The sequence below is a fragment of the Vicia villosa genome, unplaced genomic scaffold (assembly GCF_029867415.1).
Source record: "Vicia villosa cultivar HV-30 ecotype Madison, WI unplaced genomic scaffold, Vvil1.0 ctg.001966F_1_1, whole genome shotgun sequence".
In the NCBI taxonomy this organism is placed as follows: domain Eukaryota; kingdom Viridiplantae; phylum Streptophyta; class Magnoliopsida; order Fabales; family Fabaceae; genus Vicia; species Vicia villosa.
Window position 1 is genome coordinate 115006 of NW_026705794.1, and position 288358 is coordinate 403363.

The 288358-nt window shown below is 33.3% G+C and overlaps 27 protein-coding genes, 1 long non-coding RNA gene, 4 other non-coding genes and 1 pseudogene across 50 annotated transcripts; 16 read left to right on the top strand and 17 right to left on the bottom strand.

Moving 5' to 3' along the window:
* Positions 1–1305: 1305 nt before the first annotated feature.
* LOC131637315 (bark storage protein A-like) lies at positions 1306–2380 on the top strand (annotated as a pseudogene).
* A 333-nt stretch (positions 2381–2713) lies between these two features.
* LOC131637302 (DNA-directed RNA polymerases II and IV subunit 5A-like) lies at positions 2714–5385 on the bottom strand. The gene is made up of 3 exons (XM_058907886.1): positions 4900–5385; positions 3126–3239; positions 2714–2942 (listed from the first exon to the last, which is right to left on the bottom strand). The coding sequence occupies exons 1-3, from the start codon at positions 5278–5280 to the stop codon at positions 2817–2819; spliced, it is 621 nt and encodes a 206-aa protein (XP_058763869.1). The 5' UTR covers positions 5281–5385; the 3' UTR covers positions 2714–2816.
* Positions 5386–14011: 8626 nt separating this feature from the next.
* On the bottom strand, positions 14012–14572 carry LOC131637316 (uncharacterized). The gene has a single exon (XM_058907907.1). It carries the CDS (start codon positions 14570–14572, stop codon positions 14012–14014), a length of 561 nt encoding a protein of 186 aa, XP_058763890.1.
* Positions 14573–21094: 6522 nt separating this feature from the next.
* On the top strand, positions 21095–22854 carry LOC131637335 (peroxiredoxin-2-like). Its single transcript, XM_058907934.1, has 3 exons — positions 21095–21356; positions 21758–21837; positions 22463–22854. Exons 1-3 carry the CDS (start codon positions 21202–21204, stop codon positions 22714–22716), a joined length of 489 nt encoding a protein of 162 aa, XP_058763917.1. The 5' UTR covers positions 21095–21201; the 3' UTR covers positions 22717–22854.
* Positions 22855–23847: 993 nt separating this feature from the next.
* On the top strand, positions 23848–26143 carry LOC131637330 (peroxiredoxin-2B-like). The gene is made up of 3 exons (XM_058907927.1): positions 23848–24048; positions 24565–24644; positions 24999–26143. Exons 1-3 carry the CDS (start codon positions 23894–23896, stop codon positions 25043–25045), a joined length of 282 nt encoding a protein of 93 aa, XP_058763910.1. The 5' UTR covers positions 23848–23893; the 3' UTR covers positions 25046–26143.
* A 216-nt stretch (positions 26144–26359) lies between these two features.
* Positions 26360–28792, top strand: LOC131637328 (rac-like GTP-binding protein ARAC7). The gene is made up of 8 exons (XM_058907925.1): positions 26360–26612; positions 26749–26836; positions 26980–27089; positions 27356–27419; positions 27517–27581; positions 27721–27786; positions 27897–28003; positions 28503–28792. The coding sequence occupies exons 1-8, from the start codon at positions 26514–26516 to the stop codon at positions 28531–28533; spliced, it is 630 nt and encodes a 209-aa protein (XP_058763908.1). The 5' UTR covers positions 26360–26513; the 3' UTR covers positions 28534–28792.
* Positions 28793–56216: 27424 nt separating this feature from the next.
* LOC131637329 (peroxiredoxin-2B-like) lies at positions 56217–57397 on the top strand. The gene is made up of 3 exons (XM_058907926.1): positions 56217–56391; positions 56510–56589; positions 57107–57397. Exons 1-3 carry the CDS (start codon positions 56237–56239, stop codon positions 57358–57360), a joined length of 489 nt encoding a protein of 162 aa, XP_058763909.1. The 5' UTR covers positions 56217–56236; the 3' UTR covers positions 57361–57397.
* Positions 57398–59952: 2555 nt separating this feature from the next.
* LOC131637299 (cyclin-dependent kinase F-1-like) lies at positions 59953–62042 on the top strand. The gene is made up of 2 exons (XM_058907880.1): positions 59953–60566; positions 61059–62042. The coding sequence occupies exons 1-2, from the start codon at positions 60090–60092 to the stop codon at positions 61803–61805; spliced, it is 1224 nt and encodes a 407-aa protein (XP_058763863.1). The 5' UTR covers positions 59953–60089; the 3' UTR covers positions 61806–62042.
* Positions 62043–63145: 1103 nt separating this feature from the next.
* LOC131637331 (probable plastidic glucose transporter 2) lies at positions 63146–70141 on the bottom strand. Of its 3 annotated transcripts, none has more exons than XM_058907929.1 (14): positions 69875–70140; positions 68417–68549; positions 67905–68016; positions 67724–67791; positions 67494–67626; positions 66639–66738; positions 66445–66557; positions 66269–66362; positions 65400–65553; positions 65145–65288; positions 64986–65059; positions 64449–64537; positions 63854–63968; positions 63146–63673 (listed from the first exon to the last, which is right to left on the bottom strand). In XM_058907929.1, the coding sequence occupies exons 2-14, from the start codon at positions 68508–68510 to the stop codon at positions 63491–63493; spliced, it is 1473 nt and encodes a 490-aa protein (XP_058763912.1). In that variant the 5' UTR covers positions 68511–68549; positions 69875–70140; the 3' UTR covers positions 63146–63490. The 3 variants fall into 3 exon arrangements, with proteins under 3 accessions (XP_058763912.1, XP_058763911.1, XP_058763913.1); XM_058907928.1 differs by having other exon boundaries at positions 68417–68566; XM_058907930.1 differs by having other exon boundaries at positions 63531–63673; positions 63871–63968; positions 68417–68568; positions 69875–70141.
* A 1867-nt stretch (positions 70142–72008) lies between these two features.
* On the bottom strand, positions 72009–73308 carry LOC131637318 (putative pentatricopeptide repeat-containing protein At1g74580). Its single transcript, XM_058907908.1, has 3 exons — positions 72908–73308; positions 72187–72241; positions 72009–72071 (listed from the first exon to the last, which is right to left on the bottom strand). The coding sequence occupies exons 1-3, from the start codon at positions 73306–73308 to the stop codon at positions 72009–72011; spliced, it is 519 nt and encodes a 172-aa protein (XP_058763891.1).
* A 5070-nt stretch (positions 73309–78378) lies between these two features.
* On the top strand, positions 78379–82735 carry LOC131637327 (uncharacterized). The gene is made up of 3 exons (XM_058907924.1): positions 78379–78689; positions 81422–81734; positions 81878–82735. The coding sequence occupies exons 1-3, from the start codon at positions 78494–78496 to the stop codon at positions 82563–82565; spliced, it is 1197 nt and encodes a 398-aa protein (XP_058763907.1). The 5' UTR covers positions 78379–78493; the 3' UTR covers positions 82566–82735.
* Positions 82736–85565: 2830 nt separating this feature from the next.
* On the bottom strand, positions 85566–87979 carry LOC131637338 (uncharacterized). Its single transcript, XM_058907939.1, has 3 exons — positions 87154–87979; positions 86165–86350; positions 85566–86000 (listed from the first exon to the last, which is right to left on the bottom strand). The coding sequence occupies exons 1-3, from the start codon at positions 87595–87597 to the stop codon at positions 85722–85724; spliced, it is 909 nt and encodes a 302-aa protein (XP_058763922.1). The 5' UTR covers positions 87598–87979; the 3' UTR covers positions 85566–85721.
* A 2954-nt stretch (positions 87980–90933) lies between these two features.
* On the bottom strand, positions 90934–91027 carry LOC131637342 (small nucleolar RNA Z101). The gene has a single exon (XR_009294308.1). It is a non-coding gene; the product is annotated as a small nucleolar RNA Z101 (small nucleolar RNA).
* A 45-nt stretch (positions 91028–91072) lies between these two features.
* Positions 91073–91160, bottom strand: LOC131637340 (small nucleolar RNA Z221/R21b). The gene has a single exon (XR_009294306.1). It is a non-coding gene; the product is annotated as a small nucleolar RNA Z221/R21b (small nucleolar RNA).
* Positions 91161–91252: 92 nt separating this feature from the next.
* LOC131637339 (small nucleolar RNA SNORD14) lies at positions 91253–91376 on the bottom strand. The gene has a single exon (XR_009294305.1). It is a non-coding gene; the product is annotated as a small nucleolar RNA SNORD14 (small nucleolar RNA).
* A 67-nt stretch (positions 91377–91443) lies between these two features.
* LOC131637341 (small nucleolar RNA Z43) lies at positions 91444–91528 on the bottom strand. The gene has a single exon (XR_009294307.1). It is a non-coding gene; the product is annotated as a small nucleolar RNA Z43 (small nucleolar RNA).
* Positions 91529–93613: 2085 nt separating this feature from the next.
* Positions 93614–97877, bottom strand: LOC131637304 (uncharacterized). Its single transcript, XM_058907888.1, has 5 exons — positions 97384–97877; positions 96998–97065; positions 95203–96889; positions 94928–95069; positions 93614–94705 (listed from the first exon to the last, which is right to left on the bottom strand). The coding sequence occupies exons 3-5, from the start codon at positions 96862–96864 to the stop codon at positions 94050–94052; spliced, it is 2460 nt and encodes an 819-aa protein (XP_058763871.1). The 5' UTR covers positions 96865–96889; positions 96998–97065; positions 97384–97877; the 3' UTR covers positions 93614–94049.
* An 11569-nt stretch (positions 97878–109446) lies between these two features.
* Positions 109447–112940, top strand: LOC131637322 (rho guanine nucleotide exchange factor 8-like). Its single transcript, XM_058907919.1, has 7 exons — positions 109447–110028; positions 110213–110329; positions 110427–110581; positions 110991–111065; positions 111229–111504; positions 111613–111930; positions 112302–112940. The coding sequence occupies exons 1-7, from the start codon at positions 109749–109751 to the stop codon at positions 112740–112742; spliced, it is 1662 nt and encodes a 553-aa protein (XP_058763902.1). The 5' UTR covers positions 109447–109748; the 3' UTR covers positions 112743–112940.
* Positions 112941–113020: 80 nt separating this feature from the next.
* Positions 113021–114399, bottom strand: LOC131637324 (probable protein ABIL5). Its single transcript, XM_058907920.1, has 6 exons — positions 114172–114399; positions 113901–114048; positions 113659–113758; positions 113493–113570; positions 113342–113406; positions 113021–113266 (listed from the first exon to the last, which is right to left on the bottom strand). Exons 1-6 carry the CDS (start codon positions 114237–114239, stop codon positions 113177–113179), a joined length of 549 nt encoding a protein of 182 aa, XP_058763903.1. The 5' UTR covers positions 114240–114399; the 3' UTR covers positions 113021–113176.
* Positions 114400–114503: 104 nt separating this feature from the next.
* LOC131637321 (uncharacterized) lies at positions 114504–125668 on the bottom strand. Of its 8 annotated transcripts, XM_058907912.1 has the most exons (19): positions 125619–125652; positions 125412–125526; positions 125220–125279; positions 124897–125116; positions 123746–123935; positions 122188–122659; positions 121690–121845; positions 121515–121586; positions 120967–120981; positions 120754–120897; positions 120475–120677; positions 120252–120341; positions 119713–120154; positions 118579–119492; positions 117284–118486; positions 116485–116703; positions 115535–116395; positions 114849–115428; positions 114504–114741 (listed from the first exon to the last, which is right to left on the bottom strand). In XM_058907912.1, the coding sequence occupies exons 5-18, from the start codon at positions 123765–123767 to the stop codon at positions 114851–114853; spliced, it is 5391 nt and encodes a 1796-aa protein (XP_058763895.1). In that variant the 5' UTR covers positions 123768–123935; positions 124897–125116; positions 125220–125279; positions 125412–125526; positions 125619–125652; the 3' UTR covers positions 114504–114741; positions 114849–114850. The 8 variants fall into 8 exon arrangements, with proteins under 8 accessions (XP_058763895.1, XP_058763894.1, XP_058763897.1 ...); XM_058907911.1 differs by having other exon boundaries at positions 125412–125668; XM_058907913.1 differs by having other exon boundaries at positions 114505–114741; positions 121515–121583; positions 125412–125668.
* Positions 122991–124195, top strand: LOC131637325 (uncharacterized). Its single transcript, XR_009294303.1, has 3 exons — positions 122991–123058; positions 123324–123403; positions 123830–124195. It is a non-coding gene; the product is annotated as an uncharacterized LOC131637325 (long non-coding RNA).
* Positions 124901–127380, bottom strand: LOC131637319 (protein ABIL1-like). The gene is made up of 8 exons (XM_058907909.1): positions 127297–127380; positions 127120–127202; positions 126395–126542; positions 126153–126252; positions 125987–126064; positions 125836–125900; positions 125220–125279; positions 124901–125116 (listed from the first exon to the last, which is right to left on the bottom strand). Exons 1-8 carry the CDS (start codon positions 127378–127380, stop codon positions 124901–124903), a joined length of 834 nt encoding a protein of 277 aa, XP_058763892.1.
* Positions 127381–145719: 18339 nt separating this feature from the next.
* On the top strand, positions 145720–151753 carry LOC131637337 (peroxisomal fatty acid beta-oxidation multifunctional protein AIM1-like). Its single transcript, XM_058907938.1, has 18 exons — positions 145720–146029; positions 146147–146218; positions 146365–146427; positions 146971–147027; positions 147136–147203; positions 147347–147428; positions 147545–147600; positions 147713–148009; positions 148157–148243; positions 148787–148961; positions 149209–149330; positions 149688–149851; positions 149930–150184; positions 150309–150430; positions 150547–150668; positions 150993–151141; positions 151244–151382; positions 151563–151753. Exons 1-18 carry the CDS (start codon positions 145936–145938, stop codon positions 151605–151607), a joined length of 2169 nt encoding a protein of 722 aa, XP_058763921.1. The 5' UTR covers positions 145720–145935; the 3' UTR covers positions 151608–151753.
* Positions 151754–154337: 2584 nt separating this feature from the next.
* Positions 154338–156843, top strand: LOC131637336 (uncharacterized). 3 transcript variants are annotated; one of them, XR_009294304.1, is made up of 5 exons: positions 154338–154478; positions 154549–154759; positions 156094–156241; positions 156346–156425; positions 156617–156790. XR_009294304.1 is itself a non-coding variant. In XM_058907936.1 (5 exons), the coding sequence occupies exon 2, from the start codon at positions 154560–154562 to the stop codon at positions 155799–155801; it is 1242 nt and encodes a 413-aa protein (XP_058763919.1). In that variant the 5' UTR covers positions 154338–154478; positions 154549–154559; the 3' UTR covers positions 155802–155988; positions 156094–156241; positions 156346–156425; positions 156617–156843. The 3 variants fall into 3 exon arrangements, 2 of the variants coding, with proteins under 2 accessions (XP_058763919.1, XP_058763920.1); XM_058907936.1 differs by having other exon boundaries at positions 154549–155988; positions 156617–156843; XM_058907937.1 differs by having other exon boundaries at positions 154549–155750; positions 156617–156843.
* Positions 156844–160996: 4153 nt separating this feature from the next.
* On the top strand, positions 160997–163536 carry LOC131637309 (uncharacterized). 3 transcript variants are annotated; one of them, XM_058907895.1, is made up of 5 exons: positions 160997–161153; positions 161221–162689; positions 162817–162954; positions 163059–163179; positions 163357–163536. In XM_058907895.1, exon 2 carries the CDS (start codon positions 161232–161234, stop codon positions 162459–162461), a length of 1230 nt encoding a protein of 409 aa, XP_058763878.1. In that variant the 5' UTR covers positions 160997–161153; positions 161221–161231; the 3' UTR covers positions 162462–162689; positions 162817–162954; positions 163059–163179; positions 163357–163536. The 3 variants fall into 3 exon arrangements, with proteins under 3 accessions (XP_058763878.1, XP_058763877.1, XP_058763879.1); XM_058907894.1 differs by having other exon boundaries at positions 163059–163536; XM_058907896.1 differs by having other exon boundaries at positions 161017–162689; positions 163059–163536.
* A 1356-nt stretch (positions 163537–164892) lies between these two features.
* On the bottom strand, positions 164893–170709 carry LOC131637310 (protein tesmin/TSO1-like CXC 5). 2 transcript variants are annotated; one of them, XM_058907897.1, is made up of 8 exons: positions 170072–170709; positions 168555–168662; positions 167861–168038; positions 166724–167074; positions 166356–166462; positions 166183–166277; positions 165506–165925; positions 164893–165422 (listed from the first exon to the last, which is right to left on the bottom strand). In XM_058907897.1, the coding sequence occupies exons 1-8, from the start codon at positions 170332–170334 to the stop codon at positions 165193–165195; spliced, it is 1752 nt and encodes a 583-aa protein (XP_058763880.1). In that variant the 5' UTR covers positions 170335–170709; the 3' UTR covers positions 164893–165192. The 2 variants fall into 2 exon arrangements, with proteins under 2 accessions (XP_058763880.1, XP_058763881.1); XM_058907898.1 differs by having other exon boundaries at positions 168555–168654; positions 170072–170198.
* Positions 170710–172641: 1932 nt separating this feature from the next.
* Positions 172642–178296, bottom strand: LOC131637300 (uncharacterized). Of its 3 annotated transcripts, none has more exons than XM_058907883.1 (11): positions 177998–178296; positions 176817–177014; positions 176637–176721; positions 176318–176393; positions 175919–176095; positions 175550–175652; positions 175321–175427; positions 175125–175214; positions 174963–175043; positions 173839–174630; positions 172642–173523 (listed from the first exon to the last, which is right to left on the bottom strand). In XM_058907883.1, the coding sequence occupies exons 1-11, from the start codon at positions 178266–178268 to the stop codon at positions 173431–173433; spliced, it is 2073 nt and encodes a 690-aa protein (XP_058763866.1). In that variant the 5' UTR covers positions 178269–178296; the 3' UTR covers positions 172642–173430. The 3 variants fall into 3 exon arrangements, with proteins under 3 accessions (XP_058763866.1, XP_058763865.1, XP_058763867.1); XM_058907882.1 differs by having other exon boundaries at positions 172643–173523; positions 175321–175430; XM_058907884.1 differs by lacking the exons at positions 176318–176393; positions 176637–176721; positions 176817–177014; positions 177998–178296 and having other exon boundaries at positions 172643–173523; positions 175321–175430; positions 175919–176306.
* A 3473-nt stretch (positions 178297–181769) lies between these two features.
* On the top strand, positions 181770–187826 carry LOC131637334 (subtilisin-like protease SBT6.1). 2 transcript variants are annotated; one of them, XM_058907932.1, is made up of 10 exons: positions 181770–182490; positions 182703–182831; positions 182913–183065; positions 183324–183440; positions 183718–183902; positions 183996–184259; positions 184478–185549; positions 185787–186281; positions 186372–186432; positions 187047–187823. In XM_058907932.1, the coding sequence occupies exons 1-10, from the start codon at positions 181981–181983 to the stop codon at positions 187136–187138; spliced, it is 3078 nt and encodes a 1025-aa protein (XP_058763915.1). In that variant the 5' UTR covers positions 181770–181980; the 3' UTR covers positions 187139–187823. The 2 variants fall into 2 exon arrangements, with proteins under 2 accessions (XP_058763915.1, XP_058763916.1); XM_058907933.1 differs by lacking the exons at positions 181770–182490; positions 182703–182831 and having other exon boundaries at positions 183051–183065; positions 183314–183440; positions 187047–187826.
* Positions 187827–191040: 3214 nt separating this feature from the next.
* On the bottom strand, positions 191041–194881 carry LOC131637301 (proline-rich receptor-like protein kinase PERK1). The gene is made up of 8 exons (XM_058907885.1): positions 194116–194881; positions 192993–193532; positions 192817–192903; positions 192660–192730; positions 192463–192539; positions 192075–192222; positions 191814–191975; positions 191041–191728 (listed from the first exon to the last, which is right to left on the bottom strand). The coding sequence occupies exons 1-8, from the start codon at positions 194696–194698 to the stop codon at positions 191414–191416; spliced, it is 1983 nt and encodes a 660-aa protein (XP_058763868.1). The 5' UTR covers positions 194699–194881; the 3' UTR covers positions 191041–191413.
* A 28606-nt stretch (positions 194882–223487) lies between these two features.
* Positions 223488–227374, bottom strand: LOC131637303 (probable chlorophyll(ide) b reductase NYC1, chloroplastic). The gene is made up of 10 exons (XM_058907887.1): positions 226914–227374; positions 226495–226573; positions 226100–226235; positions 225790–225864; positions 225506–225701; positions 225309–225377; positions 225018–225157; positions 224784–224906; positions 224406–224598; positions 223488–224020 (listed from the first exon to the last, which is right to left on the bottom strand). The coding sequence occupies exons 1-10, from the start codon at positions 227250–227252 to the stop codon at positions 223835–223837; spliced, it is 1536 nt and encodes a 511-aa protein (XP_058763870.1). The 5' UTR covers positions 227253–227374; the 3' UTR covers positions 223488–223834.
* Positions 227375–233871: 6497 nt separating this feature from the next.
* On the top strand, positions 233872–242712 carry LOC131637326 (protein CfxQ homolog). 2 transcript variants are annotated; one of them, XM_058907921.1, is made up of 7 exons: positions 234079–234200; positions 239619–239757; positions 240699–240809; positions 240928–241026; positions 241373–241483; positions 241573–242016; positions 242086–242712. In XM_058907921.1, exons 1-7 carry the CDS (start codon positions 234115–234117, stop codon positions 242620–242622), a joined length of 1527 nt encoding a protein of 508 aa, XP_058763904.1. In that variant the 5' UTR covers positions 234079–234114; the 3' UTR covers positions 242623–242712. The 2 variants fall into 2 exon arrangements, with proteins under 2 accessions (XP_058763905.1, XP_058763904.1); XM_058907922.1 differs by lacking the exon at positions 239619–239757 and having other exon boundaries at positions 233872–234200.
* Positions 242713–246174: 3462 nt separating this feature from the next.
* On the top strand, positions 246175–250012 carry LOC131637307 (uncharacterized). The gene is made up of 5 exons (XM_058907891.1): positions 246175–246616; positions 246717–246754; positions 248596–248860; positions 248947–249230; positions 249322–250012. Exons 1-5 carry the CDS (start codon positions 246269–246271, stop codon positions 249761–249763), a joined length of 1377 nt encoding a protein of 458 aa, XP_058763874.1. The 5' UTR covers positions 246175–246268; the 3' UTR covers positions 249764–250012.
* A 33027-nt stretch (positions 250013–283039) lies between these two features.
* On the top strand, positions 283040–286250 carry LOC131637333 (polyol transporter 5-like). The gene is made up of 3 exons (XM_058907931.1): positions 283040–283408; positions 283924–284442; positions 285159–286250. The coding sequence occupies exons 1-3, from the start codon at positions 283222–283224 to the stop codon at positions 285962–285964; spliced, it is 1512 nt and encodes a 503-aa protein (XP_058763914.1). The 5' UTR covers positions 283040–283221; the 3' UTR covers positions 285965–286250.
* The last annotated feature ends 2108 nt before the right edge of the window (positions 286251–288358 follow it).

Below are 288358 nucleotides of genomic sequence, written 5' to 3' on the forward strand. Positions count from 1 at the left end.
GTTTGGGTCTCCCTGCTCTCTATTGTTTTTGTTGTGAATAATAGTGGAGGTGTTAACAAAGCTCGGTTGATTATCTAGTTTTATATAATTTGTGGTACTATTTTACACAGATTCAAAATGACAAAATATTATATATGGATGACTTAAAGTAAAGTATGTTAATAGATTATTACAAAACAATAGGCTAAATATGGGACATCCTCGGCAAATATTAACATATCAAATTATTGTCTTCTGAACTTTGTTTTTTGATGTTCTGGAGTTACTTACGTCCTCTAAGATAAAGATTCTTCACAACCATATTACCGTTATTTGTGCCTCTAATCGCACCTTGATTAGCAAGAACATTACTTCCAATTTGCTTAGTTAATTGAACATAGCTTCCTTCTTCATCCTCAGTGTCTGTCTCTGTCTCAGAGTTGGCCTTAAACAGATGTCTGTTGATTCGAACGAATTGCTTCCTACAATTTTCAGCATGACTATAAGGGCATGTATTCCACTTCCAACTCTTCGTTCTACAGACTTGTCGAAACATCGAAAGAAGTGCTCCAGGAGAGACATTATGACGAGGGCTCCGAACCAAAAACAATTCATTATTAAGCACGGAAACATTCACGGTCATCGAAAGCCCAGCTTCATACGATTTTAAACCCCAAAAGAAATGACTACTAATACCATAGTAATGTGCCACGGTAACTACATAAGGTTTTTCATCTCCACTCTTTCTCTTCTCCTCTACCACAACAAGACTACCCTCGTCTTCACTCCCGTTACACGCGACACTGGTTTTCGTTAACTCTCCCCGATGATCCCTACTCTCGTTAACAAAACTGAATATGCCAGTTTTACCGAAGTCATCGGTATTAACTGGTTTAAGGAGATTGTTTTCGGCTCTTTCAATAGAAAATTTAACTGGCCCGGGTGGGTTGATTTCGAATCGCGCGAGCTTGGTGGCACCGTCTTTGTTATGCGTTGTTTCCAAAACAAGTTGAGCACAGGATGTATTACCTGCAAAATATTCCAACACAAATTTCTCCAACTTGTCGTCTCCGGAGTAACTGTCTATCCTCTTAAGAATCTGTGTAACACTATTTCCAACTATTAAGTACTTGTTAAGGGGAATGCTATATTCATTTCCCATGACTAGGACTATGTATCTGCTAAATCTACTACTCTCTGGTTTGCACTATTATGTTTGAAAGGAAAATATATAGATGATTTGTAAGTGTTATTTTTATGGCAAGAATATTTAATTATGATAAGATTGGATCTAATTCTGTGCTTTTATATTTTTTTAAAAGATAGATGGCATCCAATTCTGTTCCTAAATAAGTTATCACATCTTATATTCTCTTCTTGTTTAATGTCCCTTTATTGTTAAACGAAAATCTCTTTTTATAGAACTTAAAACTAAACTTTTTTCACAGCAGATAAACCATAGGCACATATTTTCGATTTCATCTACAACATAGAACTCGGGACTATGACGGGACTATGAGTGTGCTCCTCTCATAGTCCCGAGTTCGAATGTTGTTGTAAAATAATATTAGGGCGACTTTGATTAATAAATGTTTCTACTTCAAGTTTAAAATAGATGTATTAATAACTGTTTTTGCAGCATGCTAAATAAAATAAGTCGATCTAACTTTTTAATGTAATTGAGCAGAGGTTTGGTGAAGACAGTGGAGATTTTAGCTGAGAATTTGGTTATGTAAAGTTTTCCGATTACAATAACTATACAAAACATTCCAAATCAGTGGAAAATCTTTTGAAATAGGTCTGGTATTAACCAGAGCAAATTTTTCCTGTGGATGGAACTCCTGAAGTAAAGCAGCGTGCTTTTTGGGTTCCAGTGAACAAAACTTACTTTGAAATTGCAAGAAAGCTCAAGGTGAGTACAACCATTCCACCATCTGATTATAAATATTTATGATGTGCAGTGTGACCGTATTTCAGTCTAAACCATTTGATCGATATTTGACAGTTTAGACGTGACCGTCTAAGTATAATGACGTGGCCGTCTGGGTCTTTATACGAATGAAAATATAGTTATTTGAGGTTAATTTTTCACTTATTTTCTGCAGAATGTTGAATTGAATAGTTGTGTTAAAAAAACTTGCTTGCCAAGGAAGGCTTTTGTGTGAGAGTAAAGAAAGGAGTAAGTGCCAATGTGTTTGTTGACAACAAAGCTTATAGAAATCATTTGAACTCCAAATTTGAAGCTACTCCAACTGACATGGAAAGTGCTGCTGTTGCCTTAGTTTGCTTTCAACATAAAATACCTTTCATTGCCATTAGAGCATTGTCTGATTTAGCTGGAGGAGGTTCCGCATTGACTAATGCATTTGATGTTCTTGTCAAATTCATCTCTTTATTGTAATTTAGTAGCTTTAATGGGTTTCTTGAAGTGTAAGCAAGGGACATTTTTAGAGGGAAAAAGAAACAATGTGTTTCGAATTCTCTCTGATGTTGTGTATTCAAAAATAAAAGCACAATGAAATCTAATTTTTTTGCTAAAGAAAATCTACTTTCAACAACTTCTCAAAACCTTTGTGGAGTCTATGACAACCAGAAGCCAATACAAAGTACAAACTACAAATATAAAAAAATGCAATAAAATCATGCACACCAAGACAATAGAAAAAAGTGAGTCAATTTACGCTGTAATATCAAGGTTTTCAGTAAAAATAACTAACATTACGAACCATCAGAATGACAAAAATAAAGGTTATATAAGCACTGTGCATGCTTTGCAGAAACTTTAGTAAGTATACCATATTGCAAAAATAGTGGAGCATAAGAACTCAAGAAAATCCTTATACAACATATCGGTATGTAACATATCTGCCCGCAGTTTCACTTGGCCGGATAATCCTGACAACTTGTCCACGCCTTAGTCCATAATATTTCGCAATAGGATCCGTCATCAGGATTCTAGGTAGCTGAAAAGCAAACGGTAAATATTAGACATATTGAACCATGACAGAAATTTGTAGTTGAATACTATAATTGCAGAAAACCAGACAAATATAAGCATACAAGACCAATACATTATAAGTTCCCGTCTATACAAATATCAGATATATACAAAAATTATTAAAAACAAAAAAGTACAAAACACTAACCTGTGTTTCTTTGACAGTGTATTTATTGAGCAAAGCTTTCTTCTCAGCATCGGTAAGCACCTGATGTGGCGGTACGAGATAGTGCATCGTGATGTTAACGAGAAGTTCATCTTCCTGCACCACAGACAATTACCTCAACAAACGTGAGACTCCTATATTCTCCTGATGCCAATATCAACACGTAAATTCAAAAGACTAAATTGCTCAATACTTACAATATCAATTCGTAAATTTAAAAGACTAAATTGTTTGACACTTATAACTCCAATGACCAAACGGGTGATCTACATCACGGTGATTTAATCCATTAATCCTTAACTTAACTGATTAACCAAATCTGATTACTGCAGAATCTATTAACTACCTCTCTAGGGTTTAGGGTTAGTTTAACTGATTATTTAATTAATCTAATCAAATTATCTAGATAACTTAACATATTAGCTAAGACTCTGTTTGGCAAAGTCATATTTTGAGCTTATAGGTTATGGCTTGTAAGCTCATATGTTTAAAAAAAGTCTTGTTTTGGAACAAACATTTCTACATGAGCTTATAGCTTAGTTCTACTGACTCTGTAAGCTAATCCAAGTAGCTTATAGCTTATCATTTTTTCTCTCAATTTTACTCTTGTTATCATAATTGGAAAAAATTAAATATTAATCAAACATATATTAAGTCATTTTTCATTGATAAGTTAGTTCAACCGCTAACTTTACCATACACTATATATTCAATTAGTTAGCTTATTCGCTATAGGTCATCAACTAGCTTATAAACTATTAGCTATAAGCTAGCTTATTCCCTAGCGGAACAAAACCAAAGTCTGATAACAGATCAAGTATATGCTTGATACTGACACTCTCTAATTAACTATCTCATCTCTTAATCAGCTAGCTGATTAACCTAATCAATTATCTAATTAACTTCATCAATTATCACCCTTTTTGAGAACCTCTCTGATAGGTAATCTCATCTCCTTACGATTATCTAATCAACCTAATCAATTATCTATCTAATCAACTTAACATATTAACTAAGTCTAATTACTGAAAAAGTACATAACGGATACTCTCTAATTGATTATCGCATCCCTAATTGATTCCCTCATTAACCTAATCAATCATCTAATTAACATAATCAATCATCACCATATTCAAGTACCTTCTTCCAACATCTATATATCAATGAGTTAGCTTATTCGCTATAAAGCCATCAACAAACTTATAAGCTATAAGCTAGATTATTCATATCCGCTATTTTTGTCAAACAGAGCCTAAGTTCAATTATTGATTAAGTATATGCTTGAAACTTATACTCTCTAATAAATTATCTATCTCCTTATCGACTAGCTGATTAACCTAATCAATTATCTAATTAACTTGATCAATTATCACATTTTTCAAAGAGTTTAATTGTTATGCACTGTCAGTGTAAATTCTTTTACACTATCAATGCATCACAACCACTCAATTATATTACTTTTAAAAAAATTAAAATAAAAGTCAAATACTTCCAATAGATTAACAAACCCCTCTGATGGATAATCTCATCCCCTTATGATTATCTGATTAACCTAATCATTATCAAATCAACTTAACATATTAACTAAGCCTGATTACCGAAAAAGTACATGCTTGATACGCATACTCACCAATCGATTATGTCACTAAACCCTAAATCCTAAATCCATCGCCCTTTTCAAATACCTTGTTATAAAAACTATATATCAAGCAACATAACAATTTAGGGTTTATAAAATAAACACAGAAACAATTACCAGAAAGACTTCAAGGCGACATTTCGACCCCATTTCAGTAACAGCAGCTCTTCCATAATGCGAAAGCGGAGTCTGACAAACCAAAATACCTCTAGAAACATTCTCTTGAAACATCCTTTGAATGATACATCTAACAGTCTTAACACCGATTTTGGCATCATTAACAAAGAACACATAGATTTTCTCAGAAGGATTGTTTTTGTGGCTTTTGCTAATAAACAGATCTTCTCTCTTCATGTGATCGCCGAAATTCGATTTGAATTCTTGTCTCGTCATGTCGAGTTCTGTCTCTGGAACAACGTAGTTTCTGTCTCGTAACATTTGTAAAACGGTTTTGTAGATTCTGTGTAGATGCGTTATCTCTTCGTCGGAAAACACCATTGTTGTTCGTCGGAGGATTCAACGCTCGCCTGAGCTCTACGTTTTGTGCTTCAATTTCTTAACTCTTTGTTGCTAAACCCTATTGGGTTACACAGTGTTTGTTTATGTAGGTTTAGAAAAGAGAGAAATAGTGGAAAAAGAGACGGCGAAGAAATTGGATATTTTTATAGTTTGGATAGAGGGAAAATGGAGAGAGGGAAACACATAATGGTAATTTTAATAATTTAGAAATTAAATAGATGAGAAGTGATTATTTAAATATTAGGTTAAATTCTAATTTTGGATGGTTGAAGAAATTAGTCCTCTATTTTGTTTTTAAACTGTTTTGTTTTTTTTTTCTTTTTTCGTAAAAAAATTTTATATGTATTTGTTTAATACATGATAATTACATGAGTTGTATTCGGTTTTATTTTAATGTTATCATATTTACTTGCTTATTTTGTTTTGCATATCTACTCGTGAAGGTATCCCCGACCAGCGGGTCTCTTGTTCTACCCTTTTTTCGGTTAAAACACTTGTAAGGGTGGATTGCTTTTTGAAAGATACCTTCCTCGCGACGGTGAACGAAATTAAAAAAAAAAGTTGGTTGAAGAGTTTTGTATATTCAATCGTATTGCCTTATAGACAGACTCTCAACCTAGTAACCAATATGAAAGCATTAAGCTTCGATAGTTGATGCAGATACAAAACCTAAATCTATCTCTAGATTTTAGCATCTAGTAGATGAAAAGTTTGGATTTAGTAATGACAAATACCTTCTGAGTATCAAGTAAAAGCCATGAAAATATGTTTTAGGTAGATAATCCAAAACAAGCATTAATCACAAATAAATCATAAATATTAAAGCATACGAAGAATTACATAGAACTTCATGATCACAATCGATACATGAGCATTTGGAATACTTCATCTACCCCCCCCCCCCCCCCCAACAAAAGATAAATTAGCTACACTTACTCATTGTCGCTTTACAATGACAATCGAGAAGAAAGACATTGAAAAGCATTTGTTGTCGGTTTCTCAGACAGCACTTTTGCCCTCAATCTTCCTATTCTTTCTCTCATGTCGTGATTTATTTATATATTTTACATATATGGAGATCCTTCCTCTATGCAATAAAAAGCAATCATATGTAGATATCATTGATGTATTTTCAACTACACATAAATTTTATACATGAGAAAGGGAAATAAGGAGGTTGGAATCATACATAAAGTGAATGTTTTCATTACACGATTAGATACTACCATAGGAAAGAGATGGAGGACTAACAAATTAGTATTGGGTTGTGATAGTGGTGGCAAGTACAAGGAAGCAAATAGTGCAACATAAACTGTTACTAAATAATGTGGTTGTGATTTTAAAATTAAGTCAACGTTGATTAAAGATGGGTAAATATACAAGATCAATATAAAATGTGAACTTCAAAATCATAGTTTGCTTGATAAATTTGAAGGCCATACGTTTGTTGGACTTTTAAGTGCAGATGAACACAAACATGTTGTTGATTTGACAAAGCATCTTGTTTCACCCAAACACATACTTCTGTCGTTACAAGAGCAAAATCCAGAAAAATGTCACTCGAATCATGCAAATATATAAACATAAGAGTATGCAACAAAAAGAGGTCAGACGTTCTAAAACGGAGATACAACATTTGTTTAAGCTAATTAAGGGTACATATTGTGTGTATTTGAGTAGAAGAAGAGATTACTCAAATGTTGTGAGATATAATTCTTGGGTCCTCCCAAATTCAGCCAAGTTGTTGAACATTTTTCCTATTGTGTTTGATTATAGACATCATATACAATACAACAAATACAGACAACTTTTGTTTCAACTTGTTTTTATGATGTCAACTAAGTTGACATTTTTTGCTGCATTTGCTTATATGGAAGTTGAATAGACGGAAAATATTTGTTTGATTTTGGATAAGTTGAAATAATAATTTATAAGGAATGTTTATGTCCACATGTGATTTTGACTGATAAAGATCTTTCATTAATGAAAGCAATTAAAGTTGTGTTTCTAAGGACGACTAATTTTCTTTGTCAATTTCACATAAACAAAATTGTTGGTTCAAAAGGCAACCAACATGTTGTTAGTTATATGCAAGAGGCAATAAATGTACTATGGATTAATCTCGTATGGTCCATGATGAGGTGAAGTATCAACAACGATTGCATCAACTGGAGCAAACATGTGTAGATTATAGCTTATTCATTGATCACGTGAAAGAAATTTAGTTGAATCCTCGTAGAAATAGATTTGTTGTACCATGGATCAATCTAGTGTTACATTTAGGCAACACAAGGAATAGTAGGTATCATTAACAATATTTAAATTTTATATTTCTTTGTAATTGTGTTTGTGGGATGCTATTTTTCCATTTAAGGGTTGAGTCAGCTCATTGAATATTAAAGAAAATGTTGGAGAACAGTATAGGTGACTTACGAAAATGTTTGAAGAGTATGAATAACAACGTGAAATGACAATTGGGCAACATTAGAGCTTCTTTTCATAAGAGTTTTTATGAAGTTAAGCGCACACACACGCCAGTTCATTTTATGAGAAATTGCATGGAACGATATCAAGAGCTATTTTGAGATATGTTGTTGAAACCGGAATTCAAAATGTTGGTTGTACTCTTAGAACATCATACATTATTCCTTATGCTTGTGAATTAAGAAGATATACATTGGGTATTAATTCAATACCAATAGATTAAGTTCATATCCATAGAAGGAAATTAAGTATATAAAGTTAACAAGAGGTAGAAATAGATGTTGGATCAAAGGCAGACATGAGTAATGCAATTAAAGCATTCTAGAGAAGATTTAAGTCACTTGATGATGTATGGGAAAATAATAAAAAAGTAGGGCGTGTGAAATTGCTTACCCCACTATGAGTTCAATGTGCTCACCACTTCAAAAAGAAAAATCAAATGATGAGTGAAGAAAAGGATAAATCAATGGAACATGATGTGTATCGTGACTCTTCATATCATGACCATGTTGACCAAAATCTTATTCTTAAAGATCATCAAAGAGGGCATGTAAGCAAATATATCAATTATTATAGAAACCAGCATCTTAGAAACAATCATCACATGAGCAATCATTATATAAGCAATCATCTTAGAAGCAATCCATGTTCACATTTCTTGAACATATTATGACATAGTTAGTGTTGATTCATATGGAAAATGTTGTTTTAGAGTCATTGCAACATTACATGGATATAGTGAGGATGGTCAGTCCATAGTATGTATGAACTTGAATAATTAGATAAGCGCAAGACAAAGTTTATATTATAAGTTATTATGAGATCACATACAAGAAGTGGGAGAATCTTTGAAGATATCTTGTTTGGAACCTCTGAAGGATAGAAAAACACTTAGAAAGGGGTGGTTTGAATAAGTGTGACTTTAAAAACTCTTAAGATAAAAACAATTTGCACAATGATTTTTATCCTGGTTCGTTATTAACGAAACTACTCCAGTTCACCCCCTTAGAGTGATTTACCTCAACTGAGGATTTAATCCACTAATCAATCTTGATTACAATGGTTTTCCACTTAGATACCCTCTAAGTCTTCTAGAGAATATTGATCACAACTTGATCACTCTAGGAATACACCATTTAGATAACCTCTAAGTCTTCTAGAGTATTCTGATCTCATTGATCACTCTAGGAACCTTTTACAATCAATGTAAAATAAATGTTTACAAGAGTATTGAAATGCTTCTTAGAAAGCTATAATCACAATTGTGATATTTCTCTTAAGTTCTAAGCTTAACACTCACTAAATATTACAAGAGTTTGTGAGGTTGAAGATGAAGTTTGCGAGTATATGATTCAGCTGCGTTTCAGTATGTTTGCCAGAATTGTTGTTTTGCTTCTGATCAGAACTTCCATATTTATAGGCGTTTGAGAAGATGACCGTTGGGAGCATTTAATGTGTTACGTGTGTCGTACAGCTTGGCATTTAATGTTTCACACTTTTGTCAACTACCTTGAGCCTTGCTTTTCCTGCTTTTACTGACTTTGCCTTTTATAGCTTCTAACGTTCCTTTTGTCAGTCAGCGTAGCCTGTCATCTTGTACTTGATTCTGATTCTTATATTTGTAGATATAACGTTTGAATAATCAGAGTCAAACAGCTTGGTGCAGAGCATCTTCTTGTCTTCTGAATTTGAAGTGCTTTAGCGTGATACCATAAGAACTTCAGTGCTTCTGCTTCTGATCAAGTTCTTCTGATGCTTCATAGACCATGTTCTGATTCTGCTTGACCATCTTCTAATGTCTAGCGAGAGCATGTTCTGATGTTGCAATCTTGAACCTTCCAAGTCAGTACTTCTAGCGCTGAATTGTGCATACTCTATATATATTTCCTTAAATGGAAAATGCATAGGATTAGAGTACCATATTGTCTTATACAAAATTCATATATAATGTTATCATCAAAACTAAGAATATTGATCAGAACAAATCTTGTTCTAACAACCTCAACCCCAAGAGAAATGGATGATCATATCAAATATGAGTTATGTGATATAAAATTGATACAATGTCATTCTTGCCACTTTAGGGTTTCCTAGGTTGACTTTCTTTCCTATGACGAATTCAGATTCACATATGGTATTCATTTGTTGCATTGATTTTGTAAACCAAAATCATTGTGTTCATGTAGTTATAAATTACTTACTTTTGTTTAAAATTATGTACTTTCATTTAAAATACTTATATAGTGTGAGTAACAAAGTTGCACCCCAACTGCATCTATTGTAAGTTGATAAGTTCCTAAAGATTGGTAGATGATGCTCCTCTACAAAAGAGTAAAACTCTTGTTTACAAAAATAGTACACCCTTGGAGTCACTTGATGCTAGAACTGACCCCCGAACCGGACTATACCAGATTCACATATGGTATTCATTTGTTGCATTGATTTTGTAAACCAAAATCATTGTGTTCATGTAGTTATAAATTACTTACTTTTGTTTAAAATTATGTACTTTCATTTAAAATACTTATATAGTGTGAGTAACAAAGTTGCACCCCAACTGCATCTATTGTAAGTTGAAAAGTTCCTAAAGATTGGTAGATAATGTTCCTCTACAAAAGAGTAAAACTCTTGTTTACAAAAATAGTACACCCTTGGAGTAAATTGATGCTAGAACTGACCCCCAAACCGGACTATACCAGATTCACATATGGTATTCATTTGTTGCATTGATTTTGTAAACCAAAATCATTGTGTTCATGTAGTTATAAATTACTTACTTTTGTTTAAAATTATGTACTTTCAATTAAAATACTTATATAGTGTGAGTAACAAAGTTGCACCCCATCTGCATCTATTGTAAGTTGATAAGTTCCTAAAGATTGGTAGATAATGTTCCTTTACAAAAGAGTAAAACTCTTGTTTACAAAAATAGTACACCCACTACTAGAAAATTCGCTTTTAGTGACCGATTCAGTGACCAAAAAATTTTGGTCACTGTAGTGACCGAATTAGCCACCGAAATATGATATTCATGAGCCAATTTTAATAAGTCACTAAATCGGTCACTAAAATACATCAGCCACCGATTTAGAGACCAAAATTTAGTGACCGAAATTTCAGTCACTGTAGTGACCGAATTAGCCACCAAAATTTGATATTCATGAGCAAATTTTAAGAGGTCACTAAATCGGTCACAAAAAATATTTTTTTATGCAATTTAATTTATATATATAAATTAGAGACCGAAATTTCGGTCACTAATATTTTTTGTTTTGTTTTTTTATTTTTAATCCTCTTTATTATATTATTATTTCCTTTTCATTTTTTAAAGATTTTAATTCTCTTTCAATTTTCAATTTTTAATAAAATTTTCATATTTTTTATTGTTTTAACATATAATATATTTGTTAAAACTATATGTATATATGTTTAAATATAAAATATAACAATAGATGTGAAGTGGTGTAGTGGTAAGTTCTTCTTAAAATATGCGGAGGTCACAAGTTCGATTCCTAGGTATCACAACTTTTGATTTTATTTCATGAAAAAGAATACTAAATTCGGTCTCTAATTCGGTCACTAAAAGCGAATTTTCTAGTAGTGACCCTTGGAGTCACTTGATGCTAGAAATGACCCCCGAACCGGACTATACCAGATTCACATATGGTATTCATTTGTTGCATTGATTTTGTAAACCAAAATCATTGTGTTCATGTAGTTATAAATTACTTACTTTTGTTTAAAATTATGTACTTTCATTTAAAATACTTCTATAGTGTGAGTAACAAAGGTGCACCCCAACTGCATCTATTATAAGTTGATAAGTTCCAAAAGATTGGTAGATAATGATTACAAAAGAGTAAAACTCTTGTTTACAAAAATAGTACACCCTTGGACTCACTTAATGCTAGAACTGACCCCCGAACCGGACTATACCGGTGGTGAAAAGGCAAAAAAATTAGTGCACTCTATCAAGAACAGCAAATAAGCTCTAGCAACATAGTCGGATTGACTAACAACTCGATGCCTTTCAAATATGGTTTACAATTGTTAGTGAGCACAAAAGTAACTTTTATAATTATCGCATCCACAATGACTCATAGTTTCAAAGCCCGTTCAACAGTTTTTATGGTTTCAAGTAGATAAATATTTTATATATGTTTTAATGCGTGAAAATAAATGACAGAAAGTAAAATAGAGATTTCGGTTTAACCGTAAGAAAGCTTGCTTGGGGGTAGATTTTGTCATTACGTATTTATCATGTATAACCATAAATCAATAATATGCTCCTCTACTCAATTATTAATATTACCACGTATTTCTCTCAATTGCATCTCATTTTGGTCCCAACGCCATCAGATCAATGCATTACCTAATAGCCAATAAATCGGTCTATTAACCAACACAAATCATTACGTTCCAACAGTTATAAAACAAAAATACTCCACACCGATCCCACTATATTACATGTAGTTATTGAACCTAACCCTATGTTTAGCGTTAATATGCAATAGATGATTATCTTGGATTGGTAACGACATCCAGTTTTCGAATGTCAAGTTATACCATAAAAATAAGTTTTAGGTGACAAATTTAAAATTGACATTAAGATTAAAGAGTCATCAATATTAAAGCTTGAGTAGACTCAGATAGAGTGTCGTGACATTTTTAATACATGAATATAACAAATACATCTAACCCATAACATGAATATAATAAAGTTTTAGCAACGCTTGTTCATCGTAGTTGTAATGGTAATCCTGCAAAGTTAGGCATGGAAGTTTATATGCCCTGTCCCCTAAGTTGTGTTTCCTCATTCAAACTCCCTCTCTTATTCACTTGTTGTAGACCAATGTGAATTTACTCCAATTCTATACTACCTTACTCCATCGAAACTTCTTTTGCAATGAATTAGAAACCATTATTTATAGGCTAGGATTTGGGCCCCTCCATAGGTGCACCACCTTTGTGCCTAGAGAGCCTACTTTTTTTTTTAATTAAGCAGTTCTAGTTTCCTAACAATTGGCCCTAAATGTAACGCACTAGACTGCTTTTATAATTACTGTCTGACCCCACAAACCAACACAAATTTTTTTAGCATGTTTTATCCTTATTCACACACTTTTAGAGAAATTTCTCAGAAGGCCACTCATCCAAATACTGCTCCAAATCAAGCACGCTTAACTATGGAGTTCTTATCTCCTAGGCTACTGAAAAGAAGATGCATCTTAATTTCTGTAGCCTAACAGATAAAAACTCCACATTTAAGTGTGGTTGACTGAGAGTAGTATTTGGATGGATGACCTTCTAAAAAGTTTCCTGAAAAGCGCATGAGTGAGGATAAAGCATGCTGAAAAGTCTCGTGTTGGTTTGTAGGATTATACGATAATCCTGAAAGTAGTCTGAGGCGTTACACTAACCGTCTTGCATCACTAAGTGTATCACCTTTGTGCTTAACGCATAAAATCTTGTTTCACCATGAAGTACTTGAACCTGGATGTACCACTTGACCTTCTGATCTCACCTAGCACACCTATTTCCAGGCCTAAAACTATGATCCGCCCCGCCAAAAAAGGCAGAGCGAGACAGACTCGTAAACGTTGCACATTTTTAGTCTAAAATCACAAATTCCACAAACTATACAAAAAAATGGTACAGAGCAGAGCGCTTATATTAGAGGGTGTACTCCTAAAACCCTGGTCCAATTCCACAAAAAAATATGGGCAAAAGACATACCCGATAAGTCTCGAGACAAATTTACCATCCCTAATTCTAATTATGTAATATCTTAACAAATGAGTCAACATTTTTATGGTCGAATCTCGTTTGGTAACGTGTTATGAATCTATAATATAAGAAGAGTAATTGTTTTGGAAAACTCAAAACTACCCTTTTTTAAAAATTTTGCCACATCCTCAAAATGAGGGTAATTTTGGTCCAAAATTTACTTTTTCGGACCAAACTAGCAAATGAAACTGGTTTGGTGATTTTGTTATGAAAAGTTATGCATTTTTAATGCTACATAAACCGGTTTTGATGTTTTGTAATTGAAAACCAATAAGTTAAACCCAACTTTATGTATTACTTTTAACTTCTAACATGTCACATCTTGCTTTGAATCAATAAAATACTTTGATTAATTCAAAAACAGACTATACAAGGCGATCGCTTGGATCCAGCCCAACACAATCAAGAAACCCAAGCTAAAAAGAAACCCAAGCTAAACCTATTGCACCATCAACTGTGCTACATAATCTCTCATCTTACTATTATGCCAGCCCCGGTACACAATCATTTCTATAACTCTTTCCTCTATGTTTCTATCTTTTGTGTTTGTATCAAAACTCTTCTCATTCCTATACCTCCATACCTCATATATACATTCAGTGATAGCTAATTTTAACATAGCAGCTCTCTTACTTTTCCCTCTACAATTCAGTACAATCCACTCCAACTCCCTATCCCAGTTCAGAGGCTCATGTTGGATATTGATCCAGTTCAGAACCTTTTTCCACGCATTCTTCATCAGAGAACAATCAAACAACAAATGTTGTTGAGTTTCCACTGCATCACAGAAGCTGCACTTATTGTGATCAATTAAGCCCCATTTCATCAACCTGCTCCTTGTTGGCAGCCTTGTATGGCATGCTATCCACAGTTGGAAAATAGCCCTGGGCCTAGCTAGATTCCCAAACATCAGCTCCTTCCAAGACATCTGATTCTTATTAGGGTGCAAAGCCTTGTAGACTTCCTTCATTCTAAAACTATCACTACTCCATACCACCATGTCACATCTTGCTTTGTTTCAAAAAAAATTCACAAAAGAGATCGCATTTGTCTTCACTTTCCTCCAATTATTTTCATCCTTTCTCTCTCTGTGCCTTTTCAGGTCTCTCTCTTTCTCTGCACATCTCTCTCTTCTTCCCACTCTCTCAAGCTTGTCTCTAATTTCTTCAATCACATTACAAGGTGATGGTTGTCCCTATGAATCTCTGTGTGCCTATTTCTAATCTTCTTTCTTCTTTCAAACTTGTTTTTGAAATAGATTTAGATAATATTTCAAGCTTTTTTGACATGATTTTGAAAATATGAAGTTGTATTTTTCAAACAAAATATGAAATAATGAATAATGGTTTGTTGGTTCATGGTTTTCTTGATTTCATTTTGCACATGTATTGTTATGGGTTTGGAAGTTATTGTTCATCTCTTTCATACAAGTGAAGGTATGCATATGTTCTTAGTAAAAAAATGAAGTTTTGTTGCAAATGCAATGGTGAGTTTAGCCAATATAATGTTGGGTTAATAGTAATTCAACCCCCTGTAATATTAGCGAATTTTGCTTTTGCCCCCTCCCTACCTTTAGGCAACGGTTTTTTCAAAAAAAACCGTTGCCAAAACCTGTCTTTGGCAACGGTAGGGGGGTAAACCAAAACACGCTCATATTACAGGGGGGTAAACTACTATTAACCCTATAATGTTTACTGATTTTCGAACAGGAATTTGTCTGGTTTTGAAGAAAATTGCTCATCTTCTTCATCCAACTGAAGGCATCTTTTACAAAATGTTGTCTTTTGCCTTTACAAAGTCCTCATTTCCTTTTGTTGCGTTATTCATTTTTCACATTCAATTTCCTTTCTCTGTTTTTAACTCTTGAATAATGTAACACCCCGAATTTAATTAAATTGGTTAATTAAATTATTGAAGGATTTAAATAATTGATTTAGTCGAATTTGGATTGTCGGTGTTATTTAAGGGTGTATTTGGAATTATATAAATTGAAGACGGATATTCGGAAAATAATATTAAGAATAATATTATTTATAAGTCGGAATTATTATATTGAAGGAATTATTATTACAAGTGATATTTTGGTTCTTGAGTTATATCTCTTATTGGGCCTAAATTGATTTTGGAGGATATTAAATAAATAAGAGTTGTTAACCACTAAGCCCAAATTGGATTTTAAATTAGGGTTTTAGAGATGAGAAAGAGTAGTTGTCATTTTTGGAGAAAACAAGAATAGAAGAGAAAGAGGCAAGCTTTGGAGAAGATGAACAAAGCTTGAAGATTTCCATCTATGGTGCCAAATTGGAGACCCAACAAGTTGCCTCAAATTGATAAGGTAAGGGTGGGGTTCTCTTCCTATAATGGGGCTTATGAAACCTTGTATATTGGGGAGTAGGAATTTAAGTTATTGCAATGGTTAGTGTTAATTTCTTGATCCTGCTAGAGATATATGAATTTATGTTTCTGTGTTGGTATACTGTTGTGCTATTAAACAATTAGAATGGGAAACTGTTTCCGTGTAAAAATATTAGGAAACGAATATGGATTAATAAATAAGGTTGATGTGTATCTGATATTGAATGATATTGAAGTAGAAGGTTAGAAATGGATGAATAGAGACGTGGGTATAGCACCCTAAGAATGACGGCAACGTATGGACTATTGACGGCGGCATATGTGCACAGCGAACTCTTCCTTTTTGTTTCGTTCTTTTTGTTTTTCCTGTGCCAAAATGAGATAATATTTATGATAGATAATATAATGGGAACCCTTAGCCTTATTATTTTGTTTCATATTATTTCTTTGGTTTTATTAACTTCTAACAGTAGGTAATGTTAGTGTGAAACAGTAGGAATTATAGAACCCATATATTTCAAATAGTCCCGTTTGTTCGAAATAGCCGAATTAAATGGTATAATTAGTTGTCTGGAATTTGATAAAAATTTACGTGGTAGCTAAGTTTAATTAGTAGATTAACATGGTAGTGTTATTTTGTTGAAATTGTGATATTTTACGAATCGACTGAAATTGTGTTTGGTTTAAATATTCTTTATAAATAAATTATAATAATTTAATAGAATTGTCAATAGAGTTGTTAGAGTTGTCAATAGAGTTGTTAAAGTCGATAATAAGTTGTCAGAGTTGTTTTGAATTATTTAGAGTAGTATTTTTATTTGTTTTGAGTAATTCTGACATGTTTAGAGTTGTCAGTGTATAACGTCGGTGTTTGTTTTTTTATTGGAACTTTAACAATTCATATCTTTTGAACCGTAACTCCGTTTGAGTCTCCGTTCGAGGCGTTAGAAAGCTAGCATGATATTCTTTTCAATAAAAATGGTCTTGAACAATAGAATGCTAGAAATTGGAAATGGAGTAGAAATAGAAGTGAATTAAATTAATATAGTGTGATTATTAATTGGTTGATTAAATTAATAGTTGAATTAATTTCAATGTGTTTAATTGATTAGAATACAATTTGGAATTAGATCAACTATTTGGTTTGTCGGTAAATTACGATATTTTGAGAATTTATCCGTAATTGTGTTTTGACTCGAATATGTATGTTGAGAAATATATATTATTATGTCAATGATGTTGTTTTGATATTGATTCTCTGTGGGTAGTTGGATAGCATTAATTTTAATGATTAATTGCTTGATTTTAAATGTGTATGTTTATATATAATTGGCAAATGAGAATTAACATGAGATAGTATGGTTACTAGTGTTAATTGGATTTTGTAAATCGTAATTGATTAATTGACCTTTTATATGTGAATGATATGTATGTGTTGTGAATGTTGTGTACAATTGGTGGATAATTCATCGAGTTGAATTATTGTGATATGCTAAATATTAAGATGGTAGAGATGATCTTAATTGCATATGTTTGATTAACATTGTACATACATTCATATCATGGATGCCTTGAAACAAAGGTGGTTTGCTTTGAAACATAAGCGAGGCTTAGATTCTAAAGTGAATCGGAAGCGGTAAACTATATGTTTACATTTGGTGGCTTTGATCTTGTCCGGATCTGAAGCGTGGCTAGATTCTATATGAATCGGAAGCGGTGGAACTTTGGGTCCACATTGGGTACCACATGCATAGAGTCACATGTCTTGCATTGAGTCACATTGAGGTTAAGTGATGTTTGAATATATGCATTTATGTGATTGTCATGTGTACATGAGATGTGATAATTGAAATTGGTGATGTTTTGATATATAATTGGTTAAACGTGTGACTATGTGATAATGATGGATTGTGTATATATTTGGGATAATAGTATTGAATCTTCTGAGTATTATACTATTGAATTTTGTGCTTACTTGAATATGTGAAATTTATTAGATGATACTATTTACATGATTATGACTTGTTGTGTGATGAAAAGTATGTGAGATTAATGAACTGTAGAAGTATGATGTGTATAGTAGCTATTGATACTTGTGATGTGATGATTTTATATGTCTGAATCCTAGCATGCAATTTATCATATGCCCACTTATATGATTTGATATCTCACCCTTTTCTCTTGTTTCGCCGTTGCCTTTATATTGGTAACGTGCAGGTATTCAAGTATGAAGATTTAGTTGTCGTTACTCGAATCAGTTGTCGCTCTGATACGTAGCACTCTGGGGGGAAACGATTTATGTCATTCATGATGTTGTTGTTTAATTGTGTTATCTTGGTTGAACAAAATGATAAGTTAACTGAGGATATTTTATTGAGTACATTCTTAAGCGATTCCGCTGTGTTTTAATAAAATAAGTTATTCCGTTTCAAAGGTGCTATGTATCCGCTTTATGCGACGAGTTGATTTGTTTTGTTTTTATTATGTGACGCCTCATTTGTTTATTGAGAAATTTTTGAAAACTCTGATTTATATATATTTGTCGGGTAGAAATGGGGTGTTACAAATAACGCAACAAAAGGAAAGTTTTATCACTATATCAAACATCTACTTCTTCCCTTGCCAAAAGGTGTTAGCGAAAGACAAGTTTTTTTTGACACATTGCTCTTTTCCAAAGCTAATATAATGGACCTGAAGTCAAGCTTTAATGGAACCTGGTTTTTGTTTAAATTTTTTGTCATCAAGTTTGTGTTGGTTTAATAGTTTCTGAACTTTATTCATTGTTGATATTTAATCTGTAAATGCTTTTATTTTTCCTCAGACATCTGATTTTTTTAAATCCATTATCTTTAATCTGTTTTTTTTTTTGTTATATTTTGCAGCTTTTGTATGGTTGAAGTGGGAGAAAATTTTGTCAGTCTATCTTTAAAGTATTTCTTTAACTGTGTATATGATTTCTTTATAAACGCTTTCGTTTTTCATCTTTCTAAATCTATTTCTTTAATTAGCAAATGTTAATATCTGTCAAGGTAGAAAAGCTTTTCGTATCAGCCATTCCCGATTTGATGGAGACATGAACTAATTAAGGGCTTTGGATTCGTGATGATGTTTATAGTAGAGGTTTGCGCAAGTGAATTCATGATGATGGTTGAAGTTTTGTGAATCACTGTTCTTGAATGACTTGTCTGGGAATTCATTGGTTTGATTTTGTTACTAGCTTCTGGTTCAATGCCTACTGTAATCTCACCTCAGTGCTACTCTTGCAAGGATGCTTCTGGAATGGAGGTTCTTCTAGATGTTGGGCTAAGGATATCTCAAATTATTAAGGCTTGTTTGTTATTTGAGGTTTTAAATGTTAAATGTCGCTTAAGTTAATCAGTCTATATTTTATCTAAGGAATGCTTTATTAGCTACTTCAAATAAACTCTGTTGAATATAGAAAATTCAAAACTATAGCTTTCTGGTTTTACATACTGGTTTTAAACTCCAGCTTTCTTTCTACTGGTCTTACATTACTAACACTTAACTATCTTAGAACTATAGTAATTTATATTATCATTTCAATATATGCTTTTTAAAAATGAATATAATTAGAAATATTTTGGTTACCATCACTTGAAAAGTCTATATTATTTTAATTTTATCATACTTAGTTTATTATCATACTTCATATTTAAAACTAAATCAAGTTTTTAAAGATAAACTAATGAAACATGGTGCATATCTTAATTAACTATTTAAAATAATTCTTATAACTTTAGAGGTTGCATTCACATTTTTAGGATAATTGGCTTTAAAAATAACAGAACATTAATCATGAAGATATTATAGAGATGGTTATTACTCTAACATCAAATATTAAAGCTTGCATGATTTTGTTAGTTCACAAATGTATCTATAATTAGCATTTGTATATTAGCCATCATGATACGATTTCCTTCACAAAATTTAATAAGAAATTAGTGTTAGCATAGTAAAAACATATTTATGTATATAATAATAATTAAAGTGATTTTGTCAAAATTAATGGATTTGATGTAGATAGCTATCATGTGAATAGTAAAGGTTGCACACTACTCTAAAAAATCCGTTTCCCCAAATTTTGCTTTCTGCATATCTTTTCCCTGCAAAATCTTACCTATCTATCTACCTATAACTTCACATCACGAGGAAAATACAACAACATGTTAGCAGTTGTAACCAAAGCACTTTTTGCGAGGTTATTGAACATTCACAAACTAATGCATACATTTATGGCACACTTTCTTTTGTTGTTCTAAACTCTTACAATGATTCCAATATTTATGGCACACATTTCAAATATAATATAATACAATTTATATATAATAGTGTTTTTCATTATTAGAATCTATAGTGTATCATTTAGGTTACCAACATCAAGTCATGGAAAATAACAATATATAAAAAATTAACTATATATAAATTATATAGATGACATGATATGGCTACGTGAAATGAATTATATTTAGACGGTACGTTAAGAGAGTTTATATTTTCTTCTTCTTTACTTTTATAAATTATTTTATTTTTATCAACTTTATACTTATTTTTTAAATATTAAATAAAGTAATTTTTTTAAAGAATCCAACAATAAAAAATCACAAAAATATTATTTTCTAAATTTCTATAATATATTTTAATTTTATTTACCATGAAATAAGTTATTAATAAAAAATAAATAATTTCTTTAACTTCACAAAATCAAAATAATATTAAAGAAATTTAGAAAATAATATTTTATTAATAACTTATTTCATGCTAAATAAAATCTATTACAGAAAAAAAATATGATATTTTAACTTACAGAAAAAAATCTATTACAGAATTGAAAGTTATGATACACATATTTTTTATTAAATATTATTATACCGGAAAAAATATATTATTGATCTATATATTTTTATATACGCAAATTTATTATTGATTCACATATTTTTGTAAGCAATGCCTAAACAAAAATAATATTTATATATTAAAAAAATCTATTATTAATATAAATATTTTTATATACGAAAAATGATATTTATGACTCAAATATTTATGATTCAAAAATAGTATACGAAAAAAAATCAATTATTAACCTAAATACGCGTATCAGACCTTATTTAAAAAATTTTCTTTAGGAAAAGTTTATATTGTAGCCACACTCTCACCACCACCACCAGCCTATATAACTAGGGTTTTACATTCGGAATCAACACATCTTTTTGACTCATTTCAATTCTCAATTTTTCAGTGACAAAATCATCTTCAATGGCTCCAATCACTGTAGGAGATGCGATTCCCGATGGCACCTTAGCCTATCTCGATCAAGAAAACAAACCCCAATCCGTTTCAATTCATTCCCTCTCCGCCGGCAAAAAAGTCATCATCTTTGGTGTTCCCGGTGCCTTCACACCCACTTGCAGGTTTACCCCTTTTCATCATTTTTCTTTCAAATCTTAACCCTAGAATATCATAGTAACTGAATCAGCTTCATGGGCACCTTCGATTCACCTTTTTTATCCATAAAGTTTTCATTTTTATCCAATTGATTCTGTGTTTTTTGTAGAAATGAAATGTTGTTACTTTGATCTATGATAATTTTGATTTGGGGTACTCAAAATTGTCTTTTTGTTTTGTTGAATTTTATTTTGTTGGATCTAATTTAATTTCTCTTTTTGAGTAAATTTTGGAGATTTTAAGGATTGTGTAACATCATGGTTGTGAATGTTTCACTTTTTTCAAGGTTGTCTTTAGGAAGGAGAAGAGGTTCTGTTAAGAGTATTTCAATATGAGATCTAATTTTTTTCCTCTTTTTTTGGAACAGTTTGAAGCATGTGCCTGGATTCATTGAGAGAGCAGAAGAACTGAAAGGAAAGGGTGTTGATGAAATCATCTGCATCAGTGGTAAAGTTTCTACTCATCTTTGATTATTGTTTTATTGCTTGTTAACAAAAATTATATGGCATGTAGTTCTTAATTCTTAGTTTTTTCAACTTTCATGTTCAATTTTAGATTCATGAATGTTTCAAAATTGGGTTTTCTTTCATGGATTCTAGGTGGCATGTTACTTGATTTGTATTGTTTTTACTTGATTATTGATTGTTGATTTGTCTTTAGTATATCTTGAAAACTAAAAGCTTTCTTACAATGGTTTGAATTTTGTAATTGTGACAAATTTTGGGCCGTATGCGGTATCCCGTTCTTTCCGTTTGCTAAATGATGCTGTCATGGATTGAACTTGGTTACAAGCTTGGTGTCATGTGGCAAATACTATGGGCATTTCTTGGATCTAGATTGGATGATCCATTTAGTTTCTGTAGAAAAATGAAATCTACTTTGATAACTTAATAGTATGATTTCAATCCAACTATCGCTGCATTGTGCTGAAAGCATGAACATGGGGAATAACGACTGCGAACAATCTGAAATCGTCAACAACCATGTTCTATAGGTGTGATGCTGATGATCAAATTGTTGAAGATAAATTCTCTATTAAGTGACTAACTTGTGATTGTCTTTGATTTTGTAGTGAATGATCCATTTGTGTTGAATTCATGGGCCAAAACATTCCCAGAGAACAAGCATGTCAAGTTCCTTGCTGACGGCTCAGCCAAATACACTCATGCACTTGGGTTGGAGCTTGACCTCAGTGAGAAAGGCCTCGGCATTCGCTCGAGGAGGTTTGCTCTTTTGGTGGACGACTTGAAGGTGAAGGTTGCAAATGTTGAAGGTGGAGGTGAATTCACCATTTCTAGTGCTGAAGAGATCATCAAGGCTCTTTGAAAAGCCCTTAATGAATGTTTTTTAGTATTTTGGAATCCAGAACATAATAATTGATGCATTTTGTGTGTAATGTTGTGTACTCTAGAAAAGGACATGATATGTTTGCATATGATGGAGAAATAAAATTGCTTGTTTCAAGTATGTGTTGGTATAGGCTAGTGTTGTTTGTGATAGGGACTTTGGTATTATGAGGTGTCTATATGTCACAATAAGTAAAATGAAATCTTGTGTTGTGTATTTCATCACAATAGTTGGCCTAATAATGATTTTGATCTAAACAATAGAGAGGAGTTTCCAATGCTTTGATATAAATCACAATATTTGGCATACTCTACACAGTTGGCAACTTGGCATGAATAGTTGGACCATTTTAACACCATCTTCGATATAACTCGGTTTAACATCGTCCTCAATTTCATCCGATTTAACATCATACACAGTAAAATTAAGAAAAGTATCATAAGTACAAAAAAACAATTTTAATATTCAAACTCGACATTGACAATATCCGAATATGCATTTTCAGGACATATCTCCAAACTCAAAACTCAACGTTCATTTCTAAAAAAAAGAAATTAATTAATGAAAGTAGCGTAGAAGAAAAAACATATTCTTTACCCAAAATTACAACTTTTGCTTCTTTTATGTGATAAAACACGAAAATGTTGTATTGGAGTGCAAAAGTTAATTGAGAATGAATGAAGATTTTTAAGGGTTTTGATCGAATAATTGTCTTTGATAGTGAAGAAGAAAAATGTAAAAGAGTGTTGCTTTATTTATTTTCCTATTTGACACTTTTGGAGATGCATCTCCGAAATTATCACTAATTAAATTAAGAGTGATTCACTTGCCACATCTTTTATTCGTGTTTAAGAGTGATTCACTTTCAAACACCGTACAATGGTGATTATTCGTGTTTGAAAACACCGTACAATGGTGATTATCGAGATACATCTCCAAAATATTATTATTTTTTATATAAATGAGAAATGATTCACTTGCCATACCCCATGGTTGGATAAAGAAATGCCCAAAATTAAATTAGGTGACACAAATGCCGCCCAACACGTAGACATGAATAATTTAAAATAAAATCCAATTGCACTAAATTAATACAGACAAAAAATTACAAAACTTATAATTTAAGCCTTATAACAGTCATTTCAATTCTTCTTCAATGGCTCCAATCACTGTAGGAGCTGTAATTCCAGATGGCACCTTAGCCTATCTGGACGAAGAAAACAAACCCCAATCTGTTTCAATTCATTCCCTCTCCGCCGCCAAAAAAGTCATCATCTTTGGTGTTCCCGGTGCCTTCACCCGCACTTGCAGGTTTTTTTCCATAAAGTTTTCAATTTTATTCCACTGATTTCTGTTTTTTTGTAAAGATATTAATACTGTGATCTATGATAATTTTAAAATCTGAAAGTTGCGTAGCAGCGATGCAGACAAACAAAAGTATAAGACTATATATATTTTTTACTTCCCCTTTTATAAATAAATTAAAAACTTAAATATTGACTCACTAAAATTTTATGGACAGAAGGAAAAAACTATATTTTTTGTGGGTACCAATATCAATTGTGTAACAATGCACGTACTAAACATGAATAAATAAATAAATAAATAAATAAATAAATAAATAAATAAAGGGAACATACCATACGCATACTGTACGCGTACCGGTATCTGCTGCGTATTCGGTATTGGTGCTTTGCCTAAACGGTGTATGTACATGTGCTTCAGAGTTCAGACGATAATATGCTACTACATCATGGTTGTGAATGTTTCACTTTTAAGAATATTTCAATTTGAGATCTGGTTTTTTTCCCTTCTTTTTTGGAATAGTTTGAAGCATGTACCTGGCTTCATTGAGAGAGCAGAAGAATTGAAAGGAAAGGGTGTTGATGAAATCATCTGCATCAGTGGTAAAGTTTCTATGCCATCTTTGATAATTGTTTTATTGCAACTAAGAATTGAAATTTTGAAAGACTTTCCGTGTTTTATTTTAATTCTTAGTTCTTACAACTTTGCATGTTCAATTCAAGATTCATGAATACTTCAAATCATTGTAAGAAAGCTTTTAGTTTTCTAGTTATGTTAAAAACACAATACAAATCAAGTAACAATCCACAGACTCCATGTATAAAAAGAAGGCCCAATTTTGAAGTATTCATGAATCTTGAATTGAACTTACAAATAAATTGATTTACTTTTTCATGTCTTGCTAAATGATATCATGGATTTAGCTGTGTTCACACATCTGCTATTGTTTATTCCAGATCAAATAGTTTATATCTTAAGATTTGTATTTCGCCAGTTGCCGTAGACTCTTTCAATTGCTTTCTGTTTCGCCAACCAAGCCTTTCTGTACGAAGGTCTGTATTTGAACACAGAAACGCAATGAGAAATAATTGTCTTCACCTTCAGGGATGGGTCAGTTTCGACCAGAGGAATGATGGTATGGCATATCATGTCATGACTGAGTTTTCGATGATCTTGCGCCATGTTAGTGGTGACGCAGGTGTGGGCTTGAGATATCGAACGTATCACCCACGCGTTAAACTTCTTTCTGAATGATGCCTTCAGCATGTATCCACATTCCGGGTTTTTGCATGCAATAGTGACTCTCTCTGGATTTGATCGATCGGCTTTAAAATCAACACAATTTGCTAAGTGCCAATTTGCTAATATTATTTTTTTTCAATATTATATAATCTTAAAATTTATTTTATAATATAAATATAACATTGTTTTACTAACCAACTTCACAACTATATTAACCACAAAAATATAAGTTATTGATTAATTATTTTACTTATAATTCATTAACTACTTCCACTACTTCATTGACCAATAAAATATATATTATTAACCATGTTCAGAAACTAAATTATAAATAAGTTAATTAACATTTATATTCCAAAAATAATTTTAACAAGATAGATAAAAAAAACAATATAAAAAATTTATTGAAAAATTGTTGTTAAAAAAAAAACTAAAAAAAAAAACTAACAAAAATTATTAAAACATTGTAGTTATTAAAAAAAAAAATACTGAAAAAAATTAGGAGGACAATATGTTAAAGAAAAAAAAATTACAAAAAAAAAAAGAAAAAATAAAATAAAGGGGGGGTGTTGTCGCCAGGGGGGGTGGCGACAACACCTAAAATTAACACATGGGCGCCAGGCCCACTGGCGACTGCATTGCAGGCCCAGTGTTGTCGCCACCCCCCCCCTGGCGACAACGTGTGTTTTTAAAAAAAAAAATGACATTTGTGTAATTTTTTTGAAATCTTGGTTATTTCTGAATTTTTTTTTAAAAAAATGGTTATTCAAAAAAAAAATTCTTTTATTTAATCAAAATTCATATATCTAGTTTATAGATATATCAATTATTTATTAAAATAAAAATTAATTTTATTTAAAAAAATGATCAAAGAAATATAATCTTTTATTAGTGTAACAAAACATTTCTTAAATATTAATTCCTAATATATCAATAATTTTATTATTTATACTTACACTAGTACTTTCTAATTTTAAAAAAATTAAGTAACTTTTCAATCAATGTTTTTTTTATCTCTAGTTTCTTTAAACCACAAAAGGTCTCTCTCTAACTATTTATTTCACTCACACACCAAAATCCAGAAACCCCTTTCTTCACACTCTTCAAACCTCAAAAAAACATAATCAAACATTTGAGGTTGTTTCTTTCTACATTAACAACTCAAAATTTCTTGTCTTTTTTCCTTCTCTCACTCTCAATCTCACCACAACACTTTCCATTTTTACCCCATGAGTGCATCAAAGTTCATTAAATGTGTCACTGTTGGTGATGGTGCTGTTGGAAAAACTTGCATGCTCATTTGCTACACCAGCAACAAATTCCCAACTGTAAAGTTTCTTCTTTTACCTTCCATTCAATTCATGAACTTCCAAAAACAATTTCACAATTTTTTATATAATTTTTTTTTATAATTTCTAACATTTTCTATAAATTTTTAAATAATTTTTTGTTTTTGGGTTGCAGGATTATGTACCAACAGTTTTTGATAATTTTAGTGCTAATGTAGCTGTGGATGGAAGCATTGTGAATTTGGGGCTATGGGACACTGCAGGTATATTTATATATAGATAGTTTTTTTTTTTTTTGCAAGTAAAAAGAAAATTTATTGATTAATTAAAAAAATTAATTTTTTGTTGTTAATTATGATTATTATTACTCTTAATATTTGGTATTTTTGTTTTTCAAAATTTGAAGGGCAAGAAGACTATAGTAGGTTGAGGCCATTGAGCTATAGAGGAGCAGATATATTTGTGTTAGCATTTTCATTGATTAGTAGAGCTAGCTATGAAAATGTTCTTAAGAAGGTTTATACCTATTTCTCTACTTTCTCATATGATTTTTTTTTCATTTAATTTAATTTTTGTTTCTATTTTTGGATTCATGTTTTCAAAAAGTGAGACTTTTTTCTTTAGACTTTGTTGCCATGTTGGAGATAAATGGAGGAAAGAAAAATGTTATCTTTTGATCTTAATCTTTCGGTTTCTCGGGAATGAGACCTCGGTAATTCGGAGTTTGACCGAGAGATTCTGAACTCTAAACCCTAAACTTTAACTGACGTTTTCTGTTTCAGTGGATGCCAGAACTGCGAAGATTTGCTCCAAATGTTCCTATTGTTCTTGTTGGTACAAAATTGGGTAAGTATATATAAACATACAAAATTTTGTTTGGTTTTTGAAATGAATAGGAGATGAAGAAACTAATGATATAAAGTTATTGAATTGTTTCGTTTAGATCTTCGCGAAGATCGTGGATATTTAATTGATCACATGGGATCCAATGTTATATCATATGCTGAGGTTCGGATGATTCTTTGTATTCGTTTTTTCTCTATTGTTTTATCGAATAGGCGAATACATGTTTTATGAAACTCGCTGTTGGATTGAAAATTTGTGTTATATCTTAAGCGCGTTTGTTAAATGATGTTAATGTTTATAGGGAGAAGAACTGAGAAAACAAATTGGCGCTGCGGCGTACATTGAATGCAGCTCGAAGACTCAACAGGTAATCGATTTAAATTCGACTTTGAAATTGAATGATGTTATGCCTTTTGGTTTTTCTTTGCGGAATCATATGATAGATAGAATCTAATTTATGTGTTTTTTGTGATTTAGAATGTGAAAGCAGTTTTTGATACCTCGATTAAGGTTGTTCTTCAACCTCCGAGGAGGAAAGAAATGCCGAGGAGGAAAAGGAAAAGAAGATCTGGTTGCTCATTTGTGTAAGTTTTGAATCTTACTTTCAAATCATCGTCTTTGCAAGCTCAGTAAAAACTGAACCGAAGTGTTAATGCTTTAGCTCGAATCAAACCGGACTAATAGTGGTTTGGTGTACTGTTTATGTGCTTACGAACAGAATCATAACTCCCTTTACAAAACCTCAACTGTAAATTGCTATTATAAACTGATATTAGGACGGTTAGAAAAATAAAAAACCATGCCACATCGGAAAAAAAATCAAACTGTGACATGAATCTATGCAAATGCAAGCTTATATAATTTGCTTCGAGATGTTATCGGTTTAGAGTCCTGCATCAGACAATATACGGTGCATCAGACAATATACGGTCTGAGCATCTGCATATAAGTGGAGGCAATCCTTATCTTAAAAATCGGTTTTATAAGACTGAATTAGGTCCGACCAAAATTCCTAGCATTATCAAAGACATGTTACATCTGAATGCATGTTGTTAACATGAATTTTCCTTTTTCATGTGACAGAGGTATTGTTTGTGGAGGTTGTGCTGCTTAATACAACACATCAATTATGTTTGGTGTGGATGTTATTTTGCTAAAGCTTCAAGGTCAAATGTGGAATTCTGACATCTCATTAGTGATTATATGTCTAAAAATGTATCCTATTAAGCTTTTGTTAGTATATCTATCTAGCTATTGTCTGTTAAGAAAGACCCTATTGGATTCTGAAGGGAATTTTTCATTCTCTTAGCTGTTACCAGCCATGTTTTGTACTATTATTAATATTATTACCAATTCATATTTTTTCCTTCAAATGCTTCATTGCTATGTTAGCTGAAGATTTGTCAGCATTTCAGAATACCAGAATGTTCGGTATTCTGAAATGCTGATCAGAAAATTGGAATGGTCGGTATTCTGAGATGCTAATTGATGTTTATTTAGGTTGATGGTTTGTTTGATAACTATTTCTAGGAAAAACAACAAATACAAGAGGTTATTTGATTTAAATTAAAATTTGTACAAGAATGGATAAGGAGGTAATTTATCATTTCTGGCTGGTAGTTGGTTCTGCAATTGCTGTGCTATGTTGGTTGTTATGAGTAATGACAATGTTGTATTGTCACTGTATGAATACAAATGTTTGTTGAAAATGAAACATGGAGAATGTTTCAAGGACTGACATGAATGTACATAAATTTTAAGACATGTGAGCTTTCAGACTATCATGTGGAATTCATGACTCCCATTCTTTATATAAATTTAATTTTGACATGTTTAATTGTTTTCAACAAAATTTGATTTTGATTGGTTGAAGAAAATTTAGTCTATGTTTGATTTCACATTTGAGCCATTTAGAATTGATTTTGACGCGTTTGGTTGATCTCGAGCAGAATTGACTATGCTTTTCAGAATTTATTCTACTTGACGCTAGGATTTGTAGCTTTTGATCAAACGTGAATTTTACACTAGAATTTGTTGTTCACTTCACTTTTGCAAATTTCTTCAAACATAAATCACTCTATCTTTAACTCATTTTTTATCCAGAATCAATTCTACCTAATTAATTCATTCAATCAATTTTTTTCACCGCAAACCAAACGCATGTTTAATTTGAAAAAAATGATTTTGACAAAACTAGATTTATATTTTTAAAAATCATTTTAATTTTAAGAAGAATCAATTTTGAACAAATCATTATGATATTCGCAAATGATATCCTCTATTTAAATCTTTTCTCGCAACTATATGCATTATCACATAAGCTTACTTTCAATCATTTTTCAATCTCATCTTATCTATTTTTTATGATAGATCCAATTGATCTTGCACTTAATTTACTTATGTGTTTGTTCCTTTTATGAAGAACAAAAAAAAATTACGAATCAAGAGAGAACATTCAAAGGAGTTTATGTTGAATGATTTTCTCAAAAATATTTTATAATCATTAAAGCATCAACATAGATAAAATTGTGAGTTTCTAGTCAATATAACAGGGGTATAAAAAGAAATGTAAGAACTAATTTTTTTTTTTTTAATGTTAACGAGTGTCTCAAGAATCCTGATTAAAAATTAAAAAGTATATATTTTTATTAAAAATGTTTGTATTCAATACATTAAAAATAAAAATAATTGATTTTTTTAAGAAACAAAAATATATGTTTTATTAGAATTATTTATATTTAATATATTAAAAATTAAAATAATCAATTTATTTAGAGAATATTTTCTTTATTTAAAAATTTTAAAGACAGTCTCTAGAACACTCGTCAGCATTATTATTATTTTTTTACAAAACTATTAATTTTGAAGTCAAAACATGTCGTAGTCTAGTTGTTAAGATTTAAACTCAAAATTCTCAAGAAAGTCATGTTGGCGAAACTCAAAATAATTTTAATTAAATTTTATTTATTTTTCGGTCTAATTGTAAATTGCTAGAGTTCTTCTTCTAGGTCTTAAAATTTTGCTTTAACTTCAACTATTATCTCTTTTGTATTTGTATGACTTCTCCTGATAATATATTTTATAAAAATTAATTATAATTGTTAATCATTTATCTTCTATTTCTATATAATTTTTATTATACAGATGATCAATTAAATGCTATTATGTTAACAAATAAAAGTTATATTTAGCAATTGAAAAAAATTTAATGGTAATTGAAAAAAGTTTAATGATAATTATTTTAATTTATAGAATTTATCATACATGTACTATATATTTATTTTGTAAAATGCATTCTACCAAACACTGCCAATAGTCATATTTGGTGGTTTGAAAGGTAGATGTGGGCTTTTGGCAATCATTAATTAATAAAAGCCCATGTGAGATATCTTGGCTTCATTGCAGTTCTTGTGTAGCCCCTTGATGAACTTTGTCTCAGGCATGTGCCAATAAGTACTTAAGAACCCTACAAAATCTGATATGATGTTGGTGTGTCATTAATAATTTGGAAAATGAGGACATCATATTTTGTATAAAAAAAGACATCAAAAACAAAAATATTGTACTCATAAGCTTCTTTTTTTTTTTTTTAAGATAAAAACTCTTTCGAGGACTGGAACTGAGTCGAACTCGTCTTATCTCAGTTCGACTCGTTAAGAATTAGTCGAGTTCGACTTTGACTTCGAATTCTGTTAATATTTATTATTTTTTTATAGAAAAATATTAGCAACGTAAATTGTTTTTTTTTTGTTATTGATGCAAGATGTATTTTTATTTTTATTTTTAAAAAAGAAAGATGTAAAATATATGTGTTTTTTTATAATAAAAAAATAGAAAAAAACGAAATACTAGTGTTATAGTTGTGATCGAAAAGTATAGAAACTTTCTTAAGATTTGATCCCCGTAGATCTCCGGGGGATCTGTGGGGATGAGAATAAGAGAAAATATTCCCCCTTGGCGGGGATTGTGGACGGGGTGAGGAATAAAATTTGGCGGCGGGGCAGAGAGCGTAGAAATACCCTTCGAACATTCCATGTCCTGTTGACTTCCCTATACGTACACATGATCCTCTTATAAAATAACTTGGAGTTTTACACTGGCTATCCTCCAAACTAAATACAAGATTTTGTACAAGGCTGGCTATCCTCCAAACTAAATACAAGATTTTGTACAAGGCTAATCTCAAACTAGATGAGAGCTTTTACAACCGGCGCAAGTCACAGATCAATTGGAGATTTTAACGGACAATCTCTTGAAACAAACTAGAGCTTTACAAAAGAAAAAGGTCACGAACCAATTGGAGATTTTAACAAACAATCTCTTGAACAAACGAGAGATTTTACAATAGGTGAAGCTCACAGGCCAAACATAATATTTTGGTGGAAATCTTCAAAACAAAAAAAAACAAGAGCTTTTTACCTGGGTTTATCTCCGAACCAAACTACAAAAGATTTCACAAGAGATATTAGAAAATTGCTCCCACATCAAAATCGAATAATACCTCATAGGGGTGCTCGCGGTGCGGTTTGGGCGGTTTTGACGAAAAAAATCATCCGAACCGCAAGAGAAAAAATAGTGCGGTTTGGTTTGGTTTGGTTGACTTTTAAAAAAAATCCGAACAAAACCAAACCAAACTAATACGGTTTGGTTTGGTTCGGTTGGTTCGGTTTTTTACAAATTTTTTATTGAGCCATACAAACACATATATATGACAACATAATTTTATATTTAGACATTCATACACTAACAAATAACAACAAAACTCGCCATATTTTGACAACAATTTTCCATGTAATATGTAAAAATTAAATTAGACAAAAGTGGAATATTAAACATAAAATAATAGCATAAAACAATATAAAATTATTAGAATGAAACAAAAAAATAGAAGAGACGAAAGATTAGTGAAGGTGAAAAAGAAAAAGAAAAAGTGTTGAGAGATTAGAGAAGAAGATGTGCGATAAAAATGAAACTGAAATACGGAAAAAAAAAAAAAGAATATAGGAGAGTAAAGATTATAGAAGAAGAGGGAAGATGTATGTGGCAAAGAATGCGAAATAATGTTATTAGAGGTTTGAGAAGATCGGGACTGAAATTATATGTGTAAGGATGAGAAAATTGTTCGTATTCATAAGGCTAATGTATAATAGATTTAATTTTGGGTTGAATGTGAGTTAAGTAAAATTTAGGTTGTAACATAATGCGGTTTGATTCGGTTTGGTTCGATTTACAAAATACAAACCGCAAAGCGAACTGAACCGTGCAGTTTTGTTAAAAAATGACCCAAACTAATCCGAACCAAATGCAGTTTTTTGCGGTTTCAGTTTGGTTTGGTTTGATTTGCGATTTTCTATTGGGTTGGTTTGGTTTTGAGCACCCCTAATACCTCACAATCGAATATCTCACAAGTAAATGTCACTCTCAAAAATCTAAGGTAAAAAGTCTAAGGTAAAAAGACGAAGAAGAGTGAGAAAGAGTCTTTAAAATATATACATTTTTTAAATGAAATGAGAAAGTACATTAATAATAAAAAATTTCATTATAATATTTTTTTAATTTTATCCATTATTTCAATTTAATTATTGTTAATTAATTAACAGATTCACTAATAAGAATAAAATTTTGGGAAATATTTTTTGTAATAGATATTCTAAAATTATAATTAAAATACGATTTATATGGTCGATCACTAATAGTGATGCTAGTCTTAAATTAAATTTCCTTTAACTTTCTCCTCTTCCCCCTCCTCCCTTTCCTATAGGCAACATTGATATGAGAGGGAAATGGAGTGACCCAATATTAAAGTGTGAAATCTGGTTGGCAATATGTGAACATACGAGCTCATGCATGTAAAACTCCATAATAGCCATTGATGAATGCATAAAAGTGCAGAACTGTATGCTTTAGAAAAGAAGAAGAAGAAGTGTAATAGTGAAACTCGTGTTAACAATCTCAAGTTTCAATACTGATTACAACAAGTGTTATATAGCTAGCTAGAGTAAAGGTAGGGTAACTAACTAACCAACACTATAACTAACTAACTAACTCTTAAACTAACTAACTAACTATTTGAAAGTTAGTTGAGCATGGAGAGTTACACGTGGCTTTCTTCTTCTGTATTAACAGCCCCCCTCAAGCTGGAATAGATATTAATCATTCCAAGCTTGGATTGCAAGTGATTAAAAGGCCCGGGATGCAAGGATTTAGTGAAAATATCCGCAACTTGATCTTGAGTCGCGATAGGCATCAAATGAATAGTACCATCGAGAACCTTTTGACGAACAACATGGCAATCAATCTCAATATGTTTTGTGCGCTCGTGGAACACTGGATTTGCAGCAATATGAATGGCTGACTTATTGTCACAGTAGAGGATGATGGGAAGTGTGGACGAAAGCTGAAAGTCGTGGAGAAGTGAAAGAAGCCAAATTGCTTCACAGGTAGCATGTGCGAGTGCACGATATTCAGCCTCAGAGGAGGATCTGGAAATAACAGCCTGTTTCTTGCTCTTCCAGCTAATAAGAGAATCACCAAGGAAGAAACAAATGCCAGATGTGGAACGACGAGTATCGGGACAAGCTCCCCAATCTGAATCAGAAAATCCTGTAAGGCGCAAATTGGAAGAGGATGAGAACAACAAGCCTTGACCAGGGTTATGTTTGAGGTACTTCAACACGTGAAGGCCAGCAAGCATGTGTTTATCTGTGGGATTGGCAAGAAATTGAGATAGTTTGCTGACAGCATAAGCAATTTCTGGACGAGTATGGGTGAGATACAGCAAGCGACCAAGTAATCTTCTATAAGTAGAAGGCTCAGATAATGGAGTGCCAAGTCCTTGATGTAATTGAAGATGAGGTTGCATGGGTGTTGCACAGGGTTTTGCACCAAGGAGGCCAGCATCAGTAATTAAATCGAGGGCATATTTTCTCTGGCAGATAGAAATGCCTTGTGTGCTGCGAGCAACCTCAAAACCTAGGAAATATTTGAGTCCCCAAGTCTTTAATGCTGAACTTAGCATCTAGTAAAGCTTTGGTACGTGTGATTTCCTCAATATCAGTACCACCCAGGACAAGATCATCCACATAGACCAAAATAACAGTGAAACCGCTGGCTGAGTGTTTGGTGTAGAGAGAGTAATCTGCCTTGGATTGCAAGTAACCGGATGCTGTAAGAGTTTTAGATAATTTTGTGTTCCATTGGCGACTGGCCTGTTTAAGACCATAGAGGGAACGTTGGAGCTTGCAAACAAGATCAGATTGTGGTAACTTCAGGCCAGGAGGAGCCTTCATGTATACTTCCTCATGAAGATCACCATGAAGAAAGGCTGTGTTAACATCGAGTTGGAATAATGGCCAGTTATTAGCTGCTGCAATAGCTAGAAGAACCCGAATGGTGGTCATCTTGACTACAGGACTGAATGTGTCAGTGTAGTCAAGACCTTCAGTTTGAGTAAAGCCCTTAGCAACCAATCGGGCTTTGTATCGTTCCACAGAACCATTTGCATGCAGTTTAACCTTAAACACCCATCTGCAGCCAATAGCTTTCTTCAATGGAGGTAAATGTACAAGCTCCCATGTATTGGTTTTAGTCAGAGCAGCTAACTCAGCTTCAATAGCTCGTTTCCAATTTACATCAACAATGGCAGTCTCATAGGATTGAGGTTCATGAATAGAAGACAAGTTCAAAGCAAAATGTTTGTGAAAAGGTGACAAAAAATCATAATTGAGAGAATTGGAAATAGGGTACTTACAAGAATTAGAAGATGAGGAGCCAGCTGAATTGAACTTGGTGAATGTATCTGAAATTAGATTGCAGTGGTAGTCCTTAAGGTAAGAAGGAGGTTGGATATGTCTTGTGGATTTCCTAATAGGATTCATTTCAGGCATGATTATGGTAGGATTAGGAGAACTAGAATTAGGACATGGAGACTGATTGTCATTGGCAGGTGTTGTGGGAATAGGTGTTTGAATTTGAGAGGAGGAATTAGATGGTTGTTGGGAAGAATAGGATTGTTCATCCATAAATTGATGATCAAACAGGTCATCGAGGGATGTGCCAAGGTTGGGAGAATTGGTAGGAGTGGAAATGGGGTCAGGTTGATATGGAAACAGTTTCTCAAAAAATATAACATCCCTAGAAATGAATAACTCTTTACATTGAAGATCAAATAGGAGATGCCCTTTAACTCCAGTTTTATATCCTAGATAGATACACTTCCTAGATCGAGAGTCCAATTTTCTTCTATTGGCTGGCAGAGTTGTGGCATAACAAAGTGAGCCAAAAACTCTAAGGTAAGACATATCAGGTAGGGTTTGGTGAAGAATTTGGAAAGGTGACTTATGCTCTAAGAAAAGAGTTGGCAGCCTATTGATAATATGAACAGCATAACTAACAGCATGTGCCCAAAAGGTATGTGGTAGATGGGCTTGAAATAACATAGCTCTAGCTGTCCCAAGTATGTGTTGGTGCTTCCTTTCAACAATTCCATTTTGTTGAGGAGTACCAACACAGGAAGTTTGGTGTGTAATGCCATGTTGTTGATAAAAGGTGTGGAGCTTAAACTCATGGCCATTATCAGATCTAATGCACTTAACACGATAATTGAACTGTGTTTTAACCATGGTTACAAAAGATTGAATGATAGAAGCAGTTTCAGATTTTAATTTCATAAGAAAAAGCCAGGTGAATCTGCTTTTATCATCTACTATTGTGAGAAAGTATCTAAATCCCATCATGGAAGGAGTAGCTAATGGCCCCCATATGTCCATGTGGATGAGGTCAAAAACAGACTGGGAAACATGATGACTAATGGAAAAGGGCAGTCTCTTTTGTTTGGCATAAAAACATACATCACAAGGGAAATCAGATTTTCCAGAATTTATAAAAGGAAAACTTTTATTGAGTTCAACAAGCTTGGCATGTGAAGTATGACCAAGTCTAAGGTGCCATATACTACAATTAAGAGGATCATTTGCAGGTCTAAGAGTAGCAGAATTAACAATATGTCTAGATGGAGTAGGGAACAAGGAAACTAAGGGAGTCTTGAGAAGATACAAGCCACCATTCAATTCAGCTGTGCCAATCATCTTCTTGGAGGATGAGTCCTGTATAACACAAGCAATATCAGTAAAGTGTAGTTGACAATTAAGACTCTTGGTCAATTTAGGGACAGAAATCAAATTGAATGAAAAGTCAGGCATGTACAAAACTTCTGTAAGGTAAAATGACTCAGTGAATTTGACTGTGCCTGCAAAATTGGTTGTCACAAGGCTGCCATTGGGCAATTTAATGGTGACAGGTTTAATTTGTTTTAGGCAATGGAAATAGCTTTGAGTGAAACAAACATGGTCAGTGGCACCTGTGTCAAGTATAAAAGTTTCAGGATGGAATGAATTAGGGACAGTGCAAATGATACCTGAACTAGAAGAATTCCGAGAGGTGAAATGGTTAACACTATGAGACTGCAACTGAGAAGTATCTTGGAGTAGAGCTAGCAAAGCTTTGTGTTGTTCTGGAGTAAAAACCAATCCAGGAGAAACTTGAACATTGGCCTCAGCATCCTCTTTGATTAACACTTCTGATTTGTCTTGAGAGGTGGTATAATTGTTCACTGTGCCATCAGGTTTCCAATTAGGAGGATATCCATGTTTCTTGAAACATGTATCAATTGTGTGGTTTGTCATTCCACAGTGTGTGCATACACGATTGCCTCTACCTCTGCCAGTACCAGATCTTCCACCTCTGAAAGTACCTCTGCCACGATTTGGAATGTTGCCTCGTGATTGAGAATCACGGTTAATGGTAGGGGTAGCAAGCACTTTAGATTCATCAAGGGGAAGGTGAACTTGTCTTTCTTGCTGAGTAAGCAAAGAGTAAACTTTGCAAATATTTGGTAAAGGATCCATGAGCATAATCTGTGACCTAATTGCAGCATATTGATCATTCAAGCCCTTTAAGAAACGAATGACCTGGTCACTATCTTTGTATGTGCGGATTTTGACGAGGGCACAGCATGATGGATCACAATCACAAGTAGGAATAGGTCGAAAGTTATCTAATTCTTGCCATAAAATTTTCAGTTTCGTGTAATAAGAGGAAATTGAAGAATCACCTTGTTTCAGATTGCAAATTTCCTCTTGTAAATCTGCTATGCGAAATATATCACCTTGATAAAATCGTTCCTTCAGCTCGATCCACATATCTGCAGCATTATCCATCCAAAGAATGCTCTGAGCGATGTCTTGGTCGACTGAATTTTTGATCCAAGACATGATCATGGTGTTGCATCTATCCCATGCAATCGAGTTGAAATCAAGATCTGCTGGGCGTGGTAAAGCACCATTGATAAAGTGGAGTTTGTTCTTGGATCGAAGCGCCATAGTCATCGAACGAGACCAAGAATGATAGTTGTTGCCTGAGAGAAGTGGAGTAACGAGGATCAACGCAGGATTTTCGTTAGGGTGCATGAAGTAGGGGTTAAGAGTATCAGTTTGGTACCCTTTTTGTTGGTTACGAACCACAGATTCGCCATGAACACTGTAACACCCCAAATTCTACCCAAAAATATCATGCGAGAAATAAGAGTATTTTAAAAACTATCAACAATGCATTTGGGATATCACATTTACTTCCTATAAACAACTCATAAACAGATACATAGCACTTTAATCTCAGAGAAGCACAAAACAACTTATAACAGCTCTTAGACAAACCAACTTCATAGTAATATGCAGCGGAATCATAACATTCGAATTTATAAACAAATCATCTTATTTAATCGGAAATAACTTCAAACATCATAGTACTTCTCATTATCCAATTTGGAACTCAACAACTAAAACATGAACAACATAGAAACAACAATATATACAACCCCCGAGTGCTACGTATCAGAGCGACACACCAACCAGACACGATGAATCTATAAACTTCCACAGCTATACTTGAGTACCTGCCCATTTCCCATGGTAGGGGAAACATCAGCAGAAGGGGTGAGATATCAAACATTATAAAGGAAAGTATGATAATACATATAGCAAAGATAAAATCATACACAATTCACCACTTCTCAATATAAGCAATTTGCATCACAACAATAATGTTAACTATCAACTATAACAATGTATTCAAGTTTACAAGTATGTCATTCAAGCACATAATAACATATACTTCATAATCACAACGTAAATTAATACAACTATCAACAATGGCAAAACATGGTTCATATATTCCACATATATACATATATCATTAATACATATATATATATTTGCATTCTCATCATATACGTTTCATTTACATATATCACCAAAATCATGTATCAAACATCACCAAATTTAATTATCACATCTCATGCACACATAACAATCACCTAATCACATAATTACATATATTCAAACATCACATAACTCCAATGTAACTCAATGCAAGACATGTGACTCTATGCATGTGGTACCCAATATGGACCCAAAGTTCCACCGCTTCCGATTCATATAGAATCTAGCCACGCTTCAGATCCGGACAACACCAAAGCCACCAAATGTAAACATATAGTTTACCGCTTTCCGATTCACTCTAGAATCCAAGCCACGCTTGTGTTTCAAAGCAATTCCACCTATGTTTCAAGGCACACTATGATATGAATGTATGTACAATCTCACAAATATATGCAATTAAGATCATCTCTACCATCTTAACTTTCCACATATCACAATAATTCAACTCTATGAATTATCCACCAATTGTACACAACATTTACAACACACACACATCATTCACATATGAGAGGCCAATTAATCAATTACGATTCACACAATCCAATTAACACTAGTAATCATACTATCTCATGTTAATTCTCATTTTTGTCAATTATACATGAACACACATTTTCAACATCAAGCAATTAGTCATTAGAATTAATGCTAACCAACTAACCATAAAGAATCAATATCAAAACAACATCATTGGCATGACAATATATATTTCTCAACATACATATTCAAGCCAAAACACAATTACAAACAATTTCTCAAAATACCGTAATTTACCGATAAACCGAATAATTGGTCCAAGTTCAAGTATATTCCAATCACATAGACTTATTGGAATCAATTCAACTAATAATTTAACTATCCAATTAATAATTAAACTATATTAATTTCAATTCAACTATTATATTTCTATTCCATTATTTTCCAATTCTATTACAAAACCCATTATTTAACTATCAATGGTTTACTCACAACAAATATAACAATCTAATACACATAGATTATCAATTGCACACAACTTATCACATTTATATCATCACATTTCAACAATCATCAAATACCCAAAATTGCAACATAGAAGAACATGGATATCAAAGTATAGAATTAAACCCACTATAACATACTATCATACAACCCTTTAGCATGAAAGAACCCCACCCTTACCTTGGCAAATATGAACTCTTTCACCATAGCTCTAAGTTTCTCTCCAAAATAAATCCTTCAAACATAATTTGGAGACACACCTAAAAACCAGTTCGGAAATTAGCTTATCAGACAAACTTAAAACCCTCAAAATCAAAATCGCTCCGGTCAGAACTTACCTCTATGAGTCAGGAACGTTGTGTCAAAAACACGCGACGATCCAACGGTTGGATTGAGAGATACATCCGTTTTGCTAAGGTGACTCAATGCTGAAACTTGCTGCGAAAATGAGGTTTCTTCTAGCTTTTCTCTTCCACCATTGTTTTCTTCCCTTTTGCCTCTTTTCTCTTCTTCCTATCTTTTCCCCCAAATGAAAATAGTAACCTCTAAAACCCTAACCTTCTCTTACTATCTCACTTATGTCAATTGGGCTTAACCCATCAATCCATCCATTATGTTTCTATCACTTAGGCCCATTTAGTTATATCTCTCTAATAACTCAATTAAGTCAAACAACACAAACACTCACATAATTAAATACTTAAATAATTATTATATCACATAATAACTAAATAAATAAGTTATTATTAAAAACACCAAACAATATAATTACTAATATAATTAATAAAAATATTAATAAAAATCGGGATGTTACAACTCTCCCTCACTTAGAATATTTTCGTCCTCGAAAATACCATCGACACAACCATCTCATCTCCAAAACTACACTTACTCTCCCCAGAATCACACGAACCCAAAGGCATTCCACACCTTCGACCATACAAAGCTTCAAAATACAAGCTCTCAAAAGATCCTCAAGTTACTGAATCGTCTTCTCCGTTTGACCATCAGCTTGCGGATGATAAACAAAACTCAAACACAACTTAATAATCAAAGTACTCTACAAAACTTTCCAAAATCTAGAAGTAAACTTCGGATCTCTATCAGAAACAACACTCGATGGAATACCATGCCAACTCACAATCTTTTCAAAATACAACTTTGCAAGTCTCTCCATCGGATAATCCCTGCTTATCGGAATAGAGTGAGCAAAATTCGTCAATCCATCTACAATGACCCAAATTGCCTCACAATTAATCGATTTCCTAGAAAAAACCCAAAACAAATCCATAGAAATGCTATCCCACTTCCACTCAGGAATGGACAACGGTTGCATCAAACCAGACGGTTTCTGATGTTCAATCTTTGACTTCTGACAAGTCAAACACGAATACACAAATTCCGCAATATCCTTCTTCATACCTCGCCACAAAAATAACTTTCTCAAGTCTTGATACATCTTAGTAGCACCAGGATAATTACTCAACCACTTTGATGCCCTTCATCCCAAAAATTCTCTTTTTCAAATCCGAAACATCTGGAATACAAATTCAATCACGACATCTCATGACACCGTTCTCGTCAATCCGAAAATTATCACCTTATCCTCAATCAATCAATTTCATCTTGTCAACCAATTTCAAATCCGATTTCTGACCTTCTCTAATCTCATCAAGAATACCACAAGTAAGCTTCAACATACCAAACTCAAATCTCGAAATTATTCCAACAATTCCAATTCTTGAATCATCAACATATACATATGCAATTATTTCCTACTCAATGCATTGGCTACAACGTTCGCTTTTCCCGGATGATAATTCAAAGCAAAATCCTAGTCCTTCAAGAACTCCAACCACCTTCTCTGTCTCATATTCAACTCTTTCTGATCAAGCAAATACTTCAAACTCTTGTAGTCACTATACACATCGAATCTCGATCCAAATAAGTATTGCCTTCAAAGTTTTAAAACAAAAACAACGGCGGCCAACTCAAAATCTTGCGTCAGATAATTTCTCTCATGAACCTTAAGTTGCTTTGGAGCATAAGCTACAACTTGTCCTTTTTGTTTCAACACAAAGCCTTGCAAAACCTTCCTTCTTCTTAACCAACAAAAACATATGCACCTCTAGACGACACACTCGAACGAATCAACCTCTCCTCAAACAAATCTTCAAGTTGACTCTTCAAGTCTTTCAACATCATAAGCAGACATCCTATATGGAGTCCTCGATACAAGACTAGTTCCAGGAACTAAATCGATCGAAAACTCAACTTTTCTTTCTGACGGTAAATCACTTACATCTTCAGGAAACACTTATGCAAATGCGCCAACTATCGATAATCCCCCAATCGTTATTTCCTCATGAACATCCAAAGTTGCAAACAACCTAAACAACATCGCACCATCTTGCACAGACTTATTCACTTCCAATATTATCAAGCTGGTAAGACAAGTCTATCTCATTCCAATACGATTCCGTCTACTATCAACAAGAGATTAAGGGTGATCAGTTCCTCAATTTGTCAATAGATAGCCGACAACCATAATGGTAGCGTAAACCATCGTTACTTAACTGCAATAGAATCCTTTACGTCACCAAAAATACCATACTTCATTAACTCCCAAAATCATCTGAACATGCTAACACACACCTTGTGATAACATTTGAACATAATTCCTTTAGACCACTATCAACACTTTTTATTCTTGGAATCATACTCGTCCCTTCGCATTTCTAACTCCGACTTGAACGTTCCAACAACTTCGACAACTTTTCCAATCTCTTGCCAAGGATCCCTTGACAAGGTCTATCGTAATTCGTCGCTTAATAATTATTCTTACGTCAACATCCTACGCAACGGTTACTTAAACTGATAACTTCACAGTCCACCAATAATGCTGAATATGACAACTTCCTAAATTCCATCTTATAACAATTGTCCTTATTCCAAGACGTTCCGACTTATTAAACAACCAAAATCTTAAATCCATGTTACCTTCGAATTCGGAAACCAACAAACTTCTACATTGCTTGCTCTGTCTCCTTAAGAAATATATTGCACCAATAACTTACAACTGAAACATATCCAAGAAGCACAGCTTCTTCCCTACTTCGCTCAAACTAACCCTGCAACAAAACGAACAAGTACCAACAGTGTTTCACACACATGTCGCGTACTAAGGAATAAAACACTAACATCATTCAACTGTCACACAACTCAACTGACTCGACAACTTGGCCGGACGGACCGACCTGCTCTGATACCACTAATGTAACACCCCAAATTCTACCCAAAAATATCATGCGAGAAATAAGAGTATTTTAAAAACTATCAACAATGCATTTGGGATATCACATTTACTTCCTATAAACAACTCATAAACAGATACATAGCACTTTAATCTCAGAGAAGCACAAAACAACTTATAACAGCTCTTAGACAAACCAACTTCATAGTAATATGCAGCGGAATCATAACATTCGAATTTATAAACAAATCATCTTATTTAATCGGAAACAACTTCAAACATCATAGTACTTCTCATTATCCAATTTGGAACTCAACAACTAAAACATGAACAACATAGAAACAACAATATATACAACCCCCGAGTGCTACGTATCAGAGCGACACACCAACCAGACACGATGAATCTATAAACTTCCACAGCTATACTTGAGTACCTGCCCATTTCCCATGGTAGGGGAAACATCAGCAGAAGGGGTGAGATATCAAACATTATAAAGGAAAGTATGATAATACATATAGCAAAGATAAAATCATACACAATTCACCACTTCTCAATATAAGCAATTTGCATCACAACAATAATGTTAACTATCAACTATAACAATGTATTCAAGTTTACAAGTATGTCATTCAAGCACATAATAACATATACTTCATAATCACAACGTAAATTAATACAACTATCAACAATGGCAAAACATGGTTCATATATTCCACATATATACATATATCATTAATACATATATATATATTTGCATTCTCATCATATACGTTTCATTTACATATATCACCAAAATCATGTATCAAACATCACCAAATTTAATTATCACATCTCATGCACACATAACAATCACCTAATCACATAATTACATATATTCAAACATCACATAACTCCAATGTAACTCAATGCAAGACATGTGACTCTATGCATGTGGTACCCAATATGGACCCAAAGTTCCACCGCTTCCGATTCATATAGAATCTAGCCACGCTTCAGATCCGGACAAGACCAAAGCCACCAAATGTAAACATATAGTTTACCGCTTTCCGATTCACTCTAGAATCCAAGCCACGCTTGTGTTTCAAAGCAATTCCACCTATGTTTCAAGGCACACTATGATATGAATGTATGTACAATCTCACAAATATATGCAATTAAGATCATCTCTACCATCTTAACTTTCCACATATCACAATAATTCAACTCTATGAATTATCCACCAATTGTACACAACATTTACAACACACACACACATCATTCACATATGAGAGGCCAATTAATCAATTACGATTCACACAATCCAATTAACAATAGTAATCATACTATCTCATGTTAATTCTCATTTTTGTCAATTATACATGAACACACATTTTCAACATCAAGCAATTAGTCATTAGAATTAATGCTAACCAACTAACCATAAAGAATCAATATCAAAACAACATCATTGGCATGACAATATATATTTCTCAACATACATATTCAAGCCAAAACACAATTACAAACAATTTCTCAAAATACCGTAATTTACCGATAAACCGAATAATTGGTCCAAGTTCAAGTATATTCCAATCACATAGACTTATTGGAATCAATTCAACTAATAATTTAACTATCCAATTAATAATTAAACTATATTAATTTCAATTCAACTATTATATTTCTATTCCATTATTTTCCAATTCTATTACAAAACCCATTATTTAACTATCAATGGTTTACTCACAACAAATATAACAATCTAATACACATAGATTATCAATTGCACACAACTTATCACATTTATATCATCACATTTCAACAATCATCAAATACCCAAAATTGCAACATAGAAGAACATGGATATCAAAGTATAGAATTAAACCCACTATAACATACTATCATACAACCCTTTAGCATGAAAGAACCCCACCCTTACCTTGGCAAATATGAACTCTTTCACCATAGCTCTAAGTTTCTCTCCAAAATAAATCCTTCAAACATAATTTGGAGACACACCTAAAAACCAGTTCGGAAATTAGCTTATCAGACGAACTTAAAACCCTCAAAATCAAAATCGCTCCGGTCAGAACTTACCTCTATGAGTCAGGAACGTTGTGTCAAAAACACGCGACGATCCAACGGTTGGATTGAGAGATACATCCGTTTTGCTAAGGTGACTCAATGCTGAAACTTGCTGCGAAAATGAGGTTTCTTCTAGCTTTTCTCTTCCACCATTGTTTTCTTCCCTTTTGCCTCTTTTCTCTTCTTCCTATCTTTTCCCCCAAATGAAAATAGTAACCTCTAAAACCCTAACCTTCTCTTACTATCTCACTTATGTCAATTGGGCTTAACCCATCAATCCATCCATTATGTTTCTATCACTTAGGCCCATTTAGTTATATCTTTCTAATAACTCAATTAAGTCAAACAACACAAACACTCACATAATTAAATACTTAAATAATTATTATATCACATAATAACTAAATAAATAAGTTATTATTAAAAACACCAAACAATATAATTACTAATATAATTAATAAAAATATTAATAAAAATCGGGATGTTACAACTCTCCCTCACTTAGAATATTTTCGTCCTCGAAAATACCATCGACACAACCATCTCATCTCCAAAACTACACTTACTCTCCCCAGAATCACACGAACCCAAAGGCATTCCACACCTTCGACCATACAAAGCTTCAAAATACAAGCTCTCAAAAGATCCTCAAGTTACTGAATCGTCTTCTCCGTTTGACCATCAGCTTGCGGATGATAAACAAAACTCAAACACAACTTAATAATCAAAGTACTCTACAAAACTTTCCAAAATCTAGAAGTAAACTTCGGATCTCTATCAGAAACAACACTCGATGGAATACCATGCCAACTCACAATCTTTTCAAAATACAACTTTGCAAGTCTCTCCATCGGATAATCCCTGCTTATCGGAATAGAGTGAGCAAAATTCGTCAATCCATCTACAATGACCCAAATTGCCTCACAATTAATCGATTTCCTAGAAAAAACCCAAAACAAATCCATAGAAATGCTATCCCACTTCCACTCAGGAATGGACAACGGTTGCATCAAACCAGACGGTTTCTGATGTTCAATCTTTGACTTCTGACAAGTCAAACACGAATACACAAATTCCGCAATATCCTTCTTCATACCTCGCCACAAAAATAACTTTCTCAAGTCTTGATACATCTTAGTAGCACCAGGATAATTACTCAACCACTTTGATGCCCTTCATCCCAAAAATTCTCTTTTTCAAATCCGAAACATCTGGAATACAAATTCAATCACGACATCTCATGACACCGTTCTCGTCAATCCGAAAATTATCACCTTATCCTCAATCAATCAATTTCATCTTGTCAACCAATTTCAAATCCGATTTCTGACCTTCTCTAATCTCATCAAGAATACCACAAGTAAGCTTCAACATACCAAACTCAAATCTCGAAATTATTCCAACAATTCCAATTCTTGAATCATCAACATATACATATGCAATTATTTCCTACTCAATGCATTGGCTACAACGTTCGCTTTTCCCGGATGATAATTCAAAGCAAAATCCTAGTCCTTCAAGAACTCCAACCACCTTCTCTGTCTCATATTCAACTCTTTCTGATCAAGCAAATACTTCAAACTCTTGTAGTCACTATACACATCGAATCTCGATCCAAATAAGTATTGCCTTCAAAGTTTTAAAACAAAAACAACGGCGGCCAACTCAAAATCTTGCGTCAGATAATTTCTCTCATGAACCTTAAGTTGCTTTGGAGCATAAGCTACAACTTGTCCTTTTTGTTTCAACACAAAGCCTTGCAAAACCTTCCTTCTTCTTAACCAACAAAAACATATGCACCTCTAGACGACACACTCGAACGAATCAACCTCTCCTCAAACAAATCTTCAAGTTGACTCTTCAAGTCTTTCAACATCATAAGCAGACATCCTATATGGAGTCCTCGATACAAGACTAGTTCCAGGAACTAAATCGATCGAAAACTCAACTTTTCTTTCTGACGGTAAATCACTTACATCTTCAGGAAACACTTATGCAAATGCGCCAACTATCGATAATCCCCCAATCGTTATTTCCTCATGAACATCCAAAGTTGCAAACAACCTAAACAACATCGCACCATCTTGCACAGACTTATTCACTTCCAATATTATCAAGCTGGTAAGACAAGTCTATCTCATTCCAATACGATTCCGTCTACTATCAACAAGAGATTAAGGGTGATCAGTTCCTCAATTTGTCAATAGATAGCTGTGGACCGTCCTTTCGGGCCATACCCCTCCGTGGTGTGGGATACGTGAACTGACTCCTTTTTTGTCGATCGGACGCTTTCGCGTCACTTTTGAAAAAGTTTACAGAGTCGCCACCGACCTTTTATTTTATCCAATGAAGGAAAGGTTTATAAAAGAAACAGAAAAAAGACCTTTGAGAGATTCTGGGTAAGGGGGTAGGTTATACAAAGGGAAGGTGTTAGCACCCTTTGTATCCATGGTTATCCATGGGCTCTTTAGTTTGCTTAGCTCATTTGCTTTACTTTTCAATTGATTCGGAATGCTTTACCTGTGTTTTTGAAATACCTTTGCAAATAGAATTTGTAATGATCCTTGTGCGGATATATACAAATGCTTGTTTATCTTTCGAAAGATGTTTTGAAAAGATCGTTAATTTTGTAATGATCCGTGTTTGGATGTATACAAAATATTGTCTTTTGGAAAATTCGTTTTAAAAAAACAACAGTGTATGAGAATTTTGTTTGTTTTGATTTTGAGCAAGCAAACTAGGAGGTCTACCCTGAGTTAGGAGGTCTTTATCCTTGTTCCCTTTAAAAATCTATCCATTCGTCGGATATAAACAAAAGGTTCGATTTTGTACTCGAAACAGTAGAAATGTAACTTTGATTTTGAAAAGAGTGACAAGGGATTACCCTAAGAGGTGCAAATGTGATTGTGATTGGATTCAGATATTTATCTTTGAAGTTAGTGATCTAACGATTCAGTTTTATCTTTGACATACACGCAGTTTATATGTGTGCTGGAAATTAAAATGCAGAAATGTAAAGTGCGGAAAGTAAATCTACGCTATTACATCGATTTTGCGGGAAATGTAAACTAGCCTATTTACATGAATTTGACATCCTATACATTTATCTAGGAATTTTAAATTGCAAGAAATAAAAGGCATATTTTTGTATTTTTGTGATTTATTTTAAATATAATTAATGCATTATTAATTAATTTAAAATAAAGAAAAGATGGAAATATGATTAAACCTAGCAAATAAGTTTAAAAATATGTACAAAATGTTTGTTAATTGATTTTAGAACAAAACTAATTTTTTTTGGAATTTTTGAAATTTGTTTTTGGATTTTTTAAGTTAATTAAAACATAATTATATAAATAATTACACAAATAATTAATGCTTAAAGAGAAAATTATCCTAAATATGTACAAAATTAGTTTATGATATATAAACAATATTTGATATAAAGAACAATTTTTTTTATGATTTTTTGACTAATTAAAATAATTAATAAGCAAATATATAAATACATACTAATTAATTATGGAAAATATTGAAATTTTGAAGAAAAATAAAATATTTTTGTTTCAGAAAATAATTAATTATTTTAGAAGTTTAAAATATTTTTTGTTGAATTTTTGGGATTTTTTAACTATTTTTAATTAATTTTGTAAAGAAAATTAAAATAAAAAATAGAAAATAAAAGAGATACTTATCGTGTGTGAAAATAAGTGAAGGTGCATGGTGTGGATCACTTGTCTGGTGCGTTGGATTGAGGGTTAGTGGAGATCAAAGGCTCAGATTGCATGGAACATGGTAGGCATAGATGGAAGTGATCACGTGGGATCACCAAGACTTTTGATAAGTCAGCTGGGCCCCACTATGCACGCGTGGATGTGAAGAATGGTTGACTGGCGAATGAGAGGCGCCAGAAGTGCCACGCGTGATGGTCAAACTCTCCAACATACTATTCATCTTCTTCAACCTTTTACCTATGGATTTAGCTGCGGATTTAGCTGCAACATTACCTGCGGATTTTCTTTGCTTTTTCCATACTTTTAGAAACCTGCAAAGACGTTAGTTCCAAACAATAAAAGCAACCCAGATCCACTAATTAGGATGCTCTGAGTTCATTGGTGGTGTTAGTTTTGATTGAAACCCACTCTATCTATGAAAACGAAAGCTTTACATCTTTAGAGTTTAAAAATGGCATACGATGCTCTAGGGTGTATGGCTCACATGTGATACGTTGGATCACCTCTATATCATGTTATTAACCCATTGAAATGATTAGTTTGTATTATAGTTAAGCATACATATGAAAACGAAAGCTACATGGCTATGAACATGAAGATGATCGTGAGCACGTTTAAGGTTGTTTCAATCACATGTTATGAGTCAATCCTTACCTATGATGTTATACAAGAGTAATAGGATGATTATTTTGTATTGATAGTAGCTGGAATATGGAATTCGAAAATTACAAAGTATATGGAAATTTTGAGAATTTTTGTGAGATTTCTTGCTATACTCTTGCTCTCTTCGTGTCCCCCCTTTATTGTGGATGTAGAAGAGCTCCTTTTATAGCCCAAAGGCTGCTTGGAAGTGAAGCAAGAAGCTTTGTTGTCTTTGTTGAAAGTTTGGTTTTTTAATATTTAAAAAACCTTGAATTTTGACTAAGCCTTGACTCCATTCAATGCTCTTGCCTTGGGCATCAATTTTCTGCAGAAAAATGAAGACTTTGGAGGTGTGTCATACTTGGAGATCAAGCCATCAATTATCCATGCAATTTCCTTTAATTTTAATCTTAAAATAAGATAAAATTATGTCAAAAATGGATAATATAGATGTGGGCTTTGTCTTGGTCGTGGGAGGCCCATAGTAACATGGCAAAGATGTTTGGACCATAAAAACTTGGACTCATTTTGGAAAAAAAACATTTTTGAGCAATGTTGATTTCATGCATTTTCCCAAAATTTAGCCAACTTCAACAAGGTGTAAATCCTTCAATTTTTGTCATATGAAGGAGATCTTGCACTTTTTAGAAACCTCAAAGAGTCCTCTAACCAATGTCTTTGGTCTCATGTCAAAATGATTTTTGAAGCTCCTTGTGTGTCCTTTTGAAAAAAGTGTCTTTTTGTTGACTTTGAAAATGACCTGTAATGTCTTTGGTCATATTTTTCAAATGGTGAATCCAATGACCATGGGATCAATGGCATTTGAAAGATAATTGAATTTCCTTCAAAACAAGCTTTGGTTTGAATTTTTTGGATGAAGGATGAGAGAGTTATGATCAGTCAAAGTTGAGTTGACTTTTCAGGCAAAAACCCTAATTTTGAATCTTAGGGTTTTGTTGATTTTTGATCTTTCCTTGATGAATTATGATCATCCAATGATCAAATGTTGAATCCTTTGACAAAATATGGACTTTGACAAAAAATTTCATTTTTGACTGTCAGTTGACTTTTCTGGTCAAACGGGTCGTCTGTTGACTGTTTGAGCTGCTGACGGTGCGTCTGAGTGAATTGAAGTTTGAAAATTTGTATGATGGTACTTTGAGATGTATGGATGTATATGAAATCCATTTGAGCTCTCAAAAACTTGTTGCTCCTGTTAAAACAAGAAAAACCCTGATTAGGGACTGTCTGTATAGGAGGCAGTTAAGCGTACCTGATTTTTGTGCAGTGCTGAGTTTCTGCTAATCATGTGATATTCAGAAGACTTCTAACACAAAAATCTTGGAAATTTGAATTGTGAATGATTGATTTGATTGATTGTACAAATCACTGTGAATTGTACTGTCTGCAGTTTGTCTGTCAACCGACTGTTCGTGTACTGAAGCAGCAGTTAAAGTGAAAAAAATCAACTGTCAAAGTTAATTTTCTTTTTTTGTTGTTATTTTTGTTTTTGTTATATGTGAAGCATGAAAAATTTATTTACATGACTTGTTAGAAAACAGAAACATAATAACAGATATTTACAGTATGCGGGTAAAATTACCGATAATAACCTGAAAATTGTTAAATGCACAGAAATAGAAATATTTGACTGGCAGAAACACACAAAATATTATCTTAGTAATTAAGCAATATTATGACAAATAGTACAACATTTAATACTGACAGTATAAATATTACATACTATTGAACAGTACGACGAATAGACGGTACGTTTAAGAAAATAAGAAACACGGCAAACTTTAAAAATGACGGTTGATGAACCATGCTATGATCAATAACATGTAGATGATTGGGAGCATAACCATTGCAGGTCCACACTCCTCAGGACTATGCAGGCAGAAGAAAGTCATGATCACCGTAGCAATGGTGATGACTGTAAGAAACAGTGTCTCTATCCACTTTGCCATTCTTGTCAGGGAAGAAGAGAAGATAGATATGAGGTAGGAATTTGAAAGATGAATTGGAATTTGATGTGAGATTTTATGAAAGAAAATGAGAGGTATTTATAGAATGGAAAGAAGGAAAGAGACGTTGGGGAATAGCGTGATTCCGTACAAAAGGAAAATTTGAGTGGTAGTGAGATTTGAAAGAAAGTGTAAGGTATTGTTGGGAAAAGAGAGATGGATAGAATAAAGTTGAGATTTGAATTTGAAAGGATAGATTTGAAAAGATTTTGAAAATAATGGAATATAGCACAAAAGTTAGTGGGAAAACAAAAACAATTGTTACCAGTACAGTGTGAGTTTCCTGCTTTTGCGCCTGCAAAAAGATTTAACCCTGCATGAACTGTGTTAGTACTATTTATCTGTAAAATAAATAAATAGTATTTGTGAGGTAAAGAACAGTATTTGGCGTTTGCGTAAGAATAAATTCCACTGTAAGCCAAGTTACTGTGTAAGAAAAATTCTGAAAACCAAGTTCTTCATATGTCAGGATATTTTGAAAAAATCCATGTTTATATGAGACTCTTAGTTTTCATATTGAAACTTTCCTGAAAAAAGAAGTGGGCAAATTTTGGGGTATAACAATAGCCGACAACCATAATGGTAGCGTAAACCATCGTTACTTAACTGCAATAGAATCCTTTACGTCACCAAAAATACCATACTTCATTAACTCCCAAAATCATCTGAACATGCTAACACACACCTTGTGATAACATTTGAACATAATTCCTTTAGACCACTATCAACACTTTTTATTCTTGGAATCATACTCGTCCCTTCGCATTTCTAACTCCGACTTGAACGTTCCAACAACTTCGACAACTTTTCCAATCTCTTGCCAAGGATCCCTTGACAAGGTCTATCGTAATTCGTCGCTTAATAATTATTCTTACGTCAACATCCTACGCAACGGTTACTTAAACTGATAACTTCACAGTCCACCAATAATGCTGAATATGACAACTTCCTAAATTCCATCTTATAACAATTGTCCTTATTCCAAGACGTTCCGACTTATTAAACAACCAAAATCTTAAATCCATGTTACCTTCGAATTCGGAAACCAACAAACTTCTACATTGCTTGCTCTGTCTCCTTAAGAAATATATTGCACCAATAACTTACAACTGAAACATATCCAAGAAGCACAGCTTCTTCCCTACTTCGCTCAAACTAACCCTGCAACAAAACGAACAAGTACCAACAGTGTTTCACACACATGTCGCGTACTAAGGAATAAAACACTAACATCATTCAACTGTCACACAACTCAACTGACTCGACAACTTGGCCGGACGGACCGACCTGCTCTGATACCACTAATGTAACACCCCAAATTCTACCCAAAAATATCATGCGAGAAATAAGAGTATTTTAAAAACTATCAACAATGCATTTGGGATATCACATTTACTTCCTATAAACAACTCATAAACAGATACATAGCACTTTAATCTCAGAGAAGCACAAAACAACTTATAACAGCTCTTAGACAAACCAACTTCATAGTAATATGCAGCGGAATCATAACATTCGAATTTATAAACAAATCATCTTATTTAATCGGAAACAACTTCAAACATCATAGTACTTCTCATTATCCAATTTGGAACTCAACAACTAAAACATGAACAACATAGAAACAACAATATATACAACCCCCGAGTGCTACGTATCAGAGCGACACACCAACCAGACACGATGAATCTATAAACTTCCACAGCTATACTTGAGTACCTGCCCATTTCCCATGGTAGGGGAAACATCAGCAGAAGGGGTGAGATATCAAACATTATAAAGGAAAGTATGATAATACATATAGCAAAGATAAAATCATACACAATTCACCACTTCTCAATATAAGCAATTTGCATCACAACAATAATGTTAACTATCAACTATAACAATGTATTCAAGTTTACAAGTATGTCATTCAAGCACATAATAACATATACTTCATAATCACAACGTAAATTAATACAACTATCAACAATGGCAAAACATGGTTCATATATTCCACATATATACATATATCATTAATACATATATATATATATTTGCATTCTCATCATATACGTTTCATTTACATATATCACCAAAATCATGTATCAAACATCACCAAATTTAATTATCACATCTCATGCACACATAACAATCACCTAATCACATAATTACATATATTCAAACATCACATAACTCCAATGTAACTCAATGCAAGACATGTGACTCTATGCATGTGGTACCCAATATGGACCCAAAGTTCCACCGCTTCCGATTCATATAGAATCTAGCCACGCTTCAGATCCGGACAAGACCAAAGCCACCAAATGTAAACATATAGTTTACCGCTTTCCGATTCACTCTAGAATCCAAGCCACGCTTGTGTTTCAAAGCAATTCCACCTATGTTTCAAGGCACACTATGATATGAATGTATGTACAATCTCACAAATATATGCAATTAAGATCATCTCTACCATCTTAACTTTCCACATATCACAATAATTCAACTCTATGAATTATCCACCAATTGTACACAACATTTACAACACACACACACATCATTCACATATGAGAGGCCAATTAATCAATTACGATTCACACAATCCAATTAACAATAGTAATCATACTATCTCATGTTAATTCTCATTTTTGTCAATTATACATGAACACACATTTTCAACATCAAGCAATTAGTCATTAGAATTAATGCTAACCAACTAACCATAAAGAATCAATATCAAAACAACATCATTGGCATGACAATATATATTTCTCAACATACATATTCAAGCCAAAACACAATTACAAACAATTTCTCAAAATACCGTAATTTACCGATAAACCGAATAATTGGTCCAAGTTCAAGTATATTCCAATCACATAGACTTATTGGAATCAATTCAACTAATAATTTAACTATCCAATTAATAATTAAACTATATTAATTTCAATTCAACTATTATATTTCTATTCCATTATTTTCCAATTCTATTACAAAACCCATTATTTAACTATCAATGGTTTACTCACAACAAATATAACAATCTAATACACATAGATTATCAATTGCACACAACTTATCACATTTATATCATCACATTTCAACAATCATCAAATACCCAAAATTGCAACATAGAAGAACATGGATATCAAAGTATAGAATTAAACCCACTATAACATACTATCATACAACCCTTTAGCATGAAAGAACTCCACCCTTACCTTGGCAAATATGAACTCTTTCACCATAGCTCTAAGTTTCTCTCCAAAATAAATCCTTCAAACATAATTTGGAGACACACCTAAAAACCAGTTCGGAAATTAGCTTATCAGACGAACTTAAAACCCTCAAAATCAAAATCGCTCCGGTCAGAACTTACCTCTATGAGTCAGGAACGTTGTGTCAAAAACACGCGACGATCCAACGGTTGGATTGAGAGATACATCCGTTTTGCTAAGGTGACTCAATGCTGAAACTTGCTGCGAAAATGGGGTTTCTTCTAGCTTTTCTCTTCCACCATTGTTTTCTTCCCTTTTGCCTCTTTTCTCTTCTTCCTATCTTTTCCCCCAAATGAAAATAGTAACCTCTAAAACCCTAACCTTCTCTTACTATCTCACTTATGTCAATTGGGCTTAACCCATCAATCCATCCATTATGTTTCTATCACTTAGGCCCATTTAGTTATATCTCTCTAATAACTCAATTAAGTCAAACAACACAAACACTCACATAATTAAATACTTAAATAATTATTATATCACATAATAACTAAATAAATAAGTTATTATTAAAAACACCAAACAATATAATTACTAATATAATTAATAAAAATATTAATAAAAATCGGGATGTTACAAACACTACCCTCAGAGGTTGAAGACATGATGAGAAAAGCTGAAGCAAAAGGTGAAAGAAAGAAAGAGAGAAAGGAAGGAGATTGAAAACCGAGTGAAAACGCAGCGGAAAGATTGGATCACAAGACGATGATACCATGTGAACATACGAGCTCATGCATGTAAAACTCCATAATAGCCATTGATGAATGCATAAAAGTGCAGAACTGTATGCTTTAGAAAAGAAGAAGAAGAAGTGTAATAGTGAAACTCGTGTTAACAATCTCAAGTTTCAATACTGATTACAACAAGTGTTATATAGCTAGCTAGAGTAAAGGTAGGGTAACTAACTAACCAACACTATAACTAACTAACTAACTCTTAAACTAACTAACTAACTATTTGAAAGTTAGTTGAGCATGGAGAGTTACACGTGGCTTTCTTCTTCTGTATTAACACAATATGTAGTTGCAATCACATGAATGAGGTCCTATAGGCAACATTTGTTTCAAATGCCACCATATTTTTTAGATTTATTAAACAATCAATTTATATATATATATATATATATATATATATATATATATATATATATATATATATATATATATATATATACTCCCTCCGTCCCAAAATATAAGAGAAAAAAATGCATTTTTCTTGTCCCAAAATATAAGAGAAAAAATCATCTTTCATTTCTTTCAAGATAAAATTAAATGCAAATTGCATTTAACTTACATTCTCTCTCATCATTTCCATAACTTACAACCAATTAGAATTTTTTTATAATTTTCCAAAGCACTTTATTTCAAGAAAATTATAAGTCAAATAAATGTGTTTTTACTTTTCTTAATAAGCGTGATTTTGTCTTTTTCTCTTATAATTTGGGACGGAGGGAGTATATATATATATATATATATATATATATATATATATATATATATATATATATATATATATATATATATATATATAACCATCCTTGCCTTCATTTTCTTCTCACTCATAATTCTTCATTAATAATGGCTCCAATTGCAGTGGGAGATACTATCCCAGATGGCATTCTTTCCTACTTGGACAATGACAACAATGTACAAACCATCTGCATTCATTCTCTTGCTGCTAACAAGAAGGTCATCCTCTTTGCTGTTCCTGGTGCCTTCACTCCAACTTGCAGGTGCATATGTTTATTGTTCCTTGAAATGCAAGTCATTTGAAACACTAGAAAATTTAAATATTATTAGAAGATTTATTTTTATTATTTAACTTCTTTTCCATTTGTCTATGTTGAACAGTTTGAAACATGTTCCTGATTTTATTGATGGAGCAGAAGAGTTCAAAAGAAAGGGTGTGGATGAATTGATATGTATAAGTGGTATGAACCAAATATTATATTTCTTTTTATTCTTTGTCCTTCATATAATTTGTTTTATCATACCATTGGACTAACTTCTAATTTATGAAATTTTTAATTGAAATAATTGTCTTTCTTACCAAAAAGTTACTATAAATATACATATATTCATGACACGGATATGAACATGTCAATCCTATTAATATAAAAAACATATGGATCGACACAGTTATATAATCAATTAATAAAAAATTACAAATATTTTAATATGACTTCAAGACATCTTTAACCCTTTTATAAAATATATTGAGAAAAAAAATAGTTATCTGAGTTGTCTGATACGTGTCATATGATCGTTATATGGATGTTAATGTTGGTTTAAGGAATATGTCGTAGTAGTGTTATATAAATATCGGACAATGTGGCCTTCTAATTCTAGAGGTGTTTGTGTTTTATAATTTATTAAAAAAGAGTTTTAATTTGAATGGTAGATAAATAATTTGAGATTGAACTAATAACATTTTTAATTTTTTTATAGTGAATGATCCTTATGTGATGAATGCATGGGCCAAAACATACCAAGATAACAAGCATGTGAAGTTTCTTGCTGATGGTTCAGCCAAGTACTCAAATGCTCTTGGGGTTGAGCTTGATTTAAGTGAGGGAGGACTTGGTGCTCGTTCTAAAAGGTTTGCTCTATTGATAGAAAATCTCAAAGTGAAAGTTGCAAATATTGAAAGTGGAGCAGAATTCACCATTTCTGGTGCTGAGAAGATCCTAAAAGCACTATGATGAATGTGTTTGATATGGCTATAAAATGTTATTTATTACTACTACCTATTAATGTTGCTTTAATTTTAATGTGTGTTGTGTATTGTTTGCTTTATGGTTGAAACTTACATGGATGCTTGTTATTCATCTTTAAAATAAAGTGTGTTATTTTAGATTTTAGACTCTTTAATTGTGAATTTGTGTTATAGGAATTTTAGTGTCGAATGTGGTACTTTATAAGTTATGAGATATTAAAAATAATTTTAACCCATTTGAATAGAAAAGAAAATTATCAATCAAAATAAGTTAAATTTGAAGTATAACAATAAAATTTGATAAGAACGCAATGCCTTTTATAATGCTATTGTGTATATTGTGTGGGATTTTGAATTAACCAAGAACAGTCATGGGAAAACCTTCGGTTCAGATTCAATTTCTACAAATTTCTACATGATTTCTAAGTCCATCAAGATGATATGTCGCGCTAGCCAACTGAAACCAAGGTTAGATTTGACTAACAAGAGAAGTTGGATCTTAATCTCATAGTCAATAAAATCTAGAGGAATTTTAGAATTCAACTTAGCCTCATGAAGATGTCTGTGTATAGGAAGTCAATTCTTAAGTGGATGGACTGTGGATATATTGGTGCAACTTTTCAAAGGTTACAAGACCTTCGACTTTATTATCTTTTTAAGGAAGTTAGGAGATTTATTTCATTGTGTAATGAGGGAATCAAAATGAGTTCCATAAAATTACATTTGTTCCCCTTTGCCGTTGACAGGACCATCGTTTCTTTGATATTCTTCACTCCCACCAAACTCTATATAAACTTATGCAACTATGTATTGGTATGTTAAGTGTGAGTATGAGTTTTACATCGGATGAAAAAGTGAATGTTGAACACTTTATAAGTGAGAAGACTCATAGACTTAATATTTTAAGGTTTTGGGTTAATATGTGGTGTCTCTCTCACTTGTGTAGTTGCTCCTAAAATTCGATGTAATGATCCTCGTACCCTCTCATGACCTAACAATGGTATTAGAGTTTGGTTCGACTATGACTCCTTGTATCGAAAAAGAATGGATAGACTCACACTTAATGGGAAGATTGTTGGTATATCAAGTGTGAGTATGAATCCACATCGGATGAAAAAGTGAATGTTGAACATTTTATAAGTAAGAAGACCCATAAACCCAGTACCTTAAAGTTTTTGGTTAATATGTGGTGTCTCTCTCACTTGTGAAGTTTCTTTTAAAGTCTAATGTGATGATCCCCGAGCCCTCTCATGACCCAACACCATAGAGATGTGTTTCCATGATATATATACTTGAAGTTATATTGAAAAGAAAATTTTATTTGTGTTTTACCCTAAATTATGGTAAAGGTAAGAGCATCAATTCGTTTGAAGATAAAATGTAACATGCCTTTGACGTTACAAAAGTGGATTAAATATTTAATTATTTGCTTAAAGATAAACATATTGGACTATTATTTGGTCATATAATCCCTACACTCGGGGAAATCAAAGACAGTAGGTATTTCAAGTGGAAAAACTCTGACAACCTTTCGACGATTAATACTTAATTGTGTTGTTTTTTAAATGGTTATTCAAAGGGACATGAAAGAAGACAAGTTCAAGTTGGCTGATAAAGGGATAATGGAGATGTGCATTGATATTGGTCATATCTCTTCATTGTGATATCTTGCTCGTGGCATACTAGGTTAAAAATGGTTTAGAGGGACAAAGCAAAGGGAAAACAAATATGATTGTTTAAAATTTTAGTCACATGAATCCCTACAACAAGATAAAAATATGAATGAGGCATCTATGTTCGATAAGTTGACCACTATGTTGGTCTCAATACTCGGTAATTATAAAACAAATAAGCCACAAACCTCCTAAGGTAAGACAACTCAATTAATGCCTTCTGATATGGTATATTCTTATGCAATTTTTGAACCACCTAGGATTCTCACCCTAGCGTTGGGGACAAGATCAAGCAGTTGTTTAAAATCGTAGGCAATTAACTAGAAGGCCCGATAATTATGGCCTAGAGAGTAGAATGATCCACCAAATCACGAACAGAACATGGATGTTATTCTAGCCTAGAGTGAAGGTGATATCGATCCAAGATCCATCAGATGGATCTCCGCATTCTACGCTGAAAGGTTGGCAAGTTGTTGTAACTGTCTTAGTATATAAAAAGTGAAGCGTATCATTTCTCAAGTTCTTTTGAATTTAAGTTTTATTCACTCATCTTATTTTATGTTTATTTTGACATTGAAATGTTAATCATTTCTCAAGTTCTTTTGAATTCAAGTTTTATTCACTCATCTTATTTTATATTTATTTTGACATTGAAATGTTAATCTTATATGTGAGCACCTATTCTAGCGTACCTAATTCAATGAATCCAAAAAAAAATATTTTAGTTCAATTAATTTATATAGGATTTTGAACCATGCTTACTTCACTTCTTTTAGAGAAAATTTGAGAAAAGGAAAAAACTCATGTATTACCTTTTGACCAAATATTTATTGCGTTACCAAATTTATAATAGAAAAATTAAATATTAAACAAATAAATAGAAGAAGGTGTCAGTGACACTAAGAAAGACAGCAATAACATAATGAGTTGAAAACCCAAAGAAAAATCAACATTCATTCACACACCATTTTCATTTTTCAAAAACTCAAATTTCTTCTCTTATTTTTATTTTTTTTAAATATTTAGAAATTAGTATTTGAAAATGGATCCTCCAGCAAAGAGTTGGAGCATCCATACCCGACCCGAAATAACATCCCAATACGAAATCCTCGAACACATCGGATCCGGATCCTACGCCGACGTCTACCGTGGCCGGCGAATCTCCGACGGGAGAATCATAGCCCTTAAAGAAGTTCACGATCACCAATCAGCGTCGAGAGAAATCGACGCTTTGCGGATTCTTCGGGGCTCCGAAAACGTTGTCTTCATGCATGAGTTCTTCTGGCGAGAAGATGAAGATGCTGTGATCGTTCTCGAGTTTCTGAAGACCGATCTCGCTACTGTGATTAAGGAGGCTGGTAGTGAGGGTCTTGCTGTTGGAGAGGTTAAAGGGTGGATGGTGCAGATTCTTAGTGGGGTTCATGCTTGTCATCGGAATATGATCGTGCATAGAGACTTGAAGCCGGAGAATTTTTTGGTTTCGGATGATGGGGTTCTCAAATTGGCAGATTTTGGACAGGTTTTGTGGATAAAGTTTTGATTTTTTTGAATTTTGCTTCATTTTTGTTTTTGGATTTTTATGAGTGTGTTTGTTTGCTTGATTGTTACTTTGAATCACTGTATTGATATTTTTTTGTTTGCAATTTGATTGTGTAATGTGATATGGATTGATCATGGATTATTGCAAGTTTGTAGAATTAGCTTAAAGTTGCAATTTTATGGAGGATGTGTGTGAACACTTTGGTCCTGAGAGTGCGCTCTTCTAAGTCTCGGCTTCGAATTCTGTTAGGTGCTAACAATTCTTCTGTTAGGTCCTGCGAGTCCATACATAGTTGTTTTGCTCTGGCTTTAAATAGGACCCCAGCAAATAGACAGTGGAATTGGTCCCCGTGAATTAGTTGGCGGATATCAAGTTTTCAAAAAAATCGTGAATGAATTTTTGAATTAGTTTAATGTTGCAATTTTAATGAATCATTGGATTGGCTATGTTTTAATTTGAATACTTTTTCAGGCAAGGATACTTTTGGAGTCTGGATTTGATGCATCAAATAGTGAAAGTTCATCCCAATATGCTCTTGATGCTATTCCCTTATCAGAAAATTCAAACCGGACTGGATTTGAAAATCAAGAGGAGGAGGAAAGAATCAGTCATGAGGAATATTTTAGAGTATTAGATGAGCTGAAAATTAAGAGTCATACATATGATACTGATGATAAGGACACAAACACGCACGACGGTAACAACTCGTGCCTTGCAACATGCACGATTAGCAATGACGACGATGACGATGATGTATGGAAGAATTCTTTGCCATATGAAGCAGATGAAGAAGGAGGGTATGAAGAGCTTGGTTTTCTCACATCATGTGTTGGAACAAGATGGTTTAAAGCTCCGGAACTGCTTTATGGATCGACTAATTATGGTTTGGAGGTTGATCTCTGGTCATTAGGATGTGTTTTTGCTGAGTTGTTTACCTTGAAGCCTTTGTTTCCTGGAACAGGTGATATAGATCAGATTAGTAGAATCATTAGTGTTTTGGGTAATCTCAATGAGGAAGCTTGGAATGGTTGTTCTAAACTTCCTGATTATGGAAGAATTTCTTTTACTAAGGTGGAAAATCCTATTGGTATTGAAGCATGCATGCCGAATCGTCTGCATGATGAAGTTTCCTTGGTGAAAAAATTGATTTGTTATGATCCAGCTAGGAGAGCCACTGCGGCGGAGTTACTTCATGACAAGTACTTCTCTCAGTTGTGATTTCTTTCATCAGAAATGGAAAAGACTAAGATGATTTAATTTTGGCTTCAGAGAAGTTTTATTTGTTTATTGTTTTGTTCTTATAAATTCAAAAGGTTGTGTTTTTTCAGTCTATAGATTAAAACCAAATTATGTCAATTTTATAGGGATGTAACATTTTGTTATTAATATCTGTACCATAAATATGAATTTAATGGGGCATCATTCATGGAATCAAATTTGCTAGTATTTGTGTTATTCAAATGGTTTTTTTGTTATGAGAATTGTTCAAGTGGTGATTTATTTGATTGACTTATGAAATCTGTGGTTGGATTTTTTGTTTATTTTATGAAGTAGTAGTATAATATTTGGTGAGCTATGATGTTATAATAGACGTAGAACTTTGAAGTGTTGTCTATTGCAAATGCAACTCAGGCCAGTTTGTTTCGGTTTTAAAAAAATAGATTTTTTTTTGTATTTTTTAAAATAGATTTTTCAAAACCGTTTTTTAAAATATTATAAATTTTTTTATATTCGTTTTTTTTTTAAAATGAAACACTCATTTTGACATCGTATGACATAAACATATATTATTAAGACCAAAACTTAGTCAAAATCTCAATTTTTTAAAAAAGTTGTATTTTAAAAATGAATTTTATGAAAATCTATTTGAAATAGCTTCAAAATTAAGTGATTTTTTGAAATTTTGATATCCAATTTTTTTTACCATAAATAAATGAAATACTTAAAATCACATTTTAAAAATAACTATTCAAACCAAATTTTCATTTGATCTTTGTAAAATATTTTTATACAAAATTTTGTAACACTATAAAAATCATTTTTAACAAAAGTCAAAAACAATTGGGCCCATAATTGGAATGACAGTAGATTCTCACGACCAATGCAATGTGCCCCAAACATGCTTATAGATAAAAATTTAGATGAGATGAACCCTAAAGATTGATCAGAGTTGGGGACAAAGTTAATGCTCAACATATTCTTATAAAGATCTTCATATATTACCAGTCAATAAGATTCTCACCCCAACAGGATACAAACTCAATTTTTTGTAGAATATGAGCTGAATTCTTATTTCAACCGACCTTCATTGGCTGACGTTTTTCTATTTATGTTCCGAACAGTTGGAATGGAAAGAGACCAAGCAATTGCACTACTAACTGATATATAAATAGTTAGTTAGAATAACCAAAAATTCAAGCAGGTCTTTCTCATTTGTAATCTTGAGGGACCACCAGTTCACTAAATAATGTGGTTAATAGAAAATAGTATATCGGATACTCACCCAAATTCATACAAAAACTTGTTATATTGAGATTTTGAAAACAAAATGCAAGCAATTATAGTACTACACAAAATCTATATTACATATTAGATACAGATACAGCACGTTGACAAATATTATGGGAAGTAGATTTCCCCAATTATTTTTCTCGTTGTACAGATTTCTCTATCCATGGACGTGCACATGGAATCACTGAACCCAAACATGAGATGCTGGTATCAAAATACTAAGCCTATTTGTATTAATGTTACACTAAAACAATACATGGTTACACCCTTGAATTTCTCCTTGCACTATTAAGGTAAACAAGATGGATGAAACACAATATGCTCATAGCCGAAACTATGTGATAGCCCCCAAATTATGCAAAATTACTGCAGTGAATGGATATTTGTAAGATTTAGTCTTGGGGAAGAAGTGCTATCTCAATTTCTTGAAGTGATTTCCCTTTGGTTTCTACCACATTTCCTTTTACAAAAATTACTGCCATGATGCAGAAGGTAGCAAACATTGAGTAAAGCAGTTGTGGACCAAGTGTCTCCAGTAAACGCAAAAACAGTAACCCAACAAAGAAATTAACGACCTGTACAAGATTGCAATGAATTTTAGAAGTCTTCATTTTCTTAATTCAGCCATAATAAAGTTCAGGAACAATATAACAATTTATCAAACTCGGGTAAACTAAATGGTGTGCAGACGATGTAACTTTAATTAATTTGTAATAGAACATGACATAAATTATAAACAAGCAGAAGAAAAATACCCAATTTACAGACATACAGAATGCCATGGCTTTGGCTCTGATTCGGCTGGGAAATATTTCTGTTAGGAGTAGACCTGGAACTGGGCCAGCTCCAAGAGCAAATGTAAAGACAAACCTGCATGAAAGAAGAAGAAATGTCAGTGTTCATTTTCTGGCAGTGTCGGCCCAAAATAACTGCATACAACCCTAGCCAAAAGGTGACTGGTTCAAGTTTTTTTTAACAGTGTGCCTGTTCCAAGTGACATCAATGATTATTATTGTTTTCTTATCAAAGACATTCTCAATAATTCTCTTTCCAAAAGATCATCCACTAGTGACCTTATATCGTTAATAAAAGCAACTTCTCTCCAGCTAAGAAAATGTCATGTCACTATTTCTAGAAGGATAAAGCTAACATGTGCCCCAAGGGCACATGTTAAGAAATCTAAATATAGAGAATTTGTATTGAAAAATGTAATAAACACATTAATTATCAACTTTTAATGAAAACAATGCACAATTTTTAAGAATTTTTTTAGAAATATGAATTTAGTTATACTAATAATTTTCACCACAGATGTATCTATCAAGAATCAAGATCAGTATTCATACTTACATTAACATGCCACCAACAGATAGGTAGAGAGCTCCAGTGTTTGGTAAAAATGAACTTGCTCCTGTGACTTGAAAGATCATTGATATCGCCTATTCGGTTTTGCAACAAAGATAAGATAAGATAAGATAAGATAATCTTTTTTCACAGGATAATCTTTTTTATATATAATAACAAGATAAGATAATTAAAACATCATAATGCAACAAAGGAAATTTTCCACAGTTTTGCAATGTTGTGTGCTTGCATTGGTTCACAGACCAAACGATATTTCTCCTCTTCGTTACTTTTGATTGTAATTATAATTATAATTTACTTTTTTCCTTCATTATTATTTAGATATAATTTCGGACGATAGTTTAATTGTTACTCTTTTGTTCCTAATCTTGAGGAATTCCCATTAGGTGTCAGAGTTTAGTCAGGGCTTAAAATAGGATAACATGTCCCTGAGTCCCATATTGTGATGTATGTGAAAACCACCCTTAATATGATGATATGGTACAAGAAAAAAAATATAACATAACACTATGCATAATTTACCATGCCAAAGAAACTCCAAAAGAGTAGAACCTTCCTTCCAAGTTTATCCATCAAAATCGTTGAAATGATAGATCCTGAGATAAACAGGAAAAAAAACAGGAAAAAAATTAGCATTTGAGAATACAACTTAATTCTATTAGAATGAAAATGAAACTGTACCTGTCAAATTAGCAATTCCTATGGACACATTTGCAATATCCGATGGCACTCCAGCACTTTTAAAAACAGTTGAAGAGAAATAAAACACAGCATTTATACCAGATAGCTGTTGTAAAGCAAATAGGGTTGATCCAATAAAAACAACTGCAAAACGAACTCGTGAATAAAAATGACTTTTGGATACCTAAAGAAACCAGTGTCAAGCTAACAACAATGACACAACTATCCTAGAGATAGGCATAAAAAATTATATACCTTTAGAATGATGACCATGAAGCAATTCAGAGAACTTCACCGTATCAGTATCGTCTGCTCTATCTACCTTGGATAACTGGGATATTGCAAATTTTGCTTCGGGTACACCCAGAAGCCTTTCAAATTCAGCTTCTGCTTCAGCAGTTCTTCCTTGCTATATGACAAAAGAGAGAAATGATCGAGTCAAAGGGATGATAGATCAAGCGATGCAGGGTGAACATTTGTCTTACTAATTAATAAAAACCAAGAACTATTGCAAATCATGCCAGAGATGGATAGAAAGAGACTTGGAGAATACGTTAACAGTTATAACTATTCCTTGAGTCTCCTATTAATAAGGAAATGAGGATATGCATAGAAGCCTTCAAGAACTATAAACACAATCTGAATATTCCTCATTAGTCATTACTTTTGATGACTGATCATAGGACTAAATATGGTGAGATTAAAAGAAGTGGGTGGGACTGAGGAGAGGGGAAATAATAAAATAAGCAAATAAAGAGTGTAGGATAACTATTTGCATTTGATTTCACTTCATTTTGATTTATAACCTCATCACTACTAGAAAGAGAAAAGCTACAAAAAATCAGCATGGGTTAGTTAAATATGCAACATAAAAACCCATACTTGTCCTTTAGGCTTTTTTATCTTCTAGATTATTTGATCATTACACTAGATTACTAGATAACGAAGCTTGCACTTAATTGTAAATGTAAAAAAAGAAACATAGAGCACTTCAACAAAGTAACAGCTTGATTAACATAAAGATTTCAACTTTCAAGTGATTCAAACAAATATAGGATCAAGAAGTTATAAATATAATTATAAAAAGAGATGATGTCTAATATGAAATAGTATTAGGTGTCAACCTTGTATAACCAATGTGGACTTTCTGCACAGAAGACCATAGCCAGAGCAAGTATAGCTGCAGGTATGGTAGATACCCAAAAACAAACCCGCCACCTGAATTAACAAATTCAGGACATGTTTTAGAAAAGATGAAATATAAATATCAGATAATATGAATTTAAGATTTATATCATACCATCCAGAAATTTCTTTGACGGGGATTCCAATAAATAACGAGCCCAATATACCAATGCATGTTGCAATCTGGATGAGGGCCCCGTAGGTACCACGGACAAAAGCAGGAGAAACCTGTCATTCAATATAGCAATCACGTGAATAACCACTATATTTTTATCCTTACCAATAAAACAGAAGCAACCATTTACATACCTCTGTTATATACAGAGCAGCAACAGCAGGGCCCAAGCCCAAGCCAGTCCCAACAATTAGCCTTCCTACAAGCATGCCAAACAAGTTGTTTGTTGCTGCACTGAATGTTCAGAATATCGAATAAGAAAATTAGCCCTGAGAACTTATACTTGAAATCAGAGGTAAAAACTGCCACTGACCAAGCTGAAATACATACAGGGGATCAGATGTTTCGGTAAAGCGACTTGAAAAGCATACTAACTCTATTATACTATACATATACTAACTTTTGTAAGGATATCTATGATTTTGAAACTCATAAAACAGGTGATTTTCTCTGTTGTTAATCTATTATATATTTAGAATATATGAAAGATGAAAACATTTGTTCTTTTCGAAAGCTAGCAAGGTAACAGACAAATATCATAATAGGAGAAGAGTCCCTAGGGAAACCATAAGATTGCAAATTGGCAATGAGGTACAAGAGGGATGGGAGAAAGAAGTAAAAAGATTTTATCCATTATAGAACACATGAATAACATATTTTGTGCTTCCACAGTAGCCAAGAGATCAACAGTAAAACTTGAAAATTGACGATTAAAAAATGAGTACAAGCACATATTAACCTTACCGGTTCTGTTGATCACAAGGATAATAGATATATATACACATATTAGCTATACTATTGTAGAATGAAATTGAGAAGGACATACTTGTTTTATCAATAAAAAGAACCTCAAAGACTAATACTTCCTTGCAAAGGTACAGAAATCAACCCCAAATGCAAGGGGGGCAAGAAAAATTGGAATGAAAATTCTCATTTATCACAAAAATAGAATGAATCAATAAACATATATTGAATATAAAAAATATAACCTCATTGAAGCACCAATTATCATTGGCAAAGCACACAACTGGAAAGCCCTGCGTCGCCCCACCCCATCAGCAATCCAGCCACTCAATAAACATCCAAACAGGGCACCACCAAGACATATGCTCACCACCAGGCCTTCATTTGAAATCAACCCCAAAAACATCTAATTATAAAAAAATCATTTATAACATGACATCAAATTAAGCATAGGTTTTGGAATCTTCTTTTTCACCTTCTGCCAAGGTATTTCCATGGAATCCAAGATCCAAAGAAATGCTCTCAAGTGGTTCATTAACTACGCTGTAGAACACAAAAATTCAAAGGATTAAAAGTGAACTCTTTGATGGATTCCCAATTAAAGCAAGAAAACGAAGAGAGAGGAATAGAGAAATAGAAACTAAGGAAGCACAAACCTGAGATGGTATCCAAATAGTAATGAAGAAATGGTTGCCACAAGTACATGTGGTAAAGAACGCTTCCAGGAAGGATTTGATGTTTCCTTACCCATACAGTTGTCTAAAAGATCTATCAGGCATATAAAACAGCATGGTTAGTAGTTACCATGATAGAAGAACTAATAAAAAATATGCATTACGTCACTAAAATTACATGTTTTCAATTATCATTTTCAGCACTGCAGTGCAGTTGATTGCAAACAATCAATAATAAGGACAGCTGGACAAGAGCAATAACATATAAATGAACATAGGAAAACCAGATCACTTTCAAGATTTAGTTGAGTTACTTTTCTTCTGAGTAATGAAATGTTGAAAGGATTATGCTGGAAAGGTAGCAATTATTTCACAGATAGGGTACTTCCTTGAGGAGGTATTCAGGTTAGATGCAATATTTCACAACAGATAGGAACTAGTTAATAGTGTCACATAACCTGAATTATATTTGTAAATATTCAATGAAGAGATACCTGAGCTTGCTTCCACGTCTTCTTCCATATTTGAATTATCTTTTGAAGGAGTGCGTTTGTACATAAAGGAATTTTCACGGTAATGCCCCCACATATCAAAATTTCACCTGACAGCTTGCCCAAAACACCTTGACTGAAAAGATTCAGTTTCTCTGTGTGTAAATAAAAAAAAATATATAACTAATAGGTTCATGAAAGCACAGCAAAATGAAAAAAATCAAAGTTTAATACATCAAAGTCTTGCAAGACACCAAAAATGTTGTGTGTGTCCTCTAGGAAGTCAAGTTAAAAAAACAACTTGAGCTCCAACATATATATCTATCTTTAAGAACCAAGATACATTTCGAGATCGTTATCGTAATCAAATACAGTGATCCCTAGGGGTGGGAGGGTAGCTCAACTGGCTTGAAACAGTTGAGTTAAGGGTTAATAGGAGTTGGAGATCCAGGGTTCAAGTCCTGGCAAGGGTGTAAAATATATACCAACAATTAACCACTAACAATTTGCCATTAAAAAAAATACAGTTATCCCTCAGCATTTCAAGAAATCGTCTCCCAATTCTGGAGGCATATCTTATGCAGGCAATACTTGATCTACATTCTCTTGTGCTAATTAGTCAAAGTGAAAATGAAAATAGGAAACATGGAAGGAAGTGGGGCATTAAAATCTTAAAGAACCATGTTCTATCCAAACTCGAAGCTCAATATCACTCAAGCAAATACTACACACACAAAATAATCATCTAATAACAGCTACTCTTCCCGCTAAAATCACGATACCTCGAGTGTTTTATTATTTCTTCGTTTCTTTTGTTTTAACAGCTATTCGGTGCAGTAACAGCTAGGCATCAGAGCCAAAGGAGCTCTAAAAATACTCTCATCCTAATCCTACCTACATACATACACATAAATTCCTTCTACCAAATCAAAACTAGCTAGAGATGTTTCAAGCACTCCAAAAACCGAAATGCCAGCACCAACAACCTATAAACTATAGTACTACTACTTCACAATTTCAATATCATCAGAATCATATTCCAACAAAGTTCACAACTCATAGAATTTTCAAATCACTGTATCATAAGCTCAATCCTACTAATCTACACAAAATCACCAGAAACGAGTCACAGATTCACAGTAACGCTAGAAACACTTCTATTCTACAAATCTATTCTACAAATCAATCGATTCAAGCATCACAAACAATATCAAAAGCAAATATAAAACAATTCAGATTTCTACTACTTTACAGAACAAACTGCAGAAATTTCTCTATTGATAATCGATACTACAAAACTACAAGTTCCTCTGTTTTCCCATGAAAAACGTAAATTAAACTGAATCTATGAAAACTTGTTCAACAAAGCAGAAAAAAGAAAACGAAGTGAATCGAGATCAAATAAACAGAGAAATCGAAAGAAAAAATAGTAACAGAAAAATGAAATGAAAAGTTACGCACCAATGAACAGAGAGCTCCGATCTATCGCAGAGCTCTCTCTTTCTCAGACGAGAGAGAGAGTGTTTGGGTTTTGTTTTGAAACAGAATGAAAGAAACGGTGGGGAAATGGAAACGGTAACCGCTAAACGGAGGAGAAACAGAAGAGAAAGTGCTATCGTGCGCGGGGTGTGGCTGGAATTTGAAGGAAACAGAAAAAAAGAAGAATCTGGTACGATTAATCAGTGATGGTTGTTGATTTGAAGAGAAAGGGAAAGAACGTAAGCTATAATTGCACTCGTGTTTAAGTAACAGTATTAGTTACGTGATTTTTTTTTTTTATTAAATTTAATTACGTAAACGATAAATAACCAAATTTAAATAAATTAAGGAATTATACTTTTAACAAATTACTTTAAATATTGTTTCATTTTATAATATATATAGTATTTCCATTAAATCTAACTATAGCCTATATTATAAAGAGTATTATATTATAAAGAGTACTCCCTCCGTCTCATAATAAGTGTCCCATTTGAGTAATGCGCGGTTTTTAAGAAAATGATTGGATGTGTTGGTTTTAGTAAAAAAGTTAATGTCATTTACTAGAATACCCCTATCAATAGTAGTTGAATAACGTGAAAGTTAATAAATAGGGGTATAATAGTGGAAAAATAATAATGATTGATGCATTGGAATTGTAAAAGGACAATTAATTTGAGACAAAGAAAAACTATAAATGGGACACTTATTATGAGACGGAGGGAGTATTATATTAGTATTTGATAAAAATGGAGGGTGGTACACGGTTTTTTATAGAGGCTAAGATTATGACACATGTATGTTTTCTTCTGGCATATGTTGTGGGGATGATGAGTTCTTAAAATGTGTTAGTTTTCTATTGGTGAAGATGGGACCATAGATCGATGATCTCGATTCCAAATCTAGATTTGAATGTTGTTTTATTGTGTTTTTTTTACTACTTATTGTTACTTTTTCTGTTTTGTCTTATTTAAGTTGTGGTATGGGTATGTATTTTTTAAATAAATAGTTAGAGTTGTATAAATTTAAATAATAAAATAAATTTTTAATTGTTAAAGTATCTTATTAATAGTAGATAACTAAAATCTTTGAGGACTGAGATATTATTAAGAATCATTCACCATCATATTTTTAATATAAAAGAAACAGATACATGTATATAATAAAAAAAAGAAAGATGATTTCATTCAAGCAAAAAGGGTAGTTAGAGAAGATTTAAAAAATAAGCTTAGTGAGGTCAAAAATGCTGAAAAATAAAAGCCAAAAACATAAAATTAGATTTTGATCATATCAATCAATAGGATAAGACTTATTTTTTATTGTCAAAAGCATTCAAATTTTTCATTTTGGATAATGCATATCTTTAATAATTAGATGACTTGAAAGAAAGCACTTATGAATCTCTTTATTTTTTTTTGGTAAGGCTTATGAATCTCTTTACTAAAAGAATAGATTTTGTTTGAGAGTATGAGCATTAATGTCATTTGAATGGACATTGAGAATCCATAAATACAACAGGACATGACTATAAATTTAATAAAGGGTTAAATATACAATGCCCCTCTGTCATTAGGGCGAGATTCGGTTTTGCCCCCCTGAAGTTTTTTTTTTTTTATCTGCCCCTTATAAAACCAAAACATCAATTTTACCACACCCTATTACCACATTTGCTGACTGTGTAGTTGACTAAGGCACATTTATATTTTTTTTTATGCTGACTGTGTAATAAATAAAGAAAGATGGGATCTAAAGGAACATGATGGTGTACTGCATGGAATCTAAAGAACATGATGGTGTACTGCATGGAATCTAAAGAACATCATGGTGTACTGCATGGGAACAAAATCCCAGATTATCCAGCATATAATCTTCACTTTTCATCACCAAAAATAAGCTTTCTAGAGTTTCTTCAATCTTGGAAAATTCTGGATGAAAGATACTCGTAGCATGGAAGACGAAAATGCGATGCCCCACCTGAATCCAACTATATGTTATTACATTCTTTACCATCATTTGGTTGTAGACCTTCGAAAATAAATGTTAGGTGAAAAAGATTTAGTCCTGTTAGGTGATAATTGCATATATTTCAATTAGTCATGTTTTCTACCATTTTCCATTATACAGAAAGAGGCATGTTTTCACAGCTTCTTGATGCCAGCACTTTCTGAATCTTCAGAACCTATTTAACAATCTGAAAGAAGTAGCGCGTTTGACATCAAGACAGTGCACATCATGTTTCGCTTGCAAGTTGCAAATACGCAAAAGTATCATTTTGACATGAAGATGATGCAAACTTGGTCTGATATCTCTAAAGAAAAACCATTTTGGATTCTGTATGGGGGAGTAAACCTGCCAATATAAAAATGAAAATAGAAATGAAGAAATTGAAGGCTATGAATTAATGGGGAGGGTATACTTTCCAAGTCTAAAACTAAAATTCTATCATCAGCGACTACACATTGTGTCATGAAAACTTAAAAGAAGCTTACATTAGTTATACACTAACACAGATTATATTTGCAATTCTGATGCTATAGAAATCAAAACTGAATGCTATCTTTCTTCGGTGTGAAGATGTTACTCACAAAGAAATTGGTCTTATCATTATTGAAATATCCACATAAACAAAATAGCATACTGCAGTTGATAGGCTCGACGACTTTCATGTGATCTTAACAACATTTGCTTTAAAGCACCCACTCTATTGAAAAACCAACACTAGCTGACATGAAATTTTTCATGTTCACAAGTCATGCAATCCACAATAATGTATGATACCAACACCTGAAATCAGGTAGTGTTCTTTCATGAAATGTGAAAATTAATATAACAAAAGTGAACATATTTTCAACGATTTATGAATCAGTACTATCACTATAAATAGGAAAAATACCTGCTGTACCGAAATAAAAGGTGTCTAGTGGAAGCAACAAACACCTTGGAAGTTGGAAACAAGCATATGATCAGGAACCCTCATTTTTCAAAGATGTTATCTTCTAATCAATAGCTGATTACCTGGCCTTACGATGAAGAGAATTCCAGTTTGGATTACTTTTCTTAAATATCGTTTTATCTCTAATACCATCATATAGTAGTTCATAGGCATGATAAGTTATATGTCCCTTTTTCAACAAATTTTCTACAACAATCTTAGGTGCTGCTACCACCTTTTTATCAGCTTCAAAAATTGTATTCACAGTATCCGGGACAATGTCCTTTTGTACCATAAGGTGGATGATACCAACTGCTTCTTGAACCTTGTGCTCCACACAAAGACAATTTAAAACCCGTCCAAATGTTGTTAGTGATGGAATAAATCCCTTTTCAATATTCTCCAATAGAAAACTGTATCCACGGGTAACATTTCCCGTTTTGCAAAAGCCATCAATAATGACCCGGTAAGTATACTTTAACATGAATGAGTACCAGTTGCAAAAGATCCAAACAGATGTTTTCTACGTGTTTGGTTCCATGCATAAGTGGTTCCATGCAAAAGGTGAAGCAGCTCAGACTCAGCTAGTAGCAACACCATCCAAAAGTGATTCTCAGCCAACACCTAAGGAGCTGGCTTATAAAGAAAGTGGTGATCTATACTCTAGCTTACGTTGGCTGCTTCCAGGAATTGCTTTTATGTTCATCATTCATTATCTTTCTAAGTATTTAGAACATTTGTTCATAAGGGAATCACAATCATATGTGGATGTGATTTTTAGTTTTAACTTATTTGTATTTTCAGTGGCATATAATAAGTGTTATTTCAACCATGCACATTGGAGTTATTGGTGGGAGGTATTGGTGTTTTGTCTTCCTGATGTTATGCTATAGCAGCATCACTTGAAAGTAAAAAAAAAAAGTGGTGAAAGAAAACGACGGGGAGGTGGTGGTGGGAAGTGGGAACCTATGGATACTGTGCAGCTAGTTTTCTGTGGATAAGGAGCAATTCTCGCGGTGGAGGTGGTGGTGGTGGAAAGTGGAGGTATTAGTGGTTAAATATAATTCAATTAATTATTTATATAACCCTTTTGCCACATCATCAGCAAGTTAAAGCCCAGTCAGCAAATATGGTAAAAGGGTTTGGTAAATCTAAGTTTTGGATTTTATAAGGGGCATTTAATAAAAAAAATAATTTAGGGGGCGTAAACCAAAACTCGCTATATTGGCAGGGGGTGAAATATATTAAACCCTTTAATAAAATAAACTCACTCTAGAAATAGATATCTAGAGCTCTATTTATTTCTTTTTCGCATCTACTTATACACCTCTCAAAAATGAAAGTATTATTCCATATTGCTACACGTTCTATTGTAGAACCATAATTAAAAATAGAAAGAATTGTGAATATAGTGGTGGAGCGTGGATTTCTCAACACTACATTAACGAGGCATCGAGGATGGAAGGTTGTGATCATGATATGCATGGTTAGCATTCCAACGCCTAAGTCAATTTAGGGTTTAAGATAATGGTAGTGAAAATGGAGATTAGAGATTGTGTACCTAAAAATCCCGTGTGAAAGTATTTATACCTTAGGCATGATGAAGCAGATTGGATAAATGAGACCCGTGTTATTGGGCATTTGGTTGACACTGAATGTCAGCTCTAAATTTATCTATAGAATCCAAAAACTAACAGATAATCATCCTAGATAAGGATTCGAGTAATATATATAGCAAACCAAACCTCAAGCATATAGCAAAAATCTAAGATAACAATCGGCAAGATTTGTAAAGCAAATTAAATATAACGCCATGGGCGACAAATATACATGAGTTCAAAGTAAATACATACACAAAACCCAACTAAGAGAGAATACACAAAGAGGAAGAGAAATGAACCAAAAATCTCCTGGTTTGTCAATGTTGATTGATGATCAATCCATTTCAGATCATTTGTATGTAAGCTTTGAAGTTGTTTTCTAAGCTCTCTCTACCAAAAAAATGAAGGTTTGATGGATTAGGATAAAAAAATCCAAAATATAACCTAAAAAAATGTGTTTTGACCCCTTTTAACGTATTTCGTCGGGAGAGTATGAATTTTCCAGGAGAACTACACCAATAGCAACAGTAGAAAATTCTACACTGTTTCAGCCATACTTGAGAACAGTAACTCCAATTTGCACCTGTTTCGAAGCGTTGGAAAGTTTATTCAATGCTGCTATCTAACAATGAATAAATATCAATCAAATTTATGATTTTTTTATTCTTTGATTTTGAGCTTTATTTATTGATGAGTTGCTCAAAATCGCGCGTTTGAAGTCGTGTCTTCGATGTTTTATTGCTCATGCTCCAAATACTCATCAATACATATAAATTGAATGGAAAACTTTCAAACGATACACAAATACATAAAAACTTGATGAAATACAATAGTATACGTATTTATGTAATATACACTAAAACACGTACAAGTTGAGGAAAAATAGTAGATAAGTGCACCAAAACTATAAACCAAAATAACTACAAAAATGCACTTATCAGCGACGCACATTTATGCTATAATGTCGGGATCACTACTACCTCTGATATCCTCTAGTGTGGGGGGATTGTACCTTTTTGGCAACCATGATTAAAAATTATTGAGACTAGAGGCGGAGGTTTAAGTGAGCATAAGTACGATGATGATAATGGATGATGTGTAACCTGGGTTAGTTTAACCGAGACCCCACGGTGGGCGCCACTGTACTTGTTAAAAAGTATAAAATGCGTATCACCCTTATGTTGGTAAGGGTGGCCAGAGGCATTAGTGATTTTTTGTGAGTTATGCATTGCTCATGTTAATGAGGAATCCTATTTGATGGTGTTTTATTTATGAAGAGAGCAAACTCACCTGAGGTGATAAGCTTTGTATTCTCAGGGTATTTGGTGTACGTAATGAGTTATCCTTCCTCACTCTGTAGCGAGGTATTTATAGAGGCTTATGAGCCTAGGTTTAGAGGACTTCTAAGAAGTGATAACCGCTCCACCTTGACTATGGGAGTTGTTGACTGCCTACTTCTTAGAGAAACATGGGCATGACTTTGTGCATACATTTATGGACTATGTAAGCGTCATTATCCACATTTCCCCTTAGGGCAAACCCCTTGCCACGTCAGGGTTATACTTCATGCAATGCGATGGGGGAGAACTTCTAGTAAGGGCAAGTCATATCACTACAGCAATCTTGATCACCACAAGTTGATCAACATAATTTGATAATCAATCATATCCATTTGATCATTGTATCATATGATCTTCAGATTATCTTATTTAATTTTTTTATTTAGATTAATTAAATAATCAACGTATTTGGCCCCATATATGATTTAGATATATTATTTGTTTGATAAATTAAAAAATTAAAATTCTCTTATCCTCTTATAAATAGGATTTATTTATTTTATAGGGAAAATACCCTTTTTTGTCGCGTAACTTTATCTCGGTGTCCATTATGGTCCCTTAACTTTTAAAAATTTCAAATCAATCCCTTAAATCTTAAAAACAAAGCACGTTTGTCCTTTCGTCTTTCTCCGTCGGTGAGGGTTCAGAATGAGTGTATATGTGGCATGGATGTCTTACGTGGCATTTACATGCTATATCTTTAACATTTGTGAACAAAGCCTTTATTCAGAAGTGAAGTTCTTAACTTTTGTGAAGAAAAACCTCGTGCAATGAGAGAACCTTGAAGAAAACAACATCGTGCAGTGAAGAACATTGAAGGCGAACATTTGAAAGCATCGTTGCAAATAGGTTAGAAACGTGATGATATGTACCAGTTTTGATAAGGATGTCTGGTGAACACATATTTGAGGTTCATCATGTAGAAAATCCTTCAGATAATTTGTTGTGTATTTAAAGGAAGGTGTGTGCTCTTGTAGAAGGTGGGAATAAGCTGAATTGTCTTGTGTTCATGCATTGTCTAGCATTAAAAGTAGGAACTTCAAGGTTGAGGATTACATCCCTATTTATCATAAGAAGTCAATGTACATGAAGGTATATTCATCTGTCATTTATCTTGTGAATGAATCCAAGAAGTCAACTTCAAATGCTAAGAGGCTAAGTAAGTTGGGTGTTGGGAGGCCATCAGCTCCTTTTGTTCCCCCTGGACCAACTACAAGACTAAGTTCTGCCAAGAATGTGATTGGCCCAACTACATAGAGGACAACACCAACAAAGAGGACAACACCCGAGAAAAAACTTAGAACTATTTAGGATGTCATTTTGAATTTGTTATCATTTTGTGTAATGGTCTTAACTAATATTTGGAACCATCTATTGTCATTTTGTATTATGCTTATGCATGTCATTTTGAACTGATGTCATATTGTGTACCAGATATGAAAGTCAATTTGAACAAGTTTATGTTAATGGCAATTATGTGCTATGTTGAAACTCTGTTAATTAGAAGTTTATGTGTAATGTATGACAATGCTTGTGTTGCAATTATATGTTGCAATTATGTGTTGCAATGAACAATTGAACTGATAAAATTGAACCCGTTTAATTGAACAATTGAACAATGTTACAACAATTAACTGAAATTAACAAAAGTTCCCATTTCAATACAACTTAAACATTCAACATTTCAACATGAACAAAATCAGAACTTCAATTGTACAATATAACTTAAACATTTCGACTCATCATGAACAAAACCACAATTGTTGCACCTAAAATAACAAACATATCCAATATTTTTCCAACTTCAGAATCTTGTTTATCTCCTTCCTTAATTCTTCATTTTCAATTTAACTTTTTCAATCTCCATTGTTACATCATCCAATTTCTTTGATAACTTTTCTAATCTAGACATTATAATTTGCCCTTTGTCTTCTTAAACTTCCCCATAAAACCATTCAAAAAACCCACACCCAGGTTGCCTTGTTTCCTGCATTTTACGATAGAGTACTCAAACTGTAACAATGAAGATGAAAAGCTTCAAATTGTAACAATGGAGATAAAAAGCTAATACATATCACAAACATACCTTAAAATGAGAATAACCCGAAAAATGTTTTCCATAGCTCTTTGTCGTTGAAGACCTACAAAGAATAGTTGTATCTCCACTCTGACAACTCGGTTTCCATGGAAGATTGGAGCTCGTGAACACACTATGTGTTTCATGGGGGACGAAGCATAACCTAATTTCATGGAGGATGAACCCTAGTCTTCAATTTTTGGAAATTAAATCACCTTAACCCTAAATCAAAATAGGAACACATACCCAAACAATTTGGAAGACGTTTTGGTGAAATACACGAGGGAAAAAGAAAGGGACAAGCCATGTCATCTGCCATGTCTGCAAATTCAAACGTCTGTTTGCAGTAAATAGACGGAAAGGACCTACGTGATACGGGACGAAAAGGACCAGAATGAAACCCGAGATAAAGTTAAAGGACCAGAATGAAACCCGAGATAAAGTTACGGGACGAAAAAGAATAGTCTCCTTATTTTATATAAAATTAATAATATATTTGTAAATTATAATAATAATAATTAATATTTGAGTACACGGTGTGAAGTGTAGGGTTTATAAACATCCTCGCCGGGATCGAAAAAACCAACCTGGTGGATCACAATTCAGAAATCAATCACCGATATTCCAGATTCTTCTTCTCCATCTCCAGCCATGGGTTCTTCAAGGGACAGCGACCAATCTCCACCTCACCATCACCAACCTCTTTTGAGCAGCCTCGTCGTCCGTCCCTCCCTCGCCGAGAATTCCCCCGGCGGCGCTCATTCCAACGATTACGAGCCCGGTGAACTCCGCCGTGATCCCCCTCCACCTCCTTACTCCCGCTCTGATCGATATTCTGATGATCCTGGTTTGTAATTTGTTCCCTCTCTCTGTTTATTCCGCCTGTTATCGGATTAGGTTTTTCAATTTTGAATTTCGGAATTTCGGAATTTTGATTATAATCTGGATTTGTTTGTTTTCTGCAATGAAATTGCACATTGATATTGATTTGGATATTAGAGAATACAGATTGGGAACTGTTGCATGTTATTTAGTTTATAGATTTATTGTTTTCAGAGTTTGGGGGTATGAAGTTATAGATTTTTTTTTGTTGCTTGTGGCATTTAAAACATGTGAGCAATGTTTATTATTTTCTTTTTGTTGGATATAATTAGCATTGGATTTGTTTGAACTTTCAACTTGACTAATTGCTAACACTAATAGTTATTGGGCATTTTAATGTTTTTTTTTTTTGTTTGTGTGTGTGTGTGTGTGTGTGTGTGTGAATTAGTATTGAATTTGATTGAAATATCAACTTGACTACTGCTAACACGATTAGTTCGGGGTCATACATTGATGACAACAAATTGTTGTTGTGAAAAGTGAAATATAGTCCATGACATGTTTTTTATATTTAAATAGGTGAAAGCATGATTTTAGGTTGAATTTGTTGTATTTGGTTTATTAGGGATTAGGTTAAAATTCACATTTATTTTTTATGATAATGCTAATGGGTGGAGTTGCTTTCAAATTGTATCCCTCTATGATGGGAGCTTAATGGCGCCATGGTGCCTTTTTTTAAAGACTTTTTTTAGTACATTGTGTGTATGAATGTCAGTTTTGTTTGCCATGTTGTCTATTCATTACATGCCTAGCGCACATACGGATGCTCTAATGAATAACTGTCATGATGTCTTTTTTTTAAAAAATTGACAGACATTGTGTGTATGAATGTCTGTTTTGTTTGGCCTGTTGTCTATTCATTACATGCCTGCCAGGCATATGGATGCTCAAATGATTAACCGTCACAGTGCCTTTTTTTTAAAAACTTTCTTGACTGACATTGTGCGTATGGATGTCGGTTTTGTTAGGCCTGCTGTCTAATCATTACATGCATACCACAGATATGGATGCACTAACGATTATGGAGTGTCAACAGTGAGTAAAATTTGCATTTGTGTGTTACAGCTCTGATGTTGCCTCAGGTTTTGGGCTTTGAGGAAGGCATGTTGCTTTGAACTCAGCTTTGGATCATGATGTTGGAATGTTTTTTCATTTTAAAGGGTCAATAAGTGTGTTGGATGATGGAAGTTTTCCATTCTGCATGAACTCGTGGGTGGGTTTTGCGGCACAATATCTGCTGCATGGGTTCACATTTTGCAGAGCCCTGAGTATATGTTTGGTTTTTGGGTGTTGTGAAGGTAAAGACAGAGTCAACTTTAATGGAATATGGGATACAATTTGAAGTTTTCCATACATGGTATTGCATGGGCAACGTGGTAGAACATCAACGTGGTTACTGGATTTGTAGAGGACAGACAATGACAGTTACCAATCGTTTTTGGTGAATAACCTTAAGTTAGAACTAATTTTTGGTTGGTATATCTAGGTTCTGCTGCAGGAAGTGTGTGGGTGGGTGTGTTCGTAGTTTACTACCTTGCAGAAGCTGACCTGACATTTTGGAAAGATAATATTTACCGAGGAAAAAAGTTCATTGTGTCGTTCGTTGGTTATATATGGTTTTTTTTTGTTATTCAACTTCTGGTTATTTCAATTCCTGCTACATGTATGTGGTTTACTTTTGGAATATTCCTTGTAATGATTGTTTTGGCTGGTGATTGTCATTTTACTTTCTGTGGATTTTTCTTTGGTTGGTTAGTTATAGTGATGATCAGATGGTTGTTTATTTACAACATGGAAGACCGCTTTATGAGCATTTTATGAGTAGAATGCGAGTTTAGGAGATTTCTTTATCACATGGCTGTGTATCATCTGTCGAATCCTTAAAGTTTTTACATATTGATGATGCATTAACCGGGAGCATTGATAATTTGATGTGGTACAGAAAAGGGATGCATATCTTCTAAAAATGAACTGATGCACGTCTTCTCCATTTTTGAATTCTTTCTCGTGTTGTTTTGAAGTTATTTGTGGACATAGTTTATTCCAGGAGATATGAGAGTTGGTTGCTGGGATCATATCATGGCTTCATTGGTTTTTTTTGCCTGGGCCGTTCTAATTCATGAATTATGTCACTTAAATTGACTCTTGGCTACCATGGCAGACTAACAAAAGTGGTCCCAGAAGGATTCCAACAACTTTTTGATGGGGGCATTTTATTAAACTTCAGGATTCTGTTGCACTTTGGGGATGGTTGTTGCTGGTTTCCCTGTGGTGTACATTCTGGTTCTGGGATCTGGAGTTAGATTGGGTGAAATGAAATGACATTGGTCTATTGTTTATCTCGTTCAAATTAGCTTTTTGTAGAAGTTAGCTCTTACTCTTGACTCCGAAACATGAATATGGATATGATATATCAGATGCTTATGTTAAGTGGTTTGTGTAATTAACTATATCAGAGTCTGGTATATCATTCGGACATAGAAAGAATTGCGGTCAAGGCTATACTGGTGGTAATTTTTTTGTTTGTGGAAAACCGTACTCATAAAGCCTATTTTTATTATGGTAATATTCCCTGTGCGGTGGTAACATTTCTTTGAAATTTCAAACTGATTAGTTGGAAGTTGCATGATCACAATGTTTTGGGCATTTTGTAGATTAAAATGATAAATTTACCCTCACAATGTCTTTGTTTTCCAGGATATAGATTTCGTGCAGGTTCCTCATCTCCTGTTCACCGTAGAGATGCTGATCATCGCTTCACTTCTGACTATAATCACTTGTCACGAAACCGTGGATATGGTGGTGGGAGAGATCCTGGCAGATTTCGAGACCCTCCACACCCGTATGCTCGAGGTAGAGTAGGCGGCAGGCCATTTGGTAGAGCTTTTGATGGACCTCGATTCGGCCACGGCCATGGTCATGGTCATGGTCATGCAAGAGGGGAAGGCCATGGTAGAAACAATCCCAATGTGCGTCCTAGGGAGGGAGATTGGATGTGTCCTGACTCATTGTAAGTGCTACTTTCCAGATTTTCCTTTTCATTGGAATGGCCTATTACAGATGCCAATCTTCTAATTTGCTCTGTTATGCATCTAAAGTCTAAAACGCAGTGGCATCATTATATCTTACCAATTTTGCTTTACTTTCTTGCAGATGTGGTAATCTTAATTTTGCAAGGCGAGACTTTTGTAACAACTGTAAGAGGCCTCGACCTGCTGTTGCTGGAAGTCCTCCTAGGAGGGGTTCTCCACCACTTCACGCACCTCCTAGACGCTATCCTGGGCCTCCAATTGACCGTTCCCCGGAAAGGCCTATGAATGGCTACAGATCTCCTCCTCGTCTGATGGGAAGGGATGGCCCTAGAGAGTATGGATCGGCTGCTCCTCTGCCACCCCTCCGACATGAAGGTAGGTTTCCAGAACCCAATGTGCATAGAGAGCGTATGGATTACATGGATGACGCCTACAGCAGGGGGAGAAATAAGTTTGATAGGCCTCCTCCATTGGACTGGGATAATAGAGATCGTGGTAGAGACGGTTTCTCCAATGAAAGGAAAGGATTCGAGAGAAGGCCACTGTCACCGAGAAGGCCACTGTCACCGAGAAGGCCACTGTCACCAAGAAGGCCACTGTCACCACCTGCACCTCTTTTGCCGTCAATTCCTCCCCATCGCGGCGGCGGCGATCGGTGGACTCGGGACGCGAGAGAAAGAAGCCGTTCTCCCATGAGAGGTGGCCCGCTAGCAAAAGACTATCGCAGGGATAATGTCATGAACCGTGTTGGAGGAAGAGATGATAGGCGTGGTGGTCCGGGACGTGACAGACTTGGAGGAATGTATTAGCTGCAGATTATTCAATGGATGTATTTTGTGATGTAATTTTTAGATTCATTATAGATATTGAGGTTTGTCTAGAGTTTGAGAGGTTAGTTTCTGAATCTCCTTATTATGGAGCTAACCCATCGGAAAACATTTTGATAGTATTGAAATGCATGGTACATCGGTTTGTTTCACATCTCTTCTAATCTTTTGCGCAGAATTGTTGTTTGAAAAAGGGAGGGAAGTGTTTTTTTACTCCAAAACCTCTTTAAAGCGATTTTTGGATTTAAAAATAACCAATAAATGGAGTGAAGTTTATTAAGATAAATGATGTTTTGTTATTTGGTGATTTATCTTTGAAATTTGAGTCGGGTAACTTAATTTAAAATTCTTATTGCAAAACTGGCTTAAAACTTGATTGCGGTTGCTTATAAATAAATGTTAACACACTCTGTTACATCAAGAATTATTTTGTGTGAGGATATATTAGTCAGGACTTGTTTATTTTTATTTATTGAATCATTAATGTAAATAAATAAATAAAAATAATTCTCACACAATTAGATAAGAAACACTTTGGTTTCAATTTACAAGAATTATATGGATATATAAAATTGTGTAAATGATAAGAGAATTAAACTTATGAGTCTTATTATGAAATTATGAAGAAAAAAAATTGAACAAAGACTAATAAATAAAAACATGAAGAAGAAAAAAAGATTGAACAAAGTCTAATAAATAAAAAACATGAATTTTTTTTTTAATAAAGACTAATAAATAAAAACTTAAATTATTGAGAATCAATCGGCAGGTTTACTATGGAAATGATTTATTTACTACGATGTCTGATGAAGTAGTATTTGATGGAACAATAAGACTTACACTTAATTTTTATTGATTTGGAGAAGACATATGATAGAGTGTGTAGAGAGATTTTGTTGAAAATCCTAGAAAAAAGGGTTAGAATTACATATGTTCGAAATACGACATTGATTAGTATGCAGATACATGAGAGAGAGAGAAACAAACGATTTTTTTTATTAAAATATGATTACACCAAAGTTCAACCTTAAGTTCCTATCTTTGTACTTTAATTTTAGACGTACTCACGAAACATATCCAAGTACTCACGAAACACATCCAAGAAAGCACTGGGATATACTCTTTTTGCAGATAAAATAGTCATATTTGGAGAATCGATTTAAATGAGAGGCTGAAGACAAGTCTTAGAAAAATATGATTTTCGCTTAAGTAGAAGCAACACAGAGTAAAGGGAATGTAAGTTCAGCAAAAAGGAGAAGTGTTTCTAACCTAGATCTGAAAGTTGGAGATTGTATAAGCCGCATTTTTTTAATATTTTGAGATTATAATACAAAACAATGGAGAAATGGAAGAGTGTCTCCGAATTTTATGTGACACAAAAGTACTGCTCAAGGTAATGGAAAAATTTTATCGGACATTGATAACACTTGAAATGTTGTATGAGACAGAATATTGTGTGATTAAGAATAACACGAGAATAAAATAAGTATAGCTAAAATGAGGATGTTGTGTTGAATGTGTGGTAAAATTAGACATCATAATATTATAAATGACAATATTAAAGAGAGTGTTTGGAAAACACATATAATAGAAAAGATGATGAAAAATAAACTTAAATGGTTTGAGCCTATAGAAAGAAGACATGTAGATTTTAGTAGAAAGACAATAAATCATATTGAAATGAGTAAAACAACTAGAGATAGATAATGACTTTAAAAAAATTAGGGTTAATAGGCATTTACACCCCTGTAATGTTAGCGAATTTTGTTTTTCCCCCCTCCGTTGCTAAAGGCAGGTCTTGACAACGATTTTTTTGAAAAAACTGTTGCCAAAACCTGCAATTGGCAACAGAGGGGGGGAAAGCAAAATTCGCTAACATTACAGGCGTGTAAATGCCTATTAACCCAAAAAATTATAAGAAAAAAATATTAATTTTTTTTTTGAGATTAACAAATAAGATAGAAATCATCATAAATAGAATATAATGACAAAATTTCATCGAAGTAAGTCCACTTAATATGGTAAAGTTTGGTTATTGTATTATTCAATCTCACTCCTTCAATGACTAGAAATATATTGGACAAAGTTTGAATGACTTTACCATATAACTTTGATGACTTTGTCTCTATCTCTTTCTAAATAGAAAATTATCTCTTATTAAAATAATTTATTTTAATCACTCATACAACTATCAATTATACAAAATCATTCAATAATATATTACTTTTGAGTGAAAAGACATCTATCAATTATACAAAATCATTCAATAATATATTACTTTTGAGTGAAAAGAATATAGGATTAAATATGTTTAAAGTTCCTATAAAGTAAGATATTTTCATTTTTTGTCCCTCTAAAAAATTCGTTAAAAAATCGTCCATCGAAAGTTAGAAATTTTAACTTTTAGTCCCTCATGCAACTTAACGACGATTTTTACAACTTAACGACGATTTTTACAACTTAACGAGAAAATTAGTGATGATTTACTACTTGGCAATTGAATTAACAACGATTTTAGCATGAGGGACCAAAAGTTAAAATTCTTAACTTTAGAGAGACGATTCTTTAACCAAAATTTGTAGAGGGACGAAAAATAAAAATATCTAACTTGTAGAAGAACTTTAAACATATTTAACCCAAAAATATATAATTTTTCTTCTCTTTAATGGAATTTATTTTTAGAAATAATAAAAATTAATTTAAATTTTCTTTTTTAGATTTTCTTTTGATTTTAGATTCATTACTAATATAATGGACTCAATAGAGGTGAAATTTATTTAAATTCTACTCAAATATGGAAGAAAAATAATATAGCAACTAAATTGGTTTAGATCGTTTTTTAATTGCAGCTTCAAGAATGAGGATTCCAATTTAAATATATGATAGTTTACATATTTTAGAAGTATAAAGATTATTTTAAAATGTAAAAAATATTTAAAAATAATATGGATCATGCAAAAAAAAAAAACACATTTGAATTCAATAATTCAAACATAATAGTCAATATTTTTATATAATCTATAAATTGTTTTCATAAGCTATTTTCATAAACTCTTTCACACTCTCACAAGTATAGATAAACTTTTATTAATAGCACACAATAAACTGGTTGAGGACCTAATGTTAGGCCAAAACCTCTTAGGTGTATTTACATTCATTCTCTTTAACTTTGATGGATTTGTTGTTGCTTGGGTCAATAGCTACTGAGCAAGACACATGTTGAGTGTGTTTAGTCCTCACCAACTTCCCAACAACATTTCCGCGCGACTTAACTTCAAAGACAAGCGTCGTCGTAACGTTACCGGTGTCCATCAAGCTAGCTAAGCTTGCACCAGCGCCGTACAATGGAACCTTGCTTCCTTGTATATTGACAGACACTGTCCTGCGACTGTTTCGCTGTTGATGATATTTCTTCAACTGCAGCAACATGGAATTTAATAATAAGAATGAATGGTGTCATTGTCATTATCAGATATCAGAAGCAAAAAGTTCTAATATTTCGTTTTCCAAAAGTACTTCTTGAGAACTTTATTCGAACTTGCTCTATATCAATGAGTAGTGGATGGCGTTAGAATACTTACTTCACCAGTTGCAACTGTGACCTCAGAATACATAAGATTCACCGACTTGGAGCTGACGTGAATGCCGAAAAAAGATGCAGGGTTATGCACTGTCATTCTCATTGAACAATTCACTGTCAACATCTTAGTTGGAACTCCAGTAATGTCTGAACCTTCTCCGAAGTAGAAGTTATGTACTGTCAAACTCTGCAATAAGTAATTTTAAGTTACTAGGTAAGTTTACCAATAACATATAACATGGAGATGAATATGACCGTGTTACTAGTCTACTAACAATATCAGTCAACACTACTAAGCAGGGTTTTAAAAAACTGTAACGGTCGCGTAAAGGTTTTTGCGATTTTGGTCGGTACAGGTGTGATTGCGGTCGTCGCGGTGTGAACTAACCATAATTCGTTCTTTAATATAAAAAACGGTCATAAAGTATCGGATTGACGATGTTTGGATTGACGATGAATTTGTCAAAATCACAATGACACCGTGATCTTGTTGAAGCTACAAGGAGTTACACGGTGTTTCAGCCAAACTCACCACCAATCCAAGCATAAACTACAACAGAATGATGACATGAAATCTATACTTAAAAGCCAACATTAGTAAATTGATTTTGATGAATCATAATGTCTTATAGTATGACCTTATCTATTAAGTTCAGTCACACAAATCATTGAAATCACATAGCACATGATCATATATTTTTCTAACTCAAACATCTTCCCCGATCCAAGAGAACTATTAATCAATCATAATTATAATTTGATTGTGAAGCAAGTAACTATATTCGCCTATGAAACACAGACACCAGAAACACGACACGGCCCCAGTAAAAATTTGAAAAAATGAATAATTTAAACATAAACACATTCGACACTGACGTTGATTTGAAAAAATGAATAATTTAAACATAAGCACATTCAACACTGACACACATTTTTTAGAGGTGTCAGTGTTACAGAGATATCCGTTATATGTAAGGAAGATCATTATACCTTAACACTGAGTTGAGGTTTGTAATGCAAGCTAGCAGCCCAAATGATGAAACAAAAGACACCAAAAACCAACAGAACCCCAACAATAGCAATGAAGAATTGAAACCTCCTTGAAACTCCATTCCTCTCATGATAAAAATCACCATCTTCTTCTTCTATAACCTTAGATTGAATCCACCCTTTATCATCATTACCTTTTCTATTCCCTTTCTTACCGAAAGAAGAGTTATACCCACCAGAGATTCTACTCGAAGAAGAAGCTCTTGAATGGTTAACATAGGATTGATGTGAAGGTGAATCCATAGGACTTGGTTGCATAGTTGAAGATTTGTCACCATCATGAGAGTCTCTAGAAGGACTCTGAACATAATAAACGGCTCGTTTTGTTGATGTAGGTGATGATGGGTCGAAACTAGCGACATCAGAATCAGTTTTTGCGTGCATATTGAAAATGAATCGGATGAAAAAGCAAACTTTACAAGATGGAGGGTTTAGTGGTACCCAGATGAGAAAGGTTTAAGCTTTTGGTTTGAATTTTTGTGGGTAGGGGTGGAAATTGGGTATCTGAGAGAGAAAATGATGAATTTGAAGAAAAGGTTTAAAACCCCTTATGAGGGTTTGGGTTTGGGATTTGAAAGATGGAGAATTTAGGGTTGGGATGGGAAAAGATTGTGAATTTTGGGGGAAATGTGATGAATGAATGTATTATGTATAGGTTGGGAAAGAATCAAAGAAGGAAGAGTTATGAATTGGACGGTGTGAAGCTTTGAAGTGAGAGTTAAGTGTCAGAGACAATAATCCACCATTGTAGCTTTTGTCCTAATAGTTTTTTTTTTTTTAAAAGGGTGTTTTTATCCAAAGTATATGATTTTATAGGCAAAATTAAATGATATGCTCTCAATTATATTTTCTATAATTAATAGTTAATAAAAATAGTTTTTATAGTTTTTATTTATTTTAAGAAAAAAGATAAAATAAAAATCAAATTCTAAATTTATATATTTTAATAAATTTAAATTTAATTTATAATTTATCACATAATAGAAGAAGTAAAAATATATTATATGTTAAATACTTTTTTTTTTTGTCTCTTATCAATTATCATTACCTCGAGATCCACTTTGGTTTTTTATTTTTAAAAAAACTAATTTGATCATTTATCTATTGAAAGAGTGTCATATCAATCTTTTTCATCCAATTCTAAAAAACAATGTTTATTATTGCATGTGTGGCATTTGAGGTGACATTTGTTCATCACCATCTTCGTCTTCATTGCGTTTTTACTCAGAACTGAACCTTAAATCAAATTAGGGCTCAAATTCCATTGATTATCATCGCCATTGCTGATTAAAGTGAGTTCTACAAACTATGAGTTATTTGCATTGTTTTTCCTTAGGGAAAACGAAGAGTTTTGGAAGTTTTGATTCGAAGGTTTACACAAGTTCGAATATGCGATGGAAACCTTATCGTCGTTGTTGAGACACTGTTGTTATTCACAGGGCAAAAACAGTTTGCAATTATGGAAAACCATTTTTGGATTGTCCATATTTTAAGGAAAACTTTCATGGTAAATCTTTGTAGAAAAATTATGGGCTCTAATTAGTCTGGGTGTGGCTTCTTTGATTGGTTCTATGAAGAAGTTGAAGATGAGAAAGACAAACTTATGATGAAGCAAAAACATAGGTTTTGAAAAGTTAATAAAAGAAAATGATGAAGTATGGGGGGGTTTGAAAAACTATGGCTCGTAAACCAGGAACAAGAGCAAGAGTTGTTTGAACTAGAAATGACTATGAAAAACTCGATGAAATGAATTTTTTTTTTGGAAGATTATGTTTTTTCTTGTTTTATGTGTACAATATTCATGTAATTTTGAAAGATTTGTTGGAACTTGGGAATGCTTGTATCAATTTCACTATTTATACCTAGTTGAATTACCATACAAGTTTTACTTAAATGTACCAGTTTTACAATAGGTGATTTACTTGAATGTATCCGTTTTAGTTTAATGTATCAATGACATTATGTACATATTAAATTATATTAGTAAAGCTCATTTTGTACTAGTTTTCAACAATGTATCAGTTGAATTATACCAATGTATCATGTACCAATTTTCATCATCTTGAATTGTTACAATTGTAAGTATTAACTTGAATGTATTGTACCAATTTTCATCATCTTGAATTGTTACAGTTGTAAGTATTAACTTGAATGTATCAATTTTAAGATGTTTATCCGTATGCAGACATTACACCAAAACTTGAATTTGTTAGCATATAACAGATATTATCCCAAAACTTTGAATATACACCATGTTAATAATCAACAGACATAAAACTTTCTTCATATTACATTATAGGCTCTAACAGGCCTTAATACCGAAATACCTTGTTCATATAGGCATACAAAAGAACAAAAGGCCTTATACCAAAATACCTTGTTCATATAGGCATACAAAAGAACAAAATAAAATTTTATTCAGAACACAACATAAAACATTCAACAGACAAAATATAAATAAACCTTGTTCAAAATACAACATAAAATATTCAATAAACAATACATAACTAAATTAAATGGTCTTTCTTGTGTGGAGTGGTTCTCTTTATTGGAATAGTCCTCCTCGTGGTTGGATCAACAACATTTTTTGTTGTACTTAATCTTGTGGTTGGATCAACAACATTTTTTGTTGGACCTCACTCCTCAGGTAACACTAGATGATGATGCCTTAACACATAACTTCTTTGGCCTTCCATGATTTGATTGAGATTTCTAACAAACTTGACTCGAAAATGGGCTTAGAGACTGATTTTAGATCGCTTAGAGACTGATTTTAGATCCAAAATATAAAAGCCTTAGTTTTGGATTAGTCATGGAAGATTAGTTGCAAGAGTCGGTCATTCTTGTGGAGTGATATCAGAATTAGTTGCAAGTATCGGTCATTCTTGGGGAGTGATATCAGAATTAGTTGCAAGAATCGGCCATTCTTGGGGAGTGATATCAGAATTGCTATCAACAATGATAATAGAGGTATAGGCTAGTTTGGAAACAGTTTCTCTAGTAAGCTGTGTAGAGGGATTTGTGCGACTATTCTTAATTGCCACCAAGTTAGCACTCCTTTAGATATGAACAAGGCAAAAAAGCAACATCATTTTCTTTGGCTGGAGGCTGTCCCTCTCTAAGTAGTTCTCTAAGTCGCTCTCTCTTAGGTGCTATAACAAAGGTCCTCTTGCCCATTATCTACTATTGCTTGTTAGATAGCTTATTGGCTCGTTTTTGTAGGGTTTTCATGTCTTGTTCTTTGCATTTCTATTTTGATTATGTCCCCGTAATGCTTCATTTTAATATATATATATATATATTGCCTTTGCTTAGAAAAAGAATATATTCATACCAAAAAACAACTACAGCTGAATAATATATGTTGGATAGTTTCTTTGGAGTTTTGATTCTCAAATTTGCTTTTAATTTGTAATGTAACTTACACTGTATTTTTTTTATATCAAAATTTATTGTAGATTTAAAAGTTAAACTATATAGAATATATATCTATAAATGTTAATATTCATTAAAAAAGTCATTTGATTTGATATGTTACAAAGAAGAACTAAACCAACATTTTATTAGATTTTAGGTTTAATTGCAACTTTGGTAAAGTTGACCAAAGTTGCAATGAAGTCTAGATTTTATTAAAATTTTGTAAAACGTTAATAATTTTTATATCCTAATGATATATCAAATAATTAAGATAATTGGAAAAAAAATATATATTCATAGAATTGAGGGCATCAGTTCTCCAAGGTGATATTAACATCAATGAAATTCAGATGCAAATTACCCATTTACACAATTTCAGATTCATCATATGCCCAATTCTTCTGATTAACAATTAAAAAACCATAAAAATTGATTAAGGAAATAGCTCAGAAAAATAATGGGTATGAGAAAATTATCAGCACTAAGAAATCAGAGTGGTGCATGACTATCTCTATAATTCATCATAGCCAATAAATTAATTTGCAAACAATAAAACATATAAGATTTGCAACCATAATGTTGGAATTAACAAAACAAATGAAAAGTGTTAATGAATGAATATTGTCTCAGACATCCAAGGAAGGATAAAAACAGCATTAGCTCTCAAGCCTGGCGAAGGCGAAAGCTCTTGGTCGGCCACTGCGAATGTTTTGAGAAACAAGCCTTCTATTTTATCATCACAGACAATATACAGAAACATCAACAACACAAACAAACAACATACAGAAACATAAAATCATGTTTGAAGAAATAGGACTCAGAAAACAGTTTTGTCGGCAAGATCAAAATATGACCAAATTACGACGAACGAGACCTATAAAAGGAATCATCACTGTCCTTTTTTTGTTACAGATATCATATAACTAAATCATGTTTAAAACAACAAAACAAAAACGAAAATTTATGAAACAAGAAAACCAGAAGCTAAAACCCTAGAATTCAATTGAAGAACAAACTTGTTTTGCGGCTATGTGATGTGAGGATGAGAAGGTGAGAGTTAGGGTTTTAAAGAGGTTTGTTTTGGTGATCGGGTTGAGATTGGGCCAGAAGTAAACATCAATGTTAGGGCTTTTTTTTCTTTCATAATTCAGGTTGGGCTTAATAAACATTTTAATACTAACTTTATTTGACTGTATAAGAAATAAATGTTTGATTTTTTAAATAAAAAATTGAGCTTTATTTGATTAATATATTTTTTAATTTAATGGTTTAATTAGTGAAATTTTATATTTAGAATAAGTTATTAATTTTAAGGAGATTTATTTTAAATTAAGTTGACCCCTACTCTTTTTAAATATATTTTAGGCAATATCTCAATCCATCCCACAACACTCTTAAGGCACCTGCCGCAATTACATTTATGTCTTCTACTTCCGGAGATCAGGGATTTTTTTTTTTCTAAATTTTGACTTTTTCCGAAGCTACATCTAGGGAAGTAGTTTAAACTAGTAAACGTTGGGAAAACTTCAAAATAATTCAGTTAAGAAAAGGTTCCGTAGATGCATCTATGGAACAAATCGATGTTGAATAAAAAAAAAGGTGTTTCTAAAGATACACCTCCAAAAGCATAAGGACATTTTTGACAACACACATGGTACCTAAGAACCCCAAGAGGCGAATTAAGAGTTCCTCATATTTTATGCATAAAAAGTTTATAATTAAAGTTTTTGTTTTTTCATAAATTTAAATTTAAAATTGTAATTAAACTTGAAAACTAATGTTTTAGGTTGTTCACACGGTCCACCATGAAAACCTCAATAACAAATATTACACAAAAAGATGTATAAATAAGTGAGTCCATTAGAGGAATCGTGATTTCGGGCTCTACCATATTTTCCATTGTTAAATTTGATCAACGGCAAGTTGGCATGAGGTGTCGTATCTCATAAAAACGATTTTAACTGCTCACATTATATAAAGCATAACTTGTGCCTTTTCATGTATTCTCTCGTTCACACACTCAAAATATTTTCTCACTCATTCACTAACTTAAATGTTTGAATGTTAATCTTGTAGATTCACCTCGCTTTGTCATACCGAAAGCTCACTCCATTGCATAAGAATTTTATTTTATTAACTCTCCACGTATTTATGTTTTAAAAAAAACACTATGTCTTTAACACGAATCCAAATCACATATCTTATCTCTTTTAAAGCACTAATTTTTTTCTCATACAGATCACCGATCCAATTCCTGCTATCATGGAACCATCAACAATCATTCACACAGTCGCCACACGCTATTCCACCACCACGATCGCTACCGCAATCAACACTTTTGATTCCGTGAGGGAAGCTTCACCTCCTCCACCAACCGAAGATGTTTCAGTCTTAGTTACTCTTCCTACAATTTCAACACCGCGAAATCTAACACCTTGAATAGTTTAATAAAGGACCTTCCAAGTTCTTTCAACTTTCATATCTTCTCTAGAACTGCTCCATCCAAAGTCAAACATTGAAATATCCTTTGTCAGAATCTATAATTCCTAGACTTTAAATGCTCAGTAATTTCTAACAACTACAATCTAGTTTAGGGGCAAACGATTTGATGAAAAGTGCATATAACCTATTGTAATAACAAAATTCACACTTTCTCCCTGAAAAATTTACTTGAGATCAAAAATGGAAACCCACCACCATAGTTGTACTCAGCAAAATCCAACTGAAAAGGAAATAAACCCAGCAGTGTATTATACACTGATCGATTGATAAAAAGAGGAATATGAGTTCTAATAAGATGCACATCATGTTGAATATCAAAATGCCAAAAATTTAAAGTCATTTTAGCTTGAAAGGTAAATGGTCTTGCAGCATTGAGATTATAAGTAAAAAACAGTTAAGAGATACAATCAGTTCAATGGCAGAAATTAGATTGACCTTGAATGAGTTATATAAAGAAACTAGTTATTTGTTAACAATATTCATAACTTAATTATTGAGGTTCAACAGAAAGTTACAACAAATCAACATTACACATGATCCTCTCTTTAGCAAATTTTCAAAATTCTTGAAATTTGATTGCAAAAGGTTAAAAGAATACACAATAGGTAAATCAAATGTAATGAGAATTCTATTAAAATAAATTTTTCATAGCAAAATCATGCAACTTCTGCAGCTAACTTGTTCAACTCTTCTATCCTGTAGTCAATTCCATTAGTCCTTATTATATACAAGGTGAAGATGCTGATATCTAAGAAATGTAGATTAGCGCACGCAATCAGCCACCTCTGTAGAAGGTCCGAATTTCAATGAAGATTTTGATTTTTTTTAAATCTAAATACCGAATTTGAAATCCGGACCTTCTGTGTCTGGTTGCATGCAGGCACAGGTGTATATTCAAAATGTCTTAGAATATGTAATCATAAATTTACAATAATCTCCTCAATTAATCCACCTAAAACCATGTTTTCGACTTCATTAACAACTTGTTCAACTTCATCGCACGAAAATCCACGCTTCCAACCATAGTTCCATATTCCATTTATCATTCTATTGTTGCACTTCATGTCTCTCTCCAACATTGCACAGATATTATCCAAAAGAAGTTTAGTCTCAGAATCTTCACTATAAGATGTCAGATTCTCAATTGCCTTGTAAACTTCTTCAACCAAGCTTCCGAAAGAGATTTGCAATCTCGAATTCCCTACATAAGCTAGCGATAAGGGGTGAACTACTTGTGATGATGACTCTTGAAGGCTTTTTCTCTCGGCGAGTTCGTTTGCGCAGTCCAAATAGAGTCTGCTATTGGTTATTCCTTTACTTTCGATTTTTGTTAGGATCTTAGGATAACCAAGTCCAACATCAAGATTGAGAAGCTCCTTTGCATGGTCAATGAATGATTTACTTGTGAGAAGAAAATATTTCAGCTCAGAAGTGTTTTTGTCTTGCATAAAATCGGTTTCACCGATACTGGTGGTGTCATGAGGCTCCTCGGCATGGATGGCATCATTTTCATCTTCGCAACTTGGCATCAAAACGTTGTCACCTAAAGAATTCTGGCCCTCCTCAGAAATATCTGTAAAAGGATGAAATAAGTCACATAATCCAAACCATCTTATTCTTTATCGGTTTGGTTTGGTTTTCAAAATGAAATTGTTGCAAAAACTGAGCCAAACCGGCATATTTTGATTAGTTTGAATTTTTTCGTCAAAAAGTTATACCAAACCAACCCGTTACGCCTCTATGCGGGCCACTAATAGTCTAAAAAGTAGAACCAGAGATAGTTTGAGAAACTTACCTTTAGTCTTATTCGAAAAGGTGTCTACTTCATGCTCCATGACGAGATCTTCTGTTATTGTAGTGATTATTTTAATCTCAGCACAATCATCGTTACAAGAAACATTGATATTCATTTCGTCTTCTTGCTTTAATTGTTCATCCTGTGCACAAGAATAATGAATTGAAACTCGTCTAATAAGGATAACTAAGTTAAACTCTTTAATACAATATAGTTCAAATTTCAAAACTTACTACATACGATAGAGACAAAAAAATGACAGTGGTAAAACTTACGAGTGGTTTAGCTGCTTCGGGCAAGTCGATAGATCTTTGCTTCTTCATCGGACTCTTTTTCAAATCCTTTGAACTATTAACCTTTTGTGTCTTTGGTTTTGCGATGGTGGTATTTGAATTTGAAGAAGTGCTCTTTCTAGATGGAGTCTCATTCTTGTCAATTCTCGACACAATTCGCGGCTTCCTCAACTTTTCACTAGTAGACCTGATTTCTCCTTGATCTTGAGATTTTGTTACAGCTTTAGCTTTTGAAACCTCCTTCTCAAGTGGCTTTCTGTTGCTTGTAATGTTCTTTACCTTAGCTTTTTCGTCGACTGTATCACTTGCTTGTAATCTTTGACTAGCTTTTTGAACCTTCTTGTTTTCGACCGGTTTGATTTCTTTCACATCAATTTCGAAAACCTCTTTGACGCGCTTCGGTCTTTCCTCTCTGATAACCCTTTTGGAAAGATTTTCTTCCATGTCTTTTCTCATGTTGGTAGTTGAACCTTCCATTGGATTGAAGGTTTTTGAAGGAGCTCCTTTGGCTTTTAGATTTCTAAAAGACAACTCTTCTTGAGGAACCGGCTCGTAAGTTTCAACGTACTCTTCATACGAAGCACGTCGAGGTTTCATGAGTACAATCGGTGGTAACTCACCAAACTCATTGTATTGAAGATCATTCGAATGATTGACATGATTGTGAAGCTTGTGCTCTCTAATAGGACTATTCTTCAACAATCCATTGAAATGAGTAGTTTCAAGAATTTCCCTCAGAGTCTTTTGTCTTTCTGGATTAATCTTCTCGACTACCGAGCTATGCTTTCTTACCTTCGGTGTGTCAATCTCGAATACCGGTCTCTTTTGATTCACAATCTTTTGATTCTCCAACTGTTTTTGCATAACCGATGGAAATGTTCTTGAAGGGACTTGTTCTAATCCCATCAACTTCGCAACGAGATTGGTACTTTTCTCCTTCTTGGGAAAATTTGGCGACGACGAAGAATCAGAAAGTTTGTCATACCAAACAACAGAAGATTGACTCGAGCTTGTAGAAGGAAACGCCGCTGAAGCCGAATCCAATCCTTCAGAAGTGCTTGTGCTTTGGAATAGATTTTGTCTTACCAAACTCTCCTTAATAACTTTCTTAAGCTCTTCTCTACAACTACTCGAAGAACCATAAGCCGAATTATGCTCAACGAATTGATTAGAATGCGTCATCCTAATTCTATCATTCACCTTAGCATCAATCCTACTCCTTTCACGTTCCTCCTCTTGTTTTTTCTTCGAACGAGCAATACTACTCGACGCATCTTGAACCTTCCGAAGCATCTCTAAAGACTCTTGCAAATCAAGAGCACCTTTTAACAAATCCTTCGCAATATCTTCCGATTTTGCATCATACCTTAGACCACTAGACCACGACTTAATCATTTTGTTCAATTTCTCCGCGCCTCTAGACACCTCCACAAGCTGCAAAGAAGATGAATCAAATTCTCTTCCGCTCGAACCTCTGGACAACACCTTCTCTTCTTTAACTTCTTTGTTCGTCTCTAAATTTTCGACCGTCTTCCGGCTCTTTGTCTTGTCCTTCATTTTGTGAGAACTTGACCTATATCTTCTTATAGTTCCACACTCAACAACTCCTTTTGGATCATCACATGTCACAAATGGCTTATACATGACTAAGTCTCCTCAGGAATATTTTCTGTCACAGAAATTTCATCAAATTACTTAGATGCTAAAATTATTATAAACAACAAAAATTGTTATTAAAAAAAATTTAAAATCACATTAGAGAAAATAGAATACTTACATGAACTTGTCCTTTTGGATCTTAGAGTTTGTCTACATTAGATAAAAAAACAATACATGTCTGTCCCACTGAAACACAACCATTAAACTAATCAGTTTCTAACAAAACAACACAATAATCCTATCTAGATACAAACAAACAAAAAGTCTAAATCATTAGCTCTAAAAAAATTTTAATTTTTTTTAACATTTTGTTTATGTTTCCAATTAGATTTTTGAAGCATGAATAGAAAGTGTAGAAGATCTAACTTTAAACTCATAATTTTGTTACTCTTCCTTAAAATTAATGAAACAAAACACAAAATAAAAAGAAATTAAAATCCAAAATCACATAAAAATCATATAAAAAAAAAACCATAATTCATGGTTGCAAAAAACAAGACTTACCATGAATGACCAACATGAGAAATTCATGACAAAAATCATAAAAATTTAGTCTTTATGATGAACAAGTGAAAACCCATGAAGGTTTTGAGGAGTTTCATCAATGGGAGTGGGATAGAAGAGATTCAGATCCAAATGGGGGTGTAGAAAAAAGGGGGGTGCATTGACTTTTGTGATAAAAATTGCAACTTGAAGAAGAAGAAAAGCTTGAAAGAAAAAACAACAAGAGATGGTGTTGAATGATTGTTTATGATGAGACAATGAAATCTTTGAAGGATTATGGGTATGAAAAACAGGAAAAAAATTGGGTTTGGTCGTACAAATGTTGTTGATTTGCAGAGTGATAAAGGAACAAAAGGTGTTTCAAAAAACACAAGAGTGAGGAAGGAAGGAACAGTGTGACAAAGTGGAAAATGGCTCCACGCAACTTCACATGATGATGAAAGCAAAAATAATAAATTTGGAACTTTCTTTCTTCTTTCATCCAAGTTATCATGACATTATTTTTTTAAATTAATTAGCTTAAAAAGGGTGGGTTTTTTATGAGTCACTTTTGTTGAAATAAATAATATTAACATTAATTGGTAAGAGTGGAATTAATGACAAATAATTTAATCAAGATTTCATGTTAGAGATGGAATAATTTAGCGGTGGTTAGGAATAACAAGCGGTGTTTAGACTCTTTTTCTAAACATATAACCAAGCTTTTATCAAATTTAACTTAATGCCTATAAGTCTTTACAAGTAAACCTTTGAGTCTGTAAGTCGCTTTCATTATCAGACCTACTTGGTTAGATCTGAACCGGTTGTAAAGGCCAAACCAGTCAATAAAATTATTATGGATACTAGAAATCCCCATCTTTCTGCTTAGCCAATGTCAAAGAGCTTTAGCAAAATTGCACTGAGAAAACAGGTGGGAAACTGTCTTCGTAGCAGAGTTGCATAAGTAGTAAACTGGCGTTAAAGAGATACCTCTAGACACGATCATTGTGTCAGTCGAAATCTTGTCATGCATCCCAATGTTTTATGTCATTAATGCACACATGACTATGTGTAATAACTGCATGCATATAACTTAATGATATTAATCCATACACATAAATCTATGTCATTTGATCCACATTGAGTTGGAAATGATTACACATACCTCAATCTCAAAAACATTAGTTCTCTAAGATTTTTGAATTATCATTGATTTGTGTTAATTATATGGTTTCACTTCAGGTTGATCGTAATCTCCTTGATCTTCCTCATAAGAGAATTTAAATATTTTTAAGTAATCAATTAAGGAATACTTATTTGCTTTATTCTCTTACCTTACTTGATTCACTACTAATTGAGAATGATTGTTGACTTGAAAATATGGAACTCTTATCTCCTAAGCTATGTGTATACTTGATGTTGGAGCGATATGTTTTGTCTGACTCTTGTTCCTCTTGGACCTCGGGAGTGAATTTTTCTAAATTCAACATCATATCATATTTTAGGACTTGATTGAATGTGATTAACAAGTCCTTAAAGTGAGATTCCTCACCTTGAATTTTGATCAATATGTCATCCACATAGGTGAAGAAACTTACAAAAGGTCTTTATGAATTAAAGAAAGAAACTTACCAATAAGCGAAGAAGCACGCAAGAGAAAAATGGAGTAGGAAATTATTCTAAAATGGAATTATGAAGAAACAAAAACTATATCATGTATTAACAATCTATCTCTCTCTCTCTCTCTCTATCTATCTATCTCTCTCTCTCCCTCTCTCTCTCACACACACACTCTCTCTAAAAAGCAAACTAGGAACTAAAGATGTAGGGAATAGAAAATGAAAAAAAAAAGAATAACATGGTGCGATTACTGTAACACCCGTATATTTTAATTTTTAATTTAAATGGAAATTTAATTTAATAATTAGAATTATTGGTGATTTGTAGAATTTAATTGGAAAATGATGGTTTATGGTGTTGGGCTGTTAAGGAATGAGGGGGTGTTATGTTAGTAAAAGTTTTATTCCAATTAAAAGGTTATTTTATAAAATAATAAGGAATTGAGAATAAGAAAATGAACGTGAAAAGCAGAGCAGAGGAGATGAGGGATTGGGAAGCTGGTACGTGAAGAGGAGCAATGGAGGGAGGGACCAATCAAGAATCTTTGGCTAAGGTAAGGGGGGACTCTCCGGTTATCATCTATTATCGTATTCTTGGATAATAATGTTGATTAGGGATGTTGTTGAGTCAATTGGATTATATGTCGGGTTTAGGGAGGTTATGAATTGATGAAAATTGCATGGATTATTGATTTATTATGTGTTGTTTTGATGTGTGATGATGAATAGTGATGCAATTGATGATTAACTGCCTGTATATGACGTTTAGAGTCAGTTTTGGATTCAGATTGAGTCAGATCGCAGGATCTGACGCAGACCCGAAAATCTGTGAAATCGCCAGTTCGCGCCGCGTCCTAGTGTTGGCGCCGCGAAGGCGTACTTTTTCCTCGCATCGCGCCGCGTGCATAGGTTGGCGCCGCGAACGTGTTTGTGTGCTTCAGGTCGCGCCGCGAAGTCTTGGTTGCGCCGCGTGCTGTAGCGTTAGTTGTTTTCTTGAAAAGTTAAATGATGTGTAACTTTCGAACCGTAGGCCTGTTTTTAGTGCCGTTTCGAGCATGATGAATCTTATGAGATAGCCTATGTTTTAAATGATGGAATGAGGCGTGAATCCAATTATTTTTAAATATGATTTTATTTCTTGGTGATTGATGTATTGTACATATATGTGATGAGGTATGTTAAATACATGCTATGTTGAAATATTAATCATGTGACGATCTGTTTAATTGGATGATGTATTGTTGACATATATGATGAAATGTGACAATATATGATGTTGTTTTGAAAACATTACGATGTGATGATTGTTGAGAATTATATGATGATGATTGATGAATTGTGAATATTAATATGCTGTTAATATTAATATGTTGATTGTGGTGAATGCATGTGAATGATTGAATGATGCTTGGACATGTACATACTTGTTTGTGATGATATTGGTGGGATGAAATGAGACGATGTTAAGCATCGGATCGGTGATGATATCAGTATGTGATATGTGTGCATTCATTCATAAATCATTTACATTGGATCCCGTTGATGAGTGGATCGTTGGTGACTAATTCCCATTGTGCGGAGATTAGTAAGCAGTCATCGTGTGCCCATGGGGGTGTGAGCGATGAGGTTAGTCGTGTGCCCATGTGGGGTGGGAGCGACTTGAAGGGCAGTATCGCAGAGAGAAGTCCTGTGAATATGATTCACGAATTTTGGTACCACATGCATAGCGTCAGTTCATACATATGCATACTTTTATAACATGATTGGATGTATTCCAGTGTTATAAATATTGATGATGTGTTGGTTGTGTGTTTTGTTGAATTAATGTTGAGTATGATTGTCTGTTTGAAAGATGTGTTCTGTTGATGTTTGTGTAAACGATAGATGTTCCTGATAATCTGAATATGATGAAATTGGGTGAATGATATAACTATGATGTGTTGTTATTTAAGATGCAATAACATTTGTTAACTGTGATGAGACTCACCCTTACTGTTGACATTTTCAGATTGAGGATAGCTGCTTCCGACTTGGTGAGGATTAGCTCATAAGTCAGTGTTTAGTGTAGCGTCAGGTGTCATGCTCTGATATTGTAACACTGGGGGAAACGCTAGTTTAGAGTTTATGATGATACTCTATCGTGTTGTTATTGTATTAGATTCTGTGGATTATTGCATAGATGATGTTATGCTTATCCGTATGATGAATTTTCCGCTGCGTAAACATGAGATTTTATGTATTATGGTGAATTGTTCCTTAGTGAAAGCATGACAATGAATATATGATGAATTTGTTTTAAATTGAATTGTGGCACCCTTGTTTTCATGTTTTACTCTGAAAATTATTTTATAAATTTCCGTGGGGTTTAGAAGGGTGTTACAATTACACCTTTTTATATGAACTTCTAACTAATCATGGAAGCCTAAATGTTTTATGATCCAACAGTTCACAACCAAAGATCTAAGAGGATGAAACAGATAATATGCAGGCAACACATCAATAAAGAGAATCTCATTCCCTAATAAAACCAACGTTGCATTTATTGTTTCCATAAAGTAATCAACCAGATCTCAACCTATGTTACCTAATATGAATACTAAGGTTTGAGTTTTTGACAAATTTCAAAGTAAAATGACTCTTCGCAAGAATGAATACAAACTCTTTCCGTCAAATCTCACTGAGAAAAAATAGTTATGAGTGTGGTTTAGAGAAGAATGACTCCACAAGAATTATATAGAACCTCAAAACAAAGTTATCACCCGACTCTATCGACAAAACTTAAGGGGCAATTATTTTGTATTAGGCCAATGCCTTATTTGCTTGGGCAACCCAAATTCTATAAGAAGGAGTCTAGAGAATTGACACTCCTTAAAGGCGTATATTAGGACCATAGTTATGCGACCCTCTACCAATTACATGATTCAATGACACTTGCCTTACGTGACAATGACAATAAAGAATATTTTAAGGCATATAGACCGAGGAACTATAACTACCAAGCACAACAAATTAAAGAAACTCAAGTATACATTATTCTAAGCCATAAATCTCACATTTACGATTATCAATCACTTAATCGTTGTAATATTTACAAAAGTGACATCATAAAAATTATTATCATCTTCACTAGTGATAATGATTATTTCAAGTCACGTGTTATAAATCATCACTATTTAACTTTTAGTTATTTTTATTAAAAAAAGTTATTTTTGTATAAAAGAAGAATTAATAGTTAAGGAGAAGTAAGAGAGACAAATTCAAAAATTCAGTTATTTACCGTACATGCTTAACTAGTTTTAAATATATAAATTGTTCTACTTAAGGATCAGTAATTATGACTTAATAATTAGTTAATTATTGACATACATAAAGATTTGGCTTCATTACATGACACCTAATAGCATACTACTAAAATACTCCCTCCGGTCCTATTTATAAGAGACATTTGACTTTTTAGATACATTCAAAAATTAATGTATTTGGTCTATATGTAGTCCAGATACATATATTTTTAAATCATGGAAATGGTTGAATGCATATTAGAAAAATAAAATAGTAGAAAATGTTTTTTTAACAGAGTAAAATAAAAATATTTGGTATAATAAAAATAACCACGAATGGACCATTTAAATGAGTACCTAAAAATGTAAATGAAGGGGTAATTACTTATAGTAAATGTTTATGTATTAAATAAGAGTTGAAAGTGTTTATATTGAATTAATGATGTAGTATTAAATTTGAATGAAACATAAATCCACCGACAGATTTTTGTTGAAAAATATGAGACGCTTATATTAAGAAAATGTTTGACTAAAATGTAGTATAAAAGAAACAACATACATATTAACAATATTATATTATTTGTTATATTTCAATTTTTTATATCATATTTAATGTCAAATTAGTATATTGAGTATCTTAATTACTTATCAACATTTTCAACATTCTCCTAAAGTATTATTGAAGCTGCAACGAATAATCACTACTAAAAAAAAATACATCTAACGTCGGATGCGAAATGTGATTGGCGTCGATTATGAAAACGATGTAACGTACGTCGTCATGAAAAGCTATTCGTTATTATTTCGGTTATTAAAACACCAAGGATTAAAGTTAACTGCACATATGTTCAATTCCCAACATTAACATTTTTATTATTTTCAGAACAGGGTGAAGAATCACAACAACACGAACAACATTAATGGAGAACAACAACAACAACAAAATCAATAAGAACAAGAATAACATCAAATTATGCGTAAGAAGGAGTTGAAGAAATATCAAAGAAGGAAAAAAGAAATTTGAAAAGTCAAAGATGTAATCATTCAACAGCTCAAAGTAGTTAGTATACCAGAAGATCTTTCCAACTTCTAAGATAAGAAACATGGAGAATTAAAGAAGCAATAATTAGAAGGAAACTTGACATGCATAAAATCTTTTGACTTTTAAACTTTCAAAGATCAGAGAAGAGGAAGAATCAGAAAAATCAATATAAAAGCGAAATAACTTCGTCCAGAGAAATCAGAGAAGAGGAAGAATCAAAATGAGTACTTCTGTTGAAACTTTATTCAAAAAAAATCAAAGAAGAGGTCCAAGTCATAAAAGAAGTACTCATTTGATTAATTCCCATGCTACCGGCTCTTTCAACAAATTGGACCTCTACATCCACATGAACTTACGGTAAATTATTTTGGAGAGGTCCAAGTCTTTCCCATATTCATTAATTCTTGAGGCAGTTTGTACGTTAACCATCCAAAACACCAAAACCAAAATCTAAAACAACCACAAAGTAATGTTTCTCAACAACAACACGCAAAAACAACAATAATGGAGAACAACAACAAAAACAATAAGAACAACAATAATGGAGAACAACAACAAGAACAACAATAATGGAAAATAAGAACAACAAGAACAACAATACCGATAAAATAAAAATTGTTACAGACACGAGTTATTATAATATCTTTAATGATTATTTTTTAAATTTATTTTGAATTTTGTGCATTATTAATAAGCATTTTATAAAGTTATTTCATGTTTATGCCATTCATATATAATTTGTTCCAATAGTAAAATATTACTAATATGCATTATATTAATTATTATTTGATACTTTATTGTAATCAAATATTAGTGGGTGATATGGTATCTCTTTTAAACTTTTTAAAAATGTTACCTACTTTGCCATGTAAATTTTCTCTACTAGAGAAAAAAGTAATCCTCATTCAATAACATTCTCTTAAAACAAGAGAATACTAGGAATAGCAGGTAGAATAGATAATAATATTCAATGTAGTACCTTAGATATAAATTCTCTCACTTAATATATTATTCATTTGGGATAGACTTTTCTCAAGTGTTTAAATCTCAACAAAAACTATTCTAGATAACACTTTACAATTATAATAAGAATGTATTTAGATATTTTTAAAATTCATAAACTATTTGGTTAATCTTTAATTAAAATTCTTGTTGTTTGGTTGCTCAATGGCTTGACGAGACATTATGCTTTTGATTCACCCAAGAGAAATCAAACAACCAATTCATTATTCACTCACACAATTTGGGGTAGAAATAGGCCAGACAAATAAAAGAGGTCTACAAGTTAGTCTATATAAGTTCGGGTCAGACCACACATTTTTAAAATAGAAAAGATCTAGGTTTTTTATAAGTTTATTTAGTTAAAAAGATTAGGCATCAAGTCCTAAAATTAAAGGCAAAATTAGTAAACACACTTTGTGATTTTTTGAACAAAATAAAGGACAAAATTTTTAGAAAAAATTAAGGACAAAATTAGTAGAAACATGATCTAAAATTAGTAAAAATAGCGTGTAAAATTTTTTTTCAGGCCTTAAAATTTCTAACTCCGCCACTGATAATAATTATAAATAATAATAATAAAATAAACTATTTTTAAGTATTAAATTTAATTTGAAACTTTAACTATTTTTAATCAAACACATTTAAAAATATACAATTAATTTGATGTGACATGTTGGAAAATAATATTTTCCCTTTTGCTTTATATACCTCAAAGGTGTAACATAAAATAACACCTCTAAAACATTATTTTCCTTTTGCTTTATATGTCTGAAAAGCCAAAAAAATTAAAAATAAAAGTTTATAGCACCAAAATTTGTTTCCCTAAAGTCACTATCTAGAATGAATTCCAAGTTTCATTATTTTAACCATTTATTTGTATTATACATCTGTCAGTTAGTACTCAAAATAGGTTAAATTTTTTAATGCAAGTCACAGGAGTCATGTTGCAGAACACTGAGATTGGTGTCTGTAATAAATAATGTAACAGAATTCTCACCAGTTTTTTTTCCTTGTTTGGTTCTTAATTTGAATCTACGTCGGTGTTGATATTTCAAATTTGAAAATGCGGTTCAATTCTGACTTCAAATTTACTCCTAAGAAATACCAACTTGAATATGATGGATATATAGCACATAGTAGAAATTGATATTTATAATCTTATTAATCAAATAATTGTATAGAGATATTGATCCCAACCCACAACATTCATTTATCATCTATTTTTTATTCTTTAAAAATGAAATTATGTTCATTATTTTATATTATTTTATTAGAAAAAAATATTTTATTAAATTAATTTTTTGTTTAACTTGAGTTAAATATAAATTGATCAATTTGTAGTTACGGTCACACAAATGCAATAAACATCATTTTCAAATTAATTTTTTTGGCCAATATATAAACTTAATCAGAGTCTACTGTATATAAATCAGTATCTGTGATTTGAAAATATGATTCTCACCATAATTTACTCAATCCTCCTTTTTGTTCACTCGTTGATTTGAGTGTTATAATGTTAACATTTTAGGTTAATTCTCACATAGTTACATAGGAGATCTGCACCACCGCATCAATAATCAACCTCATCAATTCATCGACAATTATGGTTCCCTAACAGAATAGCAACGCCATATATAGAAATTGACTTTTGATTCCTACGAATTTCTACAATTAAATCTCTTTTAATTTAAACCGTGATTGTTGTAATAGTCACATTAAGATGAAAATACCAACTTCTGACTTTGTTTCCAAAAGTACCTTGGAATCTTCTAATTCAAGATCACCTATGACCTTCTTGGTGGATGCGATCGGTGGAGATCATCTTAAGAAGAAAGAATATCCACCACAAAGTTCTCTCAAATCAATGTCGCAAATCGAGAGGCGAAAAAGTGACAAATCTATATCTTAGGGTTCCAAAATCATAAGAAGGTGTATGTAATTTCTAACACAAAACTTCCGCTTATCATTGACACTACCATAGTTAATCATTATGTCTCATGGATCCTCATTGATGACAAACGTTCGTACAACTTGATATACCTCAGAATCTTCACAGAACTAGGCTTAAGCAAACAAGATCTGAGGCCATGCAAAGGCTAGAGTCTCCTAACATTCAAGGATTCCTCTACTAACCCATGTTGACGTATAGATCTATGGGTTTCCTTGGGAGAAGAGAGAAATAAGATAACCATAAAATTTTGCTTTTTTATGATTCCTTGTGGAGGAATTTACAACGACATTCTCATAACTTAAAAATGAAGTATCATAATGATTTGGGCAAACCAATTGTACTCACATTCGACTTACGCGGGGCATGACTGATACATGAAACAACATTGAAGAATCTACTATCAACAGTCATCGTCCATGAGAAAAGAAGGAAAGAGGTTGGTGAAACAACCGGCTTAGTCAATTTCGTTGTACACGAAGACGGAAACCTGCAGAATGACAAACTTTATCCCTCTATCGGAATTAAGATGAAGGCTTTATTTTAAAATAATATCAAAAAATATATATTAACATTTCAAAATAACATAATAGATATTAATTAAATATCTTAGACGAGCACACAAACCATCTTAAATTGTTTAAATGAAATTTCAAATTTGTTACTATAAAGAATAATATAAATTATCTTATGTCACAACAATATTCTAAGAAATCTTTTGAATGTCCCGCCTGATGAACAAATATTGCTTCATAAAGTCAAAATTTGCAATTAAAGTAACAAGTTTCATTTAATTCCAAGTGAGTAGATTACAAAACAATATAACCAAAAATGACATGTAAATTGGTTAGGCCTATTAACATTAAATGGTTATTAAATTAAATACATTTTTTTATTGCTTTACACTGTTAACTTTTCCTCATGAACTCACTCTAATCTTACTCTCTAGTGGTCAACTAAATTCAGTGAAAACATAAAATAGGAAAAGAAAAATCTTAAATATCTTATAATAAATACCATAACAACCAAAATGATTTCATGAATTTTATCCTATAGTACAGACAGGTCACAATATATTTCCCATTCTAGATATCAACCCTTTTCTTTTGTCACATTCTTCTTCTACTAAATAACAACATGACAAAGCCAATTTCTTTAAAAAATCACTATCATCAAGTCACTATCTACAGAATTTGAATTTGAATTGAATTTAAAGAATAAATATTTAAATAAATTTGCATGTGGCATGGCATGCAGTTTTGACAAATGTCATATGGACCTTATTTATACATAGCACATTAAATGGACTCATAAATTATAATATTTATTTTAATCAATTCCAAATATTAATAATAATAATAATATATGAATCCGGCAAATGTAATATAATGTATATATCAAAATCAGAATATTTTTAAAACTCTTGGATTTGAAGGATTCAACAGAGATACTCCTACATATATAGTCCCAGACACTTTGTGACAATAATAATAAAAATTGAAACAGCAAGCAGTTGATGATTATTGTATTTTTGTGATCATTGGTTTGGCTGTAGAATGACATATTTTGTTATTTTGTGTCCAATTGGTCATAATATGTATAGTCAAAATTATAGTACTTGTGCAGATTTTGTTTTCTTTGCATTATTTATGTGTGAAAATGTTTTACCACAACTTCTAATATGGACAATTTGATCTATAGTATTCAATATAGTGTTGATGTTTGTTTTCTTTACACTATTTATACATAGACATGTTTTATCCCAATTTCTAATATCATATGGACCACTTTTACGATTATTACTTGGGTTGGAGTGTCCTAAATTTGAAAAAAAAAATCATTTTTGAATAAATTGTTTTTTTTTAATGAAATCAAATTGGTTCTAAGAAAATTGGTTTATAATTTATGAACCGGTTTTAAATAAATAAAAAATAATCACATGAATTGTTATCATGTTTGATATTAGGAGTGGAAATAGGTCATACCGATAACAGGGTCTACAGGCTAACTTATATAGACTAGGTCCGGCCACACATTATTTTTAAATAGAAAAGGCTTAGATTTTTTTATAAGCCTATTTAAATAAATATGAATATTTTTTTATTATCATTATGTTATGTTTTGTGTTTTGAATTAAAATACATTAATAAAATTTGGTTATTTTGAAGAACTTGTGAAAACAAGATGAAAACACTAATGAACATTATTCTCATAAGTTCTTTTAGTTAGTCAGTCTATTTAAACATTATTTTAATGGCTTATTTACATATGTCTAAAATAAATAGGCTTTTATGTAGGCTAACAGGCTAACCAGGCATTCGGAAAGGTCAGACTCAAGCCTAAAAAAATAAGCCTACGACATGTTACAGGCCAGACTTAAGCTTGGTAAAACCTAGCTCGGTCCAGCCTATTTCCATCCCTATTTGATACTGACACATGTGGATACCAGACAAATATTTATTTAAAGGTGTCAATGTTATAGAAGAAAAAGTTTTTATTATTTTGATATAAAACTTTATTGTTTACTGTAGTCCTCTTCAGTTTAAAAGATTAATTTTTGTAGCTGTGTATAAAAAAAATTATTTTTATAGTCCGTAATAGTGGTTATGGTAACTCGTTAATTTTGAAAATAAATTGTTAAAATTTAAAAGTGGTATTTTTGGGATATTGTAGAGATATAAACATTGCTCCTTTTTTGGGGGTGTGTGGGGGGTTTGGTTAATAATTTGCTAAAATACTGGGAAAATTGGCCCAAGTTCACTAAATTAAAGCCCAACATTAAAAGCTTGAAGCCTTTTTGGCATCCAAAAAAGCCAAACAATAATACTAGTAGTTTAATACTCAATTTTTTTGGGTGGTGCTAATAGTTAGGCCACAATAAAATATTAGAATAAGATTGTTTGTTTAATTAGATTTTTTGAAACCATCATTTTAATAATTGGAGAAAAAAATTGATCAAAATTCTTTCTGAAAAAATTAAAAACAATAGGATCAAGATAATTATAAATAAATCCTTCTAATTATAGTGAAACTTACAAAAGAAAGAATAACCATTAAAAAAATAGTTAAGCATATTCCCCTTTTTTTCACCTTTCAACTAACTAATTGTTCTTCTTTTTCTTCCAAAATCAGTTTCAAAATTTTGTACAAAGGAATGGTAGACAAATAAGAGATAATAACAACTACTATAGTTAGAAAAAATGTAACAATTTTTTCCTATCATCCACTCATTCATAAAACAAACCTAACAAATTTTTTCCTATCATCAAAACCATCCCAAAAATTCATTTTACATTATGATTTTTTTGTGTCACATTCATTAAGATCACATTAGATTGAGTTAACTTCAACAACAAGAAACAACATAACACAAAATTTGCTATAAAGTCATAAGATCAAAATTTGTTTAATATTCAAATTATTTTCTAACCCTTTGTTTTTTTTATATAAAAAAAACAAAGGTGGAAATTAAAACAAGGTTTTTTTAATTAACAATGGTTAGGGCTTTTTATCATCAAAGCAGCATGCAGAAATCAAAGTCTTTTCATTTTAGAAAAATGTTTGAAATTCCTGGAAAACATATTCAAGGTTTCTTTGATAGGGATCATGATGAAGGAGATCATCAACATCATCATGATCATAAAGTTTATTCAAAAAGCTTTGAATCAAGATACACAACTGATAATTCATGTGAAGTTCATCCTATTGGATTTTCTTTCAACAATGATCATGTTCATTCAGATGCGCCAAAAATGCCTCCTAAGCCACCAACCGGTATATAACAATATTTTTCTCCTAATTTTTTTATCTGTATCAGGGTTTGTTTGAACCCTGGTGATGACGTCCAACCTAGCAATATTGGTTTCTGCCAGTTGAGCTAGAGTTTACGGACTTTTTTGAATTTAGTCCTTGTAAAGATATTTTTCATTTTTGGCCTTTTTTTTTAAAAATTTTTTAGAAGCTGAGTTGATGAAGGAAAGATTTGCTAAGTTGCTTCTAGGCGAAGACATGTCGGGTGCTGGAAATGGTGTTTCATCAGCATTGGCTTTGTCGAATGCCATAACGAATCTCGCTGGTATATTTAAATTTTTTACCTTTGAGATTGTTTCGGTTAGGATTCGAACTAATGTTCTTATGAACGACTCGTTTGTTTTCTTCGTGATGTTATGTAGCATCGGTTTTTGGAGAACAATCGAAGCTAGAACCGATGTCGCATGACAGGAAAGTTAGGTGGAGAAAAGAAATTGAATGGCTTTTATCTGTGACTGATCACATTGTTGAATTTGCTCCATCACAACAGTTGGCTAAGGATGGATCAACAATGGAGGTAAAATTTTAAAGACTAGAAAATTTTATGTATGTTTAGTAGTTGTATGGATCCGGCTCCCGTGCTGTCGGAGATTCCTAGCATTCACGTAATTGGGATATCGGTGGTCGTTTGATTAAAATCGGTATCTTTTTAACTATAAAATATAAATTCAAATATGCATTCTTTGCACTGTGTAATCTTGATAGAACGAACGATCATTGATACCCTGACTGCGTGAATGTGGGATCCTATATTCACAGAAAACCCGAATTTGAATATCAAGAATCAGACTCGTCGAAAACAATTATGATATATACTGTGTTACAAATTTATACGCACAAATATTTCTCCCGCGACTTCAAATTTTTGGATCCGCCGCTGAAGATATTTCTGTCACACAAAAATAACATATGACATTATTATGTAGATTATGACGACTCGACAAAGAAGCGATCTACTCATGAACATTCCCGCTTTGCGCAAGCTCGACGCAATGCTCATTGTAAGTAACTATATTTTGGTAAACAACTTAATTTAGATAAGTGCTAATGCCAGAAGAAAATCTTAAATAAGTCAATCCAAACATGCGCTTTTCTGAATCAATATTAAAACGGTTTCGTTTCACGAACTTTGGACTAACTAACCGAATGACGATGTGATTATAGGACATTTTGGACAACTTTAGAGATCAAAATGAATTCTGGTATGTCTCTAAAAACGACGAAGACGCTGAAGGTAACACTGCCACTCAAAGAAAAAGCGACAAATGGTGGCTACCGATTGTTAAAGTTCCGCCGACAGGTTTATCAGACGTAGCTGTGAAATGGATACAATTCCAGAAAGACAATGTTAACCAAGTCCTCAAAGCAGCCATGGCGATAAATGCTCAAGTTCTATCCGAAATGGAAATACCCGATAACTACATCGAATCTCTCCCTAAGGTAACATAATTACGCTCCTGTCTGGATTCGGCTTATTTAAACTTATCTACTGACACAAACACTTGCGAGCCGTGACAATGTCTTAATTTTTCTTCGTGTTTTTGTCAGAACGGTAGAGAAAGTCTCGGCGAATCAATCTACAAGTGCATAACTGTCGAATACTTTGATCCGGGACAATTCTTATCGACAATGGACATGTCCACAGAACACAAAGTTCTAGACCTCAAGAACAGGATTGAAGCTTCCATAGTTATATGGAAAAGGAAGATGAACAAAGACGGAAAATCTTCATGGAGTTCGGGGATAAGCATGGAGAAAAGAGAACTCTTCGAGGAGAGAGCCGAAACAATATTGCTCATGATCAAACAACAGTTTCCGGGACTTCCACAATCTTCGCTCGATATCAGCAAAATCCAATACAACAAGGTGATATAACAAATCACTTTTCGTTAAACTCACTTCTTACGAAAATTAACTATATAAAATCAAATTTCGTCAGCGCAGAACCAAACACAGATTAATAGATATAGGAATGATTCATAGGGCAGGTCGCTTGATTTGGAAACAATGTCTCGTCTGCCCTATGGATCATAGTATATTTAAACATAAGTTGTATTCTAGAACGTTAAGTTTAAAAATAGAAAGTTACTTAAGTCGCTCTACGGTCAGAGACGTAAGCACAATTAGCCGAACTTCGTGATCAAATCTTGTCTCTTCTTTTTTTCGTATATGTTTAACGAGAGGAGTTGTTTTAACATTTTACTAACGAAATTTGACTTCTTCTGAAATGATCACAGGATGTGGGACAAGCCATTCTAGAGAGCTATTCAAGAGTAATTGAAAGCTTGGCTTATACGGTTTTATCTAGGATCGATGATGTCTTATACGTGGATTCAATGACAAAGAATCCGTCATTGGCGTCATCCGGACGAACATTCTCATTGGATTCTTTGCCGGTGTCTGAACAAACATCTCCAAACTCCGACGATGGACTGAGAAGCTTGAATTCTTCAGACACGCCGCCATCAATGACTCTCTCCGATTTCATGGGATGGAATTCGAACAAAATCGGAAGTGATGTGAAAAGGACTAACTCTACGGGCGACTTAGAAGACTTGAAAGAAAAAGACGAAAAGGCATTGATTAAATCCCCGAGAGTCGGAACACCAAAGAAAAACTACTACTTGGATAAGCTCGAGTATTTGAATGCTATAAGAAGTCCTATCGCGCGACATTAATATCGGTTAACCAAAAAAAAAGGGAAGGGTCGAATTTTAACACGGATTATAAAAGTTCAATGTAAATGCAAACATAAAGATTGAGGGTTTGGTTATGAAGTTAGTAGAAACTCTTGTGTACATTTCTTCTTAGCTTGTACATTATGTAAATCATACTTTAATTAGGTTATTGTAATTTCTGTACTTGTTGTAAATTCTTTTATTTCTTCAAAATAGTGGAAGATTCATATAGTACTTATGCTAAACATCAATGTTATAAATTTAGAATTTCGCCGCGAGATTAGTAACGTCTGGTCAAAAATTGTTGCAATCAGACTTCGAACTTTCAAAGTGCTTCAACATACCGATATTTTATTAATCGTATTTGATTCACGAATCATACAATTAACATTAGACTTCAACATGAAAATGATAAGCAATTAAACTCGATTTTCTCAATGCGTATGTTTCGTGCGCCTAATGAGCCATAAGATATCGCTTCCGTGCAACGATCTTCTATGACGCGGCCCGACCTTTGGAGTAGCCTACAGAAATAGTTAAGCCATTAAATTTACAAATCCAAAACTAGGAAAGTGAGACAATTCAGAAGAAAAACTCACTTGGAAATGAAATGTAGGATTTGATACTTTCGCTAACACTTTCAAACCGTCGCGAACAGGCATCACTAGTATAGTTTTTAAAATGGAAAAAGTTAGAAGAACATAACATTAATGTTATTTTGATAAGAACATGAAATGTTATGTATGTTACCAAAAGCCAAATTGTTGTGCTTGTTATTTGTAGCAGTTGCTGGCTTCAAATTCTCTTGTGATTTTTCAAGGATAGGAGCTGATCATGAAAAGCAATTAAATTATAATTGATTTTCCATAAATAAAAAAGTTGTATTTATATCAAAAGATTATATGAAAAATATTACATGATGATAAATATCTTGTATGAAATCTTGGCAATTTCTCCCTCCATTGCATATTTGAGATTGAAAGTTTATCAGCATATTGCTCACATGAGAAAAGTCTCTGCCAAAAAACTTCATCAGTACGAACACTGAACACTGACACATGTCAAACATTTATTAGACTGAACACTGACATATGTCGAACACTGACTAGACGTTTAATCTGAAATAAGTTGATATTAAGTGATTAATAATATACTAACTTGTTTGAGGCATTGAATTTTTATCTCAGCATCAGAAAATGAATTTGTGTGAGAAATAAGTCCTTCAAGATTAGAAGAAACATTTCCAAGATGATCAACCACAGTCACCATAGCTCTACATATGTATTCTTTTGTGTTTTCCATAACACTGCAATTCAATGGACAAATTCCAATATGTCACGGGTCAATATATCCAAATACTAACAAACAAAAACAAATTTACTTTTACACTAAAGTTACAAAGTGCAATATATTTTATAATTTTTTTTACCATAATATAAGTTTTTTTTTTGACTTATCACCACCGGTATAGTCTGATTCGGGGGTCAGTTCTGACATCAAGTGGGTTCAGCCCCCTCCCGATCAAAGTTGTGGGGATCGACCCGTGGTTCTCCCTACCAAGTTTAGCGTCAATCATCACTGGACCAACTAACCATCGCTAATATAGTTCATTTTACAATACCAATAAATAATTAATGTTATTTTTCCTATTATACCCTTAAATATTTATTTTTCTCTCCTTTTAATTATATAAACTAGTAAGAAACCCGTGCTTCCGCACGGGTAATATTTAAACATTTTGGTCGGAAAAAAAATGATCAAATGATATATATCGTACATCCAAATAAATAAGATTTATGAACCAAAGTCATTGTTCCAAAAAGATGAGTTTTGAGCAAGTCACAACATATCAAATTGATAGTTAATAGTTTATACAATTTTTTTGCATGTGATACTCGAGAGACAGCTGCAAAGGACTCTCCAAAACATGTAGCGACGAATAATAAAAAGGAAAACAAAGCTGCAGCATGATTCTCCTAAATGAGTAGGATGTTTGGACCTGAAATGGCAAGTGGACAAAAAAAATCATATATCGTGGAAGTAGAGAACCTAAATCTGTCGGCAATGTTGTGATGGCATGATAAGTTTTTATTTTTAAAAACATACCTTCAAATGTTATGGAACACTTCTTTGAATACAACATTGGTGGTAGAGAGCATAGGTTCCTTATCTTTGTCGTGAATGAGAATCCTTAATCCCTTTTTGGATTTGACTCTTGAGATAGCCACGTATAACTGTCCATGACTAAAAACTTCTTTTGGCAAGTACAAACCAACATTGTCAAGTGACTGGCCTTGAGACTTGTTAATAGTCATGGCAAAGGAAACAATAATTGGAAATTGGCGTCTCACCAGTTTAAATGGCCATGGTGATTGAGAAGGGGACAAAGACATTCTAGGAATATAAAATAAGTTACCAACATTTTTTCCAGAAATGATCTTAGCTTCAATGACATGAGCAGCAAGCCTGGTAACAGTTAGCCTTGTACCATTGCACAAACCTTCAGATTGGTCTAGGTTGCGCATTAACATAATAGTGGCCCCAACTTTTAACTTTATTGAATGGTTAGGCAATCCCGAAGTCTTAAGAGCATTTAGGAACTCGGGTGTCACGTGCTCATATGCATCAAAGCTATTTACATCAGATTTATCAATAGAATCACTGCTAAAGTATTCTTTCTCTTCTCCTACAAAAATTGGTCAATACCTATATTTAGATAAAACATATGGCCAAATAGTTTATTTATTGATTGCAAAAATATTATTATTATTAACGGAAAATAACTTGAATACCTGGAAGAAGGTTTGTTATATATTGGTTGATATCATCGACTACTTCGATTGTTGAAGCTAAGATCGCACGACTTTGAAGATAACTGGAATCAAGATAGTTATGAATGAGATCAGGGTACGTATCTTCAACAATTCCCTTAATCGGATCTGAAAAGTTGGAAATTAAGAACTCATCTGGAATACAAATATCAGCATAGCCATCATTTGGCTCGCACATGGTCCCATCTCCAATTTTTAAAATCCACTCAGAAAAACTCCTTATGTCATCAACTGTAGAAGTAGGCTGACCAGTTTGCAAGCGCATGTTCTTTGTAAGCCTCAAGACTTTACAATGATCCCAAATGTAAGACGCATTGATTGTTGCATGGATAATATCAGATCTAGTACCTCTTGGTATAACAGGGAGAATTTGTCTGAAGTCACCTCCAAACACAACAACCTTTCCTCCAAAAACTCTTTTAGATGCATTTGTGATTCCACTCATAATATCTCTCAAGGATTTGTCGAGTGATTCAAAGCAAAACTTGTTAGCCATAGGAGCCTCATCCCATATGATTAGATCTGTCATCTTTAGAAGCTCAGCAAGATGATCTTGTTTTTCAATGTTGCATATAGAATTCTCTAAAGTAGGGACAGGAATCTTAAATCTGGAATGAGCTGTTCTTCCACCTGGTAATAATAGACTTGCAATCCCACTTGAAGCAACCGGCAAAACAATTTTTTTCTTAGACCTAAGTGCTGCTGATAGAGTGTTCCACATGAAGGTTTTACCAGTGCCACCGTAGCCATATAAAAAAAAAACTCCGCCTTCTTGCTTTTCTACGGCATCCATGATTTCCTCAAAGATGTTTCTTTGTTCATCTATATCAAGGAGACATTTCCAAAGATAGTTGTTAATGGCTATAGAAAGTTGAAGTATTTTAATTTGCAATAACAATGGGTGATATTACCTGTAAGGGAAGCGGAGAGACTTTCAAAAAGTTGTTGTTGAGCAAGAACATCATATTGTCGTTCATCATAAAGGAGTCGATTTCCTGTAAAGGATTCGACATAATCTTTCGGATATGGCATGGTCTTGAAGTCCTTCAAACTTCGATTATTATTTTGCAATAGTGTTTCAATAGCCATGAGTGTCCGTTCTTTTAGCTCGGCATCACTCATTGTCAGACCTAGGATAAAAAAGAAACAAAAACAAAGTTTCAATGCATAAATAATGTATCAATACACCTAATGAACATTGTATAAATGTAAAATTATCTATTATTTAACCGGAACTCATTAATATTAGTTACATTTGGTAATGCAATAGTGACTGCATTACTTGACAAAGTTGAGTTGTTTATTTCCGTAAATGAGGCATTATATATTGTTACACCTAAACAAAGTCTCATTTGCCCCATTTTTAAAATCAACAGTGGCTGCAATATGTAAAACAGCCGCAGCAACTACCAGTTTTGAGGCTAAATAACTTATTGACTCAAAGTTCCATGGTTTAGCATATTATTTTGAGGACAAAGAACTAATTGAACACAACAAACTGCCCTATTACTAATAAGCTAATTGAAACAGTATGTAATTACAATAAAATTGGTTTAGTAAAAATACGCTTTGATCAAATAGTTAGGTAATTTGTATAAAACAATATGTAATAAGTAGAAGAGAGGAAAACTATATTTTACAAAAGGCTGAAGATAAATAATATGATAAAAAAATTGAAACACCGTTAAAAATGTAGGAAAGATTAAATACCTTGATCTCTTGCGAAGACTCGTTGATCATAAAGAATGCCATCTGATAAATACATCCAAGTCTTTCTCCAAACATGTTCCGGTCTATTCATCGATGAAGATAGTAACATGGTAACATATAGCTTTCGTAAAAAATGACCTGAACCCCACTGATGTGCCTCTTTGATGGCCTCGATAAATTCACGATCATCTTGTAAAAAACCCATTGCAAAGCATGCATCTCTAAATGTCTTTAGCTTCTTACCGTCAACCGTCTTGATGTCATTATAGGATAAAGGTCCTTTTTTGACAGTCAGCATCATCCTTAAATAAAACAACTCGCCAGTGCTTTGAGGAACCCAAATGAGTCGACCAATGGTATACCCTCGTTTCCTTGGTTTCCAACTTCGACTTCGTTTATGATAAACAAATTTAGAAACAAAGTCCCCATAAGTTAATAACCTTGCCTCTTCATAAGTCTTGTTTGCTTCGAACCATGCTGTAAACATAGACTCAGTTACACTTGGCTTTAGCAACACATCACCAACTTGCTCATAGTCTTTGTAGTACACAGAGTTTTCGCCTTCCATGTGAAAAAACAATCTTTCTACGGCTGGCTTTCTGCCATGTATAGAATAGGAAAATATCCTCCAACATGCTTCACTTGGGGAGATGTATCGACAATCCAAATATTGCTTGATCTCGTCGACGTTGTTTTTATCTTGGCCTTGTATGATTGCAGAAATTCTATCGGAACCTTTGTTTATATATTTGAAAAGGTATTTGATAGAAGTACTCTGGTTGCACCATTCCATGTTAATGTGGGCTTCGTACTTCAACAACAAACTTGGATTGTGTGGAACAACATGACCACTATGAAAGATGATTCCATTTTTTTCAATGGTGTGTTTGTTGTCTCTTCGCCTATAAACAGGATACCCTTCTTGGTCCACGATCGTCGTAGGTTGAAACTTCTTAGGGTAAAACTTGGTGCACCTCCCATCTTTCGTGCAAGGTGTCTTGGGATTTAACAAACCACAAGGACCATGAACCATGTGAGCTTTGACCAAACTGTACAACCGAGGGTGTGTTTCTGGATCGGGCACTTCAGCACTAATGATCTTGTCAATGTCTTCTGGACTTGGATATTTGTTTGAAGGATGCAAGAAGATTAATATATGGGCATGAGGCAATCCTCTCTTTTGAAACTCAATGGTGTACATATCTACAATTGGAAAAGCATAAATAATTCAGAATTACTGTTAGTAATTTTAAACACTTATATGTCATTAGAGTTAAGAGGGAGAATAAACTCACAGGCAAGTACTTTTCCAAGAACACCTTTTTTGGTTAAATCTGTAAGCAATTGATCAAACTTGATTTTGAAGACTCTTGAGATGATATCCGGTCGATCTTGAGGTTTCAAGTGAAGAGGTCTAAGCACTCTTTGAATCTCAGGCCAATTTGGATTACAAGTAAAGGTAATAAACAAATCAGGAAATCCAACTTTACTGCATATAGCCATTCCATCATAGTACAATTGATCCATAAACCTACGACCTCCGACAAAGGAGGAAGGCAAAACCACTCGTTTACCTATGCTGTTCCCTTGGGCTTGACTTTGGTCTCCCTCTTCATTTAAAGAGTTGTACTTGGAAACTCGAAGTTTTGGTTGATTTTTACGTAGCCATTCTAGTTTCTCAGACTCTAACATTGTGTAACCATCGACCAGAAATTGCTGGAACAACCTTCTAGAAGATAATAAAGTCTTAGCTTCATTTAACCTGGTTTGAATGCGGTATGCCAAGAACTCCCGAATTGTGAGCCTGTTTCGTATGCTGTTATTGTTGGCAGGCAAGTCCCTATGAGCTACATCAGGTCTATAACCGTCCTCACCATAAGGAAAAATCAAAGGATACTGGTAAGCCATGTAAGCAGCATGCAGCTCGTTGATTCTCTGAAGTCCCCCACCTCTTGTTTGCATAATGATATCACGCATTTCTGCCGTGTCAATATCACCCACAACCAAGGCTGCAACTTCAGACACAGTAGGTTGGTTATATACCCTTCCGTCGGTGCTTCGGTTAGAAATGAGGCGTAGCTTGAGGTTTTGAGTTTCCCCACTATTTAACCATTGTTTCGCCATTTGAAAGCTCTTTGCATGGGGATTGAATTCGTACAGCATATTGGACAACTGGTTTACAACATCAGAATCAATGTTCTCCTTGTTCCTGTCATTAGGAAAAAGGTTGTCATAACTTGAATGGGCTTTTAGGTAATGTGACAGTAAACATTCATAGCCCCAATGATATCAGAATTGTAAAACATGTGACAAAGAGTATTCAAATGCCTAATTATATAGGTAAGGTAAAAAAGTGACAGTGAGTATAAATGAGGCTTATTAACTAAGTCATGTTAAACATGCGACAGTGTGTATTCATAGGCTATTACCGAAGTCCATCCATCCGGTTTTCGACTTCATTTTCCGTGTCATATATATATAACTGTGCAAATTTCGGTTTTTGCCCCTGAGGAGGGAGCAAACTTCCTATTCGATGACACGTTTGACCTTGTATCCTCATTGTTGGAGGCCCGCGACCATTGTTAAAACGATTGTCTATCTTTGCTCCGGGTGATGTGAATGCAAACATCATATTGTATAGTCGGATATGTTGTTGAAACTTCCGGCTAACTATACTGTTGTGATCCCATAAAAGTTTTGCAAGTAGCTCAGGAGGCTCTTTTAGCAATGGTAGTTCAACTTTGCCGTTACCACAGCACATCATAAACTTTGGGTTAGCTGAATGTGTACTTTTGTGCATTCTTTCTTGATACCACATCCTTGCTTTGCAATAACAACATTCGAGAAGTGGGGAACCGATATCGTAATATTCTACATAAGCATAGAATGTAGGAAATTTAGAAAAGGAAAGCATAATGGTTTAATACTGGTAGTAAATGTAAACATGTGCTGGAGAAAAACTATTTACCCTCAGAATGTCCTATTGCATTATCATGGATTGTAAAAGGTGCTTCAACATCTTCTGGGTCAGAACAGTTATCCTCGTCGGATAGGTATGCTGTAATAAACATACACAGGAAATTTAGACATGAGACAAAGGCGTATAATTGACTCCGACGTTCTATTCACAGTTATTGTTAAAATTTGTAACTAACTAAAATTCAGAGTGATAGAAGACTTATCAAGCATACTTGCAAACGGGTCGTAGTCGCTGTCCTCATTGGAGTCGCTATTAAAATCCATATTAATCGTAGGTGTAAAAATAGGACACGGTGGCTCCGTTCTACGATGGTGATTCGTCGTGGACTGTGACATTTGCGTTACCTCGTGAGAAACATGATTGTTGGATATATTTCCTATTTGCCGAGCAGGTGGGGTCTCCTTAATGACATTACTATTGAAAGGAATGATGCATCAGTTATATTAATACAGTAGGCATTGTATAGAATGAAGGAATACATGTTTGGTACCTTGGTCCGGGCGTATTATTTGGAATGGGTTGCGTCCGATTACTCGTTTGGCTGGGTCGTAACTCCTTGAAATTCAACCCCGGCTCTGGATCAGGCATTTGTTTTCTTGGCCTGCCTCTAGGTCGTTTGGGAGCATCAACACAACTGTGTTCAAGGTTAGTTAGTTACATCTCCAGTAAATGACTTGCAGAATTCGATGAAAAAGCACATTACCAATTTGATAAGCATCTGTGATTAAGAAATTATTGAATATCAGAATTACAAAATGCATTCCTACACAAAATTCATTTGGATTTTAGTCCTCAAACAGGAGAGGTTTAGACATGTATTATTGTTTAAATAGTAGGTTATTATGATGGTTCTACATTTTTGTTAGAGTTACTTTCCTGTCATGCATGAACTGGACAATTAGGATTAAAAATATTTTCTATACACAATGGAAAATACAGGTGTTTTAAAAACTAACATTGGAAGCTTGGTTCATTTCATAACATTTTAATAGCAACAATGTATAACCCTTTTGAAAAAATCACGGTTACGTAGTGAATAACCGTGGAACCATAACCAAGACAAACAAAGTGAAACCATAACCATCCTCAAACTAAATATTAATTGAGGTGCCGCTAGACCAAGCCACGTCTCATAATCTATTTCTTCTACTTAATTGATTGAATATAAACAGTTTATTTTCAGTGCAATAAGGTTGGCCCTAAAATATTAAACAATAGTTGAAACAGTAAGGTGTTGCGAATTTCCCATACCTCGGTCTTGCTATGGCCTGCGACGTGTGGTTTGTATGGCATGGTTGTTGTTCTGCCATTGTTGGATTACTACTTCATATAAAACAGTATGGATTAAACAATGAAAGACAAAAAAAGTACATGTCAAAACATAATATAGTTTTAAGATTATAAGTTAAGGTGAAAACATATGTACCTTGTTTGTCTGGTGTAACCGAGGTTCAAATTCGCCGTGTGATGCCCTTCCTCTCTTTCAAGTATAGGAAACTTTCTGGTTAAGTTCCTAGCCATATTTGGAACTCCATAGTGATTCTTAGGCCTACCTCTCACTGGTCTGGGAATTTGTGGTAAGCTGTTAACATCAAAACCATAGAATCCATTATAAACAGGGATGTAATGAAGTTTCAAGCCTATACACATCGAGTTAATGGTTATACATGTAGAGGCCTAGTGTAAACAACATTAGTTAACAAAAATATAAACCTCATTCATGGAGCAATTTTGTCCTTAACCTGAATCCTGAGTAATTTGTTTCAAGCTTAACTTGACACACCAGTTAATGGGACAGCCACCAATAGCATAGTTAAATAAATAGGACAATGTGTTATCTTGATAAGCAAGTAAGGGCTACATAGAGAAATATATAGAGGTGAGTAACTAAGTTGGTGTGAAATAGGTAAGGGATTGCACTAACGTGTTTATCGTAGAAGAACTTCCAGCTTCACCGATGATGTTTTCACTTGCAGGCAGATTTTGATTAGCTTTCAATGAGGAAGGAGTAATTCCCTCATTTTCCTTCACCGCAGAAGTGGATGCAAATTTTAAAAATAGATTTGTTGCCAAGTTATCTATCGGTCGGGACCTTATATTTGTTTTAAAGGTGTGTCTTGTTACGCTAGGTCCCGAACCTTCAAAACCTACACTAATACCAAGTGACTGTCCAGAAATGACAGTTCTTGCAGTACTGTTTTGAAATGATGGACTCAATTCGGACAAAGGTTGCCTCGGCGTGAATGACATTGGAGTTTCAAGCGGCAGTTGTTGGTGAGGATTGTATTTTTGACGTTTGGAACGATTCTCTTTCAAAAGCATCGACCTTCTTGATCGTGCCTTTTTCGCGCTACGTTTTCTGTCAAATGGGTCCATACTTTGCAACTTTAAGAGAGCTACAACAAACCACCCAATTTAAATTGAATAGAGTTAGAAGGTGTAATTTAAATCCACAGGATATTAATCTATAAGTATGCACACATTGTCCTATTGACAATCCCTGTTACGATGCATTAAATGTACCAAGGGAGTTCATACAGAATGATCCAAGTTCATGACAGGCAGATTGTGTTAATAAATAATCAGCCATATTTTGGTGGTTGGCATATCATAAACTCCTTACACTTAGCATAAATGACTTACACCTACTGAATTTATTGTAAGGTTGGTAACATATCCAGAAATATATAAATTGACCTTAAGTAGAGGAAATTTTAACCGGACTCTGCTATGATGTTATCCTGAATTCAGACAACCATCATTCATACCATTCCTTGTTAGCATTTCAAATTAAGGTTAGTAACTCAACCACTATCAGCTTATTATCTATTTCAAAAAAAGAATCATCCTAAGGTTGGGCAGTACCATGGTTAGATTCATGACTATTATTAGAATGGATGCATAGTAATTGTTCTTATAGATCTCATTCAAATCTGTGGTAAATCCTTTAAAATGTTGTAGACAAAAGAACCAAATAGTTTATTATGTTCCATTGATGTGCTTAGCTGCTTATATTTTAAGAACAATGAATATTTTTACCTGTCAATCCGATTTGTTTAGGAGTCAACTGAATGAGAAATTTGTCCTCACATGGAAGACAAGCATCCCATAAGCTTCATCAATTCTGCAACTTGTTAAAGGTGATAAACTGTTTTGTCTTATTATTTTTATTTTCAAATAGTCTAAAATATAACATAGCCCTTCCAGTCAGTATTTTTTAGGTCCTTATTGAATATCTGTGATATATTAATGTTAATCAAATCGATGTTTTTAACAGCAAGAAGAAAAAAATTCCAATAAGCATGTGTAATTAAAAAAAAGCAAACAAATATCAACCTTCACTTTAGATGAGTCCTTATGTTTCCTAAACATCTAAACATGTATGAGTAATAGACATAAAGATATTCAAAGAATACTGACAAGACATGAAAATGGTAAAAGTGATATGTAAAGTAAAAGTTAAACAATGCTCATTGACTTACCGTGTAATGAAGCACCATGCATTTATGGTTGAAGTGACAACAATCTCCATGCTTTCCCTAAATGATGGAATTTGTACTCTGCAGCAGGTCATATGTCGCAGCATCTTACACAATGGAGGCAATGGAGGCAGTTTCCAAGAAAGAATGCAGTCTAGTATAAACTGTGACAGGCCCTAGATAACTTGAAAGTCTGCTTTACACAAAAGATAAAGATAAGAACCTCTCTGCTTGGTAATAGGTACTTTGGTAGATCATAAGTATACAAATTATGAACAATTTAAAGTCATCATGATAAATAGGTAGAGGCTATTAAAAAAGTAAAATATAAACCATGGAAAGGTCGCGTCCCATTTTTAGAAAAGTGTAATTTATACCAGTTGCAATTGATAACTTAACATTGGTATAAATGTTTAGTGATAACACTTATTTTATGATTTAGCTAAAGGTTTATGTGGCAGGAAAAAATTATCAGTATGCATTGTAGGGTATGAATAACTCTATATTTTTAAAAACTGTTTCTTCACATTGAATAGGTAAAATCCTCTCAATAAGGTAGAATAAGGTAGAATAATGGCATCAAGTTGGTTAACAATAGTTTTGCCAAGGCAAGTATGTGAAGTTATCAGAATTGAATAATGGCAGCAAGGTAGAATAATGCCAACGTGATAACTATATTAATAAATTTGAAGCAAGGCAGCAAGGTAAAAATTGTTTTGCCGGTTGCTAAGGGTCTCTAACTTAGACAGAATATTGTCAAACTCATAAAGGTATGCAGGTGTTTACACTATTCAGTAAGTTATGGTATGCAGCAAAGATTATTCTTTCATTTAGTCATATTGCATGAACATATCTATTTGTTAGAACTTGCATAACATTTGGGCTCCTCATATAGAAACATAATATTTTACACTGCAATATTTTTAAATATAATAGCATGGATAAAACAGCAGCCATGAATAGGCAGTAGACAATTAATAACCATTACAAAAGCTAATTCAATACGAGTTAAGGAGTTTAGGACCATTAGAAATGGCATGTTCAAATTAAAATTGACATTGGCCAACAAAATACTGTTTTAACAGTTGGATTGTAACCTTACAAAATACTGGTTAAGTATCAAAATAAGAGCCAAACTTCCTTAACAAACCCACCATATTAGTCATTTTTGAGCTGCTTTGTCTTTTTTCCATTCTTGGACTTAGTGGCCGATTGTTTAGGAGTGAGCTCTTCAGCCTGAATGAGGTCGTTGATTGAGGTCGACGTAGCGACCCTCTTGGCAGGAGTACTGCTGCAGCTTGCAGAAGGACTCCCCTTATGGTCAGCAGCAGAATCTGGTTGAGCAACGCTCGATTGTTCGCAAGTTTGTGTGACCTAAATAATGCCGAATAAAATGGAGTTACCAAGGAGTTACCAAGGAGAATCAAATAACGTTGTGTTTTTGTAAATAAACCAAAGTCAAATTGCATAAACCTACTTGGTTTGGATTAAGAGATGGAGAAGTAGTGTCCATTTCCAAATCAGCAGCAGTTGTTACCTTAGGAATACATAATGGTAAAGTGTACATTGAATTAGAAACATAATTTGCTAGGGCAACAAAATGGAGGAAAGAACAGTGGAATCATTTTAGAGATTTAGTGGAAATAATGCAATAAAAAATGTTGCTAACCTCATTTGTTGTGAGGTACGTGTCAAACTTATTGTAAAGGCCGTCTTCGGTAAGTATCTTCACGATAGAGAATCGTCGGAATTGTGATTGATATTTGATACGAAACACCATTTGTCTGTTCAAAAATTGTTGCAATCAGACTTCGAACTTTCAAAGTGCTTCAACATACCGATATTTTATTAATCGTATTTGATTCACGAATCATACAATTAACATTAGACTTCAACATGAAAATGATAAGCAATTAAACTCGATTTTCTCAATGCGTATGTTTCGTGCGCCTAATGAGCCATAAGATATCGCTTCCGTGCAACGATCTTCTATGACGCGGCCCGACCTTTGGAGTAGCCTACAGAAATAGTTAAGCCATTAAATTTACAAATCCAAAACTAGGAAAGTGAGACAATTCAGAAGAAAAACTCACTTGGAAATGAAATGTAGGATTTGATACTTTCGCTAACACTTTCAAACCGTCGCGAACAGGCATCACTAGTATAGTTTTTAAAATGGAAAAAGTTAGAAGAACATAACATTAATGTTATTTTGATAAGAACATGAAATGTTATGTATGTTACCAAAAGCCAAATTGTTGTGCTTGTTATTTGTAGCAGTTGCTGGCTTCAAATTCTCTTGTGATTTTTCAAGGATAGGAGCTGATCATGAAAAGCAATTAAATTATAATTGATTTTCCATAAATAAAAAAGTTGTATTTATATCAAAAGATTATATGAAAAATATTACATGATGATAAATATCTTGTATGAAATCTTGGCAATTTCTCCCTCCATTGCATATTTGAGATTGAAAGTTTATCAGCATATTGCTCACATGAGAAAAGTCTCTGCCAAAAAACTTCATCAGTACGAACACTGAACACTGACACATGTCAAACATTTATTAGACTGAACACTGACATATGTCGAACACTGACTAGACGTTTAATCTGAAATAAGTTGATATTAAGTGATTAATAATATACTAACTTGTTTGAGGCATTGAATTTTTATCTCAGCATCAGAAAATGAATTTGTGTGAGAAATAAGTCCTTCAAGATTAGAAGAAACATTTCCAAGATGATCAACCACAGTCACCATAGCTCTACATATGTATTCTTTTGTGTTTTCCATAACACTGCAATTCAATGGACAAATTCCAATATGTCACGGGTCAATATATCCAAATACTAACAAACAAAAACAAATTTACTTTTACACTAAAGTTACAAAGTGCAATATATTTTATAATTTTTTTTACCATAATATAAGTTTTTTTTTTGACTTATCACCACCGGTATAGTCTGATTCGGGGGTCAGTTCTGACATCAAGTGGGTTCAGCCCCCTCCCGATCAAAGTTGTGGGGATCGACCCGTGGTTCTCCCTACCAAGTTTAGCGTCAATCATCACTGGACCAACTAACCATCGCTAATATAGTTCATTTTACAATACCAATAAATAATTAATGTTATTTTTCCTATTATACCCTTAAATATTTATTTTTCTCTCCTTTTAATTATATAAATTTATCTTACTCATATTATTAATAAAAGACAATTTTATAAAAATTTTCATAGTTTTTTCTTTTCATACAACAATCATTACTTTTTTTAATACGTGTGAAAAGTTCAAAACGATTTATAATAAAAAAAGTGGAGGTAATATACAACAAAATGAAATGAAGAAGTAAGTATGGTAAGTTTAAATTACTCACTCTTTTTTCTTTTCACTTTCTAAGAATGTTGTTTCACAGTAATCAGCAGCATAATGAAGCTGAGACCTCAATTCTCTTAGCTCCTAAAATTAACCAAATTATAAAAACTTCACTCAAAATGAAAAAAAAAAAAAACTTTAGAATATCATAAACACAACAAAATAGATATATACAAACCTGAAGAGATTTCAGAAAGTGCATGTTTTCTTCTTCTTCTTCTTCATGTTCACCTTCAGAAAGAGACTTCAACTTCACATCCATGTCAATTCTTCAGATGAAAAATATCAACAAAGTTTCAAGTTATGAAGAATAAAAGTAAGGATAAGATAACAAGATTCTTCAAGACTTGTGAATTTATGTCATGGTTTTGTGTGTAACTTATAAAGTGAATAATGAAAGAAACAAAAACTCAATTAAGTGACAATTCATAACAAAACATGTTGGAAAAATGACAAAATAAAAGTTTATAGTCCGTGACATTTTGTTCTTCTTTTATTTGTTTTTTTATATTAAAAAAGTGTGGTAATGAGTGAGAGAAATAACAGGTCAGAAAGTATAGTACTAGTATTACATGTTATGAAAGTGATAGTACTAATTAAAATTGTGATTTGGAACTATTGATTGAGATTAACATCTGAAATTCTATTGATAAAGACAAGATTGTGTTGCTTTTACTCTTGATACTATTTTAATATATGTTGTAAATACAGAATTATTAATTAAGTTACTTCATTTTTTGAATGGTCCTGGTTAGTTAGGTGGGTATGGATTGGAATTTAGAAGATTTTTATAATTTATGCAAGTTTGATTTATAATAGGCTAAATTACAGTTTTGGTCCCCCTTTTTTGACATTTTCACGATTTTGGTCCCCCTATTTTCTTTTTAAACAGTTTTGGTCCCCCATCCAAATTTTGAGCCAACTGGTCATGTACTATTCATGTACGGTCATGTACTGTTCATGTACGGTTCATGTGCGGATCATACACTGTTTATGAACAAAATTGGGATGGGGGACTAAAACTGTTTAAAAAGAAAATAGAGGGACCAAAATCGTGAAAATACCAAAACAGGGGGACTAAAACTGTAATTTAGCCTTTATAATACTTAACTATTTGATTATAGTAGAAACGGGGCGCAACAACATAGTTGAGGGTGCAGACCTAAAACTTTGGCGTGTTTCGCAAAAAATAAAAACGGTGCGGGCTCGCATACATTGTATCTTTTAAGTTTAAAAATACAAAAAATTATGTTAATATTTGCGTCTGTAAGAGTCCGAAAAAAATAGGACGGGGCGGACATGTTAGACCGTGCGGACCAAGAATGTATATAATAGTTTATAAATTATTTGTAACTAATTAAAATAAAATGTTCAAAGTAAATTATAGATAAATACTTGATTAAGATTGTTGGAATAATTTATTAAATTTACTCTTAATTAGGTTCTATAATCAAACATGTAGATGCACATGCAAATGTTTTGTTTCATGTGATATGCAAGCACATTTGTAAAGGATGCCTCACATAGAAGAAATGAAAATGTGCATGTAGTGTTTCATCTAAGTAAATGTTGATTTTGAAGGGTATGATAATTAATCAAGAATATTAAGTATATGAAAATAATTTGGCTGGTGAGGATGAAAGAAAGAAATGGAAAGTTATAGACGTGCTTGTTTCTCACTACATTGACCAGTATTCATAAAATTAGCAATGCATGTGCAATGCTTGGAATTGCTATACTTCAAATTAACTCAAAGGCTATACGATCACTTTTTCTTTTACTTAGATCTAATGATTTATACATTTAATGTTTAACATGGCTTGAATATGGTAATGTTATATATTTGATGAAATGATAAGGACAGTTTAGATGTGGTGAAGTGAACATTCTATAGGAAGATATATATAGTGGACTTATAAGATTAGCACTCAAACTTTCAAGTTAGTAAGAAAATCAAGACTAGAGTGAGTTATGAAAAAACAAAGAGAAAAATGGAACACAAAGAATGGAGAAAAATTATAGAAGACCAAAAAAAGCATACAAGTCACGGGCACTTATAATTTAAAGTGGCACGATTCACCCTCCAAAGGCCATAGTGGGGCGCCACAAGCACAATGGCGCAATCTCATCTTTCTGCTTAGGCGGGAATGCAGTTTAAGTTGAAAAGCGCGACACAACTATAGAATAGCTCAAAGTGATTTCACGTGTTTCTAATTTTAATTTAAAATAGAGAAACTTGTTTAGGGATTAAAGGTCTGATTTTATATTGTCTAAGGTTTTTTTAGTTAGAGAAAAGTGAAAAATAAAGGTCATCAAAAGGAGTTCATTCTTCATCATTCTAAATCTTAAACTTTCCAATTGTAAAATCCATGAATCCTTAAGAAAAAGTGGATAGTCCCTTCAGATTAGGTTCCATATAGAGGATTCTACCATAAATATGTGATTAGGTTCCATATAGACGACATTGTTGATTTTCCGTCTAGTCAAGATGATTTGGTAATTCATGAAGAACAAACTCAAAATCCTCAAGAACAAGTGTTATAAGAACCAATACCTTTGCGGAGATCCACTAGAGAAAGGAGAAATGTTATTCCAGATGATTGCATAGTCTTTCTCCAAGAATATGAGGGAAATAATGGTATAAAGGAAGATGATCCAATCAAATTATGTCAAGCCATGCTGGATTCCAACTCGAAAAAGTGGATTGAAGAAATGAAGGAGAAATATAAGTTCATACAAGAAAATAAAGTTTGGGAACTTGTCTGTTACCACAATGTGTGAAACCCATTGGTTGCAAATGGATAATTAAGACCAACTTATAACGGTAATGTAAAAAGGTATAAAGCTCGTCTTGTGGCTAAGGGTTATAATCAAAAGGAAGGAATTAACTTTAAAGAGACTTTCTCTCTGGTTTCATCCAAAGACTCTTTTAGGACAATCATGGCTCTTGTTGCACAGTATGATATATGTTAGAACAAGATTTGTTCTGATCAATTATCTTAGTTTTGATGATAACAATAATATGAATTTTGCTTAAGATAATATGGTACTCTAATCCAATGCAATTTCCTTTTCAGGAAATATATAAAGAGTACACATAATTCAGCGCTCAGAAGCTTTGTCTCAAGGGTTCAGCATGCAACATCAGAACATGGTCTGGCAAGACATCAGAAGATGGTCGAAGCAGAATCAGAACATGGGTCTATGGAAGCATCAGAAGAACAAGAGAACAGAAGCACTGAAGTTCTGATGGTATCACGCTCAGAAGCACTTCAAGGTCAGAAGATCAGAAGATGCTATGCACCAAGCTGTTTGACTCTGATGATATTCAAACGTTTTATTCACAAACATCAGATCAGAAGGAAGTACAAGTGGCAAGCTACGCTGACTGACAAAAGGAACGTTAAAAGCTACTAAAGGCTACGTCAGTAGACACAGCGTGAACAAGGCTCGAGGTAGTTGACAAAAGCGTATAACATTAAATGCGATGCTGTACGGAACACGCAAAGCATTAAATGCACTCAACGGTCATCTTCTCCAACGCCTATAAATATGAAGTTCTGATGAGAAGCAAGGTTAACGATTTTGCACCAAAACAACTCATATTAACTTGCTGAAACTCTGTTCAAAATCAAAGCTCAGAATCTTCATCTTCATCAAAGCTCACTACATTGCTGTTGTAATATATTAGTGAGATTAAGCTTAAACGTTAAGAGAAATATCACAGTTTGTGATTATCGCTTTTAAGAAGCATTTGTAATACTCTTAGAATTGATTACATTAAGTTGTAAGGAACTAGAGTGATCGTGTGGATCAGAATACTCTAGGAAGTCTTAGAGGTTATCTAAGCAGGTTGTAACTAGAGTGATCGTGTGGATCAGTATACTCTAGAAAAGTCTTAGAGGGTATCTAAGCAGTTGTTCCTGGAGTGATCAGTGTGTGATCAGAAGACTCTGGAAGACTTAGTTGCTGACTAAGTGGAGAACCATTGTAATCCGTGCGATTAGTGGATTAAATCCTCAGTTGAGGTAAATCATCTCTGCGGGGGTGGACTGGAGTAGTTTAGTTAACAACGAACCAGGATAAAAATAACTGTGCAATTTATTTTTATCTGTCAAGTTTTTAAAGCTACACTTATTCAAACCCCCCCTTTCTAAGTGTTTTTCTATCCTTCAATTGGCATCAGAGCGCCGGTTCTAAGGTGCAAGCACTTAACCGTGTTTAGAAAAGATTCAGGAAGAGAAAAACGCTTCAGTAAAAGATGGTTGATGAAAGTGAAAAGTCTACACCTGCATCTACATCTGGCTCTGCTGAGCAATACAACGGTAACAATGGTTATACTAGACCGCCGGTATTTGATGGTGAAAACTTTGAATACTGGAAAGATAAACTGGAAAGTTACTTTCTTGGTCTAGATGGTGATCTATGGGATCTTCTGATGGATGGTTACAAACATCCAGTAAATGCCAGAGGCGTAAAGCTGAGAAGGCAAGAAATGAATGATGATCAGAAGAAGCTTTTCAGGAATCATCATAAATGCAGAACTGTTTTGCTGAATGCTATCTCTCATGCTGAGTTTGAGAAGATATCTAACAGGGAAACGGCCTATGACATATATGAGTCCTTGAAAATGACTCATGAAGGAAATGCTCAAGTCAAGGAGACTAAAGCTCTAGCTTTAATCCAGAAGTATGAAGCCTTCAAGATGGAGGATGATGAAGACATTGAAAAGATGTTTTCAAGATTTCAAACTCTTACTGCTGGATTGAGAGTTCTTGACAAGGGATACACCAAGGCTGATCACGTAAAGAAGATCATCAGAAGCTTACCCAGAAGATGGGGTCCTATGGTGACTGCATTCAAGATTGCAAAGAATCTGAATGAAGTTTCTCTGGAAGAGCTTATCAGTGCCTTGAGAAGTCATGAAATAGAGCTGGACGCAAATGAGCCTCAAAAGAAAGGTAAGTCTATTGCATTAAAATCCAATATCAAGAAATGCACTAACGCTTTTCAGGCTAGAGAAGAAGATCCTGAAGAATCAGAATCTGAAGAAGAAGATGAACTGTCTTTGATCTCCAGAAGGCTAAATCAACTCTGGAAGACCAAGCAAAGGAAGTTCAGAGGCTTCAGAAGTTCAAAGAAATTTGAACGTGGAGAATCTTCTGATGACAGAAGATTTGACAAGAAGAAGGTCATGTGCTATGAATGCAATGAGCCTGGACACTTCAAGAATGAATGTCCAAAACTTCAGAAGGAAAATCCCAAGAAGAAGTTTCATAAGAAGAAAGGTCTTATGGCAACCTGGGATGAGTCAGAAGATGATTCAGACTCTGAAGATGAGCAGGCTAATTGTGCGCTGATGGCGACAGAAGATGACGGATCAGAATCTACATCAGAATCAGATTCTGAAGAGGTATTTTCTGAACTTACTAGAGATGAGTTAGTTTCCGGTCTAACTGAACTTCTGGAACTCAAGTCTCAGATTAGTCTCAAATACAAAAAGCTGAAAAAGCTATTTGAATTTGAAACAAAGAAGCTTGAGTTGGAGAATTCTGAATTAAAAGAAAAACTTTTAAAATTATCCAATAATGTTGGATCTCCTTCTGATTCAGAAAAATCCACTCCTAGTCTAAACCATATTCTGAAAGAATATGATTTAAGTTTCAGGAAGTTCTTATCTAGAAGTATTGGCAGAAGTCAGCTAGCTTCTATGATATATGCTGTGTCTGGAAACAAAAGAGTCGGCATTGGTTTTGAGGGTGAAACCCCATACAAACTTGAACCTGTTGATGAAATGAAATTCACATACAAGCCATTGTATGATCAGTTCAAGTATGGCCACTCCCATGATATTAGGCACACTTCACATGCTCAAAGTTTTCACATAACACACACCAAAAGGCATGTGACACAACCTAGGAAATATCATGAAACTCACATTAAAAATTATCATGCTGTTCCTCCTATTGCTTACAATGTTAAACCCAAGTTCAATCAGAACTTGAGAAAATCTAACAAGAAAGGACCCAAGAAAATGTGGGTACCTAAGGATAAGATTATTCCTATTGCAGATATCCTTGACTGCAAAAAGGACAAAGCACAACATGTCATGGTACCTGGACTCTGGATGCTCACGACACATGACAGGAAGAAGGTCTATGTTCCAAGACCTGGTGCTTAAGTCTGAAGGAGAAGTCAAGTTTGGAGGAGATCAGAAGGGCAAGATAATTGGCTCTGGAACTATAAAGTCTGGTAACTCTCCTTCCATTTCTAATGTACTTCTTGTAGAAGGTTTAACACATAACCTCTTATCTATCAGTCAATTGAGTGACAATGGTTATGATATAATCTTTAATCAAGAGTCTTGCAAGGCTGTAAATCAGAAGGATGGCTCAATCCTATTTACAGGCAAGAGGAAGAACAACATTTATAAGACAAGATCTTATGAGTCAGAAGGTGACTTGTCTTATGTCTGTTTCTGAAGAGCAGTGGGTCTGGCACAGAAGATTAGGTCATGCTAGTTTGAGAAAGATTTCTCAGATTAACAAACTGAATCTGGTCAGAGGACTCCCTAATCTGAAATTCAAATCGGATGCTCTATGTGAAGCATGTCAGAAGGGCAAGTTCTCCAAACCTGCATTCAAGTCCAAGAATGTTGTTTCTACCTCAAGGCCATTAGAACTCTTGCACATTGATCTGTTTGGCCCAGTCAAAACAGCATCTGTCAGAGGGAAGAAATATGGATTAGTCATCGTAGATGATTATAGCCGCTGGACATGGGTAAAATTCTTGAAACACAAGGATGAGTCTCATTCAGTGTTCTTTGATTTCTGCATTCAGATTCAATCTGAAAAAGAGTGTAAAATCATAAAGGTCAGAAGTGATCATGGTGGTGAATTTGAGAACAGATCCTTTGAAGAATTCTTCAAAGAAAATGGTATTGCCCATGATTTCTCTTGTCCTAGAACTCCACAGCAAAATGGAGTTGTAGAACGAAAGAATAGGACTCTGCAAGAAATGGCCAGAACCATGATCAATGAAACCAATATGGCTAAGCATTTCTGGGCAGAAGCAATAAACACTGCATGCTATATTCAGAATAGAATCTCTATCAGACCTATTCTAAATAAGACTCCTTATGAATTGTGGAAGAATAGAAAGCCCAACATTTCATATTTCCATCCTTTTGGATGTGTATGCTTTATTCTGAACACTAAAGATCATCTTGGTAAGTTTGATTCCAAAGCACAAAAATGTTTCCTTCTTGGATATTCTGAACGCTCAAAAGGCTACAGAGTATACAATACTGAAACATTGATTGTAGAAGAATCAATCAATATCAGGTTTGATGATAAGCTTGGTTCTGAAAAACCAAAGCAGTTTGATAATTTTGCAGATTGGGATATTGATATATCAGAAGTTGTTGAGCCAAGAAGCAACGCATCAGAAGCAGAGCTTCTCAAAAGCAAAGAATCTGAAGATCAAGTATCAACTTCTCTGGAGAATCTAAGCATTTCTGAAGAACCATCTGTCAGAAGATCATCCAGACTCATCTCTGGTCATTCAGAAGATGTCATTCTTGGAAAGAAGGATGATCAAATCAGAACAAGAGCATTCCTTAAGAACAATGCAGACTGTCAATTAGGTCTTGTATCTTTGATCGAGCCAACTTCTGTTGATCATGCTCTAGAAGATCCAGACTGGATAATTGCTATGCAAGAAGAACTGAATCAGTTTACAAGGAATGATGTTTGGGATCTTGTTCCTAGACCAGATGGATTCAATATAATCGGTACAAAATGGGTCTTCAGAAACAAGCTCAGTGAGAAAGGTGAAGTGGTAAGGAACAAAGCCAGACTGGTGGCTCAGGGTTATAGTCAGCAAGAAGGGATTGACTATACAGAAACCTTTGCACCAGTGGCCAGGTTAGAATCTATTCGTCTATTAATTTCATTTGCCACTCAACATAACATCACTCTCTATCAAATGGATGTTAAGAGTGCCTTCTTAAATGGTTATATAGATGAAGAAGTTTATGTCCATCAACCTCCTGGTTTTGAAGACTCTATGTCTCCTAATCATGTTTTTAAATTAAAGAAATCGTTATATGGATTGAAACAAGCTCCCAGAGCTTGGTATGAACGCTTAAGTTCTTTCCTTCTGGATAATGGTTTCACTAGAGGAAAAGTGGACACTACTCTCTTTTGTAAAACCTTTAAAAGGGATATTTTAATTTGTCAAATATATGTAGATGATATTATTTTTGGAACATCTAATGCTACACTTGGAAAGGAGTTTGCTGGGTCTATGCAGGCTGAGTTTGAAATGAGCATGATGGGAGAACTCAAGTATTTCCTTGGAATACAAATAAATCAAACATCAGAAGGAACGTATGTTCACCAAACCAAGTATGTGAAGGAACTTCTGAAGAAGTTTAATCTTCTAGACTGCAAAGAAGCCAAAACTCCTATGCATCCAACATGCATCCTAGGTAAGGATGAGGTAAGTAAGAAGGTAGATCAGAAGTTATACAGAGGTATGATTGGATCTCTTCTATATCTGACTGCTTCTAGACCTGACATTCTGTTCAGTGTTTGTTTGTGTGCTAGATTCCAATCAGATCCTAGAGAATCTCATTTAACTGCTGTTAAGAGAATTCTAAGGTATCTGAAAGGTACTACTAATGTTGGCTTAGTTTACAGAAAATCTAAAGAATACAACTTAGTAGGATTCTGCGATGCTGACTATGCTGGAGACAGAATTGAAAGAAAGAGTACTTCAGGAAGTTGCCAATTTCTTGGAAGTCATTTGATCTCCTGGTATAGCAAGAAGCAAGCAACTATTGCTCTATCAACGACAGAAGCAGAATATGTCGCTGCTGCTGGTTGCAGTACACAGATGCTCTGGATGAAGAGTCAGCTGGAAGATTATCAGATATTTGAGAGTAACATTCCTATATTCTGTGATAATACTTCTGCTATATGTTTATCTAAGAATCCTATTCTTCATTCAAAAGCTAAACATATTGAGATTAAACATCATTTCATAAGGGACTATGTTCAGAAGGGTGTTATATCTTTAAACTTTGTTGATACAGACCATCAATGGGCTGATATCTTTACAAAACCCCTGGCTGAAGATAGGTTTAAGTTCATTCTGAAGAACATCAGTATGGATTTATGCCCAGAATGAGAAGATGAGAAGTTCTTACGTATGAGTATCTTCTGAAATGAATGTGGATTTCTTTTTATATCAGAAGTTCTGATTGAAATCTCTTAGAAATTATGATTCGGTTATTACTAACGTTTCATTGTCTAAGTTGATTCAGAACCTCTTTTAAAGCAAAACAGCTGTAACGTTTTATCTCGGGATGGTAAACCTGTCGTTACTGTTCATGGATAAGTGCGCGTGCAGTTGAAGGGACGCCGACCATAGGTAACTGTGCTAGTCACCTCATTCGTCTTTATTATCTCTCCTCACGTCACGTAACATTAAATGCTTTTCATCATTTACTCTCTTTCAGTTTTTCTTTATATTCTTCAAACACTTCTCCTTCCCTCTCATATTTTCTCTATTCACTCTATCTTTTTGCATTCATATCAAACCCTAGTTGTTCATTATCTGCAAATCCATCATGAACTCTTCATCAAGCCCAGGAAACCATGGAAAAGATCAAAACAACAAGAGAAAAGCTGTTGAAACATCTCCTTCCAAACCCAAAAAGATAAAAATCACCTATGATCCTCTCAAGGTGAATCCATTCGAAGCAATGTTATCTGGAAACTATTCTAGACGTGTGTTTCAACCCCCTGGTGAAAGCCCTCCATCATCTCCATCTTCTTCCTCATCTTTCTACCTTCAAGACTCAACTTCCTCCTCATCTAACCTTTCCTCTCCCTCAACCCATTCCAAAGAAATCTCCTCATCTTCACCTGCTGAGAATGCTGTCTCTGATAAAGATTGTGGAAGATCTGCATCAGAACCAAGTCTCCCCGACCCCTCGCCTGGAAGCCCAAGAAGCAGTCAATGATGCGTCTCACTCCTTCATGACATGCTGGCACAGATTTTGTCTTAGCTAGGGTCCTAGGTTTTGGTCTTAGAAGTTTTCTTTCCTTGTTGCATCTGCTTGTTAAACATCTTCTCATGTAATATCGTTTGATTATCAATGAAAAGTGTTTCTTGTTTTTCATTCCAGTGATTTTATTTGTCGTTTTATTCATCTGAATCTTTTGAAATATTCTTTTTGATGTTATGACAAAAAGGGGGAGAAGATAAATGATAAATGATTTGATTAATCTATCAGTTGCTGGGTAAAGCTCCCACACATTCACTAACAAGAACTGCAAGTTCTATATGGTTTAAAGTGTTTTGCAGGTATAAAGAAGTAAAGAGAATCTTCAAAGCAAACACAAGAAGCAAAACCATGGAAACTGAAGCAAGCTGAGTGCTATCAAGCTTCAGAAATCAGAAGCACGAAAGAAGAATGAATCAGAAGCACTGATAATAGAATTTGATCCATATTTGTCTATTTGATCTGACAAAATTCTATTTGCTCTGATACATTATTTTAGCCTATATGGCTCTGATACATATAATGTGTTCGAATATATATTTTATGTTCTAACTCGTTCATGCTGACTTTTGTCATTTAGTTTTTGTTCTGTAACATTTCAGGATGTAGAGATGCTCTGATGATGCTCTGGTACATTCAACAATGTTCTGATACAAATCTAGCATGAAGTGATGTTGGTAGAAATTCAAAGCTCTGAAGCTATCCGAGGGAAGCAGAAATCAGAAGCTGCGAATGTTCTAAAGATCCAGAAAACTCAAGTTCTGAAGCTGTCCTAAATGGAAGCAGAAATCAGAAGCTGTGAATGTTCAGAAGATCAAAGAAATTCAAGTTCTGAAGCTGTCCTAGATGGAAGCAGAAGTCAGAAGCTGTGAATGTTCAGAAGATCAAAGAAATTCAAGTTCTGAAGCTGTTCTAGATGGAAGCAGGAATCAGAAGCTGTGAGTGTTCTAGGGATCTAAGGAAATTCTAGTTCTGAAGCTGTCCAATGGAAGCAGAAGTCAGAAGCTATGAATTCTCTGAAGACAGAAGCTTATATGATCGTCTCTACCGAAATAATCAGGGAAGTCTTTTATTAAAGTTCTTCGAGTATTTATTTCAGGGGGAGATTATTTATCTCAGGGGGAGATTGTTAATCTCAGGGGGAGACATATTCATATGCTTATGCTATAGCTGTGTAATTTGTCTTTTGCCGTCTGTTCTTTCTGATCGCAAATTCATATCATTTATATATGTTTTTGTCATCATCAAAAAGGGGGAGATTGTTAGAACAAGATTTGTTCTGATCAATTATCTTAGTTTTGATGATAACAATAATATGAATTTTGCTTAAGATAATATGGTACTCTAATCCAATGCAATTTCCTTTTCAGGAAATATATAAAGAGTACGCATAATTCAGCGCTCAGAAGCTTTGTCTCAAGGGTTCAGCATGCAACATCAGAACATGGTCTGGCAAGACATCAGAAGATGGTCGAAGCAGAATCAGAACATGGGTCTATGGAAGCATCAGAAGAACAAGAGAACAGAAGCACTGAAGTTCTGATGGTATCACGCTCAGAAGCACTTCAAGGTCAGAAGATCAGAAGATGCTATGCACCAAGCTGTTTGACTCTGATGATATTCAAACGTTTATTCACAAACATCAGATCAGAAGGAAGTACAAGTGGCAAGCTACGCTGACTGACAAAAGGAACGTTAAAAGCTACTAAAGGCTACGTCAGTAGACACAGCGTGAACAAGGCTCGAGGTAGTTGACAAAAGCGTATAACATTAAATGCGATGCTGTACGGAACACGCAAAGCATTAAATGCACTCAACGGTCATCTTCTCCAACGCCTATAAATATGAAGTTCTGATGAGAAGCAAGGTTAACGATTTTGCACCAAAACAACTCATATTAACTTGCTGAAACTCTGTTCAAAATCAAAGCTCAGAATCTTCATCTTCATCAAAGCTCACTACATTGCTGTTGTAATATATTAGTGAGATTAAGCTTAAACGTTAAGAGAAATATCACAGTTTGTGATTATCGCTTTTAAGAAGCATTTGTAATACTCTTAGAATTGATTACATTGAGTTGTAAGGAACTAGAGTGATCGTGTGGATCAGAATACTCTAGGAAGTCTTAGAGGTTATCTAAGCAGGTTGTAACTAGAGTGATCGTGTGGATCAGTATACTCTAGAAAAGTCTTAGAGGGTATCTAAGCAGTTGTTCCTGGAGTGATCAGTGTGTGATCAGAAGACTCTGGAAGACTTAGTTGCTGACTAAGTGGAGAACCATTGTAATCCGTGCGATTAGTGGATTAAATCCTCAGTTGAGGTAAATCATCTCTGCGGGGGTGGACTGGAGTAGTTTAGTTAACAACGAACCAGGATAAAAATAACTGTGCAATTTATTTTTATCTGTCAAGTTTTTAAAGCTACACTTATTCAAACCCCCCCTTTCTAAGTGTTTTTCTATCCTTCAATATATAACTCCATCAAATGGATGTCAATCAAGACAATATTCCTTAATGGTAATGTTGATGAAACGATCTATATGGTCCAACCAGAAAACTCTGTGTCGGGATACTCGAAGAATATGGTTTGTAAATTGACTAAAATAGGCGTCTCGTCAGTGGTACCACAAGTTTCATGAAGTAATTATGTCATTTGGTTTTGATGTGAATCTAGCTTAAGATTGTGTGTATCATAAATCTAGTGGGAACAAGTATATTTTCGTGTTCTTGTATATTGGTGACATAGTGCTTGCCACCAATGATATAGGCATGATGCACAAAACAAATAAATTTCTATCATGAACATGAACTCAAGAACACAAAAATGGCAAAATCATGATTCTTAACTATTTAAAGCAAATGAAAACATCATTTGAAGCGGAATTTCACTAGGAGAACGATTCTATAATTAGTTTTTCATAAAACCTCTTAACCAAGTCGGATCAAGCGTGTTTGTGTTCGAGTTTCACACCCCTTTTTTGCCTCGATTTGTCAAATTCATGTCTTGTTTTGCAATTTTGAATACATATTTGGAATCATGGGGAAATTCCAGTTCCAGCTGTTTATAAATGGTGAAATTATTCTTTGATTTTGTGATTTTTTTGAAGAACTCGCATGAACTCTAGAACACAAAAATGACAAAATCACGATTCTTAGCTATTTCAAACAAATGAATACATCATTTGAAGCGAAATTTCACCATGAGCACGATTTTATAATTAGTTTTTCAGAAAACCTCTGAACCAAGCCGGATCAAGGGTATTTGTGTTATATTTTCACATCACTTTTTTGCTTCGATTTATCAAATTCACGGCTTGTTATGCAATTTTGAATACATATTTGAAATTGTGGTGAAATTTTAGTTCCAACGGTATATAATTTGCGAGTTAATTCGTTGATTTGATCATTTTTTAATTTTTTGTTCATGAGATGTAATTGGAGATGATGAAGACACTAATCTTGCCAAGGTTTAAGTAAAGGTCAAGACGATGATTGCGGGTCAGAAATCGAGTCGAACTGATCCCACTAAAGGTTGAAAATGATGATTAAGAATTTTTTTACTATACTAATAAATCCACCGTTAGATTAATCCAAAGAATAAGAATTGCACATCCTCATGTAACACTGGATCGGTCCCCGAATGATTTTTTCAAAACTGTAATTTTTACAATTTTACCATAGAAGCTCCCTATTTATTAATTTGTTATATTTATATGTATAAAATTCACATGTTTAATTAATATTATATTAAATTAATTTATTTGAATATATTTCCATGATTTTATGTGTGTGAATTTAATAATTAAATCTAAATACATTTTAATGCTAATTTATTAGCAATATTTCAAAAAAAATAAGTTAGTCTAATAAATATATATTTATTATGTAAATCATAAAATTATAAGGCATAATAGTCAGGTGGTTATCTATTTTGCCCAACAACTTTGGAGACAGGGGTTCAAAGCCTAAGATTAAAGATTAAAATTATTGAAACATAAAATGAAATAATTAAAATTTAAAATTATTCGAAATTAAAATATGCAAAGCCACAATGATATTTAAAAAATAATTTAAAAAAAAATTAATTTAAATTATGTAATTTTTGTGAGTGACTAAAATATGTTTTCAATCTTATAAAAAGTTATGTAATTTTTTTTTTGGAGAGGCAAAATTTATTAAAAAAATCAGCATAAGGTATGCTGTAGAAAACATTACAAACAGTGTCTGAAATCCAAGGGAAAAAGAGAACCAAATTATACATATCCACCCCCACTATAATTCAATGCCAGTCCACTATATCACCCTTAAGGCAGAAACCCCCCAAACAATACAAATAATAGAAAACCGAACTGAGGTTCCATGATATGGCAAGGTAAATGGCCTCAGACCAGATATTAATTTGCTGTGGGGGCAGAGAAACAACACCAACACCCCAGAATCTAGTGAAAGATATCGCTGCGGAAAGTATCCTCAATCGGAAAATAACTTGACGACGGAACAATCAAATTGCAAAATAAACGCGCGCGAAGTCATTAACTGCAACCAAGAAATTCTATCCTAGCTTGGGGATTGACATAAGTAGAGACAGAAAGAATGCTTGAACAGCAACACCGCCGAGAATGAGAAGAACGATGCAGCTGAAGCGCCTCAGCAACAAATATGCACTTGGAAAAAAAAGGCTAGAGGCCTATCCAAGAATGATTCTTGGGTTCAAGAACCATTAGGATTGATTGCAAATTGCTTCTTTGTGTTTGATACTCAACCAATTCCAGAAAAGTCTTTGAATATCTTCAAATAATTGCTCAGCAGATGTGGCATTGTTCTTGAAGATTATATTGTTGCGAGCTTTCCAGATACTCCAAATGCAAGCGAACCATATTACTTTGACTCTTGTAACAGCTCTACTGCCTCCATCCAGAATAGCTTCAAACTGCTCAAAGTGATCCTAGCAGTCTTTAGGGAGCACCACCAGCAGCCTAAACCACCTCATGACATAGTCCCATACACATGCAAAATAAGGATACTTAAAGAACAAATGTGAGGCCGATTCGTCCTGACTACAACCACCTACACACTGGTGGTTATCCTGATTTATAATGCCTCTTCTTAGTAGGTTGTCTCTAGTTAGGAGTCTATTATGAAATAGCCTTCACACTAGGCATGATACTTTTGAGGGTACTCATTTATGCCACACGACGAACCAGAACCTAGACAACACTATCCTATCTTCCGCTCTCAGCAACTTATACATTTCCTTCACTGAATATACTTCTGACTGTTTACGGTCTCCTATATCTATGAGACAAATATCCCTCCACCATAACGAGTTATTGGTGTAGCTCATTCTATTGACTCTGCCATTTCCACCGTATCTATCATTCAGAATTTTATACCATAACCCCGTTCTTTCTTTCCTAATTTTCTACACCCACACGCCTAGTAATGCTAAGTTGAAAACTCTCAAATTCTTTATGCCCACCCCACCCTCCTCTAATGGTCTACAAACTTTATCCCATTTGACCCAACTAACTTTTCTCAGCTCTTCACTGCCCCCGAAGAAAGTGTTTAAATAAAGATTCAAGTTCAGCGAGGATACCTGAAGGAGCTTTGAAGATGGATAAGAAATAAATTGGGATGGATGATAAGACAAATTTTAACATTACCTCTCTACCTCCGATCGAAAGGTGTTTGTGCTTCCAGCTGGACAGTCTTGAGCTCACAACCTTCAGCACCGGTTGCCAAGTCTTCTTCGATCTTGGATTGGATCCAATGGGAATCCCCAAGTATACAAATGGTAACGAGCCCACCTTATAGTTTAAGGCTTTCGCTTCTTCTCGAAGCCAATACGGGCAGACGTTAACTCCAAAAACACAGCTTTTCTGAGAGTTGACTTTCAGCCCCAACATCAATTCAAATAGTAACAGGTTTGCCTTTATGCTTCTAATTTCTCCCCATTTCTTTCCTCCAATAATTAGTGTGTCGTCAGCATACTAGAGGTGTGTAATACTTTCCTTTCCTTTTTCAAATTTGAAACCTGAATAATTTCCATGCTCGACTGCTCTGCTCATGAGAAGGTTAAAGCCTTCTGCAACCAATAGGAATAAGAACAGGGATAAAGGGTCTCCTTGCCTTAATCCTCTCCCTGCCTTGAATTCTTTTGTCGGCTTTCGTTTACCAACACTGAAATCATTGAGGTTTTTAGGCATTCTGAAACCCACCTCCTCCATCTCTCGTGGAAGCCCATTCTAACCATCACGACTTCTAAAAAATTCCAATCAACAGAGTCGTATGCCTTTTCAAAATCCACCTTAAACAGAATCGCTTCTTTTTTCTTTCGTCTTGCTTCGTCCACAACTTCATTTGCGATTAATATACTATCCTGAATTTGTCTCCCCGTTATGAAGGCAATTTGAGTATCTAATATGATTGATCCCATCACTTTTCTCAATTTGTTTGCTAGAACCGTAGCAATTACCTTGTATATACACCCCGATCAGAGAAATAGGCCTAAAGTCGTCCAATTTTGAAGGGTTTCGCTTCTTCGGGATTAACACGATGAAAGAAGAGTTTGCCCCTCTAACCATCCTCCCATGTCTATGGAAATCTTCCAAAACTCTAATAAAGATCTTGATCCAAAATTCCTTAACAAAGCCTAAGTTCACACCATCAGGACCTGGGCTTTTTGAACTGTCGCAATCCCACACAGCTCGCCGTATTTCTTCTTTTGTGAATTCTTTGACAAGTTCCTCCTTCTCTGTCTCGGTAATTTGTTTGAAGTTTAAATTTGCATCTATACTTCCAATATTCCTTGTCGAACATTTTTATAATTAATACATTTTTAATTATTTGATAATTAATACATTTTTATTCCTATTAAATGATAAATAATATTGGTAACTAAATACAAATAATTTTTTGATAAAACAAATAGTTGGGTACTAGTATCTTTGCAAATTAATTAAAAAATTTGATCTATTTTAAAATAAAATAATTTAAAAAATGACATTAATAATCTTATTTGATTGGATGAAAATCTTGATACTCAATTAAATTCAACGATACCAGAGTATTCACCTAATTTTTTTCTATTTATGATGATGTATGGATATGGATAAAATTAAACATTAATTAGTTATGAAATAAATGTGATTATTAAATTTTGATTTGCTTATAAAAACATAAATGTGATTATTAAATTTTGATTTGCTTATAAATTTTGATTAGAATAGTTTGGAGTATGTAATAGATAAAAATACAATAGAAACTATTTAACCATTATCAATGGAAAAAACTTGAATTATTCTTTTACAAGGACTATATTTAGGATAAGTACTATTAAAAAAGGGGATTTGGACTGACCCTTATTTTATACTGTCAACCAATGACAACCATATATTTTATTAAATCAGTCTATAAATTTTTAATCAACTATCTATCCATTAAAATAATATGCTTGCAAACTACCAATAATACCCTTTCACTTTAAAATTTTTACACTTACAAAAGGCTAAAATAGTAAAAACATAATCACTCAATTAATTCACCTTACTTTTCATTCAAATGCTACCAAGTGTCAATTTCTTATTTGATACTTTTTCAACTTTTATTTTTTGACTCCACTTCTCACTCTTTCACTTAATTTTATACACTTTTTCACTTTCATTTTAATTTTTCTCTTTCCATTTTCTCTTTCCCTTTTTATTTTTCCAAGCATAAATAAATTGAATGAATAGCAACACATAAAAATTTACTCAACCGAAAACCTAATTATTTTATCATTATTAAAAAACAAAATTTTAAATGCCAAAATTTTTATTTTTTCTCACGAGTCACTAAGAGCAAAATACCAATTTTATTGTCTTTATTTGACACAGAGAATTCTTATTTTAAAATGTCAAAATTTTTATTTTTCTCACGGATCACTATTGGCAAAATACATATTTTATTTTAACTAACAATTGTCTTTATTTGAGACACAAATTTTTTATTTTTCTCACGGGCCACTCTCAGCAAAATACTTATTTTATTTTAATTAACAATTATCTTTATTTGAGACATAAAATTCTTATTTTTAAAATGTCAAAATTTCTATTTTTTTCATAGGTCACTATGAGCAAAATATTTATTTTATTTTAATTAACAATTATCTTTAATTTAGACACAAATTTTTATTTTCGAATGTCAAAATTTCTATTTTTTTCACGGGCCACTATCAGTAAATTACATATTTTATTTTAATTAACAATTATCTTTATTTGAGATACAAAATTTTTATTTTCAAATGTTAAAATTGAATTTATATTATTATTATTATTTATTTTATAATTAAATAACTCATTTTAAATTTACATACATATTTAAATAAAATCTATATAGTATCAAATAAATTTACTCGTGCGGACGCACGGGTATTTTGCTAGTTACTGATATAATTTAATATTTTAAAATAATCTGATTGAATGTCTACAGTATCATTAAACTCTGTCTCATATCAAACCAATGATTTTCATGTGTATCATTTTTCGAGCGTCGTTTTTCACACATTAATGTGTATGTGGTCGGTAAGTCAAACATTCATTTTCACACTCCCCAAGTCACTTGGGAAACCCCCCACGAAACCATCTCTAAAACGGGTCTTCTTGTTTATCTCCACTTTCTTCCTCTGATTCATTCCCCATGCCTCTATAAACTCATCTCCTTTTCTTTTCCGTTGATCCAAAAAAACAACAATCTTTTGATCTCTTAGATGGCATCTGTTAAGGTTGATTTTGAGGTTGGAAATGATGGAGTTGCTGTCATCACCATGTGTAATCCACCTGTTAATGCTTTAGCTCTTCCAAGTGAGTATTTACTTTCATCAATTCTTCACACTTTTTTGTAAATTATAGTTTTTTTTTTTAATTCTTCTTGATTTACCTATGTGAAATTTTCATGTTTTTGTTGTTTGATTTGATTAGTTATTAGGGCGTTGAAATACAAATTCGATGAAGCGGCAAGGAGGAATGATGTAAAAGCTATAGTTTTGACTGGTAATTTTTCTTTGGATTCATTACACATATGTTTATGTTCATGATTTTTTCATGATGATGATGGAATGAATCACCAATACCATTTGATTTGATTGTTAAAGTAAGAAAATTTGTAATTGTTTTATTCTCTCCTTCCTTGAATTCAGGTAAAGGTGGGAGATTTTCTGGTGGGTTTGACATTGGTGTTATGCAGAAAGTTCACCAAACTGGTAAGTTGGAAGGGATATTAGGATAAGGGTATGTTTGGTTCTCAAGGGAAAAAAATTGATTTTGGTTAAAAGTGATTTATGTTTGGATAATTTTATGCAAAATTGAGTTGAACAGTAAATTTCAATGTAAAAATCATATTTAAACTCAAAACCTAAAAATTATAGCTTCAAGCAGAATCAATTCTGGAGGTAGACACCTCAAAATCATTTCAAAATTAATTCTACACTTCTAAAATTGTTTTTGCCTCTTCCAAAAGCTAAACATACACTTATTTGAGTTTTGTGGAACTGTTTGAGAGAGCTTATGGAAACAGCTTATGACATGTTTATTAGTTGTTTTGTTTTGAGCTTATTCCCACAAGCTTTCCATGATAGCTTGTGAAAACATGTTACAGCTTTTGTGAAAACAATTTGACTTTATTTTATCTGTTATAGAAATAGCTGATAGTAAGTGCTTATTGAAACATTGTGCTTGATAGATACAAAGTTTAGCTGAATTATGGATTATGAGTCTTGATATGTGCTGTTTTTTATTCTTGGTAGGTGATATTACACTTGTTCCTGATGTATCTGTGGAGCTAGTTGTCAACTCAATTGAAGGTTATAACTATTCTTTAACTTTCCTTGATGTTTCCTTTAGAGTGACTGTGGCATGTTGCAACGTTGTCGTTGTTTAATAATATTGAATTTTTTTTTTTATAATTATAGATTCGAAGAAGCCTATTGTTGCAGCAGTAGAGGGACTTGCTCTTGGAGGTGGATTAGAATTGGCCATGGTTAGTTTTTTTTTTTCTTTCTGTTGAGAGTGCGTGCATGCTTTTCGTCCAAATGAGAATTGTTCTGCAAGTGTCTTCGTTATTGTATGGAGGAAATGTTTAGGGAGCACCTGTTTGTTATGTAACGCTTTGTCATTGTACAGGGATGTCATGCACGTGTTGCTACTCCGAGAGCTCAACTGGGCCTGCCAGAGCTGACACTTGGTGTTATTCCCGGATTCGGAGGTAATCAAAATTTGCATGCTGTGTGTTTGGTAATCTAGGCTAGGACTAGGAGTAAGAAACTTTTCATCTTTTTGTATCACTCGTTGAAATGTTGACAAAAATTGTTCACTTATAAGGTACACAGCGTCTTCCGAGGCTTGTTGGGACGTCTAAAGCAGTTGAAATGATGCTGGTAAGATGTAAACCATTTATGTTCAGTCGATTATCATACACGTGAGTTTCTTTGTTATTTCTTTTCGCCTTTGTGGTGCAATAAACATATTTTAAACTTGCGTTTCTCACAGACATCTAAACCAATCACGTCGGAAGAAGGGCAGAAACTAGGACTTATTGATGCTATTGTATCTTCTGAGGAGTTACTAAAGGTAGCTAGGCTGTGGGCTCTCGAAATTGCCGAAAAGCGCAAACCTTGGGTTCGTTCACTTCATAGGACAGACAAACTTGGTTCCGACGCACGCGAGGTGTTGGCAAATGCCAGACAACGTGTCAAGAAGACTGCTCCACATTTGCCTCAGCAACAAGCTTGCGTAGATGTGATTGAACATGGGATACTTCACGGAGGTTACAGTGGAGTTTTAAAGGTATTGTTAGTTCTTTATGATTGTTTTCCCAATAGGGACTTATTTAAAAATCTTCAAATAGTTTAGGGACCTATAGAGTAATTAAACCTTAGCATTGCAAGTTTCTTACTACCTATTTCTTATAACTTACGATCAAATTAATTGCAGGAAGCTGAAGTATTCAAGAAACTAGTCCTGTCTGAAACCGCCAAAGGTTTAATTCATGTCTTCTTCGCTCGGAACACAATATCGAAGGTACGCGATGCTAGATATGACCTGTTATAATCATAGTTATTATTGTTGTAACATTTGTTAAAGAAAACAACATTGTTTGTCTAGTTCTCAGTTAACAAAGGTATAACGGTACTCATAGTATTTGAGCGCAAGTTACATTCCAATGACTGAAAAACCAAAATTCCATATGGTTTGGTACATTAGTGTTTAAAATGAATTTTCTCATATTTTCACTAATGAATGTGATAAAATAACCCCTGTGAGTTTACTCTAGTCTATAGCAGAAAAGATGGTGGAAAATAAACTTCGGTAGTTTGGTAGAGAGAAGACGTATAGATTTTGTGGTAAGGAGAGTAGATCAGATGGAGAGGAGTCAAACAACTAGAGGTAGAGGAAGACCTAGAAAAAGTATAAGAAAAGTTATTAAGAATGATCTCGAGATTAACGATTTAGATAGAAGCATGGTCCTGAATAGAACATTATGGCGGAAGTTGATCCATGTAGCCGATCCCAGTGGGATAAGGCTTGGTTGTTGTTATTGTCACTGACTTTCTCCTTTGGCAGGTTCCTGGCGTAACTGATATTGGACGTAAGCCTAGAAATGTGAGAAAAGCTGCTGTTATTGGGGGAGGTCTAATGGGTTCTGGCATTGCTACCGCACTTATACTAGGCAACATTCGAGTTGTGCTCAAGGAAGTCAATTCGGAATATCTTCAGAAGGGATTAAAAACGATAGAAGGTGATATTTTCATTCATGTCATGTGTATATAGTAGGAATAATTGGATAAGTAAGTCTAATTTATAATTGATCAGTGTTACAAATAAGTTATTGTCAAGTTGCTGTGAATAGCTTGTTTTTACGAAAAAAGTTTATTCTTTTCTTTAGATTTATACTCAATTCTTGTAAACCAGACTCATCCTTAATTTGTACTACTTTATTCTATAACAACTTGTTAAATATGATTTTGTTTCCTCTTGTATGATAGCAAATATCCGTAGCTTGGTAACAAGAAAAAAGCTAACTCAACAGAAGGCAGAGGGAGCTCTCTCATTGCTTAAAGGTGTTCTTGATTACTCAGAATTTAAAGATGTGGACATGGTCATTGAGGTTGGTTTCCCGAAGTCTCTTTTGTTTAACTTGGTAAATAGTTAGCGCTGTATCGAACATTGGAATTTTAATTGTTTAAAAAAATTGGCAAAGTATTTTTGTTATACACTTTTTCTCTAGGTCGTTTTTTGTTGGCTCATGATACGTAGCACCGACATTTCAGATTGAACTCTGTGTCTGGTGTCGGACAGCGACATGTGATATCATTTAAATATTTCACTTTCTCAAATTGTTACTATGTGTCAGTTTCAGTGTCGTGTCTTGGTGATTGTGTTTGTATATGAATGAGTAACATATGTAACATTTCTTTGTTGATACTATTAGAAGCTAATTAGTAGTAATGTTCTCTCTTTGCAGGCTGTAATTGAAAAAATCAGTCTTAAACAAGAAATATTTAGCGATCTTGAGAAGATATGTCCCCCACATTGCATTTTGGCTTCAAACACATCTACAATTGACCTCAACGTTATTGGTGAAAAGATAAGCTCTCAAGACCGTGTTATCGGTGCTCATTTTTTCAGGTTATTATTTACTCTTGTTTCCTTTTCTTTATGAAAATGGTCAATGGATGCTTTCTGATATTGCTTCTTGATTTGCAGTCCTGCTCACATTATGCCTCTTTTGGAGATTGTTCGGACAAATAAAACTTCTGCTCAAGTTATTCTTGATCTGATCGCAGTTGGTAAAGTCATACAAAAGTCTCCTGTTGTGGTCGGTAACTGCACTGGCTTCGCCGTGAACAGAACGTTCTTCCCATATGCACAAGGTGCCCATTTATTGGTCCACTTAGGTGTCGATCCTTTCAGAATCGACAAATTGATAACCAATTTTGGCCTTCCCATGGGTCCTCTCCAGTAATTTCCTTCTCTTATTGTTTCTGTATTTTCATGACACTGTCAATTGAAATGTTAACCTCTCCCCTACACTCTCAATACAAACACTCGAGATTTAATAAAACAAACTTTTTATGGCTTGCAGGCTTCAGGACCTGGCCGGCTACGGAGTTGCTGTAGCAGTTGGAAAAGAATTTGCTGGTGCATTTCCTGACCGCACATTCAAAAGTCCACTGGTTGATCTTTTGATCAAAAGCGGGCGAAACGGTAACACTTGATCATTACCCTTTAAACAAAAAAATCTGCTTTTTTTTGTGCTGAAGGCATTAGTCGTGCAAGTAACTAATGCTTTCTGTCTTTGGCTATAACTTTTATCCTATCAGGAAAAAATAATGGGAAAGGATACTACATTTATGAAAAGGGTAGCAAACCAAAACCCGACCCTTCCGTACTACCAATCATCGAGGAGTCTAAAAGAATTTGCAATATTGCTCCCAATGGAAAGGTGCTTCTATTTTGTAGTGTCACATATAGTTACTATTTGGATTGACGTATTTCACTTTGTGCTTGCTTATTTACTGGCGTAAGCATTTATGAGACTGTTTTGAAGAAGTTATTGAAACAACTTATGAATGGTTATTTCAATAACTTATGCATACGCACTTATATGATAAGCGCTTATACTATAAACGGTTAGTTAAGTTGCTTATCTTAAAAAGGGTCATAAACTATCGATATGAACATTTCATTGAAACTTACATTGTTGTCTTTTGATGCGATGTTTTGATCAGCGACGCAAGTAAAACTCATAGTTGTGTTGCTTTTGCAGCCAGTATCTGTCTCTGACCGAGAGATTGTGGAGATGGTACTCTTTCCAATAGTGAACGAGGCTTGTCGCGTTTTAGAAGAAGGAGTTGTTATCCGAGCATCTGACCTCGATATTGCATCTATTCTTGGAATGAGCTTCCCAAGTTATCGGTAGGTTCCACTTCCCTTCTTTTAACGATTAAGGACAATCTTTAGAATAATTGAGTATTCAATGATTAACTTGCGTCTCTTGCATTCTATTTTTTGTGGCAGTGGCGGCATTGTTTTCTGGGCTGATCTGGTTGGGGCTAAGCATATATATAGCAGCCTAAAGAAATGGACACAATTATATGGTAGCTTTTATAAACCATCAAGGTTTTTGGAAGAAAGAGCAACAAAAGGCATTCCTTTGGTAAGTCAAAAATTTTCTTAATCTCTTTGTGCATGAAATCATCTCTTAAAACAAAGATGTGTCTGAACTCTGAAGGGATTTGATTACCACCGACATTTTACGAACATAGCACACATATACATGTCATTGATTAATGATCAGCAAGAGCATGTTTGACATTGATTTTTGTATTGTTTGCAGAGTGCACCTGCTTCATCTAATCCAACGACGAAGGCGCGTCTGTGAGAATGTGAGAAGGAGATTATCTTACAAAGTTTTTCTCAAGTTGGATGTTCTAAGATATAGGGAATTTAGCTCATAAGTTTTCTTCTTTTCAAGTTTAATTAATAAATAAAATTATATTTCCTTATATTATATATTCCCACACTTAACAGGAAAATAAATGTTTTTTTTTTTCTTTCAAAAAGTGTGCTCTTAGAGAATACTCATTTCTCTTGTTTGGTTTGGTGAGGAATAGAGAAGAGAGAATGAAATTGTGTGGGTCCCATTACTCTTTCTAATCATCCCAATCATCCCACAAATGAGAAGAAAGGAAAAAGAGAAACAATTATTTGAGTTATTTCATACTTGCCATTGCATGAAGTCAAATATATAATATTTTATATATTTTTATACCAAGGATAATTTTGTCTTTTCAAAATTTTACTCACTTCTTTCTCTTCTATTTCTCTTGTAACAAACAATCTTATAAATCTTCTTTATTTCTTATCTATTTCTCTTTTCTCATATACTCTCTCATCTATTTCTCTCTTTTCACTTTTTCTTTACAATCAAACACACACTTAATGTGCCTTTTTGACTATTCTAAACAAAATAAAAACTTTTGATAAGGAAGTAATAGGTTTTTTACTCGCTTAGTAACATTTTATAAAGAAAAGTTAATATTTCACCCTTATTTAAACAATTTAAATTTGTATTTTTCTGAAATATATTATATGAAAAAATGTATAAATAATTTTAATTCGTTGTTTATGGAAAAAAAATAGAGAAAATAAATTTGATGCAATTTATATTTAATTTTATTTTAAAATATATATATTTTTAGAATAAAATAGTTAAATGAAACAAAGTTAATATTTTTTTCTATATAATTTGTAATAATAAAAGGGTGTTTCTTTCTTATATACATTATGGGATTACATGGACATCTTTAAGAGTTGGCGTGTCATGGTATTCGACATGTACGACACGTGTTGAAAAATTAGATAAGTGTCGAAAAAGTCAGATAAATGTTCTTAAATTTTTTTTATTTTGATATTCTTTAAATTGGTATCCGGCACTTGTATGACATGCATACAACACTTGTCAAACTATCTTTAAATCGGTGTCTGACACTTGTATGACATGCATACAACACTTGTCAAACTATTTAGAGAAGTATTTAAAAAAGAATTTGGTTTTTTCTTTACCTCAACACACCATATACATTTTTAAAGATAAATCATATTTAAAAAGAATTTAACATGTATTGAAGCAATATTATCAATGAAAATTAAAGGTAATATTTTTTATTTTAGTTTCGGGTAAAGTTTTTTTTTAAACCCCCCTTATGTAGATTTCTTCCTATGGCATTTAGTTTTAATTTTATTTACACGATTTAGCCGCATATTCATGACAGCATGGCATTAGATTAAATTAAACTAATCTTCAAGGCTAGGGTTTTTATTCCCTCATTTTGTCCTTGTCTTCGTTCTTCTCCCCTCCATCTTCTTCCATCCTCCCCTTCATCTTCGTTTGTCATCCCCTTCATCCTCGCCCATCTTCGTCCACCGTCATTTGGGATGGGCGGAAGCAAATCTTCCTCAACGAATGATGTTGAAAAGAGTATGCCAATATGCAGGTGCAACTCAACCATGAAGATGTGGGTCTCCAAGTCAGTTGAAAACTCAGACAGAAAATTCTGGAAATGTAGGAATTCCAAGGTGAGTATTTATAATCATGTAATCATTTTGAACTTACATTTTCGGTTTTATGTGTTAATTATAGTACACTTAAATTGCAGAATGGTTGCAGTCTGTTCTTGAGGGACGACTTCGTTAGTGAGCTTGAAGTGAACGAAAATAATCCGTCCAGATATCCCCAATATGAAATGAACAGGGCTAATTTGAAAGAATTTACGAAAGAGATTGTTGATGAGATTGATTGCAGAGTAGGAAGGCTTAACAAATTAGAAAAAGTCAAGAGAAAGATTGTAATTTAAAAGAGAAAAAAATCCTGGTTGATGTTTGTAATTTGCTGTTATGGATGGTGTTTGCAGCGTGGTTAAGTTAGTGTAGTTGTTATGCAATCCATGTCATATTTAATTGTAATTCAATAAGTTTGTTATGAATGAAATGTTAAGTTTCAGATATAATTTTAAATTAAATTTCTTATTAATGAAATTTTAAGTCCTGTTATCCATTTACAATAAAAGTTCCCGTTGTAATGTTGAGTACCATCTTGAAAGTAGAATCGTTGCAATTTAGATTAACAAAAGGAAAAGGAAACATTGGTGCATAAGTATATTAGAAGCACAATTGATGCATATGTCTGATACAAGCACGCTTAGTGCATAATTCTGTTACAAAATTTCAAAAAATTAACCTTATATATAATTAGTGTTGCACAACGAGTTTATCACGAACGATTTTCGACTCAAAAACATCGCTTAATTCAAATCATGGGTAACTATTATAGACCCGTTTCTGAACAAATTTAAATATTGTTTAGAGAAATTCAATTTACACGGATTTCGAGTTAATTAAAATAGATATTTTTGATTATTAAATTATCCAATATTTATAAATTTTAAACAGAATTTTGTAGAATTTTAGTATTATACAATCAATTTACCAGTACATAAGTTTGGATTTTATCCACTCAATCATATGATAATGTACGTGCCTATATGATTATATATTTTAAATATTAAAAAAAAAACTTTTCTAAGTCCAAATTTTTGAGCTTAAAGGTTAGACCAAATTATTTGACACTTGAGGTTTACGGTTTAGGGTTACTAATTTTCTTGATAGTGAGATTATACTCTCTCTGTATCTCTCTCACGCGAAACCCTAGCGCTAACGCCTCCACCATAACGGTTCTACGTTCCTTTGCAAGGTAGTACATGATTTGGATTCAGTTTTAGTTTTCAATTTTCAGGTTATTCACTCTATTCTTCTTTCAACAGGATCAGTAATAATGGAAAGAGTTGTAACTAGAACTCAGAGGCTTAAATCCTTGAACAATTGCAGCAGCAGCAGTTACAATGATGATTCAAACTCGAATTCAAAAACTAGTTACAACGATGATTCAGGCTCTTCAAGGGTGTTGCTCAATCAAGACCTGATGCTTCCTATACTTAGTTTGCTTCCTCTCAACTGTTTGCTCAATTTTGCAAGGTATGTTTGCAAACCATGGGCAACTACTATTCGCACCTCCCATTTTGCTCTAGCGTGCCTACAACTTACTAAACCTGGTCTTTACGTTGAAGATTATGACTCTGCAACTAGTTCTTATTACTTGGATATCAAAAGTTATGTGAATGGTCACTTTGAATTTGAAAGGATTAGTTTGGGAACACCTTCAAAACTTGGAAAGATTGTATGTAGTTATAATGGCATATTGCTGATGCTTGATTGGGATTGGCTTTCACCGCAAGCTTTCCTCGTGAACCCCCTCATCAAGTCTTGCCTTAAACTTCCTCCTCCACCCTTTTCACTAGAACGCATATACCCTCCAGCTCAATTTACTATAGTTTGTGCTCCTCACACTGCCAAATTCAAGGTGTTCTTTATAGACATCCTAGAGGTTTCGGGTGCTCTTTATTATGTTTTCTATGTGCTAAGAATTGGAATAGACAACTCATGGAAAGAGATAGATAGAAAAGAAGCTCCTATAGCATGGAAGACTATTTGGGAACCACTTTATGATGGAGGCAATTATCTTTATTGGATATCTGCACAGCATGAAGTAACTGTGTTGGATGTTGACAATGAAATTACTATTGGAAAATTTCCACTCCCCCCTTTGCATCCAGATTCTTTTTCCCATTCAGTATTCTTATGGAGAGGAAATCAGATTTCTTGCATAGTCAGTATTATTCCGAATAAAAGATATCAAATCTATATATTGGATTTTGATTCTGGAAAATGGTCTCTTTATCATGAAATGGGACCGTTTGATTTTGTGGCTGCTTGTGGCCTAGAGTTTTTTATTAAGGTTCTTCTATTTCTTTATTGGATCCACGATGAAATCATCTTTCGAGTATCTAGAACTTCATCGATAGAAGAAAATTTGCCTATAGGTGGCAGGTACACCATGCATTTTAGTTACAATGTCAAGACTAGACAAGTGACAAAGATTGAGGACATTGCTATATTCAATCACGAGGTGTGGCTTCACACCAACAGCCTATTTTCATTGCCAAGTACTCCGACATAGTTTGGTTTCGTATAGTATATCTAGTGGTAAACTGTTTCTATTTAGTTATGTAGTTTGGCAGTGGCCAAACAAATGAATTTTTAAGATGTTCATTTACGAAAAGGGTAGCAAACCAAAACCCGACCCTTCCGTACTACCATTCATCGAGGAGTCTAAAAGAATTTGCAATATTGCTCCCAATGGAAAGGTGCTTCTATTTTGTAGTGTCACATATAGTTCCTATTTAGATTGACTTATTTCATTCTGTGCTTACATTTTTGCCTTTTGATGCAATGTTGTGTTGCTTTTGCAGCCAGTATCTGTCTCTACTAAGAGATTGTGGAGATGGTACTCTTTCCAATAGTGAACGAGGCTTGTCGTGTTTTAGAAGAAGGAGTTGTTATCCGAGCATCTGACCTCGACATTGCATCTATTCTTGGAATGAGCTTCCTGAGTTATCGGTAGGTTCCACTTCCCTTCTTTTATCGATATAGGACAATCTTTAGAATAATTTTGAGTATTCAATGATTAACTTGCGTCTCTTGCATTCAATTTTTTGTGGCAGTGGTGGCATTGTTTTCTGGGCTGATCTGGTTGGGGCTAAGCATATATATAGCAGCCTAAAGAAATGGACACAATTGTATGGTAATTTTTATAAACGTAAGTAAAATTTTTTCTTAATCTCTTTGTGCATGAAATCATCTCTTAAAACAAAGATGTGTCTGAAGGGATTCGAACACCGCCGACCGACACTTTACGAGCACACACATACATGTCATTGATTAATGAATGATCAGCAAGAGCATGTTTGACATTGTTTTTTGTATTGTTTGCAGAGTGCACCTGCTTCATCTAATCCAACGACGAAGGCGCGTCTGTGAGAATGTGAGAAGGAGATTATCTTACAAAGTTTTTCTCAAGTTGGATGTTCTAAGATATAGGGAATTTAGCTCATGAGTTTTCTTCTTTTCAAGTTTAATTAATAAATAAAATTATATTTCCTTATATTATATATATTCCCACACTTAACAGGAAAATAAATATTTTTCTTTTCTTTCAAAAATTGTGCTCTTAGAGTTTGACTTACTATTCCAAAAACTAGTTTGTTGCAAGTCAATTTTTGTCTGCTATGGCCCCTTGCTCCATCAATGTGCCTTTTTGGCTGTTCTAAACCCAAACAAAAGCGTTTTTGATAAGGACGTAACAGGTTTTCTACTCACTTAGTAACAATTTATATATAAAACTTAATATTTCACCCTTATTTAAAAAATTTAAATTTGTGTTTTTCTGAAATATTTTATATGAAAAAATGTAAAAAAGTGTTAAAAGGAAAATAATTAAATCCTTATTGTGAGTGGATTTTCAATTCATGAAATAAAATATATAATTAAAATCTTGAAAATATAAGACAATCCAACATGCAGATTTCAGTACAATTTTTTCTTATAAGCAACATTTATTAATGAGTACTCGACCCAATACAAAAGAAAAAAAATCTTAATCAATGTTAAGAAATATAAAGGATTGGTTAAGAAATATAAAGGAGAATGCAACCAATTGTAAAGTGTTGTGAAGTTGCTTCCTTTGTTTCCAATTTCAGTACATACATCATAGAGGAGATAAAAATTCTAAATATAATAAAATTAATGAGACAAAAAGATTAGATAGATGGTTCAAAACCAAAAACTTATGAGGATTGCTTCTCCATCTGCACCTATTTAAAAGTCAAAAATATTTCTGGAATTTAGAAATGCACTTCTTTTCACTCTATGATAACATTAAATTTATATTTCTGAAATGAGTCGCACTCTCATTTTATTAAAAAAATAATCCGAAATTATACTTTCGGATATATATATATATATATATATATATATATATATATATATATATATATATATATATATATATATATATATATATATATATATATATATACTCCCTCCGTCCCAAATTATAAGAGAAAATCAGTTTTTAGATTCATTGAATAATTAATGTATCTGATCTATATATAGACCAGATACATTAATTATTCAATGAATCTAAAAACTGATTTTCTCTTATAATTTGGGACGGAGGGAGTATATATATATATATATATATATATATATATATATATATATATATATATATATATATATATATATATATATATATATATATACTTCTGAATGGTACAAACCCTCTTCTCTTCATTTCCTTTTGTATTGACTATTAATCTCTCACCAAGAAATCATTTAATAATTTTGTTTTAAAAAAAAATTAATTAATTAATTAGGTTCAAACATTTTGATGTTATAACTGAATCTAATCAAATATCAAATTTATTTTTACTCTCAGCCAAACAAACACAGATCTCTTTCCTCTCAAAATTATGAATTCCAATATATTATGACTCAACTAATCTCTAGTTTCGTTACATGAAACTTTTTCTCCGAAAATTGTGTGCTAAGTACAAAAGAAGCAAAAGAAGAGAGATTTTATAACCTACAAAAGTATACTTCCAAATGTAGTCCAGAAATTATATTTTCGAATATTTATTTTTAACAAAATGAGAATGTAGTTCATTTATGCAAATATTTAGTGTGAATAGGGTGCATCTAGAAATGTATTTCCGAATTCGTATGGCGTCATGGAGTGTGGCTCCTACATGTAGGGCACCCCCAAACCTAGTTACCCAGGTAATTTTTTTTCCAAAAGATAGTTTTTTAGGTAATTTTTTTTAAACTTTGGCTATTTTATTTTTTTTCTTTTTAACCTTCTATTTAAAATAAATATCTTATATAAACAAATGTGCGTATTAAACCAGAACCCGTGCGTATGCACGGGTTGGTTACTGATTTATTTTGCTGGCTGCTTTTTCAAGCTCCACGATGGACTTATATACGTCCCCTTTATATTTATCAAAACCTTGTTTTCAAAATTCTTTGGTTTTCCTTTTGACCAATGATTAAACCTTCGGAATGAGGCCTACTCTTATTAAATTTCAATTCTTTTTGAATTTGTCTGTTGTAAATCAGCCAAAATTGTTGATCTTGACGAACAACAACTAAAAACCCAAAATCTCATTTTTAAGAACCTAGAGGTTAAATGGGCCCCCTTGTGTACAAGGGAGATCATTTTGAAGGGTTTCCCACTTGTTTTGTACTTTCATTAGGATAAAATAAGTAGTGGGTGGCGACTCTCCATTTAAACGTAAATTTTTAAGCAGATTTTTACAACGTGAGGTAACACTAGATTCATGATGTGTTGGAGAGTAAACTGTTGAAAATGGAGAAAGTTCACACCAATGAGAATGAGGCAGACATGATGACAAAACCTCTAACAAAAGAGAAGATAGAATTTTGCAAACAAGTTGATGGATTGACGACAACCCCAAACTAATCAATGTCATTCCCCTATGGTTGGAGGGGGAGAAATGTGGGGGTCCAACCATTGTCACGTGGCCAACAAACATTTGACAAAATGGAAGGTTGCATGTGATGACAAGTAGTAAGGTGTATGATATACACATGGTGTAGTGCATGTCTTGCAAAGAACACTAGTTATGGTGCGTGCTTTGCAAAGAACATCTGCTTCTCCTATAAATATTATCATTGGCAAGCATTCAAATCACAAGACACAAACAAGAAGCAAGAGAGAAAGAGAGCCTTGCTCAAGAGAGAGAATCAAGACCGTCTCAATTTTTTGGAGGCCCTGTGTAAATTTGCCGCAGTTTAATCATAAAAAAAGAGAGGCTTTATGTACTCACGATTTAACCTACCATCTATTTTATGAGCCCATATTTAACTATAGTTTAACCCTAAAAAATTTGAGGCCCTGTGCGGTTGTCCGCTTTGCACGCCCTCAAAGACGATCTTGGAGAGAAATGTTTCTCATAGAGAGTTTCTTTGTGAGAGAAAAAATGAGCCAATTTGTGAGAGTGTTTATTGTAAATTGAGAAATACATTGTAGTGAGTTTCTTAAGGGTAAAGTTGTTGTATTCCCATTATCATTATAGTGGAAGTTTAAGAGACCCAAGGGTCCCGTGGTTTTTTCTTTCTCATATTGAGAAGGTTTTTCACGCTAAAATATTCTCGTGTCTTTAAGCTTATGTTTCACGTTTTTTCCAATGCCTATTTTTCATTTCACAGAGGAGGAAATTATGGAGGTTGTTTCCAACAATATTCATGACAACATATTGTTATTCATGTTTACTTTATTTACACCTAAAGATTAATTGAACAATGCACGACTTTATTGTTATTTTTTTAAATTCATGACATTTTGTTGTTGTTCATGCTTCTGTTATTTACACCTAAAGACTAAATTCAACATTGCATGACTTGTTATATATCTTTTTGAATGCATTACATTTTTAATTTCTATATATTCTAAGCTTTAACTGGTTAGGACTTAATTACCGTTTTTTAAATCACTTTTAAAAGTAAGTACTTTTTATATATTTAATTAGAAAAATTAATTTTGGAATAATTTTCAATTATTGTGAGGCAATTACATCTTTCTTAAAATTGTTTTGCGAAGTATAATTGATAAAACCTCTTTTTTCTTTCTTTCTATAACTTATATATATATATATATATATATATATATATATATATATATATATATATATATATATATATATATATATATATATATATATATATATATAAATATATATATAATTTTAACAAACCTTATTTTAAAAGATTTTAAACAAAACTGTATAGCCTTAAGTTTTTTTTAAAAAATTATTTCTTTTAGGTTATTATCATTTAACACCCTTGTCATATAAGCCAATTCTGCTTTATCTACTATAAATTTTTTTTTTAAAAACAATCTTGCAATTTCAAAATACTAATAATTTAACATCTAAAGGTAAAATTCGTAGAAAAATCTGCAAGTTTCTTGCGACTTTTCCTGTAGATTTTAACTTTATGGACTAAATTGTTATTATTTTAAAATGCCAAGTTTATTTTTCAAAAAAGAAAATTTAAAGGTAGATAAACCAGAAATAACCGATACGACAAGAGAATAAAATGGTAATAACCCTTTCTTTTAATAATAATTTCCATGAATAATAAGTTATCTTTTAATTGAATTGGTTAAGCGGGTAAAAATGACTATGCTACAATTTTATTTTATTTTGCGAACCGTCGCCATTTATATAGAAACACAATATTTAGTTTTTAAAAGTAAGTACTTTTTATATATTTAGTTTAATTATTCTTACTAATTTTCTTCATAGTCAAATTATATACTCTCTCTCTCTCTCTCTCTCTCTATATCTCTCTCACGCGAAACCCTAGCGCTAACGCCTCCATCTATCTCTCTCACGCGAAACCCTAGCGCTACCGCCTCCACCATCAGGGTTCTACGTTCCTTTGCAAGGTACATGATTTGGATTCAGTTTTAGTTTTCAATTTTCAGGTTATTCACTCTATTCTTCTTTCAACAGGATCAGTAATAATGGAAAGAGTTGTAACTAGAAGTCAGAGGCTTAAATCCTTAAACAATTGCAGCAGCAGCAGTTACAATGATGATTCAGACTCTTCAAAGGTCTTGCTCAATCAAGACATGATGCTTCCTATACTTAGTTTGCTTCCTCTCAACTGTTTGCTCAATTCTGTAAGGTATGTTTGCAAACCATGGGCAACTACTATTCGCACCTCCCATTTTGCTCAAGCGTGCCTACAACTTACTAAACCTGGTCTTTACGTTGAAGATTATGGTTCTCCAACCAGTTCTTATTACTTGGATATCAAAAGTTATGTGAATGGTCACTTTGAATTTGAAAGGATTAGTTTGGGAACACCTTCAAAAGTCGGAACCATTATATGTAGTTATAATGGCATTTTGCTGATGCTTGATTGGGATTTGTTTTCTTCACAACCACCACAAGCTTTCCTCGTGAACCCCCTCATCAAGTCTTTGCTTAAACTTCCTCCTCTACCCTATTCACTAGAACGCCCATACCCTTCAGCTCAATTTGCTATAGTTTCTGCTCCTCACACTGCCAAATTCAAGTTGTTCTTTATAGACATCCTAGAGGTTTCAGGTGCTCTTTATTATGTTTTCTATGTACTAAGAATTGGAATAGATATCTCATGGAAAGAGATAGATAGAAAAGAAGCTCCTATAGCATGGAATACTATTTGGAAACCACTTTATGATGGATCCAATTATCTTTATTGGATATCTGCACATCATCAAGTAACTGTGTTTGATGTTGACAAGGAAATTACGGTTGGAAAATTTCCACTCCCCCCTTTGCATCCAGATCCTTTTTCTCCTTTTTCTTTTTCTCATACAGTATTCTTATGGAGAGGAAATCAGATTTCTTGCATTGTCAGTATTGTTGAGAATAAAAGATATAAAATCTATATATTGGATTTTGATTCTGGAAAATGGTCTCTTTATCATGAAATGGGACCGTTTGATTATGTGGCTGCTTGCGGCCAAGAGTTTTTTGTTAAGTTTCTTCTATTTCGTTGTTGGATCCACGATGAAATCATCTTTCGAGTATCTAGATCTTCAACGAGAGAAGAAAATTTGCCTATAGGTGGCAGGTACACCATGCATTTTAGTTACAATGTCAAGACTAGACGAGTGACAAAGATTGAGGACATTGCTATGTTCAATAACGAGGTGTGGCTTCACACCAACAGCCTATTTTCATTGCCAAGTACTCCGACATAGTTTGGTTTCTTCGCATAGTATATCTAGTGGTAAACTTTATATTTATCTGGGTTGGCACAACAAGTGTTTATGTTTCTATTTAGTTATGTAGTTTGGCGGTGGCCAAACAAATGATGAATTTTTAAGATGTTCATTTACGAAAAGGGTAGCAAACCAAAACCCGACCCTTCCGTACTACCAATCATTGAGGAGTCTAAAAGAATTTGCAATATTGCTCCCAACGGAAAGGTGCTTCTATTCTGTAGTGTCGCATCTAGTTCCTATTTAGATTGACTTATTTCATTCTGTGCTTACGTTTTTGCCTTTTGATGCGATGTTTTGATCAGCAAAACTCATAGTTGTGTTGCTTTTGCAGCCCGTATCTGTCTCTACTAAGAGATTGTGGAGATGGTACTCTTTCCAATAGTGAACGAGGCATGTCGTGTTTTAGAAGGAGTTGTTATCCGAGCATCTGACCTCGACATTGCATCTATTCTTTGAATGGGAGTTATCGGTAGGTTCCACTTCCCTTCTTTTAACGATTAAGGACAATCTTTAGAATAATTTTGAGTATTCAATGATTAACTTGCGTCTCTTGCATTCAATTTTTTATGGCAGTGGCGGCATTGTTTTCTGGGCTGATCTGGTTGGGGCTAAGCATATTTATAGCAGCCTAAAGAAATGGACACAATTATATGGTAACTTTTATAAGCCATCAAGGTATTTGGAAGAAAGAGTGGTAAGTCAAAGTTTTTATTAATCTCCTTTGTGCATGAAATCATCCCTTAAAACAAAGATGTGTCTGAAGGGATTCGAACACTGCCGACCGACACTTTACGAACACACACATACATGTCATTGATTAATGAATGATCAGCAAGAGCATGTTTGACATTGTTTTTTGTATTGTATGCAGAGTGCACCTGCTTCATCTAATCCAACGACAAAGGCGCGTCTGTGAGAATATGAGAAGGAAATGATCTTACAAAGTTTTTCTCAAGTTGGATGTTCTAAGATATAGGGAATTTAGCTCATAATGTTTTTTTTTTCCTTCCAAGTTTAATTAATAAATAAAACTATATTTCCTTATATTATATATTCCCACACTTAACAGGAAAATAATTGTTTTTTTTTTCTTTCAAAAAGTAAGCTCTTAGAGTTTCACTTACCATTCCAAAAACTAGTTTGTTGCAAGTCAATTTTTGTCTGCTATGGCCCCTTGCTCGATGAATGTGCCGTTTTGGCTGTTCTAAACAAAACAAAAAAACACCTTTTGATAAGGACGTAAAAGGTTTTTTACTCACTTAGTAATAAATTTATAAACAAAAGTTAATATTTTACCCTTATTTAAAAAATTTAAATTTGTGTTTTTCTGAAATATATTATATGAAAAAATGTAAAAATAATTTTAATTTGTTGTTTATGGAAAATAAATTTGATACAATTTATTTAATTTTATTTTGAAAGAAAATGTATTTTTAGAATAAAATAGTTAAATGAAACAAAGTGAATATTTTTTTCTTTATAATTTGTAATAAGAAAAGTGTGTGTTTTTTTTTCTTATACATCATTATGGAGGGAGTAATGAGTAACAAGACATAATAACAGTTGAGTGTCGATTCTAAAGTTTTTTCTCTTGTGAAAACTGAGGTTAAGTTAAACTGTACTAGTAGAAAAGTGATCCAAGGAAAATAATTAAATCATTTGCTACTTTTTGTTTTATGAAAATATTAATTAATTCATAAAAAAGAAGTTTAATTAATTAGGTTGAAGCATTTTTTATGTTATAATTCAGTCTAATCTCTAAAATTATGAATTCTAATACATTGTAGCTCAACTAATCTCCTCTAGTTTTATTACACGGAACTTTCTCTCCGAAAATTGTGTTATTCTTTCATTGTCTTTTATTACCAAAAAAACAAAGAGTTTATATTTTTTGATTTAATCCGAAAATATATTTCTGGATTTTTATTAATAAAATGAGAATGAGGTTCATTTATGCATATATTTGATGTGAATAGAATGCGTCCGAAAATATATTTCTAAATTCGTAAGGACATTTTAGGATTTCCTCGTCGTGCGGAGAAGCAATCCCCAAACTTATAATGATCATCAGGCCAAACCAAACTATAAAATTGCATAAGAACAGTGGCATAAAAATCCAATTTTATAAAAATTCAGTACTTATTTTGGTTTTGAATAAAAATAATTTCTATGAAAACAGTGGCATATGGAATCAATTTTATCATATCTAATAGCTAAAGATAACATTTCTAATCTTTGTAGATGGTTACCATGATATGCATTTTAAAGAATGTAATTTTGAATTTTCATTCAAAGTTGGAGGAAGTAATGAACAATAAGCTGAAGATACAGGAAATAAGGATAAATCCCTTAGTTAGAAAACCTGAAATACATTCTAAATAACAACTACGAGACATTGAAAGCAATATTAAAAATTATAATTTATAAAATTAAAACTCAGCAATTTACAAGTGTCGCAATTAAGCAATGTTGAAGCTGAAAAAAATAAATTAGATATTTATGAATGGCCAAAGTAGAGTAAGAAAATTGATGGAAGAAAAAATTGATCCTCCATCGATTAATGGTGAGGCCTGAATGCTTAACAGACCTTCACAGAGGAGAAATGCAGAAAATGACTAATGGCAATGTTTTTTCTAATTACATTACAGAGAAGTTAGATTCTTCTTTCAGGGGGTAACTCTGCAAATTCTTCTAAGTTAGATTCCTTTCATACATCTTTTTCCATATTCAGCTTAGTTTCACCATTTTCAGCTGCAGCATCACCAGGGACCACAGGTGTTGAAGTTGTGGCCATAGGTGGAACTACAGGTTTGGCATCACCATTGCTAGTGGCTTCTTGTTGATGTACTGTCTCAGTACTGGTGTTTCCAATTCCACTGTTGATTGGATCCTTTTGACCCTCTGATTCACTTCTAGCCAATGAAGAACACTTTGTCTCTGAAATAGTGAATAAAAAAATAAGCAAGTTTTGATTTTTAACAGGGTAATGCGAAAATATGAGGAATATACAAAAATGTTACCATTTATTTCCCCCATAGTGATAACTCTATTGAGAAAATCTCTAAATTGTGTTAATACAACTCTTTCTTGTTCAGCATAGACCTCTGTCACTCCTTGTCCACTAGGAAATTGTGAAGATGTGTTGCAAGCTTGGGTCGTTGCCCCAATGGGGGAGGCGGTTGTCATGAACATTGTATCTTGCTCGTCGCACATCAAGGCTAAAGTCCCGGGAGACATTGGTCTCCCTTTTGAGACGTCAGCGCCATCTGAACAGGAATTACCTGGGCTGATTTTATCTGTTTGATTTGCACTCGAACAATCATCTTCCACAGCTTTCTCAACATCAACTTCTTTTTGACTTGGTAATTGCTCTTGAGTTGAAGAAGCAAGGCATGTTTGTGTCTCATCTTCTGTACGCTTTTCCACTAAAATTTTCTGGTCTGATCAAATTAAAACATAACACATCAAAAACCAATCAATGGTAGTGAAAAAGTTATCCGATCCTTATGTGTGATTTTAACTAGTGCCTGTTTATAAAAGCAGGGAAAGCGTGGAAAAGTGACAAGTACAAAGGAAAAGACTCTCAAGGTTAATTTAATATCGGTCACTCAGACAATGAAAAAATGGAAGAAAACATGATGGGCCTTTAAAGAGCAATTACACAATAAATGATTGGCGGTGGTAAATGGCAATGTACCTGCAAGTGTTTTTGCAGCTTGTCCAGATACTAGCACCAGAACTGAACAAAGCTCTTTGAGGTGGTGTGGTTGTACGATGTCTGCTAAAAGAGACCTTAAAAAATAATCAAGTAAGCAACTAAGTTTATTAAATTTACCTTAATTCCGTACATATACCAATAACCAATATTACCTGTACTTTAATTTTGATGGACTCTGACCTAATGTTGCATTAGCAACACGACCACTTGAGACGGGTGATAATGATGATGAGGGTGCTGAGTTTTTGACATGGTTTACCTGACAAACATTAAAAACATTTTGTTATGATAGTGTACTTAAAGTCGAGTAACAAAAGGTGCTCATGAGTTTGATAGCATTCACCATATTACGTAGCTAGCAAATATGAATGACTTAAATCATTATGGTATTAAAGCTAAAACGCTGGCTTCAGACTTATGTGACTAAAAATTGCCATGTCGACAAATTTGAATGGTAACCAATACCTATGTTTAAATAAACCCCTGTATCAGTACGCCTTGTGCAATGATCAAGTTTTACCTGTTGTCCCGGCTTGCCAATTGATGGATCCTTGTTTGCAGGCCATAAGAAGAGTTCCTGGCCTTTTCGTTTCTTTGATACTGGAGGTGATGAATAGCCGTAGGAACCAATAGCTCCAGTTATAGCAGCATTTGCCGCTTGCTGAATATACGTGTTGTTATTATGATCTCCATGACACAAAGCCTGTCTCTCTTCACTTCCCTCAAAGTTCTTGCAGTCCATGCATTTACAGTTCTCAGAACAAAGAATGTTGGCTTGGAAGCATTCACAGTACTTCTTAAGGCAGCCAGATTTTTTACAATGGCACCCCTTGTTATGTTTTACTAATATTACACCTTCTCCAGCCTCCACCTACATTTGTTTTCAAATTACAATAGTCGACAAACAAAATTTAGTATTCAATAGATTAAAAAATTGTTCAATAAATTTTCTAATAAATGCGACATTGCCAAGTCTAAAATCTGCAATTTGTCATTTAACTAGACCATATACAGAAGCATTTGTAAGGTAGTTTAATAATAAGATCCAGGCATATCAGAAAACTAAACCAGGATAAGTCCAACTTCATGTGAAAAAACATTACAACTTATTTCTAGTTCTATTTTAACACTATTGTCTTCCTATCCAATTTTTTTAAAATAAAATCAAACATAAAGAAGTAAATAAAAATCAAAATGAAGTAGTTTCGTCGAGTTATACTTTAACACTGTTGTATTACAAGGAGATAATTTCGAGACATTAAGAAAAAGAATAATCGATCGAAGGTATGACCTGAGAATAATAGAATCAATATATTGAAGGGAATGGACCAATAGCAGCCAATAATACACAGTAAGAATGTTCAATATCAACAAAAAATTTATCTAGAAAATTATTTTTTAGCTGTAACCAGGAAGCAAAAGGTGTAATTCCATAATTATCAATTATGGAATGGAGGCACACCTAATCGAATAGGAAGCTTTCTACTATTGGAAAAAAGGACCTCATATCATATCCATAAAAATTTCTTTACTTTTGCATTACATCCCCAGTGAAAAGGAAGAAATATCAGAGATAATAGAAAAAGTCTAGCATTATCAGCACAGAATAAAACGTGTTATACAATACTACCTGCAACAAAAAGTTAGACCTACTTACCCTGCTATCGCGTGCTCCCTGAGGGCTGCTCGCAATTTTTGGCCTAAATGCATTTGGATTGCGCTCTAAAGTAGCTTCAACAGCCTCTCGTCTAGCAGCTTCATTATCAACATTGTTGAAACAGTTAACACAGTTGCAACCGTCGCAGTATATTCCCGATGCAAAACATTCACAATATCTGCACAAAATATTTTGAAAGTCAACTTCATGTAGCATTGTATAATAATAGCAGCCAGTAAGCTGTAACGAAAAATGACCTCTGCCAAAGGAGAGATTAAACGATTGAAGATGGTAAGTTTTGACCAAGGGAAAAACATTTTTCAAGATAATTCAGATAAAATTGGGCCTAACTATGGCCATGGGAAACCAATGTCTATACATTAAAACTACCTATGTGTACTACATAACTTTTTTGATGATAAAGGCTACCCCAATTTTGTTTCCTGGTCAGGTGTGCCATTTATTTCATGTTCCCAACTATTTCCATTTTCCTTGCAAATTTAGGAGTGTTCAATATTGTTGAATCAGAAAGCTAATCCCCTTCCCACAAAAAAAAAGTGGGTAGTCAGGTCAAAGCTGGCAACTGAGGGCCACAGCTGCCTACACAAGCTCATCCCAAGTATTTTTCTATACCCTATGTTCAAAGAAAAAGAAACATACACACTTGCAGAGAGAAATCGAGAGTTTTTCTTACAGCTTTAAGCATTTAGAGTGTTTACAATTGCACTGCTTTTGCTTCTTTGGAGTACCTTCTTTCATTTCAAAGTTAGGTCTTGATCTTGGTTTGGGAGATTCTGGTTTCCTGAAAAATTAAAGGTTAGTTAATAGAAGACCAATAACAGTTGCTTGAGCTTTTACATGTACACATTTGCAAAATGTCGCAGTCAAAGTGGATATCTTTGTGGCAATTTACTCACAAAAAGATACATCAGCTCAAGCTTGTCAAAACATAAAGACAGGTACAGAGATCTTATATGGCATTCATAACTATCAATGTCAAACAGATTCAAAACGTCAAAATCATGTACCATAAGGAAATGCCTACTTCACTTGAAGCAGTAACTCTCTTGATCTACCTTTCATCTATCTATAACTTCTATTGATCTTTCTCTCGCATGTCCAAACAATATTACGCATAAACTTACCATATTTTAAACAATTGGCGTCACTCGCTAGAAATTTGTCTTGAATACATTTAATCGTAATCTTATATTTTCTTATCTATGTAAAATTTATCCTATGCTCTTGTTGACCCTTTATTGCAAACATTCAAGAATCATAATCATAATATCACTAGTCTAATGCATGTATAATTCTCCTTTTAGCTTGAAAGGCACTTTTCTATCACAAATGAAATAACAAAAGCCTTTTCCATTCATTCCCTCAGTAGAATTCTATAATTCACATCTCCCTCTATTTCACCATCTAAAAATAAAAATGAACTATATTTTCCTCCACTTTTTCCTTCAATTACGTAGTGACCCGAATGATGACTTTTACTTATGAAAAGTGCTGTGATGCTTTCATTTGTTTTTCCGAAATTTTAAATACAACGATTTTGACTTATACGTAACGTTGTATCCAATCATATCATATGTCGTATCCATTGTACAGACAACATATCAGCTATTCTATACCATATATACACATGTAAGAGTAAACTCAACGACCCAGATTCCCTGTAGTCGGAATTCCTTCCGATCACTGCAGTCAATCAATCTGAGTCGTTGAATAGCGATTAGGAAGCTCACATTGTGACTTTAGCAAACTGGGAATCTCACGCGTCTGATCTAGGTCAATAGTTGAGATCACTAACTTGATTCCGGTTACCGCTTACCGCTAATTATCTCGTTTCCTAAACTCTAAACACTTATTAATCATAACCCAAACATGAACGGAAACTAGTCAAATTACAGCTAAGAAGCTCATAAAATGTGTATGCAATTAAAACATGCATTCTAATTTCTTAAGTTCCTACTTATAATCAGTTAAATATAATAAAAAGTGTCGGTGTCAGTTTCGGACACCGACACTCACACGGACACACCTTTTTTCAGAGGTGTCGGTGCTAAGTAATCTATAATATTAATCAAACTAAAGCAAATTTAAATTACACTTTTCCAAAGAGCACCAAATAGGAAAATTGAAATTTGAAACAAGATGAAATTTTCATCAAAATTCAAAACAGTGAATGATTTCAAACAAACTCACCCAACCCTCACAGAAGCGTGAAGTCCCATCGGCGGCAAAGGCAAACTCCCCGCCGGTTTCTGCACCGTCACAGTCGTTGTTGTCTGCAGCTGAGGTGGCTTCGACTGTTCCATCACAACATTGAAATCTAGCTGTCTCGCTGGCTTCTTCGCCGGAGCATCCAACCACGCCGTTGCAGCCGCCGCCGGTGAAGCAGCCACAACAAACTCCGAAACCAACGGAACATTCTTCCGACCACAATCTCCTCCTTCACCTTCCTCCATATTAAACGACAGAATCACAATCGAAACGCAGAATTTCAAATTCAAATTGAAACCCAAAACGAACACCGATTACGATTTTTCTCTCAAATTTTTTTTCAAAAATTTAAATTTCGATGAGGCTCAGAGTGTGAACAAATTCGGACACGGATTTCGAAGCTGGGAAAATTTGAATTTCGAATAAAAAATTAAATTTTTTGAAAATTCAAAAAAAATTAAATTTTGGATCCAAAATTGGTGATACAATGAGATACTGAGAGAGTGGAGTTTTAGAGAGAGAAAGTGAATTGCGGAGAGAGAGAAAAAAGAAAGGGCTGCAGAAGAAGAAGAAGAAGAAGAAGAAGAAAGAATACACACTCCTCCTCCCCCTCTTGGTTTTGAAATTTCAAGTTTTTGCTTTCAGTATTGGACGGTTGGATTTGGTTTTTGTGGATTTAGAGAGATGAATGGACGGTTATGATTGAAGGAAAGGTTGTTTGGATGATTGAATTAAAAATATGATTTTTATTACCAAATTGAAAAGTTGTTTGTTTATTTTGTTGACATATCTACTTGGTGGATCCATATGACCCGGTTGGTTTGATATGATAATAGGCCCAATTTGTTTATGGAAAAGCTAACATGTGCCCCAAGGTCACAAGTTAATGAGATATTTATAGAAATTTTTTCTTGGAACACGTGCATTTAATGTATCGAAACTTTAAATATGACTTTATTGCATTTAATTATATCTAACTTTTTCTAATTATAGTATCCTTAACATGTGCACATGTTAGCATGACCCTTTGTTTATTTCTAACCTAGGCTTTCTTTTCTTGTATTAAGGTCTACTTAAGTGTGTTGCTCTCAAAGTATTAAGGTCTTACAAACACATTGACTTTATTAACTTCAAATAATGTTTGACGACCATACATGCACACCATATAGATCCACATTTACTCTCTTTTTAATGATGACAACACATCTTTCAAAAAGGTGGTAAAAAAAAAAGAAGATAGATAGAAAGATCATAATGGTTATCTCTCCTTTCACATATAAAGACTATACTCTACTCCTGTGAGAGTATACTTCTCATTCTTTGTCATTATCAAAAAAGTGGAAAAAAATAAAAAGGATGAGTTACTTGATGAAACATAAGCACATAGAAATACACTTAAGCTTAATATAAGACCATACTTCTCTCCAGGAATAATAGCATTCAACTTTGAGATTTATTCTTTTAGCGAAAGTCTTTATTTTCAACACATAGTTAGTAGAAAAATAAAGGGTTAATAGTCATTTGCCCCCCTGCAATAGTAGCGATATTCGGTTTACCCCCTTTTAAAAAAAAAATTTGTTTTACCCCCCTATAATATTAAAATTGCAAGTCTTTTGCCCCCTAAGAAGGAAAATTACCCCCCTGTAAAATATATTTTTTTGATTTTACTCCCTGGTTTTTACACGTTTAGGGGGGTACCCAAATATTACAGGGGGGTAAAACAAAATTTTTTTTTAAAAGGGGGGTAAACCGAATATCGCTACTATTGCAGGGGGGCAAATGACTATTAACCCTAAAATAAATAATAATGAAACAAATCTTTAAATTCGTAAATCCGAGTGATTTTAAGTTGTTAGCTGCGTATTATGCATTTAAGGACTTTGATAACCAAATTCTCATTTTAAAAAACTTTATCCAGAGTTCTCATATGATTCACAATGTGAATTAAATATTTTTTTCACTTCCTGAATGTTCTCATATGATTCACAACGTGAATAAAATATTTTTTTCATTTCCTGAATGTTTTCCTCGTGTGCTATTCTAAATATTTCATAATCATGGATCAATGTATTTATTTTAATATTTTTTGCCTCGGTTGTACCTTTTTGGGTAAGTTGAAAATTGTCCCACTTTTCTTTAGGAGTATCCTAATGAAAAGAAGCACGCAAAAACTCTTTTTGACAGAACTCGAATTTGAACTTTCTCCAATTTTAAAAGGGGGTGGTATATCGGGAACACTAAAATTCACCTGGCCATGTTCCAATTATATAAAGATTATTATAATTAAAAATCCTAAAATTATATTTTGGATTCTTCTACTTGTCGCTATTTGGTTTTGTTAATTTGAGTTATTTGATTTTGATAATCTTAAATATTAGTTATATAATCAATACATTAATATTTTAATTTAATTTGTATTTTATTTTTATATATATATATATATATATATATATATATATATATATATATATATATATATATATATATATATATATATATATATATAAAATTTCCCAAATATGGACGGGTTTTAGGTTTGGAACTGGTTATGGGTTTGAAAAAGTGGACCAATTTTATTTTAAGAAATTGTTTCCACTACAAGGATGGAAGAGGGTTGAGAATAACCGAACCCGTTTGAAAAAATATTAGTAGTTTCGGATTTGGGGACGGGAAGGTAAAACATGACCCCGTCCAGCCATGTTGTCATTTCTAATCCACCTAAACATCAGGAATAACTATAAAGTCAAAGTTGGTAAACACAATTTTTTGTTTTTCCTTTATATTTCTGTCACAATAACATGAACAAATAATGGAATTTGAAAAAATATAGGGAAAAAAACTAATCAACTTGAGCAACTCATCATTTTGATGCCATAAGAAGTTATTGACTTCATAATAAGATTAGAAGTAGAGAACTTTCTTGGTGGTTGAAGAGATTTGCCACAACCTCATAATCCACTTCTATTTGTATGAAATTTAATGTACAAGAGCTTAAATATATGAAGAACATAGAACAAAAACCAATTTAAATTCCTTGCAGAATTTGTTAAGCATCTTCCATGGTGATCACTTCAGAAATCTCCATCTCCCCTTTTACCAGCTTGCCTGAAAGGCTCTGTCAGTAATCGCCATCAAAGCATGGAAATCAATAAGCTCGGGTGTTACGCGCAATTTGTGGTCACTGGTGGCCGTGGCTAGAACTTTCTTCCATTTCAACATTCCCTTTTCGGTTGACTTGAAATGTGTGGTGCCAAAGATGGTTTCAATAATTTCTCGCACTTCAAACCACCAAAATAATTTCTCATAATCATGATATTTAGTGTTCTCTCTCTAGTTTTTTTTTATATGAATGACCTGTGACCTCCCCCAAGTGGAATTTTTGGCTTAAATTCCACATGCACCATCAAACAAGGGCATTGCCTGAAATTGACACTCTGAAAAATGAAGAAAGTATAGTCACTTAGTCAGATAAACACCTTAATTAAGCGCTTATAGCATAAGTGGTCATCATATAAGTGTTTATTCATAAGTTGTTTTTATAACAAAAGATAAAATAAAAATTAAATTAAATTTATATAAACTATAACCTTTTTTTATAAGTTATTCTGAAGAGTTTATGAAAATAAGTTGAAAATATTTTATGGACATATCATAAACTGTTTTGATAAGCTCTTTCAAACAGTTTCGCAAGTGTTTATGTTAGTAGATAAGCTATAATAAGTCAACTTATAGATAAGAGGTTAACTCACTGGAATGCTTATTAATTTTCCGTCTTGATTAATCAGAACAGGCAAGCTTTTCCTTGCAGCAACTGGGATAGATTTTAACAAAACTAGAGCCTTTTTTGCTGATAAACTGGCATAGTGCAAATATGGAGGAGCTGTTTTCTCCTTCGTCGTTGCGTTTCCATTAGCTGACATAACCTCATATTCTGTAAAGTTTTCCGATAGAGAATACTTGGATAACTCGGCAAGATACAGCCAATCGGATTCAATCATGTGCCGCACTTCAAGAGCTTGATCATAATCAACTAAACCAGAAACCATGTTGGTATCCATTTTATCATTCAACTTCCATGTTAGAATGAATCGATCCATGAAGTAACAGGACTTCCCCGGTTGAAGTGATTTGCCAAAAGTGGTCACAACTTCATCTTCGCGCTTTGATGCGGATTCAGAAACGGCTCCAACTTTAGACCTGAAGCGATCGGTTTCCTGTTTCTGCAGTACTCGAATGCTACTGTAGGTTGATTCACTGATTATGTTTAGCCTTTTAGCTTCATCCAGAACTGATTCATGATTCTCATCCAAAAAGTGGATATCTGATGAATCTAGAACCAAGTGATTTGCATATGATTTTCCATCCTCTATAATCTTCCCCAACTCATTGATAACACAAAACTCTTGTTGTCTGAAAGCGCGCGTCTCGAAAAATTCCATCTTTAAGGGCAAAGTAAAGTCAAAAGAACAGCAAACCAGGACTCTGGACCCTCTAGAACCAGGATCCGGACAAAGGTAACAACCAGCGGCAGTGATCGAGTTCTACAGCATTATTGAGGAAAAAAAGAATAGGAAAACAAATTTAAAATTATTCAAATATTTATAGCTAAAACGCTGATGTGTCGGCAAGAAAGAAAGATAAAAGAATCAGCATAGTCTAAGATAATCTCTTATAGACTATGAAACATTCGTACCGTCTAGGGCACCAGACACGACCCTGACACAAATAATAATTTAAGAAAATAGAAGTTATTAAATATATGCGTCGGTGTCGGAAATTGACACGTTTTCAGACCTATATGCAGCTAAGACAATGTTCAATAAAATTGAATGATTGAGTTAGGACCAAAGCAATATCATGCAAGGAGATTTACCTTGCATGGAAAAGTACGTATGTAATCCATAAGCAATTTCAAAGCACTACCTCTTATTTGCCTCTGTCTTTGTGATATAAACTGAAAAAAATAGAAGTTCGAACATTATTATGATTAGAAGAATATGCAAATACGAATATTCATGTGCAACATCAGAAGTACCTGCAAGACCAAGGAAAGAAACTTCATCAAGCATATATCCTCAATTTTTGAAGGACAGAGAATCTGTAAATCAATAGCGGCGTATCCATGCTGCAAATATTATCACAATCCCAGAATCAGGACGAGAGTGAATTCTAAAGAATAGAATGATATAAAAATTGGCAATGAATAGAATAAGTAGTTGAGTGATACTCACACCATTGATAACCACAGCATGATGTATCAAGCTATGGCAAACTTGATCGACATATGCACGTGTTTTTCGACATGCAGAAATCACTCTTTGGAGTTCATGCTTGAATGCTACTGAAAATGTAAGAAAGTGTCATTTGAACAACTCGGAAAAGAATGTTGGCTAGAAGAACTAAACGATTATTTAAAATACTATTAACGGAATCATAATACTACTCGTCATCACAACTTACAAGATGACATATGATTCAGTGCCATTCGTATTCTATTGCGGGTGAACAACATGCTTTGATTTGTTGGGTCTTCTACCCACTCTTCAGTACCACCTTGACATATCTGCAAAGATAAAGAAAGACGATTAAATTATCAAGTCAATGATCCAATGGGAGAAGGAGGAAAAGGAACAATGCATATATAAATCGGTGATCAATTGTGAATCGCAGAACATAGAAGTTTGTGCTAATTCTGCTATGCTACAGTGCTATAGTACCGCTATTGCTGCTATTCGACAATACTATATACTAAATAGCGTATCAGGGAATAATTATGATTTGTTCAAATTATGCTATACACTATGAAATAAAGAAATATCTAGTACCAACCTTGTACATATCTTCCTTTGAAAAATCCAAAAGCGGCCGCACAAGAAGGATGTTTTGATTTGCCGGAACTTCACCGTATGAATGTGTATGCACAGGGAAAATTTGGGAGGTGAAAGGTGTGCCTGCAAGTCCAAGCACACCACTATTTCGAGAAAGCCTTAAAATAAATAACTCGGCCTGCATCATTTCTCAGTAATCATTACATGTCTAACTAACATCTTGAACAAGCTTTCAATTTTTCAATCAACTGACAAGAAAATAAAAATGCAACATTTGGTCATTTCCTACTTTAGGGCCCAAACTATTCCAAAAACTCCTCCACATAACATATGCAACTCATCAAAAATAATATGGAGGAATAAAAAATATAATTTGAACATAACTTATTGCGAATTAAACCTGGTCATCAGCATGATGTGCAATAAGCAACACTCCAATCTGTTGTTTGGCACAAACATCATGAAAGACTTGGTACCTAAAGCTCAAAGAAATCAAAATCCGCAATTAGCACACTTTTATAGAAGCTCTTAGCACATACATCTAAGAGCCCGTTTACTTTCATGTTTTCATTTTCACTTCAACTAATAAGCATAAGAATATAGATCTAATATTTTCTTCACCATTTACTTTTACAATTTCGAAAACAGATCTAGCAATCTCATTTCAGAAAGTAAACGAGGCCTAATATTTTATTAACACAATGCGTAGATGCAATAACCTCATTTCCCGAGCAGCTTCTTGCAATTGACCCTGTTTTGGCTTGCCGCTTGGCCAATCACAGTTGACAATCTCACATCTGATTCCTGTATGGAGTGCTTATGTCAACAAAGTTCATAGTTCGAATAAGTTTAAGAACTCAAATCACATTTCCATACTACACAATCAAATTTAGACCAACCCATTTCAGAAACACGTTTACGAACAACGTTAGCCTCGTCTTTGCTCTCCGCACGTAGTCCATGATCAACAATTATCGCCAACAGACCGTCAATGAAACCACTATTGTCAGTTCCAGCAGAATTAACACCAGCAGTTTTCCATCCAGCAGTTAACACACACAGTGCTATACTGTCAGGGCCACCAGAGACACCCAAAGCTGATAGGAAAAGAAGCACCATAACATCAAAAGGTTAAAAAACAATGCACTGAAAGAAAAAATATAGGTTCTTTGCATAAGTGGGAAATGGATAATGAACAAATTAAGCATTTATTCAATAAGTCATTCTCAGAAACTTAATCTAACCCTTAATCATAAACTATTTATTCAACAAGTCTTGTCTATAATGCTTTGAATGGGCTTACTATAGTTTATTCATTAGCATAAACACTTAGCTAAGAGACTGTTTGGGAGAGCTTGTAGAAACAGTAAACTTATGAGGCTGTTTGGGAGAGCTTGTAGAAACAGTTTATGGCATGTCCATAAGTTGTTTTCAGCTTATTTCCATAAGCTCTCCATGATAGCTGATAGCTTAAAGCTTATATGAAATCAGTTTGACTTTATTTTATCTTTTGTTATAGAAATATCTTATACAACAAGCTAAAGAAACATCTTATATGTGTTTATGATAAAAACACTTATAAGTTATTTATCCAAACAAGCTTGTTGATATAATGGTTATTAAAATATGCCAAAAACTACTATTTGTGTTGAAGTGCTTATTTGAGCTTATCTATTGGCATAAATACTTGCGGCCTGTGAGACTATTTGAGAGAGCTTACAGAAACCGTTCATAACTTATATATATGAATGCTGTTTGACTCTATTTAATTTTTGTTACATAAATAGCTTATACATAAGCACTTATATGATAATTGCTTATGCTATAAGCACTTAATTTTAAGTTTTTTTTTATCCAAACAGGCTAGTTAAGTGGGAAAATCATATCTTTTCTCCTTTATTTCTGGTAGAGTAATAATTCTATAAAATCATTACCATCAAAAAGGACTTAATAGCTTGAATTCTAACAAATGCTACATATATAACAAAAAGGGCACACACCAAATTGCACAAATAGCAAAAAAAATTGAAACTTTGTGTGGTGAGTGGGAAGTAAGAAGAGTAAGAGAAGAGGAGCAAACCAATTCTGTGATGGGGTTTGATTCCAGCCATGTCCATTCGGTTGGAAAATGCTTGTCTGTAATTGGAGATGTCGATTGAGCATTGTTGGGAAGAGGAAGAACAAACACATGATGATGAAATTGAGGGAGATTTGGGATAGTGGCGATGGTGGAGAAGGTAAGAAAAGGGTGAAAGTTTGAAACTTTTTGGTGGAGTTTTGGAGAAAGAAGTAAATAGAGAATTTGCAGTGAGTAGTGTTGGTGATGATGACAGGATCAAGCCTCGCGCCATAACCTTGCTCGGTCTCAAACACAAACCACTTCAATTTATTTTTATGTTTTTTTTTGTCAAGTAATTTAAATAAGTGAGTATTTTATTATTATTTACAATGAAAATCTCATAATTTTTTTTATTTAAAAATGCGACAATACTTAACTAAACATCTTGATAATTATTCGGTTAATTTGTCTCCATTGATAGATGTGCAGAAACATTAGACTTAGATACATAGACGCGGATTTGAACTTCCCACATTTTTTTTTTAAATGGTATTTATTATCTACTATTTATTGAAAAATAGTTCCCAAAGATATTTTAGAAAATGTAATAATAACTTTCTTATCCATTATATCCATAACATTATAGGATAATTATTTGCTTTAGTAGTTATCTTTACTCTAACAATTACTTACAAGTAAATTATAAGTAAATGAATGCCAACATATTTTATAAAAGCTTTCAAGGTTAAGTAAATGAATGTCAACCTCTTTTATAAAAGCTTTCAAGGTTAATATTATGCTTTAATACTTAATAGATAGACATAAAATTTTCTAATGTTTGTTTCTATGGATTTGCTCTTGTTTCTCTAGGTAAATTTTCTCATCCATTTCATCCATAATTATTTGATTTAGTAGTTTTAATAGTTGCTTACAAGTAAAGGAATGTGAACATATTATACCATGTCTTTCAAGGTTAGTATCATGCTTTGATATATACACAAAAAAATTTATGATGTCTCCTGCTATGAATTTGTTGTTGTTGTAGAAAATTGACCACCACGTGCTTAAGTCAAAGAAGAAAGTCGGGGATGTTACTTTAAAGTTAGATTTGGAAATTGTGTTTCATAATGTCAATTAGAGTTCTTCATAAGTTATGTCTCTCTTCATTATATGGAATGAAAATAGAATACATCTTTCAGTCCATTTCACAATATTTTATCAAGGAGATTCGTTATCACCTTACCTTTTCATCACGTAAATGAAGAAACACATTTTTTGTCATCATTGGTGTTGTTAGTAGTGACTTTTAGAAACTTATATTCATCTTTACTAACTTACCACACATCTCCCTCAATTGATTTATTGATGATGTCCTCCTGTTCATAAAAGCCAATAAATCTCAACTCATAATTATCATTAACATTTTTTATCGCATTAGTTGTGCTTTAGGTCTAAAGAACAAACTTATCAAGTTTCGAGCTTTCTTCTTCTCCGATATTCATTGGATGAAAATCAACCAAATCACGGCTTTCTATGACATCCATATCACAACCTATTTGAACAAATATTTTGGATTTCCTATCCTCAAAAGCAAATTTAAATGGAGTGATATAAATTTAATCATTGAGAATATAAAAAACTGCATGACTTCTTGGAAAATTAGCTTCTAAACAAGTCAGGAAGTTGTCTGCTTTCATTTATTATTACATGCAAAATATATGGCTTCCACACAGCGTTTGTGATACCTAGACCGATTAGTTTAAAACCTAATCTAAAAGGATATTGACAACACAAACATTACCTTGGTTGCTTGAAGAAAAATCTCTTGGGCAAAGAACACTGGGTTCTGAGGAAACTGATCAGTCAAAGATGCCTACATTTCTCTTTATCAAAAAACTTGTCTAATGCCCACTTTTTGGGTAAGTGTCCTCTCTAAAAGATAATTTCCTAATGCCCACTTGCTTTCATGTTTTACAGCTACAGGTACTACCCCCCAAAAATCCATTATCAAAGAGAAGTTTGTGTTCAATGATGTGTATGATTGGATGTCTAGATCCGATTCGTCCTTTTTATGGTTTAACCAATAGACTTCTTTTGACGTTTTTGCTGTTATTGTCCTGTTTATTCATATGCATGACCTTGATCTCACTATGGAAGATTTATACTTAACAGTTCCTCCCCACAGAAATTACATGTCAACTGATCGTCGAGAACATACTATTGTTGAAACTACTTTAACAACAAATTTAAGTTTCAACGCGAACAATAAACGTGTCTTTATTTAATCATATCACATCCGTGGAACTAGGGTGGCAAAATGGGTATGCCCTGTTAGGCATGCCTATTTTCCCATACTTTTCAACGACATACCAAGGTTTTAGGGCTACACCCTCTAATATGCGCGCTCCGCTAAACGTGTCTTTATTTTGCGGACGCATGCATCAACATGCATTTTTGTAAATTTTAGGCTAAAAAGGTGCAGTGTTCGCGAATTCGCCCCTCCCTCGTTTTTTATGGGCCAGACTAAGGTTTTAAGCCCACACCTTACACAATGCTCGCTCCGTCTTTTTTTTATGGAATTTTACAGGGCAGGCATACCCGTTTTCCACCCTTAAGTGGAAGTTACACTGTAAATAATAGATACTCGTGGCTTTTCAATATCACAATTTCACAGTCGCCGCAATATTGTATTTGGAAACTTTGCCTCATAGAAAATATTAAGTGCGTGTTTTTTGGTCCCTTGTCTCAACTCAATGCATAATCTTTCTTTGATTCACTGATGTAACATGGTCACCATGCCTTTGAGCGCTCAATGTGGCATGGATGATTATATCTTCGTCCATTGTGATTGAGATTACACCAACTCCGCAAATCTTGAATTTATAATTAAAAATATTTACAGTATTTAAGAAAAAATGTTTGGCTTAAAAATGGATGTTTTGGCCACCATAATAACCTTTTTAACCTTTTTTCTGTGGAGATCTGGTGGACTTGGAGAAATGGAAATTCAACTAGCATCTCATATGAACCTTTTCTCATATATTGCCATTCTCAATCTGTTATCTCTACGACAAACTACTTCTTCACTTTCTTTAGTTACTTTTAAACTAGAGTTATTAAAGAACATTTCATTAAATTGAACTCCTTCAGTTTCTCCTTCACTATCACTAATGTTGATGAAAGTTGCATCAGAACCCCTGCTGACATTGGTTTTGACAAGCTTATTCCCAACTCTTTCGGAACTTGGCAATGTGACTTCCCTAGCTTTACACTTTCTCTTCAGATGTTTTATAGGGAAAGCTTCACTCCATCCTTCATGATCTCTCGCCAACCAAAAACATGGGTTTAAGTGACACAATTTGCTATATAGACTCATCACACAATATTATCACCATCGAGACCCTCGACAATAAGTACCATAAATATGTTGTGTTGATTCATGACATAAAATATATGTTGCACGAGAATTGACTATTCACACACTTCGATAGTATAAACTATATACCAATTTCATGGTTATATTTGATGCCTCCTCTAACACCGGTCGTTTCCTTTTCATCCATCTATATATTTTTTTTCAACCATACAAATTGCAAATAAAATAGTACTAGTAGTAGTAACTAAGTTGTTTCCATTTATTTTTATCAAATGATAAAAATCATTTATATATTTTTTTTAGAGAAACTAAATTGAGTATTTAATTAAGTGTTTATGAGTTATTAATAAAATTAATTCCCAATTCTCTTTTGTAACAATAAAATAAAAACCTAAATCAAACATGATTCCTATTTCTAAATTTCTAAAATTCTAAAATAACAAGACACAAACCATAAACAAAAGACATAGAAGATTGAACAACTGAACCAGATTGAAACAGAAACAAAGCAAGGAATCAAACATAATCCTAAATTCAATGTAATGTCGTAAATGCTAATGTAGCAACCAACAAAGAAACCGATCCTGTCACTGTCTCTCTTTCTGACTGTGTGTCCATTCCGGCCAACATGGCCGCCACCACGACGACCACCACCACCGCCACCTTCTCCTTCTTCCTCCTCTTCATTGCCCTTTTCAAAACCCTAACCCTAAATCCCTCTTTTCCTCCACCACCACCACCACCTCCAAATTACATCATCGGATTCACCCAATACAAAACCGCCGATCACCACCGTGCTTACCTTGAATCCAACCTCCGATCAAAAGGGTGGCATTGGATCGTGCGGAATAATCCTGCAGCTAAGTTCCCCACCGATTTTGGCCTCGTTTCGGTTCATGAATTGGGGCTTATTGACGAAATTAAGAAATTAGGGTTGGTGAAGTATGTGAGTTTGGATGTGAGCTATAAGAGGGGTTTGTTGAAGCATGAGAGTGATAAAGTTGGTTCCTTTGTTAATGGGAATAAGCGCCCAGGGAAGATCTTCACAAAGATGTCCTTTTGTGATGCAGATGAACATGTAGAAGATTCTATCCATCGCAATGGTTCACTCAAGTGGGGTAGAGATTTGTTGAGCCAGGTCTTTTTTTGTTTTGAGTTTTGTTATTGCTATCTTAGGGAAGCTAAAAAGATTCCAACTTTTTTTGTCACAATTTTGATTTTGACTTTGATGAATTGAATTTGGTATATATGAAAGCTATGCAATGTTTATGGTGGTAACTAGTAATTGGACTGTCTGAATTTTATTGATTGTTTAAAATGTGCATGGTCTGAGGTGTTTCATTGTAACAGAGATCGCAAGTTACTTCCATGTTTGGGGCGGAAGAACTATGGACGAGAGGCCACACTGGTGCAAAGGTCAAGATGGCCATATTTGATACAGGCATTCGAGCTGATCACCCTCACTTCCGTAACATCAAGGTAATGCTTGTTTGGTTGATATGATGTTGGGAGTAGTGGTTGATTGATTGTTGATGAATTGAGTGTTGAGGAACTTTGTAGGAGCGTACAAATTGGACCAATGAGGATACATTGAATGACAATCTTGGACATGGGACTTTTGTTGCCGGTGTTGTTGCCGGTATGGACTCCGAGTGCCTTGGTTTTGCACCAGATACAGAGATTTATGCATTTCGTGTGTTCACTGATGCACAGGTAATGCCTGTTGGGTATTATTATTGAAGTATTTCTTTCGAAGGGGGGAAATGTGTTGAATTGAACTCTTTCTTATTCCATGGAAACGGCATTAGAGTAATCATTTGCAAGCCCTAATAGGAAAATTTAGATGCATTTTGAGCAGATTATAAATGTTCATTAAGTTGCATTTTTTTTCTTCAATTTCTGCTGCTTCTGATATTTGTATTCTGCAATACTTGGCAAGATTTTGAGAAGATTTCATTCAGCCTATTGCAGGTGTCATATACCTCTTGGTTCCTTGATGCCTTTAACTATGCAATTGCAACCGATATGGATGTGCTCAATTTAAGTATAGGTGGACCTGATTACTTGGATCACCCATTTGTGGAAAAGGTAAACTTCTTGTGCCTATTTGTTCTAGCTCAGGATTTGATAGTATCGAGTATTGTAACTTATTTATCTTGAGGTAGAAAACTTCAAAAGGTTATCACTTATAGTATTAAAGATTAAAGACAACAGTTATATTATTTTCTGGAGAATGTATTTCATCTACTGTAGCCATTATATTGCAGAAGCCTTTATATGTTTTTGTTACATATATGATAATTATTTCTTCCACCAACTATAGAAGTGTGTTTTTATAGTTTTACGACTCAAATTTGTTAACCAGATATGGGAGATAACAGCCAATAACATAATCATGGTTTCTGCAATTGGAAACGACGGACCACTTTATGGAACTTTGAATAATCCAGCAGATCAAAGTGATGTGATTGGTGTTGGAGGTATTGACTATAGTGACCATATAGCCTCCTTTTCCTCGCGTGGCATGAGTACATGGGAACTTCCTCACGGGTACCATTTATGTTTCGTCTGTCAGTTTGTGATTCCTTCAAATGTATTTGCGAGTTTTGTTTCTTACTTGATGGTAAATATTTACCCTTGCAGTTACGGCCGTGTTAAACCAGATGTTGTTGCATATGGACGGGACATAATGGGATCAAAGATTAGTTCGGGCTGTAAAAGTTTATCAGGAACCAGTGTTGCAAGTCCTGTAGTTGCTGGTGTTGTATGTTTGCTTGTCAGTGTCATTCCTGAACCCGATCGCAAAAATATCTTAAACCCAGCAAGCATGAAACAAGCATTGGTCGAGGGTGCTGCGAAGCTTGCTGGGCCTAACATGTACGAGCAGGGCGCTGGCAGAGTTGATCTGTAGGTTTTTGTATTTAGCTCTCCAATTTGTTTTGTTTTTACTTTTAAACATATCATATTAATATGACAATATCTATTATTATTGAAAATTTTCTTAATCAAATTAGATTCTTAAACCAATCTGCAAGGTTCTTGTACATTTGGAAAAATTTCAAAATTGTCTCTATTTAACCATTCTCTAATCATCATGTTTTCTTGTTTGGTAATGCAATTTTCAGGTTAGAATCATATGAGATTCTTAAGAGCTACAAACCTAGAGCAAGCATTTTTCCCAGTGTTCTTGATTACACGGATTGTCCTTATGCATGGCCCTTTTGTCGCCAGCCACTCTATGCAGGTGCCATGCCTGTCATCTTCAATGCCAGCATTTTAAATGGAATGGGGGTTATTGGCTACGTCGAAAGTCCACCAATATGGCATCCTTTTAAAGAAGTAGGGAATCTTTTAAGCCTTCATTTTACATATTCTGAAGTCATCTGGCCTTGGACTGGTTATTTGGCTATTCATATGCAAATCAAGGAAGAAGGTGCACAATTTTCTGGTAACATTGAAGGTAATGTGACTCTTAGGGTTTCCAGCCCGCCAGCTCAAGGCGAGAAGCACCCTCGAATAAGCACTTGTGTACTTCAATTGAAGTTAAAAGTGGTGCCAACACCGCCACGAGCAAAACGAATTTTGTGGGATCAGTTTCACAATATCAAATACCCCCCAGGTTACATTCCCAGAGATTCTTTGGATGTTCGTAATGACATTCTTGACTGGCATGGGGATCATCTACATACAAATTTTCATATAATGTACAACATGTTACGAGATGCTGGTTACTATATTGAAACACTCGGTTCTCCTCTTACGTGCTTTGATGCTCGACAGTATGGAACACTTCTTTTAGTGGATCTTGAAGAAGAGTACTTTGCCGAGGAGATTGAAAAGTTGAGAGACGATGTTATAAATACTGGATTGGGATTAGCTGTCTTTGCTGAGTGGTACAATGTAGATACCATGGTAAAGATGAGATTCTTTGATGATAATACCCGGAGTTGGTGGACCCCTGTCACTGGAGGTGCTAATAATCCTGCCCTTAATGATCTTTTGGCTCCATTTGGAATTGCCTTTGGAGATAAGATTCTGAGCGGTGATTTTTCACTTTTCGGTGAGGAGAATCGATACGCATCTGGAACAGACATAGTAAGGTTTCCAAGGGGTGGTTATGTACATAGCTTCCCTTTCTCGGATAGTTCAGAAAGTGGAGCCACTCAGAATGTGTTGCTTACTTCTAGCACCACCAAGGTGTGAGATGACATCTTCTATTTCTTCGCTATGGTTAATGACGTTTAAAATTATAGTTAATTATGTTTAGTGGATGGTTAATGAATTGTTAAACCTTATTATACTCATGAAACATCCATTGAAGATAATTACTAACATATTTGAACGGCGTTAACTATCCAAATTGTTGTTAAATTTGTGGCAAAATACTTTTTTTTTTTGTTTTTAAAGTTTTGGCCTCTCTTGGTGAAAAAACAGGCCGATTCTCCAATTCTTGGTCTTACAGTGATGGGGGAAGGTCGCATTGGCGTGTATGGTGACTCCAACTGTTTAGACAGCAGCCATATGGTGACCAACTGTTTTACGCTTCTGAGGAAAATGTTAGATTTTACCAGTGAGAATGTTAGAGATCCAGTGCTTTTCTCTAGTTCAAACAAACAAGACGCTCCCTTGTATGAAGACGACAATCAGTTACCGTCTCGCAGAACCGATGTAAATTTTTCATCATATTCAGCTGTTGTGGGGAAGGAATTGTTCTGCAGGACCGACTCAAGGTTCGAAATATGGGGAACCAAGGGCTACAGTTTGCAAGTCAGAGGAAGAAACAGAAGATTGCCAGGTTATCCTGTCATTGATCTAGGCAATGGTTTCAATTCAACCTTTGACGCTTCTTACCTTACGCGAAAGGTAAATTTGAGAACTAAGGATGACTCTCTTGGGAATAGATATTTGGGCCTATTCTATGGAGATGAGGTAAGAAACTGAAACCGTTGTTGAGTTGGTTTTCTAGAAATTTCAGATGCTGCATAATGCTGATGTACCGAACTCTTATCTTTCTTGCAGCCTGATGCACCTATGCTAGTTGGTACTCACTGGCTTATTCCTGCTGTTGTTGCAGTAACTGGTTAGTGACCACTTAACTTTGCTTTCCAATTTTTTCGACTAGTATATTTATTGTTAAGATTCCTACCGAGAGATGGCCTGAAAAACGAGGGTATAAAAGTAGGAGACATCATTCACTTAACAAATCGGTTTTGTTTAGTTGTGTTAGACTCAACCTAAATTTTAAGATGATATCGAAGCATATCCAAGATTTAGGGCCACACTCCAAATGTCAAGTCTAAAGCGTGAGGGGTGTACTAAGATTCCATGATTGGGTGGGATATGACATTATGACCGGAAAATTAGTTTTAAGTGGGCAAAAACTCTTAATCTTACTAGTTACTCATTTTGTAGGGTTGCGTTAGACCATATGTAGCACCGACATTTCAGATTGAAGACATGTTCTTTGTCCAACAGGTGTCATGTTTGATACCCACATGACACCGACACGCGTGGTTATGTTAAATTATTCTATTTTCTTAAATTATTTTCTTGTGTCCTTGTCATTGTTAATATCAGGTTGTTTGGTGTTCATGTTTGTGTCGATGGTTCATAGTTATTAGTTAGACTCATTCAAAATTTAAGATGTATATCTATGCTATCACTTTGTTTCATCATTTCTTTCTATTCTGACAGGTATTATAGCATTGAGTTTTTGGCGCATTCGGCAAAAGAGACGTCGAAGAAGGAAAGGATCATCAAGCACTGGTAGACTGACCAATTTATAGTCCAAATCAACATTAATGTAATTATAGATCCTTGCCTCCAAAGAAATCCCCCTGTAGCATTAGCATAGTTACAAATTTGTTGTTTCATCAGCATCACTGTAGGAAGTTAGCCAAATAAGTTGCCTTTTTTGTTTACCTTACCTATAGAGATGTAACATTTTTGCTGTCATGGATGCTTTTGAAAGGCACAAATTTTCTGATGATGAAATAATGTATTCTCAAATGTTAATTGGTAAATCAAGGTTTGTAAGTGCTAATGAAGTAGTTTATTTTCAGTTAAGAAAATGATTGCAGTAACTGTGAATTCAGGCAATATAGTTTAGAATAAGTTTGCAAATGAAAATGTAAGTGTGGGATCCGTAAGACTCGACCTCATTTGGTTATTGTGTTCCTCAAGACACTCAAAATGTCTGTTAGGCCAGTGTAACCATTTTGACCACCGCTAGTCGCCATTTCTTTTGGAATTGGTATTAGGTCCAATGACAAGAATAATTCAAGGGGCCATACCACCGTTCATTATTGGGTGAGGGCGACCAAATTAAAGTCATAACAAAATTTTAGGGGTTGCTCTTCCTACTCTAAGTGGGGAAGAGATACCATATAAAAATTCAAAGTTGTACTTTATTGATTCAGAGGGATACTTTTGTATGTATTCTATATACACCCACATTCTTTCGGAAGGGAGTCACACATTTATTTTATTATAAATTAATTTGGAGATAAATCTTTGTAAAACACATTTATTTTATAATCTTTCGTAAGGGAGTCACACATTTATTTTATTATAAATTAATTTGGAGATAAATCTTTGTAAAACACATTTATTTTATTATAAATTAATTTGGAGATATATCTTTGTAAAATGTATGTAAGTATATTTTCGTAATCACTTTAAGCAGTAAGATTTTCACTTTTTTTTTAAGAAATACATTTATAATAAATATACTATCATAATAACTTTATTATTAATTAAACCATATAGTAAAATGATAGGATTAAAATATCAAAATAATAAATTACAAACCATAATATTATCCATAATCTATAATACAAATACTATTGAGTATATCTGACCCCCTATTTCTTCTCTGCCTCATGTACCGCAATGTCATTTGTGCCTTGCCTTGAATAGAATGCAATCTGCAGTGGCTCTGGCTCTTCCAGAAGTACTTTTCAGAAAGTTTATTTCCTCTTTCTCACACACACACACACACACACACACACACACACACTCTCATAGGTCAGTAATATGCTCTTTTACTCTCCGTATACTACTATAACTTGTTACCTCATTCGTATCTCCTTTCGATCTCCACGGTGTGAGATCAGTTCATTACTTAATAAAATAATCTATGTTACTATTAACCTTCACAAAACATTAAGTTCCAACATTCACAAAGGAGCGAGAATCCACATAAATCTTATTACAATGTGTGTGGATATTGAGCGTATACATATGTCTAAGCTTAGTACTTAATAGTTGATTATCTTGGATCTAATAATGCCAAGCACCATTCGATGTCATGTCACACCATGAAAACATGTTTTAGGTTGCAAAGCTAAAACAAATATTAAAATTAAATAATCACAAATATTACAACATGAGTAGATTTACATATAATGTCACAACTTATTAAATACATGAATATAACGAGTACACCTTACCTCAACAATAGAAATTTTAGCTACGCTTACACATGGTTAGCGTAACAGCTGGCATTTTCAGAGACGTCAACTTCAGAAAAGGGATATGTCCTGTAACTTAAGCAGCGCTTCCGCTTTCGTGTGATGATTACTTATAAAATAAGTACATAAGTGTCGACGTATTTAATGTAAATCTGACACGTATCCCTCAAAAGCCAACCATCCAAAGTAGACGGTTATATCATCCAAAGGACGCGTGTGTAGCGTATATCATCTATTGTAGTGCGGCCAAGAATTATCCGAAAGGGCTCTGTCACTTGATTTCCTTTAAGAGGGATGAGCGCAAACACGTGGCTGATCCTCATAGTAATCATTAACATATGACCAGGCGTGTGAAAAGTGCTGGAGGATCCATGTCTAGAAATTGTATAGATGAAATATTAGTAATTGGCTTAGGACAAGTATAATGAAAATGGTACATTAATAATAAAGGTGCAAATATATTACCATAAATAGTGTATAGATCTTTGTCATCTATGTGGTCTTCCGAAGACAATCTTCAACTAACTTTGAGTACAAGTAAACTAAACAAATGAACCCCAATTGTACTCATGAATTTGGTCGACGTCAATAAAATATTTAAGGTAAACGACATTGACATAATAAGCACTTTTGTCGACAAATATGAATGGACGTATGACCCAAATACATGAGGTATGACCTCGATGCCCATACTCTATGATGCATTACCCATGCATCATTAGCATCATCCTCCACTGTCTAGAAGTGGAAATCGAGCATTGACACCCTTTGGTGTCTTCTAGCTCCTTTAGAGTATCCTCAGAGTCAGCTCCCAAATAGCTCACCATCATCTCTAGTGCATCGGGTCTAGTCATTGTGGAGTAGTCTAATAATCTTCTTCTAGTTAGAAAATGTAGCAGGGATGACACATCATCCAATGTGATGGACATCTCACCATGCAAAAGATATAAAGATGATATTTCTGAGTGTCATCTCTCAATGAAAACTAACATCATACACTGGTTAATAAACATCTCATCATGTGATAGTTTCCTCCTGGAGACGAAGTTGTGTGACAGTACTGCTTATCACAGGGAACTCCTCCAAATTTCGCAGGAACAACAAAGAAAATGTGAGTTAAAATTGTAATTGTGCCATTCCATGAATAATACATGAAATTTATCTTTGTTGAACCATATTTATTAATTGCCTACTCAAAGCACCTTCAGCAAAGCAAAACTAAATGAGAAAAGAAATCTCATTGTCTTACTCTTCTAGAACAACTGAAGAAATTTGTTGCCTAATTAAATGTTCACCCTAACTTTCAGTTTATATTCAGTGCAACATCGACCAAAAACTGACTAATGTTCTCTATATAAACATATTGAAAATTCTAATTACATATTTAAAGATAGTATTTTTTTTCAAGTGGAACTCACGTTAATTATAGTATCTATATTATTTAAAAATATTAATTTATTTTCTTTTAAAATTTGAACTAATTTGACTTGCACTCTATTGGACAATGACCATTTCCATCTTTTGTTGTTTCACCAAATGGAATGGATGAATTAATTAGTAGCTGTCTTACTTTTAATGATTCAACGCATGTGACAAATATCCTTTGTGTACTGTCTGTCCAAAAGCTACAGCTTTTTCATATCCTGCTGTCATTCAATATTCAATATTCTCTTTACAAGCAGCCACACATGCACATGGTATCAGTTAAAGAATCTATAAATTAAAATTACTACTATCTATTAAAAAAATTTATGTTTTAACTTTAAAAAAAATTGAATGAACAAATTCAAACATTAAAAGTAGAAATTAACATTTTCAATAATAAAAAATATATAATCACATTTATCAATAAATCAACCTTTAATTTTACCAGACTACAAATTCAATCTTAGTTGGTCAAAATTGGTTGCTTTTACTTTACATGAAAAAAAAACTAATAAATGCATATGCAAGGAACACAGTTGCACAGCAACACACTTCCAAATATAATCTTCTGAGGGCAACTACTCCCTATCTCAATTAGGTAAGAAATCAGAAATTTGTTGTGGAGATAGATTCACTCACAAACAAGTAAAGGTCTAAAGAAAAACTTTGATATCAATATATTAACAAAACCAAGCAAACCTATTTCCAACTACCATCAAATTGACAGAAGAGCAACATGGAAAATAAGGTTGATAATGATGCAATACATTTCCAACCTTTAAGCTAAATAATGAAAGAATCAACTGTTATTTGTTGTATACCTTGATAAATACAATGAAAATATGTGAAACATTTTTGTGAAAAAATAGTAACAATAATTGGTAAGTCAATCCAAACATGTCAGTCAAGAAAAATTCAACTGTGCCATAGATGAAAATCAAGGGATCTGGGTTGTGTCGTGTGCAGTCAGCTACATTTGGACCGTTCGAAGACCAGACTATCCAAATTCAAGCTTAATATTTTTTTTTTGAATCTGAATCGTCCAATAAAAAATGAGCAATCCAGATGTGGCTGAGTGTGTATACACAATCCAAGTCGAAAATCGAGGACAGAGATTTTTTTTTATACAAGATAAAAAATAGTAGCAAACAATTGTGTCGAGGCTCATGAACTTCCACTGAATCCTTGACTGTTCTTCATCTTTCTTAATTCCATTTCCCTTGTTGTCTGGCGGCTTTGGTTTTCGCTGCTTGAGCCAGACGGGTTTAAGCCATATTCACTTGTAGCTGCACTGTACTCGCTGCTTGCAGCATACTCCTGAGTTCCTAATGCCATTTTTCTGAATTTTATCATGTCTTCTTTGTATTGTTGAGTATCATAATCTGAGCTTTCATGAGAACTGTAGACACTGCTGTGTCCAGGTCTTACTCCTTCGTTAAGATCTGCTAGTGACACGTCTCCTTCTAAGGCGCGCACAACCTACAGTTTGTTCCATTATTAGACTCAAAAAATGGAAAGTATGAACTAGGTTTGATATTGTAATAGCAGCAAATCAAAAATTTACCTGGCTCATCCTTGGTCGACGCTTTGCTGAGTGGCGTGTGCAAGCTGCAGCGCATGCTACCATACGAGTCATCTCACTAGGTTCAAATTCATTCTGAAGCCTTGGATCAATCAGAGAATCTAAATTATTTTCTTCTAAAGCACGCATGAGCAAAGGCCTAGCCTGTGATGACGATGAAAGATGAATATAGTTAGAAAAATTAAACAAAAAACTCTTTATTTAGCCCTCGAGAAAAGAGGAGGATGGTAACGTAAGACTTACCCATTCTACCAAACTATCATCCATGTAAGTCTGATTTTTATCAACCGGTCGACGTCCAGTTAATAGCTCAAGGAGCATGACTCCATAAGAGAAAACATCTGATTTGTCAGTAAGCTTTCCACTCGCTGCATATTCTGGAGCCAGATACCTGTAAGCAAGAAGCAATTGATAATTCATGAGTTTAATATATCAGAAATGATATTTCGACACAAAATTAAAAACAATTTCGACAACAATTTGATTGGGTAACGCAGTTCTAAACCACCATATGGCACGTTTCATACCCTTTAATGCATTAATTCAACCTACCATAAACAATAGTAGATTACAAAGTACATTTCATTGCAATATCCAAATTTTGTGAGGAAGCGAATAAATTTGTTCATACCCAAAAGTTCCCATCACTCGAGTCGAAACATGAGTGTTGAGATCAGAAGCAATCTTTGCAAGACCAAAATCTGCAACCTGTCAACAGATATTTGACACTAAATTAAACTAAAACCCACACTTTATATTAACCAATTCATGCACACAACTTCTTAGAACAATTTAAATGGTGCATCACCACTGCCGCAAAGAACATACCTTTGCTTCAAACTTAAAATCGAGAAGGATGTTAGCAGCTTTAATATCACGATGAATGATCTTAGGATGACCTAGACAAACAGAAAATTACAATAATCATTGAGTTTGACAAAAACTAGCTTTGCTGAAAAAATATAGTAAAAAGTACAGAACATACAGTCTTCATGAAGATATGCAAGTCCTTTTGCAGATCCTAAAGCAATTCGCAGTCTTGTTGCCCAATCCATTGTTGGTCGTCCATTTCCTGCCGTTCAAAAATAATCATAAGAATTAAGAACACTTCTAGCAAAAGCATTGTGCTACACAAAAGAATGACAAAAAAACAAAACATACCATGTAAATGGAATTCCAATGTATTGTTGGGAACAAACTCATAAACAAGTAGCCTCTGAAACCCGGTGCTGCAGTATCCAACAAGAGAAACAAGATGTTTATGATGAACACGGCTAATAATCTCTACTTCAGCTTGAAATTCGCGTTCTCCTTGTCCACTTCCAGCTTTTAGCTGCTTAACAGCAACCTCTTTACCATTAGGGAGAATACCTCTATGCACATATCCAAATCCACCTTGTCCAAGGAGGTTAGCATCAGAGAAGCCATCCGTTGCGCGCGCCAACTCCTCGTATGTAAACGTGCTCTTCGCAGTGCTAAATGCTAGGCCTGGAGACGGAGGTGGAAGTAGTTCGCCACCTGAATAATTTGAGCCGGTACCACCACTGCTACTCATGAGAGGAGGAGGCGGCGGAGCAACATGAGACGGCGGTCGCGATGGAATCGGAGCAGGAGGAGGTGGTGGCTTCATTGAGGCTACATGATCTGAAGGAGGGTGAGCATTATGTTGCCACTGATTTGGAGGACCACCATAAGGTTCAACTGCAGAATGGAGTGAAGAAATCAGCATCAAATGAACAATTATCATTCACTCTTTTGAATACCAATATCTTTCAACATCACCAAAAACACAAATTTCTTCAAAAAAATTAGATCAAAATTTATTATCTAAGAATGAATTAAAAGTGCATTGGTATTCTCCAACCAATAGAGTAACATAATTCACACTTAACCATGTGCAAGAAATATTTCCTATATTTTTCACAAACCCAATAAATCCTCCGAGGTCAACCGAGAAGATGGATCCCTCGAGATTTTATCGAGCACAATGGAGACCTCTCCTAATATAATCTGTTCTATTCGCGAGTATCGTGATTCAAACCCTAACCTCTTGCTTAAAGGATCCAAGTCCCTTCAACTAGAACCAACTCATGTTAATAGAGCCATGCACAAGAATTTAAAAAACTGGAATCTCTCATAGGCACAAAATATCATACACGTGGTGAGTGATCAGATCAAGCAAGAAAACTCACAAAAACTAAATTTTTTACCACCATTTTCAAAATCAGTGTCAAAAAAGTAAGAAAATGAAGAACCCTAGAGTTAGAAAAAGTAAAATTCTCACATTTGGGTGCCTGAGGTGGTGGTTGCTGATGCTGCTGACCATAGTATTCTTCATCGCGTCTTCTCTTTTTCTTCCTACAGCAAATGCAAAGAATACTAAACACCACAAGAATCGCCACAGCTCCCACGGCGATTCCGACGACTACACCCGTACTCAAACTCGACGACGATGAAGGAGGCGACGGCGGAGTTTTGGTGGAAGGTGGTGTAGGGCTTTGATCAGTACCTCTCGGAGGAGGCGGGGAGCCTCGTGAAGGTGGACTCGGAGGAGTGTTTCCGCCTTCAGGAGGCGACGGCGTGGTTGGCGCCGGCGGGGAAGTCGACGGTGCTGCAGGTGTGGGTTGTGGAGTTGAAGGAGTTGCTGGAGGAGGTGCTGAGGGAGTCTTTGGAGGAGGTGGTGATGAAGGAGTCGCCGGCGGAGGCGCCGAGGGTGTCGCCGGAGGTGGTGATGAAGGAGTTGCCGGAGGCGGGTTGGAAGGTGGTGGTGCAGAAGGTGTAGCCGGAGGAGGTGCGGCTGGGGTCGACGGAGGAGGTGCCGTGGCGTTTCCCGACGGCGGCGAAGATGGTGCCGGAGCCGTCGACATTGCAGAAAATGTGTTTCTCGCTCAAAAAAGTTAGAGAGAGAGAGAGAGAGAGATAGTTTCTAGAGAGAGAGAGAGAGATGGTTGAAAAAAATAAGAGAAAGAAGAAAGCGTTTTAGAAGTGAAGCTTCAAATTCTGTCTTATGAAGCTGTTTTTGTGTGTTACTCTTTTTCTCTGTGTTCTGTTTTGTGTTGTGTCTGAATGAATCTTTTTTTATTTATTATTATTTATTTTATATTTAATTTTTTGAAGTATTTACCTAATTGGTTGAGATTAGCCAACCAGAGAGGACAATGCTGGAAACATGGACCCACACGAATTCACCACGGTCTAATTTATAGTTAATTATTTTTTAAGATTTGGTTTTAAAATCATTTAATTGTTTTATAATATTAAATGAAATGGATTTTTTCTAGTAAAAAAGAATTTATAATTTGTTGCGGTTACCAAATAAAAGATAATGTGTTACTAAATCAAATTTTAATAAGGGGAATGTTATTATAACCTTTTTTTTTCTCATTATGACCATATTTTACTTTTAAGGAAAAGAGTATGACCATAATTTTATAATAATTATGTGTTTTTATTCTCTTTTATCCAATCATTTGGTATTTTTTTATGTATTTTAGAAATAATTTAAAAATAAGAGCTACAGAAAACCTAATAAAAAATTGAGAATATTATTAAATAGTTATTTTTGATATCTGGACATCGATAATGCCTTTCTTTTAATATATAGTTTTGAGAAAAAATTTCAATCACATATTTAATTTCAACTACAACTTAGTGACGATTTTTAGAACTTATCAATAAAATTAACATGTTTTAGAGACAATTTATTGGTTAGCGACAATTTTACCGACGATTTTAATATAAAGGAGTGAATGAAAAATTTAGAAATATCATCCGTTAAAAAAAATTAAAAGGAGTAAAAACGAAATTGAAGATATTTAATAGTATCACAAATATATTTTATTCAAAAATATATTAATATTTTAAAAAAAAGTCAATGTCAAACAAAATATCAATAAAAATATGATCAAATAAAAAATATTATATACAAATTCTTAGGTGTGATTTATATTTTTTTTCAATAAAAATATGACAAGTGTATAATTTACTCCTACGTATATCTAATTTTCTCTTATTGTTTACTTCTTAAAAAACATTTAAATATATTTATTAAATTTTTGTTAAAGAAAAATATGAACCACACCTATAGAATTATATCTACGTATTATCCTAAAATATATGTATGTTATATACAAAGTATTATTAGAAATCTCATATTTGATAAAACAAAGTTAAAATAATTATTATTAAAAAAGTATATGTATATTATATAGAAAGTAAGATTAGATATTTTATATTTGATAAAACAAAGTTAAAATAATTAATATTAAAAAATTATATAAGTAAAAGCAATTCAAATAAATGAATGTATATAGTCACATTTAAAAGGAAATTAAAAATCTCATAAGTAGATTTAAAAAAAGTTATATTTGATGAAAGAATTAATGCTTTTTTTTATTACATGAAAAAAATGATTTAAGTATAAGCACTAACATTGAACAATATTCATTTTATTTTCAATTCAAATAAAAAAAAATTGAAAAGGAAAAATATAACCTCTCCATTTTTATTTTATTTTAATAAACAATGATACTATCCATTTTTATATTATTCCTTCATTAGAAAAATAAAAGGAAAATTTCTACAATCCAAAACAAAAGAGAGGTAGGGTAAGTATGAAAATTACAATTGTCAATAAATTTATAAATGTAGATTCTTATATATATATATAATAAATATAAAATAAATATATTATTTTTAATTAAATTAATTATAAAAAAATTCAAATACAATATGTACATAATTTTGATTTCAAAAAAGTCATTCCATCAAATTTAACAAGTTTCTCTATGGGCTGAAATAATCTGGACACAAGTAATATAATCATCTCGATATATATTTACTAGAGGAAGGATATAAAAATAACTCCATTTGTCTTTGTATTTTTATAAAAAGATCTGAACAAGAATTTGCAATAATAGTTGTCTATGTGAATGACATAAATATTATTGAAATTCCTGAAGAGTTTCCAAAAGCTATAAACCGATTAAAGAAAGAGTTTGAATTCAAAGACCTACCAAAAACAAATTTATGTCTAAATTTACAAATCGAGCATTTGGACAATAAAATATTTGTACGTCATGATCCCTTTATACCTCGAGAAAAAGATGAAAATTTATTTGGTCCTGAAATATTATATCTCATTATGATGGGAGCACTGATGCGTCTTGCTAATTATACATGTCCTGATATATCATTTGTTGTCAATTTATTAGCAAGATATAATTCTTCGCCTACACGAAAACATTGAAACGGAGACAGACATATATTTTGTTATCTTAGAGGTACAATGGACATTGATTTGTTTTATTCCAAAGAATCCAAATTCGAATTAACAAGTTATGCACATGCAGGTTAATCGTCAGATTCTTATGATGGTAGATCAAAGAGAGGTTATTTGTTTACGCGTGGCGGAACGACTATTTCTTGGATACTTGTGAAATAAACCATATCAACAATTGCATATGATCATGCATAACTTTTGACACTACATAAGACAATTCGAGAATGTGTTTGGTTTAGATCCCTAATTCAAAATGTACGATAAACTTGCGGCTTGACTTCAGGAAAAATAAATACAACAACCATATATGAAAATAATATTACATGCATTGTTCAATTAAAAGATGATTACATTAAAGGAGACCAAACAAAACACATTTCTCTAGAGTTCTTTTTCACTCACGGTCTTCAGAAGAGTGATAATATAAGCATCCAACAAATTTGTTCATATGATAATCTTGGAAGTCTTTTCACAAAGTCACTCTTTAATATCTAATGCAAAAGATTGGTCATCCACGAAGAAATAGTCCTTCAGCAGAGGGAGAGAAATGAATTTATCTAGAATATTATACTCTTTTTTCTTCATTAAATTTTTTTCACTCAATTTTTTAAGAAAGTTTTAACGAGAAATATTATTTATGGACATCCAATGGATGTTAATATGTTATAAATGACATTATTATGTATGTCCGTCAATCAAAAAATTTCATTTTAATTTTCTACTTGTTACACATATCCTACTCGTTGTATTTGAAAAAATACTCCGAATAAAAAAAAATATAACAAACTCTCTTATTCTCTTTTTTTCTTCATTATTTTGTTTATTTTCATAACAATGTATATATTTTAATTTTTTCATAATAGAAATTATATTATAAGACAAAAAGAACATATAATTTAAAATATATATTTTTAAAACTTTATGTTAATAAGAGTGGGCGAAAACTTGCAAAGCAGGATTAAGTTTCTCATCCTTGTTTTCGGAAGTGCTTTTGAAGAAATTTTGTTCCTTCGTGCGAGAAAAATTTCTTATTTTTGAGGTTCTAAAGAGAAATTTCACGATCTTTTCAAGAAGATACAACAATTTTAAATTTCACTCTTTAATTCATTCAAAATTGAAATTAATTGTTTTTCTAAAAATAAATATTATATTTTTGTTTATCCAATTATCATTAATATTTATTGCACATTTTAGGTTATTTCTTTGAGAAAGGGATGATGTATTTACCGTGTAAAATAATTTTACACTCTTAATCAATCATAGTCATGTATTCAATTAAATTACTCTTTTATTTTAAAAAAAATATAACAACATGATAAATTTAATTTTTTTTTTATTAAATAACCATGTAAAACTATTTTACAATGTTAATTCTTCGTTAAACCATTTTTTTTCTTTTACTTTTATTTTATATATTATAACTTATCTGTGCTTTTGGTCATTGGTCCATTATGACGGTAGATTTTTTTTCTCTTTCCTTTCTATTTTTTGCTATTTTCTCCACTCCTTTTCGTCAACTGAAATTCTTATTTTGTTTATAAGCATTTAATACACCACCTTTTACAGCTTTAATAATTTAAAGCTACTAAAAAATGTAAATAATTACAATGAATCTAATTTTTAAAGGTTTAATCAATAAAAAAATCTCATATATTTTTCTGAAAAACTACAGATGAAGATTTTTTTTACCGTGTTTAGGTGCTCGAGGCACGTTTTCATCAACAAACGAGTCAAGATATTCAAATATTGTTTTAAGAAACTGTATTGATTTTGGGAAAAAAGAGAAAGAAATAATAATAAATTATATGTTAAATAAATGTGATTTGATTTGGTTTTGTACGCGTTAATGGAGGAAGAGTGAATTATTTGACTTTGAGTTTCTATAGATTTATTAAAAGCTGAAATTGTATTTAAAGTCTACCAAATTGATATTTCCATTTTCCGTTACTACGTGAAGAATAAGACAAATTGGCCTGCATGTGACAGTTGTGGACTCAAATATTATAAATTAAAATTTGATTTAATAAAGAAAAATTCCCTTTAAAATAATATTTGTAACGACAAAAACAAAAAACTAGATGAGTTGGTTGGCTATACAATTCAACCGTTAAGCTCACACTTCACTGCAAAAAGGGAAGTGGTTTTTGTATTTTCTATATTAATGCACTAATAAATTGTAAATACCAATATTAATATAGAATGGACATTTTGTCCTGAATTTGAATTTAAGGAATCTCATAGGTTTGATTTCGATTTTGTGTATTCAATATTGTTAAAAAATTTAAATGATAGTTTTGCTATTATTATTATTATTATTATCCAATTTAAAAAATTAGTCTCAACACTTGTGCATAAAGAATACTACATATTTACCTATTCTTAGTTGGTTTAGTTGTGATTGACGCTGAATTTGATAGGGAAAACTACGGTTTGATCTTCCGCATCTACGATCGAGAGAGGGCTGAAACTATTTGATGTCAGAGATGACCCCCGAACTGGACTAAATCGATAGTGAAAAGTAAAAAAAAAAAAAACTCAATATTTTTATTTAATCATGTGTTTTTAATTGTTATTGATATTTTATTTAGTAAAAATAATACTAATTTATTACTTAGTATGCTTAAAGAGTGCATGACACTCGTTAGTAAGACCCTTTAATTAAATATTTTATTTTTATTAAGTAAAGTTTGACATAGAGATATTTGACCGAAGGATAAGTTTTCTTTGTAAATAAACTCAAGTTAAAGATGTGTCAATACAATTAGGATTTCATAGGGTTTCAAAGGAAATAAGTTTAAAATAGACAACAAAAAGTGGGAGAAACTATATTTGAGAGTTTCGAGTATAATTTAAATGTTTTTGATTAAGAATATTTTTGCAAATGCTCTTGGTACATTGTTGGCCGATAAACTTTAAAAGAAACTTAAAGAGTCGTCGTCTTAGTGATGCTGAAATATTCATCTATATGGGCGACGAAAATAACGTTACAGTAGAGGCTATAGGGAATTTTAGATTATTATTAAAGACTAGTTTTATTTGAATTTGGTTGTGACTTTTGTTGCACAATCTGATTTCTATTTCTATTTTGAAAAAATCAGGTTATACTTGTTCGTTTAGAAATAATAAATTAAGTCTCTCATATGACTCAAAGGTTGAAGGTTCCGGTTCTTTGATATCGAGTGTCCTTATAACAAAATAATGCAAACATAGTCACATGGTACAAAACGAAAATTGAATGAGAATTATGCTACTTTATGACATAAGTGATTAGGACATATCTCTAAACAGAGAATTTAGAGGCTTATCTCAGAAGATATTCTTGAATCCCCTGATTTGTTGGACTTTCAAGTCTACATTCAATGTATTAAGGGTAAGAAGAGAAACAAAAACAAAAAATCGTGCTGAAAGAACTAAGGATGTCTTAGAACTAATTCATACATATATATGCGGTCTTTTTTCCGACAGGTTCTTGGCATAGTAGCTTATTTTGATTTAGAATTGCATCAAATGGAAGTAAAGACTATTTTTCTAAATGGAAACATTGAAGAGACAATATATTTGGTGCAACCAGAAAAACTTGTGTCAGGAGATCCAAAGTCTATGTTTTGCATATTTAAGAAATCCATCTATGGGCTTAAGCAGACTTTCTGTCAATGGTATTATAAATTTCATCAAGTTATACCCTCACTTGGTTTTGAGGCTAATCTAGTTAATAATTGTGTGTATCAAACGTTTAATGGGATTAAATTCATTTTCTTGGTACTATATGTATATGATATCCTTTTAGCAAGCAACAATATATACTTATTGCACAAAATTAAGAGATTTCCCACAAATAAATTTGAGATGAAAGATCTTGGGGACGCCTCTTATGTCTTTGGAATTCAAATACTTAGAGATCGCTCTTGAGGTATTTTAGGATTGTCACAGAGGAATTATATTGATATAGTACTTGATAGATTCTCCACAAAAGATGGCAAACTAGGAGGCACACTAATAGCTAAAGGAGACAAGTTTAGTCAATGATGCATAAGGTTCCATATGCTTGAGTTGTGGGGAGTCTTATGTATGCTCAAGTTTGCACATGTCTCGGATTAGCATCCATTATATGAGTTATTGGCAGATATCCAAGCAACCCTGGTATCCAACACTGGATAGTAGTAAAGCGTGTAATGCGCTACTTGAAGAGAACAAGAGACTTCGTGCTCACTTATTGGAAGTCAGATAACTTGGAGATCATTGGTAGGAATGTTAACGGGTGGGTGCGGGTTTCACACTACCGAAACCTGCACCCAAAATCGGCACCCGAACCCAAACCCAAATGTTGTTCGGGTGGCAAAATAACACCCACACACGCCCACACCCGTCGGGTTCAGGTTTTTTCACCCGAACCCGTAACAAAATACACAAAATACATTTTTCCTATAACTTTCTACAATATATTATATTTATATATATATATATATATAAGCGGGTGTGATTTCGGGTTTCGGGTGCGGGTTTCACACTACCCAAACCCGCACCCGAAATATCGGGTGGCACCCGAACCCAAACTCAGTTAACTCGGGTTTTCATCCGTTGATTCGGGTTCAGGTGGGCCCTGTGGGTTTGGGTCTGCTTGTCATCCCTAATCATTGGGTATTATGATTCCGATTTTGCAGGATCCCTAGATAGCAGACGTTCCACATCTAGTTACATCTTTCTCTTGGTTGGAGGAGTTGTTTCCTAGAAGTCTTCCAAACAGACTTTAGCGGCTCCTTCCACCATGAAAGCAAAGTTCGTGGCTTGTTTTAAGGCATTAAATCATGCAATTTGGTTGCATAAATTTGTCACAGGCCTACACATCATTGATAGCATCGAAAGGCCCTTGAAGGATTATTATGAAAATAATGCAGGTGTGTTATGCTCAAACAACAATATGAGTTCTACAAAATTAAAATTTATTGATATCAAGTATCTTGTTGTGAAAGAAAGAGTTTAGGAGAAGCAATTTTTGATAGAACATATAGGAACAAACTTAATGCTAATCGGCCTATTAACTAAAGGCTTGACAACTAAGGATTTTCATGGGCGTGTTGTAATTTGGGTCTTGTTTTGAGAAAGCCTAAGATTAGTGGTAGTCTTTTTCTTATTTCTAGGTTTTATGCTTTTTGTTTTGGTATAAACTTTATGTTATGTTTATTTTTTTGCAAAAAAAATAAACTTATGAGGTATTATTGTTATAACAATATCAAGTTTTTTTTGTTATGTGCAAATGTTGTAATTTTGAATTGCACCTAAGGAACTTCAATTTGATCTCACTAAAGACTTCGGTAGGACCAGTTATAAATATGAATGATTTAGAGATCACATTGCATGAACCTTCCCTGCCACTCATCCATATCGATCTATGTCATCAAGTACATTGATGTGGTGGTCGTCGGGGTTCCGTAACACTACACGTCAGTAACGACAGCCGCGGTGGTCCCATTATTGATGTATAAGGTGAACCAGATTGTAAAGTAGAAATCTAAGGATAAATAGTATTCAGATGTGTAACACCCCAATTCTACCCAAAGCATTTAGGCAAGAAAATATCAGAGTATTTAAAATTTCATACAACACAATTAGGATGTTACACTAAGTAACCAAACAAACACCTAGAAAACAAACGGACATCAACGATGCCAAAAGCATACACACCTGCCAATAAAATGATACATAACACACGGAAGATATGAACATATATATATACGTATAGCTCTCACTCTCAAAGAGGAGTTTTCCAAAATAAAGTGTTTACAATATACAATGGCACGTTATCACATATACATGTTCAAAAGAGTCATATACAAATAAATAACAACAGACTCCCGACTACCCAGTGTTACATATCAGAGCGACCGACAAGACCAACTGGAGAACTACCTCTTCCAAAAGACTCCCAAAGCGGCTAATCTGCAGGATGCCACTCAAGCATCAAATCAGCAGAAGGGTGAGAATATAATTTATAATGAAAAGCATGACAATTATAGTAATGCCAACAAGTATCATCAAGAATCATACAACAAAGTAATCCACTCATTCAACCACAATCAATATATAAGTAATGTGACACATGAATGTGTTAGGAGTAAATTATTGGTAAATTCATGTGTTAATATAAGTGATTTCTTCTCTAGACCAATGCAAAAATGTGATGAATCCATAGGTTTTTATTAAGAATTGAACTGAATAAGTTTAGTTCGTGCGTAAAGCAAATCGAATCACTTGTGGGTGTTATTGTTGCAGGTTTTGAGCTGAATAAGAACTTAAGAAGAACATGAGGAGGAAAGAAAGCTGGAAGTCTCAAAGGCTGAAGAAAAAGATGGAAAGTACAAAGGGCGCGCCGCGAGAGTTCCTAGGCGCGCCGCGAAAATACTTCTGTTTGAGGGGCGCGCCGCGCCAGCCCGTTGCCGCGCCGCGGCCTCGGCGTTAAAAGCCCAAAACTTCTATTTAAAAGCCCTAGCTTCCAAGAGAAAGAGAACTTTTGTGAAGAGCGAAATTAGGAGAGCAATCTGAAGGTGCAGCCACAATCATCAATTGAAGACCAATTCTCTATCAAGCGAAGACATTCCTTTGATGAAGATGAATTCTTCCATTAATCTTTGTATGTTCTTCATGTCTATGGAGAGCTAAATCCCTCTTGTTGAGTCTAAGGTAGTAGTTAACCTATGAATATACATTACCATTGATTAATTCCTGTGAACAATTGTTTGAATTTATTATCAATAAGAAACCTTGCTTTTAATTTACATCATTGTTGAATCTTTGATCGAAAGAAAGGATTTAACTTTTGCCCTAGGTTACTATATTGATTCAATTGCAATTTGCAGAGATGGAATTGTAATTGGGTTTTCATAATTATCGTTCTTAATTACTATTATCGTTATTGTGATTTGGAGAGATCGAATCTCATACCGGTAAAAGTTATCTAATTTGATTTGCAGACATGGAATCTTATTTGAGGATAAGTGAAGATAATGATTCAAAGGATTGTTCTGTTGAGAATTAATTGATAATTGTATAGGATTAGGTTGATGAACCCTAAAGACTCAACATCTTTCTTTAATTGTTAACACAAAGTCCGTTACTTACTTTTATTTTATTATTTGCTTTTGATATTATTAGTAGTATAAAACAAACCAAACCAAATTTCTTAACTCAAAATAAACAACTATAGAACGGCAGTGATATTAACCAATCCCTGTGGATACGATATATTACAGAAAATATTTACCCATAAATACTTTCAACAAATTGGCGCCGTTGCCGGGGATTGGTGTCAATATTGCATGCATTGCAATAGTTCTTATTTTGAGTTTTAATTTTTTTCTCTATTTGGTTGTTTCACGAGTTTGCTAGTTTTGCAGAAGATTGTGTATGCGCAGCAAAGTTTCTGGCGATCAACTTCTTTTTGATCCCGAGATCGAAAGGACCGCTAGGAGGTTAAATAGCAAAGCACGAAAAAGAGCGAACATAGCAAAAGCAAGAGACAACGCAACCGCGACATCGTCACAACAACTTGAAACCATTGACGAGTCGCAAGAAGGATTCTTCTTTCACGAACTATTCACGGAGGAAGAACCGGAAGTTTTTATACAACCTACTGTTGGCAACATGGCTGCTAATGGCCCATGTGCTAATAGTCCAAGACTCAATCCTCAGTTCGCGAGAACTGCTGCCAACGGGCGACCGACAGAACTGAAGACCGGCATCATACAATTGATTTGTGCAAGTCCTTTCGCCGGATTGGACCATGAAGACCCGTACACGCATCTTACTCGATTCTATGAGTTAGCGGGTACTACGGGTGTCGCTCAAGCTGATGAGGAAGCATTATTTAAGAGGTTGTTCCCACACTCTTTGCTATCTAAGGCAAAGGATTGGTATCTGGATCAACCCGAGGTGGTGATGACAAATTGGAACACATTGGAAGAAAAATTTCTGGAAAGGTTTTACTCTCAAAACCGATTCTTCGAAGCAAAAACAGCAATAGCAGTATTTTCTCAAGGTAGTAATGAATCTTTGAATGAAGCATGGGAAAGGTATAAAGCTATGTTGAGAAAGTGCAAAGGACACGGTTTTTCAGACGTTGACCAAATCCATATGTTCCGTAACGGTCTCACAGCTACAAACAAGACACTTTTGGACGCCACAGCTGGTGGTTCTCTCATGTCCAAAACACCTGAAGAAGCTACTCAGATAATAGAGCGAATGGCTCTAAATGATCGTCAAGGCAATCATGATCGAACGGTAAGAGATAAGAAACCCGGAATGTTAGAGTTGAACAACAGTGATGCTCTACTTGCTCAGAACAAATTGCTAACTTCACAAGTGGAACTTTTGACACAACAAATGTCTAAATTACCACAACAGATCAAGGAGCTGAACTGGGTATCTAATTCATATCAAGTTGTTAAGTGCGAATTGTGCAAGGGAGATCATCAAACAGGATTCTGTCCACCAGTGCAAGAAGAAGAAGTGAATTACATGAATAATAACCAAGGACAAAGGCAGAATCAATATCAGAATCAGCCATACCAACAAGGTTATCCACCAGGATATAACAATCAAGGGTACCAACAAAGGCCACCGAATCAAGGGTATCAACAACAAGCATTCCAACCATACACTCAACCACCACAACAACAGCAAGGAGGACAATCCAAGTTAGAGGAGACAGTGAATCAATTCATTCAAACATCAGTGATAAATCAGAAGAACCAGGAAGCTGCAATTAAAAATCTGCAAACTCAAGTGGGGCAAATAACACATCAGCTTACTCTACAGACACAAGGAGCCTTGCCAAACTCAACCGTGAAAAAACCGCAAGACCAAGAGAAAATTAATGCTGTTACAACAAGGAGTCAAAAGGGTTTAGAATCGGAAAAAGAGAAAGAGGAGCTAGGTGACCCTATAGCGATGGAGGTCAATCTGGAAATAAGAGAGAACCTAAAAGAGCCAGAGGTTGTAACACTACCAATGAAACCAGTTGAAGAAAAAAATAAGAAAGATGTTGAACAAGTGATTAAACCACCCTTCCCTTTACGACTGACAAAGAAGGATTCAAAAGAGAAAGACATTCGGAAGTTTACGTCCTTGTTCAAAAAGTTAGAAGTGAATTTATCTTTCTTTGAAGCACTGGAGCACGTGCCTGTGTATAAGAAATTTATGAAAGAGGTGTCGGTGAAAAAAAGACCACTAGAAGGAGAACCAAAAATTGCAATCGAGAAGTGTAGTATAGTCGCTGCAGCAAGAAAGATCCCAATTAAGAGAAAAGACCCTGGGGCGGTGGCAATACCATGCACTATCAAGAATATAGCATTTAAAAAGGTACTTCTCGACTCTGGCTCTAGTGTGAGTTTAATGCCTTTATCCATTTTCAAAAGGCTTGAATTAGACAAGATTAGTGAAAGTAAGTCGCAATTACGGTTCGCCGATCACACTACTAAGAAATCTTATGGAATAGCGGAAGATGTACTAGTAGAAGTTGATAAGTTTGTTTTTCCTGTTGACTTCCACATCATGGACATTCCGGAAGATGAAGAAACTCCGATCCTTCTTGGGAGACCCTTTTTGTCGACAGGACGCTGTAATTTTGACATTGAAAAGGGGACGCTAACGCTTAAATCATTTGATGAAGAAGTAACCTTGAAGATGTTAGGAGTCAAGAAACATAGGTCAGGGGTAAATGAGAAAAATTCAACTGGTACACCGGAAGGTGCACAAGAAGGCAAAAAGCTCAAAAACCTCCAAGAAAAAGTCTCTAACATATCTTCTCCAATGAGACCAAATTATGATGATGTCAAAAGTCCTATGAGGGCTAAGGAGAGTGATAAGAATGGGGAAGATAAAGTGAAGAGAAAAGCTATCCAGGCTTTTTATCTTCATGAGTTTGTGGGTATGGAAGTACAAAGTAGCGAGTGTTGGAAAAGGAAATACCCCCCATAAAACAAGGGGTAATGGACCGTCGAGCCATGCGACGTTAAACGAAGCACTTTGTGGGAGGTAACCCACACTTCTAATGTTTTATTTTTGTCTATTTTATTTCAGGAAATAATAAGGGAACCTTTCTGGTGAAAGCTAGGAAGAGGCAATTGATATTGCAATACCCTCTGTGAGTCAACCCTCCCGGGCTTGTTCTGAAACATTGAGGTCAATGTTTAGTTCAAGTTTGGGGGTGAATTTACTCTTTGCATTTTTTTTCAATTTTTTTTCAATTTTATGCTTTTATGTCGGTTATGCACTCCCAGTTAGAGTAAGTAGTCCCGTAACAAAGCGAGAACCTCAAGCGAAGTATCAACAATGAAGCAACATGTATGAAAGTGGTAGTAAGTGAATGTTCAAAATTTGTGAGTTTCACTTTCTTTTTCAATAAGTAACAAAGCAGGTATGAATTTTTGAACTCAAACTCTTAATGTGTGCAATGAAACTTAAGGTGTTAGTAAATACTGTCAGAAGTTCTTTATGGTACATTGTTTGTTGGATCGGCTTAGCCTTAACCATTGTGAGGAAAGCTTTCCATTGTTTACTATATGCAGGAGACCATCAATTGCTTTGACTTGTTTGTATCATGCTAAACCATTTGTTGCATCGTTTGTGGAAATCTGTGAAAGTGATTTAGGCACTTGTTTGAATCTGAGAGTTCTTTTAGCCTATCCCAATGAAAAAACTTATTTGCTTCTGTGAGAGTGTGATCCTTTGCTAACCATTCTTTGAGCCTGAGGTCAAGATAAGCATTATAATATGCACCAAGGAAAATACCTGGTGAGTTTTGATCTCAATAAAAAGTTTTGTTTTGGACCATCAACCATAAAATTTGGTGATGTGTTTTCTCTTTGACCTTTTTAGAAAGTAGGGGAGCATTCATATAATCTGAATACAGGTTGATCTCCAAGTTGGGGAGAGTCACATTCAAAAGAAGAGTAAGTACTTATGGTAATCGGTGAAAGAAAAAAAGTCGTAGCTTGAAAAAAAAAAAAAAGAGAAGTAATAACGTTTGAATATAAAGATTGTTGAAAAAAAAAAAAGTGAAAAAGAAGAATCAAGCTACGAATGAATGAAAAAAAGATGGACAGGTAAAGGAAGTAGAGTTTTAGAGAAAAAGAAATAAGTTATGAGTTGGATGCTTCCCTATATTAGGAACAACCCTTGATTATCTTCTTTTCTTTGAATCTAAACCACATTACAACCATAGAAAGACCTTCTGATTCTCAGATTCCACAAGACTTGATGCGAGCAATTTGGTGAACGTATGATATTGATCTTTGTTGATTTAATTGTTTGGATGAGTGTTTAACCCCTCTTTTATTCATCATACTTTTTGATGAGAGTGATTAGTGCTGATTCAATTACAATTGTGTAGTGTTTTGAACTTCTGGAGGTAATTTGCTTTCAACGTTTGTTTCATGTGTATATTCTGAGTTTGCAGGTAGAAGAGGAGTATTTGACTTAGTTACTGGATTGAACCACTTGAGAAAAACTTTTTGAAAAACTTGTTGCTTGATTGTCGGTAAACTTTGCTGGAGGTAAGTAATTTTGTTTAGGGACAAACAAAACTCTAAGTTGGGGAGAGTTTGTTAGGAGTAAATTATTGGTAAATTCATGTGTTAATATAAGTGATTTCTTCTCTAGACCAATGCAAAAATGTGATGAATCCATAGGTTTTTATTAAGAATTGAACTGAATAAGTTTAGTTCGTGCGTAAAGCAAATCGAATCACTTGTGGGTGTTATTGTTGCAGGTTTTGAGCTGAATAAGAACTTAAGAAGAACATGAGGAGGAAAGAAAGATGGAAGTCTCAAAGGCTGAAGAAAAAGATGGAAAGTACAAAGGGCGCGCCGCGAGAGTTCCTAGGCGCGCCGCGAAAATACTTCTGTTTGAGGGGCGCGCCGCGCCAGCCCGTTGCCGCGCCGCGGCCTCGGCGTTAAAAGCCCAAAACTTCTATTTAAAAGCCCTAGCTTCCAAGAGAAAGAGAACTTTTGTGAAGAGCGAAATTAGGAGAGCAATCTGAAGGTGCAGCCACAATCATCAATTGAAGACCAATTCTCTATCAAGCGAAGACATTCCTTTGATGAAGATGAATTCTTCCATTAATCTTTGTATGTTCTTCATGTCTATGGAGAGCTAAATCCCTCTTGTTGAGTCTAAGGTAGTAGTTAACCTATGAATATACATTACCATTGATTAATTCCTGTGAACAATTGTTTGAATTTATTATCAATAAGAAACCTTGCTTTTAATTTACATCATTGTTGAATCTTTGATCGAAAGAAAGGATTTAACTTTTGCCCTAGGTTACTATATTGATTCAATTGCAATTTGCAGAGATGGAATTGTAATTGGGTTTTCATAATTATCGTTCTTAATTACTATTATCGTTATTGTGATTTGGAGAGATCGAATCTCATACCGGTAAAAGTTATCTAATTTGATTTGCAGACATGGAATCTTATTTGAGGATAAGTGAAGATAATGATTCAAAGGATTGTTCTATTGAGAATTAATTGATAATTGTATAGGATTAGGTTGATGAACCCTAAAGACTCAACATCTTTCTTTAATTGTTAACACAAAGTCCGTTACTTACTTTTATTTTATTATTTGCTTTTGATATTATTAGTAGTATAAAACAAACCAAACCAAATTTCTTAACTCAAAATAAACAACTATAGAACGGCAGTGATATTAACCAATCCCTGTGGATACGATATATTACAGAAAATATTTACCCATAAATACTTTCAACAGAATGATAACATAAATTATACAGACAGACAATGATGAATGAGACTCGACTATGCATATGCATGTGGTACCAAATCCGGAGTAAAACTCCCCTTGTCATTATGACAAATACACCTTTGCCGAGCATTATGCTGGGACTTTTTTCCCTCAGGAAAATACACCTTTGTCGAGCATCAAGCTACGACTAAACGTCATCGAGCATTTAGCCCCCACTGATGACCTCTTGCCACTCGGGCAAATACACCTTTTTACCGAGCATTAAGCCCCCACTGGTAATAATTGCCAATTCAGGCCACCTGCTAATAGCATTCCGCCATTAACGTAATGAAATGTTATGCTGTGCAAATATATGACTCTATTACACGACAACAACATCATCAACAATATAACACGGTCACATACTCACGTTACACCATTTATATTCTATCCAAAAGGATACATCACCAATTAATAACATCGTTATCAATTACATCACACCATAATTACCACACAGGCATTAATAAACACACAGCACACATTCACCGTCAAAACATACTAGCCACATCGGCATAAACGATCGCATAATTGCATCACATCAACAAGTTGTAATAACAACAATTCAACAATGATAATACATCATTCTCATCACAACAATTACTTGCCATAAGGCCACACATCATGTTAATAACAAACAACCAAACATTGTCACATATTAAGAATGAACATTCATTAATACATAACACATATGAACATGATCTCATGTTATCGACAACTAATCACATACCTCGTACCAATACGATAACATTCACACAACACATCATCATGATTTATCATGTACTAGTTCACAAAACCATTTATGAAAATCAACCAACCACTACTACATCCTACATCATTAACAATTACAACCAAGCACTATGATTATTTACCAATCATATCGCGCATATAAACAATTATGTGTTTTCATCAACAACACCTCATAACCAATTAATAACAAGCTAACCAAGCCTATACTATCATATAGAACATCCAACTAGCTTCCTAACACTTCGAACGGCGTACGAAACGGAGCTAAGGATCAAAAGTTACAAGGTTTCAAAGTTTGGATAATTGAACATACTACACAACTCATCACTTGATCCTAATAAAAATAATGGAATACTACATCCTATGAATCATTTAATTAGATAATAATATAGGTTATTGTGTTAGCTTTCCAACGCTTCGAACGGCGACAAAATCGGAGTTACGGTTCAAGAGTTACGAAGTTTCAAAGTTTTGGAAAAACAGAAAAAGCTGTCATCCGCTTCAGCTCCGCTCAGCGGACCTTGGCAGAGAATTTTCTGCAACAGGACCTTCGCTCAGCGGACCCACCTCCGCTCAGCGGACCTGCGTAAACCCAGAAAAAACCAGAACGCACCAGAACTGTTCCAAGCCCCTTATACCCACTAAAACCACTCCAAAACATCATTATAACACCAATACAACACATACAAACCATAGAAACAACCTAACATCAAACTTTTCATGGTTGATTCATCAATCTATCTCAAAACCTAACTTTTTATACAAACTCAATCAAGCCATAGAAAAGGAAAACAAACATGATCAATCACCACAACACAACAAGGATATCATTTATTCATCATACAATCATTCTCAAACAAACTTAGATCAAACAAAGATCACACAAGAAAATTGTGGAAATTGGAACAAGGAGAACAAGAACAAGAACAAGACTATAAGAATCATACATCCAAGATAAATTAGATTCACCCCCTTACCTAGCTATTGTGACGATCGGCAATCGATTCGGTTGAGAATCCACCAATCTCCACTTTTCCTCCTCTTTTCCTTCTTCTCCTTTCTCTCTTCTCTTTCTTTCTCTTCTTTTTCTTTCCATCCCTTTTTCCTTTCTCACAAATATCTCTTTCTTATAAAGAAAATATCTATCCCGCGGAAATAACCAAAATGCCCTTACGCTCAAATATCGTTCAAACGCCCCAAAACGCGGAATATTACCTTAATAATATTTCCGGTACCAAAAATATGAAAACCTTCAATTAAATATTAGTCCGCCATCCCGAACTAATACCGACTGAAACAACTCCAAAAACGGTACAATTCCAATAAACGTCACAAACGTCCAAATCAAGTATATACTTATTTTCCGGGCGTTACAAGATGCGCGCCTAAAGAACTATGATATAATTTATTGAGCATGTTTATTCGAATGACTGTCGATGAATTAATTCTAACACTAACACTAACTCTTTTCTCATCCCGAGTCTTCCTAGTAGGAACCTCCATCTCAAATCGAGTCTTATCTGCCATAATTTATAATACCGTTATCTCCAAGTCTTTAATTCTCCTATTCTTCTAGGCCTCACTAAAAGTAATACACCTACTTACGATGAAATTTGATCCTTCATATTTCACTTTCCACAACTTATAACCCTTTTTCCCTTCTAAATAATCATTAAAGACACACTTCACAATTTTACCATCAAGTTGTACTAGCTTGATTTACCCAAAGAAAAAAGTTTTGAAGACCCTCAAATTTGAGTGTTTTACCAATTTCGAACTCCAAAACTCCATAGGTACATATAAGTTTATCCATGTAAATAGACATCTACCAATCAAGTACGATGTTTTGAGACCAACTTTACCCATGAAACTCTATGAAAACTCAGTCTTTAGCACCATGCTAAACGCGATTAACTTCGTCTTTACCTCTTGTTTTCGTTAAAACTCGTTAAAGTGCTCTAAATTAACCTCTAGACATCTACCATGCATTGACCTCAAATTTCATAGCTTGTTCTTGTAATGAAATTCTTCACTGACTAATGATGAATGACTAATAACATTAGAGCCATTTAAAATATATAACTGACATACGTTAGGCCATTTATCTATGTTCCATCCACCGTGTAAAATCTTCAACACCCCATGTTCAACTCTAGTGCAATAGCATATTTCATAAAACATGCTTATGGATAACAAATCTTGATTGAGCTATGGAACATACCTCATATTATGTAGAAAGAACTCACGATCATCAAATATTTTAACTTTTTAAATCTTATTATTATGAACCTTACAAGTCATATTGTCACCAAAGAGAACTACTCTACCTTCTTAAATCTTCAAAACCTCAAATTATTTTTTCTTTAAATACATATTATAAAAGCATCCTTAGTCTATAATCCAACTCTCCTTAGTCTCCAAACTCTAATTATGTGTACAGATAGAGTTTTTGGGATTACTCTCTCATAAAATAAGGGGCATTAGTTCTAAGAATTTGTGATTTTAAGTAAATTACACACTTATAAAATATATTTATCCCTTTAAAACTCACTTTCATATGCGAGAGATATCTCTTGCATTAGTGGGGAAGATTTTTTTGTTAGCAAATTTTATGTTTTGGATCTTGATATCATGATTTTTACGGCGTTCTAATTTCTATAATAAACAGTAAGAACGTACTCAAATCCATATCGGCGATTCTTGTTCCGTTCTTGATTATGGAGTCGAATTGTTCTCTTCTCTCTTCCTTCTTCCTTTAATTTGTATCTTTGATGATGAAGATATCTTTGTGCATTTGTGAGAAATGAAAAGGAGAATGAGAAAAGTTGATGTTGCTTGCCTAAAGGTGTCTTTTTATAGGCATTTTATTCCAACAGTTGCAACTCATTTTCAAGAGTCATGTCCCTATAGTCATGAAGAGAGAGAAGAGGAATTTAAATTTTATTTTGAATTTCAAAATAAACACCCCATTAACTTAATTATCCATCAACCTAAATAATCATCACATTAAGGTATCTTTTATTTAAAACCAAATTTTTAATTACATGAGTCATATTTAATGGATTAATAAAATAATCCAACAGTTTTTTCATATAATTTAAAACAGAAGTAGTTAAACTCACTTGATGTCAGAACTGACCTCCGAACCAGAATATACCGGTGGTGATAAATCAAAAAAAGTTTAATTGAAGTTGATTTTTTAATTAAAAAATTGGTTTAAATTCTAACCAAATAGTAATTTTTTGTCAAAATTTATTATGGTAAGACAAAAAAAATTATGTTACTTGAAAAGATAAAATGACAGTTGTGTTAGAAAATATTTTCCTTTACAAGTTATAAGTGCCAGTTTGACACTCAGATGAAGATTTTCTAAAACGACAGATGAATAGATCAAGGATACAAATTAAGTTAACCGTAATGGTTTCATTGACAACGATTGTATGATGCAAGTTGCAAGAAAAATAGGCTTCTAGAATGATGAGGCATAACATTAATATCTCACAAAAATTTATCATATTATATAAAAAAGACATTAAGAAAAGACAGATACCATCAATGAATGAGTTGTTACATGTTCAAATCAAATTTATGCAGGCTTATGAATTTTGAGATTTCATAATTAATGTTTGACTAAGAAAATCTTTTCATTGTCATTCTGCTTCTATAACAGCATTAATAATGCCAGATCTATCTAATCATTTAACTATAAGAAATGGTCTACGCGTTAAGTAATTAATTTGGCTTAAATATTAAGGTTCTCACTTTTAATACTGTATTGTATTTGTGAAAATGTCAAAATCACCTATAAAAAAGAATAAAAGAGTAATATATTAATAATTTTAATTTTTATAAAAAAAGTTAGATTCAAATTAAGTTGAATCTCTGTAAAAGTTTTAGTTGTTTGTGAAAGGTTGTGAAAGCTCTAATTGAATCAATTTTTTGAAATTCATTTTACTTACTACTTAATTAAATATACAAATTAATCTTTTGAATAAATAGAGCGGATCAAAAAAAGAAAACCGGTTATATTTTTTTTTAATTTAATTAGAAGTTTTGAAGTTTAATTCAATACTAAAAATATTAAATATCCGTCAAAAATGAAACCGTTTGGGAATACCTCCACCAACTCCTCTGCCATCTCCATTGCAGATTTCACCATCATCAAGGCTTTTAACGTCAATATCCGTCCTCCTCACGCCCCGAACATCAGGGAGGTTTTATGGAGTCCTCCTGTTTTGGGGTGACTCAAATGCAATTGTGACGGTTCGTTCAACCCGATTTTTAAGGCTGCTGGGTGTGGTGAGATTTTTTGGAACCACTCGGGTAATTTCATCCTTGCTTTTGCTGAGAATATTACTGTTAAGTCGTCGGTGTTTGCAGAATTTTTTGCGGTTATCAAAGCTATCGAAATAGCGATTTCTCATGGTTGGAGGAAGTTATGGATTGAAACCGATTGCATTATGGTAGTGAACGCTTTCTCCAATCCGATTTTGGTTCCTTTGCAGCTTATTCATAGGTGGAGTTTCAACCAGACAATTACTACTAACATTATTATCACTCACATTCATAAGGAGGGTAACTCTTGTGCTGATTTTTTTGGCTAATTTAGCGCTCAACAGAGGTTCCTCCGTCTTTTTTAACTTCATTCCTATGAAAATTAGGAGTGATTTTGTAAAGAATAGGTTAAGTATACCTTTCTTTAGATTTGATGGCTTTCTTTAGATTTGATGGCTTTTGATGGGGTTAACTTAGCTCCCCTCTTTTTGTGTTCTGGTTATATTCTGTTCTTCTTTTTCAATATATGAGCAGTATTAAAAAACAAAAAAAACACATTGCATTGCATTGCAAGAGAGTTAAAGAAATTAGTTTGTTGTCAACTATAATTTTTTCAATTCCAAAGATTAAATTATCTGCCTATGATATCCCATAACCCATTCATAATAAATAAAATAAAAATGGATATAGTTTTCGAATACATCAGCTTCTTTTTATCATAAGTTCGTTATTAAATGGATATAGTCTCTGGCCTTTATATCTTATATAGATACTAGTATTTCGTTTTGGCAATAGTTTATAATGGATCAAAATGCAGAACAAAAATGAACAAATTGATAAATTGGATGTTGTCAAAATAAATAAATAAATTGAAAACATGTATAGACAAATATTAATTTTTTTTCATGTTTATATGTTATTTTGAATTACTGACTAAAAAGTTAAAAGTTCTTCTTGAATTCGGAGATGCAATTTCGGACACATCATTATCAAATAAAATAAGCGTAAATTGTTGAGCTCTACTCAATATGCTAAATTTTAATTCGGATATGCATATTTAGGGCTTGTCCCGACTTTTTAGAGGTCCAGGGCAAACAAAAAAATGAACCCCTAATAAAAATTGACTTTTTACTCGACTTTGAAATGAAAAAAATCTCGAAGACAAGATCAAAAATATGAAAAGGAATTTCAATACGGATAAGAAGATCATCGGCAGCATTAAAGAATTCAAAATCGCAATATGATTAATTGAAATAAGAATAAAAATCTTTTAAGGATCTTAGTTGCTTTAATTTCTAGGCAACAAACATCGTCTCAAAGAAATGAAAGTAGTGTTTTCTCTTACTTCAGTTGCGAAAAACCAAGTCATATGACTAAGAAATATAGGAGTAAGCCTAAACAACGCCTTGATCCTAATACGTAGGTTTATTTGACTGGTAAAAAATTTATTTTTATGATCATAAAAATAATAAATCAAAACATAAATAAATAATAGTGAATTTGATTTCATCATAAAAATTTAATAATAAATAAGTTAAGTGTTAAGTGTGTCATAAACTTTTAAATTTTTAATTATAACATATAAATAATTTCTAAAATTTATACTAAAATAAATTAAAATAAAATTATAAGAATTAAATTAAATAATTGAAAATAAAATTTGATTAAAAATCTCAATTCTAATTGATTGTATAAAAAACTTATAATTAAAATTTGAGAACCTATGTAATTAGCTTACCTCCATTTTTATTTACTGAAATGTAATGAAATATCTTCCATTTTTATTTACTGAAATATAATGAAATATTGAATTGTAATATGTAATGAAAATTAAAAATATGGTAGGAGTAGGGTTTGAACTGGTGACCATAAGCAATCAAAGCAAAGGATCACAAATACTAAACTGTTTATTAATTTCGATGATAAATATATAGTTTATTACTTCAGTATTATAACTTTTAATACACACATCTCAAACTGAGGCCCCCATTTTTTTGAGGTCCTGGGCTGTGGGCTTGTTTGCCCTGGCCCAGGGCCGACCCTGTGCATATTCGATGTGTTTTAGAGTTTGTTTGTAGATGCATCTCCGAATTAATCATTATTTTTAAATTAAGAAAAGTTTTCGGAGATGCATCTTCGAACGCGTTCAATGTATATAAAACACGCGCCAGGGATGGCCATGCCGTAGATATGTTACCGATGTGTCACAATATCATGTGAAGAGAAGGCATAGAGTCTGGGCTATTTGAGAGAGGTGACAATGATACGATTGCCCTATCACGTTCCATTCTTACTGAGGCACGAAATGCCTTGGATTACTGGCGGAAGAGGAGGAATCAGAGATTTAGGATTAGGCCTACGCAATAGGTTGTTCATTTTTATGTATTTTTTGATGTTTTATTAGTACTTTTCATATTTTGAGAACTATGTTTATAATATTTTGCAATGGTTTTTTAGTTAATGCATTGCCTTATTTTGAGATGTTAATTTTTGAATCAGGTTATGGATAATGACATTATTAGTCGAATTAAAATGATTTCAAATTTAAAAAAAATACAAATTTGAATAATGTTTTTGTCTAAGTTGCATGCACGGAAGTTTTTCAAAAATGCATATTCGAAATGAAAGTTTTCCGAGATGCATCCTTAAATTCATCTTTAAAATATTCGAAGATGAATTTTCAAATTAAATTTTAACAAAATAACTTATGATATGTTTGGAGATATACCCCTAAAAATATTTGTAGGCTTAAAAGGCGTGACCCATTCCATAGGAAAAGAAATTGCCAATATTCTATTGTACTAGTACTTTTCTTATGTCATTTTTGTGCGTGTTGTCTAAATTGAAACCCAACAACAATATAAGGTGGGTGAATGAAAAAGTCAGAAATGTCACATGCATACCATTCTCTTACTTTATCCTTTGATAGCCACACACACCACATGGTGGGTATCAAACTCTCAATTATATTACATTTGTTTCCCACTTTTTCTCATAATTTGTGCCGTAACATTCGTTTCATTTTGACTATATGGTGGACCAAATATATTATATCCTCCTCTCACCAACTTTCTTTCAATATTCTTTTGGTGCTCAATGTCTATTATTTTTGTAATCTAGTTTAAATATCTTAGCTTCTTCCTAATTTAGGAGTATACTTTGGTATGAGGTAAAAATGGACTATTCGACCCGTGTCAAATCGACCCAAATAGTTAGGGTTTTCGATTTTATCGGACCAAGCTAAAAATTATATTTTCGAAATTGGTCTATGTTATAAATACTATGATTATGGATGTCCATCAATTAGAAGATTTCATGTTAATTTTCCATTAGTACATATATTTTATAAATAAAGCTCATATTATATCATAATTTCTAACTCTCAGAATATGAATAATATAATAAACCTTTTTTTCTATTTCTCTGATCTATTGTTTTACTCCATCTACATATAATTAATTTTAGTTACAATAATCAAGTTATTAAAAAATGCTCATATAAATTATAAACCTTGTTACATACTAATTCTTCAACAAAATGTCTTGCAAAATGTAACAACCTCGTACAAAGTTCTACTCATGGGCCATAGCCCAAATTCAAAACAAGCTTTGTCAAAGCAGACTAAATAATTTGAAATTTTAAAAATTTATTTGGTAATTTTTATAAATCTGTTTTCTAATTATTAAAATTTATTCGGTAATTTAATTTTAAAAAATTATTTTCTATTTGAGAGTTATAAAATTAAAAAATTAAAAAAAGGTTTAGAGATTTTATTTTTTAATTTTTAATTATAGAAATTAGAAAAAAGAAAAAATTTAAAAATTAAATATTTTTACTAATGATAATTCTGCAATATTTTACAACTTTAAAACTTCTAAAATAAGATTATCAAACATCCATTTATTTATTTTCTTTAAAACAAATTTTTAAAATTGATTTACAAAATATTTTTTTAAAACAAAAAATTAAAACTCATTTAAACAAGTAAGCCTGCCAAAGTTTTAAGAGATTTTTACCTCATACATTTTATATTGATTTAATAAGCCAATTTTTTAAAAATAGTATAATTTTTGAAATAAAAAATACTACTCTGATCTTATTTATAAAAAAAAAAATACAACTTTCATGGTTATTAAAAAAAAGATAGTTAAGTGCATTTAATTTTCTTGATTTTATGTATGAGAAATAACACAATTACGCATATACCCTTAATAAAATTGTTAACTCATAACAATAGTAAGTAATTAATGCAGGGATAGTTTTAGAATAAAAGTATTAAATGTGTATAGATTTGTTGACATTTGCTTATATTTAAAGTTAAAAAATTTAAAAGATTTTTGCTTATAAATAAAATCGGAGGGAATATCGTTAAAACCTTAAAAATGACAAATTTGTCACAAAAAATAAAAAAATAGTCAATTTTTAAATCATTGTCATTTAAAGATAAAAATTTCTATTCATTTGAAGTTAATGCAAGTATAATTTTTCTCGAATTTGTTTGTAAATTATGTATTTATATGTATTTCTAAAAAATGTGGCATACCACACTTTTTTTCTTCCCTTTTAAATACACGATATTTAACAATGAGAATAGGTCATACTAACTTATGGGGATAAATACGCTAACCTATTTTAAATTAGGTCAGACTAAACTTATTTAATAAAAAAGTCATACCTAAGTTTTTTTAAAAACCTATTTAATTAGATTTGTCAAGCATATATTATTAAAAAAATGTATGAAATCTTATAAACTAACAAGTATCACACAAGTATACAAAAATATTACGGATATATGTTTGTAAGTATGAAGCTGATGATCTTGACGTTGGTGACCTTCTTGGTGATTTTGTGACGACAACTCTTATGCTTGTTGAATTCGGCGGTAATATTAGGGCTGTTCATTGGTTCGGGTAAATCCGAACCAAACCGCAATCCAAACCAAACCATAGTGTTTGGATTAGACATTTTTTCAGTTCGGGCAAGAACCGAACCAAATCAATGAAATCCAATGATAATTGGTTCGGGCATTGAATTTTCAATTTTTTACCCGCAAACCCAACCCAAACCAATCATAATTAATTACCATGAAAATTACTATCAAACATTCAACTTCAACAAGAAAAAAGTGAAATGTTGTATGTGGATAAGTTATGAGTGCAAACTATTTGTGAGAAAAATGTTGTACTCATGTAGTGCCACTATTGTAATTTGTAAGAATGCAATACTTTTAAAGAATTGAGCTTGGTTCTTGAGATAAACCATTTGAAAATCTCTGTTTGGTTATAAAACTCAACATAAAAAAGTTCAGGTTGGTTATTGAGATTAGCCTGTAAAATCTCTATTTGGTTCGTAAGTTCAATCCTTGAATTTCACTTTTGGTTGGGGGATAAACTAGTGTAAAATCTCTCGATTTGCTTGTATCAAAGGTTCGTGGACATAACTTGTAAAAACTCAATTTTATAGTGAAATCTTAAAAAGATTTCTTGGAGACATGACTATACCAACATTCAGCCGAACCTGATTAATTCTCCGAAGCCATCTCTCTAACTCTATCTCTTTTAGTTTTGTATTTACTTTATGATCTTATTTCCTTTTTGTTACACTTATATCTGATTTTTGTGAATACTAACACAATTTACTTTTTAAGTAATGATTTTTTAAAAAAAATAATCACGAATTTGGAATACCACAATTCAAAATTTGTGCCATAATTGAATATCTTCGTAAAAAAGATAACAAAAATAAAAGTTATTATAATACAACTAATTAGAAATCTAGAAATCATAAGTCAAATATCAACAACAAGTCATAAACTAAGTACAAAGTTAACGAGGTCAACCAAGGTTAAGGAGGACAATCTACACTACTATCTCATAAGCCTCCATATGGGTTGATCCCAACCGTCTTATAATATGTAAGAAAGACCATTATTTATAACCTATGTATGCTAATCAAGATACTACCATAAATTACTAATAATGTGCTTGGTAATTGAGATTTGAATGACAATCGACACATAACACAACAAGCTTTTAGCCCCACACACACAAAAACAAAGCACAAGACATCTTTATTTTGAAAATATTAGCTAGAACCTATGAGTATTATATGAACCTAAAAAGCTGATCAACATTATTTTATATATGCTCTAATTTTACAGACAATATATACGAAGAATGTTTGTCATATATATATTTGTTAATTTTTTGTTATACATTTTTTAATGAAGTGAGAAATTGATTGTTGATCATGTTGTTGGATGAACATGGAAAATATATTTATTTAACTTTGTTTTGTTTCTTCATTTTGCTGCCAAGTTGTATGCCATGTCACACCAACATGTGGGTGAGGCTGGCATTACAGGCCATTCTTGTTGGTGAAAGAAAATTAATATATATATTTTTTAAGTTTATTATAAAAATATTAATATTAATGAGTAGTATATGTGGAATTTGTTGGTATATTCATTTTAAATCTTTTAATGAATTATATGAATATTATAAAAATGAAATTGAGTTGTTTAAATCTTGTAAAAAATTGAATGAATTCATTTAAAGAAGCTAAATAAATATGATAACAGCCCAGTGAATCCGGACACGTGTCCGAGCTCAGCCCTTCCTTTCGTTGTATAGTCCCTCATTTAGTAGTCGATTTTTAGATAACACCAGAGACAAAAATTAGTAATTTTAGACAAAATTAAGAATAAAATTTGTAAAAATAAGGTGTGAAATTTTTGGACAAAATCAATGATGAAATTAGTAAAACCAGAATGTAAATTTTTTTTTCAGACTTCTTAAAATTTCTGACTCCGCTGTGATGACAGATATACTTTTACATGATAAAATGTTCGGTATGGAAAAGTAGGAACTAGGAATATGAGTAAATCTTCTCAAACTAAAAAAGGTTTATATTAGATATTTTAGAAGAAGGATAGGATTGAGTTCTTGACTTTATTATGAATGGTGTTGGGACCCAATTCATTGTTTGTCTAGTTCAAAGAAACTAAGATAATTTAATGGGTATAGTCTTTTAGCATTGAGTTCTTTTAATTTTATAGCTCAAAGAAATTAACACTCTGTGTAGGGTCTCTTTTTTCTGGGGACAGAATGGAACCCTAAGATGAGTATGGATCAATGATTTTACTACCTAATCCATTGTGGAAACAAACGTCAATGGTACTTTAGAGTCAAGTCATAGAGTCACATTGTTGAAGAATCAATTTCGTTTTTGGAAAATTTATCTCATTCTCCTACACACTTATCCTCCTACTACAATAATTTTAAAAATATTTAAAATTTACCTTTTTTTAATTTGATTTTTATTTTTTATTTTTTATCATTTATGTGAGACATCCAAAATTGATAATTGTGTAATCCCACTCATGTGAACCGGATAATTTACACCGTAGAATTTCAATATTTAAGATTCTAAATCAGATAACTTTGCTAAATTAATTCCAATTCATTTTTTGCATACACCGAATATATTACACCGCAAAATTTCAATATATTTAGGTTCTAAATTGGATAATTTTGCTAAATTAATTCCGGCACTCACTTTTTTGCACACACCGGATAGCTTACTACAAAATTTTGATAGGTTAAGGTTCTAAACCAGATAACTTTGCTAAATTAATTTCAATTCACTTTTTGCACACATAGGATAACTTGCTTTGTAGAAATTCGGTTCACAATTTTTAATCGGATAACTTCTCTCTGTATTTTCTAGTTCGTTATACTATTAACTAAAAAACATTCATCCATGTTTTTCGGCGATGATTTATTTGCCAACCGAATTTCTTTATGATAAGAATTCCTATACGCAATTTTTTTCATTTATTAATTTTTTAAAATTTATAGTTAACAGATATGGATATTTCTTTGATGATATGTGATAAAAATCATACATGTATATATACCACTAAAATATTTTCAACAACACAAAGATTTGCTATACGAGAAGAGACGACAAGATGGATTAGGAAAGTTGAAATCAGGAATAAAACTATGATTATAATAACTCATTTAGATACCAAAACAGGCAAGAGAGGAAGGATTGACAAATTAATATTTGGTTGTGCTAGAGGTGAAAAATACTAAGGAAATAGTGAAACACAAAGTGCTAGTAAGAAATGAGGTTGTCTTTCAAAATTAGGTCAACACCATTAAAAGATGGTTCTAGATGGAAGATTGATGTAAAATGTGGACTTCACAGCCATGACTTACCAGATAGATTTGAAGGTCATTCGCTTGTAGATCGACTAAATGCAAATGAGCAACATTATATTGTTGATTTGACAAAACGTCATGTTCCACCAAGACACATACTTTTGTCATTGCAAGAGCGAATTCCGGAAAATGCCACTCGGATCACGCAAATGTATAAACATAATATTAAATTACATGAAGACATAAAGGGTTGAAGACATAAAGGGTCCTAGAACGGAAATGCAACCTTTCAAATGCACATGCTTCATATGATCTGTTATGTGAAACAATCACATGTCATAGCACATGTAATGCCTTAACATAAACACTAACATCAAAGCATGAAAATGAGATCATATTACAGTCTACAAATTTAATGAAATCTATACATTACATAGCACATAACTTGGTATTATGACTATAAGCATCACAATGGGGAATGCTTGATTACATAGAAGCCTATACATGAATCTTACACAATACACATACCACAAAGGATTACAAAACAACTAAAAAAAATTTGTCAAAAGATAACTGTTTGAAGGAGTCTAGGTGGACATGTTGGAAAAAATGATCCACCTTGTTTTATGGTTTAGGTTCATTCTACTTTGTTTTGATGAATTGAGGCATGAATTGCATGCCTCTCCAATTTAAGCACTTTGCACTTTCAAGTTTGCATCATCAAGATATTATGTACCGGGCAAATTGCTGGCAGTGCTAGAAAGAATTATGAAAGCACAAACAACTGAAAGTGAGAAGACTGATAACCAAGTGTTTTCTGTGTACATTTCCATTGCGTCGGTGAAGGAGAATCGTGCGCGATTCTCGGCCCAGTTTCTGAGTCGGTCGGCTTCGGCTGCATATAATGCTTTTCCCTGAAATATATATGTATATGTTAGAATAGTAACCCAAATCAACCGGACAGAACATACATTGTTAAGAGCCTCACATCAGACAATATATAGCTTGAAACATGTGTTTATAAGTGAGGGCAATCATCACCTTACAAGCCCGTGTTGTATGGTTGAGTTAAGCCCAACCACATTTCTTAACATGAAATCAGAGTCCGGTGTATGATCTATTGGACCACCTGCTATCAGGTTTCTGCTATCGAACCACCCACAATTTATGTCCACGTTCCAGATGTCTAGTCTTGGACGCAGGGGTGTGTATTAAGAGTTTGTGCTTCGTAATATGTTTACAGACGAGCATTTATATGAATGTGCAAGGTTAGTTCTTAGAATAACAATCGTTACATACCTCGTCATCAAACCAGCGGCCACGCCGTAACCAAGCAGTGACCAAGGCAAGTAAGATTCTTGGAGGAGTCAAGTAACTGATGGCCTTGCCTGTTCCCTTAACAACTCGCATCCGTGGAACTAGCGTTCTAGCAACGGTTTCAGGAAGCTCACATATAATGTTAAACATTTGCTTGTTTTGAACAGTCGAGCCACTGCGAGACACACACAAACATAAATACAAACACAAGAATGCTATTCGTTATGAACACGGTCACGAAGAGCTGAAAGCATTATTTGAAGACAGAAAAAGAAGTTGAAACTGAAACTTCCAACACAAGAAGATTTCGGAAAGGGATTCATGCAAAACAACAAAATAACTTTGCAAATAGAAAAGTACCTTAAAAGAAGTTCTGTGAGAACCATGCCTGGAGATGCTGTATGGACACCTACTTTCGATCGCTTGCACTCTTTCAATAGTGATCCATGAAATTGCCTTAGACCACACTTTGTCGAACCATAGCTACACATCAAATGAAAAAGTACATGAGCCCTAAAGTCGAAAAAAGCTCAGTGGCTTTATTAACATCCTCCCATGAGATAAGAAACTACTGTTCTCAAGAGAATAACTCACACAGCTGTCAGAGGAGTGCTAGAGCCTCCAGAACCTGCACCGTCCATATTAAATATGTGGCCTGGCTTGGCTTGGTTTCTCATAATACGCATGGCTTCTCGGGTACAAAGGATAGAACCGACCAAATTTGTTGACACAATCTACAGAAATAGAAACTTTTCTCGTTAAGGATGAAGATGGAAAAATGATTATTCATGAAAAGAACTTCTACAACATCTCATTCTTAGACAGAATGAACCAAATTCGAACTTAACGAACTTTTAAAAAGAAAATAGTCATTAACAAATATACCTGTTTAATATCTTCATCGCTAAATTGAAGCAAGGGTCTAAAACCTTTATTGGTTCCAGCATTGTTTATCTGTTAAGTAATTTGAACAAAAAACAATACTAAAGATTAGATTATTGTGTCCAGTGTCGGTGTCTGTGCTTCATTATGTGGCAAAAACTATCTTAATGATGTTTAATAGCAAGAATCATTATACTTACCCAAATGTCAATATAACCGAACTCACTAAGTGCAAAGTTAGCCAATCTTTGAACATCATTAGTCTCGCAAACATCACAAGCAATGCCTACTACTTTTGCTTGAGAAAGCTTTGTCAAAGATGAACCAACTGCATTGGCAATGCCTTCCTTAAGGTTTTCCTCAAGCTCTTTGACAGTTGCTTGCACCGACTCGGGGCTGCCTTCACAAAATTCAAGAATGTGAGCAACAAAATATATTATTTGATTCTTTCTCTATAAAATGTACTAAAAGTTTATAATACCACCTTCGAGATGTAACTATAACACGATCACCCGAAAGAAGAAACTCCCGCGCCAAGGCTTTACCTAATCCCCGTGTACTGCACAAACAATATAAAGATGCAACAAACATTGTTATGAAAGAAAATTTTAGATGTTATCAAACTAGACTTTAATTGGCATGCACTGTCAGTGTAAAATGATTTTCCGCATGGATCCATCACAACTCATCACCGCGTTGATAATTGTGTATATTGAATGCATTGCATAGGCTTATTCAATAGCAAAAAAATGATGGAAATGAATTTCTAGAATAATAACATTGAGTTGAAGTACCTTCCAGTTATGACAACATTACGCGGACCTTCCCGACAATAATCATCCAACACCCAATTAGCACCTATCATTGTCCCAATGATAACTCCTCCAAGCCAACTATACCATATCAGTGCATCCATCTGACTATCTCCACCTTCACAAATTTTCCAAAAATATTAATTCCATATCCATATGAACTATAAGTACAAATATTTTCATATACACTTTTTTTTTTTTTTTGTCTGTAGACGAAGTGGTAATAGCTACTAGAAACTCACACACACACACACATCAGTGAATATCAAGGTTCGAACCGTGATGATAAGGTCCAATCGGTCAATATCAGCTTCGGCCAGTTGAACTAGGATTTGCAAACTTCATATACACATTTTTAATTAAGAAAGTTAACTAACCTGACATCTGAAATCCAATTGCAAGGATGACACCAGTGCTCATCATGGTCACAATATATCTTCCAATTTGAATAGCAATCTTGTTTTCACAAACAGATAAACACATAGTTAAAAATTCAACATTCAACACAACACAAGATGATAAAAAAGAAAATAACACAACAAGGGCTATTTGAATTGACTTAATTGAACTTATCTAGAGCTTAACTAGAGCTTATTTAGACAAGATAAGCACTTATTGGTTTCAACTTTCAACTTATTTCCTAAACTGTTTTCAACTTATTTCACTATAAATTATATGACAAAAGATTGAATCTTTAATATCTATTATAGAAACAACTTATATATAAGCACTTAAGTAAACTATTATCCAAACAGATTCAAGATTAATAGAACAAAACAAACATAAAAAAACTCACCTTAGATAGAACCTCATCAACCCTAACAACAGCTTGACGATACTCATCCTCATCCAACTTATAACTCCTCATGGACTTCCCCAACAAAACATTCCTGAAAGAACTCCAAAACCCATTTTTCCTTTCAACTTTCACTTCATTTTTCTTCAAATTTCTAAACTTTCTGTCACCACCATCTTCACCTTTGAAAGCCCTACACTTTTTCAAAGACAACCCATCAAAATTATGGCCAAAACCAAACACCCCAGATGAAGAACTACTACCAAATCCCTTTCTAAGCTTGTGCTGGTTCAAATTACACTCTGGAAAAACATGAAGCTTCACAATTGTTGTAGCCATGTTGATGAAAATGTCGGAACAAACTAATGAAGAAAATAAAAAAAAAGTGTTTGGTTAATTGGTTTATTTATTGTTACATGTCTTTTGTAATTTTGTGAAAATATCTGAATGAATTGAGAAATGTAACAAGGCATAGTAACGTAAGAAGGAACATAGTAGAATGTGATGACCACACGTTAAGGAACTTCATCTTCATCGGTTAAGGACACGTGGCATTGTGGGTCTCTTGACACGTGGCTTTTTGTTTTGTTGGTTATATGAGGTGAAAAATGAACATTTTTTTTGAATTTTGTTAGATTTAGATTTCAGAGAAAAAATATCTTAGATTACAGAAAAATACAGAAATAGAAAAGACAATGAAAATTAACAACTAGGACATGTTTTAGTTGTAAAAAAACAAACAAGAACATGGTGAGAAAGATGAATACATTAATCAATTTGTAAAAACTAAGGTTAAGGAAGTATATGGATGTCAATTTTTAAGGTTTTTTTTATAAAAAAAAATAAATTATGGTCAATTATTGAAGTTAGTTAAAATAATTAAGTTAGGGGAAAGAAATACATGTGAATGAATAATGATTACAAAATCTAGGTGTAAGTTGGGTGTGTGGAGGATGAAGTTGGTTGAAACAAGTTGGATGAGATAGATACTTGTTCCAACATTTAGATTTGGTTTTGAAATCTTGACCTTTTTTTTCATAGCTAGGTTAATATGAATTTTATGTAAGCTGCATAGTTTTCTTTAATTTGTGTGTTGTTATATTTTAATTGTTTGATTAGGATAATATTTTAGATAAAATTTTCAGTTTGAATTAGATGTTTTTTTTAAAGTTATTGATTTATAAAAGTTTAATATTTTTTTCTCGTATATTAATTTTGAGGTTTATTTTATTCTTTTAATTTAAAAAATATTGATTAGTCTTTTATCTCTTTAAAATGTATTAAGTTAGTTTTTTTTTTAATTAGCGACAAATTTAGTGATTGGTTTTTAATTTTTCTATCGCTAATTAAAAGAAAATGACTAAAATTGTATGTTTTGAAGAGTTGAGGTTCAATATGGATCTTTTATAGGTTAAGGGATCAAAATGAACTCTGAAGTTAGGGAAACAAAAACGATAGTAAGTCATTTATAAATTATAGACATGTAATTTACCTTCATTTGATTCAACTTACACATATCAGTTCAGTTACCACACACATCTTTCTCCTTTGTTGTCTCCTCTTTTTGTAACTCCAATGACATCTTTAGTTTGGGTTTCCCATGTGGTAGAAAGAAGAGTGCTACACGAATTTTGAACAAACACTTAAGGTGTACTTTTGTGTTCAATGATGAGGTTGAAATAAGGAAATTAGAGGAGCTAGAGAAAAGGTATAGGTCTCATAAACAAGCTCGGTTATCAAGGAGCTCTCGTTGATGTTAATTTGTTTCTTTAATTGTAGAGGTCTAAGGGGTAAGATAAAGAGAAGAATTGTGAGGGTTCTTATTAGGCCTAATTCCTTAGATTTTATAGATATTCAAGAAATTAAATTTAGTGTAGTTTCCAGTTCTCTAGTTCACTCCTTGTGCGCTAACTTATTTTGTGATTGGAGTTTTAGTATGTTGGGAGAAATGATGGTCTCTTTTCGACCTTTGTATCCTTCTCTGGTACGAGTCTCTTGGGTACTTGTCTGAAATGGGCCCTGACTAATTATGCGTGTTTCATGATTAATATGTAGCCTAAATGCTCTTTGGTTGATAAGAAAGTCATGTGGGCAAACTTAATTTCCATCAAAGCTAGTTTTTGAGGTGTTGTGTGGTGTGTATTGGGTGATATCAATTCTATTTGTTTTTCAGAAGGGAGGCTTGGTGTAGGAAATCCATCCAGTATTTTAGGAAGACTAAATCATTTGAATTTTTCAAACTTTATCACTCTAATAGAGCTTATAGACTTACCTCGGCTTAGGAGAAAGTTCAATTGGTTCCGACCTAAGAGTGGGGTCGTTAGTCGTTAGTGGGTGTTGGGATTACTAGGGTGGGGCTTATCAATGGGCTCTCTCAATGGATGTTTCTAGTACTTTAATCAATTGTGGTGCCCCAGACCCTTAAGATTTAATAATCGTTATTCATCCCATTGTAGTCTTTTTTGATCTAGTGGTTTCCTTTTGGACTAATTGTAAGATTCATAGTTGGAAAGCTTTTGTTTTGAAAGAGAAGTTAAAAACTCTCAAATTGGCGCTTAAATCTTGGAATAAATAGTTATTTTGGAAATCTTGATTCAGATAGAAAAGTTCAAAAAGGAGGTGAATATTAGGGGTGGCAAACGAGCTTGACCCATATGGCATACCTATTTTGCCCCCACTTTAGTGCGGGGGCTGGCCAAGGATGTAGACTTACACTTTCTAATGTGTTTGCTCTGCCTTGCCTCATTTTTGCGGACTTTTGCATACACGAGTTTTAACATAAATTTATGTAGTTTTGGCTTAAAAGGTGTTGTGCCCGCAGGCTCACCGCCCCGTCCTCATTTTTAGTGTGGAACGAGCTAATGTTTTAGGTCTGGACCCACAATTAGGTCCGCCCTTCCCCGCCCTTTTCGTGCAGGATTTTGTAGAGCGGGTCTAAACGGGGCACGCATGCCTGTTTGCCACCCCTAGTGAATATGGTGGATTTTTTGACTGATTTTAGGCCTCATCTATTGCTGAGGTTGAGTCAAAATCCAAAGAGATTGTGGATTTGTGGTCCTTGCTTAGGATTACACACTCTTATCTAGTTCAAAGATCTAGGACTAAATGGCTTAAGGAGAGTGATTCTAATTCGGGTTGCTAGCTTGCTTATGTTAAAATTAGAAGTAGAAAGAATACCATCATAACTCTTATGGCTGAAAATGTGTGGATTTAATGGGTGTCGGACATTAGATAAGAGGTAGTGAATCATTTCACTGAGTTTTTTTAGAAAACCTAATTTGGGTAGGTCTTTTTTGTATGATGTTGTGTTTGGATCTATGTGCTTTCAGGTATAGTAAAAATGTGATATAAGATGACGAAGCTTATGGATAACAAAAATACAAGTCAATTAGTAGATTCTTAGTTTTGATGACAATAACACTTGAAGTCAAGCAACTGCTAAAGGTAGCTCAGGCAATTAAAGATGTAGAAGATGGTTGATCAAGCTACCCTGTTGAATCAAGTCATGCTCTTGAAGATTAAGACATTTGTTTAAAGTCAACATTATAGTCCAATGACTTTCAAGTGAAGACTTAGATTTTAAGGATCATCGGTGGTTTAATCTTTCAAATTCTTAAATGATGGTAACCAACATGAATTAATTTAAGACTTATAAAGCTCAATAAGGTTTAATCTTTCATGAAGTAATCTGATGAACTTAACTAGTTAGACCTCTTCTTTTTCTTAGGGGATTATCTTGGAAAGTCTTTATTTGGTTCGTGAGCTTAGCTTTGGAGAAAAATCTCTCTCTTAGTTCATGAAGATTAACCAATAAAAAATTTCCACAACCGTTCTTGAGCTCAGCCCGATTAAAATTTCTATCAGTTTGAGATCATTCCGGTTAAAATCTCTCTTGATTCTTGATTTTATCCAGGTGTAAAAGCTCAATAGGTTCGATCCCGGTAAAAACCTCAGTACAGTTCGTGGTCACCCTGTGTAAAACTCGATGTGGTTCAAAGGGTAGTCAATTCAAAACTCTGTCTTGGTTCGAGATTAGGTTATGCAAAATCTCAGTTTTTTTAGAGACTAGCCGATCTAAGCGTTGTTCACTTTTTGGTTAGAAGTTAGCCTAGAAATTTCATTTCCTTATATAAGGGAGTTTGTGGGCACACCCTTCTAAAAGCTCTAAAGTTTTAGTGGATACTCTCAAGAATGATTCGTGGTGAGAGGAGTAGGTTATTTTAAGGCCGAACCTGTATAATTCTCTGGTATTCTTTTCTTTCCCTTATCTCTTTTATTTTTTCGTTGCTTATTTACTCAATTATTTTGAAATTTTTTCAAACTCTGATTTCTCAAATGATATTGCTTTAAACTTACATAATTCACCCCCTCTTGTGTAAGAAGTCGCATGTTCAACATTTCTTTCGCTCTCTTTCAATTAATGATAACCTTTGTTTGTTGGTTTCCTTTAGTCTCAAGGAGCTAGGTTGGACAATTTCCACGTGTGATCGTTATACAAGACAAGGTACATATGGTTTTAAGTTTTCCTTCCAAAAGAAATTATGGGACTTCTTAAGAGTTAACTTGGGATTATGTTTGATCAATTTCATTGATTTGCATCTCTACCTCATACTTTTATATCTTACTTTATGAATCTAATCCCCCAAGGTAAACTCTCATTTTTATCTAGGATAGTTTAGGCCCATTTCTTTGGTAGGGTCTCTATACAAACTAGGGGTTAAAGGGTTGACCATTAGACATGGGTTAGTGGTGGATTCAATCATTTTCCTTAATCAATAGGCTTTTCTCTAAGGGAGAATGTTGGTTAATAGAGTGGTGGCTATTAATGAGGTGACCGATTTGGCTAAGAAATCTAAAAGGTTTTGCCTTATTCTTAAGGTGGATTTTGAGAAAGCATATGATTGAGATAATTGAATTTTCTACCTCACATGCATATGTTGAATTGGATATGTGGTAAGATCAGAAATGACAATATTAGAGAGAGTATTGACATCACAGCTATAATTGAAAAACAGGCAAAACATAAACTTTGGTGGTTAGGGCATGTAGAGAAAAAACATGTAGACTATACGGTAAAGAGAGTAGATCATATGGAGATAAGTCAAATAGTTAGAGGTAAAGGAAGACATAGGAAAAATATAAGAGAAGTTATTAATAAAGGTCGTGAGATTAACAATTTGGATAAGAGCATGGCCCTCATAGAATATTATGGCGGAAGTTGATCCATGTAGATGATCCCACTTAGTGAAATAAGATTTAGTTGTTGTTTCTGGAATTTACCAAATAAAGTAGTTAAATCCATAGAAATAAATTTTTAGATTCATTAATTGCACTGACTTTAGGTTGCCAATTGTAATTTAAACATATAAGGACTTTGTTAATTAAAACCTCATTTTAATTTTTTTTACTTAAGAGTTCTTAAATGAATAAAAATAGGAATAAACTATTTTTCTATGTCTTGAATATTTTTTCCATGTTTCTTTTTAAATAGTTCATACTCACAGGTTAATGTGTTCATTTTAGCCACCTTTTCTCAATTGTTCCTTCATAAGTAATTTGAAGGGTGTCTCATATTTCTTTAGCAATATTATAGTGTGAAACACTTAAATACACATTCATGCATAAAACAATGGGTGATGATAATTTTAACTTTCAAATTGCACTGCATTTTTTTTTTATTTTCTTCGAGCTATAGATTTTTATGTTTATTTTCCACAACTATCATCTTGATGTCTGAGAAAAAAATTGACCATTTTTAACACCAACCCAGATATCACAATCCATCATTTCAATACATTTTTTCATTTTCTCTTTTTGAATACCCTTAACCATCGAGAGATGGAGGCTTGTTTAGTGAACTATTCAAGGTCATTCTACCTCTTGAGATGATTAATCTTTAAATAGGATTTAGGCTTTGATACCACTTAGTTGGAAGTTTAAAGAAGTAGTAAGCTTTAATACCACTTAGTTAGAAGTTAAGTGAAGTTAGAAGCAACAACCATCCTTATGCTCTAGGACCACGAGAGAGAGAGAGAGAGAGAGAGAGAGAGAGAGAGAGAGAGAGAGAGAGAGAGAGAGAGAGAGAGAGAGAGAGAGAGAGAGAGAGAGAGAGAGAGAGAGAGAGAGAGAGAGAGAGAGAGAGAGAGAGAGAGACCATATCCTCCACCCAAAACGTGTCACATCTCTTATAAATCCAACATTTCACTCATTCATAGAAGATGTGGGACTTAACCACTCACAATTGTACCCAACAATTTCCTCGATAAATGTAATTTCTCACATCATATTATAAGATCCAATACAAGATCCATTTTCCGCTCTCTCACCAAGCCAAACTAAGGATTTAACACCTCTGTTATCCACGAGAATTCAAACACAAGAGGGAGTGAATTTTGATAAAAAAACATTTTTAAAACTTAATAGAAAAAATTGATTATACTTGATTGATTTTTAGAAACGAGAAGAAACACAAATTATGCGTCGAAGAATAAATAACAAAAATATAAAGAGATAAAGAAAATGAAAGAACATACAAGAAATTATACTAGTTCGGCTTTAAACCATAAAGCTTACCCGAGTCTCCAAGAATTTCTCCTTTAGAGTTCAAATAACAAGATAGCTTTTATCACATAATCATCCCATAACCTTCTAACACTATGCTTTTATCCTAGATTCATCTTGCAACTTTTATAATGATATCAATATTTACAAAAGAATGACACTATCTTGATTTACAATTAGAGCATAAATATATTAACCAACAATTACACAAAAACAAGTCTTACTAAGTGTTTCACTATCTTAACACTAAAATAATTCTAATTTAATATTAAATTTCTCGTATGAAATATTTAAATATGAAAAGAAAAATATTTAAACTAACATTTAGATGATGAGTTGTTAGGTGTTAAAAGAGAAAGGGTGTAATGTGAAAATATGAAAAAGCTAATATTATGGAAAGATTTGATTTTGGATGGATTTAAGGACGCGTTATAGTAGGAATCGCAATTTTCTGTGTGCCATCAAACACTTTTACGCCGCAGATTTAGCTCTTAATATTAAACAACAACAACGACAACAATACACTCTCTTTCTCTCTCTTCTTTCTCTCTCTTCTTTCTCACTTTCTTCTTCTTTGAGGAATTCAGAATGAACAGGTCTCAAGATCAAAGGTCAAGGCCTGCAAAACCACCTACAATCCATGCATGTGCTCTCTCAGGTGATCTTATCGGACTTCAGAAGCTACTCCGTGACAATCCTAATCTTCTCAATGAGAGAAACCCTGTTGTAAGATTTCCATTTTCCCTTCATTTCTATCAATTGGGTATCTCCAAAATTTCATCTTTTTTTGTTATCCCTTCATTTCCACCAATTGGGTATCTCCAAAATTTCATCTTTTTTTGTTATTGTTATTGTTGTTGTACTTTTTTTTTTGTATGATCTTTCTGAACTTTTTAAAATATCAGATCTTTAAGAAAAAATGTTCATGCTTGTGTTGTGATTGTGAATTGAGGATTTGGAATTATTTGAACTTTTTTTTGTATCTCTAATGTACCAATTGATAAAACCTCAGTGTCAGTTAATAACATTAGAGCATTTAATTTAATACGGGGTATTACAGATGCCATTAGTGCTAGGTTTGCACTTTCGTCACTATCGGAGTCCGATGAGGAACTTACTTCATTATCTTCCCATGCTATGTAGGCCTTTTTATTTTTGAACTCCTTTTTGCCTTTGAATCCATTCTTCTTCGAAAGCTTTGGACATTCCGGCTTTATGTGTCCTTGTTTCCCACATTCATAGCATGTAACTTCTTGTGATGAAGTGGATGCTTCTTTATCCTTATGCTTTGAGAATTTCTTTCTTTTGACATAGTTAGTATTATCAATATTATTTTTACCAAAAAATTTGCCTAACCTTTTTACAAGAAGCAAGAAATTTTCATCTTCATCCGATGCATCTTTCATTTTGCTTTCTTTTGAATCTACCTTTAATGCAATGCCTTTGGATTTCTTCTCTAAGTTCTCATGCTTTTCCAATCTTCCAAGTTCCGTCTCATATTCTTGAAGTTTTCCAAATAGTGTTGCGGAAGTAATTTTTGATAAATTTTTCTTTTCGGATATCGCCGTCACTTTTGGTTGCCACTCCCTTGTCAAAGATCTGAGTACTTTAAGATTAAGTTCTTCGGTAGTAAGAGTCTTACCAAGTGCCTTCAAGTGATTTGTCAAATGTACGAATCGTTTTTGCAAATCGAGAATAGTTTCTCCGGGCTTCATTCTAAACAGTTCGTACTCTTGGCTTAAAGTATTCAATCTTGATCTTTTAACTTCAGTGGTACCTTCATGAGTTTCTACAAGAGTATCCCATATTTCCTTTGATGTTGTACATGCCGATACTCAGAAAAATTCATCCATACTAAGAGCACCTTGAAGGAGATTGACCTCCTTTTTGTCAGCAAGAACCCTCTTTCTATCGTTATCATCCCATGACGCTTTAGGTTTATCCGATCCAACACCGTTAACGACAGTTACAGGAACATGAGGACCTTGTAGGACAACCTCCCATACTTCTTCTCCTTGTGCTTCTAGATGAGCCTTCATTCGGATTTTCCAAAGGTCAAAGTATTCACCACAAAACAATGGAGGCTTGTTGTTAGAACCACCATCTCTGAAAACTGGATTTTGGTTTGCGGAAGCCATTCTGGATCTTTAGGAACAAGTTACCTATAACTTGCTCTGATGCCAAATGTAAGTATGAAGTGCGCCTAAGAGGGGGGGGGGGTGAATTAGGTTTTCAAAAATAATCGGTTTTATGAGAAAGTCTTTTCTGATTTTTGGTTAAGTGTTTGAAGGCTTTTGATGGTTTTTATCTTTTTCTTGGTAATGGTGATGAAAGCGGTAAAAGCGAAAAGATAAAGAACGCAACGATATATACTGGTTCCCCTCACAATCCGAGAGTACTCCAGTCCCCTTTCAAACACGAAAGAGATTTCACTATAGTTAGAATTATTGTACAAGCCTATGCCTGCTATCTAACCTATAGGGTGATCAAAGGTTCTTAACACCTTTAAAATCAATCAACACTAATGTGGATGAAGAACAATCCTCTTCAAACACACCACTTACTTCCAACAATCCTGGATAGTAAGGAAATAATTTTCTTTGAATTTTTACAAGAGATTTAGATTAAGTTTGTATAGCACTATCAATCTTGAATTGATCTTCTTCTTCAAATAAACAATTCTCAAAATGGATATAAGTGTTCACAATGTATGCATGAAACTTTGAATGAATTTCTCAATGAAAATGTGTATAGAAAGTTTCACTTGAAAGTAAGAATTTGATGAACACTTGGAAATATTGAAAGATGAAGATTTATGAAAGTTATGAATTGTTAATGAAGAAGGTGATTAATGATTATGAAATATGTAGTATTTATAATGTGCTAAACACCTCTTTGAATGGTTATTTTTCCATGAAGCAATGCAATGATTTAGTGGTAAGAAGATAAATTCGTTTGAATGAAATCATGCAATGGAAAAACACACTGGTTCAGTAGGAACCGGTTCCTGCCTGGGACAACCCGGTTCCTGCTGAACGTTACAGCAGAAATATTCAAATTTTGAATTGAGGAACCGGTTCCTGCCTAGGGACAACCCGGTTCCCCATAGTAAACCACAGAATGCTGAAAACTGAGAATGCTGGGAACCGGTTCCCCCATAGGGACAACCCGGTTCCTAAAACCTTTATTTTGAATTTTAACTTTGAAAAAGGTTTTAAATGAACTTTTGAGGGATGACACTTTGTAGTATGTTTATGATATGCATGAAGATATATTTGTGAACAATTATATGTCAAAGTGAGTATTGTTTGTACCTTTGCCGTTTTAGCTTGATCCTTGAGTCTTTATTGTTTCTTCAAGACTTTGAAATGATGTGTTTCTTGCTTAAAACTTGAAATACTTTTTGCACATCCTTTTATGAAAGCTTGATGTCCATATTGTCTTCATCAAAACAAACTATGCTTGAGAAGCTTGCATTTACAATGATAACCTTTGTTTATTGGTTTCCTTTAGTCTCAAGGAGCTAGATTAGACAGTTTCCACGTGTGATCTTAATACAAGACAAGGGCAATATGGTTTTAACTTTTCCTTCCAAAAAAAATTACGGGACTTCTTAAGAATTAACTTAGGATTATGTTTGATCAATTTCATCGATTTGCATCTCTACCTCATACTTTTGCATCTTACTTTATGAATTTGATCCCCCAAGGTAAACTCTCATTTTCATCTAGGATAGTTTAGACTATTTCTTTGGTAGGGTTCCTGTACAAACTAGGGGTTAAAGTGTTCACCATTAGACATGGGCCAGGGATGGATAAATTCATTTTTCTTATTCAATAGGCTTTTCTCAAAGGCATAATGTTGGTTAGTAGAGTGGTGGGTATTAATGAGGTGATCAATTTGGCTAAGAAATCTAAAAAGGTTTGTCTTATTCTTAAGGTGGATTTTGAGAAAGCATATGATTGAGTTAGTTGAATTTTCTGGATCACATGCATATGTTGAATTGGATGTGTGGTAAAATTATACATGATAAGATCGTGAATGACAATATTAAAGAGAGTATTGGCATTACGCCTATAATAGAAAACATGGCGAAACATAAACTTGGGTGGTTAGGGCATGTAGAGAAAAAACATGTAGGCTATATGATAAGGAGAGTAAATCATATGGAGATAAGTCAAATAGTTAGAGGTAGAGGAAGACATAGGAAAACTATAAGAGAAGTTATTAATAAAGTTCTTGAGATTAACAATTTGGATAAAATCATGACCCTGGTAGAATATTATGACGAAAGTTGATCCATGTAGATGATTTCACTTAGTGAGACAAGACTTAGTTGTTGTTGTTGTTGTTGTTGTTGTTCCTGGAATTTACCAAATAAAGTAATTAAATCCATAGAAGATAAATATTAAGATTCATGAATTGCACTGACTTTAGGTTGCCAATTGTGGTTTAAACATCTAAGGACTTTGTTAATAAAATCCTCATTTTAATTTTTTTACTCATAGTTCTTAAATGAATAAAAATAGGAATAAACTATTTGTCTATGTGTGGAATATTTTCTCCATGTTTCATTTTTAATAGTTCATACTTATAGGTTAATATGTTCATTTTAGCCCTATTTTTCTCAATTGTTCCTTCATATATAATTTGAAGGGTGTCCCACATTTCTTTAGCAATATTACAGTGTGAAACACATAAATATACATTCATGCATAAAACAATGGTGATGATAATTATAAGTTTCAAATCGCACTACATTTTTTCTTTATTTTCTTTGGGCTATAGATTTTTATATTTATTTTCTGCAACCCAGATATCACAATCCATCATTCCAATAAATTTTTTCATTTTCTCTTTTTGAATACCCTTAACCATTGAAAATTGAAGTTTGTTTAGTGAACCATTTAAGGTCATTCAACCTCTTGAGATGATTAATCTTTAAATAGGAGTTAGGCTTTGATACCACTTGGTTGAGAGTCTAGGGAAGTCGTAAGCTCTAATACAACTTACTTAGAAGTCCAGTGAAGTTAGAAGCAACAACCATCCTTATGCTCTGAGAGAGAGAGAGAGTGAGAGAGAGAGAGAGAGAGAGAGAGAGAGAGAGAGAGAGAGAGAGAGAGAGAGAGAGAGAGAGAGAGAGAATATCTCCACCCGAAATGTATCACATCTCTTATAAATCCAACATTTCGCTCATTCATAGAAGATGTGAGACTTAACCACTCACAATTGTACCCAACAATTTCTAAATGCGATTTCTCACATCATACAATAAGATCCAATACAAGATCCATTTTTCGCTCTCTCACCAAGCCAAACTAAGGCTTTAATATCTCTAGTACCCTAGTGACTTCAAACACAACAGCGGGGGGTAAAGTTTGATAAAAAAACAGTTTTAAAACTTAATAGAAAAAATTGATTATACTTGATTGATTTTAAGAAAAAAGAAGAAACACAAATTATACGCTGAAGAATAAATAACATAAATATAAAGAGATAGAGTAAATAAAAGAATACACAAGAAATTATACTAGTTCGACTTTAAACCAAGAGGCCTACTCGAGTCTTTAAGGATTTCTCCTTTAGAGTTCCACTAACAACGTAACTTTTATCAATTAATCATCCCATAACCTTCAACAAAATGCTCTTATCCCAGGTTCATCTTGCAACTTTTATAATGATATCAATATTTACAAGAGAATAACACTTTCTTGATTTACAATTAGAACACAAACATATTAACCAACAATTACACAAAAACAAGTCTTACTAAGTATTTCGCTATCTTAACGCTAAAATAATTCTAATTTAATATTAAATTTCTCGTATGAAATATTTAAATATGAAAAGAAAAATATTTAAACTAACATTTAATATATTAGATGAAGAGTTGTTAGGTGTTAAAAGAGAAGGGGTGTAATGTGAAAATATGAAAAAGCTAATATTATGGAAAGATTTGATTTTGGATGGATTTAAGGACGCGTTTTAGTAGGAATCGCAATTTTCTGTGTGCCATCAAACACTTTTACGCCGCAGATTTAGCTCTTAATATTAAACAACAACAACGACAACAATACACTCTATTTCTCTCTCTTCTTTCTCTCTCTTCATTCTCACTTTCTTCTTCTTCTCTGAGAAATTCAGAATGAATAGGTCTCAAGATCAAAGGTCAAGGCCTGCAAAACCACCTACAATCCATGCATGTGCTCTCTCAGGTGATCTTGTCGGACTTCAGAAGTTACTCCGTGACAATCCTAATCTTCTCAATGAGAGAAACCCTGTTGTAAGATTTCCATTTTCCCTTCATTTTTATCAATTGGGTATCTCCAAAATTTCATCTTTTTTTGTTATCCCTTCATTTCTACCAATTGGGTGGGTATCTCCAAAATTTCATCTTTTTTTGTTATTGTTATTGTTGTTGTACTTTTTTATTTTGTATGATCTTTCTGAACTTTTTAAAATATCAGATCTTTATGAAAAAATGTTCATGCTTGTGTTGTGATTGTGAATTGAGGATTTGGAATTATTTGAATTTGATTTAGATCTTCTTGGTAATAATAACTTGTGGCTTAATCAACACTGTAATTTGATTAAGTACATATGTTGGTGTTCAATCTATAGTGTCGGTGCTACGTAGATTGATCTATTGGTGAAGATTTGAGACACGAGAGTGTGATCCTCTCAAGGTCTCGGATTCTAATTCTACTAGGTGCTTACAATTCCGCAGGTGGTCAGTGGGATTGGTCCCCTTGGATTAGAATTGTATATTTTTTTTTCAATGCAATATGCTTAATTGATTGATCAAAAGAAAAATGTGAGATATGCATGGTGCCTTTGGTTTTGAATAGGTTAGCCACACTAGAGATTGCTTAGGAGAGTATGTCTTAACGGCAATTGATTTTTATGTATTTGGTTGAAGATTCTTCTGGGGTTTATGTGACAAAGATGTTAAGGGATTGAAGGGTATTGTCATATTGATCCTTTCGGGTTTTTAGTATTGATTTGGATTCCATTCCATGTAGTAACTGTGGGACACGGTTATTGATCTTGGTTGACCGATTTCAAATTGATGTCTGAGATTGATTAACGTGTATAACTGCGTGCGTTTTTTTTTTACTGCAACAGATCCGGATCGGATGTACCTGCATTGTGATTTTTTTTTACTTTAAGGTTTATCTTGAATTCAAATTATATGCTAAGATCGTGTACCTGTTTTGAATGCAGATGGCACAAACACCTCTACACGTTTCTGCAGGTAACAATAGGGCTGAGATAGTTAAATTTCTTCTTGAGTGGCAAGGATCAGAGAGAGTTGAGATAGAGGCTAAGAATATGGTTGGTGCCATCAATTTTTCTTTTCAAGTTATTGTTCGAATGTTTATATGTATGATCTAGAGTTCTGGTTATTTATTGTTTGTAATCGTCAAAACTTTTCTTTGTATCACTTCTGCAGTATGGAGAAACTCCATTGCACATGGCAGCAAAGAACGGATGTAGTGAAGCAGCACAGTTACTTCTTGCGCATGGCGCTTCTGTGGAAGCAAGAGCAAATGTAATTTTTCTCTCGCTTCATTTATCCTTTAATTTAAAGCTTATATTATAAACGTTTGTCATATAAGTGCTTATATATAAGTTATTTCTTCTATAGTAGAAGATAAGATCAAATCAAACAGTTTTCATAAGTTATCTTGGAGAGTTTATAGAAATATGCTGAAAACAACCTATGTAAATATCATAAGCTATTTCCATAAGCTCTACCAAACAAATTCTCAAGTGTTTATGCTAGTAGATAAGCTCAAATAAGAAAGTTCAAATAATCTAGTTAAAAATCAAACAAGAATTGTTTTTATGCTTTGTAATAATTCATTGAAAAGTTTGTTATGACCTTTTTCTTGCAGAATGGTATGACACCTTTACACCTTGCAGTTTGGCACTCATTAAGAGCCGAAGAATTCTTAACTGTGAAAACACTGCTTGAACATAATGCAGATTGCAGTGCAAAGGACAATGTATTAAATTTTATCTCTAATTTTATTTTTGCTGAATAGCTTTTCGGTCAATCACAGTAGATGCTTAGATTAAAGCCTATGAATTGCAGGAGGAAATGACGCCTTTGAATCATCTTTCACAAGGCCCTGGAAATGAGAAGCTTAGGCAACTATTAAACCAGCATCTTGAAGAGCAGAGAAAGAGACGAGCTATTGAAGCGTGCGGTGAAACCAAAGCTAAGATGGATGAACTTGAAAAGGAACTCTCAAATATTGTAGGTCTATATGATCTAAAAATACAACTGCGGAAGTGGGCGAAAGGCATGCTTCTGGATGAGAGGCGTAGAGCTCTTGGTCTACATGTTGGCACTAGACGACCCCCTCATATGGCCTTTCTCGGAAATCCTGGAACAGGTAAAACTATGGTTGCACGGATCCTCGGGAGATTACTTCATTTGGTAGGAATTCTACCTACTGATAAAGTGACAGAAGTTCAACGGACAGATTTAGTTGGCGAGTTTGTTGGTCATACTGGTCCGAAAACCAGGAGGAAGGTACGTTATTGGCTTTGAAATTCTTTTTCTACGATTTGATTCTCGATTTGATAATCATGTTTTATACAGATCCAACAAGCAGAAGGGGGAATTCTTTTTGTCGACGAAGCTTATAGACTGATACCAATGCAGAAGGCAGACGATAAGGACTACGGATTGGAAGCCCTGGAGGAGATTATGTCAGTTATGGACAGTGGAAAAATCGTAGTAATATTTGCAGGGTACAGCGAACCGATGAAACGAGTAATAGCTTCCAACGAAGGTTTTTGCAGAAGGGTGACCAAGTTTTTTCATTTTATCGATTTCAGTTCAGAGGAACTAGCAACAATCCTTCACATCAAGATGAGCAACTTATCCGAAGATAGTTTGCTATTTGGATTTAAGTTGCATTCTGAATGCAGTATAGAAGCTATATCCGCCTTGATAGAAAGGGAAACAACCGAAAAACAACGTAAGGAAGCAAACGGCGGTTTGGTCGATACCATGTTGGTTAATGCAAGAGAAAGTTTGGATCTAAGACTTAGTTATGACTGTATAGATACAGAAGAACTTCTTACCATTACATTGGAAGATTTAGAAGCAGGTCTTGGCCTATTGTCACAGTAACCATTGTTAGGCAATTAGATATTTTGAAGAGATTGATTTAATATTCACCATTCTTTGAGAAGGTTTTTGTGTAATTGATAATGTTATGTAGATTCTATTGATGCACTTGGCTTTTATTATCTTTCATTGTATTCTTTGTAGGTTATATTCATTTTAATAGGGCAGTCATAACTCTTAATTTTGTCCTAAAGTATTTCAATTAGCTATTTAATAGTCTTGTTATGTTAAGTCAGTTCAATTGATAGCTGAATATGAACCGTTGCAGAACATCGATTTGAACTTGCGACTAGTCTACATGATTAAAAAAAAAACATAGTAGAAATACTAATCTTGGAGATTGCGTGGAAGCCAATAATAAGATACATTAACAAGAAAAAACATGCTTAAAACAAGAGGTTATTGCCTAAAAGCAAAACCAACAAGCTTAAGACAAAAACATCAATTCACATAATTAAAAGAAATAATTAACATCGTGACAAATTAGAAGAGTGATGATGAGTGATGATTAAATCGGCTAAAGTGTCTCTCATTTGAAAATAAATTAAAATACAATTAGAAAACTAACAATGATTGACCCATATTCTAACAAGTAATCACACCACTAGCTTGTAAAATAGCTATATAAAATTTTAAAATTTTAAAATATTTAGTTTATAGTAATTAAAAAAATTATATTAAATTTTAAGTGGTACGACTTGAATATACGACAATGTTTTGACGGTAGTGAATGTGATATGACCTCTTATAAAGAGGTTGAATAAATGTAAAATCATCATATAGAGCTCCATTGGCAAGGAGCCCTGTCCAATGACGTATTCGAGAAATACCGAATTCGATTTTCAGGCGGAACAATCTTATTTGGCCAGTGCGCATGCCTCTACGCACGAGCCGAATTAGTGATCCACCTGTGGTGAGTCGAAACCGGTGCGAATAGTAAAAAAAAAATTAGAAGGAGTCCACCTCAAAAATAATAGGAGTATTTCTAAGATCCTTTAGTTTGTCAAAAGTAATATGAAGAGTATTTACCATAAAACGCAATAGTGTATTTTGACAAAACTATGATAATATATTTTGAATGATTTGGGTATTTAAAATAATTTTTGTTGTTGTCATTTTTAAATTCTTCCAAAGTTACTATAAAGGATTTAGATGGAAGTATGATCCTTATAAAATATAAGGAAAAAGTTTTGAGATTAATAATTTAGATAAAAATATGATTTTTGATAGAACAAAGATCGACTTTGGGTCAGGGCAACCAGCTCCAAGACCTTAAAAAATCAGAGGCCTCAAAATCGATTAAAAAAAATTAATACAGAATAAATATTAAATACTATGATAACTAAAATCATAAAACAATGAAGTGCTAGCCTAGTGGTTAGAGGCCTGACATTTTATAATGATGTAAAATTAGTTTAGCATCCCTTATATTTATATATCGATTTTAGTAAAACTTTGAGGCTCTTAATGTTATGTCTTAATATGACGGTGTAGTAGAGATGTGATAAATTTTGGATAGAAAATTGTTAGTGCGTGAGACACTTTTAATGAGGAGAGAATAGAGAGAAGAAAGGAGATAAGAATTATATTATTGAACTGAATTGTACAAATAATGATACAAACGATGACTATTTATATACAATCCTTATTGAGCTTGGACTTACACAACTTAGATTATATTTGATATTGTTAGATTAGATTTGATATTATATTAATAATATCAATCCCAATAATATCTCAACAAATGCCAATAATATCTTAACAAAAATGTGGAGAAATTGCTCTGTAATCATAGATGAGTACCCTTTTTTTATATTCTCTATTTTTGTTCTTTTGCAGAAATGGAAATGTGAAGAGAGAGATTGAGAGAGAGAGAGGTGTTTACTTACACAAAAGCATATATAATTGAATCGAACTCTAGTCTCGACAAAGGTTGGTTCAACAGAAGTCGAAGTCTTGCAAATTGTAGTCGAAGTCCGTTCAAGCATACAATTGTCGAAATATGTTATGTTGTTAGCATGTCGAATTGAGCCAGTCTGTTAACTCAAATTTTTAAGTTAGCTTGCTATTTAAGTTAACTTGTTATTTAAGTTAGCTTAGTAGTCAATAAATAGTCTATAAATTCTTATCAACACTTTTTGCTTAGTGTTATAACTTTTTCCCTACTACAACACTTAAGAAGCACTGCCTATTTCTGTTTGCATTCTCCAACTCTTCACAAAGCGTTTCCTATTTCCAAATTCAAAAAACAAACTGCCTACTGCAGCACTTCACAAGTCGTTGCTTATTTCCAAATTCGAAAAATAAACCGCATACTGCAGTATTTCACAAGTGTTTCCTATTTCCAAATTCAAAAAACAAAGTGCCTACTGTAACACTTCACTAATCGCTATCTATTTCCGAATTCAAAAATAAATTGGCTACTGCAACACTTTACAAGTATATTTTCTTGTTATTTTAAAACACACCCATGCTCATTAATTATTGTTATTCATTACAAGAATGCATGAATGTGAAATACAAAAGAAAAGAGAATGAGCACCTTGCCAATAGAATAGAGAAGAGTTTTAAATAAGTGCAATGCAGCGGAGTAGAGATGTGATAAGCTTTGGATAAAAGCAATGAGAAGACTAAAAAATGTGGAGAATATGCTCTGTAATTGTATATGAGAACACTATTTTCATATTTTCTATTTTTACTTGCAAAAATGAAAATGTGAAGAGAGAGATATGTGTTTAGTTAAACAAAATCATCCGAATTCCAATCTCAAGATTAAATTTAAGCTTTGAAACAGTGTTTTAAAAACTGAATCGAACCTGCCAATCAGACCGGTCAGACTGCGAATCGGAGGGGTCACCGGTCTGGTCTGATTGCTGGACTAGATATGCTATTGAACCGGTGAGAATCTGCTAAAACCGGTCAAAACTGGAAAAAGTCAGTGAACCGGCAGGTTTAAAAAAACGGTGGTTCAAATGCATAATCTTTTTTTTTTTCGCACAAAACGACGCCGTTTTGATGATTTTTTTAAATAAAAAATATCATTAGATTTTATTCAAACCTTATTTGGAACAACTTTTCCTCTGTTTACAATAGACTTGGTTTAAAATTTACTTAAATTTATATTTTGTATTATTTTGTCGTGAGTGATAATTATATTTAAAATTTGAATGTAAAAAATAAACATGTGAAATTACGATATTTTAAAATTGTAAAATTTTGTAGGTGTTGTGATATTTTTTAAAGACTAAGTCATTCGGTTCGACCGATTTAATAAATTTATAATATTGCAATAGAGACCAATTTATTCAACTGAGTTATCCGATTAATCATGAGGTTCGACCAATAACCCAGTGATTCAACCAATAAACCAGTGACCCAATATCCTCACCGATTTGATGACCGGTCCGATTTTTAAAAGATGGCTTTCAAATTCATATTAATTTGAAAAAATATACCTCAAAAATATAAAATAATAATAAGGGTGAATGTAGTGCTAGTATTCAAATGAAGTTACCCAATATAGTAAAATCAGTTTTTCATATCGGTGAATTCCCAAAAAAAAATCCAATTTTTCTGGCTATCAACACACACCTCTCTCACACAAATCCATTCTACCTGCATCCCATTGCAGAGCACAGAACAACCAAAAATGGTGTTAACTTCAATTTCAACACCATCTTCTTCATTCCTCTCCGATTCTCCTTCAACTTCCACTTCCAATTCCACTCTCTTCAGAACCACACTTTCCCCTTCCTTTCTCGTTGGATTCCCAAAACCTCCCTTTTCAAATGCAACCCTCAGACTCAAACCCTTGTCTTCTTCCGCTTCTTCCACTCAACAAGACAATGGGTCGCCGGAACGGTTTCTTAAGAACAATTCCATTGCGGATTTCATGCGGTTCAAGAAAGGGATTGATGGTGCTACTGGTGTCTTGCAAACTGCTGTTGTTAGTTATAAGAGGAAGTTACCTTGGTCCATTTTGAACCCTTTTGTTAAGGTTGATTTAAAGTTTGTGTCTTTCTTTGTTTATCTCAATTGGGTTTTTTTAGTTATTTAAATTGGTTTCTTCATGCTCTTTGTTGTTGATGTTGTTGTAGGTTGATTTGATTTCAACAATTCATATAGCTGATGAAGAGTATGTATTGTTTATCTTGAACTTTATCCTTATATTGCTTTTTGGATTTGTTAGTTTTCAACAGCAACTTAGTTAGGGTCTCTTTGGATAAACTCCTAAATAGAAATATAAGTGCTTATATTTAAGCTATTTCTATAACAAAAGATAAAATAATGTCAAATTGTCAATCTGTTTGCATGGTAGTTATAAGCTGTTTTCATAACCTATCATAGAGAGATTATGGAAGTCATCTGAAAACAACTTAGTGTGTGTTTGATTTTGTGGTGCGGTGACGAGAATTGGTTTGGACTGAATTGAATTTGTATAGTTTTTGGTTAAAAGTGAGTTCGATGTAAAATGATTTATGTTTGGATATATTTATGTAAAAGTGAGTTAAACAACAAATTTAAGTGTAAAAATCAGTTTAAACTCAAAAGCTACAAAGTTTAGCTTCAAGTAGAATCAATTCTGGAGGTAGAATCAACTATACTTTAGATGAATCAAACATCTCAAAATCATTCCAAAATCAATTATACAATCCTAGAACTGCTATTGGCTCTTTCAAAAGCTAAACCAAACATACATTTATAGTCACATCCTAAGCTATTCCAAAATCAATTATACACCTCTAGAACTGCTATTGGCTCTTCCAAAAGCTAAACCAAACATACACTTATAGTCACATCTTAAGCTATTCCAAAATCAATTATACACCTCTAGAACTACTATTGGCTCTTTCAAAAGCTAAACCAAACATACATTTATGGTTACATCCTAAGCTATTCCAAAATCAATTATACATCTCTAGAACTACTATTGGCTCTTCCAAAAGCTAAACCAAACATACACTTATAGACATGACCCAAGCTGTTTCCACAAGCTATCTCACAGAGTCAGAGTCTCATAAGTGTTTATGTTAGTAGATAGGTTCTAGTAACCCCATCCAAATAGGCTCTTAGTTATCCGGCACTATTCAAGAGAAAGTGAAGATAAATTCTACACATTGTATCTATTATTTTAGAAATGTTAAGAAAATGAGTTGTAAAGAACTTATGTTCATAACATTTTCTGTTTTTATTAACTCTTCTAGATACTGACACAAATATCTATGTCATAAGATGATTTCAGATAAACTCTTTCTAACAGTCACATTGTGTTTTCATATTTCAATTTGAAAGAGCTCTAAGTTTATGTATAGGCAAATCCATTTCTTTTGTTGGATAAACTCTAAAATTTGATTGAGTCTTGAATCCAAACATGCTAGAGTTGTTTGGGGGTGAAGAAATTTGGGTGGGGAGTGAGGAAGTGATAGAATTGATGGGATTCTATGAGGAAGGGTTATGAAGAATTATGGGAAACCAATCATGAGAATTAAGATTCTCTCGATAAGTATGTTATGATTCTCACATTGGGGAGTCTCACCTAATGGACCACTCTTTTGAGATAGACTCTCCCTTTGGGCTTATGCTCATAAGATTGGTGCTTTCATTGAGAGGACTGATATCTCGGAAAGGGCTACCTTCGAATGGTTACGACCGGTGGAGGGTTCCACCAATGAGGAAATTTGGTAAATTGTCACTGAGTTAAGTGTTGTGGAGTATAACCTGCCGAGGAAGTCACCTCTCAAAAGGTGGTGCATTGTTATGAGTCACACATTAGAGTGTCTCACCTAAGTCTAGTTTTTTTTCCCACATAATGGACTAGTGTTTCGAGATGGACTTTCCATTTGGGCTTATGCTCATAAGAAAGTATAATTATACAAGTGCTTTTCGATGCATCAACTTAATTTGTTTATTATATTTTTACATTTTTCCCAAAGCAATATCAACATTAATTTGGATGATCCTAATTTATACGAGCAGGTATTTTCTGGCCCTCCAAAAGGAGCTCGAATCCTATGATTGCGTTCTGTATGAAATGGTAGCTAGCAGGGAAACTTTAGCGAATATGAGAAACCCTATAAACAGGTTAAAAGGATCACACTCTAGGGGTTTTACCATTTTGGGATGCATTCAAAGACAAATGGCTGAAATTCTCAGGCTTGATTTCCAATTAGATTGTCTCAATTACCAGTCTGAAAATTTTCAACATGCGGATCTTGACTATGAAACCTTCCGATTACTCCAGGTGAAACTAATTTTTTAGTTGATTATGAGTAATGATCAATACATTTTTCCGTTGTTCGGATCTAATTTTTCTCTTTTTTATTTAAGGATGCAAAAGGTGAAAGTTTCTTTTCTTTTGCAAAAAAGATGACTCTTAAATCTACAAAGGCGATGTTGCAACCTTCAATTCGAGAAGATCTTGATCCGTGGAGATCCAAGCTTTTATGGGCTGCACGTGTACTTCCTATGCCGCTAGTTGGCCTTTTTCTCATCGGAAGCGTCTGTGCAAATGTGGAAAGTCCAGTATCTGAATATCCTGAAATTGAGGCATTGTCAAGACTTGATTTTAGTGGCGCCATGAAGATCTTCCTTGCAAAAAGACTAACATCCGAGTAAGTCTCTCTCATTTTCTCTTTGAATGGTGCTACCGACTTTTGTTGAGTTACCAACTTGAGTATTGATGATAAAACTATTGTTGTAAAGGTTGACACAAGCTACAGCAGATATAGAAGAGAAATCAGTTATAATTGGCGAGCGAAACCGAGTTGCAATCGATGCCCTCAGAACGGCACTGGACAACGGAAACAATAGAATTGCCATACTTTACGGGGGTGGCCACATGCCGGATCTCGGGAGGAGATTGAGGGAGGAGTTCGATTTAATCCCGTCCGGCGTGGAGTGGATAACAGCATGGTCCATAAGGAAAAGAAAACTTAATACAAGATCACTTCCATTTCTGAAGACAATGGCCAAGGCTTCAGGTTGGCCGTTGAATCGCTATCAGACACTAGCGTTGCTCATCTTTTCGTCCGTGTTGGCGTTGGATCTGTGGTTTTGGGAGCTTTTCTTCGGCACCACAGTGGACTGGGTCACTGAGGTAGCCTCAGAAGTTAATCAGTATGTTGGTAATTCAAAAATGATATGATCATTGGATTCAGAAAATTCATACTAATAACTAATTAGGATAACAAAAAAAAAAACTTGTATATGAATGTAAAAAATGGAAATTTTATCAACAAATGTAAAATTCTAGCTATTCCCATAACTCAAAGTTTTAAGAGCCTGCCTCTTTGGTGCATGGAAATGGGAATATGTAATCATAAGAACTGAGATATGTAAATTTCATTGTGCTTTTCAGATATGCAAATCCTGAAATGGTGTTGATTTGTTGTATTAGTTGGTATACCTCGACATAGTTTTAGTAATTTTACACGCTCCCATAGCATTAACATATTTTGGTTCGGACATTTGCTCATATAATCAGTGGCGGAGCCAGAAATTTTAGACAGCCTGGGCAAAAATTTTACACCATTGATTATTCATCTATTTTAGGCAGCCTGGGGCGTGTCCGGGCTTGCTGGGCCTTGGAACCTCCCTTGCATATAAAATTCAGATGAGGCTAGCTCTTCTAATTATGAATTTATGAATGGTCTAAATCAAGTTTTCCTTATGAAATTAATCACTATGATTGCAAACAGTCTATATAAGACTATAACAATGCATGTTAACTTGCCTGCCAGTTAGGATGGGGAAAATAAAAGGATTTAGTTTGTAGTGGTTGCTCATGCTGGGGACATTGCTATAGCAATTATGTCTAAAACTGAATGGTCCATATCAACTTTCCCTAATTATTGTTGCACATTAAATATTGATATTAAATTAATTAATATTGTTCAAGCTTTATTTAATCCTCAATAGACTTTAGTTTTTGAAAGAAAATATCCAATAGAGTTTTGATATTATAAACTACTTTGAAGTATATACTAATACAAGTCATTACTTGGTCATTCTCATATTCAATTTAGTTACTTCTTTGACAGGATTCTTTTTGTTGAACATTCAATAATACTTTTTATATGAACATATAATATAATAATATTGTAAACGGAATATTATTTTTTCGAATTTGTGTTCACATTCAGTTTGGTCTTTTACCTATGTTATTGATGCCAAATATCTATAAAATTGTATCAATATATATAATTAATCTCTATATAAAACAAATTGGTTATTTTTAAATTGTTGAAAAGTTTATACTAAGATGATTATGCTAATATTAGATAATTCAATGTTTGAGTTGATTTATTTAATGTCTATAAAGAATTATGGGAGATGTAACTATAAGTATGATAAATTTGATATCCATGACAACATGACTCGTATAATTTGATAATAAATAATTATTTATATAATTTGATAAACAAAAATTATTAAATCTTAAATATTTTTAAAATTTTCTTTGGACTGCAAGGAAAAGATTAGCAAAAAGGCTCCAGTGGTCTGGGATCGAATTAGTGACCCTCTCTCTGCAGGAGGTTTGAACTTGATCTCTCTTTTGGAATGGAATAAAACGACAATTGGAAAATTCCTTTGGAATGTGTATGAAAAGAAAGATAAGTTGTAGATTAACTGGATACACTCGTACTATTTGAAAAATTCGGATCCCGCGAGCTTCTGTCCTGGTATGAATTGCTCCTGGACTCTTAAGGCAATGTTCAAACATCGAGACATCCTTATGCAATCTGAGGAATGAGAGGGATTTCAAAACACAGGAAGGTATGTGACTAGAAAGATCTATCACTTGTTTAGAGGGGAGAAACCCAAAGTGGAATGGAGAAAACTCTTTTATGGCAATCTTGCTAGACCGAGAGCTAAATTTATACTGTGGTTGGCCTGTCTAGATAGATTGCCCACCAAAGACCGACTTCATCGCTTTGGTGTCGATACTAATAATAAGTATGCTTTTTTGTGGATTACATGAAAGTTGCAACCATCTCTTCTTTGAGTGTACTTACACACATAAAACCTGGTCCGATGTACTCAAATGGATAACCATGAGTCGTAGTCCGGGGGGCTGGAATTTTAAGTTGAGTTGGGCGTGCCAGAAGGTTAGAGGAAAACGTATAAAAAACAACATCATAAAAATTGTTATAGCTGAAACTGTATATGCAATTTGGACAACTCGAAACAAGATCTTTTTTCAGAACAAGAATGTGGACTCTCTCCAGAATAGTGATGTGATTGATATTATAATTATGAGAGCTAGCAGTAATAGGAAGTTGAGCAAGTTCTGTAAGTAGTTTAATCGTTTTGAGCTTTAGTTGTCTGACAAGTTATTTTGTCATTGTGGTCCCTGGATCTTTTGATCGGCTTTGTATTTCCGTAATTTTTGGAAATAAAATTTTCTTCTTTTGATCCAAAAAAAAAATATTTATTTTAAAATTTAAATAATATTTGCTAAAAACTAATTTAAATGACAAATATCTATATTTTTTAAATTCAAACAATATTTATGTTATTTTAATTTGTTTTCTGTTATACGAAAATTTAAGTCATTTTTATTTTTCAAAAAACGTTTTATTTGCTAAACTATTTTCACTTTTTTAATTATCGAATTTAGTAAATTAATTTAATTTTTTTGCACTAAAAATTAATTTAATATCCATTATTAACTTAGTTTTATATATATATATATATATATATATATATATATATATATATATATATATATATATATATATATATATATATATATATATATATATATATATATATATATATATATATATATATATATATATATTGTATATGAAATTATACAAAATGTTCATATACAATGTTTTGTCAAATTTTACAAATGTCATGTTATTTAAAAATTTATATATCGTTAAATTAAAACTGTTTCATTAAAATAACAAAATTAATTTCATGAATACGAAGACAAAAAGTTATAATTAATTAAACTTAAAAAAAATGTAAATAAATTTCCTATTGATAAGACATGTAGGGTGATGGGTCACAAAATTACAACTTCTCAACCAAACTACTAATAGTGAAGCAAAGCCACATCATATTAAATTGTAATCAAGTCTCATATGCATCAAAAATATATATATATATATATATATATATATATATATATATATATATATATATATATATATATATATATATATATATATATATATATATATATATATATATATATATATATATATATATATATATATATATATATATATATGACATATTTTGAGTTTATAATTTATAGTTTATAAATTTAAATGATAATAAAATATTTATTTAATAACTATACTTTTATTACGAGTTATAATTTATTTTTCATACACAATTTCAAATAATAATTTAGCTTAAAACTTATAATTTATAATTTCCTTCCAATTTTATTTTTATTAATTTAATTAACATTCACTTTGTTCCTTTATAATTTATTTCAGTTAAAAATAAAACAATTATGTATTAAATGAAAAGAATACTAAGTAATAATGTTATTTTAAATTTATCAATTAGTTAAATTGTTAATTTTATTAAACACTTCAATTAGTTTATCTGCTATCAGTCATCAGCTATAAATTATCAATCATTGAACCACCACTCATAAGCTATAAGATATCAACCGACTTATCAAATCAATCATAATTTTTACTAAACAAAATCTAAATAAAAGAATAAAAGACCTGTTTAGTAATTATATTTTCATCACGAGTTTATAACTTACTTTACTAGCTCATAGTTTATTTTTCAGAAGCTGTTTAAAATAGCATTTTAGTATATAGTTTATCTTTTTTTCTTCCACTTATTCTTATTATTTTAACTAAAAATAATTTATATCTTTTATAATTTATTTTAATTTAAAATAAAACAATTATGTATTAAATGAAAAAAAATCAAACAATTATATCATTTTACATTTATGAGTTAGTTGAACAATTAATTTTATCAAACACTGCAATTAGATTATTCGTTATTAGTCATTAGTCATCAACTATAAGTTATAAACTATCGATCATCAGTCATCAATCATAAATTATAAATTATCAATTAACTTATTAATTAATTGCTGATAATTTTTTTTATCAAATAGAATCTAAATAATAAATGATAAGATCCAAATCTGTGGTTGACTTTAAGGATAACACACCTATGAAATAAGAAGTTGAATTTAAACTCAAGGGTAGCTAGTTAAAAGAAATTTTATCTATAAAATTTATTAACATTGAAATAAAACCAGGTGAAGAAAAAAGAATGCAGTGTGTCAAAATTTATCAGTAAAATTTATATTCAGGTAGTCAAAAATTGTATCTAATAAACACATAGATAACATTATGAAAAATTGTGTCCCACCAATGATAAGAATTTAAAGTAAATCTTAATTTGATAACATGTCACCACATTTTGTTTTTTTCTCATAAATATGAGTCATAAAGAACCAAACAATTTTGTCATTTGTTTTTTATGCTCCAAGGCCTAATATTAAGAAATCAGATTCTATTCGAAGTAAGTTCTAATCCTTGATGTAAGAAATCTCAATGGCCAACATCACTTTAATAAGCTTGATATGTAGAGCTGTAGTGATGTCAAGATGTTGCAAAAGATTTCTAAAGTAGTAGCAAAAGTTTCTCTAAAGATGCCTCTACATGAAGACGAATTTGAGCTATTAAAACAATCTCACCAGTATTACATCTGACCCAATAAATTTTATGAAGATATCAAAATCTTTCCTTTATCTTATAATAATTAGGAGGATGTATTTTATGTTGTGAATAAGTGTGAGTTATTAGTTCAATATTGCTTGAAAAAATGGAGGTTAAGCACTTTATAAGTGAGGTGACTCATATATATATATATATATATATATATATATATATATATATATATATATATATATATATATATATATATATATATATATATATATATATATATATATATATATATATATATATATATATATATATATATATATATATATATATGGGGACGACTCAAGTGAGAACACTTGGTTATTATGAGAAATGAGAACAATGAATCACGACCATTGAATTTTGATTTTGTTGATTTTAATGGATTGGATTGGTTTCTATTTCTATGTTGATTTAAAATAAATATTAAGGATCATAGAAATAGAAACCAATCCAGTCCATTAAAATCAACAAAATCAAAATTCAATGGTCGTGATTCATTGTTCTCATTTCTCATAATAACCAAGTGTTCTCACTTGAGTCGTCCCCTATATATATATATATATATATATATATATATATATATATATATATATATATATATATATATATATATATCATCTTAAAATTTTGGGTGATTATATGGCATCTCTTTCACTTGTGTGTTGCTCTTGATCCAATGTGGATGCTCCCCATGATGACCTAACAGTGATATTAGAGTCGATGGTTCTATTAAGAGACCGACTCCTTGTATCGAAAATGTGGTGGTTAGGCGGCAAGTCCCGTTGTAGTGCCCACAACGGCAGTACAAGTGTATGTGAATGAAAGAGTTTCTGTTTGAGGGAGAGCATAGAGGATGGACTCACACTTGAAAAAGTGAAGGTTGAGCACTTTATAAGTGAGATGACCCATACACATATCACCTTAAGATTTTGGGTGACTGTGGTGTCTCTTTCACTTGTGTGTTGCTCTTCTAATGTGGATGCTCCGCATGATGACCCAACCCCTTGGTCATAAAGTACTAGAAAATTTGGAATTCTTAAATAGAAGATGAGACAATTGATAAGTGTAATTTACATGTTTATCATTATTATATTCCCACCGAAGAAATGGTCTTGATTGAAAAGCAGTGAGAGTTATGATTATGTTAATATACCATTTATATGAACTTGCCTTTAAAGTACTAGAAAATTTGAAATTCTCAAATAGAAGATGAGATAATTGATAAGTGTAATTTACATGTTTATCATTATTATATTTCCCACCGAAGAAATGACCTAAATTGAAAAGAAGTGAGAATTATGATTATGTTAGTTTATCGTTTATCTGAACTTGTCTTGAAATCATACTTTGAATAAACAATCTATTCATATTAATGTTTTGATTTATTGATGATTATGAATTTGATTTTGAATTTGCATTTGCATTTATGAATCAAGAAAACTTGAAATGATTTATTCCAAAGTTTTTGATTCATCACAAACCTTAAATGAATTATGCATGGTTGAACTTATTGTATAGAACCATTTGATTTTTTGTATGACTTTTGTTTGAGGGCGAACAAAATGCTAAGTTGGACAGAGTTGATAAGTGCCAAAATTACGTATTTTTACATATATATAATTCAGGGCTCTTATTAGTATATTTAACAAATAATCTTATGAAAATCCTCAAATTCAGTATAAATAGTGGATAGACTTGAATTTTATCATCTTTATAAATACTATGACTATTCCTTTCTCAAATGCAGGTAAACAGACTTATAATGGCAAAATGATCACATAAGAAAGGACTCTAAATATAACAAGGCTTGTTGAATAAGCAAGTACTCGATTAGAGAAATCTAGCTAGTGAGTGGAAGATCTACCATAAAACATTCTTGCTGGGTGATTTGATTTGTTCACTGGGAAAAATAGGGATTCAATACCTACTTGATTGATTTGCTTCATGGTGAAGAAATTTAGTGACGTTAGGCAAAGCTACTAGGTCGTTGAGCAAAAATAAGACGCTTTAGAGCCCCTTAGACTAAGTTACTTCATGGTAAAGAAAGGAAGCGTTTTCTGGAAAAAATAAGGTGGTTTAGAGTCTCACTTGGGTGATCTGGAAGAAACTTCTTGAGGAAGAAATCAATTTGTTGGGTGAGTTGATTTGGCCGCTTAAAGAAAATGCCTCAACACACCCTTATAAATAGAGGTTAGAACATCCCATTTGGAGAAATATTCATATTTTACATTCCATACAAAACATAACAAAAAATAGAGAGAATAAAAAGAAAGAGTAATCTTAAGAGGAGGAATTAAGATCGAAGGGGGGAAGCTTCATCCGATTAGAGGGATTGATCACTAATGCTTTTTCATCTCTTTCTTTATCATCAGTGTAAAGCTATTATGATTAAGAGTTGAGAAATTCTCTTTTGTCGGGGTTATATATAATTATCCAAATATTCATGTATTCCTTTTAATCAAGATATTATATATGTTCTAGTTATTTATTAATATAATTGATTATCCTTGTTCTTAATGCTTGTTATAATCTAACAAATTCTAACTTGGTATATGGGTTTGAAATGCTATTAAGAAATAATTTTCATAACCAATTACTGGATTTTCATCTGTTAAACACTAAACTTAAGAGATGGATTTAGATTTAACAATCATATACACTATTGAAACTTAATGTTATCATATGGATTACTCGACTAAGAGATTGTTACTTAAGCAATATAGTTGATATCACATTGTTGTTTAAACATAAATAATATTTGCAGAGCCATATATGATAATATTAAATGTTAATTAAAATATGTATAACTCATCTCGATGGTACATTAGAATAAGGTAATAAAACCTAACCCCATCATTCTCATCTCATCTGTTAAATTTATTTTAATTTTTGTTATTTTACTTTAGTTATATAAATAAACATCTTTCAAACCACTATCCCTGAAATCACAAGATTTTTGAATGACTATATATCACACTAGTATATGTGGATACGATACACAAATATACTTACCAACAACTGGGCGAGTAAGTAAGTTCGTTGGGCGGATCATCTTTGATTAGCCAAATCAGAACATGGGGTTTAAGTCCAAAGAGGGAGTATTTGATGGGTAATCCTCGATTCACCTAGCAAATTCAAGGCAATTGAGGTGGAGATCAATGTTGTTTTGGTACGAAGGAATGCTTGAAAAGGCTAATTCACTAGGAGATCCACATTTCACCCATCCAATGAGAACTGATCTAAAGTTTATGAATAGGAAGCCAATGTAGTCATTTGAGATATCAGTTTTTTAAATAGTTTAGTTTCTCTAAGTTTAGTTCAAATATTATCATTAAAAGAGAGTTGAGAGGTGTTATATGCCCAAGGCTAACAGAAATATAATAAGCTGAATATTGAGAGATCATCTAATGTTATGCTATTTCTATTCCTTTTTCATTACTATAATGTGTAGTTAATTTCTCTTTTGTAGTGGTTAGAATTGTACCCTATTATAACTTATATGTATTTGACGTGATCATGATGTTATGCCTAGTTTAGTCAATCTAACATATATGATCTTTATTATTATTTTTAATGCATGTTATACTTGTATCATGTTTATGAATTCATAAGTTTAGATCAAGGATAAATCACGTGCATGCCTAAAAGGACATGATCATTTATAACATCATATGTAGATCTATATGATGTCAAGAATGTTGTTAGATTTATTAGTTTTTTTCACCATCCAAATCACCCACTTATTAGCTTACTTGCACATGTAATAACATATAAAGCCCTCCAATTTAAGAAAATAGTGAAATTTCCCTCAAGGAATACATTGATACTAATTTATCTAATTTTTGAGTGTTTAGGTTTAAAGGATTTATAGCATAGAAAAAAGGATCAAAAGCGGTCCAAAATAGAGCAAGAAACTCAATTCTTTAAGAACTAGAGAGTTTTAAGTCCAAAGAAGAGAACATTCGTTGCGAGAGCCTCAATTTTTATAATAAATTTATGGCAATGAGACTGCGAAGGTTGCTTTGGCACAAAGAGAAGAGAAAAAAAAGACTAATTTGTTGGGTGAGCAATATTTGCCTAACAAATGAGGACTGGTCTAAAGTCCATGAATAGAAGGCCAATCATTTGATAATGAATGAGGACTGGTCTGAAGTCTATGAATAAGAAGCCAATCATTTGAGATATTAGTTTCATTAGTAGTTTAGTTACTCTTTATTTAGTTTAAATATTTTTTAGTTTAAATATTATGAGTAAAATAAAGTAGTATGTATTATATTCTGAAGGGTTGCAGAATTAGAATCACTTGTAGATTGAGAGATCATATGGTGCTATTCTATTTCTACTTCTTATGCATTGCAACCATGTGTAGTTAAATTCAAATTTTTTAAGTTATGTTTTTACTCTATTATAACTTATATGTATTTGATGTGATCATGTAATTATGTCAGGTTTAATCAATCCAACATATTTGATATCTATTCTTTTTCTTAATGATTGTTATTCATCTGTCATGTTTGGGAATCTATGAGGTGTTGACATGGTCTCATAGGTTTAGACCAAGAATAAATCGTGCTTATGACCCAAAATGACATGATCATTTATGACCCAAAATCCTGTCCAACATAGCTGGAGTGAACATATTGATATCCAACGTAATTTCATTAGTGATTGAGAATGGATGAATAGTGGTCGACGATGCACATAATGGTGGTTGATAATAATCAGAGTCATGACGTGATCGACAACAACCAAAGGCATATGAAATGGTGTTCAATTATGATTGTGTGGTAAAGTGGCAACCGATTGTTGTTAGTGTTGGTTGATAGAATTGAAATGATGACCATAATGATAGTTATGGTCACCAGATTGGATATCATCAGTGGATAAAGTGGTGATCAAAAGTGGTCATAGTGATGACCATGAATGGGATTGATTTTGGTTGAAGTGAGGGTCAAATGTTAAATTATAAATAGATAAAATGATGATCGAAGGTAGTTCTAATAGTGCTCGTGGTGGTTGAAATAATGCTCATAGTAATATATATAGAGATGCCATAATGATAGTTGGAGTTTTGTTGTTGAGGTTTATTGGCGGTGACATTATGTTAAAACAAAAATAGAAATTATAAAACATATTTTTTTAGTTTTAAATTTTAAAAAAATAACTATTTTAAAATTAAATAAAAAAGAAACTCAATCTCATTTTAACTAAACAAATTAATGTTTTAAAAATTGAACTGGTCAATAAACAAGTATGGAAACTGAGTCACTGGTTTATTGATCAAACCACTGAATTATTGATTGAACCGCATGAGTAAACCAAATTAAACTGCATAATTTGGTTGAATAAATTGATCTTTATAATTTTTTTTATAATTATTAAATTGATTGAACCGAATGACTTAGTCTTTAAAAATATCACGACACCTACAAAATTTCAAAATATCATAATTTCGAATTCATTTTTTTTAATTTAAATTCTAAACAGAGTCATCATACATAATAAAATAATATAAAATATAAATTCAAATAAATTTTGAACAAAATCTAATTGCAACATAAATTGAATAATAAAATAATTATAATGTCTAATAAATTTAATTTTAAGGAAATGTTATTCCAAATAAGTTTTGAATAAAGTTAATTTATATTTTAAATTTTTTATCAAAACGACCTCGTTTTATTTTAGAAAAACGCAGGCATTTAACTCGTCGGTTTTGAAAACTGCAGATTCATCGCTTTTTTTATCATTTTTTGTCGATTCTGACGGTTACCACTGGTTAAGTAGTTTATCCATTCTAATGATTAGACCAGACCTTTGACCCCTTCTGTTCTCGATTTGACCGATTAAACCAGTCAATTCGGTCTGATTTTTAAAACACTATAACAAATTTAATTTTATAATTGACTTTAATTAACAAAAACCAAATAACCCACAACTAACTAACTAATTGAAACAAACTATTAATTATCAATATTAGAAGAAATACTTGTATGAAAAGAAACTTTTATCCATATTCTTAGGAATAATTAATAAAAAGAGAAAAAATTTAAAATTTAATTTATTTATTTTTTAGAAATATGGGGTGGTTGTAATAATTAAGAGAAGAGAAAATATTATTTTTATTTTTTAATTAATAAAAAGATAGTGATTGATTATTTTTATAACTATTATTATGTTAAGTCTATCTAAATTTTTTTTTTCAATATTACAAATCAGAACACACCTGTATTTGTGTTACTTAATTTAAATATATTTGTAGGCGTTTTACCGTTTTAAGCCATTCATTTATATGTTATGAGTTTGATCACAAATTTATCATTTTTAATTTTACTAATTTAATTTAATTTAATGTTATTATTTATATACTGTACTGTCGTAATTTGAACGAAACTATGTTAAGTAAAAATAAACTACGAATATCATCTCTTTATTAAGTGCAAAATCTTGTAAAAAAATATAAGTGAGCTTTTGATGGGTCCTTCTTATAATATATATGTGGTGATGATGATGACCGATGAGTATTAAGATAACAACTTTTTGGCTAACAGATAAGTAAAGCCACGTCATATTAAGTTGTCAATTGGTGTCACATGCCCTAATATTTATGCAATATATTTATAATCAAAACATCATTAATATTATTGATAATATTTGTCTAAACACTCGGATCCAGAAGTTGCGTACGGCGGTGACAACACACATTGTAAATGTAATAATACCCTTATAATGAGTGTGGCATAGGGGAGTTCTTTCCTTTAAGTCACTTTAAATCAATTCAGTATTTTATTATTTCAATTTCAACAGTGTTTATCTCTCTCCAAGAAATTCAATAAGACTTATTCAACTTAACTCAATTCAAATTCTACACTCACTCGTATTGGCCGACAAGTATTTTCTTATTAAAGAACTCCGCATTAAAGTAAGGTGTCATTTCATTTCGTAAGTGTTATTCATTTAAGACTCTCCCACACGAGAGACTATATTTATCGAACTCAATTTTAATTGTCGTTTTTATATAAGTATGACTAATGTCACATTAATGAACGATTCACTACATATTAACAAGGTTTATCTCTTTTATTTTACTAATTTGAGTGTTGGAGTGTTAACATTGTAAATATTTTAATGGGTACTTTGTCTAAACTTTTACAATGTAAATATGAGATTTTACGCAAAAAGTTCTCATATTATTACTATGTGAATGATAGACTAAAACTTAAATATATGCTAAGACACCATGAACTCCAAACGCGAAGATGCATGCACTCAAAGGCATCAAACCTTGAACGTGAGGGTAATGTACTATCAAACAAAGAATTAACCTTGAATGTAAAAGTGGTGTTTTTGGATCACCCCACTCATGTTAACTAACCCTCATAGTGCATGAGACAAAGTCCCCTCTAACGTCGATCGATAACCAAAATTTTTGCTTTGAGACATGGAAAAGAAGTTAGGGTTAGACTTTTCAAAATCTAAGTCTAACCAGCTAAAAATGCCAAGGCCTAAGCATGACATATAATATGTTATAGGCTTATTTTTAAGCATGAGTATGAACTTTTCAAATATCAGATTGACTTGCTAGCTACTTAAAAGATAACTTCATTTAAACATAAGTAAAAAAATAGTTCAACTAATGTTTAATTAAATTAATGAATTAAAATATCAATAAGACTAAAAGTTTGTTGGTATTGACTTATATGAACTTATATGATAACATAAATTTTGCAAGATTTTTTGATTGTGAGAACTTATGAAAACAACTTACTTATAATAATGTTCATAGGAAAATTTTAACTATTTTTATTAGTACTTCATGATAATTAAGCTCTATTTTTGTATTCAACTTGATATTTTATAATAAAAAATAAAAAATAAAAAATATCATAATTTAAAATAATATATTTAGATATGTAAAACATTAGTATTGGTCTAAAAGTTTAAAATACTGAAAAAGTTAATATGTTTTTTATTTTAATATTTAAGTGTAAATATAATATAATAATAATAACAATATCTATATTATTTTTATTTAAACAAGTTGGTTATATAGGATTAAAAATAATTTTTTATGCCATGTAATCTAGCCTTTTCAACTAAATAGGAATTTAAAAACCCTAGATCTTTTTTATTTTTTAAAATTCTAGCATGACTTAGGCTTGTGTAGGCTAGACCACATGCCCCTGTTAGTCAGTCTGATCTATTCTCATCCTTAAGAGAAGATGACTCTTAATCGGACGTGCACGTGCTCCTTAGAGATGCCCAACAAATCAACCCAGTGCCATTTTTCATGGAAGTAAAAAAGAACCATGACGGTAACCCCAAAATTGGGACAGTGAAGAGCAGGAGGAAATTAACAATTTGACTAAACCATTGTAAAATCTCCCCTTTAAGAAATAAAGCATGAATGAAAAGTCATATATTTTGTTTACCAAAACGAAAAAATTTCTTTCATTCTTGAAGAGAACAAGAAAACATCATATAAACGGAAAGACAAACATTTCATTCATTTATGTTAACATTAAAAATGGACCTGAGACTAGAACAAGTTTCCCCAAACAAAGGCAGACTAACACAACAACTGGATATCAGAAAAAAAGAAGCAGAAAAGAAACTTACGAGACAAGATTCTCCCTAAGAGGGATCACCTTTCAACCCACTACTTCTTATTGAACATGAATTTAATCCCTCGAGTTTTTTTATGTTGGGTTGGAAAAACCCCACATGCTTTAAAATATTGTCAGGCCCACAATAAGGAGATCCAAAACCAACCCTCATCAAGCGTTCTCCCTAGAACGTGTTGCCTAGGCAAGATTCCCACTCAGTAGATGGCTGGCCCTGAGGAGACATGTGGATGGTGATGTTTACGTAGTCTATAATCATGTGTGGAAGAAGCCATGGCCATTATTCTCTAAGAAGTAGGTAGTCAACAGGTTCTCTAGTCAAGGTGGAGCAGTTAATATTGGTTTTTAGAATTCCCCAAAACCAGATCCATAGAGCTTTATAAATATATTACCTTAGGGTTGAGAGAGGAGTTATAAATACTTCACGAAATACCCCAAAATGCAGAGCTTCTCACCCTCGCGAGCTTGCTCTCACTTTATAGAAAACACCTTAAAACATGACTTCTCACCATCGTGAGCTTGCCCTAAACTACCACAAACTCCCAAGTCTCTGGCCACCCTTACCAACATAAGAGAACCATATATATGTACTTTTTTAATAAGTACAATACTAATTTGCAATTGAAGTAGAAGACATTCACTCCATGGTTGCTTTAACCATGGAAGAAGATGTATAAACTCAACAACTCTAACAACTGTCTTCATGGAAATCCCTCGAAAAAACATTTATCCCGACTAATAACACCTCTAAGAAATTACATCTCCATTACTGATGTTAACAGAGGTCTACGACCTAGCCTACACAGGCCTAGAGCAGACCAGATTTTTTTTTCAAATAGAAAAGGCCTAGGCTTTTTTAAAAGCCTATTTAGCTAAAAAGGCCAGGTCACATGCCATACAAAAAGTCTTTTAAGCCTAGTAGGCTGGCCTATTTAAATACATATGAATCATTTAGTTATTATTATAATAATGTATTCATACTTTGAATTAAAATACAAAAATCAAGCTTAGTCATTTTGATGAACGAATGAGAATTAACTGCAAAAACTTTATGAAGAATGCCATAAGTTGTTTTCTTAATTTCTCTCAAACAAATATTATCAAAAAATTTATGTTAATAAGTAAACTTGAATAAGTCAACGCAAAGAAGCATTTAGTCTTGTTGATCTTTTAATTTGTTAGTCTATTTAAACATTAGTAAAATTTTTTATTTACAAATGCTCAAATAAAATAGGCTTTTGTGTAGGCTCTTAGGTCAAACAGGTCTTCGAAAAGGCCAGGCTTAGGCCTAAAAATAAGCCTTTGATAGGCCACAGGTCAGACTTAGGCTTTGAAATTTTTGATAGGCCAGCTCAGCCTTGGCAAAACCTAGCTCGACCCAGCCTATTTTCATCCTTAACTGGTGTTACAATGTCCAAAGGTACCCCGCAAATGCTTACTTGCATCATATGAGTACCAAAAGATCTCAAATTTCTGAATATTCAACTTAAGGCCTAATCTTGGTTCCATCTTCCCGATGATGTATATGGTTTCAACGGCCTCTTCTGAATCCCCTGCAACAGTTTCATCAAAAGATTCTAAGAATAAAAAAGAAGCATGCAATCGTCTAAAATATTATTAATAGGAGGTATAACACTGGAGCAAAAAGGAGCCGTCCTAACGAGTCGTCTTATTTCACTCAGTTTAATAATAAATATAGTTTCTTTTGTTGATTTAAGATCAGACGATTAATATTTCAAATTTTATCAATATCAATAAAAAACAAAATTTTAGTATTATTTATAAAATTAAATTATTCAATTTCCAATAAAAAATAAAAAATTATATATTGAAAATTATGTAGAAACACCAAATGAAATAAAGAAACTCAAGTTCAAATTCGCGATAGTTCATCGTTTATCTTATTAAACTCCAACTATTAATCAAACTACTAATCAATCAATGCATTTTATTAATAATCAACTATGCAATACATGACAAAGAAAAAGGGGACTAGTTGAAAGTGATGCTGTCGTATAAGAGACTAAGCAATATGATTCACTTGTCTCATGCAATCATACTAAGCTAGAGCAATATGATTCACTTGTCTCTCGCAATCATACTAACCATACATTCAAATTTTAATAGAGAAAACATAGACCTACAATTATGAACAAAGATTCTTCCATTATTTATCAAATTTTATTTTATGATATATTTGTTAAATTAGTGGACACTCATTTATCCTTTATGGATATTTCACTTCAATGATATTATTGTTACTGTGAGACTGAGATTTGAATCATGTGTAACAACTTATAAGGATCCGTTTAGCACATGATAAAATATAAACTACATATGATAAGAAATCCTACATGCATAGAATATATATATATATATATACATATATATATATATATATATATATATATATATATACACATGCATAGAATATATATATATATATATATATATATATATATATATATATATATCATATTTAAGTGAAAAGATTGCCGTCTTGAAATGATTAACTTTAATAATTTAAAATTTTATAAACTAATAAAAATATCAAAAAAATGAAAAAATAATTATTACATTTTAAAAAAGTCACTAATAAATAAATAGTTTTAATTAAATATATAATTTCTTTTTGGAATCAAAATGAGATGTGTGTTGGTGAGAAATTTTAAATCGGTGTTTGCGTAGGACGGGATAACGGGGCGGGCTGGGCAGTTTCAGGTCCAAAATCTCCATTCAGCCCAAACCGTGAGTAGCAATAGGAGATCCATTTTCGTCCAATTCAAGAGTCAGTTTAGGGTTAATCCAGACATATATTTTGAGTTAACGGACTGATCCAATATTTAAGCCCAAGAATAATTAAACTGATTTAATACGTACCAATTAAATACACACTGATTAAATTAAGAGTCCCTAGTATGGAATTTTGGCTGTTGTATTTTTCTATTTAATGCCCATGTTTGACAAACTAATCACCACATAAACTAATCACAGTTATAGCCTGATTTCTGTATTAGCTTCTCTTGAATCTTCCTATCAATTGTATCAGCATGTACTTGATATCATGTTGTAAGTACATAGTGCACATAAGAGAGGGAGTGAAATAGGTGCTTTGAATAATTTTTGATCTTAGAAAAGTCTTACTTTGATTTTCTGGTTTGATGGTGTTTATGAAAATGATAAAATACATAAAAGTAAAGAACACCGATGGATTATACTAGTTCATTTCACAGTCCGAAAGTACTTCTAGTCCCCTTACAACATGTAAGAGAATTCCCTATTCGTTAGAACCTTGTACAAGCCAAAGCCTAGCCTCTATACACAAGTTTCTAACTAAATCAACAAGGCCAAATGTAACACTCCACTTATTTTCATAATTTAATTTAATTAAATTAATTGAATTATGAGGAATTAAACAATGGGGCTTGAGTTGTGGTTAGTAAGGAAGGGGGTGCATTGGTAGGCCCTATTGCTAAGTAAAACAATTTTATTTCAATTTTAATAAAATAGGAGGAGTTGTGGAATAGAGAGGGTTACAGCATTTTGGGAAAAGAAGCCTGAACGTGAAAAGAGAAGAGGAGCGGAGAAGTGCGACCGAGGAAGAACGAAGAATCAACCTTCAGGTAAGGGGGGACTCTTCCGTTTATCTTCTATTATGGGATTATAGGTGGTAGGATAGGATTTGATCATGTTATTCGGATCAATTGGGTTATGCTTAGGTTGTGGAATTGTTAGGTTTTGGGAGGATTGATGCATAATGAGTATATTGATCATGTATTGGTGATAAATTGGATGTTTGAACGTATTATAAATGTGTTATAATATGTGCTATTTCACTGTATGCGAAATCTGGTTGGGATGAGATTTGTATGGTAGTGATTCGGTGAAAGAGGGACGAAATCGCAGGCTGATTTCTGCTATTCGGAGCGCAGGAAATCGCCAGTTCGCGCCGCGTCCAGGAGTTGGCGCCGCGAACTGCGTGGCAGAAGGCCAGGAAGTGTTGTTGTGCTCAGTACGCGCCGCGAGAGTATGGCCGCGCCGCGAAGGCGTAGTTTTTATTCGTTCCGCGCCGCGAAACCTTGTTTGCGCCGCGAAGGCGTTGTTCCTATTCGTTCCGCGCCGCGAATCGTGTGTGGCGCCGCGTGCTGTTAGTTGTTGCGACTGTCCATTTTGAAAAGTTTTAAAGAGGTGTAACTTTTAAACCGTAAACCGGATTTTGGTGCCGTTTCGAGCACAGTGAAGCTAATAAAATAATTTATATACTCAAATGGTGTTTTGAGTTGTGGCTTGAATTATTTTTAAAACACCGATGTTATTTGTTGTGGTGGAATATGTTTATAGGTACACTAATGAATGTCTTACCTGTATGTTGTTGTGGTTATAACTGGTGTTTATTATACATGTATTATTGGTATGAAATATGTGTTTTATTGATGATTATGACATTAACTGATGTATGTGGGTGATGAGCATGTTATGGTTGATGCATGCATTCATAATCATTCGTGGCTGGTCCTTGACGATGGTGGATCAGTAGTAGCTAATTCCCATTGTGTGGAATTAGTGAGTGGGTGTTGCCGTATCCTTGACGATGGTGGGTCGGTGAGTTGGGTTATCCCAGATTTTGGTACCACATGCATGTAGTTGCATTGCATTAGGCTATTTTGATGTTATAACATGAATGGAAGATTGTCCAATGTTATAATATGTGTTAATTTGGTTGTTTGCTTACTGATTGTATGTTTTGAATCTGATCATAACTGTAATTGGGTGAATTGCATGTGAAATGATATTTTATTATCTATATCTTATAACATTAGTTAAATGTGAATGAGACTCACCCTTACTGTTGTTATTTTTCAGATTAAGGAGTAGCTCTCGTATTTGGTGAGGATTAGCTCGTCAAGTAGTTCGTTAGAGTCAGTTGGGTCCGTGTCATGCTCTGGTCGTGTAACACTGGGGGCGTCGTTTAGAGTTACTTGTTAAACTTTTGTTTTGGATGGATTTTATGTTAACGCCTTAAGTCTGTGACTTGGCTGTTTGTTATTCAGATGTTAAAGATAATTCCGCTGTGTTAAACATGATGATCTGAATAAATTTGATTGACGTTCTCTTTTATGGCATGACATGAGTATTATTGTTTAATTATTTGGAAGTTGTAATGCCCTTTTTCATGTTTACTCTGATTATTATTTATTATTTATTATTTATGCGGGGTATTAGAAGGGTGTTACAATAGTGGTATCAGAGCCTGGTTGGTCGTTTGAGTCAGAGTCTTAGTGTCGGTTAATCCCTCGTATACGATTAGTGTAAGGTTGACACTGTCGATACTTCTTGTTCTAATAGATATTGTTTGATATTTAGCAGAACAATGGCCGGAAGAGGAGGAAGAAACGATGATGCTATCGCTGAGGCTCTGGGCATGATTGCTGGTGTGTTGGGAGGGAATGCCAATGGAGCTGGAATTGGTGCTGACAGGCAGCTGAATAGTTTTCAGAGGAACAACCCTCCGTTGTTCAAAGGCACTCACGATCCCGAAGGCGCCCAGAAGTGGCTGAAAGAGATTGAGAGGATCTTCCGGGTGGTTGATTGTGACGAAAATCTGAAGGTGAGATATGGGACTCACATGCTGTCTGAAGAAGCTGATGATTGGTGGATGGCTAGTAGGGACGAACTGCAAGCTGCAGGTGTTGCAATCACTTGGGCTGTGTTCAAGAGAGAATTCTTGCGGAGGTACTTTCCTGAGGATGTTAGAGGCAGGAAGGAGATTGAATTTTTGGAGCTGACACAAGGTAACATGACTGTGCCGGAGTATGCGTCTAAGTTTGTGGAGCTAGCAAAGTATTATGTCCACTACAATAATGATGAGGCTAGTGAATTCTCGAAGTGTGTTAAGTTTGAGAATGGTCTCCGCGATGAGATTAAACAGGGTATCAGATACCAGAGGATTCGCAGGTTTGTCGATTTGGTTGACTGCAGCCGAATCTTTGAAGAGGACAATATTAAGCTGAAGTCGTCGCACTCTCGCGAGTTAGTCGACAGGAAAGGGAAAAAGCATATGGATCGTGGTAAGCCGTATGGTAAGGGTAACCAGAAGGCTGGAGGTTGGAAGAAGCCTAGTGGGGGAGACTCTAGTGCCCCTATCAAGTGCTTCAAGTGTGGAGAACCTGGACATCGCATTCACGAATGCAAGAGTGAGGAAAAGAAGTGCTATAGATGTGGGAAGGCAGGTCACATTGCTATCGAGTGCAAAGGGAACACTGTAACTTGTTTCAACTGCGGGGAAGAAGGTCATATCAGTCCTAAGTGTCCTAAGCCGAGGAAGAATCAAGCTGGTGGTAAGGTGTTCGCCTTATCTGGTTCAGAGACTACTCCAGATGATCGGTTGATTAAAGGTACGTGTTTTATCCATGGCACTCCTTTAATTGCAATAATAGATACTGGAGCAACTCACTCGTTTATTTCATTGGATTGTGCTAAACGTCTGAACTTGGAAATATCTGATATTCATGGAAGTATGGTCATTGACACTCCTGCGTCGGGTTCAGTGACTACTTCGTTCGCTTGTTTGAACTGTCCAATTGATGTTTTTGGTAGAGAATTCGGAATGGACTTAGTGTGCCTTCCGTTGGAACAACTTGATGTTATCTTGGGTATGAATTGGTTGCAATTTAATCGGGTTCATATCAACTGTTTCACGAAAACGGTTATTTTCCCTGAAGACGTCATTGTTGAGGACTTAGAGATGACGGCTAGACAAGTGGATGAAGCAATGAAGGACGGAGCTGCCGTGTTTATGTTGATTGCCTCCATGGAAGTGAAGAAGAAAGCAGTGAGTAGCGATTTACCAGTAGTATGTGAATTTCCAGAAGTCTTTCCAGAAGATGTAAGAGAATTACCGCCAGAGAGGGAGGTAGAGTTTACTATTGAGTTAGTCCCTGGGACTAGTCCTGTGTCGATGGCGCCGTATCGTATGTCGGCATCTGAATTAGCAGAATTGAAGAGTCAACTGGAAGAGTTACTGGAAAAAGAATTCATTCGTCCTAGTGTGTCACCGTGGGGTGCACCGGTGTTACTAGTGAAGAAGAAAGAAGGTTCAATGAGGTTGTGTGTGGATTACAGACAACTCAACAAGGTTACTATCAAGAATCGGTATCCCTTGCCGAGGATTGATGACTTGATGGATCAACTAGTTGGAGCACGTGTGTTCAGCAAAATTGACTTGAGGTCGGGATATCATCAGATTCGGGTGAAGACGGACGATATTCAGAAAACGGCATTTAGAACGAGGTATGGTCATTACGAATATACAGTGATGCCATTTGGAGTAACCAATGCGCCGGGGGTTTTCATGGAGTATATGAATAGAATCTTCCATCCTTTTCTGGATCAGTTCGTAGTAGTATTCATTGATGATATTTTAATATATTCTAAGAATGAAAAAGAGCATGCGGATCATCTTAGGGTGGTGTTGGAACTATTGAAGGAAAAGAAACTTTACGCGAAACTGTCAAAGTGTGAGTTCTGGTTAAACGAAGTGAGCTTTCTTGGACATGTAATTTCTAAGGATGGTATTGCCGTTGACCCAACGAAAGTAGAAGCAGTGTCTCAGTGGGAAGCTCCGAGGTCAGTTTCCGAAATCCGTAGTTTCCTTGGTCTGGCGGGTTACTATAGAAAGTTCATTGAAGGTTTTTCAAAGTTAGCATTACCGTTAACTAAGTTGACTAGGAAGGGTCAAGCGTTTGTTTGGGATTCGAAATGCGAAGAAGGATTCCAAGAGTTGAAGAAGAGGTTGACTAGTGCGCCGATCTTGATTTTGCCGAATCCGGCGGAGTCTTTTGTTGTTTATTGTGATGCTTCGTTGTCAGGATTAGGAGGTGTACTGATGCAGAAACAACAGGTAGTCGCTTATGCGTCGAGACAACTCAAGGTGCATGAGAGAAACTATCCGACTCATGACTTAGAGTTGGCAGCAGTGGTATTTGTGTTGAAGTTGTGGAGGCATTACCTATATGGTTCAAGGTTTGAAGTATTTAGTGATCACAAGAGTTTGAAGTACCTCTTTGACCAAAAAGAGTTGAATATGAGACAAAGAAGATGGTTAGAATTCCTCAAGGATTATGATTTTGAACTGAATTATCATCCGGGTAAAGCAAATGTTGTTGCCGATGCATTGAGTAGGAAGTCCTTGCATATGTCTATGCTTATGGTGAGAGAATTGGATTTAATTGAGCAATTCCGAGATTTGAGTTTGGTATGTGAAGACACTCCTACCAGTGTTAAATTGGGTATGCTGAAGCTGACTAATAGTATTCTGGAGGAAATCCGAGAAGGTCAGAAGAATGATGTAGAGTTAGTTGATAAGTTGGCTCTGATTAATCAAGATAAAGGAGGTGGATTCAGAATCGACGAGAATGGTATAATAAGGTTTGGTAATCGTGTTTGTGTTCCTGATGTTGCCGAATTGAGGAAGAGTATTCTTGAAGAAGGACATCGTAGCGGATTGAGTATTCATCCTGGTGCTACCAAGATGTATCACGACTTAAAGAAGCTGTTTTGGTGGCCTGGAATGAAAAAGGAAATAGCTGAAATTGTCTATGCTTGTCTGACTTGCCAGAAGTCGAAGATTGAGCATCAGAAACCGTATGGAGCTATGCAGCCGTTATTTATTCCAGAATGGAAGTGGGATAGTATATCTATGGATTTTGTTTCCGGTTTGCCGAGGACGGTGAAGAATTGTGAAGCTATTTGGGTTATTGTAGACAGGTTGACAAAGTCTGCCCATTTTATACCAATGAGAATGGATTACCCAATGGAGAAGCTGGCTCAATTGTATATTGAGAAGATAGTGAGTTTACATGGTATTCCTTCGAGTATTGTGTCGGATAGAGATCCAAGGTTTACATCCAGATTCTGGGAAAGTTTGCAGAAGGCTTTGGGTACTAAGCTGAGATTGAGTTCTGCTTATCATCCGCAGACGGATGGACAGACAGAAAGAACTATTCAATCACTAGAAGATTTGTTGCGTGCTTGTGTGTTGGAAAAGGGCGGTGCTTGGGATAGTTATCTACCCTTGATCGAATTTACTTACAATAATAGTTTTCACTCGAGTATTGGTATGGCTCCGTTTGAAGCTTTGTATGGTCGGAAGTGTAGAACGCCTTTATGTTGGTACGAATCTGGCGAAAGTGCCGTGATTGGACCGGAAATTGTTCAGAAGACAACAGAAAGGATCAAGATGATTCAGGAGAAGATGAGGACGTCTCAGAGTCGTCAGAAGAGTTATCATGATAAAAGAAGGAGGACACTTGAATTTCAAGAAGGAGATCATGTGTTCTTGAGGGTGACTCCTACAACTGGTGTTGGTAGAGCACTGAAATCAAGGAAGTTGACTCCGCGATTCATTGGTCCGTTTCAAATTTCGGAGAGGGTGGGAGAAGTGGCGTATCGTATTGCGTTGCCACCGACGCTGGCGAATTTGCATGATGTATTCCACGTATCACAGTTGAGGAAGTACATTGCTGACCCATCTCATGTGATCCAAGTCGATGATGTACAGGTAAAAGATAATCTGACAGTTGAGACCTTGCCCATGAGGATTGAAGATCGAAAGGTGAAACAATTGCGTGGCAAGGAGATAGCGTTGGTCAGAGTAGCTTGGGGAGGACCAGCAGGTGGGAATGTGACTTGGGAACTGGAAAGTCAGATGAAGGATTCCTATCCAGAGTTATTCGCCTAAGGTATGTTTTCGAGGACGAAAACTATTTAGTGGGGGAGAGTTGTAACACTCCACTTATTTTCATAATTTAATTTAATTAAATTAATTGAATTATGAGGAATTAAACAATGGGGCTTGAGTTGTGGTTAGTAAGGAAGGGGGTGCATTGGTAGGCCCTATTGCTAAGTAAAACAATTTTATTTCAATTTTAATAAAATAGGAGGAGTTGTGGAATAGAGAGGGTTACAGCATTTTGGGAAAAGAAGCCTGAACGTGAAAAGAGAAGAGGAGCGGAGAAGTGCGACCGAGGAAGAACGAAGAATCAACCTTCAGGTAAGGGGGGACTCTTCCGTTTATCTTCTATTATGGGATTATAGGTGGTAGGATAGGATTTGATCATGTTATTCGGATCAATTGGGTTATGCTTAGGTTGTGGAATTGTTAGGTTTTGGGAGGATTGATGCATAATGAGTATATTGATCATGTATTGGTGATAAATTGGATGTTTGAACGTATTATAAATGTGTTATAATATGTGCTATTTCACTGTATGCGAAATCTGGTTGGGATGAGATTTGTATGGTAGTGATTCGGTGAAAGAGGGACGAAATCGCAGGCTGATTTCTGCTATTCGGAGCGCAGGAAATCGCCAGTTCGCGCCGCGTCCAGGAGTTGGCGCCGCGAACTGCGTGGCAGAAGGCCAGGAAGTGTTGTTGTGCTCAGTACGCGCCGCGAGAGTATGGCCGCGCCGCGAAGGCGTAGTTTTTATTCGTTCCGCGCCGCGAAACCTTGTTTGCGCCGCGAAGGCGTTGTTCCTATTCGTTCCGCGCCGCGAATCGTGTGTGGCGCCGCGTGCTGTTAGTTGTTGCGACTGTCCATTTTGAAAAGTTTTAAAGAGGTGTAACTTTTAAACCGTAAACCGGATTTTGGTGCCGTTTCGAGCACAGTGAAGCTAATAAAATAATTTATATACTCAAATGGTGTTTTGAGTTGTGGCTTGAATTATTTTTAAAACACCGATGTTATTTGTTGTGGTGGAATATGTTTATAGGTACACTAATGAATGTCTTACCTGTATGTTGTTGTGGTTATAACTGGTGTTTATTATACATGTATTATTGGTATGAAATATGTGTTTTATTGATGATTATGACATTAACTGATGTATGTGGGTGATGAGCATGTTATGGTTGATGCATGCATTCATAATCATTCGTGGCTGGTCCTTGACGATGGTGGATCAGTAGTAGCTAATTCCCATTGTGTGGAATTAGTGAGTGGGTGTTGCCGTATCCTTGACGATGGTGGGTCGGTGAGTTGGGTTATCCCAGATTTTGGTACCACATGCATGTAGTTGCATTGCATTAGGCTATTTTGATGTTATAACATGAATGGAAGATTGTCCAATGTTATAATATGTGTTAATTTGGTTGTTTGCTTACTGATTGTATGTTTTGAATCTGATCATAACTGTAATTGGGTGAATTGCATGTGAAATGATATTTTATTATCTATATCTTATAACATTAGTTAAATGTGAATGAGACTCACCCTTACTGTTGTTATTTTTCAGATTAAGGAGTAGCTCTCGTATTTGGTGAGGATTAGCTCGTCAAGTAGTTCGTTAGAGTCAGTTGGGTCCGTGTCATGCTCTGGTCGTGTAACACTGGGGGCGTCGTTTAGAGTTACTTGTTAAACTTTTGTTTTGGATGGATTTTATGTTAACGCCTTAAGTCTGTGACTTGGCTGTTTGTTATTCAGATGTTAAAGATAATTCCGCTGTGTTAAACATGATGATCTGAATAAATTTGATTGACGTTCTCTTTTATGGCATGACATGAGTATTATTGTTTAATTATTTGGAAGTTGTAATGCCCTTTTTCATGTTTACTCTGATTATTATTTATTATTTATTATTTATGCGGGGTATTAGAAGGGTGTTACACCAAATACCTTATGAATTTACAAAGTAGAAAAAGAAAATAACCCTCTCTCTTTCACTCTCTTGTTTCCAACAATCCTGGGCAACAAGGTATATACACAAATCTGAGTTTTGTAAGAAGTTTGAAGTTATATGACTTTTATCAATGACTAGAATTAATTTTCTCTTTCAAGTAAGCAATTCACAAGTATGTTACACAAGTTCTCATAAATGAATTGATGAAACCTTTTAATGATGCACTAAAATGAATGCAGAAAGTTTTACAAAATTTATGACACAAGACACTTGGTTGAATTAGAAAGTTTAAGTTTGAATTATAATAAAAGAGGCGAGGAATGAAAAATATGATATCACATGTATTTATACTAGCACAATACTTTTAGAAGAAGCCTCATATCATGAAACATCGTGGTTAATTCCCTTTATCCTTATAGTTATTCTGAGAGATCGAATATCATACCGGTAGAGGTGGTTCTATATTGATCATTAGACATAATATCAATTTTGAGGATGAATGAAGATAATAACTTAAATAATGTTCACTCGTGGATTAATTGATTATTGTATGTGAATAGGTTGATGAACCCTAGAACTCAACATATTCAATCACCATTGTTATTCGTTTTAAGCTTTTTATCATTCGATTATTATTCGGTTATATGAAATTTAAGAACAAACAATCAAAACCAATACTTTTCCCTAACTCATTATAATTCGACTATAGAACGGAAGCAATATTACCCAGTCTCTATGGATACGATATATTAGAAAATATTTACCCAAAATACTTTCAACACTTATTAATTGGGTATTTGACAAACTTAATCACAAGTTATGAATATGATAAATTAAAATCCTGACAATATAAGTAAAGACAAGAGAAACTTTTCTTTTCTTAATTAAAAAAAGGGGAGGAAGTAATACAAATACTATTACAAGAGTTTCTTAAGAATACCCTTCTTAAAATCTATCATATGTTATGCTTAATGAATTTGCATAAGCTACCCAATCTTCGTCCCACTCGTCTTTTGAGTCATTCTTCTTCTTTTCGATATTTTTCATAAGTCTCTCTGAATTTCTTTTCACATGAAAAACTTCTGATGATGTGGATGCTCCTGCAGTTAAGAAGACCAATGGTTTTGAAGCTTCCATCTCCTTAAGCCTCTCTTCTCTTGCCTGCTTCTTCATCAGATTTGTTATCTCCTTCTGAAAAGCTCTCTTATGTGCCTTGAACTACTTTTCTTTTCCATTATTTTCTTTGAAAAAAATGAGATGAGAATGATCACACATAATGTATATATTTATAGAAGAAAATATGGGGTATCGTTCAAATCAGCATTACAGATTGCATTAAGAAGCTGGTCTGTTAAGATCTAATCTTATCTATCTCGTAACTTATGAACATAGTACTTGCCTTTCCTCCATCTCCAACCAATAAGTTTTAACTTCTTCTGTTCTGTTACTATTTATTCTTATTTAAGGTTTTTTAAATAAAAAAATTGATTGATGTATAAGCAGTTTTTCCTAATTTAATGGGAGTGTTAAAAATGAGAAAATAGTGGTAACATAAGGACTGTCTTTCATTAAAAGAAAACTAGTACAAAGAGGATCTTAAGGCTATTACATAATAAAGACAAGGAAATCTAAGAACTATCTATGGAGCTTTCTAGATGGTTCATCAATTCGTCTAGATAATCCAAATAGTCTTGGTCAACTTTGCCTTCAGTTGGAGGAGATTCTTCCCTCCTATTCCTTTGTATTGCTTCAATAGCTCTGCTTCTGCTCTGAGTAGTAACTCCAGCATAAGTACCTGCTACGACAATAACAAAATAAACATGAGTTAGAAAAGCAAAAACATCCTTAGCCTTTTGCTTCTCATTTTTGACTAGCTTCTTTTGCTTCACAATCTTCTTAGAATCTATCTCTAACTTTGATGCTTTTTCCCTAATCATGTTAGTGAACGATATAAACCTAAAAGATAAGGATGAGCTGGTTAAGATGTATGGCCTATGTTTATAGAGAATTTTTTCTTGTAAATGGATCCTCATAAATTCATAATCTTGTGGCCATACTTCTCGAGCCTTGTTACACATGCTGCTCTATCAACATCTCGTCCTGACCATCTTGAAATTTGTAGTCTGCATGCTAATGAATCAACATGTTTTCTTATTGTTCGCCTACTATTTTTTCTCTCTAAAAAAACTTTAATTGGTCTTTCAGAGCAGTCTTTTCTCTCTGCTATGTACTTTTTCTTTATTATTCTTTTTCTTTCTTTTTTATTTTACTTTTTGTTGATGATAAAAGGGGGAGAAATAAGGGAGTATTTTAAAGAGAATAATAAAAACATTATAATATTTTTAAGATCCTGAACCTAGTATAATGGAGAAATATGGGAGCAATTTTTTATAACACTACTACAAATAACGCATCTAACGTCGAACGTGAAATGCATTTTACCTCGACATTAGAAGCGAGCTAAACGAGGTTGTCATAAAAAATAAAGACTTTGGTGATTAAAATATCGAGGTCTAATTTTATTAGCGCATGAGTTCGAACTTCAACTTCTGCACTTTTATTATTTACAAAATCTCACGCCTTTTTTATATCGGTTTATTAAGAAAATTGAGGGGTTATTAGTTTTTTTTATAATAAAACTCGTTACATTGTCTACAAAGAACATTAATAAAATAATTTGTTTACAAACTATAATGTTTATCTAGAATATTATATTTTTTACACAGAAAAAATTAATTGTCCATGAAGATCATATGTTAGACCTTCAATCCCTTGATATTCTAAAAAAAAAAGGTATTCTCTATGACTTTTGCTTGCATTTGTTTCTGATATGAAGAAAAAAAAGGTTAGACCAAAAAAGAGTTAGATAAATAAAAAAATTTCGCTCAAATAGATACTTAAGAACACAAACCTTAAACCCAACTAATCTTCTGCTCTTGCAATCTATTGTAGAGAATTATTCATGGCAAACACTCTTGCAATCTATTGTAGAGAATTATTCATGGCAAACACTCTTGCAAACCTTAAACTCTTCATGATGTTGGATATTCAAATCCTTGATAATTCTGGAAAAAAAAGGGTTAGATGAATAAATGGAGAAGTTTCTCTTGAAGACTATTGCAAATCTTAAAGTGGAGAAGTTTCAAGGGCTTTATGATGTTTCATAATACTTTTATAATGAAATTTATTTATGTTTTACGCGGATCACTAATGGTAATATCTTCAGCGTTGATAGTCATGAAATGGACGACAAAGATTTGATTAAGGACGGATTAGAACATTTATTTACAAATTAAAAATACAATTAAAATAGAGGTTCCAATGTTCCCCCGGGTTTTTGGAAAACCGATGGGTTACAATATTTATTTACAAATAAAAAATACAATTAAAAAAAGATGTTCCAAGGTTCCCTCGGCTTTTTTGTAAAACCGACGGGTTTGAACATTTATTAACAAATAAAAAATACAATTAAAAGACAGGTTAGAACATCGATGTGGCTCACATGAATCAGAATCATATCACTAGATTAACAATGATCAGCTTTATTTAAGTCGTAACGTCTCTTTTGGATTATCAAAAAGGCTTTTGAGCTATTTAAACATCTCATTGTGTCTTCAAGCGTTATTTCAAAGTCTTTTTCTATTTTCAACGTCTCATTAACAACTCTCTATTTCTTGTTTCCTTGTTTAAAAGTTCTATTGTTTCAGAAATGGATGCAAATCTATTGTTCGTTATCAATGAAAATTATGTAGATTTCAATAATTTTGACTGTTTGAAACTAAGAAAAACTGTTAACAAACACAGGTTGAATGGTTACTTTCACATTCTTCATGGTCTCATATACACTAATCTCGTTAAAGGATTCTGGATGAATGTCTCAGTTATACCAGCTGATCATGATGAAGTCATTTAGTCATATATTAATGGCTCTCATTTCTTCATTACTCCATCATTGATTGCTATGACAATCAACTGTTAGGATAAGCTCTCTATTCCTGCTTCTCTACCTCCTATTGCAAAATTTTGATTTCAACTTCTAGTGGCACATCTCAGCCTAAGAGAGAAAGTCCTGGAAACAATTACTTGGTATAAGAAGCATCTCTTGTTATTCCTCACCTATAACATGAGAGTTAATCTTTCGCTTACCATTTTCAACTTTTTGAATGAAATGATAAATACTTCTCGGGAGGAACCAACTTTCCTCATACCTTATGGAAGAGTTCTTTTTGAACTTTTTCATAAGTTAGGGATAGTTAGCGGTAATGTTGAAGTTGAGTGGACTGAGAAGTTTGAATTTGTTGAGTAGTTTTCTTTGTTGTGATGTTTTTTTTATTATTGTTAATGAAACATCTCTTTTTATATTATTGTCTATTCTTATTTATTGATAATAAAGTTTTAAATGCGGAAACGGGAATTCGACACGAGGTTTTTATAGCTATATTACCTCAGTTCTCAAGAGAACCGATATAACATTTTTATTAATTTTTTTGGATAAATTAAGGCGCTAACTTATAGCTGTGTTACCTCGACTTTTTATAACACCGACGTAACATGTTGTTTATCTTATTAAAAAATAAAACATTGTGCTCATAGGATATATTTTTTCGGTGTTTAGCATGTTGGAGACGAAAATTTCGTCATAAAAAGTGTTATTCGTTGTAGTGTAAAAACATTTATAATATTTTTAAGACCCTGAACTCTATATAATCAACTTAAGTAATTGTGATTAATTATTTCTTAAATTATTTAGAATGTTAAATAAACTTGAATATAATTTAGGGGGGGCTTACAAAACTCAACCTATAAATCATCAGACTTGGAGAGATCTTACAAATCTCATGCTCTGAAGATATCAAGTTATTTTTTTATCATCATAAAAGTTTAATAACTTGGATACAACTTAGGGGGAGCTTACAAAATCAAACCTCTGAAATATCGAACTCTGATAGAGCTTACAAACCCCATGCTCTGAAGATGCCAAGGTATTAAAACATGTTCAAAAACTTGGATAAAACTTAGGGGTAGCTTACAAACCTCAACCTATGGACTGTTAAACTCAGGGGGATCTTACAAACCTCAGACCCTGATGTTGTCAAGTTGTTTAAACCAATCAACCATTATTCTTAAAATACTTATGTTTGTCATCATAAAAAAAGGGGAGATTGTTGGAACAAAATCTATTCATACTCCTTGGATTTTGATGATAACAAAGTACTTAAAGAACAATAGGGTATACTAACATTTGCTTAAGTGTGCATGATCGTTAAGCTGATATTTAACTAGGTTTTGACCAAGTTAAATAGATTATAAAGAAGAACCAATTCAGATTCTATTGAAGCAAAATCTGATTTTTGAATAGAACCTCAGCGCCAAAATCATCTCAGTCTATGATGTTTTGATAAGGCTTCAGTGCCATGTTGGAGTAGCCTCTAATATTCAAATGGAGCTTCAAACGCCTTGCTGGAAACACAGTACAACCATTCACTTGTCCGTACTCTATTCAAAAGCAGCTCCATCATATCAAACTGCTAGAATTATGGAGAAAGTCAACTAAAGGTTTTAACACAAGGCTCAGGGCAGCTTGACATAATATCTCCAGTCTACTCTAGGATGTCTATGAACACATTACTTGAGAAAGATACAATAGATAAAGAAATTATTCAAAAGATGAAGATCCTCGTCGTACCAACTCCAGCGTCTCTCTTTTGGAAACTACTTCTTTAGCAAAGACACTTGTGCAAATAAGCCTCCAACGTCTCTTTTGTTCCCTCTTTATAAGGAGTTAAAGATTCAAAAGAAGCATCAAGAATATACAACAAGAAAACACAACAAAAACTAGAAATTTTTCGCTCTCTTAGCTTCTGTACATAGTTATTGTGGCTGCATATAGTCTTGAGAGTTTTTTACACTTGTATATATATTAGAAATCTCAAGAATCAAGGTCTTTGCATGTGTTGTATTATTTGTACCTCTAATTGTATATCACGCACATCTTGTTGTAATCCTAAATATTTTGTTTAGAATTTGTAAAAGTCTTAGACTGAGTGTTTGAGTAAGGACGTCTGTTTCTAGTGTAATTGAGCAGGAAGTCCTGAACATTTGATTTAGGCAAGGAAGTATCTTTCTAGTGTGATTGAGCAAGGAAGTCCTGAACAGTTGGTTTAGGCAAGGAAGTCTCTTTCTAGTGTGATTGAGCATGAAGTCCTGAACAATTCAAGGAAGTCTCTTTCAGAGTGATTGAGCAGGAAGTCTTGGAATGGTGTGTCTAAGCAAATAGTAATCAGTTTCTGATTATAGTGAAAAGCTCTTGTGTGGCAAGGAGACTAGACTACTCTCATTATAGAGGAACCATGATAATTGCTGTGTGTGATTTACTTATTGCTTTAGTATTTTAAATTATTCCGATGTTGCATACTCTTGCTTAGAATCTGAACTTGGTCAGATTCAGAAGCTGCCATTTTGAAAAGGAAATAATTATCAGATACACAATTCAACCCTTCTTGTGTATTTTTCTCACCTTCATTTTTCTCCATTACCTCCGCTCGTTGCATCAAACTCAATCTTGCTGACCGTGCTATTACACCTCCCCTTACTACTCTTATACCCTCATATGTTGTCGAGACTACTAAAACATCCCACGTGGTTGATCAACTCATTATTACACCTGCCACCCTATCTGTGAAAGATTAACCATAAACTTTTACTACTTTGGCAAAGAGCGCTATGGATCCAACAATAAAAAATCCTACAATAATAGAATACGATAATGATAAAATAATTATTTATTATTTATCTAACACACAAATGATTAAAAAATATAATATAATTTTATTATAATATACATTTATATATTTGTGTTGTTCAAAGATCCAAATTGTTAAGGTCAAAATCAATTCAAATTCATGATCTAAGATATAAAAATATTCTAACGCAAAATGTAAGATACACTTTTTTATCTTTATTTTTACTATACTTATCTTGAATTTTGATTAGACTTGAACGTTTGAGTGTTGACTTTACTGTTAATTTCTCTCTCTCTCTCTCTCTCTCTCTCTCTCTGTTAAGAAATGTGGTTGGGCCTAACTCAACCCTACAAAACCGGCTTGTAGGGTGAGGATTGCCCCCACTTATAAGGACATGTTCAAGCCATATATTGTCCGATGTGGGACTCTTAACACACCCCCTCACACCCAGGACTAGACAACTGGAGCGTGGAAATAAATGGTGGGTGGCCCGATAGCAGAAACCATAGAAGGTGGCCCACCGGATCTTAAACGAGGCTCTTGATACCATGTTAAGAAATGTGGTTGGGCCTAACTCAACCCTACAAAACCGGCTTGTAGGGTGAGGATTGCCCCCACTTATAAGGACATGTTCAGGCCATATATTGTCCGATGTGGGACTCTTAACACTATATATATATATATATATATATATATATATATATATATATATATATGGGGACGTATAAAATGAGAATTTTATTTATTTTGAGAATTATGAACTTTTATTAATAATCATACAATTTAAAATCAATGCTCAGATTTACATTCATGTGAATTGTGATATGTATTTAAACCATAATCTATTTATTAATTATTATCTCTTAAAATTTAAGTAAAATCTGAGGCATTGATATTAAATCGTAAGGTTATTATTAAAAGTTCACAGTTCTCATTTGATATGTCCCATATATATGACTTTCTTGAAATATTTAATATTTATATGACTTTCTTAAAATAATTAAACTTAATAGTTTAAACTTTTATAAATTAACATAAATATTAAATAATTATATATATGAGAAGATGACCTTCTTGAAATAATTAAATTTAATAGTTTAAAATTTTATAAATCAACATAAATATTAAATAATTGAATATATATATATATATATATATATATATATATATATATATATATATATATATATATATTATATTTTATTAATTTTGAATTATTTATAAATTTAAGACCGAAATTTCAACTAGAGTAAACTTATGATAAGTTTTAAAATATAAACTTTCTTTTAGAAAAAAAATGCTAAAAAGGAAAACGAATGATTCCCAATTATAATTGAAATGTTTAATAAAATATCCAATTTACCATTTTGCTATATTACTTTTTAATTTTATATTTAAATCATTTTCTATTATTAAGAATATAAAAATTGAATATGAACATTAAACAATTAACAATACTTAGAATATTCGAATAAAAAAAATGAGAAATTTAGAAAATAAGACAGCAAATTATCAACCTTAAACAAAATCAACAATAGTAAAAAAAAAAAAAAAACAATAAAAAACAAAATGAGTTGTGAGATAAATTTGGGGAAGTGAATAGCTGGCCGCATTAAACACGTGTGGTCGTGTTCCTGTCATCCTGGATTCATCCTATAAAAGAAAAAAACATAACTCAAAAACCCAATAATTCTGGTCAATTACCCATAGGTTTTGCATTCATATTTTATATTAATATTTATTATTATAAAATTTTCACCAGATTATTAAATTCTACCTGATTTTTATTATGTGTCTTGTCCTATAAATTCTCAAAAAGCCATTTTCGATTTTTCTACATTTCTTCAATTCTGCCATGGATGAGATGAACAAGCAGGATTGCCATTATGAACCACTTCCTGGTTCAGATTCAAAAGCTGATCAAAGTAATAATGATGCAAATGAAGGTCCTAGCTCTCAGAAAAGTAAAGTTCATCATCTCAATAAATATGCACTTGCTGGTGCTATTTTGGCTTCCACAAATTCAATTCTCTTAGGCTATGGTAAGTTCCATTTTTCTAGTTCAATATTTTAATTTCTTGAAAAAAATTAATTTTTTAAACAAACCCACCAAGAATTTATGAATAAAAAATGAAATGAAATAGTAAAGATTCATTTTTTTATGATAAGATTCATAAGGGTCATTTTTATTTTTGAAAAAAAATTGATTTTTTATGAAAATTTTCATAAGGGTCATTTTTATTTGTGAAAAATATTGTTTTTTTATGATAAGATTCATATGGGTCATTTTTAATTGTGAAAAAAATGTGATTTTTTATGAAAAGATTCATAAGGGTCATTTTTATTTTTGAAATAAAATTGATTTTTTATGAAAATTTTCATAAGGGTCATTTTTATTTGTGAAAAAAATTTGATTTTTGATGAAAAGATTCATAAGGGTCATTTTTAATTTTGAAAAAATGTGATTTTTTATGAAAAGATTCATAAGGGTCATTTTTATTTGTGAAAAAAAAATTGATTTTTGATGGAAAAAATTGATTTTTATTTATTTTTGCAGATATTGGTGTGATGAGTGGTGCTGTGATATTCATAAGAGAAGATTTTAAGATATCATCAATTCAAGTAGAAATTCTAGTTGGTTGTTTAAATGTTTGTTCATTGATTGGATCTTTGGCATCTGGAAAAACTTCTGATATGATTGGAAGAAGGTACACAATAATGATAGCAGCAGCAACATTTTTCATAGGTGCATTGGTAATGGGATTGGCACCATCCTATACATTCTTAATGGTTGGTCGTGTAATTGCTGGCATTGGTGTTGGTTATTCTCTAATGATTTCACCTGTTTATGTTGCTGAACTTTCACCTGATCTTACAAGAGGGTTCTTAACTTCACTTCCTGAGGTTTTCATAAGTTTTGGTATTTTGCTTGGTTATGTGTCAAACTATGCTCTTTCATCTCTTCCATTTGGGTTGAATTGGAGAATCATGCTTGGTCTTGCTGCATTGCCTGCTGTTTTTGTAGCTCTTGGTGTTTTGGCAATGCCGGAATCGCCTAGATGGCTTATAATGAAAGGTAATTTTTATTATGATTCATAGTTGAGCCAAACCGAACGGTCAAATCAAACAGGATCGCATTAAAAAACCTAAACTTTGATGGAAGTTCACGTACCAAATTGAATAAATTTGGTTCAATTCTTGAACTCTTTCATAGTTGAGAATTTTCAACGTGTTTCGGTTTGGTTAACGACTCGGTTTTTTGGTTTTTATAACACTTTTAATATTGACCTTGTTTGATTTTGTTTTTTATTAGTAGTTCCAATATTAGTTAATAATAGCAATTTGGTTTCACTAAAAATAAGTTTAGTTTCTTTTTTATCCAATAATTTCGGTTTGAATATAGAGAGCCAATCTACTAAATTTTTTTATACTAGTTCGGTTTTAGATGAACCATTAACATTATGTTTAGTTTGGAATTAATCGTTCAAATGATAAAGTTTGGTTAGAGTTTCGTCTCAAATCAAACCATGAGTAGTCCTACTCATAGTCATTGATACTGAGGTGACCGATCGAGCGATTGTGATACCTTTTTATAATGAACGTAGTATTTATATATAAACTATACTCGAAAAATCATAAATTTGAAATTATAATATAAAGAAACTACAAAAATAAACTCTGCGGTTAGAGACATAGACACAGTTGACTGAACTTCATTACTAAACACCTTGTTTTTCTTTGTCCGCGTTTCATGATCTTTAACCTTTTGAACCGATGTTGTTGTTCTAACAGGTAGATATGAAGAAGCAAAACAAGTTTTGATTAGAACATCAGAAAGCAAAGGTGAAGCTGAATATAGATTTTCAGAAATTTCACAAGCTGCTATAAATTCCAAAACCTTTTCTACGAGTAGACAAGGGGTGTGGAAGGAATTGCTAATTTCACCTTCACGTCCCGTCTTAAGAATCCTCATAGCTGCAATTGGTGTTAATTTCTTCATGCAAGCTTCTGGAAATGATGCTGTAATTTACTACAGTCCACAAGTTTTCAGAGAAGCTGGAATTCAAGGTGAGAAGCAGCTTTTTGGTGTGACAATCATCATGGGAATAGCGAAAACATGTTTTGTTTTTGTTTCAGCTTTGGTTTTAGACAAATTTGGAAGAAGGCCCATGTTGTTGTTGGGCTCATTAGGTATGGCAGTTTCATTATTTGGGCTTGGATTGGGCTGCACTTTTCTACAAAACTCCGATGAAAAGCCCGCATGGGCTATTTCATTGTGTGTCATTGCGGTTTGTGCTACGGTTTCATTCTTTTCTATTGGGCTTGGGCCTACAACTTGGGTCTATTCGTCGGAGATTTTTCCTATGAGGTTAAGGGCCCAAGGTACAAGTTTGGCGATTTCGGTGAACCGTTTGGTTAGTGGTATTGTGTCTATGTCATTTCTTAGTATCTCTGAGGAAATAACCTTTGGGGGTATGTTTTTTGTGCTTGGGGGTATAATGGTTGTTGCTACAATTTTCTTTTATTATTTTTTACCAGAAACTAATGGTAAAAGCTTAGAAGAGATTGAAGCTTTGTTTGAAGATGAATTACATTGAGTTTTGTAGTAGGTTTCAAGAATGGTAAAATTGGTTTTGTTGTGTTTTTTTAGGCAAAAAAATGGTTTTGTTGTTGTTAAAGGTGGCTTGATTGGTTTGATATATTGTATCACATAGATTGCTTGGAATTTGGTGCTTCCAAGTTTCAATACATAGAGAAAAAAATTACATTTTGGGTATTTGATGAAAGGAATTTGGTGCTTCCAAGTTTCAATATATAAAGAAAATTACATTTTGGGTATTTGATGCAAGCAGAATATAAAGATGATATGATATGATAAGAAACGGAATAAGGATATGATATGATGTTGATTCTATTATGTGTTTGATATTATAATTTTATGTATTTCATACACATTTAATAGTGACTGGATAAACTATATAATATATCTAAATTTAATAAAATTAATTTTAGAAAATGAGATGCTAATAGTTTCAGCAAAGCAACAAAGGGTAGTTGCATCATGATTTCAGTCAAGGGTGACACCATCCGCATCACACTTAATCTAATCAAAGGAAGGAAAACACCACAAAACATTAGAGATTTTAGAACTCTAGGGAAGCTTTGGCTGAATTTTAAAAACTTTAAAATGGTGAACTCAATTATGAAGTTCAAATAGCACAAAATTCATTTTATAACAAAACAATGAGACTCAGACAGACTGGCCATGAATTGGAAAAATCGATTCATACTAAAAGTGTAACACCCCTATAAACACACAAGTAATTCGCATATAATTTACAAAAAATAAATCAAATAAAAATCACCAACTTAAGAATGTCATACTTCACATAAAACATCATAACAGATCCTGCTCCGTAACACGAGTTACATTAATTCAACACACACATATCAGGTTATAATTCAACCTTTTAATTAAAATATTGCAATCCGTTTACCGTCACAGAATAAAATTCTTCATAAACAAAACTCATAACGATTCAGTCTCATCACAAATTGGATTCAAAGACCGTTTTTAACATCGAAAGCCTCATGAAATAAGTTAATCAAAATATAGTAGTTATTCGCAAAACTAGCGCTCCCGACCCGTTGTTATATCAGAGCAAGACACCAATATTAAAATGAAATTAATAAAACACTCTGAAGCTATCTTCAATGCTTCTACAAACTACTCCTGATCACCTGCGCGTTACCCACGTGAAGGCAACATTCAAACAGAAAGAGTGAGTAATCACAATTCATGATAAAAGATATAAGGAAAAGATTAGTATCTACTACCAACATTATCATATAATAACACAGATCATTCGTCAACACATCGTACTCACCGATACATCATAATAGCACATATACATCTTTTATAATCAAAACGTCATATAATTGCATAGTTCTCAATTGTCGTCACATCATAACTCATGAACAAAACTCATGCAATGTCACATAGGATGTTAATGCAACAACACAAACTCAATGCATGTGGTACCAAAAATTATGAACACCTAGTTCATCACCCTCCAAAGATCCCCACCGTAGGATTGATTCTCTCTAGGAACCGGAGCACATCACAAAACACACTCAATCCACACAATAAGATTGAAACTCGTCATAGGCGGACCACCGTAAAAAAATGCTACGAATGTATAATGCTAGTCAATTGCATCATCATTCACGTAATCATCACATATCATGTATACATATTAAACACGTACAACATTAAAACATCATAACAACAACATCATAGCAACTTCACCGCATCATAAAATTCATCATTAAAAACAGAACAATATTGGCATACTAAATATACATTAATTTAATTTTTACATATAGGCACGAGAATCATGCATCAAATAACTTACATAATTCTATCATATTGTAGATCTATGTGTCATTTTCCCAACGCTTTGAATGACGCATCAAACCGAGTCTTGAAACTCAAGTTACGATATTTTGAAAAAATGTTGTCTGAATGCTCGCCTCGACCTCTCCCGACGCTAGGAGCACTCTACTTGCTCCCTCCTCACCCGGAAAAATGAGCAATTCTGGTTTCCTCGTTGCTTCATTCGCCCGACGACGCTGGGGTGAAATCCCCCCATACATTTTCCAGGGGCTTACTTTTCTGCCTCGCCGCTAGCTCACCCGTCGATGCTGGAGCGAGTGGCTCGCCCCAAGCTCGCGCCTGACTCGCGCAACGAAACTCGTGATTTCATAAACTCCTTTGTTGCAATTCGCTGCTATTCCAAGCCTTATCAAACTCAATTCTAGACACCATACTCATTCTAAAACTCATTATAAACATCATATATCACATATTAACATCAAAACACATCATCATATCATTATGGATGTAAATCATACTATACAAACATCATCATCAACAATTTCATCATACTTTTTATTAAATCATCATACTAGACAAAAACCTACCACTACCT

Bases quoted from the DNA above. Each gene is read 5' to 3' on its own strand.
- LOC131637299 (XM_058907880.1), top strand. From the start codon at position 60,090: ATGGATCCTCCAGCAAAGAGTTGGAGCATCCATACCCGACCCGAAATA. The intron at 60,567-61,058 runs GTTTTGTGGATA...ATACTTTTTCAG, and splicing joins AATTGGCAGATTTTGGACAG to GCAAGGATACTTTTGGAGTC.
- LOC131637303 (XM_058907887.1), bottom strand. From the start codon at position 227,252: ATGGCTACAACAATTGTGAAGCTTCATGTTTTTCCAGAGTGTAATTTG. The intron at 225,865-226,099 runs GTACTTCAACTC...TTGTTTGTGCAG, and splicing joins AATGTTGTCATAACTGGAAG to TACACGGGGATTAGGTAAAG. The intron at 224,021-224,405 runs GTATGTAACGAT...TATATATTTCAG, and splicing joins GCCGCTGGTTTGATGACGAG to GGAAAAGCATTATATGCAGC.
- LOC131637328 (XM_058907925.1), top strand. From the start codon at position 26,514: ATGAGTGCATCAAAGTTCATTAAATGTGTCACTGTTGGTGATGGTGCT. The intron at 26,613-26,748 runs GTAAAGTTTCTT...TTTGGGTTGCAG, and splicing joins CCAGCAACAAATTCCCAACT to GATTATGTACCAACAGTTTT. The intron at 26,837-26,979 runs GTATATTTATAT...CAAAATTTGAAG, and splicing joins GGGGCTATGGGACACTGCAG to GGCAAGAAGACTATAGTAGG.
- LOC131637316 (XM_058907907.1), bottom strand. From the start codon at position 14,572: ATGGTGGTATGGAGTAGTGATAGTTTTAGAATGAAGGAAGTCTACAAG.
- LOC131637329 (XM_058907926.1), top strand. From the start codon at position 56,237: ATGGCTCCAATTGCAGTGGGAGATACTATCCCAGATGGCATTCTTTCC. The intron at 56,392-56,509 runs GTGCATATGTTT...TATGTTGAACAG, and splicing joins GCCTTCACTCCAACTTGCAG to TTTGAAACATGTTCCTGATT. The intron at 56,590-57,106 runs GTATGAACCAAA...ATTTTTTTATAG, and splicing joins TGAATTGATATGTATAAGTG to TGAATGATCCTTATGTGATG.
- LOC131637333 (XM_058907931.1), top strand. From the start codon at position 283,222: ATGGATGAGATGAACAAGCAGGATTGCCATTATGAACCACTTCCTGGT. The intron at 283,409-283,923 runs GTAAGTTCCATT...TTATTTTTGCAG, and splicing joins TTCAATTCTCTTAGGCTATG to ATATTGGTGTGATGAGTGGT. The intron at 284,443-285,158 runs GTAATTTTTATT...TTGTTCTAACAG, and splicing joins TAGATGGCTTATAATGAAAG to GTAGATATGAAGAAGCAAAA.
- LOC131637309 (XM_058907894.1), top strand. From the start codon at position 161,232: ATGGAAAGAGTTGTAACTAGAAGTCAGAGGCTTAAATCCTTAAACAAT.
- LOC131637334 (XM_058907932.1), top strand. From the start codon at position 181,981: ATGGCCGCCACCACGACGACCACCACCACCGCCACCTTCTCCTTCTTC. The intron at 182,832-182,912 runs GTAATGCTTGTT...GGAACTTTGTAG, and splicing joins CTCACTTCCGTAACATCAAG to GAGCGTACAAATTGGACCAA. The intron at 186,282-186,371 runs GTAAGAAACTGA...TCTTTCTTGCAG, and splicing joins GCCTATTCTATGGAGATGAG to CCTGATGCACCTATGCTAGT.
- LOC131637335 (XM_058907934.1), top strand. From the start codon at position 21,202: ATGGCTCCAATCACTGTAGGAGATGCGATTCCCGATGGCACCTTAGCC. The intron at 21,357-21,757 runs GTTTACCCCTTT...TTTTTGGAACAG, and splicing joins GCCTTCACACCCACTTGCAG to TTTGAAGCATGTGCCTGGAT. The intron at 21,838-22,462 runs GTAAAGTTTCTA...TTGATTTTGTAG, and splicing joins TGAAATCATCTGCATCAGTG to TGAATGATCCATTTGTGTTG.
- LOC131637327 (XM_058907924.1), top strand. From the start codon at position 78,494: ATGGGTTCTTCAAGGGACAGCGACCAATCTCCACCTCACCATCACCAA. The intron at 78,690-81,421 runs GTTTGTAATTTG...TTTGTTTTCCAG, and splicing joins TCGATATTCTGATGATCCTG to GATATAGATTTCGTGCAGGT. The intron at 81,735-81,877 runs GTAAGTGCTACT...ACTTTCTTGCAG, and splicing joins TGGATGTGTCCTGACTCATT to ATGTGGTAATCTTAATTTTG.
- LOC131637330 (XM_058907927.1), top strand. From the start codon at position 23,894: ATGGCTCCAATCACTGTAGGAGCTGTAATTCCAGATGGCACCTTAGCC. The intron at 24,049-24,564 runs GTTTTTTTCCAT...TTTTTGGAATAG, and splicing joins GCCTTCACCCGCACTTGCAG to TTTGAAGCATGTACCTGGCT. The intron at 24,645-24,998 runs GTAAAGTTTCTA...TGTTTATTCCAG, and splicing joins TGAAATCATCTGCATCAGTG to ATCAAATAGTTTATATCTTA.
- LOC131637336 (XM_058907936.1), top strand. From the start codon at position 154,560: ATGGAAAGAGTTGTAACTAGAACTCAGAGGCTTAAATCCTTGAACAAT.
- LOC131637300 (XM_058907882.1), bottom strand. From the start codon at position 178,268: ATGGCGCGAGGCTTGATCCTGTCATCATCACCAACACTACTCACTGCA. The intron at 176,394-176,636 runs GTTATTGCATCT...TTTGAGCTTTAG, and splicing joins GAAGCTGCTCGGGAAATGAG to GTACCAAGTCTTTCATGATG. The intron at 175,431-175,549 runs GTAAGTTGTGAT...TTACATTTTCAG, and splicing joins ACTGAATCATATGTCATCTT to TAGCATTCAAGCATGAACTC.
- LOC131637338 (XM_058907939.1), bottom strand. From the start codon at position 87,597: ATGCACGCAAAAACTGATTCTGATGTCGCTAGTTTCGACCCATCATCA. The intron at 86,351-87,153 runs GTATAATGATCT...TACTTATTGCAG, and splicing joins AACCTCAACTCAGTGTTAAG to AGTTTGACAGTACATAACTT. The intron at 86,001-86,164 runs GTAAGTATTCTA...ATGTTGCTGCAG, and splicing joins TCACAGTTGCAACTGGTGAA to TTGAAGAAATATCATCAACA.
- LOC131637321 (XM_058907911.1), bottom strand. From the start codon at position 123,767: ATGCATGGTGCTTCATTACACG. The intron at 122,660-123,745 runs GTAAGTCAATGA...GGTTTGTTGTAG, and splicing joins GCATGGTGCTTCATTACACG to CTCTCTTAAAGTTGCAAAGT. The intron at 116,704-117,283 runs GTATTTAATCTT...TTTTTATCCTAG, and splicing joins AGTCTTCGCAAGAGATCAAG to GTCTGACAATGAGTGATGCC.
- LOC131637322 (XM_058907919.1), top strand. From the start codon at position 109,749: ATGGTTAGGGCTTTTTATCATCAAAGCAGCATGCAGAAATCAAAGTCT. The intron at 111,066-111,228 runs GTAAGTAACTAT...ATGTGATTATAG, and splicing joins AGCTCGACGCAATGCTCATT to GACATTTTGGACAACTTTAG. The intron at 111,505-111,612 runs GTAACATAATTA...TGTTTTTGTCAG, and splicing joins ACATCGAATCTCTCCCTAAG to AACGGTAGAGAAAGTCTCGG.
- LOC131637307 (XM_058907891.1), top strand. From the start codon at position 246,269: ATGGTGTTAACTTCAATTTCAACACCATCTTCTTCATTCCTCTCCGAT. The intron at 246,617-246,716 runs GTTGATTTAAAG...ATGTTGTTGTAG, and splicing joins TTTTGAACCCTTTTGTTAAG to GTTGATTTGATTTCAACAAT. The intron at 249,231-249,321 runs GTAAGTCTCTCT...ATTGTTGTAAAG, and splicing joins GCAAAAAGACTAACATCCGA to GTTGACACAAGCTACAGCAG.
- LOC131637324 (XM_058907920.1), bottom strand. From the start codon at position 114,239: ATGTCAGAACTGACCCCCGAATCAGACTATACCGGTGGTGATAAGTCA. The intron at 114,049-114,171 runs GTAAAAAAAATT...ATTGAATTGCAG, and splicing joins AAAAAAAAACTTATATTATG to TGTTATGGAAAACACAAAAG. The intron at 113,759-113,900 runs GTTAGTATATTA...GTTTTTTGGCAG, and splicing joins AAATTCAATGCCTCAAACAA to AGACTTTTCTCATGTGAGCA.
- LOC131637326 (XM_058907921.1), top strand. From the start codon at position 234,115: ATGCATGTGCTCTCTCAGGTGATCTTATCGGACTTCAGAAGCTACTCC. The intron at 234,201-239,618 runs GTAAGATTTCCA...TGAGAAATTCAG, and splicing joins TCAATGAGAGAAACCCTGTT to AATGAATAGGTCTCAAGATC. The intron at 241,027-241,372 runs GTAATTTTTCTC...TTTTTCTTGCAG, and splicing joins CTGTGGAAGCAAGAGCAAAT to AATGGTATGACACCTTTACA.
- LOC131637302 (XM_058907886.1), bottom strand. From the start codon at position 5,280: ATGGTGTTTTCCGACGAAGAGATAACGCATCTACACAGAATCTACAAA. The intron at 3,240-4,899 runs GTAATTGTTTCT...TCTGTGGTGCAG, and splicing joins GTCGCCTTGAAGTCTTTCTG to GAAGATGAACTTCTCGTTAA. The intron at 2,943-3,125 runs GTTAGTGTTTTG...TTTGCTTTTCAG, and splicing joins ACACTGTCAAAGAAACACAG to CTACCTAGAATCCTGATGAC.
- LOC131637337 (XM_058907938.1), top strand. From the start codon at position 145,936: ATGGCATCTGTTAAGGTTGATTTTGAGGTTGGAAATGATGGAGTTGCT. The intron at 148,244-148,786 runs GTACGCGATGCT...CTCCTTTGGCAG, and splicing joins CTCGGAACACAATATCGAAG to GTTCCTGGCGTAACTGATAT. The intron at 148,962-149,208 runs GTGATATTTTCA...CTTGTATGATAG, and splicing joins GGGATTAAAAACGATAGAAG to CAAATATCCGTAGCTTGGTA.
- LOC131637304 (XM_058907888.1), bottom strand. From the start codon at position 96,864: ATGTATAAGCCATTTGTGACATGTGATGATCCAAAAGGAGTTGTTGAG. The intron at 95,070-95,202 runs GTAAGTTTTACC...TCTTGTGCACAG, and splicing joins CCGAAGCAGCTAAACCACTC to GATGAACAATTAAAGCAAGA. The intron at 94,706-94,927 runs GTAAGTTTCTCA...ATCCTTTTACAG, and splicing joins CTTTTCGAATAAGACTAAAG to ATATTTCTGAGGAGGGCCAG.
- LOC131637310 (XM_058907897.1), bottom strand. From the start codon at position 170,334: ATGGAGGAAGGTGAAGGAGGAGATTGTGGTCGGAAGAATGTTCCGTTG. The intron at 168,663-170,071 runs GTGAGTTTGTTT...TTAATTTTTCAG, and splicing joins CACGCTTCTGTGAGGGTTGG to GAAACCAGAATCTCCCAAAC. The intron at 165,926-166,182 runs GTACATTGCCAT...TAATTTGATCAG, and splicing joins AGCTGCAAAAACACTTGCAG to ACCAGAAAATTTTAGTGGAA.
- LOC131637301 (XM_058907885.1), bottom strand. From the start codon at position 194,698: ATGTCGACGGCTCCGGCACCATCTTCGCCGCCGTCGGGAAACGCCACG. The intron at 192,904-192,992 runs GTATGTTTTGTT...TTTGAACGGCAG, and splicing joins ATTGGAATTCCATTTACATG to GAAATGGACGACCAACAATG. The intron at 192,731-192,816 runs GTATGTTCTGTA...CTGTTTGTCTAG, and splicing joins TGCATATCTTCATGAAGACT to GTCATCCTAAGATCATTCAT.
- LOC131637318 (XM_058907908.1), bottom strand. From the start codon at position 73,308: ATGTTAAAGTATACTTACCGGGTCATTATTGATGGCTTTTGCAAAACG. The intron at 72,242-72,907 runs GTAATCAGCTAT...TTATATTGGCAG, and splicing joins TCTCTTCATCGTAAGGCCAG to GTTTACTCCCCCATACAGAA. The intron at 72,072-72,186 runs GTTTGCATCATC...ATTGTTAAATAG, and splicing joins CTTTAGAGATATCAGACCAA to GTTCTGAAGATTCAGAAAGT.
- LOC131637331 (XM_058907929.1), bottom strand. From the start codon at position 68,510: ATGTGGGGGCATTACCGTGAAAATTCCTTTATGTACAAACGCACTCCT. The intron at 66,558-66,638 runs GTATGTAAATGG...ATTGAATGACAG, and splicing joins CTGCTCTGTATATAACAGAG to GTTTCTCCTGCTTTTGTCCG. The intron at 65,289-65,399 runs GTATATAATTTT...TTCGTTTTGCAG, and splicing joins TCATGGTCATCATTCTAAAG to TTGTTTTTATTGGATCAACC.
- LOC131637319 (XM_058907909.1), bottom strand. From the start codon at position 127,380: ATGGATGTGAAGTTGAAGTCTCTTTCTGAAGGTGAACATGAAGAAGAA. The intron at 125,901-125,986 runs GTAACATACATA...AAACTATACTAG, and splicing joins GCACAACAATTTGGCTTTTG to TGATGCCTGTTCGCGACGGT. The intron at 125,117-125,219 runs GTAGGTTTATGC...GGCATTATTTAG, and splicing joins CATCTCTTAATCCAAACCAA to GTCACACAAACTTGCGAACA.